Here is a 288,358-nt window from a genome sequence, read left to right as displayed (position 1 = left end):
ACTGCTCGAGTTTCATCTGCCTCCTGCACTCAGTCTGCCCGTGGCGTCTGTTTTAAGTAGTTGACGTTTTGTCTGTGCGTCGGAAAATGTTGAGTGTACAGAAAGAACAGCGTGTTAACATCAAATTTTGTTTCAAACTAGGAAAATCTGCAAGTGAAACGTTTGTAATGTTACAACAAGTGTACAGCGATGATTGTTTATCGCGAACACAAGTGTTTGAGTGGTTTAAACGATTTAAAGATGGCCGCGAAGACACCAGTGATGACACTCGCACTGGCAGACCATTGTCAGCAAAAACTGATGCAAACATTGAAAAAATCGGTAAACTTGTTCGACAAGATCGCCGTTTAACAATCAGAGCAGTGTCTGAGTTAACAGGAGTTGACAAGGAAAGTGTCGAACAAGTTTACCGATTTTTTCAATGTTTGCATCAGTTTTTGCTGACAATGGTCTTTAAATCGTTTAAACCACTCAAACACTTGTGTTCGCGATAAACAATCATCGCCGTACACTTGTTGTAACATTACAAACGTTTCACTTGCAGATTTTCCTAGTTTGAAACAAAATTTGATGTTAACACGCTGTTCTTTCTGTACACTCAACATTTTCCGACGCACAGACAAAACGTCAACTACTTAAAACAGACGCCACGGGCAGACTGAGTGCAGGAGGCAGATGAAACTCGAGCAGTAGGCGGAGCGAGAGTCACGTGACAGGCCACGCGACTTTCAGCCTTATTGCATTCGTTTTATTGTTTCACCAGTACTAGTCCGTTTTTTTTCTAGCCACACCTCGTACAGCAGGCGTTATTAATTGGCAGGTTGGAACAATTACAAAAAGAAAACAAAAGCTGTAGAGAAAATTAACAAAAGCAGCGAAAACGTATGCAAGTACGGTGCTGACAATGCCACTTGGTAGAGATGTAACCAAAACAGCTCTTGCAGCTAAAACCGCGGCAGCGCAAACAGAGCAACAAAATACATTGTTCATAAAGTCAAGGAAAAAATGAAGTGGCACAAGTAGTGGAACAAAAACTAACGATCATAATAAACTCCACCAAAGACAAAATTTGTATAAGGGAGATCAAGCAAACCAATAATGTAGTCATCGTGGAAACTGCTACACAATGCGACACGGGAAAGATAATGAACAACAAATAGGTGCAAGAGTCACTGATTTGTGAACAGCCTAAGAAAAAGAGACCTTTAGTGATACTGCACGACATTCCAGAGGACACAGATGCAAATACTCTAAAAGACACAACATACGTGCAGAACCTTGAAGATGAACTGTCTAAGGAAAGCTTCGAAACCGGCTTTACAATACGATTCAGCATAGGAGCATGGGGAAGAAAAGTGATCCATCTTGTTACTGAAGTGAGCCCTGTGGGCAGAACAGTTCCCATGAAACAACAGTATAACTTGGATACCATTCGGTTTCAGTGAAAGACTATCCAGTAGTAAGGCGGAGCGTTTGATGCCAAGACTTGGTTATTTGGCAAGATATTGCGATAAATAAGTAGTAATTTGTGGATATTGTGGGGAAGAGAGCAATATCAGAAAAGACTACAACAAAATCATGCAAGCGGCATTGTGTGTGCCACGTAAATGTAATGGTAAAAATGCACAGGGAACAGAGACCGAATATCACACGTATCAAAAACTTCTAACAAGGCAGATTTTAATAACAGATTATGGGTTGGCGTCTCATAACACTAGCAAGCAATGATGACTCTACATCAAGGAAGAGGGACGGCGAAAGAGCGAGGAATTTCTGCAGAAAGTGAGCAGTAAGTACCATAGAACAGCGCATGCAACACAGACCGAAATAGAGCATCATGCACCTGCGAAAAAGCAGGAAATCAGTTTTTGGTGAAAATTTATAACTATGGGGCATAACAGAGGAGCAACACCAGAGACGGAAGTAGGAGTGACATATGATTTAGGCAATCAGGATTTGGTGACACATACTGGGCAGTTGAACGTAGAATGCAACGGCACACATCCTGCTGCCTACAGATGCAGAAGAAGATTCGCCAATGCAGGTTGTGAATCTGCAACAAAAACAGTACGAAACTCAGAGCCAGCTTGTACAGGAAACAAACACCTACAATAAAACACAGACCGGAAGAGATTCGCGACAGATTTATGAAAGCACGGAAAACATTATGCAGCTTGCAACACTGGAAGAACCGATAACGCTTACTACATCTTTGAGCTCTAGTAAGGTATAAGCAGAAGCAGAGTGCATCACTTTTCCTGTATGTGATTTTGTAGATAGAATCCATCTCAGAGTGAACAATCTGCCAACGGAGGTGGAAAAACTGGAGAAGTTATTGACGGTTTCTGCCAGAGGCTGGCCGGTGTGGCCGAGCGGTTCTAGACACTTCAGTATGGAACCGCGCGACCGCTACGGTCGCAGGTTCGAATCCTGCCTCGGGCATGGATGTGTGTTAAGCTTCGGTTAGTTAGGTTTAAGTAGGTCTAAGTTCTCGGGGACTGATGACCTCAGATTATAAGTCCCATAGAGCTCAGAGCCATTTGAACCATTTTTTGTTTCTGCCAGAAGAAATGAATCATTCTCCTTAGATACATTGTACAAGCACTCTGTAATGACGCATGGTCGTATAGCATTCGATTACAGGCGAGTAGAGCAAGATTGTCGAATATATACCCGTCACCCCAAATGGAGATAGAGATAGGACAGCTTGATGCCAAAGGGGAAGTGTCAGAGTATTGCATGAGGCTACAAGAGTGGCAGAAGAGCTGCAGCTAGATGCATTATGCCTCCAAGAACCGTGTACGAAGGCAGGAAAGATCCCCAGTACTCAAATAACCGCTCAGGTAGACGCACAAGGGCAGCGTCCTAGGGCAGCAATAGTAATACTTAAGAAGTTCATAACAGTGAGAAAAAAATCATAATACTGTTCAAAACACATAATCTGTGTGGAAATGTTAACCAGAAGGGAGAGTTGCATCCTAGTTTCCATGTATTTTCAATTTAGTAATGAGAGCAACAGGTATCTGCTAACAAGGGAACCTCCCCATCGCACCCCCCTCAGATTTAGTTATAAATTGACACAGTGGATAGGCCTTGAAAAACTGAACACAGATCAATCGAGAAAACAGGAAGAAGTTGTGTGGAACTATGAAAAAATAAGCAAAATATATAAACTGAGTAGTCCATGTGCAAGATAGGCAACATCAAGGACAATGTTAGCATAAGAGCGCAGTGGTCCTGTGGTTAGAGTGACCAGCTGTGGAATGAGAGGTCCTTGGTTCGAGTCCTCCCTCGGGTGAAAATTTTAATTAATTTATTTTCGCAGAGTTACGATCTGTCCGTTCATTCATTGACGTCTCTGTTCACTGTAATAAGTTTAGTGTCTGTGTTTTGCGACCGCACCGCAAAACCGTGCGATTAGTCGACGAAAGGACGTGCCTCTCCAATAGGAACCGAAAACATTTGATCGCAAGGTCATAGGTCAACCGATTCCTCCACAGGAAAACACGTCTGATATATTCTTTACGACACTGGCGACGGCATGTGCGTCACATGACAGGAATATGTTGTCGACCCACCTAACTTGCACACTTGGCGAATGGGTAAAAAGATTCTTCTACCTTGCCCGATTTAGGTTTTCTTGTGGATGTGATAATCACTCCCAGAAAAGTGATGAAAACATAAGAGTTTGTCACATAAACTGCAACAAATGAATGCAACAGTTTCACAATCGCACAGTTTTCCCTGTGCTCTGTCAAAACATATGTTTTTTACGTTTTCAAATGTTTCCATGCGTAGACCGTCAAATACTGTAAATGTCCAAGCAAATCTGAACATGTCCTGGAATTTTGGAGAGCGAAGTTGATTATGTGTGAGTGCCTGAACTTTGATAATTATCTGAAAATAAAAAATTAAACTTTTCACTCGAGAGAAGATTTGAACCAACGATCTCTCGCTCCGCAGCTGCTCACGCTAACCACGGGATCACGGCGCTCGTAAGCTGTCACTCTCCTTGCTGTTGCCTACCTTGCCCATGGACTACTCAGTTTGTATATTTTGCTTATTTTTTTCATAGTTCCACACAACTTCTTCCTGTTTTCTCGATTGATCTGTGTTCAGATTTTCAAGGCCTATCCCTGTGCCAACTTATAACTACATCTGAGGGGGGTGCGATGGGGAGGTTCCCTTGTAAGACTGAAGCCTAATTTACACGACGACACTAGGTTGCAGGCAAATGCGCTACCGTCCACTGCGCATGCGCGCCGCGCGTTTGCGTAACTCATTGGTGAAACTAAACACTTTCGCCGTGTTCCAACTTTGGCGACACTAGTTGCATGAGTTTTGAGGTTATGTGTGTTCGTAGAGCATAGAAAAACTGAAATATGAAGTGGGGAACGGAGAATAATGTTCGCTTTTTGGATATCTGTGCTTTGTGGGATTTCAGCGATACTGATTACAAAAATAAGCAACATATTGCTGCCGCTGAGGCCGTCATGTGCCATCATAACATAGATGGTTTGAAAATATCTGAGCTGCAGGGCAAAATCTATTCAGTTGGGAGCACATATACAACTGAATTAAGAAAAATACAAGGAAGTGTAATTTTAGCTGTGGCAATGCTCTCGTCAACAAGACTAAAATCCCATCGTTCGAGTTGGCCAACTCTTTGTTAATGAATATTGCTGACTGGGGGGAAAGCTATAACCTACAAATTCAAGAAGCTACATTCTTTATTCAAGATTCATCTATTTAAAATGTCGCTGCTGTGCTCCCCATTCACACATGTTAGAATTTTGAAATATTGACACTGTACAGATCTATCTTCAAGAGAGTAGTTTGCAAACCGTTCTCTCCTTAATACGGCCTACTTCGAATAATTATTGTTGCTAATGTTAACAATTATTACTGTTCATGTTAATAATTATTGGTGTTAATGAAATAGCGTCATCACGAACTAAAACCGTATCTTACAGCATGTCGAGTGTTCTCGATTGTAATGCACACAATGTAATTTCGGTTCTGGCGACAGTCCTTCATACATTACAGTACTTTTATACCTTATTGCATAATTAACTCTATTTAGAAGAAACGTGAACTGTTCTGGTGACATTCTAAGATAATTAAAAGAACTTGTTGGATCTTGCCTTACAAATTATTTCAGCAAGGATGCTGAGCAACCGAGCTGACGTCTTTTCTTCAGCCAGTCACGAATCGAAACACCTTTCTTATTTTTTTCTTATGCAGTGATTCCACGCAACAAGCTTTAACTCCATCACAACCCGTGCAACTCGAAGCTGCCAAAACTTTCATTTCAGACACGACACAGGGACCCACAAAACGATGAAACTGAACTGTATACTGGTGTCGTCGTGTCTGCAGTCATATATCAAACCACTTGCGTGCAACTCATTCCACGCAACGAGTGGCTTAAGGGATATTTGTCACTTAGGACGAACTAAGCCTCTTGTGTGCTTGATGCGAAGTCGATATTGTGGCATAGCCGCCTGACTGATGGCTGTGGAAGACAACTAGAAAAAGCCATTACGGAACTCTACCTACAGGTAATTGAATCCACCTCACAATCCGCCAGCCTACGAGGGGAGGGTCGAAGCAACGTCAATATTGACGTCACTTAAGCAAATGCGGCAGCGGCGCGCCGCGTGACAGACTGGAAGGTTGCGAGTGGAATGACATCACGTGACCACAATATCATACACTATACCATCACTGGAAGGGATATCCAAGGCTCCACAGAAAACGTACGCATAAGGCTCAAATATACCATCTAAGACGCTAACTGGGAAGAACTAAGAAGAGTGTTTCAATGTCCAGGAAGTCCATCACTGGGTGACTATGTAGATGGTAAAGAGCAAGAACTGACAGTGGCTGTACATAGAGCAATGGAGGCGTCGATACCTGTCTGCAGAGGCCTTTCTAAAGGAGTACCTTGCATCTGGACCAAGACGCTGCAGAAATTAAGACGAGAAACAAGAAGAGCCAGGAAACTACACCAGCATTACCCAAGAAGAAAGGGTCCGCAGGCTGCATAGATACAGGTATGTTAAACAACGTTTTGAGGAGGAGTTGTGGAAAACAAAAATGGAACAATGGAAGAAATTCGTGGTGGCTAACGTAGAAACCGATCCCTGAGGTGTACTACATAAAATAGTCTGCGAGAAAATACGATCACCAGCAGTCTTATCCATGCTCAGAAGGAATGATGGGACGTTAACAGAACGTTGGTTACAGTCACCTGCCCTGCTAATAGAGACGATAGTTCCCGACGATGGAGAAGAAGGCGAGAAAGGTGATCAGCGAAGGTTACGGGAAATGTTTTGGGAATAATATAGAAACAATAAACTTGTGTACCCCTTCGCACAAGAAGAAATTAGGCAAATCATTTTAAGATTGGAAAATAAAAAATCTCCAGGACAGGACGGGATCTCTGCCGACGTAATACAAGTCTTATGTTACCAGTTAGATAGTTACTTGTGCGATCTGTACAATAAGGTCTCTTACAAAGAAGGGTCCCTGCACCGTGGAAGAACGCTGAAGTGGTAATAATTAGTAAAGGGCAAGATAAGGATCCAGTTTTACCCAAATCCTACAGACCAGTTTGTCTTTTGAACGTTCTCGGCAAGATATTTGAAAAACCATTGTGCAAAAGATTACCAGATCACAGACTGCAACACGGGATGACCCTCATCAGTACGCCGGCTGCGGTGACCAAGCGGTTCTAGGCGCTTCAGTCCGGAACCGCGCGACTGCTACGGTCGCAGGTTCGAATCCTGCCTCGGGCATGGATGTGTGTGATGTCCTTAGGTTAGTCAGGTTTAAGTAGTTCTAAGTTCTAGGGGACTGATGACCACAGATGTTAAGTCCCATAGTTCTCAGAGCCAGCCTCATCAGTACGGGTTTAGAAGAGGCAAATCAGCTGAAGACGCAGTTAATAAGGCGATCTCGCTAGCGACAAATACTCATTCTGCGTACGCTCTAGCAATGATGACTGATATTGTAGATGACGTTTATTTTGTGGGGCGCTCAACTGCGCGGTCCAGAAGCGCTGTATAATTGCCTTAGAGATTACTGGCACGGGCTGCATGCTTCTTTAACACGCCCGGGAAAGAAAATGACGAAGACAATAACAAAAGGCACTCCGAAGGAGTCAGTGTGTGGTCCGGAGTTTTGGGATGTAGCACTGGAGCCCATACTACAGAAGTTACATGATAGCGGTAACATAAGAGGACTGTTGACATTTGCAGTTGACGTGCTGTTCGTTGTAAATGGTGGCTCTAGAAGAATTATAGAAGATAAATGTTATGTGGCCTTCCACGAACTTGAGGGCTGGTGTCGAAGTGTTAAATTGTCACTAGCACCCCACAAAACAACGTACCTCCTGCTGAAAGGGAACCTAATAAGAAACTATAAGATAAAATTAAATGATGTGACGATTAGAAGAAGTGCATTAACTAGACATCTAGGGGTGTTTCTGGACGAATGTGGTGACTTTGCACATCATGTAGAGGAAGCAGGCAGAAAAGATATAAACGTGATGAATAAAATTATAACCATTGCAGACAGGCAATTTCGGCTTCCCTTGAAGGCCATCAGAGAATACCACCAATCTATGTTAGTATCAGTCGCAGGGTATAGTGCGAGCGTTTGGGCTCATAGATTGCAGTTACTGAAGCCAGCCTCAGTAGTGAGAAGAGTTCAACGAGGTGTGCTATTAAGATTAACGGGTGTCTACTGCTCTACCTCGAAAGATGCTTTGTTAATGTTCTAGGAATATGCTCACTGAACTTGGAAATTAGGAAAAGGGAAGCCTTTAACTGGTGAAAGAAAGGTGAAAATGAAATGTCTTGTGGCGAAAGCCTCCCGTCGGGTAGACCGGACGCCTGCCGCAAGTCTTTTCAGTTGACGCCACTTCGGCAACTCGCGTGTCGATGAGAATGATATGATGAATACAACACAACACCCAGTCCCCAACACAACACCCAGTCCCCAACACAACACCCAGTCCCCGAGCGGAGAAAATTTCCGACCCAGCCGGGAATCGAACCGGGGCCCTTTTGCACAGCATTTGGCCATGCTTACCACTCAGATATCGGGGTGGACTAAAGAAAGGTAATCAAATGGAAGTACGAAGTATGCTTGAAACTGAGGCCCATTCGAAAAAGGCAAAAAAGGATCGCATATTACAACTGTGGTAAAACAAACGGGACACTTCAGGCATGGGCAAGAGAACATACGAATTTCTCCCTAACATGAGGGAGAGATTAAAAATGAGATTTCTTAACCCATCGAGTGCATTGATACATTACCTGAATGGCTATGGCTCTTATGCTACGTATCTATACAAAATCGGAAGACAGATAAATGATAGCTGCGCCTGCGGCAGTGTGGGCACACCAGAACACACATGGTGGGACTGCACGTTCTATGAAGATGCAGCGGGTATTGGACGTCAGGTATTAAGGATATTGGATCCCATAGCAACACTAAGGAGTGAGTCGACCTGGCGCATCTTTGACGATACTGCAGCTGCAGTATCCAGGAAGGCCAACGTATACTTCACGAGGTATCCAGTGATAAGTCATCACGCTGCCATCTAGGCTAGACAACATGCCCTGCAGATGGAGAGAAGATAACAGAGATCGGCGACCACTGAGTGAAATACTGCCCCAAGAATCTACATTGCGTTGGTGCAAGTGTCATGATCATGGAAGTGTGGAATTTAAGAAGTAACAGTGGTGGGTGGAATTAACTGCAATAGTGGAAACGCTGCTGAATGTTGCCCGCCGCCCAAGGAATCCAGCAGATTATGGCTGTTGACCAGGGTAGTATGAGGGTGGATCCTGTAGCGGAGACAACCAAATGCACCAAAATAAGTTAACAAACAGAGAACAAATTCTGTAGTGTTTGTAGTAGATTAGTAGCAGAGTAATTGTCAAGGTTTTAATGTAGATTTATAGTAGGAGAAGTAGTTGCAGTTTTATGAAGTATCAGAAATAAATAATACCTTAGCTTTTCAGATAATAGTCTGTAATCACGAAGAATAAATTACCTCCTTTTTCCTCTTCCAGGTCCACACCAATCTCACTCGTTTTCGAATTTCATCATCATCTTCTGTAAACCATTTAATGACTTCGGGCCTCTCCTCCGAAATTCCAGTCGGTGATACTCTCTCAGTACAGCACTGTAATTGCTGCCATTCACATGAAATTATTTCACTAATGGTGCACGATGTCTCTTATGGATAGACATACTGTTGACTCACGTTATGCTCGGCAAGTGACTGCGTGGATGTCATACCGCCATACAAAGAGTTTACACTGCCACATTTGCACCTGGTGGCCAAAACTGTAACTAATTTTTTCAACTGTAGATCGTTTCCGCATTAACGCATTATCGTATCTACCAAATTTCGCTGCCATACGATAATTACAGCCCACACTGGATCTCTGTGAGTAGCTGCACTTTAATTATAACTACCTGGTACCTTCGTGAACCTGCAACACAAGCCACGGAGGATATGAAGCAGTAACATCACCAGTGGACGCTTTAGAGAAGGCAACATGGGAATGGATGATGAACTGTGACACATGATTTTACAATACTGTCAAAAGTGACATGAGATAATGGTCTCATCTCACCAATAACATACGTATCTGGCTGCTGATGGTATATTTGTATGGTGAATGTTAAAGTAGAATGAAATGGGAACCTGGAATGTGATTCATAGAAAAGAATTGGATAATCATGCGTTCCTGTTGTCCTAAAGTTTAAAGAATCCCGGAGGCTCAAGTTTTATCAACACAGGTCACCTGTACATGACTCCAGGATTGTTTCAGAGCCCTTTGACGAACACCAAGAAACTGGCATGGTGCTTGGAGTACCAGTCTTTAGTCCTACTGACAACAGCTTGAACACTGTAATGAGGGTCATGACTGACCTCGACCCTTCGGCCAATAATGACCGCTAGCTGTGAGCAGTTGTTTGAACTCTCGAAACACCACCGTTTTTGATATCTTGTGAAGTCCATCAGACCAAATGGGCGTTGTGCTCTTATTACGGAAGTGCTTCGAATGTAGCTCAGTAACTGGAACGTCTCTAGGTCCTAGGGCTTTCTTCAGTTTGAACAGTTAGATGCATTTCAGCTGGCGTCTATATTTATTTTTCGTATCTGAAAAACATTAATAAGTACTGGTGTATCACTCCATTTTAGACGGAACATGTACAGGCGCATTTTTCTTAGTTTCTTTTCTGTCTGAACCCTCGTGACCAACACGTCCATGAACTGTTTGGCTCAAATGGCTCTGAGCACTAAGGGACTTAATATCTGAGGTCATCAGTCCCCCAGAACTTAGAACTACTTAAACCTAACTAACCTAAGGACATCACACACAACCATGCCCGAGGCATGATGCGGACCTGCGACCGTGGCGGTCGCGCGTTTCCAGACTGTAGCGCCTAGAACCGCTCGGCCACCCCGGCAGGCGAGCTGTTTTGTTTCCCGCACTTAATGTATAGGCTGCCCCACTTCTGGGGTTTCAACAGTACCACTACCGTTTTAGTTGATGGAAGCTACACTTGCAGCTTGCTTCTTCTCTTCCACAATCCTTCGTTGTGTTTAAAGTCTGTGGTGTGGCGGTTGCTTCTCTTTGAATTTTCTCAAACACTGAAGTAACAAGGAGATTAGCCATTTATTGCTGTTGTGATAAGAGGAAATATTTTTTTGTAGTGCCATACGAAAACAACACTTTAGACTTTCGTGTTGGCACTGTAATGGGTCCTAGCAAGCCTAGACTTAGTTCTTGAGGAGATCGAGTAGATACTACAACACACACAAAATGTTGGATCACTTCATTAAAGTGTGAACTATATGAAATACAGTGCAAATAGTACACCTGGAAAGACGGCGTCGATTTTGAACCAATGACAGCTATGTCACCTGGGGAATAGTAGGTGTACTGATAATAGTTCCAACGTCGTCCTCCAACAGATAGTGTAGTGGCATAAGCTACCAGAGCGACATCTGTGTCTGCTACAGCCAGAAGGCTCAGTGTGGTACAAACGTGTAAGGCACGCAGGAAATCATGCCACTGAGACAAACTCGTGCTTCCTACAGCCAACTGAGAGAGTTTGAAAGGGGTCAAATTGCGGTCTTCCTAGTGGACGGATGGTTCTTTCGGAGAATATCTACACAAGTTGGACGTGCTGCGTCAGCTGTGCAACGATGTTGCTATCACGTGAATATTCTCACATTCGTAGACGAGGTTCTGGACGTTAATGCATCACAGACGCCGGCCAGGATCATCGTATTGTAAGGGCAGCAGTGTCGGGTCGTACAGTTACCAAAACACAAATAAGAGGGCTTATGTGTCAATACGAACTTCAGTGAGCCGGTTATTAACAGTGGAACTACGGGCACACACACCTCTGGCCCGTCTTCCACTCACGCCACAGCAGAAACGTGCATGGCTCGACTGGTGTTGCCAGAGGATAACTCGGAAGATGTAATGGCGCGCCATGGTCTTCATCGATGAAAGCAGACTCTGCCTGCATGCAACTGATGGTCGTTTGCGCGTACAACATAGACATGAACAGTGCTGTCTCGTAGAGCGCATTCGTCCAAAATACATTGGCCCCACCTGGACCTTATAGGCTGGGGTGAGAGAATCTACAACTCTTGTTCACCTCTGGTGTTTCTGGAGGGGACTCTAACCAGTACTCATTATTTGCAGAATTTTGTTAGTTATGTTCTTTTGCTGTTCTTGCAACAGGAAGGTTATGAGTTCACCTCGTCTTTTATCGAGCCGATAACCCTCTTGTGCTGAGGTGTTATGCCTTATGGATTATCGGTCTCAAATCGAAAAGTGTCGAATTCCTTGGGATTATACCTGGTTACTTCATATGAATCACAACCTTTCACCCAGCAGATGAAACAGTCCGTGTCTATGTAAAGTAACTCGATGTCAGCGAAATCAGGTTTTGAAGATTTGTAGTGGAATCGGTACACGCGGAGTTTTGAGAGGTCTAGAATACACATACCGATACATACAGGCCTTGTAAACTCAACTGAAACATTATCCATCTCCACAGCGACTAGTGCTTCATTGAAGATTGTTGCCTGCTCAAATTCTCTTGCATCATAACGTCCATCGCAATGGTTAACTGAACGAGTATCCCAACAGTTTCTAAAATTCTCCAAGCTTTTGATGAAAACTGAATTACTCATTAATTCATAAAAATCTTTTTCAAAATCACACATTGTGAGAGCCCTCTGTTCAGTGTTTAAATCAATATACTCCTTCAGCCAGGCATGCTGCTTCTCAGAGATGCCGTGGGGATTGTAAGAAGTTACATAACCAACGTGAGACACTGCTGGAGGTTCCTGTAGTGTAGAATGCTTATCTGGTTATTCCACAGAATAGTCATGAGCTTAGGCGCTCTGGACACAATGGCAAGTCACTGTATTCGTCATGCAGATCGTTGGGATATTCGAGATTAGCCTCCAGGACATATCCCATACCAGCATCAGCAGCCAAGAAGAGTTTGTTGCACAGCTTGTCGACACAGACTGTTTTCATCCAAATAAAGGATGCAACTCAAATCGTGAGAGGACATGTACGCCTCACTCTGTCGTGGGTTACTCACCTTGGCATACCTGTAGACACACTGGCAAAGCTCCCATGAATCCCACATTGAAAAAATGCAAAATACAAACATGAGTCAACAGTTCGAAGTTGCTATGTGTCTTTTTCAACACTGTGTCGCACGAAAGCCCTGGCATGGTCTAATAGGAGGTAGAATCCAGAGTGTATGTACCCAGGCATGCATTCCGAGATTCTTAAAAACATCTGTGATCAAGTGACCATCTGTCTCCATACACAATTTAAGATAATCTTCTAAACCAGAGACATTGGATTGCTATGAAACATTCACTGTGTGCCTATACTCTACTTCTATTATGGCAATGCCAGTGAGTTTGCTGCTCAGTATGATTATATCAGGCGATGTGGTTTCATGGATTCAACTCCATCAAATACAGATATTCGTGTGGAAAGAGCCCTTCTTCGTTACAAGCTAACACTCTGCATCATCGGGAAATGCAGCACCGTTTCAGCAAGATTCTCAAGAGGTCCCTGCATAAATTGTAGCAAATCCAGGAATCAAAGTGATATTCTTTGACTCTTCGCTTGGTGAATTAAATGTGTTTTTCTGCATTGTCAGATATGATACTGACTATATCACACTCCAACTCAAAAAGTCCCATGTGCTCAACAAGAAAGTGACCATCATACCCACTCAAACTATGAAAAAAGTTGGAATGTATCATGTCAGTTTGTACCTCAAATTGCGTCCACTCTGAGCTGCACTGCCGAACTTCTGTGTTAGATGGCAATGGTCTCTACATGGAGTTTCTCCTTTTCTGTCCAAGGGCCCCTGTCTGCTTGTATAATGCATCATTGTCCTGTGAACTGGTGATTGGAATGTGTTTGATATAAAGGCCATCGGTATCCTATGGAAGTTTTCGAACTTAGAGGCGCGCCATGGTCTTCATCGATGAAAGCAGACTCTGCCTGCATGCAACTGATGGTCGTTTGCGCGTACAACATAGACATGAACAGTGCTGTCTCGTAGAGCGCATTCGTCCAAAATACATTGGCCCCACCTGGACCTTACAGGCTGGGGTGAGAGAATCTACAACTCTTGTTCACCTCTGGTGTTTCTGGAGCGGACTTTAACCAGTACTCAGTATTTGCAGAATTTTGTTAGTCATGTTCTTTTGCTGTTCTTGCAACAGGAAGGTTATGAGTTGTTACAACAGGATAATACTCCCTCAAACAGTGCCTGCAAAACTCAACAAGCACTGCAAGGTGTGCAACAACTTCCATGACCAGCACGATCTCCAGACTTTTCTCTAACCAAGCAAATTCCGGATATGATGGGACGAGAAATGGCTTGTGTGACTCGTCAACAACTCCTCTTACAGAACTACACGAACTGGTCGAGCAGACGTGGCATAACGTATCACAGGACAGTATTAGCCATCTGTACGATCGGCTGGATGCCAGAGTCAGCGCCTGCATTGACGCCAATGAGAGTCTACACCATGCAATAATATTGGTGTTTCAGCATGGATCAGTACGCAGTGCCTCACAGTCACTTGTGGTATTGATCTGTAAATGTGATCATTTCATGTACTCCATATTCACTGTTGCAAAAATAAATCTTGAGTGAACTGCAAACCTCCAAAGGGGTGGACTAATATTTTTCCCAGCGGTGCACTTAACTTGGAAACAATCCATTATTTTGCTGACCAAGAGGAGCAGTGCAACAATGCCCGTATTCCTCCTGTACCAAAGTATGCAAATGTTGAACCGGTAACCGTAAAATCAGTGGAGGCAGAATGTAGTGCAGGAGTGCCCTTGCATGTAATTGCAGCCATAGGCTTGAATACAGTGCAGACTGAATTCAAAGCAATTAAAAAACAATTATTTTGATCCTTCTCTAAAGCTGAATAATTGTGCTTAAAAACAAAATAAATGTTCTGTAAAGTTGTTCTTATTTTCGTCCACTCTACAGTAACTTTAAAGGTGAAACGATCAAATAATAATAATAACACAGATATAGCAAGTTAACTCATGGTTTTATTATCAGAAACAATATATTTTTTAAAAAGATGGTTCAAAAATGGTTCAAATGGCTCTGAGCACTATGTGACTTAACTTCTGAGGTCATCAGTCGCCTAGAACTTAGAACTAATTAAACATAACTAACCTAAGGACAGGCCGTCCGGTGTGGCCGAGCGGTTCTAGGCGCTTCAGTCTGGAACCGCGGGACTGCTACGGTCGCAGGTTCGAATCCTGCCTCGGGCATGGATGTGTGTGATGTCCTTAGGTTACTTAGGTTTAAGTAGTTCTAAGTTCTAGGGGACTGATGACCTCAGATGTTGAGTCCCATAGTGCTCAGAGCCATTTGAACCATTTTAACCTAAGGACATCACACACATCCATGCCCGAGGCAGGATTCGAACCTGCGACCGTAGCGGTTGCTCGGTTCCAGACTGTAGCGCCTAGAACCGCGCGGTCACTCCGGCCGGTCTTCAAAAAGATATTGCATAAATTAAAATGATTTTGTTTATGTAACAGCGGCTGATCAACAATATAATATTTACAACTACAGAGGTACATTATGCCATTAAAATTCATTTTTCGTTTTTCAAAAAGAGATTTCATAAATGAATAATGATTTTTATTTACATAACAGCTGCTGGTCAACTATGCAATATCTACAGCAACAGAGGAGCATTAGACCATAATAATTCATTTTCCTTTTTTCAATAAACGATTGCATAAATGCAGGATGATTTTTATTTTCTAACAGCAACTGATCAATTATGCAATAGTTACAGCATCAGAGATACGCTATAACAAGACAGGAGAATAACGATTGTAATTATTTACAATAGTTTCAGTACACCGGGACTAGCATCAGCACGTGAAGAACATACACGCAAACACACAAAATACATGTAATTTGTATTCATTTTACAAGCACACACAGTGTGCAGTCGTGTACGTGGTACACATAATAATATATGAAATTCACAAGCATACACACAAACATAGGCATAACTGTGACAAACGCTTCGTCTATCCATCACGCAAGCACACACACACACACACACACATATATATACACAAACAAGAGAATAACGTGAGAACAGATGAAACATTTGTTGTCATGATGTGACAGACCGACTTTCAATTGCACTGTAGTATGTGCCTCATGTCCCCGTGACCGAAAGACTACTTGCTGCGCCATATGAGAAGATTCATCATCAACAAATAGATATTCCTTATAGTCTTAGATCCTGACCTCCTGTGAGACTACACAATGAACAACCTCAGCACGTCTTTGTGTGGCATCTGCATCTACACTCTATGCATACGTCTTCGATCTGAGCCCTACAAACTCCAATGACAGCTATGTCACCTGGGGAATAGTAGGTGTACTGATAATAGTTCCAACGTCGTCCTCCAACAGATAGTGTAGTGGCATAAGCTACCAGAGCGACATCTGTGTCTGCTACAGTCAGAAGGCTCAGTGTGGTACAAACGTGTAAGGCACGCAGGAAATCATGCCACTGAGACAAACTCGTGCTTCCTACAGCCAACTGAGAGAGTTTGAAAGGGGTCAAATTGTGGTCTTCCTAGCCGGCCGACGTGGCCGTGCGGTTAAAGGCGCTGCAGTCTGGAACCGCAAGACCGCTACGGTCGCAGGTTCGAATCCTGCCTCGGGCATGGATGTTTGTGATGTCCTTAGGTTAGTTAGGTTTAACTAGTTCTAAGTTCTAGGGGACTAATGACCTCAGCAGTTGAGTCCCATAGTGCTCAGAGCCATTTGAACCATTTTTTTTTTTGTGGTCTTCCTAGTGGACGGATGGTCCTTTCGGAGAACAGCTACACAAGTTGGACGTGCTGCGTCAGCTGTGCAACGATGTTGCTATCACGTGAATATTCTCACATCCGTAGACGAGGTTCTGGACGTTCATGCATCACAGACGCCGGCCAGGATCATCGTATTGTAAGGGCAGCAGTGTCGGGTCGTACAGTTACCAAAACACAAATAAGAGGGCTTATGTATCAATACGAACTTTAGTGAGCCGGGTATTAACAGTGGAACTACGGGCACATACACCTCTGGCCCGTCTTCCACTCACGCCACAGCAGAGACGTGCATGGCTCGACTGGTGTTGCCAGAGGATAACTCGGAAGATGTAATGGCGCGCCATGGTCTTCATCGATGAAAGCAGACTCTGCCTGCATGCAACTGATGGTCGTTTGCGCGTACAACATAGACATGAACAGTGCTGTCTCGTAGAGCGCATTCGTCCAAAATACATTGGCCCCACCTGGACCTTATAGGCTGGGGTGAGAGAATCTACAACTCTTGTTCACCTCTGGTGTTTCTGGAGGGGACTCTAACCAGTACTCAGTATTTGCAGAATTTTGTTAGTCATGTTCTTTTGCTGTTCTTGCAACAGGAAGGTTATGAGTTGTTACAACAGGATAATACTCCCTCAAACAGTGCCTGCAAAACTCAACAAGCACTGCAAGGTGTGCAACAACTTCCATGACCAGCACGATCTCCAGACTTTTCTCTAACCAAGCAAATTCCGGATATGATGGGACGAGAAATGGCTTGTGTGACTCGTCAACAACTCCTCTTACAGAACTACACGAACTGGTCGAGCAGACGTGGCATAACGTATCACAGGACAGTATTAGCCATCTGTACGATCGGCTGGATGCCAGAGTCAGCGCCTGCATTGACGCCAATGAGAGTCTACACCATGCAATAATATTGGTGTTTCAGCATGGATCAGTACGCAGTGCCTCACGGTCACTTGTGGTATTGATCTGTAAATGTGATCATTTCATGTACTCCATATTCACTGTTGCAAAAATAAATCTTGAGTGAACTGCAAACCTCCAAAGGGGTGGACTAATTTTTTTCCCAGCGGTGCACTTAACTTGGAAACAATCCATTATTTTGCTGACCAAGAGGAGCAGTGCAACAATGCCCGTATTCCTCCTGTACCAAAGTATGCAAATGTTGAACCGGTAACCGTAAAATCAGTGGAGGCAGAATGTAGTGCAGGCGTGCCCTTGCATGTAATTGCACCTCGTCTTTTATCGAGCCGATAACCCTCTTGTGCTGAGGTGTTATGCCTTATGGATTATCGGTCTCAAATCGAAAAGTGTCGAATTCCTTGGGATTATACCTGGTTACTTCATATGAATCACAACCTTTCACCCAGCAGATGAAACAGTCCGTGTCTATGTAAAGTAACTCGATGTCAGCGAAATCAGGTTTTGAAGATTTGTAGTGGAATCGGTACACGCGGAGTTTTGAGAGGTCTAGAATACACGTACCGATACATACAGGCCTTGTAAACTCAACTGAAACATTATCCATCTCCACAGCGACTAGTGCTTCATTGAAGATTGTTGCCTGCTCAAATTCTCTTGCATCATAACGTCCATCGCAATGGTTAACTGAACGAGTATCCCAACAGTTTCTAAAATTCTCCAAGCTTTTGATGAAAACTGAATTACTCATTAATTCATAAAAATCTTTTTCAAAATCACACATTGTGAGAGCCCTCTGTTCAGTGTTTAAATCAATATACTCCTTCAGCCAGGCATGCTGCTTCTCAGAGATGCCGTGGGGATTGTAAGAAGTTACATAACCAACGTCAGACACTGCTGGAGGTTCCTGTAGTGTAAAATGCTTATCTGGTTATTCCACAGAATTGTCATGAGCTTAGGCGCTCTGGACACAATGGCAAGTCACTGTATTCGTCATGCAGATCGTTGGGATATTCGAGATTAGCCTCCAGGACATATCCCATATCAGCATCAGCAGCCAAGCAGAGTTTGTTGCACAGCTCGTCCACAGAGACTGTTTTCATCCAAATAAAGGATGCAACTCAAATCGTGAGAGGACATGTACGCCTCACTCTGTCGTGGGTTATTCACCTTGGCATACCTGTAGACACACTGGCAAAGCTCCCATGAATCCCACATTGAAAAATGCAACATACAAACATGAGTCAACAGTTCGAAGTTGCTATGTGTCTTTTTCAACACTGTGTCGCACGAAAGCCCTGGAATGGTCTAATAGGAGGTAGAATCCAGAGTGTATGTACCCAGGCATGCATTCCGAGATTCTTAAAAACATCTGTGATCAAGTGACCATCTGTCTCCATACACAATTTAATATAACCTTCTAAACCAGAGACATTGGATTGCTATGAAACATTCACTGTGTGCCTATACTCTACTTCTATTATGGCAATGCCAGTGAGTTTGCTGCTCAGTATGATTATATCAGGCGATGTGGTTTCATGGATTCAACTCCATCAAATACAGATATTCGTGTGCAAAGAGCCCTTCTTCGTTACAAGCTAACACTCTGCATCATCGGGAAATACAGCACCGTTTCAGCAAGATTCTCAAGAGGTCCCTGCATAAATTGTAGCAAATCCAGGAATCAAAGTGATATTCTTTGACTCTTCGCTTGGTGAATTAAATGTGTTTTTCTGCATTGTGAGATACGATACTGACTATATCACACTCCAACTCAAAAAGTCCCATGTGCTCAACAAGAAAGTGACCACCATACCCACTCAAACTATGAAAAAAGTTGGAATGTATCATGGCAGTTTGTACTTCAAATTGCATCCACTCTGAGCTGCACTGCCGAACTTCTGTGTTAGATGGCAATGGTCTCTACATGGAGTTTCTCCTTTTCTGTCGAAGGGCCCCTGTCTGCTTGTATAATGCATCATTGTCCTGTGAACTGGTGATTGGAATGTGTTTGATACAAAGGCCATCGGTATCCTATGGAAGTATTCGAAGTTAGAGGGCATACATCTTGCAGGATACTCGCTGACACATGAGTCAAATTTGTTGCGACTGGATTCGCACAAGCATACAACGTGATACGCTGCATATACAGTACATGCAGTTCTGTGAATGTGGTGTGAGAAGCATTGGGATCACCTTCAGATTGGGCCACAGCAACTAGTAAGCGCTCACTCAGCGTATACAACAAAAGGATATGGTTCTTGGTGGAGGGAAGTCTTTAATTTTAAGAACTTTTAATCCTTAGTGGGCATTACCACAGGTAACAGTTCATGGCTCAAGCAGTCAATGATATTTCAAGACTTTAATCATGGCTGAAACAGCAACTGTTAAATTCTTCAGGGTAAATGATGACTGTTTTGGGTGTCATCGTTTACTGTGAAGTCAATCAGATTTCTTTGCAAATACTAATGCTTACTAAAAGAGTTGAGACATCTGTGCAAAAGTGACATTTATACTTATTTTTACTCATTTTGGGACACATTTTAGATCTGGACATAGTGTTGCTTCTCACCTTTGGAGAATAGCAACAAATCTATGTGTTTACGATGCTGACCAGCTACTTTCAAAAAGTAGTGGAGTTCAACTACCTTATGCTTTACATCTCCTGGCTTGCTTTATGTGTCATCTATGTACAGACCGTAACCATGAACTGAGGAATTAGGGTTCTGTTGGCAAGTCTGATAATGCGATAGAGAATGAGATACCTTTGATATTCTGTCACAAGCCAGAAGCGACCATGCAGAGCAATATTTATCCTTCTCATCTTCATTCTGGACATTAGTGCATGCATTTTTTTTTGGCAATATCTAGAGGAAGATGGATGAAACTGGAGCCTCCATTAAATCGATCAGTACATATCTACGAACATGCCTCTGTGCACCTTACTAGAGCCTTGATGAACAAAAGTGATGAATGCAGGTCACAGGAATATATTATCTGTCAAATACCATGTATTCTATATTAATGGGTTTTCATTGTGCACAATGTCTGCCATATTATGTATCTACGATATGTACTTGTATCTTGTAATACGATAACTGGTCTAGAAGACAAGAAATATGTTTTTTTGACAATGACATACCACAGACAGTTCAACCATATTTTAACATTTCATCATGTACCTGAGAATGGCCACAAAGTCGAAATCATGATTGTGTACAGTAAATGAGCAATTAACAGTCAAATGGCGCAAATTTCTTTTAAGAAAATGATCTCTTTGTGTGTTTAACACTAGGCAGTGCAACATAGAGGCTGGATGGCAAGAGAGTAGACGCCACTTGAGGCCCCAAATATCATCAACTACTAAAAAAATTCAACCGAATCGCATCAACCCAACTGATACAAACAATCAGTTAATTTATATATTTAACCGAATATGTAAATGACTGAGAAATCAAAAAAATTAAAAATTTTAACCAAACATGAAAATCAATGACAGTCAGTTAATTATAAATTTTTAATTCATTTAAAAAATCTTGCATACAAAAAATTAAAAATATAAACTCCGAAAATATAAACCTAATAATTTTAAAAGTGTGACCTATAAAAATATAACTCTAATAAAAATAAACTCACTTTTTCAGTTTTAAAAACCTAATAACTTTTTGTCTTATAAATTAGCTCCCCAGATTAGCTCCTCTCTTTTTCGAACCCCATTCTGCAATCGAATGGAGTCTTACAGGGTGACCCAATGAGCCCTTTGCTGTACATTCTTGCCACTGAAGAAGTACTCCGAATTGGACAAAATGAAGAAGATGTGTATGTATATGCATACGCTGACGACATAGCCGTAGGATCAACAGATATACAGAAGCTACAGAGAATCATTGAGAAAATAGACAGATGGTGCAGTGAACACAAACTACACATAAACATAAAAAAGACAGAAATGGTAATTTTCAGAAAAGGAGGCAAAACACCCAAGAATGCGGAAATCAGTATCAGAGGACAAAAAATAAAAATCTCATCAGACTTTAAATACCTAGGAGTGACATTGCAACCAACAGCCAAATGCTTCACAAAACATACAACAGAACGCGCAGCCCAAGCAATAATAGCAATACAGGACATCAAAAACATCCGCCTACTCAGTCTAGAAACAGCCATGAAATTATTCAACACAAAAATCTTGCCAATCCTGGCCTATGGGATGGAGGTTATATGGGACCACCTGACAGAAAAAAATCTAGAAACACTAGAAAAGGTAAAATCGACCTATCTAAAAAGAGCACTAGGTCTCTCAAAGACAACAAGATCTAGACTAGTGTACCTGCTAGCGAGAGAGACATCCTTAATTGAAGACATCAGACTTCGATATATGATGCCACACACCAGGGCTTCCAGAAAGCAACTGAAGATCATGGAGGACAAACGAGAAAAAATATGGCCAGAGTTTTATGGCACCGAAGCAATGACGAACCGCTCATGGACAGCACCAAACTTTGAACAGCGACATGTCGTAACTAGACTTTCTATTCACGGCTTTCATCATCTAATCTGCAATAACAAAACTTATCACGATCCAACCGCAACATGTGTATGTGAACTGTGTAACGAAGCCTGTGAACGATATCACATAGAACTGTGCAGTAAAAGAGTGAAATCGATAAATGAATATGCAAAAATGTAAAATGTAAATGTAAAATGTTAAGCAAAGTAACTGTATATGGCTATTTGGCTGCAATTTTATTAAATAAAAGCTCCCCAGATTTAGTATTCAATTATTCACAACCTATATAAATATAAACTTTTGTTATTTTTAAAAACTCTAATTTTTTATTTTTATATTTACAGAACTGTTATAATTTTTTATCATATAAACTAGAAGAAATAAAACATCACTAAGTTGTAGGGCGAATTTGAATTTGACAAAAATATTTTTGTTGAGAGAAATAATTAATCAAGAGAGTAACAAATAATTAAATGTAACTAAAATACCAAGTTAAATGTAATATTTGCAACTATTATTTTAAAACATACTTAATTATAGAACACTTGCAAAGCAAAAGAGATAATAGTATTGATATATTTAAAAGAATTGCTGTAGAAGAAGAATGAGAACATGAATGCGAATTTTTTACTTTTGAGGAAATAGTGATAGAAATATGGGAAGAAACTGAAAAATCAAATGCTCTTTTTAACTGATTCAAGGAATTGTGGTTCATTATGAAAATTATGATCATTGTTACATCATCTTTATGATTACTATAATTTATCAAAAATATTAAAAGAGTGTATTCATATTTATATATAATTCTCAAAAGTTTCCCTCTTAATCTAAATATTTTAAAAATTAAAATTCTGAGATAATAATCTCTGCTGAGCATTACAGTCAAATTCTTTTCTTCATAAAAAGTTATATAACCTAAAGTCTTACTAGGAGTTATATCACTAAAAGTAGCATATAATTTGAGAGTAGTTTTTTGTGTTGCTGCAATATTTTTTCTTGAGATCATATTTATAACAAAAATATGATAATTTTTAATAAATTTATATCAGTATCTCCCTTTAATTGTCTTACTTGTTTAAAATCTCGAAATGAATCATACAGTTTTAGAAATTTATTTGCTGACTCTAAATTCCAAATTTTTCGTGGGAAAATCTCATTCCTTCCAGTTTTTAAATAAATATTCTGTAATTCAACATTATCATATAATGAAGAATCAACTAACTGATTATTTCTTCGATTTGTTTGAAGATCAAGAAAAATAAAATCAGTTAAACCAAACTCTGCTGAATTATAATGATTGTTACATCTAATCAAAATTGTTTTTATTACTCAAGCCTGTGATTTCTATAGTTTGTAATTCGTAGAAAGATAGTATTTGAGGATTTTTATCTTTCTTGTTCTAATTCAAGTTCATATTCAGATTCATATTTAATAAGAGGAACTCGAATTTCCATATTTTCAACCATAATTTTACCTTCATTTGTTAAAGTATCTTTTGTGTGTACTCCAGGATTGTTTAAATTAGCCCATCTTGGTAGAGAATCCTTAGCACTTGAAGATAATGTAAAAATTATAGTTAAATCTCCTTGCCACATTACTCCCTTATAATCTTCAAAAATCCTCCTAATTTTTCTAAAGGACAAAGAACTTCTTTTTTATTTTACTATAATTAAGTATATACCTTATCATTCAAATTTTATCAGAAGGAAATGAAGTCAAATTTAATAAAATAGATGCAGAAATAAAAGGATGTACTGCTCTTTTAAAATGTTCTTCCTTACTAAACCCAATAATTTTCCAACATAGTTATCAATTATTATTTTGTCAAATTTTCCATCATATTTAGGGTAACCTTAACCATCAGCTTATATTATTTTAAAACTCATATATAACTGAACACAATTTGGATGAACACAGCCATCACCAATATTTATATTAATTTCAATATTCTTAGTAGGAATATCTTAACTATTTTTACTTTTCTCATTTACTGGAAAATAATCAAATTGAATGCTCTCGATATTGCTGATCTATAAAAATTAATATTTATTGCATTAATTGTTTAATTTAATTATTTTAAATTATTTTTTATTAAAACTTGCTAGTAGCAACGCAAGTTTCATTCCATATTAACTGTTAGAATAGCGACATTAAAATCTAAGAGATTGTTATTATCACCACTAATATTTACAAATCTTTAACATAGTGGAGCGCTTCAGAACTGGTGAATTGTTCAGAAATTAAGAAATTCAGCATTCAGTTGCAAGGTAAAATTTTATTAGTTTACCTAGGTTTCAAAGTCAATAATGGGTTCTTCTTCAGAACAAAATGGCCCTCAAAATAATTTAATTTTTGTTCTGAAGAACATACCGTTATTGGCATCGAAACAAGGATATACTAATAAAATTTTACCTTGCAACTGAAGGCTGAATTTCTTCATTTCTCCTAATATTTACTTCTAAATCCTGAATTCTTACATCATGAATTAGAAGAAACAAAGGATATTTTGCTTCATAAATTAAAGATCCATCAAATTCTAAATTAAGTTGAAAAGAAGCAATGATTGGTCCACCTACAAAAGAGGCCAGTGCTCAAATAACTATGGAGATATCTGCAGCACAGCATCCCGAGACATAGCTTGAGGAAGGTGAGCACGAAATGCATCGAAACATTGTGGCAAGACGACAACACCACTCAACTGACCATCTGAGAAGAGTTCATGAATGCAATGATATTAGTATCTTGATGAGAATATTTACCTATTTCTACAAACATCCAGTCAGATAAATTAAAGTATATGTTTATTAGTGTAAATGGAAGTCAATTTGCAAAATTATAAGTGGATATATTTTCCTTAGTATTACTAATCTGATTATTAAAACCTAAAACTTCTCCAATACTATCTTGTAAACCAATATATAATTTAATATCTCTATCAGTAATAAGTTTATTTAAAATTTTATTTTCTTTAATACATATACTGACTCCTTAGAATGAATATATTTTTCTAAACTTTTTAAACTCCCAGTAGGAATTATTATAGTTTCACCATCATTATATAATTTGTTCCTTTTTGAAATAATATTTGGTATTAAAAAAGTTGTATAAAAACTAACTACTGCAACATTTTTATAACTATCTCTTATAGAGACACAATTTTTTTAAGAACTTATGAAATAGGTGGCCACTCATTCAATATTAACAAGAGAAGTGTTAATTAAAATTTTTTAATTAAATCAAAACTGATTCTGAACCAAAAATAATAATTCCAGAAAAGAAATTAAAAAAATAACCATATCAGCCTCTTCTATATGATGTTAAATTTCAGGGGCAAGCAGTTGTGATAAAAATCCATTATCGATTGATAATTACATTTTAAAACCAAGATGGTTAACCTGGAATAAAATGAATCATTTATAAATTTATTCTAAAAGCTTAGGAAACCAAAGTATCAAGAATGAATGAAAATGTGTGAAATAAGGCTGCAAAGAAGTATAAATGGAGTCTTTCACTTTGTTACTATTATTGGTAAAAATCATGAAATTGTACCATTACATTACTGTGAAGATAATTCAGTTGTTCTATTTGGTTATTTTACTATTTAAAATCAAGATATAGTTCAAGACCATTTTACTAGAGGCAGACATGAGACGAGATTGTTTTTTATTCATCCCAAACTTTTTCGAAACTATCAAAACAATTTGCTGCAAATAATTTAAATTTTCTTATTATTTTAAACGAAGTTGCTGTTGTGTGGTCTTCAGTCCTGGGACTGGTTTGATGCAGGTCTCCATGATACAGTAAAGCTGCATGCCCTTGGAAAAAATTACGACTTTAGTTTCCCCTTGCTTTCAGCTGTTTGCTGTACCAGCATAGCAAGGCCGTTTTGGTTAGCGTTACAAGGCCAGATCAGTCAATCATCCAGACTGTTGCCCCTGCAACTACCGAAAAGGCTGCTGCCCCTCTTCAGGAACCACACGTTTGTCTGTCCTCTCAACAGATACCCCTCCATTGAAGTTGCACCTGCGGTACAGCTATCTGTATCGCTGAGGCACACAAGCCTCCCCACCAGCGGCAAGGTCCATGGTTCATGGGGGGTTACGCAAATTTAAATCATATATACCATGACTTTTCCATTCAAGGCATTTATAGCTCGATGATTGTAAGGAAATGTATAGCGAATATGCAATAATGATAAATTTGAATTTATTATAATGGAAATCAGAAGAAGAATAAATGAATGAAAATATAGAAATAAATAAAAGATTTTTTAACAATATAAAATGTAAAACATGAAAATATAAAAACTTAACAGTATAAAAACATAATAAATTAAATAAATAAATTATTGGTACCCTTTATCTTTATTAAATGTTTTTTTGAAAAGAAGATTAATTTCTTATTCACACAACAGAAATAGTTAATGAAGTGATTCCAGGTTTAGGTGAAGATGTATTCAAAGTTGTACATGTAAACAGAGAAACAGGAAAACAAGTAGTTACTTATACTCATTTTTAATATTTAGAAGAATTTGATGATATACCACTAATTAAACTAGAATATGATAACATACCACCAAATAAACTATACATTAAATCAATCAGAAACACAATTTGCATTAAACAAATACAAAGAAGAGAGTAAAATCAGAATAAATATGAAACATGAAGAAAAAACTGATGTTAAAAAAATAAATATAAGTGAAAGATTTCCGGAATGTATTAACCACAGTACAGATCTAGTTTCTTGACTTAAGAACGTCAGTACATTAAAAATTTGTTGGTTAATTATCACTAAAATTTCATGCAGATAAATCAACAGTAGCTGAAAAAACATATGGGAGTACAGATGGTTTAATGACTGTTTTCACTAAAAATGGGTTACTGTGATATTGGTAAAGAATTTAATATTAATGATTTATCAAATAATGGAGATATATTATTTCATTCAAGACATTATATTCTGGAAAGAATCCAAATAAAATATATAAAATATATTTGTGCAGAGGTGTAATAATTTAGCAAAAGGAATTTTTGATGTGTATTTTCGAAACTTACCACCGTATTTACACTCAAGTGTAGGTGAGAAAACAGATGAAGCCATAATAAAAAAATACAGAAAAACATATTGAACACACATGAATGAAGGAATGGAATAACCAATTTAATGTATTTGAATGAATGATGTTAGAGATTTAATAGATAAATTAATTATTTTAATAAGGAACTTGGAATGGCAAAATTTTAAGAAACAAATTTGTTTACTTTATAATGAAGTGTTCAAAAGGTATATTCTATTTATTTAGTTTTTGAAGAATTTACCTACTTTTAGGAAATCAGTTAAATATTTTAAATACCTAGAAAATATTTTAATTATCAAATGACCATTTAAAATACATTTTCACAATTATCATTATTTTGGGACAGTAACAAAATTAGAAGAAAGATTGGCTAGATGTGAACAAGGAATAAGTAAATAAGATGAAGTTTTTATAAAACAAATTTTAAATAGAGATAACAAAGAATTAGAAAAAATGGCAAAAGAAAGAGTATATTTTGAAGATTCAACAATACGAGAAAAACTAGGTGCAACAGCAGTAAGAGGAGTATTTTTTTTTTCAAAAGAAAATAAGGCATGTGCTTTGTTGAAATCGGTTCATGATAATAATTTTTTAAATAAGTTTTGCTATTATTTTTAAATATATTAAAGATAAAAATTAGATTCATTAAATCATAATAAAAGTTTTATGTAATATTTTTTAATCGAAATTCATTTTAATAAATATTTATAAAATTTTATGCTATAAATTTGTATTTTAAATTCATTTTATAATATACTCATACATTTTTTCCATATAAATGAATAATATTATTATCGAATATTCCTTGCTGCTAACTGGTAAAACTAAACCTAAACCAATTAAAAATATTCTAATTAATGAGCAGTTAAATAGTACTGATATTTTTTAGCAGTTGTTAAAAATGTCAGAGAGAAAGAAAATGGTGTTAATTTACTTATGGTACTAGTTATACCTTTTGTGAAAAATATATAACAAAACATATGATAATATCTATAGCAAAAAAGAAATATGAAGGAGTATTTCTTTCACTAGTATTGGCTGCATTACTATATTTAGCTGCAACTCGCTCATTAGCTGGTGAATGAGCTGCTGTACCTAAGACAGTAATAAACAAGAGGCAAGCTGATAAGGAATTGGAAGAGCAAAAAATACATAATTTGGCATCAGCTAAGACACTAGCTAAGAAACTAGAGTAAAAAGTCATGAACCCTAAAGTTACCCTAAAGAAAATTTTGCAAACTGCTTTAAAGCTAACAATTTTAGAAGTGTTTTTTTACTGACAAATTACTTAATACCTCAAGAATTTTTGATTGTGGTATAGTAATTTCAAACAGTTCTGATAATATAGGTACCCTTTGTTATTCTTATTAAAAAGCAAAATTTTAAAAACTGTTTTTGATTCATTTGCTACCAATACACCAAAAAATTAATAAGTTATTTGGGAAAAATATTTATGTTATAATGTTGAAAGTATACTACATTTTGATGTATGTGTTGGTGTTACTTTGGGTTAAAACTATTATCAGATAATTATAGATTTAATAATATTATAGGTTCAATAAATGGGTATTTTTTCAGTAACATGAAGTATGAAGAATTAGAAAGATCTTGGAAGCAAAAATTACAAAATATGAAGTTTAGGAGACACAGAATCGAAAATTAATATAAAAATTGATAAACAGGAAGTAAATCAACAAAGTGAAAATAGTATGAAACAAAGATATAAAAAATAAGTTTATATTCTTAAAAGAACCAATAGTTATAAATGATTTTTAAAGGTAGGAGACTCATTGATGTTGCTGATCCATTGAGTGTTTAGGGTGCTGTAACAAGAATTACTTAGAAATTAAATTAGCATCAGCTAAAGCAGACTATGTTGCCAAAGCTGAATATACAAATATTTTAAAACAGATTAAGACCTACGTAACTAAAAATTATATGGAAAAAAATTAAAATTTTTGTTACTAAAACCTGAATGTACAATTACTGAACAAAATTATTACAAGAAATGTAAGTTATGATAGTGCTACAGAAGATAAATAAGATTAATTCAACATGTAACCATGCTTTAGATGAATTTAATGAGTCAGAAGATAAGGTATATGATGAACAAATAAGTAAATGTTTGTTTACATCTGGAGATAAAAAAACACCACTAAAATGATGTTTTTGGTTGTAAAAATATACATAATTATTTATAATTTAATGATCTAGATAATGTTTCTGAAATAACTACTACAAACTTGAATAAATCTAATTTCTCCCTCTAAAAATATACTGTTCCAGTAGATGTAGAATAATTTGGTTTGATGCAATTTAATCTTACTTAAATGGATAACCCTAATCAAAGAAAGCTAGTCCTTTCAGACAATCATACTTGGTGTTTGAAATGTGAGAAAAGTACTACACATCTTCCATATAGAACAAGAAATTATGCAAGACAAAGAAGTGAATGTATTTCTGCAGTTTGTAAAAACAAAAAAAGTAAAATTGTTAAAATTTTTGTAGGTGTTGTGGCCCAGGTTAATTACATTAGTGAAGAAATAATGAATTGTATAAACCTATGAGGAAAAACAAGAAATATTATTTCTTTTATTGTTGATGTTGTACAGCAAACAGATTTAGTAGAAATGGATTCTGGTAACTTGAAATGTTTCTCAAAAATGATTAAACGATATAAACATTTATTTATTATAACTGAAATTTTTTAAAAATTAGTTTGAGCTATCTTATTTTAAGATAGAATCAGGAAAAGTATTTTAAGGGTTTGGAAAAAATTTAAATATACGTAATCCTAGAAATTTACAAATTGACAATGGTAACGAATATTATAATAAAGATTATCAAGACTTATTAAAACATGTAAAGAAAATCCTTACTCATGTCTGTCAGAATTAAAGGCTTAGATTTTTGAAGCATTTATTAAATGATTAAAGGAAAAAAAGTGGCGAAATTTGCTCTTCACAGTAATTATAAATGGATTGATTCAGTTAAAAAAGTAGTTGATAAATTTGATAATACAAAACATTCAACAATAGAAATGAAGCCAATAGATGTTACTAAGAAAACTTATAAGTATCCTTATAAGAAACCAAAGTATGAAGTATGTGATAAAGTTTGAATGAGTAAATTAAATTAAATTTTAAAAAAAGTATATGCTGCCAATTTTTAACTGATATTTTGAAACTGAAGGTATTATACGTTCATATCCAATTACATATATATTAAAAATGTTAAACAAAAAATCTAAGAACAAGTCCTATGAAAACAAAAAATTTCCTAAGATATCTTGTACAAAAAGTTATAAAACAGAAAGATGATGAAGTTTTTGTTAAATGGTGTGGATTTGATAGTTCTTAAATTAGCTAGGCATAAAGTAATAATGTTATAATATTAAAATATTTAAAGTTAATTTTTGGAAATGAATAATATCAAGAGTTATTTTTCTGAAATTGAATACTAAATTAAAAGCGAATATCATAAAGGTGTCATTTTACTATATCATAAATAAGCAGTTTTGGAGAATTTAATACATCTATATAATTGCAATGATATACAGTTCTTACATTTTCTTTAATTCTCTGCTATAAATTGAATGTATTGGCGTCATAACCAAGTAGAGCACTTGCCTGAGAAAGGCAAAGGTCCCGAGTTCGAGTCTCGGTCGGGCACACAGTTTTAATCTGCCAGGAAGTTTCATATCAGCGCACACTCCGCTGCAGAGTGAAAATCTCATTCTGGATGTGTCATATTGTTGTTTTTATGACATGTTCTACATCCTGGAGGACCTCCTAACTATGGATCAATTGGAATGAAAGTACATCTAATCTAATCTAATCTTCATACTGACAAAGACGCCTTCTTTCCACACTTTTGAAGATTATAAAACCCATCAAATAGGAGTTTCTTTTCACATAGTCTTTGAGGGCATAAAAGTGTTGGAACAGAACTTTTTTTTGTTTATATGGGACACAAGCACACAAATGCTTGCACTTGCATCTGAACTGAAATAAGACAACATGCAGATTCATTTATTTATCATACAAGCTAGTAATCTAACTGATAAGTCATTCCTTTGTAAAAATTCCACAAATAAAACAAATATTACGTAATAACATTACATATTAGTAATGAATATATAATACACACCTCTTATTTTCTTCTACTGTCCAGCTTTTACTGTTCGCATAAAACTTCCTTTCATGTCTTAAAATCTCTCCTTCATAGCGAACAGCTTCTTCCTTCTTCCTTTTTTTTGCATGTATCTCTGTGTAAATTCATCGTTTTCACGAAGTACTTTTGTGAATTTAACAAAAAAAAATATGCAGTGTGGCACAGTACTGTCCTCTGACAATACTCACAAACAATGGCAAAGCTTTGTTGCACTTAGCCCACTATAGCTTTGTGGGCTGGCACATACAGCTAATGCCATCTGTCAGGCCTCATACACACAATAATATTAGAAATGATCATAGCGATTAGCCTGCTTTCCAGGTTGTTGGCAATGGCACTTAGCACTGTTTCATGGATCTAACTAAAAATTTTTGGCTCTTAGCCCTTTGTTGATTTTCACTCTACACGTGTAAAGTCATTCAGTCTATAGCGCAGTATTTGTTCATTAGCTTTATTTTGAAGACAATTGTCTGTTCGTTTAGTAAGTCAGACAGTGTACCTCCAGTTCTTGGGTGATAAAAATTTACAGACTGTCTATTCCTGTTTTTCCTCATAGTATATTTATTAAATTTAGTGTGTGGTTCTGTTCAACAGGTGTCAGTTCACATTTTGTAAGTGTAAATTTGGCAGCCTGCTACACAGCTCACTGAGGCATCAGCGTCCATTGGTGATACATCGTAAGGGTAGCAAGTTGCATGTGAAAGATACTGTCTACTTTTATAGTTAGTCTTGCTAGGATGAGTAGGTAGTGTGAATGATGGGTGCGGAGTCAAGAGGAGCTGGCCACAGTTTGTTAACAGTTGAATGGACTTCTGGCTAGAGTCAGGCACCTTCAGGTTTCTGCCTCAGGCTATAGCACTGGCAGAGAATCTGGTGTGTTGTATGGGGCACCTCAGGTGTTGCTTGCTTCTCCCACAGGCTCTGCTACTGAGGCACCTCCTTGTGTACACAATGCAGTGGATCCGCCCTCACAACATAGTGAGAGGGTGTTGGTAATGCGTTTGCATCACTGACGTGGAGGGCCAATGTGGAAACTGGTCGACTCGCCTCGCCCATTCACCCTGTGAGTGGACAGGTCATCATTCCTTCAACTGGGTCCGAGCAGGCACATTGGGAGAGAGGTTTACTAGTTATTGGCAGCTCCAACGTTAGGCATGTTATAGAGCCCCTTAGGCAGACAGCATTCAGTGCTGGAAGGAAAGCAAACGTGCATTCAGTATGTCTGCTGGGAGGCCTCATAGAAGATGTGGAGGTGGCCTTGGCTACAACTATCGAGCATGCAGGGTGCGTCTACATTTACATCTACATAGATACTCTGCAAGCCACAGTACAGTGCATGATGGAAGGTACCCTGTATTTGTCATTTCCTTTCCTGTCCCACTAGCAAATAGAGTGAGGGAAAAACAACTGTCTATATGCCTCCATATAAGTCCTAGTTTCACATTTCATGTCTTCTGAATGCTTACGCCCAATGTATGCTGGCGGCGGTAGAATTGTTCAGCAGTGAGCTTCAAATGTCAGTTCTCTAAATTTTCTCAAGAGTGCTTCTCGAAAAGAACATTGCCGTCCCTCCAGGGATCCCCAGTTGAGCTCCCGAAGCATCTCCATAACACTTAAATGTTGTTCAAATCTACTGATAACAGATGAAGCAGCCTGCTTCTGAATCCAAGTTTTGGTTCACGACAGCACCAACGACGTCTGTAGCATGGGTTCTGAGGTCACCGTCAATTCATACAGGTGGCTGGCCTCAAACGTGGGATGCAAGCAGAGCTCGATATTTGCAGCATTGTTCCCGCAATATATCAGGGTCCTTTGCTTTTGAGCCACGAGGAGAGTCTCGAGCGAAAACTTCGTCGACTCTGTGACAGTCTTGGCTGCAGATTTCTAAGCCTGCCTTATTGCGTGGGGATTCTTAGGACTCTCCTTCTTAGGTCATAGGTGCACTACACAAAGGAAGCAGCTACTCAGGTAGCAAAGTTCTTGGTGAATGCACATGAGTGTTTATGGACTAGACTATAGTTTGAGGTACTCTGATGATATGCAGCAAGAGAAGTCACACTGCATTCAGAGTAAAGACACTTCGACTGTCAAAATTTTATCAGTAAATTGTCGATGTTTTCATAATAAAGTTCCTAAATTTACTGCCTTTCTCGTGCTCAAATTATTCTCAGGACTGAGTGCTGGCTGAAACCTGAAGTGGAAAGCTCTAGGATATTTAGTAAGTCATGGAATGTAAATCGGAAAGATCGATTAGAGCTGTAGGAGGGGGAGTGTTTATTGCAGTTGACAAAAATATTGTCTCTATTCAGGTCGAAGTTGAATATGACAGTGAAGTAGTTGCATGTAACAGGTCTAGGTGAAAAAAAGCAATTTGTTGGATGATTTCACGGGCCTCCAGATCCTGCTGTGTCAGTTCTAGAGTCATTCAAAGAATGTCTGTGGTGAGTAGCGAGTAAATGCCTGGAAAATGCCTGGTAAACAGCGTAGGTGTCTCCTGTGTATAAGAAGGGAAAAAAACAGACCCACAAAATTACAGACCAATAGCCCAAACAATGGTTTGCTGCAGAATACTTGAACATATTTGCAGTTCACATATAACAAACTTTCTTGAGACTTAAATGCTTACGTTCACAAATCAGCATGGTTTTAGAAAGCATCATGCAAACCTCAGCTTGTTCTTTTCTCACATGATATACTGCAAACTATGGATGCAGGCTACAGGTAGGATTTCTGAAGAGCATCTGACACAGAGCCCAATTGCGGGCTCTGAAAGAAGATATGAGCATGTGGAATAGGTTCACAGATATGTGAGTGGATAGGCGACTTCTTAAGTTATAGATCTTAGTATGTTGTCCCTGTCGGTGAGTGTTCATCCAAGGGTATAGTCAGGAGTACCCCAGGTAAGTGTGATATTACCTTTATTATTCTCTGTGTACATGAACTATTTGGCAGGCAGGGTGGGCAGAAATCTGCGGTTGTTTGCTGATGATCTGTGAAGTACAGTAAGGTGTCGAAGGTGAGTGACTATAGGAGGTTACAAGACGATTTATACAAAATTTCTAGTTGGTGTGATGAATGGCAGCCAGGTCTAAACGTAAAAAAAAAAAAGTGTGGATGAGTAGGAAAAACAAACCTGTGATGTTCGGATACAGCCTGAGTAGTGTTATACTTCACAAGTCACATTCCTTAAATATCTGGGTGTAGCATTGCAAAGAGATATGAAATGGTATGAGCATGTGAGCATTGTGGTAGGAAAGGCGAATAGTCGATTTCAGTTTATTGGGAGAATTCTGGGAAATGGTGTTTCATCTGTGAAGGAGACTGCATATAGGATGCTAGTGGACGTGTTCCTGATTACTGAGTGTTTGGGACCTGTACCAGGTCGGATTAAAGGAGGACATCAGAGTAATCCAGAGATGGGCTGTTAGATTCGTTACTGGCAGGTTTGAACAACATGCAAGTGTCATGGAAATGATTTGGGAAATCAAATGAGAATCCTCAGAGGGAAGGCGATGTCCTTTTCGAGTAACACCATTGAGAAAATTTAGATAATCGACACTTGTAGCTAACTGCACAACGATTATGTTGCCTCCAACAATTTCTCCAAGATACAAGAAATTCGGGCTGATATGGAGGCACATAGATAGTCATTTTTCTTTCATTCTATTTGTGAATGGAACAGGAAAGGAAATAATTAGTAGTGGTATGGGGTACATTCTGCCAAGCGCTGTAAGATGGGTTGCAGAGTATCAGTAAAGATGTATTCCAAATTTTCTTTCTATATCCAAGGCTTCTGCTTTTTTACCAAAACTAGTATATCTATTTTCATTGTTTGGTATTAAATCTGTTTCTTTTCCATTGTAAGCAACTTCTCTTACAAATAATTGAGATTCACAGCCAGCTAAATTATGTAAATAAACTGGTACCAAACTAGAATTTTTTAATTTTATGTTAAAATTATTGCTAATGGACTTATATATAATTTCCTGTTGAATTATTACTTTTTGCATTATTTTTTTTACACAGAGAACAAATTGTAGATTTATTATATCTTGAAAGTTCACCAGAAGTTAAAGGTTTCATTTCCTATTCAGAATAAATTTTTCCTATTTCTTCAACTTCTTTTTTCATACATTCAGTGAATTTCTTATGGTAGCTATTTTCTCTGACTTCAGCTGGCTCTTTGTCGCGTCTATTCATATATTTAACATAATTTCAAAAACCAGTTGGTTCAATGTTTTGATATGTTATGGTATACAGTTGATTATTTAATCTTAATTTGATTTGATTTATTTGTTCATTGTTAAATTTATGTATATCTCTTCATTTTTGTCTACAGAAACCATTAGTAATATCATATGCTGTTAATTCATGACATTTTTAATTGATTACAATTACAAACTTTCAAAATCTGCATAAATAACAAAAGGAAATTTCTTGTATATTTACAGTTTTTCAATTTTTTTGTATTTGTTTTTTCTTGTATTTCTGTTTTTAATGTTATATTAATTAAATAAGTTTTTGAGTGATCATCTAATTTTTAATTATTATTAAAATGTAAACATAAATGACAAATCAACTTTCATTCTTTGTACTTTGATATTGGAGTTGAAAGATGTCTACATAAATCTTTTATGCAACATTAGGGTGAGTTATTTCTTCTTTAAAATACAATAAATTAATATGTTTCTCTTATTTGAATCATCAGTTGAAACAGGAAACTTAATGTTAGCTATTTTTTTCTTCACACTCAATAGCAAATTTTTCATAATTAATTGTTCTACCTGGATTTTTACGTTTCTCTCTAACTACTGGAGATAATGATGAAACTATATACCACAGAAAAATTTTTGATTTTTTTATATTAATACATGTTTTCTTCTTTTATTTTTCTGGTAGCTGAATAGACAATGACACTTGTAATGGAACATATCCATAAATTGCTAACTGTATTCCAATAATGACAGTTAATATCTATCCTGACCCACATGTTTGAAAATTTGACATTTGTGTTAAAATATTTTGTTTCTGTTTCGTAAAATGTTTACATATTTTTTTTCTCTACAAATCCCATAATTTTGAATTTGACGCCAAAATTCTATAACTTTATTACTGGTCTGTTTTCTGAACTCACATTAAAATAAAAATAATAATTTCAAACCACTATATAATTTTAAATTTTCTTGCACTGCTTTCACAATTTTTGCTATCCATAGATTTAAGAAATGATTAGGCTCATCTCAGTTTATATTATTTCCAAAATTGATAGTCTGTACTCTTTTTTCAAATGTTTTATCAACTAATAATTATTAACTGTTCTAGTACATCTTAGAAGAAGAAATACGCTGGGAAAATTTCAGATGTTCTAGTACATTTAATTTTTCCAAAATGTATATTAATAGAAGGAGAAACTTTTTTTCGAGGTATGTACCATCTATGCCACCAACTTTCTTTACATACAATAACTGTATTATGTGATAGATATAACATGCTCCTATATTACATTTTGTCGTGTCTTTCTCATGTTTTTTAGGTTAAAATCAACTTTTTTAGCAAAAAGTTCGTAATGTGAACTTATCGTCTAGTGGTGTCAACTCAGACAGAGAAAATGACGATAACACAGCCATGTCAGACATTTATGGTCAAGTTATACAACAGTCTCAAGGATATCGATTTCAGACTTCACAAGACTATCCAACACATTAAATTCCATCAAAGCTGTAAATTAAATAATGTAATTCTGAATTCTATTAATCTAAAACTCAGAAACAACTCTTTGGTAGCACATAGAACGAAATAATTTGCAGAAAATTGTTAAAAAATGAAATCAGATCGCTTTACACTAAGAAATTCATGCTCAATATGATGTTATATGATGTACATCTTGAGTTACTAGCATTTATTAACAACTCAACAGCGACGATGAAGGTAATACAAAAAATTGAAGACATCATAGCAAGCACACTGCAATATACACAAAACAAATATGAACAAAAAATCATAACACTCACTAATAAAAGTAACCAGAAAGAAAGCATGACAAAGTGCACACCCACCACAACAAATTTTACACAAAATTAATAAATCTCACAGAGACAAAATTAACAGAGAAAGAAAAACAGCTATTAGAGAAAGGGCTCAAACACAACATCAGTACAAAAATAGATAACCGCTAGGTAGAAAACCTGATTGTAGAAACAGAAAACACCCTGACAGAGGGAGAGAAAAAGAAAATACCACTATAAATATTGGGCTAACATGGAAACTAGTGAAGCAAAAAATAAATAACATAATCACCATGTCAAAGAAAGAGCAAAACAGTAAACTACAAATAGAAAAAAGCCACAAAGAAATTAAAAGAAAAGCTACAAGCTAACAATTTCGTAGTCACAAGAGTTGATAAAGGGAACAACACAGTACTGATAATAAAGAGCAATATATAGAAAAACCTCATCTCCTCTAACAATATTAAAATACTGAAATCTAATAGAACAGTAAACTTCCAGACATACATAAAAACAACATCGAAGTCATCAGATACATACTCACAGATAAACAAAAACAACACATCACACAGAAGAGCCCAAAAGCACCAACACTCAGAAGCCAACCCAAGGTCCACAAACCCCATATTCCATTGAGATCTGTTAATTTCATGAATGCTCCATCACACCATGTGGCAAAACACATGAACAAAATCATAATTCAACATTGCAAATTGAAAAATAGCAGAACAGTGAAAAACACAAATGACCTCATAAAACAAATAAAAGACTTACGCATCCCACAAACAGCATCATTCATCTCTTTTAACTTAGAGAACATGTACACCTCAATACCCACTGCAGCCACAATAAAACTAATTTAAGAAAACTTACTAATATACAACAAACTACCTACAGACAATACTAATGAGATAACTAAAACACTAAAAGCACTCACATCTTAAAATTACTTTCAACTTGGAAACGAATTTTACTTATAAGAAGATGAGCCTCCAGTGGGATCCTCAATTTCAGGAGCACTGGCAAACATATTCATTAACCACACAGAAAACACAATCTTTCATACAATCATCACAAAGAAAGGATACAAATTGTTTACTGGTACAGATATGTGGACTACATAATCAGTATGGTAGGTGAACCAACAGAGAGAATTGATAAACTTCATACAGTTATGAGCAACATACATAAAAATTTTCAATTCACCATGGAAATAGAAACACAGAAGCAAATACATTTCTTGTATATAACAATAAAGAGAGACAACAATAAACATATATATGACACCTTTAGAAAGCGAACAGCCACAGACATAATTATACATGTCTCATCCAACCACCCACAAAATCAAAAATTAGTGGCCCTATGACACATGTTACACAGACTAAATAACATCCCACTCAGCAAAGAAAACTATGAGAACCAATTACAAACAATACAACTCATAGGCACAAACAATGGTTACAACACCCATATAGTACACAAAAACAGCCAAAAAAAAACTAAAACACAACTAAAGAAAAATCAAAACACCCAGAGAACACAAACACCAAAGAACCCCACAGACACTACAGCACATATGGAAACACAAAACAATAGCACTCATGACGTTAGAAACAGGAAAAGACGGTACAGTCTTACATACAAACACAAAGCAACACACAAGTTAGCAACTATACAAAAGATACAGGGATTACACATAGTTTACAGAACAAGAAACTCACTCCAATCGCATTTGCAAACAACAGACAAACCAGATAAATACCAAGGATCAGGTATATACCACATACAGTGCCAAGAATGTAAATCAGTACCGGCCGTGGTGGCCGTGCGGTTCTAGACGCTGCAGTCAGGAACCGCGGGACTGCTACGGTCGCAGGTTCGAATCCTGCCTCGGGCATGGATGTGTGTGATGTCCTTAGGTTAGTTAGGTTTAAGTAGTTCTAAGTTCTAGGGGACTGATGACCTAAGATGTTAAGTCCCATAGTGCTCACACCCATTTGAAACATTTTTGTAAATCAGTATACCTGAGAATGACAAGCTGGAACTAGAAAACTAGATATAAAGAACATGTTAGAAGATGGAAATATGAAAATAGCCATTCTACCTTCCCTGGACACCTGATAAAACATTGACATGAACCACCCAACATGGTATGTGACACGACAGTAAGCACACTGAATACTCACAACAAAAAGCTCCTGACACTGCAAGAACACTTTCACATACAAAGTGCCATCGCAGTGGAAAATAAGGTACTCAACGACATAACCCATATAAGCAATAACCCTCTCATCATGCTAGCCATCAAAGCAATAACAAACTGAAATGTAACCAGAATAAACAATTAATGAATCTCCTTACCCTTTCTCTCCTCACCACACACATACACACATATTTACGTATATTAAAAGAAATAAATAAGTAAATAAATAATATAAAATAAAATAAAACATTTGTACACAGCAAAATACACATACACACAAATATAAAAATAAAAACTCACCCTCTCAGGAAAAAATAGGCAGTTACACTCTCAAAATACACACACAAACATACAACAAATGTAAAAAAACAAAAATTAAACCACAACACAAACAAAAGAAGGAGATACACACCACAACAATTTTTTACAGTACCAGTACGCATTAAAAATACACTTCCGTTGATTAGAAAATGGAAAGTGCAAGTGATATACGTGATCGGCCAGCTGGAGTATGGAAACTAACGAATACATCTTCACGACCACACAAGATTTAACAGTGCTAGAAATCGTAGGCAACAATGAATGATAAGTTCACATTACGAACTTTGTGCTACAAAAGTTGATTTTAACCTAAAACACAAGATAAAGATACGGTAAAATATAACAGCATATTATATATACCAGATACTACATTCATTATATGTAAATAAAGGAAACACATATTACAGGCCACTGATGATGTTTCTCAAATAAATGAAGCGAAACGCGTATTGCAACAAATAAACTGCCTTCAATTGGTTGCATGGATGGTACATACCTCCAAGAATTCGAAGCAACTGAAGGAAAGACAGAAAACAGAGAAAAAATGAAGGAGAAACTTCATTCAGTTGTTCAGCTCTATCATCCTTAAAAACTTTATCACTATATTCAGTATTATAAAAAGGTAATTGTTTCCAATTTTTTCTACTGATTCTTCTGTCAGTAATGGTGATGTGTTTTATTATAAAATTAATGAAATTATCTTACCTTAATTTACTACATCCCCTTAAATAATTTTCCTTACAATAGTCACAAAATTGAATCACAGCGGAGTTTGCTTTACAACAGTTAAAAAGTTCATGATAATTAGAGCATTTAGTCATAATGAAGATGCTTCATTGCTCACTCTTTTACAATGAAAAAATTTAATAGATTTCTAAATATAAGAAATTTGTTAGATTAAAATAAAAGTTGAAATTAAAAAAAAATCAGATTTTTTTAAAAATGAAGATACAAGTTTATATAGGTTCTGAATATTAGATTTGGGGAGATAATTTATAAGACAAAAATTTTATTACATTTATGTTAAAATGAAAAATAAAAAAAAATATTAGATTTTTTAAAAGTGAGAAAATGTGTTTATTTTTCTTGTATAGTTTGTGATTATTTGAGTACTAGAATTGGAAGCTAATTTATAAAACAAAAAATTTATTAGATTCTAGAAATGAAAAACGAGATTAAATTTTTTATTAGATTTATACACACATCAAAAAAAGTTTTGCATCACCTCAGTTCCGATAGCTCTGATACACATCAACATGAACATCATTTCCACTCTTTTTATTGCTCATAAAAACCTTCAGAGGTTGTGGTCCAGATTGTTGTACACACTGGTACCTCTAATACCCAGTAGCACGTCCTCTTACATTGATGCATGTCTGTATTCGTCGTGGCATACTATCAACAAATTCATCAAGGCACTGTTGGTCGAGATTGTCCCACTCCTCAACGGCGATTCAGCGTAAATCACTCAGAGGATTGGTGGGTCATGTCATCCACAAACAGCCCTTTTCAGTCTATCCCAGGCATATTCGATAGGGTTCGTGCCTGGAAAACATGCTGGCCACTCTAGTCAAGCGATGTCGTTATCCTAAAGGAAGTCATTCACAAGATGTGCACGATGTGGGCGCGAATTGTCGTCCATGAAGACGAATGCCTCGCCAAGATGCTCCCGATCAGGATGCACTATCGATCAGAGGATGGCATTCACGTATCGTACAGCCATTACAGTGCCTTCCATGACCACTAGCGGCGTAAGTCGGCCCCACATAATGTCACCACAAAACAGCAGGGAACCTCCAGCTTGCTGCACTCGTTGGACAGTGTGTCTCCGACGATTTTCTTGTTGAAGGCATATGCGACACTCATCGGTGAAGGGAATGTTATGTCAATCCTGAGCGGTCGATTCAGCATGTTTTTGAGCCCATCTGTACCGCACTGCATGGTGTCATGGTTGCAAAGATGGACGTCGGGCCCGCCGGTGTGGCCGTGCGGTTCTAGGCGTTTCAGTCTGGAACGCGTGACCGCTACGGTCGCTGGTTTGAATCCGGCCGGTGTGGCCGTGCGGTTCTAGGCGCTTCAGTCTGGAACCTCGTGACCACTACGGTCGCAGGTTCGAATCCTGCCTCGGGCATGGATGTGTGTGACGTCCTTAGGTTAGTTAGGTTTAAGTAGTTCTAAGTTCTAGGGGACTGATGAGTCCTATAGTACTCAGAGCCATTTGAACCATTTTTTTTTTGGACGTCGGGAGTGAAGTTAAACGCATTAGTAGCCCTTGGGCGGCCTGAGCGAGGCATGTCAACGACAGTTCCTGTCTCTCTGTATCTCCTCCAAGTCCGAACAACGTCGCTTTTGTTCACTCTGACGTGCCTGGACACTTCCCTTGTTACCGAGCGAGGTGGCGCAGTGGTTAGACACTGGACTCGCATTCGGGAGGACGACGGATCAATCCCGCGTCCGGCCATCCTGATTTAGGTTTTCCGTGATTTCCCTAAATCGCTCCAGGCAAATGCCAGGATGGTTCCTTTCAAAGGGCACGGCCGACTTCCTTCCCTGTCCTTCCCTAATCCGATGAGACCGATGACCTCGCTGTCTGGTCTCCTTCCCCAACACAACCAACCAACTTCCCTTGTTGAGAGCTCTTCCTGGCACAAAGTAACAATGCGGATGCAATCGAACCGCGGGGCCGGCCGCGGTGGTCTTGCGGTTCTAGGCGCTCAGTCCGGAACCGCGCGACTGCTACGGTCGCAGGTTCGAATCCTTCCTCGGGTATGGATGTGTGTGATGGCCTTAGGTTAGTTAGGTTTAAGTAGTTCTAAGTTCTAGGGGACTGATGACCACAGATGTTTAGTCCCATAGTGCTCAGAGCCATTTGCACCCATTTGAACCGCGGTATTGACCGTCTAGGCATGGTTGAACTACAGACAACACGAGCCTTGTACCTCCTTCCTGGTGGTTGTTTGCATCTTTGGGCAGGTTTAGTGACATCTCTGAATAGTCAAACTGACTGTGTCAGTGTCACAATATCCACAGTCAACATCTGTCTTCAGAAGTTCTGCAAATCGGGGTCTTGCGAAACGTTTTTTGATGTGTGTATATTTAGAGTTTAATTTTTTAATTTTTCTTTTGTACATGAGAGAAATTCAGTTAAAAATTCATAACTGACTGATTTTCAATCACTTACATATATTGTTAAAACTTTTAATTTTTCTGAGTTTCAATTACTTACATATTTGGTTCAATTTATAATTTAGCTGATTTTTTTCAATCAGGTGGGTTGATGAGATTCGGTAGACTTCTTTTTAGTAGCAGCTGCCCCACTTATCATTACAAAAGCTATGATTTTAACTGATTATGATAATATGTGGGGCAGTAGCTCCAAATATCAACTGCTCAGGAAAGAATATGTTAAGGGATATATTTTGTGTGTGTGTGTGTGTGTGTGTGTGTGCGCGTGCGCGCGCGCGCGAGCGATCGCTACCTGCGCAGTTGGAAACAACTAGAAAGTGGTGATGGTGTGGCTACCTGTTGAGATGTCCTGCTGGTACGACCTTGTGTCACTAGCTGCTCGATAAAGAAGCTGACAGTAAATTTTCTGGTAAGCTGATCGTTCATCTTCGTCATAACAAAGGTGCACAGCAAGATTTGCACAGTTGTGCAGAGCAATTTGTAACTTTAAAGTAATCTCCTAAGCAGATTTCAGAAATGCTTGAACAATGAAGGGAGGCAATTCCAGCACCTCCTTCCTTAATATACGTGAGTAATTTACGTTTCTGTTTAAGTGTTTATGTCATGTATGTTAGAAATAACTTACGCGACAAACCATACTACATCTACTGCAGACCTCCGACCACCCGCACTGGGGACACATAAACAGGATATGCCAGCTGGCCAGACGCTGCAAACGCGATTGTGTTCACGGGTTGAACGCCCTGTATAACTACAACAAATCATAGCTCATTGTCATCAGACACTATAGCTGTTGAAAAAGAAAGTAAATAGTCAATTGAGAACAGTGTGGTAAATGTCACTGATCGTGAAGGATGTTGAGTAGGTTTCTCAGGGAGGTACTAGCAGAATCTCAGAAAAAAGCAGCAGGTCTTGAAGATTCAATTGAGAAATTAAAAACTGAAATACAAATGAAAATACTAATAATCGGCAAGGAGAAATCAATTTCGAAACCTGTTTTCCTTAAGGAATGTAAGGGAATGAAGAAATTATATAATTGTGTTTTGTCAGAAAATTTTTCTAATAATAAACAAGCAATAGAAGTTGGTGAGCTTAAAATTTGTTGCTGGGAATCTGATGTTATTAAGACAGCTAAGGATCAGAAGCAAACTGTTGCAAACTGTAACGTAAATCATGAGCAGCTGGATTCAAAATTTGGCAAGGTCTCCATTGCTGAAATTGATTTAAGTAACATAGTAAAGGTGCTCAAAAATACATATCTTGGAAACGCACTCAAATTTCATCTAAAACTGAAAGAGATTCACAATAAAGTTGAACGAAGGTCTGGTGCAGATTTAGAAGGAATGGCAAATTATGCCAGTCAGGTTGAAGCAGAAATTAAGCACTGACCTGAGGTATGGTATGGGCAGGAAAAACAGAAAAAAATAACATGAACATTGAGATCTCTAACGATCAGCATTTAAGAGTATGAAAATTTCATATTTTTTCGACCAGAGGCAAGCACGTTGTCTTTATAGAACAATCTGAGGGAATACTACCTGTTCAACGCGACGATAAGAAGCGGGTTGGTTGCGTGATTAGCGTATTAGAAGATGAAGCGTTGTCTTGCGAATGAGAATGGCGTCATATTGCTTGAGGGGACTTCAAAAACTGGTCCCCTCAAAAAACATTATTATTGCAGGTCAGGTAATTTTTTAGTGCTGCACTGCACAACAAAGTGACAGGTACATGATATTATTTGTCAACACAGTCACCAAGCGTGTGTAAACTATTTTCGGAACATTCTGCCAGTTTTTCGATTCCTTGCTACAAAAATCCAAACCTTAGGCACGGGGCCATTTGAGAACTGCTGTGTGAATGTCATCATCGTAGAAAAATCACTTTCTCCTCAGATCTTCTTTGAGCTTTCCGTAAAGATGGAAACTGAATGGTACAAGATCTGCGCTTTCCGATCAGCATCACCCACATATGGGCGACCTTAGTCAAATTGTTTACGCTGTTTCACTATGGCAGGATGCAACTTTTCATTTGGTCCATAGAACGCAAAAATTTCACAGACTCACTGTGTAATCTGGACGGTTTGCCCACAAGAACTGTATTGTCCTGTGTACTTAAAATCTGGAATGCGTTTTCAGCTGCAATGTCATTCCATTAGCACATCGTGATGCACCTGTTTTTAGTGTCTGCAGGAAAACCAAGAACATGTGCCCAGAATGAGATTTTCACTCTGCAGCGGAGTGTGCGCTGATATGAAACTTCCTGGCAGATTAAAACCGTGTGCCGGACCGAGACTCGAACTCGGGACCTTTGCCTTTCGCGGGCAAGCACTTGCCCGCGAAAGGCAAAGGTCCAGAGTTCGAGTCTCGGTCCGACACACAGTTTTAATCTGCCAGGAAGTTTCAAGAACATGTGCTCTCTTTTGACAATGACAATGCGCCACTCTTGTTGCGTAGCAGCGTCAGATGACATGTGTACCTTACTTCCTGAAGTCCTAATGTGACACCAACAACAAATTTATAGGCTCTTTCATGAACCAGTAATGGTTGAAAATGGCGATATCCATACCAAGTGTATTGCTCTACAGATGAACTTGTAAGTCCAGGATCTCTTCCCATACCCCTCAATTGATTTTAATCAAATTTGCCACACATGCAGTAAACTTCCTGAGTATCAGCACCGTAAGGTCTATATACTCCTACCTCCATTACAAGTGAAGATAAGGGCAAAAAAAGTGTTTTTTCCATCATTGCTGTATAGAATGCCCTGTATGACAAACTATGTGGGAATAGTATCAGCCTGCCTTATCAACCTGGGCAGCTTACACATCGGGGAGAAACAGTTCTACTGCCCCCAATCTATAGGCTGCCCTACAGGACAGGCATCTCTTGTTACAGTGGTATCAGCCACCTTTATCGAGTTGCTTTGCATGGCAGACTATATGTCAGGTGCAAGAAATGGTTCTCGTACACCTAATGCGTAGGCTGCTCTGCATGAAAGCTGTATTGTTTGAGAAATAACAGCCCACTTAATCAGCCTACTTTGCAGGGGCTACACATGGAGATGGTCATGGCTGGGGGAGAATTGAGATGAAAAGAGGAGGAGATCGACAGAGAGAGGGGGCAAGATTGAATGGATACAAAAAGAGGGGGTAGGAGGGTATGGGCAAACAGAGGGGGCCGGAGGGGATGGACAGTCATAGTGCAGAAGGAGGGGAGCGACAGAGAGAGGGGAAGAGGAACTGGGTGTAGGTGGAGGAGGAGATGGATAGAGAGAGTTGGAGGAGGAGATGGACACAGAGAGGGTGGAAGAGGAGGAAGAGGATGTGAACATAGTGAGAGGTGTAGGAGATAGACAGGCAGATGAGGAAGGGATGGACAGATACAGGGAGAGGAGGAAATAATCTGGGAGAGGTGGAGGAGGAGATGATCAGAGAGAGGGAGGAGGAGAGGGAAATACGGGAGGCAGGTGAAAGGTCTAGTTGAGTAGTGGGCAGGTGGATAAGGAGGATGGGGGAGGAAGATATGATCAGAGAAAGGGGGGAACAGGAGATGAATAAATAGAGGGATTAGGAGAAGATGAAGAGAGAGAAAGGGTGAGGGGTAGGAAATACACAGTTGGAATAGGAAGGATGAGATAGACAGAGAAGTGGAGAGAGGAAGAAGTGGACACAGGAAGGTGGGAGGAGGTGAAGTGTACAATATAATGTGTTAAGTGCATATGTGGGTGAAGCTGTGGTGAAAAGGTTAGCATGGAATCCTGAACCACTGGATCAATTGTAACCAAATTTGATAGATAAACTACTTACTACATGTGAATCAGCACTGTTCCAATGAGAGCAGAGATAAGGACAAAAAAGGGTTTTCACACTTCACATGGAGGCTGCCCTCCACAATAGGCATGTTGTGCTGGTTTTATTGGCGTGCCTTGCAGGGGCTACATGAGCGGATGTACAAGGCTTTTCTTGAAGCTGTGCCTTCTAATACTTGCCATAGTGCCTGGAAACCCACATGAGCTGACACTAAATGGCACTGCATTACCAGTAGTCACAACACAGGGAACTGCTGGGACTTATGCTGTGCCATTTATTTAATTTCATTTCACATAAGTACGAGATGTCAACATGAGCATCACTGTAACGTGCTTTCACGACACCATGTTACGTCCTTGTGTCATTTCCATCACAGTAACTGGTCAGATTGTAGCACAAGCTGCAAATGTCAGTGCTATAGGGGATTTCGACCAACAGTGTTTCTTTCACCACGACAGACCATAGAGCTTACCATTTCATTTCTCATGCTGTCCACTGAAATGACACAAGAAATGTGAAACTAGTTATACTGCTTTTGGCTTATGGAACAAAAATAAAGTCCACCATATTCTATTTATGTGATTTTGCAGTGTTCAACAGTTTTCAGTTTTATTATGTTATCAATTCATCGTGTTATCAATTTTTGCTGTTTTCCAGATGAACATAAACAAAAATACTCTCAAAAATGCACGCTTTGAGACATAATTTGTAGGTGTCACATATCATGGAAAGGATCGGTAACCTTTTGGAAGTATTACTTGAAAGAAGATTATTGTTAATGAAGTAAAAGATCCACGCAGTGGACACCAAGTGAAAAAGCTACTCCTTATGTTTAAGATCTGGACTGCCATAAAAATGAGAAGGAACTGTTAATCAGAACTCAGGGAGACGTTGTAGTCTAATTCACAATCGATTTATTGATCTTAAGCATGACAAGACAACAAAATTATTAAAGAAACATCATACAAAAAAATTTTTATTTAACAAACGCCTTATTAACCTGGGATCTATGGTGGACAAAGTGATCTGCTGGGGATCGACACACGTCGCTAACCAGAACACTACTCGCTCTATCTCACTTCATACACGTGAATCCAGGTTATGGCATCAAACTACGCCACCACCAAGCATCTATATTCTACCATACAAAAAAAAAAAGGAAAAATATGGTTCGAAAGAACAGGGTGCCATCTGAAAATGTCTCCTCACCGTTCTCCAGAAAAAACGCGCTTTGTCGGCCCACCAACGCCGTGCTTTTACTGCAGTCGTTTAGGTCAGCACCCTGTTCCTTTGAAAGCAGGTAAAGCTTACCGTATTTCCTTCCCTAGAGCATGCAAACAAGACCATAAAATGCTGCCCACCATTTCATCATAATGTATGAAGTCAAATCGCAGTAGATCGTATTCCCTACACCGAATCAGAAGTGAGAGTGCCCTGCAATCTCTCACAACATCCCCGTATCTCTGAAATTTATTCATGGGGAGTGTCGCACTTTAAAAGGTTAGTGTGACACGGAACAGAATAAATTGTGACACTTAGAAGAGGCATTATCAAATAAATGAACATGAATCAATATTTCTACACCATAAATCCCAGCACAGGTCTATACCCTGTCTTAACCACATTCAACCAGGGGTCATCCATACTCTCTCTGCTGCATGCCCACAAAATTAAATGAAAAATAAAGTTTGATGAGTATACCATCGGGTCATTTTCTTGAAGACCCAGATTGAAATAACAATTATTAAACAGTTACAGGGCCATGCAGACATTTATCTACTCATTCATCCTCAAGTTGGGGTCAGAGAAGGTTATTCCCTAACTTGAATATAATATTGTGGTCTTGAGGATTCTCTGCCCTTGGAAAAATTACTGTCCCGGCCCAATTATACACATTGCCCCATTCATTCCTTGACAGAACGTTGATTACACACGCTCTCACATTCATCCAAAAAGAAACTATTACTAGGTTAAATTTTGAGAGTTATCTGTGCTTCTTATTTATCTAAAATGTGTAAATCTGTCCCTTAAATGTAAACATATAAGTATCAACACAACCTAACAACATATGAGTGTCATAAAACAAGTGAAACTTTACACCAAATGCCAAAATAATACAAGAGTCCATTAACAAAAATAAAACTTGATAGTAAAACATAGAGAAAACAGGGCCATGCAGACATTTATCTACTCATTCATCCTGAAGTTGGGGTCAGAGAAGGTTATTCCCTAACTTGAATATAATATTGTGGTCTTGAGGATTCTCTGCCCTTGGAAAAATTACTGTCCCGGCCCAATTATACACATTGCCACATTCATTCCTTGACAGAACGTTGATTACACACGCTTTCACATTCATCCAAAAAGAAACTATTACTAGGTTAAATTTTGAGAGTTATCTGTGCTTCTTATTTATCTAAAATGTGTAAATCTGTCCCTTAAATGTAAACATATAAGTATCAACACAACCTAACAACATATGAGTGTCATAAAACAAGTGAAACTTTACACCAAATGCCAAAATAATACAAGAGTCCATTAACAAAAATAAAACTTGATAGTAAAACATAGAGAAAACATGTAAATGTGTAAGATGGAAACAGTAAGGCACATATCAGACATGTAAAAAAAAAAAAAAGAAACATACATAAGGCAACAATCAGAACAAAGCTTCCTACCGCTCCCTTCTCAACGGTCTTTAGGGAGCCCAAAATAATTTTTATAAATTTGCAATTTTCACACGAAAACATCGCACTACACATGTCAGACAACAGGTTGGATGTGGCAGCTATGTGGGATGAGTTTGCCAAGGTGAGCTACAGCTTTTTTTCCTTGGCATGTACAGTACAGGCAGCCCCGCCGTGTAGCAGGAACTTGTCTCTGGCAGCAATCATTGGCGTCTCGTTTACTGACCGTCTTGGATGACGTGGTGGTCGGCAATGCGTGGCCGCTGTCGAAGACGTTCATGGGAAGACCCGTGCAGCATTTGGACACCAGGTTTGAAGTGAATCACCTCCCGCCGTCGCCGTCGAGCGTGTCTCCAGAAACGTAATACCTTCATTCAGCGGACCACAAGTGCATCCTGCCGGCTCCGGTCTCGGGCTTCCACTCACTGGGAGGGTCCCTCGGGACCTTGTAGTAGCACTGACAGTGAAAGTGCTCCATTGTCGCCCGCGCCAGGCCCCTGTTGACAGCTGGAGGCCCGAGGGGGCTCGCCCGCTTCGGACCCTTATTCACGCACCTGATGATGTCATGTCTACCAGCTGCCCGCCGGTCGAGCATGTCTCCAGACATGTAATACATTCATTCAGTAGACCTCAAGTGCGTCCTGCTGGCTCCGGTCTTGGGCTTCCACTCATTGGGAGGGTCCCTCGGGACCTTGTAGTAGCACCGGCAGTGAAAGTGCTCCGTTGTCGCCCGCGCCAGGCCTCTGTTGACTGCTGGAGGCCTTTTTCACGCCGCCGAAGATATATCTACCAGCTGCCTGCTGGTCGCTAAGTCGGCCACCGCCTCCAGCGTCTGCCATCCTCGCAGGACTGCCGTGTGGCCTTGACCGTCCAGCATGTGTGCCGGCCCTTCTGCCCAGTCCGCTTCAGCGGATGCCGCCGCTCAGCAGGTCAGCAACCTCTCCAAAATGCCTCACACATGCCCATCAACTCAGCCGCAAATAGTCTGCACAATCCTTCCAAGGAGATTCAGTGCCGTGGTTTTACAAATGTGTTTACAACATAAATACAATGAATTATAATGAAAGATTCCTCACAGAATAAAAGAATAAAAGGGTTGACAATGCCTAATATATAATCCTATTCTATTACATAAATAATTTGATATTATTACAGTGATAATTTTAAATGATTAAATTTCTTTGTAATCTTAAGTGGTGGTGAGGTGTTGTACTGTATGATAGTGTAGTGTTCATTTCTCATAACCTTTGATGCACAAAAAATACTAAGACGGCATACACTATGCATTCACTTCAGTCATACTCATTCCATCTAAGTCTACTACTTATTCATGCTATCCAATTACTGCTAAAGATATACGAATTAGTATACTCCCATTCTTGTGGACATTAAGGTGGCACTAACGCTGGTGTATGGCATGAATCTGGATGAGAACCGATGTACTGTATGATAGGGTAGTGTTAATTTCCCATAACCTTTCATGCACAAAAAATACTAAGTCGGCATACACTACGCATTCACTTCAGTCCTACTCATTCCATCTAAGTCTACTACTTATTCATGCTATCCAATTACAGCTAAAGATATACAAATTAGTATACTCCCGTTCTTGTGGACATTAAGGTGGCACTAACGCTGGTGTATGGCATGAATCTGGATGAGAACCGATGTCACCAATCTGCTCTTGTTCTTTCCCAAAAAAGTTGGTGCGAAATTCTCCTTTTTTTTCTTTTGCTGAAACTGACACAAATTTTTCTCAGGTTGGTGTTCAACATTTTCCGCTCCAGCTCCTGAAACAAAATAAAGCACAAGATATTAACGACAATTCACTACCAAGATACACATCTTCCGTTCTTCTCTTTCTCACAAATTGATCTGAGCCTCGCTCACTCTGCCTAAACATACCAATGTGACTTGCACATTCTGTGCTCACGCCACATAGTAAAAACTAACGCCCAAGATCAACCACTCAGGTGCTTGCGAACTTACTCGCAAAAGTCCACACGAATATCATTGCACAATAGTGCGGAAACCACATGCGAAAACCACAAGCGAAAAAAAAATCACAGTGAACCACAACTGCATTTGACGCGATAGCTCATCTGTGTAACCACACTCGAATAAAATATCCAATTCGCGAGAAACATCGCACCAAAGGCGCATCCACAGACAAAAAAACACCACAAATACATCGCGCCACTGGCGATAACAATAAACAGCCCACAGCAAAGACACATTGCACTGGGCACTAGTCACAAACCACAGCGAAACACACAAGAAAGTCTACACGCATTTAGCGTGGACATTACACGACCATCATCCAAAATACCTCCAAGAATCTCGCAAACTAATCTCAACGACGCCCCTCTCACACACAATACTACGAATTATATGCCGGATGGTTCAAGGGCATGTACTGTGATGCATACACAATGAACTGAAGAAATATGCTAGTAGCTGATCTTTAAGATGTTCCGAGAAGAATTCCATCCCCAATACTCGTGCTCTTTTTTGTACTCGAACATTGTTGTTGTGACACCTGATTCTGTCGTTCCGTGCAAATTGCAAAACTGCTAAGATAACATATTACTCACGCGAAATAGGACACAAATAAACAACGAAGTTTCCATCGTGAAATCGGCACACCTCTACTCTCAACAACTCTAACTGATTCAGCTCTTGGATGACCAACTGTACATCTATAAACCTGCTACATGTTACGAAGAAATACTTGTACAGTGAAATTTTGACAATGCGAACTCTTACATCTAGCAGTAATGGGAGACGTTTCTATGCTAATCACCATGGTGTATCACAAAAATATCTAAAGAAATTATTTTTATCTTTAAAATTATCATAACTAAACAAACTTATGCTACAATGCTTATGTTCGGCTATCCCCGAGCATTAAACTATCTGTGGCTTGTTCAGAATATGAAAATTGCCATCGTATGTCCCCCTTTCTATTTTCTTCTGTACTCATTCCTCCTGCTGTAACTGCTGCTGTCGTGACCGCCAGCTTTATTCAATAAAGGGTTTAATGCGCGATATGTGATGCACTCCTGCCGATCTTCCATATCTCAGGAACTCCAGCTCATACGCCTTCCCGTGCGCGACACGGCGTATCCGAAGCGGTCCGTTGTACACACTGAAGAACTTTTGGCACTGTCCCTTCTGTTTGTTTGAGAGCCTAAACGATTTGACGAGAACCTTCTGTCTAACGCGAAATTCACGGACCCGAGCCTTCTTATCTTCTCGTTCCTTCCTTCTCCTTCCAGCTTCCCAAATCCTTTCCAGCGTCATCCCGATTATCTCTCGGTGCGGAATCTGTTTCCGCCAGGGAAATTCCACTAGCTCCCGTACTTTCTCTGCTGGATTTCTGTTCTTCAATACAGTTATCGGTGCCACGAGAGTGGAACCATGTGGAAGTTCATTCACAACATTTTGGAAATCCCGCAACATCACGTCCCATGTGCTGTGCATCGATGACAGTAGATACGACACAGATTTCCCAGGTCTTTCATCCATCGTTCGGCGGGGTTCGAACTCGGGTGATGTCCCGATATCTAGATGGATGCCATCCTATATCTCTCCAGAGTGTCCTTCCATCGTTTTGACCTGTACTGAGCACCGTTATCTGTAATAATTTTGTCCACCCTGCCTACTTGCTCTAGGAAGTCTTTCGTTAACGCTTTGCAAACATTGACTGCCGTGGCTCGTCGTAACGGAGTAAATGTAGCAAACTTCGATGTTAATTCAACGACGACTACAATGTATCGGAAACCACGCCGAATGACCGGGAGCGGTCCCATTAAGTCCACGGCCGCCATGTGTCACAATTTGTTTGAAACGATTGGATGGAGGGGTGCCTTCATTGTCTGGCTGTCAGGTTTTGCCTTCTGACAGGTCTTGCATACTGACAGAACCTTCCTTATGTGTCTTTCCATATGTTTAAAATGACACAGGTCCTTCAATTTAAGGAAGCATTTCCGTGGTCCGAAGTGACAATAACTTAAGTGTGTGTACGAGATTAACTTATTGACTAGCTCGTCTGGTATACAAAGGCTCCATATCGTACTGGTTGCGTTGCGTCGATGGAACAAAATCCCCTTCCTTACCATGTAGAACATTCGTAATTCAACTTCCTGGCGGTCCTTCCAACGTTCTTTCAGCTGCTTCAGTTCCGGATCTTTATCCTGCTCTCTTCTTATATCACGTAATGATGCAGTCATGAAGTTCTCGAAAGCGACTCCTCGCAAATGGAATAGACTAAAGTGACTACCCTCCGCATCTTCTCCCTTTTCATCTGGTCTACCAATTGGTGAACGTGAAACTGCGTCCGCAATTACATTTGTTTTTCCCGGGACATATGTGATGCTGAAGTCAAATTGCTGTAGGAATAAAACCCACCATGTCAGCCTGTCGTGTCCCAATTTTGCCGACAGCAACGATTCCAACACTCTGTGGTCTGTAAAGCCATGGGTCTTGCGTCCAAGTAGGAAATATCTGAAATTTTTGAAAGTCCACACGACAACCAGTGCCTCCAACTCAGTTACTGAATAATTCCTTTCGCACTTTGTAAGGACTCGGCTCCAAAATGCTATGGTCTTGTTTAATAATGCCCCCTCTTCCATAATTTGCTGGAATATTACTACACCAACACCTGTTTTCGCTGCATCAGTCCACATGCAAAAATCCTCTGTTAGGTCAGGGTGAGCTAGGATGGGTGCCTCCACAAGAGCCTTTTTGTGCAATTCCTTCTGCTGAAATTACGTGCCCAAGAAAATCCACCTTCCTCGTTCCGAAACATGATATTTCTAAATTAATTGTGACACCATGTTGCCTTGGTGTTCCTAGTAGTTCGCCAAGGACCTTGTTGAGTTCGTCCCAAGAGGGCTTTGCGACGAGTATATCATCAATGTAGGACGTGATGTCGTTCTTCAGACTCTCCAACAAAATTCCGTTCAGCCCCCGGATAAATGCTGCAGACGACATATTGAGGCCAAAGGGCAATCGCCGGAACTGATAGCAGTGTCCAACAACTAGGAAAGCCGGTTATTGACGACACGAAGGGTGTAACTCAATTTGTCAGAAACCTGAATGGAGGTCAATGGACGAAAACACTTTTGCCCCATGAAATCTTTGCAAGAGATCTTCCAGCTTCTCCGGACGGTCTGTTTCCGGCAACATTATCGTGTTGATCTGCCTCGAAACACCAGATGTATCGATCCATCTTTCTTTTCAACTACTTGCAATGGGTTATTGTATGTGGACACACTGGTTTCAATGATCCCTTCTTGCAGCATCCTCCGTACATCTGTTCGGACCCTCTCTCGGTATGCGATGGGAATGGGATTAGGTGGGACGAAGAACTTGTGATATTCTTTGACACGGAACTCCTACTGGAAATTATTGATCGCTCCTGTCTTAGGTCGGAACGCTTCCATGTTGTTCAGTAGCGCGGTTTGTAGGTCTGCCCTCTCCTCTTCGGTAATATTGTCAATACCACAAACCCTCTCTTGTATCGCATGACGGACGGTCATAGCGGTAATCCCTATCATCTCTCGGCACTGTTTTCTCCTTCACTAAATGCCAGTCATCTGAACCTGTGCAGATCTTAAGGCACCTCGCCGGGACTTGCGCTCGTGTTGCCCGATCAATTAAACGAAGCATGCTGCTTTTATCCTTGTTTAATGTCGCTGTACCACGTCCTAGATCCAGTATTGCATTATACTCGCGTAGAAAATCGTTTCCGATAATCAACTCAGTTGTCAGTTTTGGGACGATCAGGAAGTTTCCCACCAGCAGGTGACCTTGACAAAGAAGCTCTAGCCTTGTCTGCATGTTTACTTCAGTTTCCTTCCCCACTATTGCTCCTTTTATTCTTAGTTTCTTTACCGATAGTTCCGCCCAGTCTTGCAGTCCCTTACATTGTCTATACGTCTCTTCCGCAATGGCTGAAATCTCGCTACCACTATCCAGGATTGCTCTAACTTCCTTCCCTCCTATGGCTACCATAACAATTGGATGCACGTCATTTTGAGTGAACTCCACTCTTCCTTCGAGCAACGTTTCTTCAATATCGTCGTATCTAATAACACTGATGAGGCTGGGTCCAAATTTAGTTGCAGATACGTTTTGTGCCTCTTCTGCATTCTTAACTAGTCATTGACGTTGGTTATCATTTCCTTGCGCACTTCGACCTGGGGTTCGGCCCTCGAATTTGAATTTCCTCGATCTGAGCTCCGTTTCCGTTTCCTCCGTTGTTCAATTGCGGCCATCTTCTGTTGTCATTGAAACTGGAGCCATGGCTTCGCCATCCATTGTTTTGTGGTCCGTAGCCTTCATTCCTCCTTCCATTGAAGCCTCTGTTGCGCAGTACATAATTATTGCAGTTCCCATTCCAGTTTCTTCGTTGTTCAACTTCGAAATTTTCCGGCCGTGAATGGTTTCCGTAGGGCGCTCCATTCCGTGCATTTCCACTCCTATTATTATAATGGTTATATTGTGGACGCGACATATGGCCTGCGACGGATATGTCAGACTTACCTCTGTGTTCTCTGATGCTCTCTGCTCGGAATGCGTACTCTAATTCGTAAAGTGTGCTACGGAAAGTACTGAGCTCCACATTACACCTGCCAGCTAGTACTTGTTGATATGCTGGACGGAAGTTTGGTGTAGCAATGACGAATGATTTCACTGGCAGAGCATGGTACGTCGAGGTACTGGTTCTTGTAAATCATTGCATCAAGGAACTTGACAGGGCTTTTGTAGCCTGAACTCTCGAAATCTTTCCCAACAATCATCTCGTATTTTATGCGCTCTTGCGTCTCCTTGGACCAGTAGATATTTAGGAAGCTGTCCTTGAACTCCTGGTAACTTCTACACGTTGCTGATATTCAGCGCATTTTCTCCGCAACTGATCCTTGCAAGTGTCCACAAACAAAGTCCAGCTTGTATTTTATTGGCCAATTTGGTGGGAAAGAAATATCAAATTATGATATCCAAGTCCGTGGATGAGTAAAATTACCCTCATCTCGGAAAATTTAGAATTTTCGGACTTGTAGGAAGTGTTAAAAATCAAATGGCGTTTTATCGACAACTTCCGTCCTTCGGAAAATATCTGACCTTTGGCTGTCCTCGTTCGACGTTCCCTCATTTGTGTACCCTCCTCGGCTTCCAGAAAATGCAGCGTTCATCTCATAATATCCTCTGTTTGCCGCTAACGGTATACAGTTATCCGTCCCGACTGAATTTATTTCAGGTGCTGTTGCATTCACGCTTGGCCGCATTTGAGTTTTTTTCCTTAGCGCCTCCTCCAATTTCTTCTCTATGTGCGTGTTGATCGCTTCCTGTCGCTCTTTGAACGAAAGGAGAATCCGGACCACTTCAGTCTCAGTCTGGAGTTGCAGTTGTTACCTCCGAACCTGTCACTAATTTGCGCAGCTCAGATTCTGATTCGTCCATGACCGCTGTCACATGAAAATCCGTGGCAGTATTTTTGTGTCGATGCACTGCTCCGCGTCATTTTGTCGCTTTTCTACGCTTTCGACCTTCTTGTTCAAATTGATCACCGCCTCTCGTCCTTGCAATCCCATCCGTTTACTCGCCTTCGATGCTTCTGCTGCTACTCGTCTTGCGAAACTTGCAACTGTCTTGGCACTCTATGCCGTTTTCTTAGTATCATGTGCAATCTTTAAGCCTTTCACTGCCTTGATGTTTACTTTCTGAAGGTCTTCCTGGAGTTTATTTGCCCATGACTTGTGTTCCTCTCGCATCTCATTTACCTGAGCACCGATATTTTTTATGTCCGTCGTCGTCTCGTTAATTTTCTCCTCCATTAGTTTTAGTCCTTCAAGTTTCTTCTCCATTCCCATTAAAAATGCCACTAGATTGAAGTCCTCTTCGTTTACCACCGTATCGTGATCATTCGAACTCATACATGAATTCTCCGGTGTTGTGTCCGCATCATTGTGTTCTGATACCGCCCTGTCTTCCCTGTCCGGATTTCTAACAATCACATCTGCCTTGATATGTTGTGGTACGCTCACATCTTCTACCACACGCGATCTGACATTGTCTGTCCCCCCAAGAAAAGACAAATCACTTTCGTCTCCCTGATTTCCTTGTTGTGCGACTTCGTTGTTGCCAATTCCGTTCAACAGCACCGCCTCTCTACGTTCAACCTGTGCCTCAACCATTTCATTGCGCTCTTCCTTCATGACGTATGCTTTATTTTCCCACTCCCAGTCTACTTGTCTAGCTCTGCTTCTCGTTATCATTCGAATTCTTAATTAACAACAACTTTACTTATTCGTGCAACACGTGGACAACCTATTATCTAACTCACAAGATATACGCAGTATAATACAAAGACAGTAGTACATGAGATTCAGAATAAAAAGCAACAAAATACAAAGCAAATACAATACTAAACACCACAAAAATAATTCGACAACGCTCTTAGCAACGACGGGAAATCGGTCAACTAATGACACAGAAGTCGCTGACACAAATGCACTACAAATAAAAGAAGTAAACACATAAACAACACAATCAGAGCATTAAATATCTACAGCATACTAATGAACCATATTTTTATTAAAATGCACACCTGATCGGCAAGTACATAAACTGACAGCATCACAGAAGTGCTCAGGGAGAAGTTGTAGTCCAATTCACAATCTATTCATTGATCTTAAACATGACAAGACAAAATTATTAAAGAAATATCACGATGCGTTCTGCGACTGAAGTCATGGACGGTGGCAATCTGTTATTAAATGCAAGTTCCCGAAAAATGCAAGTACTCGGTCTTGCGCACGGTTAATTCAGAACGCAGGTACTTCCCTATGAGCCTGTGAAACCACGGTGGATTCCAGTGCACAGGTGGATCCGTTTGCTGGTCTGCCAAAACAATTTGACTCCGTGTCACAACTGTGCATGTCAGAATACGTCAGATGTTTAGACGGACGACTCAAGACAAGTAAGTACACGCACGCGTCACTCGTTGTGACTGTGATGATACAAGCACTACCTCTGACGGTTCAGAAGGTGACTGGCACAGGCTCTAAGTCGCACACTAGCAAAGGACACAAGTCTCACCGTTTAGGTAGAGACCAGCAGTTCTTTACTAGTGAAGCGCCAATACAAGAGACTTGTATAGGAGTGACCCTTCTTCCTTTCTCTTTCTCTCTGTTTCCTTCTCAGCTCGGTTCCAAAAGCACATTTCTCTTTTTTGACTTCCCCCACTTTTGCACAAGCCAATCAAGAGCTGGAGCCCAGCATTCTCAGCTCGGAGAATGGTCTTTGCACTGCAAACCGATTTGGCCAATCAGAGACTTTAAAGTTAACTGGCAGAAAACGGAAAAAAAATCAGCTTTGCGGCCTCTTTCCCAAACGTTTGCCATGTCTTTTGCTAACACAATACAGGGTCGAAGCACAGCCCCCCATAAACAGCTTGTTATCTCCCCTGTTGCGTTCATTTCAAAGTTTGCAAAGAACGGCCATAAACTCGCAAACAGCTTCGTTCATTGACAAAACATGTTTTGAAACAGAATCTGGACGACTGGGTGGCAGTTTGCCTGTCCCACGGACATTTGCAGAACGTTTACATTTCTTTTGGCGGCTTGCTCGCTAACAAGGGTCCATTCTCTGCTTTATTCCCAGCCTACAATGCGCTGTCGGCGACTTTTCGGCGCTAGGCCATATACCTGGACGTCTGCCGGCGCCATCTTAATGTGTTTCTGCACAATGCAACCATGTCATGCGGCCGTCTGGAAATTTCTCCTCACTGTTCTCCAGAAAAAACGCGCTTTGTCTGCCGACCAATGCCGTGCTTTTACTGCAGTCGTTTAACTTGGCACCCTGTTCCTTTGAACGCAGGTAAAGCTTACTGTATTTCCTTCCCTAGAGCATGCAAACAAGACCATAAAATGCTGCCCACCATTTCATCATAATGTATGAAGTCAAATCGCAGTAGATCGTATTCCCTACACCGAATCAGAAGTGAGAGTGCCCTGCTATCTCTCGTTACTAAAATGAAATATTTAATTGTAAGAAAAATTACATATCTAGGTAAACAGGACATCTTTGTGGTCTCCCCACTTTCCCCATACAGCAGGTCCTGTGGGCATAGTAATTACATCCATGTTTAATGGGCAATCAAAAAGTTACTGCATTAATGCAGTGTACATGCAATGTAGTGAGACTCTAATACGTAGGCAAGGAATTAATGCAGCATTTGTGTCATTCCATCGTGCATGTGATAAATGACAAAACATGAACTATGGCCATGTCATTACCAAATACATATAAACAGGACGAACATGCTATTATTCTTTTCAGGGCTACCGAAGAATAAAGACCTGTAGACATCCACTGGAGAATGGAGACTGTGGGTGGGGTAGCATATCTGTCGAAAACCACCATTTTGGAATGGTACACCAATTTCCAAGCTGGTCGCAATTCGATACAAGATGCCGGCTGATCTGAGAGGCGAGCCTCATCCATTACAGGCAACAACAATCCAGCACCAGCCATCTTGTTCTGATCTCTCCCCATGTGATTATCACGCTGTTGGTCCTTTAAAAAAGGCACTGAAGGGTCAAAAGTTACTATCAGACAAGGGGGTGCTGCAGACAGTTATGCACATCTTTGCTCAGCAGGACATGTTATTTTACCAAATGGGTATCTTGCACCTGGTACATCAGTGAGATGATTGCCTCAGTGCTCCCAGCGGTTTTACCTGATTGCCATACCAATTCGGAACTGTACAGCCTTCAAATGGAAACTTTCTCATTGCCCCATATATTTAAGTGAGTTCTTAAATGAGTATGTGAACATTATTCTGTACTTTACGACACATATAAGTCACATTTCTAGTCTTAAAATATGTTTTTATCCTAACAGATCTGTCTCCAGGGGCATTATCCTTATTCTATGAAAAACGCTACTAGAAACAGGCTATTTACAAGCCGGGTTTATTTGAATAGTAACCCCTTAGTCTTAATATTGAATGGATGACACAAAAATTACGTTTATTGTCATGTTATGTTAGCATGATATCAAATTAACATATGATCAATATGTTCCAAAAAGCTGTGCTCGAAAATGATTTTTTTTAGTGGGGTCATATCTCGGGTTCTATTGATCGCAAAGATAAAGAGTTCAAGTGTTGTGGATAGCCCTTTGCCTAGCGATCATTTTTATACCTATTGGAAGATATGGTATGCTGTAGCTATCCTACAGTACATGGTCAAAATTTTAACATTACACACTTCCACCAGCACAAGCAAATTGAGCGTTAGGTATGGTTTACGATGGACATTAGGTGTCTTATGAAAGCGCCTTTTGTTCATGGGAGGTTCCTGAGAAAACCCGGAAAAACCATGATTTCTGGATACTAAAACTACCAATTGTGGGTATGTCCACTTATATAAATTCTATTCATGATAAACCGTCGAAAGTCTTACTATATGTTCTTAAGGTGATGTTCTAGGGGAACCTTAAAACCTTTTTACAATGTCATAATCTCTTACCGAGATCCAGAGGTTCAGAATTACCATAATTATGAACGTAAAATACGCAAATAATATCTGGTTTGAGCCGTTAATGTAGTTTTAACTGATGTGGCGAACACATGGCAAGGTTACTAGAGATATCGCAAGATTCTGATGTCAATACTTCGACTTGTCCTATATCCTTGTAAAAATAGATCTATGGATGAATAAAGCAACTACTACTACAACAACTACTACTACTACTATATTTTAGTTAGCATTTTTTCACCAATAAATTATTATGACGTGCTACCTCTATATAATGGGCACTTCATGCCTATACAGATGTACCCAAAGTGGTACTGCAGTGACAAAAAGTGGGATAAAAGGGTCTTCACATGACTGAAAAGAACTTGAAATTACTGCCAAAAATTATGTAGAGCTGAAAAGACTACACATTCAGTAAAATATTTCCGCTAACATTTTTAGTCTTTTAATACTACGTTTACATGCAACACATCTTCCAGAAGACAAAACCAAATTTCGGAAACCGTTTTTCGCTGTCGTGTTTACGTGATAAGGCTTGAAGCGCATTTTTCTAGTTCTGTCAAATATGGCATCTGAAAATCAGCTGTTCCAGTTTCTGATTTAGTCAACACAATCGCTATTTCTCTTTAATTAAATATTAGAAGTAGACACCTTCATACTTGGTGTAATATTTCCACTTCTCCTTCCCTGTGCAAAAAGCCACTCCATCTATGTTAATTACCTCGAGCAATTAAACAGAGAACCGACTCGTGGAGATAACATCTTGGACCTACTGATAACAAACAGACCCGAACTTTTCGACTCTGTAAGTGCAGAACAGGGAATCAGTGATCATAAGGCCGTTGCAGCATCCCTGTATATGGAAGTTAATAGGAATATAAAAAAAAGGGAGGAAGGTTTATCTGTTTAGCAAGAGTAATAGAAGGCAGATTTCAGACTACCTAACAGATCAAAACGAAAATTTCTGTTCCGACACTGACAATGTTGAGTGTTTATGGAAAAAGTTCAAGGCAATCGTAAAATGCGTTTTAGACAGGCACGTGCCGAGTAAAACTGTGAGGGACGGGAAAAACCCACCGTGGTACAACAACGAAGTTAGGAAACTACTGCGAAAGCAAAGAGAGCTTCACTCCAAGTTTAAACGCAGCCAAACCCTCTCAGACAAACAGAAGCTAAGCGATGTCAAAGTTAGCGTAAGGAGGGCTATGCGAGAAGCGTTCAGTGAATTCGAAAGTAAAATTCTATGTACCGACTTGACAGAAAATCCTAGGAAGTTGTGGTCTTACGTTAAATCAGTAAGTGGCTCGAAACAGCATATCCAGACACTCCGGGATGATGATGGCATTGAAACAGAGGATGACACCCGTAAAGCTGAAATACTAAACACCTTTTTCCAAAGCTGTTTCACAGAGGAAGACGGCACTGCAGTTCCTTCTCTAAATCCTCGCACAAACGAAAGAATGGCTGACATCGAAATAAGTGTCCAAGGAATAGAAAAGCAACTGGAATCACTCAACAGAGGAAAGTCCACTGGACCTGACGGGATACCAATTCGATTCTACACAGAGTACGCGAAAGAACTTGCCCCCCTTCTAACAGCCGTGTTCCGCAAGTCTCTAGAGGAACGGAGGGTTCCAAATGATTGGAAAAGAGCACAGGTAGTCCCAGTCTTCAAGAAGGGTCGTCGAGCAGATGCGCAAAACTATAGACCTATATCTCTGACGTCGATCTGTTGTAGAATTTTAGAACATGTTTTTTGCTCGAGTATCATGTCTTTTTTGGAAACCCAGAATCTACTATGTAGGAATCAACATGGATTCCGGAAACAGCGATCGTGTGAGACCCAACTCGCGTTATTTGTTCATGAGACCCAGAAAATATTAGATACAGGCTCCCAGGTAGATGCTATTTTTCTTGACTTCCGGAAGGCGTTCGATACAGTTCCGCACTGTCGCCTGATAAACAAAGTAAGAGCCTACGGAATATTAGACCAGCTGTGTGGCTGGATTGAAGAGTTTTTAGCAAACAGAACACAGCATGTTGTTATCAATGGAGAGACGTCTACAGACGTTAAAGTAACCTCTGGCGTGCCACAGGGGAGTGTTATGGGACCATTACTTTTCACAATTTATATAAATGACCTAGTAGATAGTGTCGGAAGTTCCATGCGGCATTTCGCGGATGATGCTGTAGTATACAGAGAAGTTGCAGCATTAGAAAATTGTAGCGAAATGCAGGAAGATCTGCAGCGGATAGGCACTTCGTGCCGGGAGTGGCAACTGTCCCTTAACATAGACAAATGTAATGTATTGCGAATACATAGAAAGAAGGATCCTTTATTGTATGATTATATGATAGCGGAACAAACACTGGTAGCAGTTACTTCTGTAAAATATCTGGGAGTATGCGTGCGGAACGATTTGAAGTGGAATGATCATATAAAATTAATTGTTGGTAAGGCGGGTACCAGGTTGAGATTCATTGGGAGAGTGCTTAGAAAATGTAGTCCATCAATAAAGGAGGTGGCTTACAAAACACTCGTTCGACCTATACTTGAGTATTGCTCATCAGTGTGGGATCCGTACCAGATCGGGTTGACGGAGGAGATAGAGAAGATCCAAAGAAGAGCGGCGCGTTTCATCACAGGGTTATTTGGTAACCGTGAGAGTGTTACGGACATGTTTAATAAACTCAAGTGGCAGACTCTGCAAGAGAGGCGCTCTGCATCGCGGTGTAGCTTGCTCGCCAGGTTTCGAGAGGGTGCGTTTCTGGATGAGGTATCGAATATATTGCTTCCCCCTACTTATACCTCCCGAGGAGATCACGAATGTAAAATTAGAGAGATTAGAGCGCGCACGGAGGCTTTCAGACAGTCGTTCTTCCCGCGAACCATACGCGACTGGAACAGGAAAGGGAGGTAATGACAGTGGCACGTAAAGTGCCCTCCGCCACACACCGTTGGATGGCTTGCGGAGTATAAATGTAGATGTAGATGTAGAAATCTTTTAAAACAAATCGTTTCAAAAACTGTTGTGCGTTTACATGATAGCGAAAATTAGTTGTGAAAGTGGAAAACCGGCAGTAGGAAGCGGATTTCTGGAATCGATTTTGAAGTGTTTACATGACAAACCAAAAGTGGTGTTGGATAATCGGTTTACGTAATTTGGGAGCACATGTAAACATGCTGTCAGATACAAATGATCAGCATGACCATCTCTATGAAGTACTGTCGATAATGCCAGAAATTTTAAAAACGAGGCTGTGGGAAATATTCTACAATTCAATAGAAGAATTCATAGAGGATGTAACTATAATTTGATCAATGGGTAATTAAGTTTTAGATTTCATTTTATGTACATATAACAAAACTGTATTATCAGTATTATTATTGGGCTGTTTGTTAAAATCAGCTGTTCTATTTTTGTAGTGAAATTTTACCACAGTTTGACGAGTCTAGTGCGCCTGAATCAAATGGTTTAGATTAATTTTAAATTAATTAGATTATGTGCATTATGAGACAATTAAACCACATTTCATAAAAAAAATTCACAAAGCACAGTACCAGTATCTAAAAAAAAATGTAAAGGAAATGATTTTGTGTTAACCATATATTATGAGTACCATAAAATGGGGTGAATAGTAACTACAGGGTGAATAGAAATAAAACTACATGTACACAATTACTTAGAATACGGTACTATAAGGTTGTACTGGACATTAATTTTTAACTATTATTGTTTTTCGGTTGGCAATAATTCAGACTAAGAAGGAAATTATGTTTTGTAGGGTTGGCAGCATTGTAGGTTGATGTTTATCCTTGTGTTTGTGTTGGTAGTTTTTAAGTTGTATTCCAACATACTTTGAACTTCGTTCCACATACAACAGTTAATGGCATTCTAAGTACTACACATAACAGCTATATAAAACAGTAAGGGCTGCTTTTTGTTTCACTTTCAATGAAATTAGGTCTGTGAATTACCAAATTTTTTAGGTTCTGTTTACAAATTTTTGCTGGGTGAATGGAAACATATGAATTCTGGTGTTTCCATTCACCCAACTACAACAAAATCTATTAGTATGTCATATTAATACTATATAATTCTATAGTTATGTTACATGCACAACTAACATATCTTCCTTCTTTCAGAGTTGCTGTTCAAATATGCCATGGAAATACAAACCCATCATAGGAAGTGGTTACAAAAAAAAAAAAAAAAAAAAAAAAAAAAAAAAAAAAAAACAGACCTAATTGTATGAACAATTTGTATTCAGAAATAGAGTTATTACAAGAAAAGCTTAAATGATTTCAAAACTACAGTGTCTTCTATAGATTGGCACCAAATAATTGATGAATTGCCACCAAATTCTGCATTCAATCACATGTTCCAGACCTTAAAATGAAATTTGATGAACATTTCCCATTAAAACCCAAGAGATATTCAAATGCTAAATCAAAATGTAGACAAAAAACTAACAAAGTAAAGAGGTGGTATACTCATAGACTAGCCAAAATAAAATGTATTGTCCAAATACTAAATGACAAGGTCAAAGCTACTAAAGATATAGATATTAAGGATAAACTGTACATTTACAGACCAAAAGGATCCACAGAAAGGAAGTAGAAAAGAAAAAGTAGGAAAGCAATGCCAGATTTATTGAAGAAGCTTACAATCCTTGTAAAGCAGCATGGGACCTGGTTAATGAGCACAGGAAAAATCCCACCTCTTGCTCTAATTGTTGCAGTCCATATGAGTTTAATGACTATTTTATAAAAAAAGTCGAAAACACAGTAGATGAAATTCCTGACTTTGGAATAGATCCTGCAGCTGCGGTGAAATTTGAGAATAACTGCAGTGTGGTAATGTGGAAGAGAGTGTATCCAAAAGAAATAATAAAAAATGTAAAAAGCTTCAAATCTTCAGGGAGCCCTGATATTTATGGCATGTCCAGTATTATGTTAAAAACTATAATCAGTGAAATTGCACAGCCCTTAGCAGTAGTAATAAATAAAAGCATCTGTGCAGGGGAATTTCCAGACTGCCTGAAAGTATCACGCACAGTGCCTGTTTACAAAAAAGGCAGTCCACATGAGGTGTCAAGCTACAGGCCCATATCTATAATACCAGTACTAGCAAAGGTGATGGAATCGATAACGAAAGAACAAATATTAAGTTACTTTGAAGGTAATAGTGTCTTTTATGATGCACAACGTGGCTTTTGGAAGGGCAGGTCAACAACAAGAGCTGTACTTGACTTAGTTACAAACATAAGTCAGGGTTTTGAAGACAAAGAGTCTGTAGCACTAGTACTCTGTGACCTTAGTAAGGCATTTGACTGCATCCCACATAAGGCCCTGCTCAGAAAGCTAAAAATATATGGTATAGGGCGATCTGTCCAGCAAACTCTTGAATCCTACCTGAGAAACAGACGACAGATTGTCTCCATGCAAGAAGCTGATTCAGGTGAGAAGAAGCTACAGCATGGTGTGCCACAGGGATCAGTAATAGGATCCCTGCTGTCCCATATCTTCGTAAATGACATAGGCTCCAATGGGCACACCTTGCAGTTTGCGGATGATACAACTTTGTTTTCAAAAGGAGAGAATGTTGAACAGGCAGTCCAACAAGCTGAAATATTGTTCAATGAAGCTAAGGCCTGGTTTATCATGAGCAAAATGAAAATTAATGAAGAAAAAAGTCAGAAGATGATGCTAAACTTCTGGCTTTCTCATTGATACCAAATTAACCTGGTAACAGCACACCATACATGTATGTACCAAACTTTCACAGGTCCTGTACCTCTTGAGGAAATTGAAAAGTATAGTACCAGAACAGTACCTTCTAACTGTGTACTATGCAATGTTCCACAGCCACATCAGTTATGGGCTGTTGTTTTGGGGACATTCTCCAGGCTGCAAGAATGTGATTTTACTGCAAAAGAAAGCAATGAGGACCAATACTTCAAGCAAAAAAACAGACCACTGTAAACCAATTTTCACCAGGTTAGGAGTTCTGACTGTTTACAGCCAGTATATATTGAACTGACTCTTCCACATAAAGAGAAACCATGATATTTACAGAAAGAGAAATGAAATTCACAAATACAGCACTCGCAAAAAGACAGTATCGACAGGTCAAGGTGTCGATTAGCAAAGACACAAAACAGCTTCCCAGTGGTGGCCCTAAAATTGTTTAATGCTCTACCTGATAAAATTCAATCTTTACCATGGGAACAGTTTAAAACTACTATTTTGTCTAAGCTAAAAGAGCAACCCTTCTACAATATTGAAGAATTCTTCTCTAGTAATAACATAATGTTTACTTGAGCTGCAGCTCAGTTCCATGACTCCAACAGCAACCGTTATATTTAATTTCATTATGTACTTGTATCTATTTTATAGTTGTGATATTGTAATCTAATTTATAACTTAAATATGTCTTGTGGTATAAAATTACTATCATAGTAGAGTTGTATTCATGTATTTTGATAATGTTGTATCTTGACGCTGTCTGTCCAGCTGTGGCTGGTGAATGACATAGAATTGGTAATAAAGCTAATAATAATAATAAAGAACAATGCCCTCTCTGACATCAGTAGTAGTAGTAGCAGTAGTAGCTTTATTCATTCGTAGATCTCTTTCTACAAAGATATAGGCCATGTCAAAGTATTTACAAGTTTAGACCAATCTAAGATAAGCTAATTGGTATACAAATATATTTACAGACTTCTAGTTAGAGACAATCATTAGATTTACCCCTGGTATACAATATTTTTTTTACAAATAACTTATTAAATAATGTAATGCCACACAGTTCACTCATGTCTCACTATCAGTCACTGCACACACTATACACACATTGTTTCATAACACTTCACTCACCAAACACACACACACACACACACACACACACACACACACACACACACACACACACACCACAGACACACACACTGGTGATCTCTGGGCCATTTTCTATACCGCAATATCCCATTTACTATCCTGCAAAACTGAGTCAGCATCCCTTCATAATAAGTGAAATGTTGAGCTCAGAAAGAGGAAGCGGTGTTATTAATGTGCTATGCATAGCTTGGGGGTAAGTATTTCTAGAAACAAAAAAAGAAGGTAAATACATAAAGTGAAGGTGTAATGTGGAATGTTGGATGTTTTATAATCATTATTATTATTATTACTTAATTGTATAATTTTTTTTTATCAAACCCCTACTCTGTTTTATCTAAGCAATCCTTCAGTGTATAAACTTTATTGTATAACAGGTAGTTTTTAGCTGCCTTTTTAAATGAGTGTTTTTTTGTAATTTCTTTAATCTCTTTTGGTAATTTACTGTCCAGTTTTATTCCTTGGTAGTTTTATGTTTATTATTTCTTGGTAAATGTAAGTTGAGTCTACTTCTTGTTGCATGGTCATGGACGGAGCTGTTTGTTCACTTTTATTTTTTATTTTTGATGTGTGCAACTGACTGGAAAATGTATTCACATGGAGCAGTAAAAATCCCCAGTGTTTTGAACAGATCTTTACAATGAGCTCGACTAGTATTATCAATAGAGGAACTCTTCTGAAATCCAATACTGTGACTTGTTGAGTATATTATTCTTGTTCAGCCAAGATGCTACTCTAGATTATGCCACTTTCTCAAACATTCTGGAACAGTGAAATGGGTCTATAATATTGATATTTCTCCTACCATGTTTCTTAAAGAGGGGTTTGCAATGGCATATTTCAGTCTCTCCGGAAAAATGCCTTGAGTTAGTGATGCATTACATATTTTAGATAAGACAGGGAACAAATCTTTAGTACTCTATTGTAAAAATTATCAAAACCAGGTAAGTTTTTATTTTTGAAAGAAGAGGGCTACGTAATTTCATTAATTTCAGAAGGAGAATTTGGTGACACAACCATATGACTGATTTTATGAGAGTTGCTTTTTCAACACACTACTGCGATTTTTCTCGTGAACTGTTTGTTCCTGTACTTTCTACTGTGTTTAACTAATGATTATTAAATATATTTGCTATATGTGACTCATCATTTATAGCCCTTCCATTCTGTTCAGTAGTGATGTTATCCTTGTCTGTGACTGGTTGTCCTGCTTCTTATTTCACTAAATTCAATACGGCCTTAAGGCTGTTGTCAGAACTACTTATTTATGACATTATGTGCTTGTTCCTTGGTTTTTAATAACGTTTCTTAGTAGTTTTGAGTAGTTTGTGTAGTGTGCAACTATTGGAGGATCTCTACTTGTTCTTGCCAACAGATAATTTCCCTTTTCCTTTCATAAGATAGTTTAATTCCTGTATTGGTCAATGGCTATATTTTACGTGGCCATTCAATGTCCTTTCATATTAACTGGTGCAGAAAAATATTCTCAAATAAAGATACAAATTTATCATGGAATAGATAAATTTTATGTTAGCCTTTGGCTCATTATACATTTCATCCCAGCTTATCTCTTGTGAACTATTCTTAAAAACATTTGTCCTTGCATCATTAATTATTCTGATTTCCACTGAGGAGTATCTGTACTGTAAGGCACTATCTTATTTATCCTAACTAACTGTGTATAATAATCAGAGAGAGCATTTGTTACATGGTAATCTGTTATTTTATTGCTTTGATCTTCACAAAAGAAAACATTATCAGTTAAGGTTCTACTGCCTTTATCCACCTGCATTGGAAAGTTAATTACTGAGATCAAATTTCAGGATGAAGTAAGGTTTCCAGCTAAGCCAGCTGCTGTCTGACAGATAGCGTAGTAAGGAATCTAGATTCCTCAATGGTCCAAAATTTCCCAGTGGGGATTTACATACTCTTACAATAAAAAGTGAACTATTTTTCAGTATTAATTCACAAGCACACATTTATATGTGCTGATCACTACAAAATCTATTTGTTTTCTGTCTTAATATTTGTAACAACTCCTCCTTTTCCTGTGCTAGTTATGCATGAGTAAGATGTTAGAGTGTTATCTTTTATATGTAATCTACCTAACCCTATGGTTATGTGGTGCTTAGATATGTACAGGATGCCCTTATAATTAAAGTTACTTTTACAGCCTCTGATAGGATATTTTTGGGAAAAGAGGCTCCAAAACAGAGAAACCAGATGGTTGACATCAGTCTGTTTGTGGTATGCAGTGAAAGATGTGCATAGCACAAAGCCTTTACTTGCTGTTATATAATTTAATCAGCAATCAGCTTTATGGTGATGATGATGAGGGAAGATATGTATAGTACAGGAGAGTGTTTCAGTCATTTTCAGTTGTTCATTAATTCACAGTGTCTATTATGAAGTATGGTATGCACTGCACAATGAAAATTAATAAAACTTGTTATCACAGTCCTAAAAATTATGCAATCGTAACTTGCCAAAAACTTGGCAGTCCTCTTTGATGTTAAGGTGTCATCAGCAAATGAACAAGCATGGAGTATCTTCTGTGTAGGAGACACACCTATAAAGGATACTAGGTGAATGGCCAGAACATTTGCAACCTGTGCCTGAAGTGTTCGTGACCAACTGCAATGCCCACATGGAATGTCTGACTGTTAAAAACAGTCCATATCATCACATTTTCAGCAGATGTAGATGTAGAAAGAAGTATATAGTTGTCACAATAAAGTTACATCAAAATTCCTCATCCTAATGTGATTTCTTACACACAACACATAATAAACTGCACTCAGTTCATATTGCTACTAAGAGGTAAAGATATAAAATAAAACTGAAGGGTACTGTACATTTTATTGAAACAACAATATACAAAAATCTTGAACATATCTCATTTTTGTAATTAGCGTGGAAGTAGAAAGGATTATTAATCACCAGGATAACCCAAATGACAAACAGTATCAAGTACAGATGCATGTTTGTTGGTCAGATTCATATGTCTCTCTAAATGTTAGGGACATTTGCAGATAGATAGAGCATTAATGCAAGAGTTGATATAATCTTCTCCATTATGGATGAATTAATTCTGAGACAGAGAGATTGTGATTCATGTAAGGTGTGAGGGCATTGATAATTATGCATATAAAATTTTTTGTCATGATTTTCTTTCATTTTCTATTTTTTTCTTTTGTTCCTACTGGAATATGTAATTATGACGATGTAACGCACTACTGTGGTTTTTTTATGTGAAGACTCTGTAGTTATGGATGAAAGCATCACAGACAGTGCACAAGATGTATAAATGAATACTGTCTATGTCATGTGCTGTACAAGAGGGGACATGTCAACAAAGATCACACACCAGCATTTTGTGGTTTCCAGAATGAAATTTTCACTTTGCAGCAGAGTGTGCACTGATATGAAACTTCGTGACAGACTCTTGGTCTGGCACACAGTTTTAATCTGTCAGGAAGTTTCACATCAGCACACACTCTGCTGCAGAGTGAAAATATCATTCTGGAAACATCCTCCAGGCTGTGGCTAAGCCATGTCTCCACAATAACTTTTCTTCCAGGAGTGCTAGTTCTCCAAGGTTAGCAGAAGAGCTTCTGTGAAGTCTTGAAAGTAGGAGATGAGGTACAGGAGACAAGGTACTGGCAGAATTGAAGCTGTGAAAGCGGCTTGTGAGTCATGCTTGGGTAGTTCAGATGGTAGAGCAGTTGCCTGCGAAAGGCAAAGGACCCGAGTTCGAGTCTTGGTCCAGCACACAGGTTTAATCTGTCAGGAGGTGTCTTGTGGTTTGTTAATCACCACTGGGTTACTGCTACAGCTGTGAATAAACATTGCTCTTGTTTTGTCAGAGAAGGTTAACAAACAGAACTGCCTGTATCGTGCTCACAACATCATAACCTGCCGATGTCATGCTGTCCAGCGCAACACTTCTTATGCAACAAAAAGTTAAGATATTTCACCGAATGCTATCCCCTGATCTAAAAACTTTCTTTCTTTCTTAAAAGTAGTAGAATTATGGACTCTATTAAAATCAATTCTTTACTTGTTTATCTTTGTTTTCAGCTATCGAAAATAAAAGTACCACTAATAGTTGCACAGTAGTCATTGTTGAAGCAACAGTAAATATAAACATCTTCCTCTCATGAGAAATATTTTCCCTTGCATGTCAAAATTACTGCAGCTGCATTTTTAGTTGATTTTATGTATTATTATGAGTACAGTAATGTGCTAGTGTAAGAATATTTCATCATGAAATACAGCTGCATGCGTAAATTACGGCAACCACCACAATTGCCTCAGATATGACCAGTGACATACAAGCTGCTATTTCACCATTGGTGCATTTCCTGCTGTGGGTGCAAATCATATATGTCCATTGTCAAAACACGTGGGGAATGTTTACACAGTATTAAAAGCTTTGATATTGTATTGCTATGTGTCATAGTATTGAGAGATGCTGGTTATACTCAAAAGTGGGTAAATGTAGGGTGAATTCCCCCAGTGTTCATGTAATTATTAACAGTGTTGTGTGTGATTGGTGTAATTTTGTCACCTATTCTAAATACTGTCAGATATTGTCTTTGATGTTTTTGAAGTTTTGGAGGATATATACATAATTTAATTGACTCAGGTTATTTTCAGAGCAGTTTCTCATAAACATTCAGTTTTTCAGTTTATAAATAAAGTGGGATTGTGTGCAATTGAGAAGTATAACACGTAGTTTGGTTTTCCAACCAGAATTTTGAGTGACTTCACAGTTAAGATTTTGATAATTATATTTCCTATGGGATGAGGTCATCACAAAGGGTAGTATTCTTCAGCCTTGATCTGACTTTTTAAGTGGCTTTCGCAGCCAGTTACACAGGAATCTACAATTTAAAGTGGATTCTGAACCATAGATTTTTCACATTAGTGACACTGCCACAGGTAAAACTGGGAAGTGACAAATAAAAATCCTGTGACTCATCAGGAATCAAATCTGAAACTACTGAATCCATAGTCTAACACTTTACCAGTGAGTTACTGAGCCACAAAAATTTATAAGCTTTTTATCAAACGTGGCCTGACTACCATCTTTTACACATGGTACAGGAGATTATGACAACACTGGATATACAGCTCGTTTTATGGGCCTCCACAAATGAAATTAATAATTGTGGTGATGAGGTCAACTTGGAAACATCTATTTAAGAACACAGAAGAAGACTGGTACCAGGTAGCTGAAAGATGAGACATAGTTTATTTTACAGTTTGCTGTGACATTTCACCCATTAATAAATGTAATAAAGGTGATAAGGGTCATGATAACATATATTTGCGTAACAACTTAGTTATGAAAATGATATGACGTTCTGAGAGGTCACAAACATAAAGGTCATCAGAACATAGTACACTCATATTTTTAAAAGGCTGATGCATGGAATTAAATTTGGCAGATTTCAAGACACTGCTCCCAGCATTCACCTAAAGTGATTTAGGAAATTACTGGCAATCTAAATCTCATTGTACAGGTGGGGGTTTTTGTGTGTTCTGCCCAAAATCAGATTCAGCAACTTCTTCATTACTGTGCAATACCATGCATCAGAAACAGAAGTATTGACTTTTGTGAGGTGCACATGATTACTGGCAGTGAGTTCAGGCTTTCATGTTTCAAAATAATCATACTTTCCTCCTGTAAATCTCTTATTGAACAATCTGGGACATTTCCTTCATGCCTGATCAATGAAGACACAGCATGTCATTATTGATAATGAGTTCATAGTGGCTTAAGTCCCTCTCCAGCTATAGTCAGGAATGAAAATGGTAGTCCACTGAATACACAGAATATTTGGTCATAATAAAAGTGGATGCAGTAATATTTTGTACGGCAAAGAAATCAACAAAACAACTGTCTGCTGTAGTTTTATCTAAGTAGGTTCTTTTTTTAAAAAAAATTGCTACAAACTTAAAATGAAACTGTGGTAGAATCCATATATCAGCAGTGAACAGCATACACAAAAGTTACATGTGATTGAACATGATGACTTTACAGCACCCATATAACAGTGATCATGGTTATTTTTCAAAAGATCTTCAGTCTTGTTGTGCATACAGTGTGTTTATATAACAGCATGTATTAAGGAAATATTAGTCATTGTATATCTTTTAAATATATGTCATGTTGTGGAAACATCATAAATTGTAGCAAAACCCATCATTTTCATGTAATTCATTTGTTTTTAGTTGTTTTACATATGTGGCAACATCAACTACCAGTACTGACGCTGGCCAGCATAACAACTGCAGCAACTAGTGACATGGTTTATCTGTAGCCTAAGTTCATAATCTTTCATTGTCAGTTCCCACTTGTCTCTTGAACAATGTGTATCATGATAATGCTTTTGTATGTGTTTAATTTTGCTTCATGGCAATAAAGTGTGGAATACTTCACCAAGAGGTCTGTACATTCTAATTGACCCCAGATACCTGTTATTCCCACACTGGTGATCAGAGACCACAGTACATTCATTTTGTACTTAATGCACACACACACTGCCACCAGGAGAATGTCCAACAGGGTTGCCAGGGTTGAAAGGCATTGTCTACACCCCGGTATGGAGATCCTTGACATATGCCATACAATTGCTGCATTTGTGTCCTGGGGTGGTAGTTGTTCTGCGGTGGTGGTAGGTACAGTCTGAAGGGTTCTAAGTTGTAATTCTTAATCTGCTAACTGATTTTGATGCTCTAGCAGCGGCCTCTGAAGGGATGAGCTTTTCTCATGTAGTGAGAGGTGTTCTTTCCTTGTATCAATGTAATGCTATAGATGAGTTCCTCAACTGAGGCATCATCCACCCTTGGGCTTCACCTGTAAATATGGCCTGTAAAAAAGAGGGTACCTTTTGAATGTGTGGGGACCATGGAGTCTTAAATACATGGGCAATTCCTAATCAGTACTTGGTACATAACATCCAGGACTTTGCACATGCATTATTGGGTGCAATGATCTTCAGCATCATTGAGTGTGAAAAGCATATCAGCAGGTACCAATGATGACTGAAGACATTGCTAAAACTAACATTTTCACATCCTTTGGGTTATTTGAAAATCTATTTACACCATTCAGACTAAAAAAAAAGCATGTGAAACATAGAAGTGATTAATCCACTCTCCCCTACACATATTCCTGTTCTCTTTCCCTTATGTGGGCAACATTATGATATATTCTTCCATGCCCCAATAGCATGAAGGTCACATACAGTGAGTTTTTTATATCCTAGAGCAGCTAGATGAAGTCATCAACACCAAAAAATGCCACTTGACTAACATTCCTAGGATATTTTGTTTTGTCATCAGGGATCAGGCCAACAGAACGAAGGAAGGAAGCCAGTTCACTCCCATGCCCACTAACTACAAAGAGCTACATGTATTTCTAGGAATGGTAAATTTCTACTGGCACCACATTTGACAGGCACCCAAAATTCAGGTATCCCTCACTAACATCCTATTCAGAACCAACACCAAGGGCAACCAAATTGTTCCATGATTCAAAGAAATGTCACATGCTTTCAAGACTATCAGACAGCCACTACAGAGGGCCATTACCCTGGCCCACCCCTCAGCCAAACTGTCAATCACTGCTGACTGTATTGACACTGCCATTGGCACTGTCCTACAGCATACAATTAACAGTGTATGTCAACCCTTATGATTCTTCTCTCATATATTGAAGGGATTGCAAAAGCTGTGATCCATATATGACCACAAACTACTCACCCTCTATGAGGTAGTTAAGTATTTCAGAGAGGACATTTAGGACCACCCTCTCACACTTTACACTGATCGCTGCCCTTGGTGTACACCATTCTCAATCCTGGTTTGGATGTATCACTCCACCACTTCCGGCACCTTGACCTTATAGCTCAGTTTGCAAGAGACATTCAGCACATGAACAGGGTGGAAAATATGGTGGCGGAATACATATCCCATATCTACACCGTCAGTATCCTAATAAACTAAGAGGACCTAGTGAATGCATAAGAACATGACACATGACAAACACTTACATAAGCTCTTAGATAACACCAACACAGGTAACTCAAACAAATACAGCTACCTGACTCTCATTTCAAAGTTTGATATAACACACTGCAGGGAAGACCATGCCCACTGATCCCCATCCCATTCAGAAAATCAATGTTTGATAGCCTTCATAATCTGTCACACCTTTCAATTTGCCCCATTACAAGGCTCACCACAGAACATTTTGTTGGGCCGGGGCTTAAAGCAGACTGCAGGAAATGGGTGAGGGCATGTCAGTGCAGCAAGACTGGATGGAATGCATCCCCTCCACAAGGCATCTTCACGGTACCTAAAGGACACTCCCATACACTTGGACTTAGTCAGCCCCCTAATTGAGTCCAAAGGCTACAAATCTTATCGGCGACTGGGTAGAAGCGACACCTTCACATGATGTAACAGCTGAATCAACAAAATGGACCTTCATTAACAGATGGATTTCCCATTTCATTTGCCCCCTATCCATGACAACTGGTCAGGACCAGCAATTCAAATCCGTCCTCTTCACTGAACTGTGCAAAGTATGCGATGTCCAGTGGTTCCATACAATGGCCTACCACCCACAGAGCAACATGTTAGTGAAAAAATGGCACTGGATTTTGAAGGCCTCTTTAATGAGCTGACACACAGTGGACAGACAGTCTACCCTGGGTGCTACCACATCAAGAACTTCCTCATACCCCAGCTGCATGTCCATGGGCTACAGAGCACTCAGTAGCCAAGGGTTTCAAATGCATGCTTCTCTTCCTTGTATGTGCTTCTTGGGTGTTGTTCATTAATTCACAGTGTCTATTATGAAGTATGGTATGCACTGCACAATGAAAATTAATAAAACTTGTTATCGCAGTCCTAAAAATTATGCAATCGTAACTTGCCAAAAACTTGGCAGTCCTCTTTGATGTTAAGGTGTCATCAGCAAATGAACAAGCATGGAGTATCTTCTGTGTAGGAGACACACCTATAAAGGATACTAGGTGAATGGCCAGAACATTTGCAACCTGTGCCTGAAGTGTTCGTGACCAACTGCAATGCCCACATGGAATGTCTGACTGTTAAAAACAGTCCATATCATCACATTTTCAGCAGATGTAGATGTAGAAAGAAGTATATAGTTGTCACAATAAAGTTACATCAAAATTCCTCATCCTAATGTGATTTCTTACACACAACACATAATAAACTGCACTCAGTTCATATTGCTAAGAGGACCTAGTGAATGCATAAGAACATGACACATGACAAACACTTACATAAGCTCTGTGAATAAAACTGAAGGGTACTGTACATTTTATTGAAACAACAATATACAAAAATCTTGAACATATCTCATTTTTGTAATTAGCGTGGAAGTAGAAAGGATTATTAATCACCAGGATAACCCAAATGACAAACAGTATCAAGTACAGATGCATGTTTGTTGGTCAGATTCATATGTCTCTCTAAATGTTAGGGACATTTGCAGATAGATAGAGCATTAATGCAAGAGTTGATATAATCTTCTCCATTATGGATGAATTAATTCTGAGACAGAGAGATTGTGATTCATGTAAGGTGTGAGGGCATTGATAATTATGCATATAAAATTTTTTGTCATGATTTTCTTTCATTTTCTATTTTTTTTCTTTTGTTCCTACTGGAATATGTAGTTATGATGATGTAACACACTACTGTGGTTTTTTTATGTGAAGACTCTGTAGTTATGGATGAAAGCATCACAGACAGTGCACAAAATGTATAAATGAATACTGTCTATGTCATGTGCTGTACAAGAGGGGACATGTCAACAAAGATCACACACCAGCATTTTGTGGTTTCCAGAATGAAATTTTCACTTTGCAGCAGAGTGTGCACTGATATGAAACTTCGTGACAGACTCTTGGTCTGGCACACAGTTTTAATCTGTCAGGAAGTTTCACATCAGCACACACTCTGCTGCAGAGTGAAAATATCATTCTGGAAACATCCTCCAGGCTGTGGCTAAGCCATGTCTCCACAATAACTTTTCTTCCAGGAGTGCTAGTTCTCCAAGGTTAGCAGAAGAGCTTCTGTGAAGTCTTGAAAGTAGGAGATGAGGTACAGGAGACAAGGTACTGGCAGAATTGAAGCTGTGAAGGCGGCTTGTGAGTCGTGCTTGGGTAGTTCAGATGGTAGAGCAGTTGCCTGCAAAAGGCAAAGGACCCGAGTTCGAGTCTTGGTCCAGCACACAGGTTTAATCTGTCGGGAGGTGTCTTGTGGTTTGTTAATCACCACTGGGTTACTGCTACAGCTGTGAATAAACATTGCTCTTGTTTTGTCAGAGAAGGTTAACAAACAGAACTGCCTGTATCGTGCTCACAACATCATAACCTGCCGATGTCATGCTGTCCAGCGCAACACTTCTTATGCAACAAAAAGTTAAGATATTTCACCGAATGCTATCCCCTGATCTAAAAACTTTCTTTCTTTCTTAAAAGTAGTAGAATTATGGACTCTATTAAAATCAATTCTTTACTTGTTTATCTTTGTTTTCAGCTATCGAAAATAAAAGTACCACTAATAGTTGCACAGTAGTCATTGTTGAAGCAACAGTAAATATAAACATCTTCCTCTCATGAGAAATATTTTCCCATGCATGTCAAAATTACTGCAGCTGCATTTTTAGTTGATTTTATGTATTGTTATGAGTACAGTAATGTGCTAGTGTAAGAATATTTCATCATGAAATACAGCTGCATGCGTAAATTACGGCAACCACCACAATTGCCTCAGATATGACCAGTGACATACAAGCTGCTATTTCACCATTGGTGCATTTCCTGCTGTGGGTGCAAATCATATATGTCCATTGTCAAAACACGTGGGGAATGTTTACACAGTATTAAAAGCTTTGATATTGTATTGCTATGTGTCATAGTATTGAGAGATGCTGGTTATACTCAAAAGTGGGTAAATGTAGGGTGAATTCCCCCAGTGTTCATGTAATTATTAACAGTGTTGTATGTGATTGGTGTAATTTTGTCACCTATTCTAAATACTGTCAGACATTGTCTTTGATGTTTTTGAAGTTTTGGAGGATATATACATAATTTAATTGACTCAGGTTATTTTCAGAGCAGTTTCTCATAAACATTCAGTTTTTCAGTTTATAAATAAAGTGGGATTGTGTGCAATTGAGAAGTATAACACGTAGTTTGGTTTTCCAACCAGAATTTTGAGTGACTTCACAGCTAAGATTTTGATAATTATATTTCCTATGGGATGAGGTCATCACAAAGGGTAGTATTCTTCAGCCTTGATCTGACTTTTTAAGTGGCTTTCGCAGCCAGTTACACAGGAATCTACAATTTAAAGTGGATTCTGAACCATAGATTTTTCACATTAGTGACACTGCCACAGGTAAAACTGGGAAGTGACAAATAAAAATCCTGTGACTCATTAGGAATCAAATCTGAAACTACTGAATCCATAGTCTAACACTTTACCAGTGAGTTACTGAGCCACAAAAATTTATAAGCTTTTTATCAAACGTGGCCTGACTACCATCTTTTACACATGGTACAGGAGATTATGACAACACTGGATATACAGCTCGTTTTATGGGCCTCCACAAATGAAATTAATAATTGTGGTGATGAGGTCAACTTGGAAACATCTATTTAAGAACACAGAAGAAGACTGGTACCAGGTAGCTGAAAGATGAGACATAGTTTATTTTACAGTTTGCTGTGACATTTCACCCATTAATAAATGTAATAAAGGTGATATGGGTCATGATAACATATATTTGCGTAACAACTTAGTTATGAAAATGATATGACGTTCTGAGAGGTCACAAACATAAAGGTCATCAGAACAAAGTACACTCATATTTTTAAAAGGCTGATGCATGGAATTAAATTTGGCAGATTTCAAGACACTGCTACCAGCATTCACCTAAAGTGATTTAGGAAATTACTGGCAATCTAAATCTCATTGTACAGGTGGGGGTTTTTGTGTGTTCTGCCCAAAATCAGATTCAGCAACTTCTTCATTACTGTGCAATACCATGCATCAGAAACAGAAGTATTGACTTTTGTGAGGTGCACATGATTACTGGCAGTGAGTTCAGGCTTTCATGTTTCAAAATAATCATACTTTCCTCCTGTAAATCTCTTATTGAACAATCTGGGACATTTCCTTCATGCCTGATCAATGAAGACACAGCATGTCATTATTGATAATGAGTTCATAGTGGCTTAAGTCCCTCTCCAGCTATAGTCAGGAATGAAAATGGTAGTCCACTGAATACACAGAATATTTGGTCATAATAAAAGTGGATGCAGTAATATTTTGTACGGCAAAGAAATCAACAAAACAACTGTCTGCTGTAGTTTCATCTAAGTAGGTTCTTTTTTTAAAAAAAATTGCTACAAACTTAAAATGAAACTGTGGTAGAATCCATATATCAGCAGTGAACAGCATACACAAAAGTTGCATGTGATTGAACATGATGACTTTACAGCACCCATATAACAGTGATCATGGTTATTTTTCAAAAGATCTTCAGTCTTGTTGTGCATACAGTGTGTTTATATAACAGCATGTATTAAGGAAATATTATTCATTGTATATCTTTTAAATATATGTCATGTTGTGGAAACATCATAAATTGTAGCAAAACCCATCTTTTTCATGTAATTCATTTGTTTTTAGTTGTTTTACATATGTGGCAACATCAACTACCAGTACTGACGCTGGCCAGCATAACAACTGCAGCAACTAGTGACATGGTTTATCTGTAGCCTAAGTTCATAATCTTTCATTGTCAGTTCCCACTTGTCTCTTGAACAATGTGTATCATGATAATGCTTTTGTATGTGTTTAATTTTGCTTCATGGCAATAAAGTGTGGAATACTTCACCAAGAGGTCTGTACATTCTAATTGACCCCAGATACCTGTTATTCCCACACTGGTGATCACAGACCACAGTACATTCATTTTGTACTTAATGCACACACACACTGCCACCAGGAGAATGTCCAACAGGGTTGCCAGGGTTGAAAGGCATTTTCTACACCCCGGTATGGAGATCCTTGACATATGCCATACAATTGCTGCATTTGTGTCCTGGGGTGGTAGTTGTTCTGCGGTGGTGGTAGGTACAGTCTGAAGGGCTCTAAGTTGTAATTCTTAATCTGCTAACTGATTTTGATGCTCTAGCAGCAGCCTCTGAAGGGATGAGCTTTTCTCATGTAGTGAGAGGTGTTCTTTCCTTGTATCAATGTAATGCTATAGATGAGTTCCTCAACTGAGGCATCATCCACCCTTGGGCTTCACCTGTAAATATGGCCTGTAAAAAAGAGGGTACCTTTTGAATGTGTGGGGACCATGGAGTCTTAAATACATGGGCAATTCCTAATCAGTACTTGGTACATAACATCCAGGACTTTGCACATGCATTATTGGGTGCAATGATCTTCAGCATCATTGAGTGTGAAAAGCATATCAGCAGGTACCAATGATGACTGAAGACATTGCTAAAACTAACATTTTCACATCCTTTGGGTTATTTGAAAATCTATTTACACCATTCAGACTAAAAAAAAAGCATGTGAAACATAGAAGTGATTAATCCACTCTCCCCTACACATATTCCTGTTCTCTTTCCCTTATGTGGGCAACATTATGATATATTCTTCCATGCCCCAATAGCATGAAGGTCACATACAGTGAGTTTTTTATATCCTAGAGCAGCTAGATGAAGTCATCAACACCAAAAAATGCCACTTGACTAACATTCCTAGGATATTTTGTTTTGTCATCAGGGATCAGGCCAACAGAACGAAGGAAGGAAGCCAGTTCACTCCCATGCCCACTAACTACAAAGAGCTACATGTATTTCTAGGAATGGTAAATTTCTACTGGCACCACATTTGACAGGCACCCAAAATTCAGGTATCCCCCACTAACATCCTATTCAGAACCAACACCAAGGGCAACCAAATTGTTCCATGATTCAAAGAAATGTCACATGCTTTCAAGACTATCAGACAGCCACTGCAGAGGGCCATTACCCTGGCCCATCCCTCAGCCAAACTGTCAATCACTGCTGACTGTATTGACACTGCCATTGGCACTGTCCTACAGCATACAATTAACAGTGTATGTCAACCCTTATGATTCTTCTCTCATATATTGAAGGGATTGCAAAAGCTGTGATCCATATATGACCACAAACTACTCACCCTCTATGAGGTAGTTAAGTATTTCAGAGAGGACATTTAGGACCACCCTCTCACACTTTACACTGATCGCTGCCCTTGGTGTACACCATTCTCAATCCTGGTTTGGATGTATCACTCCACCACTTCCGGCACCTTGACCTTATAGCTCAGTTTGCAAGAGACATTCAGCACATGAACAGGGTGGAAAATATGGTGGCGGAATACATATCCCATATCTACACCGTCAGTATCCTAATAAACTAAGAGGACCTAGTGAATGCATAAGAACATGACACATGACAAACACTTACATAAGCTCTTAGATAACACCAACACAGGTAACTCAAACAAATACAGCTACCTGACTCTCATTTCAAAGTTTGATATAACACACTGCAGGGAAGACCATGCCCACTGATCCCCATCCCATTCAGAAAATCAATGTTTGATAGCCTTCATAATCTGTCACACCTTTCAATTTGCCCCATTACAAGGCTCACCACAGAACATTTTGTTGGGCCGGGGCTTAAAGCAGACTGCAGGAAATGGGTGAGGGCATGTCAGTGCAGCAAGACTGGATGGAATGCATCCCCTCCACAAGGCATCTTCACGGTACCTAAAGGACACTCCCATACACTTGGACTTAGTCAGCCCCCTAATTGAGTCCAAAGGCTACAAATCTTATCGGCGACTGGGTAGAAGCGACACCTTCACATGATGTAACAGCTGAATCAACAAAATGGACCTTCATTAACAGATGGATTTCCCATTTCATTTGCCCCCTATCCATGACAACTGGTCAGGACCAGCAATTCAAATCCGTCCTCTTCACTGAACTGTGCAAAGTATGTGATGTCCAGTGGTTCCATACAATGGCCTACCACCCACAGAGCAACATGTTAGTGAAAAAATGGCACTGGATTTTGAAGGCCTCTTTAATGAGCTGACACACAGTGGACAGACAGTCTACCCTGGGTGCTACCACATCAAGAACTTCCTCATACCCCAGCTGCATGTCCATGGGCTACAGAGCACTCAGTAGCCAAGGGTTTCAAATGCATGCTTCTCTTCCTTGTATGTGCTTCTTGGGTGTTGTTCATTAATTCACAGTGTCTATTATGAAGTATGGTATGCACTGCACAATGAAAATTAATAAAACTTGTTATCGCAGTCCTAAAAATTATGCAATCGTAACTTGCCAAAAACTTGGCAGTCCTCTTTGATGTTAAGGTGTCATCAGCAAATGAACAAGCATGGAGTATCTTCTGTGTAGGAGACACACCTATAAAGGATACTAGGTGAATGGCCAGAACATTTGCAACCTGTGCCTGAAGTGTTCGTGACCAACTGCAATGCCCACATGGAATGTCTGACTGTTAAAAACAGTCCATATCATCACATTTTCAGCAGATGTAGATGTAGAAAGAAGTATATAGTTGTCACAATAAAGTTACATCAAAATTCCTCATCCTAATGTGATTTCTTACACACAACACATAATAAACTGCACTCAGTTCATATTGCTACTAAGAGGTAAAGATATAAAATAAAACTGAAGGGTACTGTACATTTTATTGAAACAACAATATACAAAAATCTTGAACATATCTCATTTTTGTAATTAGCGTGGAAGTAGAAAGGATTATTAATCACCAGGATAACCCAAATGACAAACAGTATCAAGTACAGATGCATGTTTGTTGGTCAGATTCATATGTCTCTCTAAATGTTAGGGACATTTGCAGATAGATAGAGCATTAATGCAAGAGTTGATATAATCTTCTCCATTATGGATGAATTAATTCTGAGACAGAGAGATTGTGATTCATGTAAGGTGTGAGGGCATTGATAATTATGCATATAAAATTTTTTGTCATGATTTTCTTTCATTTTCTATTTTTTTTCTTTTGTTCCTACTGGAATATGTAATTATGATGATGTAACACACTACTGTGGTTTTTTTATGTGAAGAATCTGTAGTTATGGATGAAAGCATCACAGACAGTGCACAAAATGTATAAATGAATACTGTCTATGTCATGTGCTGTACAAGAGGGGACATGTCAACAAAGATCACACACCAGCATTTTGTGGTTTCCAGAATGAAATTTTCACTTTGCAGCAGAGTGTGCACTGATATGAAACTTCGTGACAGACTCTTGGTCTGGCACACAGTTTTAATCTGTCAGGAAGTTTCACATCAGCACACACTCTGCTGCAGAGTGAAAATATCATTCTGGAAACATCCTCCAGGCTGTGGCTAAGCCATGTCTCCACAATAACTTTTCTTCCAGGAGTGCTAGTTCTCCAAGGTTAGCAGAAGAGCTTCTGTGAAGTCTTGAAAGTAGGAGATGAGGTACAGGAGACAAGGTACTGGCAGAATTGAAGCTGTGAAGGCGGCTTGTGAGTCGTGCTTGGGTAGTTCAGATGGTAGAGCAGTTGCCTGCAAAAGGCAAAGGACCCGAGTTCGAGTCTTGGTCCAGCACACAGGTTTAATCTGTCGGGAGGTGTCTTGTGGTTTGTTAATCACCACTGGGTTACTGCTACAGCTGTGAATAAACATTGCTCTTGTTTTGTCAGAGAAGGTTAACAAACAGAACTGCCTGTATCGTGCTCACAACATCATAACCTGCCGATGTCATGCTGTCCAGCGCAACACTTCTTATGCAACAAAAAGTTAAGATATTTCACCGAATGCTATCCCCTGATCTAAAAACTTTCTTTCTTTCTTAAAAGTAGTAGAATTATGGACTCTATTAAAATCAATTCTTTACTTGTTTATCTTTGTTTTCAGCTATCGAAAATAAAAGTACCACTAATAGTTGCACAGTAGTCATTGTTGAAGCAACAGTAAATATAAACATCTTCCTCTCATGAGAAATATTTTCCCATGCATGTCAAAATTACTGCAGCTGCATTTTTAGTTGATTTTATGTATTGTTATGAGTACAGTAATGTGCTAGTGTAAGAATATTTCATCATGAAATACAGCTGCATGCGTAAATTACGGCAACCACCACAATTGCCTCAGATATGACCAGTGACATACAAGCTGCTATTTCACCATTGGTGCATTTCCTGCTGTGGGTGCAAATCATATATGTCCATTGTCAAAACACGTGGGGAATGTTTACACAGTATTAAAAGCTTTGATATTGTATTGCTATGTGTCATAGTATTGAGAGATGCTGGTTATACTCAAAAGTGGGTAAATGTAGGGTGAATTCCCCCAGTGTTCATGTAATTATTAACAGTGTTGTATGTGATTGGTGTAATTTTGTCACCTATTCTAAATACTGTCAGATATTGTCTTTGATGTTTTTGAAGTTTTGGAGGATATATACATAATTTAATTGACTCAGGTTATTTTCAGAGCAGTTTCTCATAAACATTCAGTTTTTCAGTTTATAAATAAAGTGGGATTGTGTGCAATTGAGAAGTATAACACGTAGTTTGGTTTTCCAACCAGAATTTTGAGTGACTTCACAGCTAAGATTTTGATAATTATATTTCCTATGGGATGAGGTCATCACAAAGGGTAGTATTCTTCAGCCTTGATCTGACTTTTTAAGTGGCTTTCGCAGCCAGTTACACAGGAATCTACAATTTAAAGTGGATTCTGAACCATAGATTTTTCACATTAGTGACACTGCCACAGGTAAAACTGGGAAGTGACAAATAAAAATCCTGTGACTCATTAGGAATCAAATCTGAAACTACTGAATCCATAGTCTAACACTTTACCAGTGAGTTACTGAGCCACAAAAATTTATAAGCTTTTTATCAAACGTGGCCTGACTACCATCTTTTACACATGGTACAGGAGATTATGACAACACTGGATATACAGCTCGTTTTATGGGCCTCCACAAATGAAATTAATAATTGTGGTGATGAGGTCAACTTGGAAACATCTATTTAAGAACACAGAAGAAGACTGGTACCAGGTAGCTGAAAGATGAGACATAGTTTATTTTACAGTTTGCTGTGACATTTCACCCATTAATAAATGTAATAAAGGTGATATGGGTCATGATAACATATATTTGCGTAACAACTTAGTTATGAAAATGATATGATGTTCTGAGAGGTCACAAACATAAAGGTCATCAGAACAAAGTACACTCATATTTTTAAAAGGCTGATGCATGGAATTAAATTTGGCAGATTTCAAGACACTGCTACCAGCATTCACCTAAAGTGATTTAGGAAATTACTGGCAATCTAAATCTCATTGTACAGGTGGGGGTTTTTGTGTGTTCTGCCCAAAATCAGATTCAGCAACTTCTTCATTACTGTGCAATACCATGCATCAGAAACAGAAGTATTGACTTTTGTGAGGTGCACATGATTACTGGCAGTGAGTTCAGGCTTTCATGTTTCAAAATAATCATACTTTCCTCCTGTAAATCTCTTATTGAACAATCTGGGACATTTCCTTCATGCCTGATCAATGAAGACACAGCATGTCATTATTGATAATGAGTTCATAGTGGCTTAAGTCCCTCTCCAGCTATAGTCAGGAATGAAAATGGTAGTCCACTGAATACACAGAATATTTGGTCATAATAAAAGTGGATGCAGTAATATTTTGTACGGCAAAGAAATCAACAAAACAACTGTCTGCTGTAGTTTCATCTAAGTAGGTTCTTTTTTTAAAAAAAATTGCTACAAACTTAAAATGAAACTGTGGTAGAATCCATATATCAGCAGTGAACAGCATACACAAAAGTTGCATGTGATTGAACATGATGACTTTACAGCACCCATATAACAGTGATCATGGTTATTTTTCAAAAGATCTTCAGTCTTGTTGTGCATACAGTGTGTTTATATAACAGCATGTATTAAGGAAATATTATTCATTGTATATCTTTTAAATATATGTCATGTTGTGGAAACATCATAAATTGTAGCAAAACCCATCTTTTTCATGTAATTCATTTGTTTTTAGTTGTTTTACATATGTGGCAACATCAACTACCAGTACTGACGCTGGCCAGCATAACAACTGCAGCAACTAGTGACATGGTTTATCTGTAGCCTAAGTTCATAATCTTTCATTGTCAGTTCCCACTTGTCTCTTGAACAATGTGTATCATGATAATGCTTTTGTATGTGTTTAATTTTGCTTCATGGCAATAAAGTGTGGAATACTTCACCAAGAGGTCTGTACATTCTAATTGACCCCAGATACCTGTTATTCCCACACTGGTGATCACAGACCACAGTACATTCATTTTGTACTTAATGCACACACACACTGCCACCAGGAGAATGTCCAACAGGGTTGCCAGGGTTGAAAGGCATTTTCTACACCCCGGTATGGAGATCCTTGACATATGCCATACAATTGCTGCATTTGTGTCCTGGGGTGGTAGTTGTTCTGCGGTGGTGGTAGGTACAGTCTGAAGGGCTCTAAGTTGTAATTCTTAATCTGCTAACTGATTTTGATGCTCTAGCAGCAGCCTCTGAAGGGATGAGCTTTTCTCATGTAGTGAGAGGTGTTCTTTCCTTGTATCAATGTAATGCTATAGATGAGTTCCTCAACTGAGGCATCATCCACCCTTGGGCTTCACCTGTAAATATGGCCTGTAAAAAAGAGGGTACCTTTTGAATGTGTGGGGACCATGGAGTCTTAAATACATGGGCAATTCCTAATCAGTACTTGGTACATAACATCCAGGACTTTGCACATGCATTATTGGGTGCAATGATCTTCAGCATCATTGAGTGTGAAAAGCATATCAGCAGGTACCAATGATGACTGAAGACATTGCTAAAACTAACATTTTCACATCCTTTGGGTTATTTGAAAATCTATTTACACCATTCAGACTAAAAAAAAAGCATGTGAAACATAGAAGTGATTAATCCACTCTCCCCTACACATATTCCTGTTCTCTTTCCCTTATGTGGGCAACATTATGATATATTCTTCCATGCCCCAATAGCATGAAGGTCACATACAGTGAGTTTTTTATATCCTAGAGCAGCTAGATGAAGTCATCAACACCAAAAAATGCCACTTGACTAACATTCCTAGGATATTTTGTTTTGTCATCAGGGATCAGGCCAACAGAACGAAGGAAGGAAGCCAGTTCACTCCCATGCCCACTAACTACAAAGAGCTACATGTATTTCTAGGAATGGTAAATTTCTACTGGCACCACATTTGACAGGCACCCAAAATTCAGGTATCCCTCACTAACATCCTATTCAGAACCAACACCAAGGGCAACCAAATTGTTCCATGATTCAAAGAAATGTCACATGCTTTCAAGACTATCAGACAGCCACTACAGAGGGCCATTACCCTGGCCCATCCCTCAGCCAAACTGTCAATCACTGCTGACTGTATTGACACTGCCATTGGCACTGTCCTACAGCATACAATTAACAGTGTATGTCAACCCTTATGATTCTTCTCTCATATATTGAAGGGATTGCAAAAGCTGTGATCCATATATGACCACAAACTACTCACCCTCTATGAGGTAGTTAAGTATTTCAGAGAGGACATTTAGGACCACCCTCTCACACTTTACACTGATCGCTGCCCTTGGTGTACACCATTCTCAATCCTGGTTTGGATGTATCACTCCACCACTTCCGGCACCTTGACCTTATAGCTCAGTTTGCAAGAGACATTCAGCACATGAACAGGGTGGAAAATATGGTGGCGGAATACATATCCCATATCTACACCGTCAGTATCCTAATAAACTAAGAGGACCTAGTGAATGCATAAGAACATGACACATGACAAACACTTACATAAGCTCTTAGATAACACCAACACAGGTAACTCAAACAAATACAGCTACCTGACTCTCATTTCAAAGTTTGATATAACACACTGCAGGGAAGACCATGCCCACTGATCCCCATCCCATTCAGAAAATCAATGTTTGATAGCCTTCATAATCTGTCACACCTTTCAATTTGCCCCATTACAAGGCTCACCACAGAACATTTTGTTGGGCCGGGGCTTAAAGCAGACTGCAGGAAATGGGTGAGGGCATGTCAGTGCAGCAAGACTGGATGGAATGCATCCCCTCCACAAGGCATCTTCACGGTACCTAAAGGACACTCCCATACACTTGGACTTAGTCAGCCCCCTAATTGAGTCCAAAGGCTACAAATCTTATCGGCGACTGGGTAGAAGCGACACCTTCACATGATGTAACAGCTGAATCAACAAAATGGACCTTCATTAACAGATGGATTTCCCATTTCATTTGCCCCCTATCCATGACAACTGGTCAGGACCAGCAATTCAAATCCGTCCTCTTCACTGAACTGTGCAAAGTATGCGATGTCCAGTGGTTCCATACAATGGCCTACCACCCACAGAGCAACATGTTAGTGAAAAAATGGCACTGGATTTTGAAGGCCTCTTTAATGAGCTGACACACAGTGGACAGACAGTCTACCCTGGGTGCTACCACATCAAGAACTTCCTCATACCCCAGCTGCATGTCCATGGGCTACAGAGCACTCAGTAGCCAAGGGTTTCAAATGCATGCTTCTCTTCCTTGTATGTGCTTCTTGGGTGTTGTTCATTAATTCACAGTGTCTATTATGAAGTATGGTATGCACTGCACAATGAAAATTAATAAAACTTGTTATCGCAGTCCTAAAAATTATGCAATCGTAACTTGCCAAAAACTTGGCAGTCCTCTTTGATGTTAAGGTGTCATCAGCAAATGAACAAGCATGGAGTATCTTCTGTGTAGGAGACACACCTATAAAGGATACTAGGTGAATGGCCAGAACATTTGCAACCTGTGCCTGAAGTGTTCGTGACCAACTGCAATGCCCACATGGAATGTCTGACTGTTAAAAACAGTCCATATCATCACATTTTCAGCAGATGTAGATGTAGAAAGAAGTATATAGTTGTCACAATAAAGTTACATCAAAATTCCTCATCCTAATGTGATTTCTTACACACAACACATAATAAACTGCACTCAGTTCATATTGCTACTAAGAGGTAAAGATATAAAATAAAACTGAAGGGTACTGTACATTTTATTGAAACAACAATATACAAAAATCTTGAGCATATCTCATTTTTGTAATTAGCGTGGAAGTAGAAAGGATTATTAATCACCAGGATAACCCAAATGACAAACAGTATCAAGTACAGATGCATGTTTGTTGGTCAGATTCATATGTCTCTCTAAATGTTAGGGACATTTGCAGATAGATAGAGCATTAATGCAAGAGTTGATATAATCTTCTCCATTATGGATGAATTAATTCTGAGACAGAGAGATTGTGATTCATGTAAGGTGTGAGGGCATTGATAATTATGCATATAAAATTTTTTGTCATGATTTTCTTTCATTTTCTATTTTTTTTCTTTTGTTCCTACTGGAATATGTAGTTATGATGATGTAACACACTACTGTGGTTTTTTTATGTGAAGACTCTGTAGTTATGGATGAAAGCATCACAGACAGTGCACAAAATGTATAAATGAATACTGTCTATGTCATGTGCTGTACAAGAGGGGACATGTCAACAAAGATCACACACCAGCATTTTGTGGTTTCCAGAATGAAATTTTCACTTTGCAGCAGAGTGTGCACTGATATGAAACTTCGTGACAGACTCTTGGTCTGGCACACAGTTTTAATCTGTCAGGAAGTTTCACATCAGCACACACTCTGCTGCAGAGTGAAAATATCATTCTGGAAACATCCTCCAGGCTGTGGCTAAGCCATGTCTCCACAATAACTTTTCTTCCAGGAGTGCTAGTTCTCCAAGGTTAGCAGAAGAGCTTCTGTGAAGTCTTGAAAGTAGGAGATGAGGTACAGGAGACAAGGTACTGGCAGAATTGAAGCTGTGAAGGCGGCTTGTGAGTCGTGCTTGGGTAGTTCAGATGGTAGAGCAGTTGCCTGCAAAAGGCAAAGGACCCGAGTTCGAGTCTTGGTCCAGCACACAGGTTTAATCTGTCGGGAGGTGTCTTGTGGTTTGTTAATCACCACTGGGTTACTGCTACAGCTGTGAATAAACATTGCTCTTGTTTTGTCAGAGAAGGTTAACAAACAGAACTGCCTGTATCGTGCTCACAACATCATAACCTGCCGATGTCATGCTGTCCAGCGCAACACTTCTTATGCAACAAAAAGTTAAGATATTTCACCGAATGCTATCCCCTGATCTAAAAACTTTCTTTCTTTCTTAAAAGTAGTAGAATTATGGACTCTATTAAAATCAATTCTTTACTTGTTTATCTTTGTTTTCAGCTATCGAAAATAAAAGTACCACTAATAGTTGCACAGTAGTCATTGTTGAAGCAACAGTAAATATAAACATCTTCCTCTCATGAGAAATATTTTCCCATGCATGTCAAAATTACTGCAGCTGCATTTTTAGTTGATTTTATGTATTGTTATGAGTACAGTAATGTGCTAGTGTAAGAATATTTCATCATGAAATACAGCTGCATGCGTAAATTACGGCAACCACCACAATTGCCTCAGATATGACCAGTGACATACAAGCTGCTATTTCACCATTGGTGCATTTCCTGCTGTGGGTGCAAATCATATATGTCCATTGTCAAAACACGTGGGGAATGTTTACACAGTATTAAAAGCTTTGATATTGTATTGCTATGTGTCATAGTATTGAGAGATGCTGGTTATACTCAAAAGTGGGTAAATGTAGGGTGAATTCCCCCAGTGTTCATGTAATTATTAACAGTGTTGTATGTGATTGGTGTAATTTTGTCACCTATTCTAAATACTGTCAGATATTGTCTTTGATGTTTTTGAAGTTTTGGAGGATATATACATAATTTAATTGACTCAGGTTATTTTCAGAGCAGTTTCTCATAAACATTCAGTTTTTCAGTTTATAAATAAAGTGGGATTGTGTGCAATTGAGAAGTATAACACGTAGTTTGGTTTTCCAACCAGAATTTTGAGTGACTTCACAGCTAAGATTTTGATAATTATATTTCCTATGGGATGAGGTCATCACAAAGGGTAGTATTCTTCAGCCTTGATCTGACTTTTTAAGTGGCTTTCGCAGCCAGTTACACAGGAATCTACAATTTAAAGTGGATTCTGAACCATAGATTTTTCACATTAGTGACACTGCCACAGGTAAAACTGGGAAGTGACAAATAAAAATCCTGTGACTCATTAGGAATCAAATCTGAAACTACTGAATCCATAGTCTAACACTTTACCAGTGAGTTACTGAGCCACAAAAATTTATAAGCTTTTTATCAAACGTGGCCTGACTACCATCTTTTACACATGGTACAGGAGATTATGACAACACTGGATATACAGCTCGTTTTATGGGCCTCCACAAATGAAATTAATAATTGTGGTGATGAGGTCAACTTGGAAACATCTATTTAAGAACACAGAAGAAGACTGGTACCAGGTAGCTGAAAGATGAGACATAGTTTATTTTACAGTTTGCTGTGACATTTCACCCATTAATAAATGTAATAAAGGTGATATGGGTCATGATAACATATATTTGCGTAACAACTTAGTTATGAAAATGATATGACGTTCTGAGAGGTCACAAACATAAAGGTCATCAGAACAAAGTACACTCATATTTTTAAAAGGCTGATGCATGGAATTAAATTTGGCAGATTTCAAGACACTGCTACCAGCATTCACCTAAAGTGATTTAGGAAATTACTGGCAATCTAAATCTCATTGTACAGGTGGGGGTTTTTGTGTGTTCTGCCCAAAATCAGATTCAGCAACTTCTTCATTACTGTGCAATACCATGCATCAGAAACAGAAGTATTGACTTTTGTGAGGTGCACATGATTACTGGCAGTGAGTTCAGGCTTTCATGTTTCAAAATAATCATACTTTCCTCCTGTAAATCTCTTATTGAACAATCTGGGACATTTCCTTCATGCCTGATCAATGAAGACACAGCATGTCATTATTGATAATGAGTTCATAGTGGCTTAAGTCCCTCTCCAGCTATAGTCAGGAATGAAAATGGTAGTCCACTGAATACACAGAATATTTGGTCATAATAAAAGTGGATGCAGTAATATTTTGTACGGCAAAGAAATCAACAAAACAACTGTCTGCTGTAGTTTCATCTAAGTAGGTTCTTTTTTTAAAAAAAATTGCTACAAACTTAAAATGAAACTGTGGTAGAATCCATATATCAGCAGTGAACAGCATACACAAAAGTTGCATGTGATTGAACATGATGACTTTACAGCACCCATATAACAGTGATCATGGTTATTTTTCAAAAGATCTTCAGTCTTGTTGTGCATACAGTGTGTTTATATAACAGCATGTATTAAGGAAATATTATTCATTGTATATCTTTTAAATATATGTCATGTTGTGGAAACATCATAAATTGTAGCAAAACCCATCTTTTTCATGTAATTCATTTGTTTTTAGTTGTTTTACATATGTGGCAACATCAACTACCAGTACTGACGCTGGCCAGCATAACAACTGCAGCAACTAGTGACATGGTTTATCTGTAGCCTAAGTTCATAATCTTTCATAGTCAGTTCCCACTTGTCTCTTGAACAATGTGTATCATGATAATGCTTTTGTATGTGTTTAATTTTGCTTCATGGCAATAAAGTGTGGAATACTTCACCAAGAGGTCTGTACATTCTAATTGACCCCAGATACCTGTTATTCCCACACTGGTGATCACAGACCACAGTACATTCATTTTGTACTTAATGCACACACACACTGCCACCAGGAGAATGTCCAACAGGGTTGCCAGGGTTGAAAGGCATTTTCTACACCCCGGTATGGAGATCCTTGACATATGCCATACAATTGCTGCATTTGTGTCCTGGGGTGGTAGTTGTTCTGCGGTGGTGGTAGGTACAGTCTGAAGGGCTCTAAGTTGTAATTCTTAATCTGCTAACTGATTTTGATGCTCTAGCAGCAGCCTCTGAAGGGATGAGCTTTTCTCATGTAGTGAGAGGTGTTCTTTCCTTGTATCAATGTAATGCTATAGATGAGTTCCTCAACTGAGGCATCATCCACCCTTGGGCTTCACCTGTAAATATGGCCTGTAAAAAAGAGGGTACCTTTTGAATGTGTGGGGACCATGGAGTCTTAAATACATGGGCAATTCCTAATCAGTACTTGGTACATAACATCCAGGACTTTGCACATGCATTATTGGGTGCAATGATCTTCAGCATCATTGAGTGTGAAAAGCATATCAGCAGGTACCAATGATGACTGAAGACATTGCTAAAACTAACATTTTCACATCCTTTGGGTTATTTGAAAATCTATTTACACCATTCAGACTAAAAAAAAAGCATGTGAAACATAGAAGTGATTAATCCACTCTCCCCTACACATATTCCTGTTCTCTTTCCCTTATGTGGGCAACATTATGATATATTCTTCCATGCCCCAATAGCATGAAGGTCACATACAGTGAGTTTTTTATATCCTAGAGCAGCTAGATGAAGTCATCAACACCAAAAAATGCCACTTGACTAACATTCCTAGGATATTTTGTTTTGTCATCAGGGATCAGGCCAACAGAACGAAGGAAGGAAGCCAGTTCACTCCCATGCCCACTAACTACAAAGAGCTACATGTATTTCTAGGAATGGTAAATTTCTACTGGCACCACATTTGACAGGCACCCAAAATTCAGGTATCCCCCACTAACATCCTATTCAGAACCAACACCAAGGGCAACCAAATTGTTCCATGATTCAAAGAAATGTCACATGCTTTCAAGACTATCAGACAGCCACTGCAGAGGGCCATTACCCTGGCCCATCCCTCAGCCAAACTGTCAATCACTGCTGACTGTATTGACACTGCCATTGGCACTGTCCTACAGCATACAATTAACAGTGTATGTCAACCCTTATGATTCTTCTCTCATATATTGAAGGGATTGCAAAAGCTGTGATCCATATATGACCACAAACTACTCACCCTCTATGAGGTAGTTAAGTATTTCAGAGAGGACATTTAGGACCACCCTCTCACACTTTACACTGATCGCTGCCCTTGGTGTACACCATTCTCAATCCTGGTTTGGATGTATCACTCCACCACTTCCGGCACCTTGACCTTATAGCTCAGTTTGCAAGAGACATTCAGCACATGAACAGGGTGGAAAATATGGTGGCGGAATACATATCCCATATCTACACCGTCAGTATCCTAATAAACTAAGAGGACCTAGTGAATGCATAAGAACATGACACATGACAAACACTTACATAAGCTCTTAGATAACACCAACACAGGTAACTCAAACAAATACAGCTACCTGACTCTCATTTCAAAGTTTGATATAACACACTGCAGGGAAGACCATGCCCACTGATCCCCATCCCATTCAGAAAATCAATGTTTGATAGCCTTCATAATCTGTCACACCTTTCAATTTGCCCCATTACAAGGCTCACCACAGAACATTTTGTTGGGCCGGGGCTTAAAGCAGACTGCAGGAAATGGGTGAGGGCATGTCAGTGCAGCAAGACTGGATGGAATGCATCCCCTCCACAAGGCATCTTCACGGTACCTAAAGGACACTCCCATACACTTGGACTTAGTCAGCCCCCTAATTGAGTCCAAAGGCTACAAATCTTATCGGCGACTGGGTAGAAGCGACACCTTCACATGATGTAACAGCTGAATCAACAAAATGGACCTTCATTAACAGATGGATTTCCCATTTCATTTGCCCCCTATCCATGACAACTGGTCAGGACCAGCAATTCAAATCCGTCCTCTTCACTGAACTGTGCAAAGTATGTGATGTCCAGTGGTTCCATACAATGGCCTACCACCCACAGAGCAACATGTTAGTGAAAAAATGGCACTGGATTTTGAAGGCCTCTTTAATGAGCTGACACACAGTGGACAGACAGTCTACCCTGGGTGCTACCACATCAAGAACTTCCTCATACCCCAGCTGCATGTCCATGGGCTACAGAGCACTCAGTAGCCAAGGGTTTCAAATGCATGCTTCTCTTCCTTGTATGTGCTTCTTGGGTGTTGTTCATTAATTCACAGTGTCTATTATGAAGTATGGTATGCACTGCACAATGAAAATTAATAAAACTTGTTATCGCAGTCCTAAAAATTATGCAATCGTAACTTGCCAAAAACTTGGCAGTCCTCTTTGATGTTAAGGTGTCATCAGCAAATGAACAAGCATGGAGTATCTTCTGTGTAGGAGACACACCTATAAAGGATACTAGGTGAATGGCCAGAACATTTGCAACCTGTGCCTGAAGTGTTCGTGACCAACTGCAATGCCCACATGGAATGTCTGACTGTTAAAAACAGTCCATATCATCACATTTTCAGCAGATGTAGATGTAGAAAGAAGTATATAGTTGTCACAATAAAGTTACATCAAAATTCCTCATCCTAATGTGATTTCTTACACACAACACATAATAAACTGCACTCAGTTCATATTGCTACTAAGAGGTAAAGATATAAAATAAAACTGAAGGGTACTGTACATTTTATTGAAACAACAATATACAAAAATCTTGAACATATCTCATTTTTGTAATTAGCGTGGAAGTAGAAAGGATTCTTAATCACCAGGATAACCCAAATGACAAACAGTATCAAGTACAGATGCATGTTTGTTGGTCAGATTCATATGTCTCTCTAAATGTTAGGGACATTTGCAGATAGATAGAGCATTAATGCAAGAGTTGATATAATCTTCTCCATTATGGATGAATTAATTCTGAGACAGAGAGATTGTGATTCATGTAAGGTGTGAGGGCATTGATAATTATGCATATAAAATTTTTTGTCATGATTTTCTTTCATTTTCTATTTTTTTTCTTTTGTTCCTACTGGAATATGTAATTATGATGATGTAACACACTACTGTGGTTTTTTTATGTGAAGAATCTGTAGTTATGGATGAAAGCATCACAGACAGTGCACAAAATGTATAAATGAATACTGTCTATGTCATGTGCTGTACAAGAGGGGACATGTCAACAAAGATCACACACCAGCATTTTGTGGTTTCCAGAATGAAATTTTCACTTTGCAGCAGAGTGTGCACTGATATGAAACTTCGTGACAGACTCTTGGTCTGGCACACAGTTTTAATCTGTCAGGAAGTTTCACATCAGCACACACTCTGCTGCAGAGTGAAAATATCATTCTGGAAACATCCTCCAGGCTGTGGCTAAGCCATGTCTCCACAATAACTTTTCTTCCAGGAGTGCTAGTTCTCCAAGGTTAGCAGAAGAGCTTCTGTGAAGTCTTGAAAGTAGGAGATGAGGTACAGGAGACAAGGTACTGGCAGAATTGAAGCTGTGAAGGCGGCTTGTGAGTCGTGCTTGGGTAGTTCAGATGGTAGAGCAGTTGCCTGCAAAAGGCAAAGGACCCGAGTTCGAGTCTTGGTCCAGCACACAGGTTTAATCTGTCGGGAGGTGTCTTGTGGTTTGTTAATCACCACTGGGTTACTGCTACAGCTGTGAATAAACATTGCTCTTGTTTTGTCAGAGAAGGTTAACAAACAGAACTGCCTGTATCGTGCTCACAACATCATAACCTGCCGATGTCATGCTGTCCAGCGCAACACTTCTTATGCAACAAAAAGTTAAGATATTTCACCGAATGCTATCCCCTGATCTAAAAACTTTCTTTCTTTCTTAAAAGTAGTAGAATTATGGACTCTATTAAAATCAATTCTTTACTTGTTTATCTTTGTTTTCAGCTATCGAAAATAAAAGTACCACTAATAGTTGCACAGTAGTCATTGTTGAAGCAACAGTAAATATAAACATCTTCCTCTCATGAGAAATATTTTCCCATGCATGTCAAAATTACTGCAGCTGCATTTTTAGTTGATTTTATGTATTGTTATGAGTACAGTAATGTGCTAGTGTAAGAATATTTCATCATGAAATACAGCTGCATGCGTAAATTACGGCAACCACCACAATTGCCTCAGATATGACCAGTGACATACAAGCTGCTATTTCACCATTGGTGCATTTCCTGCTGTGGGTGCAAATCATATATGTCCATTGTCAAAACACGTGGGGAATGTTTACACAGTATTAAAAGCTTTGATATTGTATTGCTATGTGTCATAGTATTGAGAGATGCTGGTTATACTCAAAAGTGGGTAAATGTTGGGTGAATTCCCCCAGTGTTCATGTAATTATTAACAGTGTTGTATGTGATTGGTGTAATTTTGTCACCTATTCTAAATACTGTCAGATATTGTCTTTGATGTTTTTGAAGTTTTGGAGGATATATACATAATTTAATTGACTCAGGTTATTTTCAGAGCAGTTTCTCATAAACATTCAGTTTTTCAGTTTATAAATAAAGTGGGATTGTGTGCAATTGAGAAGTATAACACGTAGTTTGGTTTTCCAACCAGAATTTTGAGTGACTTCACAGCTAAGATTTTGATAATTATATTTCCTATGGGATGAGGTCATCACAAAGGGTAGTATTCTTCAGCCTTGATCTGACTTTTTAAGTGGCTTTCGCAGCCAGTTACACAGGAATCTACAATTTAAAGTGGATTCTGAACCATAGATTTTTCACATTAGTGACACTGCCACAGGTAAAACTGGGAAGTGACAAATAAAAATCCTGTGACTCATTAGGAATCAAATCTGAAACTACTGAATCCATAGTCTAACACTTTACCAGTGAGTTACTGAGCCACAAAAATTTATAAGCTTTTTATCAAACGTGGCCTGACTACCATCTTTTACACATGGTACAGGAGATTATGACAACACTGGATATACAGCTCGTTTTATGGGCCTCCACAAATGAAATTAATAATTGTGGTGATGAGGTCAACTTGGAAACATCTATTTAAGAACACAGAAGAAGACTGGTACCAGGTAGCTGAAAGATGAGACATAGTTTATTTTACAGTTTGCTGTGACATTTCACCCATTAATAAATGTAATAAAGGTGATATGGGTCATGATAACATATATTTGCGTAACAACTTAGTTATGAAAATGATATGATGTTCTGAGAGGTCACAAACATAAAGGTCATCAGAACAAAGTACACTCATATTTTTAAAAGGCTGATGCATGGAATTAAATTTGGCAGATTTCAAGACACTGCTACCAGCATTCACCTAAAGTGATTTAGGAAATTACTGGCAATCTAAATCTCATTGTACAGGTGGGGGTTTTTGTGTGTTCTGCCCAAAATCAGATTCAGCAACTTCTTCATTACTGTGCAATACCATGCATCAGAAACAGAAGTATTGACTTTTGTGAGGTGCACATGATTACTGGCAGTGAGTTCAGGCTTTCATGTTTCAAAATAATCATACTTTCCTCCTGTAAATCTCTTATTGAACAATCTGGGACATTTCCTTCATGCCTGATCAATGAAGACACAGCATGTCATTATTGATAATGAGTTCATAGTGGCTTAAGTCCCTCTCCAGCTATAGTCAGGAATGAAAATGGTAGTCCACTGAATACACAGAATATTTGGTCATAATAAAAGTGGATGCAGTAATATTTTGTACGGCAAAGAAATCAACAAAACAACTGTCTGCTGTAGTTTCATCTAAGTAGGTTCTTTTTTTAAAAAAAATTGCTACAAACTTAAAATGAAACTGTGGTAGAATCCATATATCAGCAGTGAACAGCATACACAAAAGTTGCATGTGATTGAACATGATGACTTTACAGCACCCATATAACAGTGATCATGGTTATTTTTCAAAAGATCTTCAGTCTTGTTGTGCATACAGTGTGTTTATATAACAGCATGTATTAAGGAAATATTATTCATTGTATATCTTTTAAATATATGTCATGTTGTGGAAACATCATAAATTGTAGCAAAACCCATCTTTTTCATGTAATTCATTTGTTTTTAGTTGTTTTACATATGTGGCAACATCAACTACCAGTACTGACGCTGGCCAGCATAACAACTGCAGCAACTAGTGACATGGTTTATCTGTAGCCTAAGTTCATAATCTTTCATTGTCAGTTCCCACTTGTCTCTTGAACAATGTGTATCATGATAATGCTTTTGTATGTGTTTAATTTTGCTTCATGGCAATAAAGTGTGGAATACTTCACCAAGAGGTCTGTACATTCTAATTGACCCCAGATACCTGTTATTCCCACACTGGTGATCACAGACCACAGTACATTCATTTTGTACTTAATGCACACACACACTGCCACCAGGAGAATGTCCAACAGGGTTGCCAGGGTTGAAAGGCATTTTCTACACCCCGGTATGGAGATCCTTGACATATGCCATACAATTGCTGCATTTGTGTCCTGGGGTGGTAGTTGTTCTGCGGTGGTGGTAGGTACAGTCTGAAGGGCTCTAAGTTGTAATTCTTAATCTGCTAACTGATTTTGATGCTCTAGCAGCAGCCTCTGAAGGGATGAGCTTTTCTCATGTAGTGAGAGGTGTTCTTTCCTTGTATCAATGTAATGCTATAGATGAGTTCCTCAACTGAGGCATCATCCACCCTTGGGCTTCACCTGTAAATATGGCCTGTAAAAAAGAGGGTACCTTTTGAATGTGTGGGGACCATGGAGTCTTAAATACATGGGCAATTCCTAATCAGTACTTGGTACATAACATCCAGGACTTTGCACATGCATTATTGGGTGCAATGATCTTCAGCATCATTGAGTGTGAAAAGCATATCAGCAGGTACCAATGATGACTGAAGACATTGCTAAAACTAACATTTTCACATCCTTTGGGTTATTTGAAAATCTATTTACACCATTCAGACTAAAAAAAAAGCATGTGAAACATAGAAGTGATTAATCCACTCTCCCCTACACATATTCCTGTTCTCTTTCCCTTATGTGGGCAACATTATGATATATTCTTCCATGCCCCAATAGCATGAAGGTCACATACAGTGAGTTTTTTATATCCTAGAGCAGCTAGATGAAGTCATCAACACCAAAAAATGCCACTTGACTAACATTCCTAGGATATTTTGTTTTGTCATCAGGGATCAGGCCAACAGAACGAAGGAAGGAAGCCAGTTCACTCCCATGCCCACTAACTACAAAGAGCTACATGTATTTCTAGGAATGGTAAATTTCTACTGGCACCACATTTGACAGGCACCCAAAATTCAGGTATCCCTCACTAACATCCTATTCAGAACCAACACCAAGGGCAACCAAATTGTTCCATGATTCAAAGAAATGTCACATGCTTTCAAGACTATCAGACAGCCACTACAGAGGGCCATTACCCTGGCCCATCCCTCAGCCAAACTGTCAATCACTGCTGACTGTATTGACACTGCCATTGGCACTGTCCTACAGCATACAATTAACAGTGTATGTCAACCCTTATGATTCTTCTCTCATATATTGAAGGGATTGCAAAAGCTGTGATCCATATATGACCACAAACTACTCACCCTCTATGAGGTAGTTAAGTATTTCAGAGAGGACATTTAGGACCACCCTCTCACACTTTACACTGATCGCTGCCCTTGGTGTACACCATTCTCAATCCTGGTTTGGATGTATCACTCCACCACTTCCGGCACCTTGACCTTATAGCTCAGTTTGCAAGAGACATTCAGCACATGAACAGGGTGGAAAATATGGTGGCGGAATACATATCCCATATCTACACCGTCAGTATCCTAATAAACTAAGAGGACCTAGTGAATGCATAAGAACATGACACATGACAAACACTTACATAAGCTCTTAGATAACACCAACACAGGTAACTCAAACAAATACAGCTACCTGACTCTCATTTCAAAGTTTGATATAACACACTGCAGGGAAGACCATGCCCACTGATCCCCATCCCATTCAGAAAATCAATGTTTGATAGCCTTCATAATCTGTCACACCTTTCAATTTGCCCCATTACAAGGCTCACCACAGAACATTTTGTTGGGCCGGGGCTTAAAGCAGACTGCAGGAAATGGGTGAGGGCATGTCAGTGCAGCAAGACTGGATGGAATGCATCCCCTCCACAAGGCATCTTCACGGTACCTAAAGGACACTCCCATACACTTGGACTTAGTCAGCCCCCTAATTGAGTCCAAAGGCTACAAATCTTATCGGCGACTGGGTAGAAGCGACACCTTCACATGATGTAACAGCTGAATCAACAAAATGGACCTTCATTAACAGATGGATTTCCCATTTCATTTGCCCCCTATCCATGACAACTGGTCAGGACCAGCAATTCAAATCCGTCCTCTTCACTGAACTGTGCAAAGTATGCGATGTCCAGTGGTTCCATACAATGGCCTACCACCCACAGAGCAACATGTTAGTGAAAAAATGGCACTGGATTTTGAAGGCCTCTTTAATGAGCTGACACACAGTGGACAGACAGTCTACCCTGGGTGCTACCACATCAAGAACTTCCTCATACCCCAGCTGCATGTCCATGGGCTACAGAGCACTCAGTAGCCAAGGGTTTCAAATGCATGCTTCTCTTCCTTGTATGTGCTTCTTGGGTGTTGTTCATTAATTCACAGTGTCTATTATGAAGTATGGTATGCACTGCACAATGAAAATTAATAAAACTTGTTATCGCAGTCCTAAAAATTATGCAATCGTAACTTGCCAAAAACTTGGCAGTCCTCTTTGATGTTAAGGTGTCATCAGCAAATGAACAAGCATGGAGTATCTTCTGTGTAGGAGACACACCTATAAAGGATACTAGGTGAATGGCCAGAACATTTGCAACCTGTGCCTGAAGTGTTCGTGACCAACTGCAATGCCCACATGGAATGTCTGACTGTTAAAAACAGTCCATATCATCACATTTTCAGCAGATGTAGATGTAGAAAGAAGTATATAGTTGTCACAATAAAGTTACATCAAAATTCCTCATCCTAATGTGATTTCTTACACACAACACATAATAAACTGCACTCAGTTCATATTGCTACTAAGAGGTAAAGATATAAAATAAAACTGAAGGGTACTGTACATTTTATTGAAACAACAATATACAAAAATCTTGAGCATATCTCATTTTTGTAATTAGCGTGGAAGTAGAAAGGATTATTAATCACCAGGATAACCCAAATGACAAACAGTATCAAGTACAGATGCATGTTTGTTGGTCAGATTCATATGTCTCTCTAAATGTTAGGGACATTTGCAGATAGATAGAGCATTAATGCAAGAGTTGATATAATCTTCTCCATTATGGATGAATTAATTCTGAGACAGAGAGATTGTGATTCATGTAAGGTGTGAGGGCATTGATAATTATGCATATAAAATTTTTTGTCATGATTTTCTTTCATTTTCTATTTTTTTTCTTTTGTTCCTACTGGAATATGTAATTATGATGATGTAACACACTACTGTGGTTTTTTTATGTGAAGAATCTGTAGTTATGGATGAAAGCATCACAGACAGTGCACAAAATGTATAAATGAATACTGTCTATGTCATGTGCTGTACAAGAGGGGACATGTCAACAAAGATCACACACCAGCATTTTGTGGTTTCCAGAATGAAATTTTCACTTTGCAGCAGAGTGTGCACTGATATGAAACTTCGTGACAGACTCTTGGTCTGGCACACAGTTTTAATCTGTCAGGAAGTTTCACATCAGCACACACTCTGCTGCAGAGTGAAAATATCATTCTGGAAACATCCTCCAGGCTGTGGCTAAGCCATGTCTCCACAATAACTTTTCTTCCAGGAGTGCTAGTTCTCCAAGGTTAGCAGAAGAGCTTCTGTGAAGTCTTGAAAGTAGGAGATGAGGTACAGGAGACAAGGTACTGGCAGAATTGAAGCTGTGAAGGCGGCTTGTGAGTCGTGCTTGGGTAGTTCAGATGGTAGAGCAGTTGCCTGCAAAAGGCAAAGGACCCGAGTTCGAGTCTTGGTCCAGCACACAGGTTTAATCTGTCGGGAGGTGTCTTGTGGTTTGTTAATCACCACTGGGTTACTGCTACAGCTGTGAATAAACATTGCTCTTGTTTTGTCAGAGAAGGTTAACAAACAGAACTGCCTGTATCGTGCTCACAACATCATAACCTGCCGATGTCATGCTGTCCAGCGCAACACTTCTTATGCAACAAAAAGTTAAGATATTTCACCGAATGCTATCCCCTGATCTAAAAACTTTCTTTCTTTCTTAAAAGTAGTAGAATTATGGACTCTATTAAAATCAATTCTTTACTTGTTTATCTTTGTTTTCAGCTATCGAAAATAAAAGTACCACTAATAGTTGCACAGTAGTCATTGTTGAAGCAACAGTAAATATAAACATCTTCCTCTCATGAGAAATATTTTCCCATGCATGTCAAAATTACTGCAGCTGCATTTTTAGTTGATTTTATGTATTGTTATGAGTACAGTAATGTGCTAGTGTAAGAATATTTCATCATGAAATACAGCTGCATGCGTAAATTACGGCAACCACCACAATTGCCTCAGATATGACCAGTGACATACAAGCTGCTATTTCACCATTGGTGCATTTCCTGCTGTGGGTGCAAATCATATATGTCCATTGTCAAAACACGTGGGGAATGTTTACACAGTATTAAAAGCTTTGATATTGTATTGCTATGTGTCATAGTATTGAGAGATGCTGGTTATACTCAAAAGTGGGTAAATGTTGGGTGAATTCCCCCAGTGTTCATGTAATTATTAACAGTGTTGTATGTGATTGGTGTAATTTTGTCACCTATTCTAAATACTGTCAGATATTGTCTTTGATGTTTTTGAAGTTTTGGAGGATATATACATAATTTAATTGACTCAGGTTATTTTCAGAGCAGTTTCTCATAAACATTCAGTTTTTCAGTTTATAAATAAAGTGGGATTGTGTGCAATTGAGAAGTATAACACGTAGTTTGGTTTTCCAACCAGAATTTTGAGTGACTTCACAGCTAAGATTTTGATAATTATATTTCCTATGGGATGAGGTCATCACAAAGGGTAGTATTCTTCAGCCTTGATCTGACTTTTTAAGTGGCTTTCGCAGCCAGTTACACAGGAATCTACAATTTAAAGTGGATTCTGAACCATAGATTTTTCACATTAGTGACACTGCCACAGGTAAAACTGGGAAGTGACAAATAAAAATCCTGTGACTCATTAGGAATCAAATCTGAAACTACTGAATCCATAGTCTAACACTTTACCAGTGAGTTACTGAGCCACAAAAATTTATAAGCTTTTTATCAAACGTGGCCTGACTACCATCTTTTACACATGGTACAGGAGATTATGACAACACTGGATATACAGCTCGTTTTATGGACCTCCACAAATGAAATTAATAATTGTGGTGATGAGGTCAACTTGGAAACATCTATTTAAGAACACAGAAGAAGACTGGTACCAGGTAGCTGAAAGATGAGACATAGTTTATTTTACAGTTTGCTGTGACATTTCACCCATTAATAAATGTAATAAAGGTGATATGGGTCATGATAACATATATTTGCGTAACAACTTAGTTATGAAAATGATATGACGTTCTGAGAGGTCACAAACATAAAGGTCATCAGAACAAAGTACACTCATATTTTTAAAAGGCTGATGCATGGAATTAAATTTGGCAGATTTCAAGACACTGCTACCAGCATTCACCTAAAGTGATTTAGGAAATTACTGGCAATCTAAATCTCATTGTACAGGTGGGGGTTTTTGTGTGTTCTGCCCAAAATCAGATTCAGCAACTTCTTCATTACTGTGCAATACCATGCATCAGAAACAGAAGTATTGACTTTTGTGAGGTGCACATGATTACTGGCAGTGAGTTCAGGCTTTCATGTTTCAAAATAATCATACTTTCCTCCTGTAAATCTCTTATTGAACAATCTGGGACATTTCCTTCATGCCTGATCAATGAAGACACAGCATGTCATTATTGATAATGAGTTCATAGTGGCTTAAGTCCCTCTCCAGCTATAGTCAGGAATGAAAATGGTAGTCCACTGAATACACAGAATATTTGGTCATAATAAAAGTGGATGCAGTAATATTTTGTACGGCAAAGAAATCAACAAAACAACTGTCTGCTGTAGTTTCATCTAAGTAGGTTCTTTTTTTAAAAAAAATTGCTACAAACTTAAAATGAAACTGTGGTAGAATCCATATATCAGCAGTGAACAGCATACACAAAAGTTGCATGTGATTGAACATGATGACTTTACAGCACCCATATAACAGTGATCATGGTTATTTTTCAAAAGATCTTCAGTCTTGTTGTGCATACAGTGTGTTTATATAACAGCATGTATTAAGGAAATATTATTCATTGTATATCTTTTAAATATATGTCATGTTGTGGAAACATCATAAATTGTAGCAAAACCCATCTTTTTCATGTAATTCATTTGTTTTTAGTTGTTTTACATATGTGGCAACATCAACTACCAGTACTGACGCTGGCCAGCATAACAACTGCAGCAACTAGTGACATGGTTTATCTGTAGCCTAAGTTCATAATCTTTCATTGTCAGTTCCCACTTGTCTCTTGAACAATGTGTATCATGATAATGCTTTTGTATGTGTTTAATTTTGCTTCATGGCAATAAAGTGTGGAATACTTCACCAAGAGGTCTGTACATTCTAATTGACCCCAGATACCTGTTATTCCCACACTGGTGATCACAGACCACAGTACATTCATTTTGTACTTAATGCACACACACACTGCCACCAGGAGAATGTCCAACAGGGTTGCCAGGGTTGAAAGGCATTTTCTACACCCCGGTATGGAGATCCTTGACATATGCCATACAATTGCTGCATTTGTGTCCTGGGGTGGTAGTTGTTCTGCGGTGGTGGTAGGTACAGTCTGAAGGGCTCTAAGTTGTAATTCTTAATCTGCTAACTGATTTTGATGCTCTAGCAGCAGCCTCTGAAGGGATGAGCTTTTCTCATGTAGTGAGAGGTGTTCTTTCCTTGTATCAATGTAATGCTATAGATGAGTTCCTCAACTGAGGCATCATCCACCCTTGGGCTTCACCTGTAAATATGGCCTGTAAAAAAGAGGGTACCTTTTGAATGTGTGGGGACCATGGAGTCTTAAATACATGGGCAATTCCTAATCAGTACTTGGTACATAACATCCAGGACTTTGCACATGCATTATTGGGTGCAATGATCTTCAGCATCATTGAGTGTGAAAAGCATATCAGCAGGTACCAATGATGACTGAAGACATTGCTAAAACTAACATTTTCACATCCTTTGGGTTATTTGAAAATCTATTTACACCATTCAGACTAAAAAAAAAGCATGTGAAACATAGAAGTGATTAATCCACTCTCCCCTACACATATTCCTGTTCTCTTTCCCTTATGTGGGCAACATTATGATATATTCTTCCATGCCCCAATAGCATGAAGGTCACATACAGTGAGTTTTTTATATCCTAGAGCAGCTAGATGAAGTCATCAACACCAAAAAATGCCACTTGACTAACATTCCTAGGATATTTTGTTTTGTCATCAGGGATCAGGCCAACAGAACGAAGGAAGGAAGCCAGTTCACTCCCATGCCCACTAACTACAAAGAGCTACATGTATTTCTAGGAATGGTAAATTTCTACTGGCACCACATTTGACAGGCACCCAAAATTCAGGTATCCCTCACTAACATCCTATTCAGAACCAACACCAAGGGCAACCAAATTGTTCCATGATTCAAAGAAATGTCACATGCTTTCAAGACTATCAGACAGCCACTACAGAGGGCCATTACCCTGGCCCATCCCTCAGCCAAACTGTCAATCACTGCTGACTGTATTGACACTGCCATTGGCACTGTCCTACAGCATACAATTAACAGTGTATGTCAACCCTTATGATTCTTCTCTCATATATTGAAGGGATTGCAAAAGCTGTGATCCATATATGACCACAAACTACTCACCCTCTATGAGGTAGTTAAGTATTTCAGAGAGGACATTTAGGACCACCCTCTCACACTTTACACTGATCGCTGCCCTTGGTGTACACCATTCTCAATCCTGGTTTGGATGTATCACTCCACCACTTCTGGCACCTTGACCTTATAGCTCAGTTTGCAAGAGACATTCAGCACATGAACAGGGTGGAAAATATGGTGGCGGAATACATATCCCATATCTACACCGTCAGTATCCTAATAAACTAAGAGGACCTAGTGAATGCATAAGAACATGACACATGACAAACACTTACATAAGCTCTTAGATAACACCAACACAGGTAACTCAAACAAATACAGCTACCTGACTCTCATTTCAAAGTTTGATATAACACACTGCAGGGAAGACCATGCCCACTGATCCCCATCCCATTCAGAAAATCAATGTTTGATAGCCTTCATAATCTGTCACACCTTTCAATTTGCCCCATTACAAGGCTCACCACAGAACATTTTGTTGGGCCGGGGCTTAAAGCAGACTGCAGGAAATGGGTGAGGGCATGTCAGTGCAGCAAGACTGGATGGAATGCATCCCCTCCACAAGGCATCTTCACGGTACCTAAAGGACACTCCCATACACTTGGACTTAGTCAGCCCCCTAATTGAGTCCAAAGGCTACAAATCTTATCGGCGACTGGGTAGAAGCGACACCTTCACATGATGTAACAGCTGAATCAACAAAATGGACCTTCATTAACAGATGGATTTCCCATTTCATTTGCCCCCTATCCATGACAACTGGTCAGGACCAGCAATTCAAATCCGTCCTCTTCACTGAACTGTGCAAAGTATGCGATGTCCAGTGGTTCCATACAATGGCCTACCACCCACAGAGCAACATGTTAGTGAAAAAATGGCACTGGATTTTGAAGGCCTCTTTAATGAGCTGACACACAGTGGACAGACAGTCTACCCTGGGTGCTACCACATCAAGAACTTCCTCATACCCCAGCTGCATGTCCATGGGCTACAGAGCACTCAGTAGCCAAGGGTTTCAAATGCATGCTTCTCTTCCTTGTATGTGCTTCTTGGGTGTTGTTCATTAATTCACAGTGTCTATTATGAAGTATGGTATGCACTGCACAATGAAAATTAATAAAACTTGTTATCGCAGTCCTAAAAATTATGCAATCGTAACTTGCCAAAAACTTGGCAGTCCTCTTTGATGTTAAGGTGTCATCAGCAAATGAACAAGCATGGAGTATCTTCTGTGTAGGAGACACACCTATAAAGGATACTAGGTGAATGGCCAGAACATTTGCAACCTGTGCCTGAAGTGTTCGTGACCAACTGCAATGCCCACATGGAATGTCTGACTGTTAAAAACAGTCCATATCATCACATTTTCAGCAGATGTAGATGTAGAAAGAAGTATATAGTTGTCACAATAAAGTTACATCAAAATTCCTCATCCTAATGTGATTTCTTACACACAACACATAATAAACTGCACTCAGTTCATATTGCTACTAAGAGGTAAAGATATAAAATAAAACTGAAGGGTACTGTACATTTTATTGAAACAACAATATACAAAAATCTTGAACATATCTCATTTTTGTAATTAGCGTGGAAGTAGAAAGGATTATTAATCACCAGGATAACCCAAATGACAAACAGTATCAAGTACAGATGCATGTTTGTTGGTCAGATTCATATGTCTCTCTAAATGTTAGGGACATTTGCAGATAGATAGAGCATTAATGCAAGAGTTGATATAATCTTCTCCATTATGGATGAATTAATTCTGAGACAGAGAGATTGTGATTCATGTAAGGTGTGAGGGCATTGATAATTATGCATATAAAATTTTTTGTCATGATTTTCTTTCATTTTCTATTTTTTTTCTTTTGTTCCTACTGGAATATGTAATTATGATGATGTAACACACTACTGTGGTTTTTTTATGTGAAGAATCTGTAGTTATGGATGAAAGCATCACAGACAGTGCACAAAATGTATAAATGAATACTGTCTATGTCATGTGCTGTACAAGAGGGGACATGTCAACAAAGATCACACACCAGCATTTTGTGGTTTCCAGAATGAAATTTTCACTTTGCAGCAGAGTGTGCACTGATATGAAACTTCGTGACAGACTCTTGGTCTGGCACACAGTTTTAATCTGTCAGGAAGTTTCACATCAGCACACACTCTGCTGCAGAGTGAAAATATCATTCTGGAAACATCCTCCAGGCTGTGGCTAAGCCATGTCTCCACAATAACTTTTCTTCCAGGAGTGCTAGTTCTCCAAGGTTAGCAGAAGAGCTTCTGTGAAGTCTTGAAAGTAGGAGATGAGGTACAGGAGACAAGGTACTGGCAGAATTGAAGCTGTGAAGGCGGCTTGTGAGTCGTGCTTGGGTAGTTCAGATGGTAGAGCAGTTGCCTGCAAAAGGCAAAGGACCCGAGTTCGAGTCTTGGTCCAGCACACAGGTTTAATCTGTCGGGAGGTGTCTTGTGGTTTGTTAATCACCACTGGGTTACTGCTACAGCTGTGAATAAACATTGCTCTTGTTTTGTCAGAGAAGGTTAACAAACAGAACTGCCTGTATCGTGCTCACAACATCATAACCTGCCGATGTCATGCTGTCCAGCGCAACACTTCTTATGCAACAAAAAGTTAAGATATTTCACCGAATGCTATCCCCTGATCTAAAAACTTTCTTTCTTTCTTAAAAGTAGTAGAATTATGGACTCTATTAAAATCAATTCTTTACTTGTTTATCTTTGTTTTCAGCTATCGAAAATAAAAGTACCACTAATAGTTGCACAGTAGTCATTGTTGAAGCAACAGTAAATATAAACATCTTCCTCTCATGAGAAATATTTTCCCATGCATGTCAAAATTACTGCAGCTGCATTTTTAGTTGATTTTATGTATTGTTATGAGTACAGTAATGTGCTAGTGTAAGAATATTTCATCATGAAATACAGCTGCATGCGTAAATTATGGCAACCACCACAATTGCCTCAGATATGACCAGTGACATACAAGCTGCTATTTCACCATTGGTGCATTTCCTGCTGTGGGTGCAAATCATATATGTCCATTGTCAAAACACGTGGGGAATGTTTACACAGTATTAAAAGCTTTGATATTGTATTGCTATGTGTCATAGTATTGAGAGATGCTGGTTATACTCAAAAGTGGGTAAATGTAGGGTGAATTCCCCCAGTGTTCATGCAATTATTAACAGTGTTGTATGTGATTGGTGTAATTTTGTCACCTATTCTAAATACTGTCAGATATTGTCTTTGATGTTTTTGAAGTTTTGGAGGATATATACATAATTTCATTGACTCAGGTTATTTTCAGAGCAGTTTCTCATAAACATTCAGTTTTTCAGTTTATAAATAAAGTGGGATTGTGTGCAATTGAGAAGTATAACACGTAGTTTGGTTTTCCAACCAGAATTTTGAGTGACTTCACAGCTAAGATTTTGATAATTATATTTCCTATGGGATGAGGTCATCACAAAGGGTAGTATTCTTCAGCCTTGATCTGACTTTTTAAGTGGCTTTCGCAGCCAGTTACACAGGAATCTACAATTTAAAGTGGATTCTGAACCATAGATTTTTCACATTAGTGACACTGCCACAGGTAAAACTGGGAAGTGACAAATAAAAATCCTGTGACTCATTAGGAATCAAATCTGAAACTACTGAATCCATAGTCTAACACTTTACCAGTGAGTTACTGAGCCACAAAAATTTATAAGCTTTTTATCAAACGTGGCCTGACTACCATCTTTTACACATGGTACAGGAGATTATGACAACACTGGATATACAGCTCGTTTTATGGGCCTCCACAAATGAAATTAATAATTGTGGTGATGAGGTCAACTTGGAAACATCTATTTAAGAACACAGAAGAAGACTGGTACCAGGTAGCTGAAAGATGAGACATAGTTTATTTTACAGTTTGCTGTGACATTTCACCCATTAATAAATGTAATAAAGGTGATATGGGTCATGATAACATATATTTGCGTAACAACTTAGTTATGAAAATGATATGACGTTCTGAGAGGTCACAAACATAAAGGTCATCAGAACAAAGTACACTCATATTTTTAAAAGGCTGATGCATGGAATTAAATTTGGCAGATTTCAAGACACTGCTACCAGCATTCACCTAAAGTGATTTAGGAAATTACTGGCAATCTAAATCTCATTGTACAGGTGGGGGTTTTTGTGTGTTCTGCCCAAAATCAGATTCAGCAACTTCTTCATTACTGTGCAATACCATGCATCAGAAACAGAAGTATTGACTTTTGTGAGGTGCACATGATTACTGGCAGTGAGTTCAGGCTTTCATGTTTCAAAATAATCATACTTTCCTCCTGTAAATCTCTTATTGAACAATCTGGGACATTTCCTTCATGCCTGATCAATGAAGACACAGCATGTCATTATTGATAATGAGTTCATAGTGGCTTAAGTCCCTCTCCAGCTATAGTCAGGAATGAAAATGGTAGTCCACTGAATACACAGAATATTTGGTCATAATAAAAGTGGATGCAGTAATATTTTGTACGGCAAAGAAATCAACAAAACAACTGTCTGCTGTAGTTTCATCTAAGTAGGTTCTTTTTTTAAAAAAAATTGCTACAAACTTAAAATGAAACTGTGGTAGAATCCATATATCAGCAGTGAACAGCATACACAAAAGTTACATGTGATTGAACATGATGACTTTACAGCACCCATATAACAGTGATCATGGTTATTTTTCAAAAGATCTTCAGTCTTGTTGTGCATACAGTGTGTTTATATAACAGCATGTATTAAGGAAATATTATTCATTGTATATCTTTTAAATATATGTCATGTTGTGGAAACATCATAAATTGTAGCAAAACCCATCTTTTTCATGTAATTCATTTGTTTTTAGTTGTTTTACATATGTGGCAACATCAACTACCAGTACTGACGCTGGCCAGCATAACAACTGCAGCAACTAGTGACATGGTTTATCTGTAGCCTAAGTTCATAATCTTTCATTGTCAGTTCCCACTTGTCTCTTGAACAATGTGTATCATGATAATGCTTTTGTATGTGTTTAATTTTGCTTCATGGCAATAAAGTGTGGAATACTTCACCAAGAGGTCTGTACATTCTAATTGACCCCAGATACCTGTTATTCCTACACTGGTGATCACAGACCACAGTACATTCATTTTGTACTTAATGCACACACACACTGCCACCAGGAGAATGTCCAACAGGGTTGCCAGGGTTGAAAGGCATTTTCTACACCCCGGTATGGAGATCCTTGACATATGCCATACAATTGCTGCATTTGTGTCCTGGGGTGGTAGTTGTTCTGCGGTGGTGGTAGGTACAGTCTGAAGGGCTCTAAGTTGTAATTCTTAATCTGCTAACTGATTTTGATGCTCTAGCAGCAGCCTCTGAAGGGATGAGCTTTTCTCATGTAGTGAGAGGTGTTCTTTCCTTGTATCAATGTAATGCTATAGATGAGTTCCTCAACTGAGGCATCATCCACCCTTGGGCTTCACCTGTAAATATGGCCTGTAAAAAAGAGGGTACCTTTTGAATGTGTGGGGACCATGGAGTCTTAAATACATGGGCAATTCCTAATCAGTACTTGGTACATAACATCCAGGACTTTGCACATGCATTATTGGGTGCAATGATCTTCAGCATCATTGAGTGTGAAAAGCATATCAGCAGGTACCAATGATGACTGAAGACATTGCTAAAACTAACATTTTCACATCCTTTGGGTTATTTGAAAATCTATTTACACCATTCAGACTAAAAAAAAAGCATGTGAAACATAGAAGTGATTAATCCACTCTCCCCTACACATATTCCTGTTCTCTTTCCCTTATGTGAGCAACATTATGATATATTCTTCCATGCCCCAATAGCATGAAGGTCACATACAGTGAGTTTTTTATATCCTAGAGCAGCTAGATGAAGTCATCAACACCAAAAAATGCCACTTGACTAACATTCCTAGGATATTTTGTTTTGTCATCAGGGATCAGGCCAACAGAACGAAGGAAGGAAGCCAGTTCACTCCCATGCCCACTAACTACAAAGAGCTACATGTATTTCTAGGAATGGTAAATTTCTACTGGCACCACATTTGACAGGCACCCAAAATTCAGGTATCCCTCACTAACATCCTATTCAGAACCAACACCAAGGGCAACCAAATTGTTCCATGATTCAAAGAAATGTCACATGCTTTCAAGACTATCAGACAGCCACTACAGAGGGCCATTACCCTGGCCCATCCCTCAGCCAAACTGTCAATCACTGCTGACTGTATTGACACTGCCATTGGCACTGTCCTACAGCATACAATTAACAGTGTATGTCAACCCTTATGATTCTTCTCTCATATATTGAAGGGATTGCAAAAGCTGTGATCCATATATGACCACAAACTACTCACCCTCTATGAGGTAGTTAAGTATTTCAGAGAGGACATTTAGGACCACCCTCTCACACTTTACACTGATCGCTGCCCTTGGTGTACACCATTCTCAATCCTGGTTTGGATGTATCACTCCACCACTTCCGGCACCTTGACCTTATAGCTCAGTTTGCAAGAGACATTCAGCACATGAACAGGGTGGAAAATATGGTGGCGGAATACATATCCCATATCTACACCGTCAGTATCCTAATAAACTAAGAGGACCTAGTGAATGCATAAGAACATGACACATGACAAACACTTACATAAGCTCTTAGATAACACCAACACAGGTAACTCAAACAAATACAGCTACCTGACTCTCATTTCAAAGTTTGATATAACACACTGCAGGGAAGACCATGCCCACTGATCCCCATCCCATTCAGAAAATCAATGTTTGATAGCCTTCATAATCTGTCACACCTTTCAATTTGCCCCATTACAAGGCTCACCACAGAACATTTTGTTGGGCCGGGGCTTAAAGCAGACTGCAGGAAATGGGTGAGGGCATGTCAGTGCAGCAAGACTGGATGGAATGCATCCCCTCCACAAGGCATCTTCACGGTACCTAAAGGACACTCCCATACACTTGGACTTAGTCAGCCCCCTAATTGAGTCCAAAGGCTACAAATCTTATCGGCGACTGGGTAGAAGCAACACCTTCACATGATGTAACAGCTGAATCAACAAAATGGACCTTCATTAACAGATGGATTTCCCATTTCATTTGCCCCCTATCCATGACAACTGGTCAGGACCAGCAATTCAAATCCGTCCTCTTCACTGAACTGTGCAAAGTATGCGATGTCCAGTGGTTCCATACAATGGCCTACCACCCACAGAGCAACATGTTAGTGAAAAAATGGCACTGGATTTTGAAGGCCTCTTTAATGAGCTGACACACAGTGGACAGACAGTCTACCCTGGGTGCTACCACATCAAGAACTTCCTCATACCCCAGCTGCATGTCCATGGGCTACAGAGCACTCAGTAGCCAAGGGTTTCAAATGCATGCTTCTCTTCCTTGTATGTGCTTCTTGGGTGTTGTTCATTAATTCACAGTGTCTATTATGAAGTATGGTATGCACTGCACAATGAAAATTAATAAAACTTGTTATCGCAGTCCTAAAAATTATGCAATCGTAACTTGCCAAAAACTTGGCAGTCCTCTTTGATGTTAAGGTGTCATCAGCAAATGAACAAGCATGGAGTATCTTCTGTGTAGGAGACACACCTATAAAGGATACTAGGTGAATGGCCAGAACATTTGCAACCTGTGCCTGAAGTGTTCGTGACCAACTGCAATGCCCACATGGAATGTCTGACTGTTAAAAACAGTCCATATCATCACATTTTCAGCAGATGTAGATGTAGAAAGAAGTATATAGTTGTCACAATAAAGTTACATCAAAATTCCTCATCCTAATGTGATTTCTTACACACAACACATAATAAACTGCACTCAGTTCATATTGCTACTAAGAGGTAAAGATATAAAATAAAACTGAAGGGTACTGTACATTTTATTGAAACAACAATATACAAAAATCTTGAACATATCTCATTTTTGTAATTAGCGTGGAAGTAGAAAGGATTATTAATCACCAGGATAACCCAAATGACAAACAGTATCAAGTACAGATGCATGTTTGTTGGTCAGATTCATATGTCTCTCTAAATGTTAGGGACATTTGCAGATAGATAGAGCATTAATGCAAGAGTTGATATAATCTTCTCCATTATGGATGAATTAATTCTGAGACAGAGAGATTGTGATTCATGTAAGGTGTGAGGGCATTGATAATTATGCATATAAAATTTTTTGTCATGATTTTCTTTCATTTTCTATTTTTTTTCTTTTGTTCCTACTGGAATATGTAATTATGATGATGTAACACACTACTGTGGTTTTTTTATGTGAAGAATCTGTAGTTATGGATGAAAGCATCACAGACAGTGCACAAAATGTATAAATGAATACTGTCTATGTCATGTGCTGTACAAGAGGGGACATGTCAACAAAGATCACACACCAGCATTTTGTGGTTTCCAGAATGAAATTTTCACTTTGCAGCAGAGTGTGCACTGATATGAAACTTCGTGACAGACTCTTGGTCTGGCACACAGTTTTAATCTGTCAGGAAGTTTCACATCAGCACACACTCTGCTGCAGAGTGAAAATATCATTCTGGAAACATCCTCCAGGCTGTGGCTAAGCCATGTCTCCACAATAACTTTTCTTCCAGGAGTGCTAGTTCTCCAAGGTTAGCAGAAGAGCTTCTGTGAAGTCTTGAAAGTAGGAGATGAGGTACAGGAGACAAGGTACTGGCAGAATTGAAGCTGTGAAGGCGGCTTGTGAGTCGTGCTTGGGTAGTTCAGATGGTAGAGCAGTTGCCTGCAAAAGGCAAAGGACCCGAGTTCGAGTCTTGGTCCAGCACACAGGTTTAATCTGTCGGGAGGTGTCTTGTGGTTTGTTAATCACCACTGGGTTACTGCTACAGCTGTGAATAAACATTGCTCTTGTTTTGTCAGAGAAGGTTAACAAACAGAACTGCCTGTATCCTGCTCACAACATCATAACCTGCCGATGTCATGCTGTCCAGCGCAACACTTCTTATGCAACAAAAAGTTAAGATATTTCACCGAATGCTATCCCCTGATCTAAAAACTTTCTTTCTTTCTTAAAAGTAGTAGAATTATGGACTCTATTAAAATCAATTCTTTACTTGTTTATCTTTGTTTTCAGCTATCGAAAATAAAAGTACCACTAATAGTTGCACAGTAGTCATTGTTGAAGCAACAGTAAATATAAACATCTTCCTCTCATGAGAAATATTTTCCCATGCATGTCAAAATTACTGCAGCTGCATTTTTAGTTGATTTTATGTATTGTTATGAGTACAGTAATGTGCTAGTGTAAGAATATTTCATCATGAAATACAGCTGCATGCGTAAATTATGGCAACCACCACAATTGCCTCAGATATGACCAGTGACATACAAGCTGCTATTTCACCATTGGTGCATTTCCTGCTGTGGGTGCAAATCATATATGTCCATTGTCAAAACACGTGGGGAATGTTTACACAGTATTAAAAGCTTTGATATTGTATTGCTATGTGTCATAGTATTGAGAGATGCTGGTTATACTCAAAAGTGGGTAAATGTAGGGTGAATTCCCCCAGTGTTCATGTAATTATTAACAGTGTTGTATGTGATTGGTGTAATTTTGTCACCTATTCTAAATACTGTCAGATATTGTCTTTGATGTTTTTGAAGTTTTGGAGGATATATACATAATTTCATTGACTCAGGTTATTTTCAGAGCAGTTTCTCATAAACATTCAGTTTTTCAGTTTATAAATAAAGTGGGATTGTGTGCAATTGAGAAGTATAACACGTAGTTTGGTTTTCCAACCAGAATTTTGAGTGACTTCACAGCTAAGATTTTGATAATTATATTTCCTATGGGATGAGGTCATCACAAAGGGTAGTATTCTTCAGCCTTGATCTGACTTTTTAAGTGGCTTTCGCAGCCAGTTACACAGGAATCTACAATTTAAAGTGGATTCTGAACCATAGATTTTTCACATTAGTGACACTGCCACAGGTAAAACTGGGAAGTGACAAATAAAAATCCTGTGACTCATTAGGAATCAAATCTGAAACTACTGAATCCATAGTCTAACACTTTACCAGTGAGTTACTGAGCCACAAAAATTTATAAGCTTTTTATCAAACGTGGCCTGACTACCATCTTTTACACATGGTACAGGAGATTATGACAACACTGGATATACAGCTCGTTTTATGGGCCTCCACAAATGAAATTAATAATTGTGGTGATGAGGTCAACTTGGAAACATCTATTTAAGAACACAGAAGAAGACTGGTACCAGGTAGCTGAAAGATGAGACATAGTTTATTTTACAGTTTGCTGTGACATTTCACCCATTAATAAATGTAATAAAGGTGATATGGGTCATGATAACATATATTTGCGTAACAACTTAGTTATGAAAATGATATGACGTTCTGAGAGGTCACAAACATAAAGGTCATCAGAACAAAGTACACTCATATTTTTAAAAGGCTGATGCATGGAATTAAATTTGGCAGATTTCAAGACACTGCTACCAGCATTCACCTAAAGTGATTTAGGAAATTACTGGCAATCTAAATCTCATTGTACAGGTGGGGGTTTTTGTGTGTTCTGCCCAAAATCAGATTCAGCAACTTCTTCATTACTGTGCAATACCATGCATCAGAAACAGAAGTATTGACTTTTGTGAGGTGCACATGATTACTGGCAGTGAGTTCAGGCTTTCATGTTTCAAAATAATCATACTTTCCTCCTGTAAATCTCTTATTGAACAATCTGGGACATTTCCTTCATGCCTGATCAATGAAGACACAGCATGTCATTATTGATAATGAGTTCATAGTGGCTTAAGTCCCTCTCCAGCTATAGTCAGGAATGAAAATGGTAGTCCACTGAATACACAGAATATTTGGTCATAATAAAAGTGGATGCAGTAATATTTTGTACGGCAAAGAAATCAACAAAACAACTGTCTGCTGTAGTTTCATCTAAGTAGGTTCTTTTTTTAAAAAAAATTGCTACAAACTTAAAATGAAACTGTGGTAGAATCCATATATCAGCAGTGAACAGCATACACAAAAGTTACATGTGATTGAACATGATGACTTTACAGCACCCATATAACAGTGATCATGGTTATTTTTCAAAAGATCTTCAGTCTTGTTGTGCATACAGTGTGTTTATATAACAGCATGTATTAAGGAAATATTATTCATTGTATATCTTTTAAATATATGTCATGTTGTGGAAACATCATAAATTGTAGCAAAACCCATCTTTTTCATGTAATTCATTTGTTTTTAGTTGTTTTACATATGTGGCAACATCAACTACCAGTACTGACGCTGGCCAGCATAACAACTGCAGCAACTAGTGACATGGTTTATCTGTAGCCTAAGTTCATAATCTTTCATTGTCAGTTCCCACTTGTCTCTTGAACAATGTGTATCATGATAATGCTTTTGTATGTGTTTAATTTTGCTTCATGGCAATAAAGTGTGGAATACTTCACCAAGAGGTCTGTACATTCTAATTGACCCCAGATACCTGTTATTCCCACACTGGTGATCACAGACCACAGTACATTCATTTTGTACTTAATGCACACACACACTGCCACCAGGAGAATGTCCAACAGGGTTGCCAGGGTTGAAAGGCATTTTCTACACCCCGGTATGGAGATCCTTGACATATGCCATACAATTGCTGCATTTGTGTCCTGGGGTGGTAGTTGTTCTGCGGTGGTGGTAGGTACAGTCTGAAGGGCTCTAAGTTGTAATTCTTAATCTGCTAACTGATTTTGATGCTCTAGCAGCAGCCTCTGAAGGGATGAGCTTTTCTCATGTAGTGAGAGGTGTTCTTTCCTTGTATCAATGTAATGCTATAGATGAGTTCCTCAACTGAGGCATCATCCACCCTTGGGCTTCACCTGTAAATATGGCCTGTAAAAAAGAGGGTACCTTTTGAATGTGTGGGGACCATGGAGTCTTAAATACATGGGCAATTCCTAATCAGTACTTGGTACATAACATCCAGGACTTTGCACATGCATTATTGGGTGCAATGATCTTCAGCATCATTGAGTGTGAAAAGCATATCAGCAGGTACCAATGATGACTGAAGACATTGCTAAAACTAACATTTTCACATCCTTTGGGTTATTTGAAAATCTATTTACACCATTCAGACTAAAAAAAAAGCATGTGAAACATAGAAGTGATTAATCCACTCTCCCCTACACATATTCCTGTTCTCTTTCCCTTATGTGGGCAACATTATGATATATTCTTCCATGCCCCAATAGCATGAAGGTCACATACAGTGAGTTTTTTATATCCTAGAGCAGCTAGATGAAGTCATCAACACCAAAAAATGCCACTTGACTAACATTCCTAGGATATTTTGTTTTGTCATCAGGGATCAGGCCAACAGAACGAAGGAAGGAAGCCAGTTCACTCCCATGCCCACTAACTACAAAGAGCTACATGTATTTCTAGGAATGGTAAATTTCTACTGGCACCACATTTGACAGGCACCCAAAATTCAGGTATCCCTCACTAACATCCTATTCAGAACCAACACCAAGGGCAACCAAATTGTTCCATGATTCAAAGAAATGTCACATGCTTTCAAGACTATCAGACAGCCACTACAGAGGGCCATTACCCTGGCCCATCCCTCAGCCAAACTGTCAATCACTGCTGACTGTATTGACACTGCCATTGGCACTGTCCTACAGCATACAATTAACAGTGTATGTCAACCCTTATGATTCTTCTCTCATATATTGAAGGGATTGCAAAAGCTGTGATCCATATATGACCACAAACTACTCACCCTCTATGAGGTAGTTAAGTATTTCAGAGAGGACATTTAGGACCACCCTCTCACACTTTACACTGATCGCTGCCCTTGGTGTACACCATTCTCAATCCTGGTTTGGATGTATCACTCCACCACTTCCGGCACCTTGACCTTATAGCTCAGTTTGCAAGAGACATTCAGCACATGAACAGGGTGGAAAATATGGTGGCGGAATACATATCCCATATCTACACCGTCAGTATCCTAATAAACTAAGAGGACCTAGTGAATGCATAAGAACATGACACATGACAAACACTTACATAAGCTCTTAGATAACACCAACACAGGTAACTCAAACAAATACAGCTACCTGACTCTCATTTCAAAGTTTGATATAACACACTGCAGGGAAGACCATGCCCACTGATCCCCATCCCATTCAGAAAATCAATGTTTGATAGCCTTCATAATCTGTCACACCTTTCAATTTGCCCCATTACAAGGCTCACCACAGAACATTTTGTTGGGCCGGGGCTTAAAGCAGACTGCAGGAAATGGGTGAGGGCATGTCAGTGCAGCAAGACTGGATGGAATGCATCCCCTCCACAAGGCATCTTCACGGTACCTAAAGGACACTCCCATACACTTGGACTTAGTCAGCCCCCTAATTGAGTCCAAAGGCTACAAATCTTATCGGCGACTGGGTAGAAGCAACACCTTCACATGATGTAACAGCTGAATCAACAAAATGGACCTTCATTAACAGATGGATTTCCCATTTCATTTGCCCCCTATCCATGACAACTGGTCAGGACCAGCAATTCAAATCCGTCCTCTTCACTGAACTGTGCAAAGTATGCGATGTCCAGTGGTTCCATACAATGGCCTACCACCCACAGAGCAACATGTTAGTGAAAAAATGGCACTGGATTTTGAAGGCCTCTTTAATGAGCTGACACACAGTGGACAGACAGTCTACCCTGGGTGCTACCACATCAAGAACTTCCTCATACCCCAGCTGCATGTCCATGGGCTACAGAGCACTCAGTAGCCAAGGGTTTCAAATGCATGCTTCTCTTCCTTGTATGTGCTTCTTGGGTGTTGTTCATTAATTCACAGTGTCTATTATGAAGTATGGTATGCACTGCACAATGAAAATTAATAAAACTTGTTATCGCAGTCCTAAAAATTATGCAATCGTAACTTGCCAAAAACTTGGCAGTCCTCTTTGATGTTAAGGTGTCATCAGCAAATGAACAAGCATGGAGTATCTTCTGTGTAGGAGACACACCTATAAAGGATACTAGGTGAATGGCCAGAACATTTGCAACCTGTGCCTGAAGTGTTCGTGACCAACTGCAATGCCCACATGGAATGTCTGACTGTTAAAAACAGTCCATATCATCACATTTTCAGCAGATGTAGATGTAGAAAGAAGTATATAGTTGTCACAATAAAGTTACATCAAAATTCCTCATCCTAATGTGATTTCTTACACACAACACATAATAAACTGCACTCAGTTCATATTGCTACTAAGAGGTAAAGATATAAAATAAAACTGAAGGGTACTGTACATTTTATTGAAACAACAATATACAAAAATCTTGAACATATCTCATTTTTGTAATTAGCGTGGAAGTAGAAAGGATTATTAATCACCAGGATAACCCAAATGACAAACAGTATCAAGTACAGATGCATGTTTGTTGGTCAGATTCATATGTCTCTCTAAATGTTAGGGACATTTGCAGATAGATAGAGCATTAATGCAAGAGTTGATATAATCTTCTCCATTATGGATGAATTAATTCTGAGACAGAGAGATTGTGATTCATGTAAGGTGTGAGGGCATTGATAATTATGCATATAAAATTTTTTGTCATGATTTTCTTTCATTTTCTATTTTTTTTCTTTTGTTCCTACTGGAATATGTAATTATGATGATGTAACACACTACTGTGGTTTTTTTATGTGAAGAATCTGTAGTTATGGATGAAAGCATCACAGACAGTGCACAAAATGTATAAATGAATACTGTCTATGTCATGTGCTGTACAAGAGGGGACATGTCAACAAAGATCACACACCAGCATTTTGTGGTTTCCAGAATGAAATTTTCACTTTGCAGCAGAGTGTGCACTGATATGAAACTTCGTGACAGACTCTTGGTCTGGCACACAGTTTTAATCTGTCAGGAAGTTTCACATCAGCACACACTCTGCTGCAGAGTGAAAATATCATTCTGGAAACATCCTCCAGGCTGTGGCTAAGCCATGTCTCCACAATAACTTTTCTTCCAGGAGTGCTAGTTCTCCAAGGTTAGCAGAAGAGCTTCTGTGAAGTCTTGAAAGTAGGAGATGAGGTACAGGAGACAAGGTACTGGCAGAATTGAAGCTGTGAAGGCGGCTTGTGAGTCGTGCTTGGGTAGTTCAGATGGTAGAGCAGTTGCCTGCAAAAGGCAAAGGACCCGAGTTCGAGTCTTGGTCCAGCACACAGGTTTAATCTGTCGGGAGGTGTCTTGTGGTTTGTTAATCACCACTGGGTTACTGCTACAGCTGTGAATAAACATTGCTCTTGTTTTGTCAGAGAAGGTTAACAAACAGAACTGCCTGTATCCTGCTCACAACATCATAACCTGCCGATGTCATGCTGTCCAGCGCAACACTTCTTATGCAACAAAAAGTTAAGATATTTCACCGAATGCTATCCCCTGATCTAAAAACTTTCTTTCTTTCTTAAAAGTAGTAGAATTATGGACTCTATTAAAATCAATTCTTTACTTGTTTATCTTTGTTTTCAGCTATCGAAAATAAAAGTACCACTAATAGTTGCACAGTAGTCATTGTTGAAGCAACAGTAAATATAAACATCTTCCTCTCATGAGAAATATTTTCCCATGCATGTCAAAATTACTGCAGCTGCATTTTTAGTTGATTTTATGTATTGTTATGAGTACAGTAATGTGCTAGTGTAAGAATATTTCATCATGAAATACAGCTGCATGCGTAAATTATGGCAACCACCACAATTGCCTCAGATATGACCAGTGACATACAAGCTGCTATTTCACCATTGGTGCATTTCCTGCTGTGGGTGCAAATCATATATGTCCATTGTCAAAACACGTGGGGAATGTTTACACAGTATTAAAAGCTTTGATATTGTATTGCTATGTGTCATAGTATTGAGAGATGCTGGTTATACTCAAAAGTGGGTAAATGTAGGGTGAATTCCCCCAGTGTTCATGTAATTATTAACAGTGTTGTATGTGATTGGTGTAATTTTGTCACCTATTCTAAATACTGTCAGATATTGTCTTTGATGTTTTTGAAGTTTTGGAGGATATATACATAATTTAATTGACTCAGGTTATTTTCAGAGCAGTTTCTCATAAACATTCAGTTTTTCAGTTTATAAATAAAGTGGGATTGTGTGCAATTGAGAAGTATAACACGTAGTTTGGTTTTCCAACCAGAATTTTGAGTGACTTCACAGCTAAGATTTTGATAATTATATTTCCTATGGGATGAGGTCATCACAAAGGGTAGTATTCTTCAGCCTTGATCTGACTTTTTAAGTGGCTTTCGCAGCCAGTTACACAGGAATCTACAATTTAAAGTGGATTCTGAACCATAGATTTTTCACATTAGTGACACTGCCACAGGTAAAACTGGGAAGTGACAAATAAAAATCCTGTGACTCATTAGGAATCAAATCTGAAACTACTGAATCCATAGTCTAACACTTTACCAGTGAGTTACTGAGCCACAAAAATTTATAAGCTTTTTATCAAACGTGGCCTGACTACCATCTTTTACACATGGTACAGGAGATTATGACAACACTGGATATACAGCTCGTTTTATGGGCCTCCACAAATGAAATTAATAATTGTGGTGATGAGGTCAACTTGGAAACATCTATTTAAGAACACAGAAGAAGACTGGTACCAGGTAGCTGAAAGATGAGACATAGTTTATTTTACAGTTTGCTGTGACATTTCACCCATTAATAAATGTAATAAAGGTGATATGGGTCATGATAACATATATTTGCGTAACAACTTAGTTATGAAAATGATATGACGTTCTGAGAGGTCACAAACATAAAGGTCATCAGAACAAAGTACACTCATATTTTTAAAAGGCTGATGCATGGAATTAAATTTGGCAGATTTCAAGACACTGCTACCAGCATTCACCTAAAGTGATTTAGGAAATTACTGGCAATCTAAATCTCATTGTACAGGTGGGGGTTTTTGTGTGTTCTGCCCAAAATCAGATTCAGCAACTTCTTCATTACTGTGCAATACCATGCATCAGAAACAGAAGTATTGACTTTTGTGAGGTGCACATGATTACTGGCAGTGAGTTCAGGCTTTCATGTTTCAAAATAATCATACTTTCCTCCTGTAAATCTCTTATTGAACAATCTGGGACATTTCCTTCATGCCTGATCAATGAAGACACAGCATGTCATTATTGATAATGAGTTCATAGTGGCTTAAGTCCCTCTCCAGCTATAGTCAGGAATGAAAATGGTAGTCCACTGAATACACAGAATATTTGGTCATAATAAAAGTGGATGCAGTAATATTTTGTACGGCAAAGAAATCAACAAAACAACTGTCTGCTGTAGTTTCATCTAAGTAGGTTCTTTTTTTAAAAAAAATTGCTACAAACTTAAAATGAAACTGTGGTAGAATCCATATATCAGCAGTGAACAGCATACACAAAAGTTACATGTGATTGAACATGATGACTTTACAGCACCCATATAACAGTGATCATGGTTATTTTTCAAAAGATCTTCAGTCTTGTTGTGCATACAGTGTGTTTATATAACAGCATGTATTAAGGAAATATTATTCATTGTATATCTTTTAAATATATGTCATGTTGTGGAAACATCATAAATTGTAGCAAAACCCATCTTTTTCATGTAATTCATTTGTTTTTAGTTGTTTTACATATGTGGCAACATCAACTACCAGTACTGACGCTGGCCAGCATAACAACTGCAGCAACTAGTGACATGGTTTATCTGTAGCCTAAGTTCATAATCTTTCATTGTCAGTTCCCACTTGTCTCTTGAACAATGTGTATCATGATAATGCTTTTGTATGTGTTTAATTTTGCTTCATGGCAATAAAGTGTGGAATACTTCACCAAGAGGTCTGTACATTCTAATTGACCCCAGATACCTGTTATTCCCACACTGGTGATCACAGACCACAGTACATTCATTTTGTACTTAATGCACACACACACTGCCACCAGGAGAATGTCCAACAGGGTTGCCAGGGTTGAAAGGCATTTTCTACACCCCGGTATGGAGATCCTTGACATATGCCATACAATTGCTGCATTTGTGTCCTGGGGTGGTAGTTGTTCTGCGGTGGTGGTAGGTACAGTCTGAAGGGCTCTAAGTTGTAATTCTTAATCTGCTAACTGATTTTGATGCTCTAGCAGCAGCCTCTGAAGGGATGAGCTTTTCTCATGTAGTGAGAGGTGTTCTTTCCTTGTATCAATGTAATGCTATAGATGAGTTCCTCAACTGAGGCATCATCCACCCTTGGGCTTCACCTGTAAATATGGCCTGTAAAAAAGAGGGTACCTTTTGAATGTGTGGGGACCATGGAGTCTTAAATACATGGGCAATTCCTAATCAGTACTTGGTACATAACATCCAGGACTTTGCACATGCATTATTGGGTGCAATGATCTTCAGCATCATTGAGTGTGAAAAGCATATCAGCAGGTACCAATGATGACTGAAGACATTGCTAAAACTAACATTTTCACATCCTTTGGGTTATTTGAAAATCTATTTACACCATTCAGACTAAAAAAAAAGCATGTGAAACATAGAAGTGATTAATCCACTCTCCCCTACACATATTCCTGTTCTCTTTCCCTTATGTGAGCAACATTATGATATATTCTTCCATGCCCCAATAGCATGAAGGTCACATACAGTGAGTTTTTTATATCCTAGAGCAGCTAGATGAAGTCATCAACACCAAAAAATGCCACTTGACTAACATTCCTAGGATATTTTGTTTTGTCATCAGGGATCAGGCCAACAGAACGAAGGAAGGAAGCCAGTTCACTCCCATGCCCACTAACTACAAAGAGCTACATGTATTTCTAGGAATGGTAAATTTCTACTGGCACCACATTTGACAGGCACCCAAAATTCAGGTATCCCTCACTAACATCCTATTCAGAACCAACACCAAGGGCAACCAAATTGTTCCATGATTCAAAGAAATGTCACATGCTTTCAAGACTATCAGACAGCCACTACAGAGGGCCATTACCCTGGCCCATCCCTCAGCCAAACTGTCAATCACTGCTGACTGTATTGACACTGCCATTGGCACTGTCCTACAGCATACAATTAACAGTGTATGTCAACCCTTATGATTCTTCTCTCATATATTGAAGGGATTGCAAAAGCTGTGATCCATATATGACCACAAACTACTCACCCTCTATGAGGTAGTTAAGTATTTCAGAGAGGACATTTAGGACCACCCTCTCACACTTTACACTGATCGCTGCCCTTGGTGTACACCATTCTCAATCCTGGTTTGGATGTATCACTCCACCACTTCCGGCACCTTGACCTTATAGCTCAGTTTGCAAGAGACATTCAGCACATGAACAGGGTGGAAAATATGGTGGCGGAATACATATCCCATATCTACACCGTCAGTATCCTAATAAACTAAGAGGACCTAGTGAATGCATAAGAACATGACACATGACAAACACTTACATAAGCTCTTAGATAACACCAACACAGGTAACTCAAACAAATACAGCTACCTGACTCTCATTTCAAAGTTTGATATAACACACTGCAGGGAAGACCATGCCCACTGATCCCCATCCCATTCAGAAAATCAATGTTTGATAGCCTTCATAATCTGTCACACCTTTCAATTTGCCCCATTACAAGGCTCACCACAGAACATTTTGTTGGGCCGGGGCTTAAAGCAGACTGCAGGAAATGGGTGAGGGCATGTCAGTGCAGCAAGACTGGATGGAATGCATCCCCTCCACAAGGCATCTTCACGGTACCTAAAGGACACTCCCATACACTTGGACTTAGTCAGCCCCCTAATTGAGTCCAAAGGCTACAAATCTTATCGGCGACTGGGTAGAAGCGACACCTTCACATGATGTAACAGCTGAATCAACAAAATGGACCTTCATTAACAGATGGATTTCCCATTTCATTTGCCCCCTATCCATGACAACTGGTCAGGACCAGCAATTCAAATCCATCCTCTTCACTGAACTGTGCAAAGTATGCGATGTCCAGTGGTTCCATACAATGGCCTACCACCCACAGAGCAACATGTTAGTGAAAAAATGGCACTGGATTTTGAAGGCCTCTTTAATGAGCTGACACACAGTGGACAGACAGTCTACCCTGGGTGCTACCACATCAAGAACTTCCTCATACCCCAGCTGCATGTCCATGGGCTACAGAGCACTCAGTAGCCAAGGGTTTCAAATGCATGCTTCTCTTCCTTGTATGTGCTTCTTGGGTGTTGTTCATTAATTCACAGTGTCTATTATGAAGTATGGTATGCACTGCACAATGAAAATTAATAAAACTTGTTATCGCAGTCCTAAAAATTATGCAATCGTAACTTGCCAAAAACTTGGCAGTCCTCTTTGATGTTAAGGTGTCATCAGCAAATGAACAAGCATGGAGTATCTTCTGTGTAGGAGACACACCTATAAAGGATACTAGGTGAATGGCCAGAACATTTGCAACCTGTGCCTGAAGTGTTCGTGACCAACTGCAATGCCCACATGGAATGTCTGACTGTTAAAAACAGTCCATATCATCACATTTTCAGCAGATGTAGATGTAGAAAGAAGTATATAGTTGTCACAATAAAGTTACATCAAAATTCCTCATCCTAATGTGATTTCTTACACACAACACATAATAAACTGCACTCAGTTCATATTGCTACTAAGAGGTAAAGATATAAAATAAAACTGAAGGGTACTGTACATTTTATTGAAACAACAATATACAAAAATCTTGAACATATCTCATTTTTGTAATTAGCGTGGAAGTAGAAAGGATTATTAATCACCAGGATAACCCAAATGACAAACAGTATCAAGTACAGATGCATGTTTGTTGGTCAGATTCATATGTCTCTCTAAATGTTAGGGACATTTGCAGATAGATAGAGCATTAATGCAAGAGTTGATATAATCTTCTCCATTATGGATGAATTAATTCTGAGACAGAGAGATTGTGATTCATGTAAGGTGTGAGGGCATTGATAATTATGCATATAAAATTTTTTGTCATGATTTTCTTTCATTTTCTATTTTTTTCTTTTGTTCCTACTGGAATATGTAATTATGATGATGTAACGCACTACTGTGGTTTTTTTATGTGAAGACTCTGTAGTTATGGATGAAAGCATCACAGACAGTGCACAAAATGTATAAATGAATACTGTCTATGTCATGTGCTGTACAAGAGGGGACATGTCAACAAAGATCACACACCAGCATTTTGTGGTTTCCAGAATGAAATTTTCACTTTGCAGCAGAGTGTGCACTGATATGAAACTTCGTGACAGACTCTTGGTCTGGCACACAGTTTTAATCTGTCAGGAAGTTTCACATCAGCACACACGCTGCTGCAGAGTGAAAATATCATTCTGGAAACATCCTCCAGGCTGTGGCTAAGCCATGTCTCCACAATAACTTTTCTTCCAGGAGTGCTAGTTCTCCAAGGTTAGCAGAAGAGCTTCTGTGAAGTCTTGAAAGTAGGAGATGAGGTACAGGAGACAAGGTACTGGCAGAATTGAAGCTGTGAAGGCGGCTTGTGAGTCGTGCTTGGGTAGTTCAGATGGTAGAGCAGTTGCCTGCAAAAGGCAAAGGACCCGAGTTCGAGTCTTGGTCCAGCACACAGGTTTAATCTGTCAGGAGGTGTCTTGTGGTTTGTTAATCACCACTGGGTTACTGCTACAGCTGTGAATAAACATTGCTCTTGTTTTGTCAGAGAAGGTTAACAAACAGAACTGCCTGTATCCTGCTCACAACATCATAACCTGCCGATGTCATGCTGTCCAGCGCAACACTTCTTATGCAACAAAAAGTTAAGATATTTCACTGAATGCTATCCCCTGATCTAAAAACTTTCTTTCTTTCTTAAAAGTAGTAGAATTATGGACTCTATTAAAATCAATTCTTTACTTGTTTATCTTTGTTTTCAGCTATCGAAAATAAAAGTACCACTAATAGTTGCACAGTAGTCATTGTTGAAGCAACAGTAAATATAAACATCTTCCTCTCATGAGAAATATTTTCCCTTGCATGTCAAAATTACTGCAGCTGCAGTTTTAGTTGATTTTATGTATTGTTATGAGTACAGTAATGTGCTAGTGTAAGAATATTTCATCATGAAATACAGCTGCATGCGTAAATTACGGCAACCACCACAATTGCCTCAGATATGACCAGTGACATACAAGCTGCTATTTCACCATTGGTGCATTTCCTGCTGTGGGTGCAAATCATATATGTCCATTGTCAAAACACGTGGGGAATGTTTACACAGTATTAAAAGCTTTGATATTGTATTGCTATGTGTCATAGTATTGAGAGATGCTGGTTATACTCAAAAGTGGGTAAATGTAGGGTGAATTCCCCCAGTGTTCATGTAATTATTAACAGTGTTGTATGTGATTCATGTAATTTTGTCACCTATTCTAAATACTGTCAGATATTGTCTTTGATGTTTTTGAAGTTTTGGAGGATATATACATAATTTAATTGACTCAGGTTATTTTCAGAGCAGTTTCTCATAAACATTCAGTTTTTCAGTTTATAAATAAAGTGGGATTGTGTGCAATTGAGAAGTATAACACGTAGTTTGGTTTTCCAACCAGAATTTTGAGTGACTTCACAGTTAAGATTTTGATAATTATATTTCCTATGGGATGAGGTCATCACAAAGGGTAGTATTCTTCAGCCTTGATCTGACTTTTTAAGTGGCTTTCCCAGCCAGTTACACAGGAATCTACAATTTAAAGTGGATTCTGAACCATAGATTTTTCACATTAGTGACACTGCCACAGGTAAAACTGGGAAGTGACAAATAAAAATCCTGTGACTCATTAGGAATCAAATCTGAAACTACTGAATCCATAGTCTAACACTTTACCAGTGAGTTACTGAGCCACAAAAATTTATAATCTTTTTATCAAACGTGGCCTGACTACCATCTATTACACATGGTACAGGAGATTATGACAACACTGGATATACAGCTCGTTTTATGGGCCTCCACAAATGAAATTAATAATTGTGGTGATGAGGTCAACTTGGAAACATCTATTTAAGAACACAGAAGAAGACTGGTACCAGGTAGCTGAAAGATGAGACATAGTTTATTTTACAGTTTGCTGTGACATTTCACCCATTAATAAATGTAATAAAGGTGATATGGGTCATGATAACATATATTTGCGTAACAACTTAGTTATGAAAATGATATGACGTTCTGAGAGGTCACAAACATAAAGGTCATCAGAACAAAGTACACTCATATTTTTAAAAGGCTGATGCATGGAATTAAATTTGGCAGATTTCAAGACACTGCTACCAGCATTCACCTAAAGTGATTTAGGAAATTACTGGCAATCTAAATCTCATTGTACAGGTGGGGGTTTTTGTGTGTTCTGCCCAAAATCAGATTCAGCAACTTCTTCATTACTGTGCAATACCATGCATCAGAAACAGAAGTATTGACTTTTGTGAGGTGCACATGATTACTGGCAGTGAGTTCAGGCTTTCATGTTTCAAAATAATCATACTTTCCTCCTGTAAATCTCTTATTGAACAATCTGGGACATTTCCTTCATGCCTGATCAATGAAGACACAGCATGTCATTATTGATAATGAGTTCATAGTGGCTTAAGTCCCTCTCCAGCTATAGTCAGGAATGAAAATGGTAGTCCACTGAATACACAGAATATTTGGTCATAATAAAAGTGGATGCAGTAATATTTTGTACGGCAAAGAAATCAACAAAACAACTGTCTGCTGTAGTTTCATCTAAGTAGGTTCTTTTTTTAAAAAAAATTGCTACAAACTTAAAATGAAACTGTGGTAGAATCCATATATCAGCAGTGAACAGCATACACAAAAGTTGCATGTGATTGAACATGATGACTTTACAGCACCCATATAACAGTGATCATGGTTATTTTTCAAAAGATCTTCAGTCCTGTTGTGCATACAGTGTGTTTATATAACAGCATGTATTAAGGAAATATTATTCATTGTATATCTTTTAAATATATGTCATGTTGTGGAAACATCATAAATTGTAGCAAAACCCATCTTTTTCATGTAATTCATTTGTTTTTAGTTGTTTTACATATGTGGCAACATCAACTACCAGTACTGACGCTGGCCAGCATAACAACTGCAGCAACTAGTGACATGGTTTATCTGTAGCCTAAGTTCATAATCTTTCATTGTCAGTTCCCACTTGTCTCTTGAACAATGTGTATCATGATAATGCTTTTGTATGTGTTTAATTTTGCTTCATGGCAATAAAGTGTGGAATACTTCACCAAGAGGTCTGTACATTCTAATTGACCCCAGATACCTGTTATTCCCACACTGGTGATCACAGACCACAGTACATTCATTTTGTACTTAATGCACACACACACTGCCACCAGGAGAATGTCCAACAGGGTTGCCAGGGTTGAAAGGCATTTTCTACACCCCGGTATGGAGATCCTTGACATATGCCATACAATTGCTGCATTTGTGTCCTGGGGTGGTAGTTGTTCTGCGGTGGTGGTAGGTACAGTCTGAAGGGCTCTAAGTTGTAATTCTTAATCTGCTAACTGATTTTGATGCTCTAGCAGCAGCCTCTGAAGGGATGAGCTTTTCTCATGTAGTGAGAGGTGTTCTTTCCTTGTATCAATGTAATGCTATAGATGAGTTCCTCAACTGAGGCATCATCCACCCTTGGGCTTCACCTGTAAATATGGCCTGTAAAAAAGAGGGTACCTTTTGAATGTGTGGGGACCATGGAGTCTTAAATACATGGGCAATTCCTAATCAGTACTTGGTACATAACATCCAGGACTTTGCACATGCATTATTGGGTGCAATGATCTTCAGCATCATTGAGTGTGAAAAGCATATCAGCAGGTACCAATGATGACTGAAGACATTGCTAAAACTAACATTTTCACATCCTTTGGGTTATTTGAAAATCTATTTACACCATTCAGACTAAAAAAAAAGCATGTGAAACATAGAAGTGATTAATCCACTCTCCCCTACACATATTCCTGTTCTCTTTCCCTTATGTGGGCAACATTATGATATATTCTTCCATGCCCCAATAGCATGAAGGTCACATACAGTGAGTTTTTTATATCCTAGAGCAGCTAGATGAAGTCATCAACACCACAAAATGCCACTTGACTAACATTCCTAGGATATTTTGTTTTGTCATCAGGGATCAGGCCAACAGAACGAAGGAAGGAAGCCAGTTCACTCCCATGCCCACTAACTACAAAGAGCTACATGTATTTCTAGGAATGGTAAATTTCTACTGGCACCACATTTGACAGGCACCCAAAATTCAGGTATCCCTCACTAACATCCTATTCAGAACCAACACCAAGGGCAACCAAATTGTTCCATGATTCAAAGAAATGTCACATGCTTTCAAGACTATCAGACAGCCACTACAGAGGGCCATTACCCTGGCCCATCCCTCAGCCAAACTGTCAATCACTGCTGACTGTATTGACACTGCCATTGGCACTGTCCTACAGCATACAATTAACAGTGTATGTCAACCCTTATGATTCTTCTCTCATATATTGAAGGGATTGCAAAAGCTGTGATCCATATATGACCACAAACTACTCACCCTCTATGAGGTAGTTAAGTATTTCAGAGAGGACATTTAGGACCACCCTCTCACACTTTACACTGATCGCTGCCCTTGGTGTACACCATTCTCAATCCTGGTTTGGATGTATCACTCCACCACTTCCGGCACCTTGACCTTATAGCTCAGTTTGCAAGAGACATTCAGCACATGAACAGGGTGGAAAATATGGTGGCGGAATACATATCCCATATCTACACCGTCAGTATCCTAATAAACTAAGAGGACCTAGTGAATGCATAAGAACATGACACATGACAAACACTTACATAAGCTCTTAGATAACACCAACACAGGTAACTCAAACAAATACAGCTACCTGACTCTCATTTCAAAGTTTGATATAACACACTGCAGGGAAGACCATGCCCACTGATCCCCATCCCATTCAGAAAATCAATGTTTGATAGCCTTCATAATCTGTCACACCTTTCAATTTGCCCCATTACAAGGCTCACCACAGAACATTTTGTTGGGCCGGGGCTTAAAGCAGACTGCAGGAAATGGGTGAGGGCATGTCAGTGCAGCAAGACTGGATGGAATGCATCCCCTCCACAAGGCATCTTCACGGTACCTAAAGGACACTCCCATACACTTGGACTTAGTCAGCCCCCTAATTGAGTCCAAAGGCTACAAATCTTATCGGCGACTGGGTAGAAGCAACACCTTCACATGATGTAACAGCTGAATCAACAAAATGGACCTTCATTAACAGATGGATTTCCCATTTCATTTGCCCCCTATCCATGACAACTGGTCAGGACCAGCAATTCAAATCCGTCCTCTTCACTGAACTGTGCAAAGTATGCGATGTCCAGTGGTTCCATACAATGGCCTACCACCCACAGAGCAACATGTTAGTGAAAAAATGGCACTGGATTTTGAAGGCCTCTTTAATGAGCTGACACACAGTGGACAGACAGTCTACCCTGGGTGCTACCACATCAAGAACTTCCTCATACCCCAGCTGCATGTCCATGGGCTACAGAGCACTCAGTAGCCAAGGGTTTCAAATGCATGCTTCTCTTCCTTGTATGTGCTTCTTGGGTGTTGTTCATTAATTCACAGTGTCTATTATGAAGTATGGTATGCACTGCACAATGAAAATTAATAAAACTTGTTATCGCAGTCCTAAAAATTATGCAATCGTAACTTGCCAAAAACTTGGCAGTCCTCTTTGATGTTAAGGTGTCATCAGCAAATGAACAAGCATGGAGTATCTTCTGTGTAGGAGACACACCTATAAAGGATACTAGGTGAATGGCCAGAACATTTGCAACCTGTGCCTGAAGTGTTCGTGACCAACTGCAATGCCCACATGGAATGTCTGACTGTTAAAAACAGTCCATATCATCACATTTTCAGCAGATGTAGATGTAGAAAGAAGTATATAGTTGTCACAATAAAGTTACATCAAAATTCCTCATCCTAATGTGATTTCTTACACACAACACATAATAAACTGCACTCAGTTCATATTGCTACTAAGAGGTAAAGATATAAAATAAAACTGAAGGGTACTGTACATTTTATTGAAACAACAATATACAAAAATCTTGAACATATCTCATTTTTGTAATTAGCGTGGAAGTAGAAAGGATTATTAATCACCAGGATAACCCAAATGACAAACAGTATCAAGTACAGATGCATGTTTGTTGGTCAGATTCATATGTCTCTCTAAATGTTAGGGACATTTGCAGATAGATAGAGCATTAATGCAAGAGTTGATATAATCTTCTCCATTATGGATGAATTAATTCTGAGACAGAGAGATTGTGATTCATGTAAGGTGTGAGGGCATTGATAATTATGCATATAAAATTTTTTGTCATGATTTTCTTTCATTTTCTATTTTTTTTCTTTTGTTCCTACTGGAATATGTAATTATGATGATGTAACACACTACTGTGGTTTTTTTATGTGAAGAATCTGTAGTTATGGATGAAAGCATCACAGACAGTGCACAAAATGTATAAATGAATACTGTCTATGTCATGTGCTGTACAAGAGGGGACATGTCAACAAAGATCACACACCAGCATTTTGTGGTTTCCAGAATGAAATTTTCACTTTGCAGCAGAGTGTGCACTGATATGAAACTTCGTGACAGACTCTTGGTCTGGCACACAGTTTTAATCTGTCAGGAAGTTTCACATCAGCACACACTCTGCTGCAGAGTGAAAATATCATTCTGGAAACATCCTCCAGGCTGTGGCTAAGCCATGTCTCCACAATAACTTTTCTTCCAGGAGTGCTAGTTCTCCAAGGTTAGCAGAAGAGCTTCTGTGAAGTCTTGAAAGTAGGAGATGAGGTACAGGAGACAAGGTACTGGCAGAATTGAAGCTGTGAAGGCGGCTTGTGAGTCGTGCTTGGGTAGTTCAGATGGTAGAGCAGTTGCCTGCAAAAGGCAAAGGACCTGAGTTCGAGTCTTGGTCCAGCACACAGGTTTAATCTGTCGGGAGGTGTCTTGTGGTTTGTTAATCACCACTGGGTTACTGCTACAGCTGTGAATAAACATTGCTCTTGTTTTGTCAGAGAAGGTTAACAAACAGAACTGCCTGTATCCTGCTCACAACATCATAACCTGCCGATGTCATGCTGTCCAGCGCAACACTTCTTATGCAACAAAAAGTTAAGATATTTCACCGAATGCTATCCCCTGATCTAAAAACTTTCTTTCTTTCTTAAAAGTAGTAGAATTATGGACTCTATTAAAATCAATTCTTTACTTGTTTATCTTTGTTTTCAGCTATCGAAAATAAAAGTACCACTAATAGTTGCACAGTAGTCATTGTTGAAGCAACAGTAAATATAAACATCTTCCTCTCATGAGAAATATTTTCCCATGCATGTCAAAATTACTGCAGCTGCATTTTTAGTTGATTTTATGTATTGTTATGAGTACAGTAATGTGCTAGTGTAAGAATATTTCATCATGAAATACAGCTGCATGCGTAAATTATGGCAACCACCACAATTGCCTCAGATATGACCAGTGACATACAAGCTGCTATTTCACCATTGGTGCATTTCCTGCTGTGGGTGCAAATCATATATGTCCATTGTCAAAACACGTGGGGAATGTTTACACAGTATTAAAAGCTTTGATATTGTATTGCTATGTGTCATAGTATTGAGAGATGCTGGTTATACTCAAAAGTGGGTAAATGTAGGGTGAATTCCCCCAGTGTTCATGCAATTATTAACAGTGTTGTATGTGATTGGTGTAATTTTGTCACCTATTCTAAATACTGTCAGATATTGTCTTTGATGTTTTTGAAGTTTTGGAGGATATATACATAATTTCATTGACTCAGGTTATTTTCAGAGCAGTTTCTCATAAACATTCAGTTTTTCAGTTTATAAATAAAGTGGGATTGTGTGCAATTGAGAAGTATAACACGTAGTTTGGTTTTCCAACCAGAATTTTGAGTGACTTCACAGCTAAGATTTTGATAATTATATTTCCTATGGGATGAGGTCATCACAAAGGGTAGTATTCTTCAGCCTTGATCTGACTTTTTAAGTGGCTTTCGCAGCCAGTTACACAGGAATCTACAATTTAAAGTGGATTCTGAACCATAGATTTTTCACATTAGTGACACTGCCACAGGTAAAACTGGGAAGTGACAAATAAAAATCCTGTGACTCATTAGGAATCAAATCTGAAACTACTGAATCCATAGTCTAACACTTTACCAGTGAGTTACTGAGCCACAAAAATTTATAAGCTTTTTATCAAACGTGGCCTGACTACCATCTTTTACACATGGTACAGGAGATTATGACAACACTGGATATACAGCTCGTTTTATGGGCCTCCACAAATGAAATTAATAATTGTGGTGATGAGGTCAACTTGGAAACATCTATTTAAGAACACAGAAGAAGACTGGTACCAGGTAGCTGAAAGATGAGACATAGTTTATTTTACAGTTTGCTGTGACATTTCACCCATTAATAAATGTAATAAAGGTGATATGGGTCATGATAACATATATTTGCGTAACAACTTAGTTATGAAAATGATATGACGTTCTGAGAGGTCACAAACATAAAGGTCATCAGAACAAAGTACACTCATATTTTTAAAAGGCTGATGCATGGAATTAAATTTGGCAGATTTCAAGACACTGCTACCAGCATTCACCTAAAGTGATTTAGGAAATTACTGGCAATCTAAATCTCATTGTACAGGTGGGGGTTTTTGTGTGTTCTGCCCAAAATCAGATTCAGCAACTTCTTCATTACTGTGCAATACCATGCATCAGAAACAGAAGTATTGACTTTTGTGAGGTGCACATGATTACTGGCAGTGAGTTCAGGCTTTCATGTTTCAAAATAATCATACTTTCCTCCTGTAAATCTCTTATTGAACAATCTGGGACATTTCCTTCATGCCTGATCAATGAAGACACAGCATGTCATTATTGATAATGAGTTCATAGTGGCTTAAGTCCCTCTCCAGCTATAGTCAGGAATGAAAATGGTAGTCCACTGAATACACAGAATATTTGGTCATAATAAAAGTGGATGCAGTAATATTTTGTACGGCAAAGAAATCAACAAAACAACTGTCTGCTGTAGTTTCATCTAAGTAGGTTCTTTTTTTAAAAAAAATTGCTACAAACTTAAAATGAAACTGTGGTAGAATCCATATATCAGCAGTGAACAGCATACACAAAAGTTACATGTGATTGAACATGATGACTTTACAGCACCCATATAACAGTGATCATGGTTATTTTTCAAAAGATCTTCAGTCTTGTTGTGCATACAGTGTGTTTATATAACAGCATGTATTAAGGAAATATTATTCATTGTATATCTTTTAAATATATGTCATGTTGTGGAAACATCATAAATTGTAGCAAAACCCATCTTTTTCATGTAATTCATTTGTTTTTAGTTGTTTTACATATGTGGCAACATCAACTACCAGTACTGACGCTGGCCAGCATAACAACTGCAGCAACTAGTGACATGGTTTATCTGTAGCCTAAGTTCATAATCTTTCATTGTCAGTTCCCACTTGTCTCTTGAACAATGTGTATCATGATAATGCTTTTGTATGTGTTTAATTTTGCTTCATGGCAATAAAGTGTGGAATACTTCACCAAGAGGTCTGTACATTCTAATTGACCCCAGATACCTGTTATTCCCACACTGGTGATCACAGACCACAGTACATTCATTTTGTACTTAATGCACACACACACTGCCACCAGGAGAATGTCCAACAGGGTTGCCAGGGTTGAAAGGCATTTTCTACACCCCGGTATGGAGATCCTTGACATATGCCATACAATTGCTGCATTTGTGTCCTGGGGTGGTAGTTGTTCTGCGGTGGTGGTAGGTACAGTCTGAAGGGCTCTAAGTTGTAATTCTTAATCTGCTAACTGATTTTGATGCTCTAGCAGCAGCCTCTGAAGGGATGAGCTTTTCTCATGTAGTGAGAGGTGTTCTTTCCTTGTATCAATGTAATGCTATAGATGAGTTCCTCAACTGAGGCATCATCCACCCTTGGGCTTCACCTGTAAATATGGCCTGTAAAAAAGAGGGTACCTTTTGAATGTGTGGGGACCATGGAGTCTTAAATACATGGGCAATTCCTAATCAGTACTTGGTACATAACATCCAGGACTTTGCACATGCATTATTGGGTGCAATGATCTTCAGCATCATTGAGTGTGAAAAGCATATCAGCAGGTACCAATGATGACTGAAGACATTGTTAAAACTAACATTTTCACATCCTTTGGGTTATTTGAAAATCTATTTACACCATTCAGACTAAAAAAAAAGCATGTGAAACATAGAAGTGATTAATCCACTCTCCCCTACACATATTCCTGTTCTCTTTCCCTTATGTGGGCAACATTATGATATATTCTTCCATGCCCCAATAGCATGAAGGTCACATACAGTGAGTTTTTTATATCCTAGAGCAGCTAGATGAAGTCATCAACACCAAAAAATGCCATTTGACTAACATTCCTAGGATATTTTGTTTTGTCATCAGGGATCAGGCCAACAGAACGAAGGAAGGAAGCCAGTTCACTCCCATGCCCACTAACTACAAAGAGCTACATGTATTTCTAGGAATGGTAAATTTCTACTGGCACCACATTTGACAGGCACCCAAAATTCAGGTATCCCTCACTAACATCCTATTCAGAACCAACACCAAGGGCAACCAAATTGTTCCATGATTCAAAGAAATGTCACATGCTTTCAAGACTATCAGACAGCCACTACAGAGGGCCATTACCCTGGCCCATCCCTCAGCCAAACTGTCAATCACTGCTGACTGTATTGACACTGCCATTGGCACTGTCCTACAGCATACAATTAACAGTGTATGTCAACCCTTATGATTCTTCTCTCATATATTGAAGGGATTGCAAAAGCTGTGATCCATATATGACCACAAACTACTCACCCTCTATGAGGTAGTTAAGTATTTCAGAGAGGACATTTAGGACCACCCTCTCACACTTTACACTGATCGCTGCCCTTGGTGTACACCATTCTCAATCCTGGTTTGGATGTATCACTCCACCACTTCCGGCACCTTGACCTTATAGCTCAGTTTGCAAGAGACATTCAGCACATGAACAGGGTGGAAAATATGGTGGCGGAATACATATCCCATATCTACACCGTCAGTATCCTAATAAACTAAGAGGACCTAGTGAATGCATAAGAACATGACACATGACAAACACTTACATAAGCTCTTAGATAACACCAACACAGGTAACTCAAACAAATACAGCTACCTGACTCTCATTTCAAAGTTTGATATAACACACTGCAGGGAAGACCATGCCCACTGATCCCCATCCCATTCAGAAAATCAATGTTTGATAGCCTTCATAATCTGTCACACCTTTCAATTTGCCCCATTACAAGGCTCACCACAGAACATTTTGTTGGGCCGGGGCTTAAAGCAGACTGCAGGAAATGGGTGAGGGCATGTCAGTGCAGCAAGACTGGATGGAATGCATCCCCTCCACAAGGCATCTTCACGGTACCTAAAGGACACTCCCATACACTTGGACTTAGTCAGCCCCCTAATTGAGTCCAAAGGCTACAAATCTTATCGGCGACTGGGTAGAAGCAACACCTTCACATGATGTAACAGCTGAATCAACAAAATGGACCTTCATTAACAGATGGATTTCCCATTTCATTTGCCCCCTATCCATGACAACTGGTCAGGACCAGCAATTCAAATCCGTCCTCTTCACTGAACTGTGCAAAGTATGCGATGTCCAGTGGTTCCATACAATGGCCTACCACCCACAGAGCAACATGTTAGTGAAAAAATGGCACTGGATTTTGAAGGCCTCTTTAATGAGCTGACACACAGTGGACAGACAGTCTACCCTGGGTGCTACCACATCAAGAACTTCCTCATACCCCAGCTGCATGTCCATGGGCTACAGAGCACTCAGTAGCCAAGGGTTTCAAATGCATGCTTCTCTTCCTTGTATGTGCTTCTTGGGTGTTGTTCATTAATTCACAGTGTCTATTATGAAGTATGGTATGCACTGCACAATGAAAATTAATAAAACTTGTTATCGCAGTCCTAAAAATTATGCAATCGTAACTTGCCAAAAACTTGGCAGTCCTCTTTGATGTTAAGGTGTCATCAGCAAATGAACAAGCATGGAGTATCTTCTGTGTAGGAGACACACCTATAAAGGATACTAGGTGAATGGCCAGAACATTTGCAACCTGTGCCTGAAGTGTTCGTGACCAACTGCAATGCCCACATGGAATGTCTGACTGTTAAAAACAGTCCATATCATCACATTTTCAGCAGATGTAGATGTAGAAAGAAGTATATAGTTGTCACAATAAAGTTACATCAAAATTCCTCATCCTAATGTGATTTCTTACACACAACACATAATAAACTGCACTCAGTTCATATTGCTACTAAGAGGTAAAGATATAAAATAAAGCTGAAGGGTACTGTACATTTTATTGAAACAACAATATACAAAAATCTTGAACATATCTCATTTTTGTAATTAGCGTGGAAGTAGAAAGGATTATTAATCACCAGGATAACCCAAATGACAAACAGTATCAAGTACAGATGCATGTTTGTTGGTCAGATTCATATGTCTCTCTAAATGTTAGGGACATTTGCAGATAGATAGAGCATTAATGCAAGAGTTGATATAATCTTCTCCATTATGGATGAATTAATTCTGAGACAGAGAGATTGTGATTCATGTAAGGTGTGAGGGCATTGATAATTATGCATATAAAATTTTTTGTCATGATTTTCTTTCATTTTCTATTTTTTTTCTTTTGTTCCTACTGGAATATGTAATTATGATGATGTAACACACTACTGTGGTTTTTTTATGTGAAGAATCTGTAGTTATGGATGAAAGCATCACAGACAGTGCACAAAATGTATAAATGAATACTGTCTATGTCATGTGCTGTACAAGAGGGGACATGTCAACAAAGATCACACACCAGCATTTTGTGGTTTCCAGAATGAAATTTTCACTTTGCAGCAGAGTGTGCACTGATATGAAACTTCGTGACAGACTCTTGGTCTGGCACACAGTTTTAATCTGTCAGGAAGTTTCACATCAGCACACACTCTGCTGCAGAGTGAAAATATCATTCTGGAAACATCCTCCAGGCTGTGGCTAAGCCATGTCTCCACAATAACTTTTCTTCCAGGAGTGCTAGTTCTCCAAGGTTAGCAGAAGAGCTTCTGTGAAGTCTTGAAAGTAGGAGATGAGGTACAGGAGACAAGGTACTGGCAGAATTGAAGCTGTGAAGGCGGCTTGTGAGTCGTGCTTGGGTAGTTCAGATGGTAGAGCAGTTGCCTGCAAAAGGCAAAGGACCCGAGTTCGAGTCTTGGTCCAGCACACAGGTTTAATCTGTCGGGAGGTGTCTTGTGGTTTGTTAATCACCACTGGGTTACTGCTACAGCTGTGAATAAACATTGCTCTTGTTTTGTCAGAGAAGGTTAACAAACAGAACTGCCTGTATCCTGCTCACAACATCATAACCTGCCGATGTCATGCTGTCCAGCGCAACACTTCTTATGCAACAAAAAGTTAAGATATTTCACCGAATGCTATCCCCTGATCTAAAAACTTTCTTTCTTTCTTAAAAGTAGTAGAATTATGGACTCTATTAAAATCAATTCTTTACTTGTTTATCTTTGTTTTCAGCTATCGAAAATAAAAGTACCACTAATAGTTGCACAGTAGTCATTGTTGAAGCAACAGTAAATATAAACATCTTCCTCTCATGAGAAATATTTTCCCATGCATGTCAAAATTACTGCAGCTGCATTTTTAGTTGATTTTATGTATTGTTATGAGTACAGTAATGTGCTAGTGTAAGAATATTTCATCATGAAATACAGCTGCATGCGTAAATTATGGCAACCACCACAATTGCCTCAGATATGACCAGTGACATACAAGCTGCTATTTCACCATTGGTGCATTTCCTGCTGTGGGTGCAAATCATATATGTCCATTGTCAAAACACGTGGGGAATGTTTACACAGTATTAAAAGCTTTGATATTGTATTGCTATGTGTCATAGTATTGAGAGATGCTGGTTATACTCAAAAGTGGGTAAATGTAGGGTGAATTCCCCCAGTGTTCATGCAATTATTAACAGTGTTGTATGTGATTGGTGTAATTTTGTCACCTATTCTAAATACTGTCAGATATTGTCTTTGATGTTTTTGAAGTTTTGGAGGATATATACATAATTTCATTGACTCAGGTTATTTTCAGAGCAGTTTCTCATAAACATTCAGTTTTTCAGTTTATAAATAAAGTGGGATTGTGTGCAATTGAGAAGTATAACACGTAGTTTGGTTTTCCAACCAGAATTTTGAGTGACTTCACAGCTAAGATTTTGATAATTATATTTCCTATGGGATGAGGTCATCACAAAGGGTAGTATTCTTCAGCCTTGATCTGACTTTTTAAGTGGCTTTCGCAGCCAGTTACACAGGAATCTACAATTTAAAGTGGATTCTGAACCATAGATTTTTCACATTAGTGACACTGCCACAGGTAAAACTGGGAAGTGACAAATAAAAATCCTGTGACTCATTAGGAATCAAATCTGAAACTACTGAATCCATAGTCTAACACTTTACCAGTGAGTTACTGAGCCACAAAAATTTATAAGCTTTTTATCAAACGTGGCCTGACTACCATCTTTTACACATGGTACAGGAGATTATGACAACACTGGATATACAGCTCGTTTTATGGGCCTCCACAAATGAAATTAATAATTGTGGTGATGAGGTCAACTTGGAAACATCTATTTAAGAACACAGAAGAAGACTGGTACCAGGTAGCTGAAAGATGAGACATAGTTTATTTTACAGTTTGCTGTGACATTTCACCCATTAATAAATGTAATAAAGGTGATATGGGTCATGATAACATATATTTGCGTAACAACTTAGTTATGAAAATGATATGACGTTCTGAGAGGTCACAAACATAAAGGTCATCAGAACAAAGTACACTCATATTTTTAAAAGGCTGATGCATGGAATTAAATTTGGCAGATTTCAAGACACTGCTACCAGCATTCACCTAAAGTGATTTAGGAAATTACTGGCAATCTAAATCTCATTGTACAGGTGGGGGTTTTTGTGTGTTCTGCCCAAAATCAGATTCAGCAACTTCTTCATTACTGTGCAATACCATGCATCAGAAACAGAAGTATTGACTTTTGTGAGGTGCACATGATTACTGGCAGTGAGTTCAGGCTTTCATGTTTCAAAATAATCATACTTTCCTCCTGTAAATCTCTTATTGAACAATCTGGGACATTTCCTTCATGCCTGATCAATGAAGACACAGCATGTCATTATTGATAATGAGTTCATAGTGGCTTAAGTCCCTCTCCAGCTATAGTCAGGAATGAAAATGGTAGTCCACTGAATACACAGAATATTTGGTCATAATAAAAGTGGATGCAGTAATATTTTGTACGGCAAAGAAATCAACAAAACAACTGTCTGCTGTAGTTTCATCTAAGTAGGTTCTTTTTTTAAAAAAAATTGCTACAAACTTAAAATGAAACTGTGGTAGAATCCATATATCAGCAGTGAACAGCATACACAAAAGTTACATGTGATTGAACATGATGACTTTACAGCACCCATATAACAGTGATCATGGTTATTTTTCAAAAGATCTTCAGTCTTGTTGTGCATACAGTGTGTTTATATAACAGCATGTATTAAGGAAATATTATTCATTGTATATCTTTTAAATATATGTCATGTTGTGGAAACATCATAAATTGTAGCAAAACCCATCTTTTTCATGTAATTCATTTGTTTTTAGTTGTTTTACATATGTGGCAACATCAACTACCAGTACTGACGCTGGCCAGCATAACAACTGCAGCAACTAGTGACATGGTTTATCTGTAGCCTAAGTTCATAATCTTTCATTGTCAGTTCCCACTTGTCTCTTGAACAATGTGTATCATGATAATGCTTTTGTATGTGTTTAATTTTGCTTCATGGCAATAAAGTGTGGAATACTTCACCAAGAGGTCTGTACATTCTAATTGACCCCAGATACCTGTTATTCCCACACTGGTGATCACAGACCACAGTACATTCATTTTGTACTTAATGCACACACACACTGCCACCAGGAGAATGTCCAACAGGGTTGCCAGGGTTGAAAGGCATTTTCTACACCCCGGTATGGAGATCCTTGACATATGCCATACAATTGCTGCATTTGTGTCCTGGGGTGGTAGTTGTTCTGCGGTGGTGGTAGGTACAGTCTGAAGGGCTCTAAGTTGTAATTCTTAATCTGCTAACTGATTTTGATGCTCTAGCAGCAGCCTCTGAAGGGATGAGCTTTTCTCATGTAGTGAGAGGTGTTCTTTCCTTGTATCAATGTAATGCTATAGATGAGTTCCTCAACTGAGGCATCATCCACCCTTGGGCTTCACCTGTAAATATGGCCTGTAAAAAAGAGGGTACCTTTTGAATGTGTGGGGACCATGGAGTCTTAAATACATGGGCAATTCCTAATCAGTACTTGGTACATAACATCCAGGACTTTGCACATGCATTATTGGGTGCAATGATCTTCAGCATCATTGAGTGTGAAAAGCATATCAGCAGGTACCAATGATGACTGAAGACATTGCTAAAACTAACATTTTCACATCCTTTGGGTTATTTGAAAATCTATTTACACCATTCAGACTAAAAAAAAAGCATGTGAAACATAGAAGTGATTAATCCACTCTCCCCTACACATATTCCTGTTCTCTTTCCCTTATGTGGGCAACATTATGATATATTCTTCCATGCCCCAATAGCATGAAGGTCACATACAGTGAGTTTTTTATATCCTAGAGCAGCTAGATGAAGTCATCAACACCACAAAATGCCACTTGACTAACATTCCTAGGATATTTTGTTTTGTCATCAGGGATCAGGCCAACAGAACGAAGGAAGGAAGCCAGTTCACTCCCATGCCCACTAACTACAAAGAGCTACATGTATTTCTAGGAATGGTAAATTTCTACTGGCACCACATTTGACAGGCACCCAAAATTCAGGTATCCCTCACTAACATCCTATTCAGAACCAACACCAAGGGCAACCAAATTGTTCCATGATTCAAAGAAATGTCACATGCTTTCAAGACTATCAGACAGCCACTACAGAGGGCCATTACCCTGGCCCATCCCTCAGCCAAACTGTCAATCACTGCTGACTGTATTGACACTGCCATTGGCACTGTCCTACAGCATACAATTAACAGTGTATGTCAACCCTTATGATTCTTCTCTCATATATTGAAGGGATTGCAAAAGCTGTGATCCATATATGACCACAAACTACTCACCCTCTATGAGGTAGTTAAGTATTTCAGAGAGGACATTTAGGACCACCCTCTCACACTTTACACTGATCGCTGCCCTTGGTGTACACCATTCTCAATCCTGGTTTGGATGTATCACTCCACCACTTCCGGCACCTTGACCTTATAGCTCAGTTTGCAAGAGACATTCAGCACATGAACAGGGTGGAAAATATGGTGGCGGAATACATATCCCATATCTACACCGTCAGTATCCTAATAAACTAAGAGGACCTAGTGAATGCATAAGAACATGACACATGACAAACACTTACATAAGCTCTTAGATAACACCAACACAGGTAACTCAAACAAATACAGCTACCTGACTCTCATTTCAAAGTTTGATATAACACACTGCAGGGAAGACCATGCCCACTGATCCCCATCCCATTCAGAAAATCAATGTTTGATAGCCTTCATAATCTGTCACACCTTTCAATTTGCCCCATTACAAGGCTCACCACAGAACATTTTGTTGGGCCGGGGCTTAAAGCAGACTGCAGGAAATGGGTGAGGGCATGTCAGTGCAGCAAGACTGGATGGAATGCATCCCCTCCACAAGGCATCTTCACGGTACCTAAAGGACACTCCCATACACTTGGACTTAGTCAGCCCCCTAATTGAGTCCAAAGGCTACAAATCTTATCGGCGACTGGGTAGAAGCGACACCTTCACATGATGTAACAGCTGAATCAACAAAATGGACCTTCATTAACAGATGGATTTCCCATTTCATTTGCCCCCTATCCATGACAACTGGTCAGGACCAGCAATTCAAATCCATCCTCTTCACTGAACTGTGCAAAGTATGCGATGTCCAGTGGTTCCATACAATGGCCTACCACCCACAGAGCAACATGTTAGTGAAAAAATGGCACTGGATTTTGAAGGCCTCTTTAATGAGCTGACACACAGTGGACAGACAGTCTACCCTGGGTGCTACCACATCAAGAACTTCCTCATACCCCAGCTGCATGTCCATGGGCTACAGAGCACTCAGTAGCCAAGGGTTTCAAATGCATGCTTCTCTTCCTTGTATGTGCTTCTTGGGTGTTGTTCATTAATTCACAGTGTCTATTATGAAGTATGGTATGCACTGCACAATGAAAATTAATAAAACTTGTTATCGCAGTCCTAAAAATTATGCAATCGTAACTTGCCAAAAACTTGGCAGTCCTCTTTGATGTTAAGGTGTCATCAGCAAATGAACAAGCATGGAGTATCTTCTGTGTAGGAGACACACCTATAAAGGATACTAGGTGAATGGCCAGAACATTTGCAACCTGTGCCTGAAGTGTTCGTGACCAACTGCAATGCCCACATGGAATGTCTGACTGTTAAAAACAGTCCATATCATCACATTTTCAGCAGATGTAGATGTAGAAAGAAGTATATAGTTGTCACAATAAAGTTACATCAAAATTCCTCATCCTAATGTGATTTCTTACACACAACACATAATAAACTGCACTCAGTTCATATTGCTACTAAGAGGTAAAGATATAAAATAAAACTGAAGGGTACTGTACATTTTATTGAAACAACAATATACAAAAATCTTGAACATATCTCATTTTTGTAATTAGCGTGGAAGTAGAAAGGATTATTAATCACCAGGATAACCCAAATGACAAACAGTATCAAGTACAGATGCATGTTTGTTGGTCAGATTCATATGTCTCTCTAAATGTTAGGGACATTTGCAGATAGATAGAGCATTAATGCAAGAGTTGATATAATCTTCTCCATTATGGATGAATTAATTCTGAGACAGAGAGATTGTGATTCATGTAAGGTGTGAGGGCATTGATAATTATGCATACAAAATTTTTTGTCATGATTTTCTTTCATTTTCTATTTTTTTCTTTTGTTCCTACTGGAATATGTAATTATGATGATGTAACGCACTACTGTGGTTTTTTTATGTGAAGACTCTGTAGTTATGGATGAAAGCATCACAGACAGTGCACAAAATGTATAAATGAATACTGTCTATGTCATGTGCTGTACAAGAGGGGACATGTCAACAAAGATCACACACCAGCATTTTGTGGTTTCCAGAATGAAATTTTCACTTTGCAGCAGAGTGTGCACTGATATGAAACTTCCTGACAGACTCTTGGTCTGGCACACAGTTTTAATCTGTCAGGAAGTTTCACATCAGCACACACGCTGCTGCAGAGTGAAAATATCATTCTGGAAACATCCTCCAGGCTGTGGCTAAGCCATGTCTCCACAATAACTTTTCTTCCAGGAGTGCTAGTTCTCCAAGGTTAGCAGAAGAGCTTCTGTGAAGTCTTGAAAGTAGGAGATGAGGTACAGGAGACAAGGTACTGGCAGAATTGAAGCTGTGAAGGCGGCTTGTGAGTCGTGCTTGGGTAGTTCAGATGGTAGAGCAGTTGCCTGCGAAAGGCAAAGGACCCGAGTTCGAGTCTTGGTCCAGCACACAGGTTTAATCTGTCAGGAGGTGTCTTGTGGTTTGTTAATCACCACTGGGTTACTGCTACAGCTGTGAATAAACATTGCTCTTGTTTTGTCAGAGAAGGTTAACAAACAGAACTGCCTGTATCCTGCTCACAACATCATAACCTGCCGATGTCATGCTGTCCAGCGCAACACTTCTTATGCAACAAAAAGTTAAGATATTTCACTGAATGCTATCCCCTGATCTAAAAACTTTCTTTCTTTCTTAAAAGTAGTAGAATTATGGACTCTATTAAAATCAATTCTTTACTTGTTTATCTTTGTTTTCAGCTATCGAAAATAAAAGTACCACTAATAGTTGCACAGTAGTCATTGTTGAAGCAACAGTAAATATAAACATCTTCCTCTCATGAGAAATATTTTCCCTTGCATGTCAAAATTACTGCAGCTGCAGTTTTAGTTGATTTTATGTATTGTTATGAGTACAGTAATGTGCTAGTGTAAGAATATTTCATCATGAAATACAGCTGCATGCGTAAATTACGGCAACCACCACAATTGCCTCAGATATGACCAGTGACATACAAGCTGCTATTTCACCATTGGTGCATTTCCTGCTGTGGGTGCAAATCATATATGTCCATTGTCAAAACACGTGGGGAATGTTTACACAGTATTAAAAGCTTTGATATTGTATTGCTATGTGTCATAGTATTGAGAGATGCTGGTTATACTCAAAAGTGGGTAAATGTAGGGTGAATTCCCCCAGTGTTCATGTAATTATTAACAGTGTTGTATGTGATTCATGTAATTTTGTCACCTATTCTAAATACTGTCAGATATTGTCTTTGATGTTTTTGAAGTTTTGGAGGATATATACATAATTTAATTGACTCAGGTTATTTTCAGAGCAGTTTCTCATAAACATTCAGTTTTTCAGTTTATAAATAAAGTGGGATTGTGTGCAATTGAGAAGTATAACACGTAGTTTGGTTTTCCAACCAGAATTTTGAGTGACTTCACAGTTAAGATTTTGATAATTATATTTCCTATGGGATGAGGTCATCACAAAGGGTAGTATTCTTCAGCCTTGATCTGACTTTTTAAGTGGCTTTCGCAGCCAGTTACACAGGAATCTACAATTTAAAGTGGATTCTGAACCATAGATTTTTCACATTAGTGACACTGCCACAGGTAAAACTGGGAAGTGACAAATAAAAATCCTGTGACTCATTAGGAATCAAATCTGAAACTACTGAATCCATAGTCTAACACTTTACCAGTGAGTTACTGAGCCACAAAAATTTATAATCTTTTTATCAAACGTGGCCTGACTACCATCTATTACACATGGTACAGGAGATTATGACAACACTGGATATACAGCTCGTTTTATGGGCCTCCACAAATGAAATTAATAATTGTGGTGATGAGGTCAACTTGGAAACATCTATTTAAGAACACAGAAGAAGACTGGTACCAGGTAGCTGAAAGATGAGACATAGTTTATTTTACAGTTTGCTGTGACATTTCACCCATTAATAAATGTAATAAAGGTGATATGGGTCATGATAACATATATTTGCGTAACAACTTAGTTATGAAAATGATATGACGTTCTGAGAGGTCACAAACATAAAGGTCATCAGAACAAAGTACACTCATATTTTTAAAAGGCTGATGCATGGAATTAAATTTGGCAGATTTCAAGACACTGCTCCCAGCATTCACCTAAAGTGATTTAGGAAATTACTGGCAATCTAAATCTCATTGTACAGGTGGGGGTTTTTGTGTGTTCTGCCCAAAATCAGATTCAGCAACTTCTTCATTACTGTGCAATACCATGCATCAGAAACAGAAGTATTGACTTTTGTGAGGTGCACATGATTACTGGCAGTGAGTTCAGGCTTTCATGTTTCAAAATAATCATACTTTCCTCCTGTAAATCTCTTATTGAACAATCTGGGACATTTCCTTCATGCCTGATCAATGAAGACACAGCATGTCATTATTGATAATGAGTTCATAGTGGCTTAAGTCCCTCTCCAGCTATAGTCAGGAATGAAAATGGTAGTCCACTGAATACACAGAATATTTGGTCATAATAAAAGTGGATGCAGTAATATTTTGTACGGCAAAGAAATCAACAAAACAACTGTCTGCTGTAGTTTCATCTAAGTAGGTTCTTTTTTTAAAAAAAATTGCTACAAACTTAAAATGAAACTGTGGTAGAATCCATATATCAGCAGTGAACAGCATACACAAAAGTTGCATGTGATTGAACATGATGACTTTACAGCACCCATATAACAGTGATCATGGTTATTTTTCAAAAGATCTTCAGTCCTGTTGTGCATACAGTGTGTTTATATAACAGCATGTATTAAGGAAATATTATTCATTGTATATCTTTTAAATATATGTCATGTTGTGGAAACATCATAAATTGTAGCAAAACCCATCTTTTTCATGTAATTCATTTGTTTTTAGTTGTTTTACATATGTGGCAACATCAACTACCAGTACTGACGCTGGCCAGCATAACAACTGCAGCAACTAGTGACATGGTTTATCTGTAGCCTAAGTTCATAATCTTTCATTGTCAGTTCCCACTTGTCTCTTGAACAATGTGTATCATGATAATGCTTTTGTATGTGTTTAATTTTGCTTCATGGCAATAAAGTGTGGAATACTTCACCAAGAGGTCTGTACATTCTAATTGACCCCAGATACCTGTTATTCCCACACTGGTGATCACAGACCACAGTACATTCATTTTGTACTTAATGCACACACACACTGCCACCAGGAGAATGTCCAACAGGGTTGCCAGGGTTGAAAGGCATTTTCTACACCCCGGTATGGAGATCCTTGACATATGCCATACAATTGCTGCATTTGTGTCCTGGGGTGGTAGTTGTTCTGCGGTGGTGGTAGGTACAGTCTGAAGGGCTCTAAGTTGTAATTCTTAATCTGCTAACTGATTTTGATGCTCTAGCAGCAGCCTCTGAAGGGATGAGCTTTTCTCATGTAGTGAGAGGTGTTCTTTCCTTGTATCAATGTAATGCTATAGATGAGTTCCTCAACTGAGGCATCATCCACCCTTGGGCTTCACCTGTAAATATGGCCTGTAAAAAAGAGGGTACCTTTTGAATGTGTGGGGACCATGGAGTCTTAAATACATGGGCAATTCCTAATCAGTACTTGGTACATAACATCCAGGACTTTGCACATGCATTATTGGGTGCAATGATCTTCAGCATCATTGAGTGTGAAAAGCATATCAGCAGGTACCAATGATGACTGAAGACATTGCTAAAACTAACATTTTCACATCCTTTGGGTTATTTGAAAATCTATTTACACCATTCAGACTAAAAAAAAAGCATGTGAAACATAGAAGTGATTAATCCACTCTCCCCTACACATATTCCTGTTCTCTTTCCCTTATGTGGGCAACATTATGATATATTCTTCCATGCCCCAATAGCATGAAGGTCACATACAGTGAGTTTTTTATATCCTAGAGCAGCTAGATGAAGTCATCAACACCAAAAAATGCCACTTGACTAACATTCCTAGGATATTTTGTTTTGTCATCAGGGATCAGGCCAACAGAACGAAGGAAGGAAGCCAGTTCACTCCCATGCCCACTAACTACAAAGAGCTACATGTATTTCTAGGAATGGTAAATTTCTACTGGCACCACATTTGACAGGCACCCAAAATTCAGGTATCCCTCACTAACATCCTATTCAGAACCAACACCAAGGGCAACCAAATTGTTCCATGATTCAAAGAAATGTCACATGCTTTCAAGACTATCAGACAGCCACTACAGAGGGCCATTACCCTGGCCCATCCCTCAGCCAAACTGTCAATCACTGCTGACTGTATTGACACTGCCATTGGCACTGTCCTACAGCATACAATTAACAGTGTATGTCAACCCTTATGATTCTTCTCTCATATATTGAAGGGATTGCAAAAGCTGTGATCCATATATGACCACAAACTACTCACCCTCTATGAGGTAGTTAAGTATTTCAGAGAGGACATTTAGGACCACCCTCTCACACTTTACACTGATCGCTGCCCTTGGTGTACACCATTCTCAATCCTGGTTTGGATGTATCACTCCACCACTTCCGGCACCTTGACCTTATAGCTCAGTTTGCAAGAGACATTCAGCACATGAACAGGGTGGAAAATATGGTGGCGGAATACATATCCCATATCTACACCGTCAGTATCCTAATAAACTAAGAGGACCTAGTGAATGCATAAGAACATGACACATGACAAACACTTACATAAGCTCTTAGATAACACCAACACAGGTAACTCAAACAAATACAGCTACCTGACTCTCATTTCAAAGTTTGATATAACACACTGCAGGGAAGACCATGCCCACTGATCCCCATCCCATTCAGAAAATCAATGTTTGATAGCCTTCATAATCTGTCACACCTTTCAATTTGCCCCATTACAAGGCTCACCACAGAACATTTTGTTGGGCCGGGGCTTAAAGCAGACTGCAGGAAATGGGTGAGGGCATGTCAGTGCAGCAAGACTGGATGGAATGCATCCCCTCCACAAGGCATCTTCACGGTACCTAAAGGACACTCCCATACACTTGGACTTAGTCAGCCCCCTAATTGAGTCCAAAGGCTACAAATCTTATCGGCGACTGGGTAGAAGCGACACCTTCACATGATGTAACAGCTGAATCAACAAAATGGACCTTCATTAACAGATGGATTTCCCATTTCATTTGCCCCCTATCCATGACAACTGGTCAGGACCAGCAATTCAAATCCGTCCTCTTCACTGAACTGTGCAAAGTATGCGATGTCCAGTGGTTCCATACAATGGCCTACCACCCACAGAGCAACATGTTAGTGAAAAAATGGCACTGGATTTTGAAGGCCTCTTTAATGAGCTGACACACAGTGGACAGACAGTCTACCCTGGGTGCTACCACATCAAGAACTTCCTCATACCCCAGCTGCATGTCCATGGGCTACAGAGCACTCAGTAGCCAAGGGTTTCAAATGCATGCTTCTCTTCCTTGTATGTGCTTCTTGGGTGTTGTTCATTAATTCACAGTGTCTATTATGAAGTATGGTATGCACTGCACAATGAAAATTAATAAAACTTGTTATCGCAGTCCTAAAAATTATGCAATCGTAACTTGCCAAAAACTTGGCAGTCCTCTTTGATGTTAAGGTGTCATCAGCAAATGAACAAGCATGGAGTATCTTCTGTGTAGGAGACACACCTATAAAGGATACTAGGTGAATGGCCAGAACATTTGCAACCTGTGCCTGAAGTGTTCGTGACCAACTGCAATGCCCACATGGAATGTCTGACTGTTAAAAACAGTCCATATCATCACATTTTCAGCAGATGTAGATGTAGAAAGAAGTATATAGTTGTCACAATAAAGTTACATCAAAATTCCTCATCCTAATGTGATTTCTTACACACAACACATAATAAACTGCACTCAGTTCATATTGCTACTAAGAGGTAAAGATATAAAATAAAACTGAAGGGTACTGTACATTTTATTGAAACAACAATATACAAAAATCTTGAACATATCTCATTTTTGTAATTAGCGTGGAAGTAGAAAGGATTATTAATCACCAGGATAACCCAAATGACAAACAGTATCAAGTACAGATGCATGTTTGTTGGTCAGATTCATATGTCTCTCTAAATGTTAGGGACATTTGCAGATAGATAGAGCATTAATGCAAGAGTTGATATAATCTTCTCCATTATGGATGAATTAATTCTGAGACAGAGAGATTGTGATTCATGTAAGGTGTGAGGGCATTGATAATTATGCATATAAAATTTTTTGTCATGATTTTCTTTCATTTTCTATTTTTTTCTTTTGTTCCTACTGGAATATGTAATTATGATGATGTAACGCACTACTGTGGTTTTTTTATGTGAAGACTCTGTAGTTATGGATGAAAGCATCACAGACAGTGCACAAAATGTATAAATGAATACTGTCTATGTCATGTGCTGTACAAGAGGGGACATGTCAACAAAGATCACACACCAGCATTTTGTGGTTTCCAGAATGAAATTTTCACTTTGCAGCAGAGTGTGCACTGATATGAAACTTCCTGACAGACTCTTGGTCTGGCACACAGTTTTAATCTGTCAGGAAGTTTCACATCAGCACACACGCTGCTGCAGAGTGAAAATATCATTCTGGAAACATCCTCCAGGCTGTGGCTAAGCCATGTCTCCACAATAACTTTTCTTCCAGGAGTGCTAGTTCTCCAAGGTTAGCAGAAGAGCTTCTGTGAAGTCTTGAAAGTAGGAGATGAGGTACAGGAGACAAGGTACTGGCAGAATTGAAGCTGTGAAGGCGGCTTGTGAGTCGTGCTTGGGTAGTTCAGATGGTAGAGCAGTTGCCTGCGAAAGGCAAAGGACCCGAGTTCGAGTCTTGGTCCAGCACACAGGTTTAATCTGTCAGGAGGTGTCTTGTGGTTTGTTAATCACCACTGGGTTACTGCTACAGCTGTGAATAAACATTGCTCTTGTTTTGTCAGAGAAGGTTAACAAACAGAACTGCCTGTATCCTGCTCACAACATCATAACCTGCCGATGTCATGCTGTCCAGCGCAACACTTCTTATGCAACAAAAAGTTAAGATATTTCACTGAATGCTATCCCCTGATCTAAAAACTTTCTTTCTTTCTTAAAAGTAGTAGAATTATGGACTCTATTAAAATCAATTCTTTACTTGTTTATCTTTGTTTTCAGCTATCGAAAATAAAAGTACCACTAATAGTTGCACAGTAGTCATTGTTGAAGCAACAGTAAATATAAACATCTTCCTCTCATGAGAAATATTTTCCCTTGCATGTCAAAATTACTGCAGCTGCAGTTTTAGTTGATTTTATGTATTGTTATGAGTACAGTAATGTGCTAGTGTAAGAATATTTCATCATGAAATACAGCTGCATGCGTAAATTACGGCAACCACCACAATTGCCTCAGATATGACCAGTGACATACAAGCTGCTATTTCACCATTGGTGCATTTCCTGCTGTGGGTGCAAATCATATATGTCCATTGTCAAAACACGTGGGGAATGTTTACACAGTATTAAAAGCTTTGATATTGTATTGCTATGTGTCATAGTATTGAGAGATGCTGGTTATACTCAAAAGTGGGTAAATGTAGGGTGAATTCCCCCAGTGTTCATGTAATTATTAACAGTGTTGTATGTGATTCATGTAATTTTGTCACCTATTCTAAATACTGTCAGATATTGTCTTTGATGTTTTTGAAGTTTTGGAGGATATATACATAATTTAATTGACTCAGGTTATTTTCAGAGCAGTTTCTCATAAACATTCAGTTTTTCAGTTTATAAATAAAGTGGGATTGTGTGCAATTGAGAAGTATAACACGTAGTTTGGTTTTCCAACCAGAATTTTGAGTGACTTCACAGTTAAGATTTTGATAATTATATTTCCTATGGGATGAGGTCATCACAAAGGGTAGTATTCTTCAGCCTTGATCTGACTTTTTAAGTGGCTTTCCCAGCCAGTTACACAGGAATCTACAATTTAAAGTGGATTCTGAACCATAGATTTTTCACATTAGTGACACTGCCACAGGTAAAACTGGGAAGTGACAAATAAAAATCCTGTGACTCATTAGGAATCAAATCTGAAACTACTGAATCCATAGTCTAACACTTTACCAGTGAGTTACTGAGCCACAAAAATTTATAATCTTTTTATCAAACGTGGCCTGACTACCATCTATTACACATGGTACAGGAGATTATGACAACACTGGATATACAGCTCGTTTTATGGGCCTCCACAAATGAAATTAATAATTGTGGTGATGAGGTCAACTTGGAAACATCTATTTAAGAACACAGAAGAAGACTGGTACCAGGTAGCTGAAAGATGAGACATAGTTTATTTTACAGTTTGCTGTGACATTTCACCCATTAATAAATGTAATAAAGGTGATATGGGTCATGATAACATATATTTGCGTAACAACTTAGTTATGAAAATGATATGACGTTCTGAGAGGTCACAAACATAAAGGTCATCAGAACAAAGTACACTCATATTTTTAAAAGGCTGATGCATGGAATTAAATTTGGCAGATTTCAAGACACTGCTACCAGCATTCACCTAAAGTGATTTAGGAAATTACTGGCAATCTAAATCTCATTGTACAGGTGGGGGTTTTTGTGTGTTCTGCCCAAAATCAGATTCAGCAACTTCTTCATTACTGTGCAATACCATGCATCAGAAACAGAAGTATTGACTTTTGTGAGGTGCACATGATTACTGGCAGTGAGTTCAGGCTTTCATGTTTCAAAATAATCATACTTTCCTCCTGTAAATCTCTTATTGAACAATCTGGGACATTTCCTTCATGCCTGATCAATGAAGTCACAGCATGTCATTATTGATAATGAGTTCATAGTGGCTTAAGTCCCTCTCCAGCTATAGTCAGGAATGAAAATGGTAGTCCACTGAATACACAGAATATTTGGTCATAATAAAAGTGGATGCAGTAATATTTTGTACGGCAAAGAAATCAACAAAACAACTGTCTGCTGTAGTTTCATCTAAGTAGGTTCTTTTTTTTAAAAAAAATTGCTACAAACTTAAAATGAAACTGTGGTAGAATCCATATATCAGCAGTGAACAGCATACACAAAAGTTACATGTGATTGAACATGATGACTTTACAGCACCCATATAACAGTGATCATGGTTATTTTTCAAAAGATCTTCAGTCCTGTTGTGCATACAGTGTGTTTATATAACAGCATGTATTAAGGAAATATTATTCATTGTATATCTTTTAAATATATGTCATGTTGTGGAAACATCATAAATTGTAGCAAAACCCATCTTTTTCATGTAATTCATTTGTTTTTAGTTGTTTTACATATGTGGCAACATCAACTACCAGTACTGACGCTGGCCAGCATAACAACTGCAGCAACTAGTGACATGGTTTATCTGTAGCCTAAGTTCATAATCTTTCATTGTCAGTTCCCACTTGTCTCTTGAACAATGTGTATCATGATAATGCTTTTGTATGTGTTTAATTTTGCTTCATGGCAATAAAGTGTGGAATACTTCACCAAGAGGTCTGTACATTCTAATTGACCCCAGATACCTGTTATTCCCACACTGGTGATCACAGACCACAGTACATTCATTTTGTACTTAATGCACACACACACTGCCACCAGGAGAATGTCCAACAGGGTTGCCAGGGTTGAAAGGCATTTTCTACACCCCGGTATGGAGATCCTTGACATATGCCATACAATTGCTGCATTTGTGTCCTGGGGTGGTAGTTGTTCTGCGGTGGTGGTAGGTACAGTCTGAAGGGCTCTAAGTTGTAATTCTTAATCTGCTAACTGATTTTGATGCTCTAGCAGCAGCCTCTGAAGGGATGAGCTTTTCTCATGTAGTGAGAGGTGTTCTTTCCTTGTATCAATGTAATGCTATAGATGAGTTCCTCAACTGAGGCATCATCCACCCTTGGGCTTCACCTGTAAATATGGCCTGTAAAAAAGAGGGTACCTTTTGAATGTGTGGGGACCATGGAGTCTTAAATACATGGGCAATTCCTAATCAGTACTTGGTACATAACATCCAGGACTTTGCACATGCATTATTGGGTGCAATGATCTTCAGCATCATTGAGTGTGAAAAGCATATCAGCAGGTACCAATGATGACTGAAGACATTGCTAAAACTAACATTTTCACATCCTTTGGGTTATTTGAAAATCTATTTACACCATTCAGACTAAAAAAAAAGCATGTGAAACATAGAAGTGATTAATCCACTCTCCCCTACACATATTCCTGTTCTCTTTCCCTTATGTGGGCAACATTATGATATATTCTTCCATGCCCCAATAGCATGAAGGTCACATACAGTGAGTTTTTTATATCCTAGAGCAGCTAGATGAAGTCATCAACACCACAAAATGCCACTTGACTAACATTCCTAGGATATTTTGTTTTGTCATCAGGGATCAGGCCAACAGAACGAAGGAAGGAAGCCAGTTCACTCCCATGCCCACTAACTACAAAGAGCTACATGTATTTCTAGGAATGGTAAATTTCTACTGGCACCACATTTGACAGGCACCCAAAATTCAGGTATCCCTCACTAACATCCTATTCAGAACCAACACCAAGGGCAACCAAATTGTTCCATGATTCAAAGAAATGTCACATGCTTTCAAGACTATCAGACAGCCACTACAGAGGGCCATTACCCTGGCCCATCCCTCAGCCAAACTGTCAATCACTGCTGACTGTATTGACACTGCCATTGGCACTGTCCTACAGCATACAATTAACAGTGTATGTCAACCCTTATGATTCTTCTCTCATATATTGAAGGGATTGCAAAAGCTGTGATCCATATATGACCACAAACTACTCACCCTCTATGAGGTAGTTAAGTATTTCAGAGAGGACATTTAGGACCACCCTCTCACACTTTACACTGATCGCTGCCCTTGGTGTACACCATTCTCAATCCTGGTTTGGATGTATCACTCCACCACTTCCGGCACCTTGACCTTATAGCTCAGTTTGCAAGAGACATTCAGCACATGAACAGGGTGGAAAATATGGTGGCGGAATACGTATCCCATATCTACACCGTCAGTATCCTAATAAACTAAGAGGACCTAGTGAATGCATAAGAACATGACACATGACAAACACTTACATAAGCTCTTAGATAACACCAACACAGGTAACTCAAACAAATACAGCTACCTGACTCTCAATTCAAAGTTTGATATAACACACTGCAGGGAAGACCATGCCCACTGATCCCCATCCCATTCAGAAAATCAATGTTTGATAGCCTTCATAATCTGTCACACCTTTCAATTTGCCCCATTACAAGGCTCATCACAGAACATTTTGTTGGGCCGGGGCTTAAAGCAGACTGCAGGAAATGGGTGAGGGCATGTCAGTGCAGCAAGACTGGATGGAATGCATCCCCTCCACAAGGCATCTTCACGGTACCTAAAGGACACTCCCATACACTTGGACTTAGTCAGCCCCCTAATTGAGTCCAAAGGCTACAAATCTTATCGGCGACTGGGTAGAAGCGACACCTTCACATGATGTAACAGCTGAATCAACAAAATGGACCTTCATTAACAGATGGATTTCCCATTTCATTTGCCCCCTATCCATGACAACTGGTCAGGACCAGCAATTCAAATCCGTCCTCTTCACTGAACTGTGCAAAGTATGCGATGTCCAGTGGTTCCATACAATGGCCTACCACCCACAGAGCAACATGTTAGTGAAAAAATGGCACTGGATTTTGAAGGCCTCTTTAATGAGCTGACACACAGTGGACAGACAGTCTACCCTGGGTGCTACCACATCAAGAACTTCCTCATACCCCAGCTGCATGTCCATGGGCTACAGAGCACTCAGTAGCCAAGGGTTTCAAATGCATGCTTCTCTTCCTTGTATGTGCTTCTTGGGTGTTGTTCATTAATTCACAGTGTCTATTATGAAGTATGGTATGCACTGCACAATGAAAATTAATAAAACTTGTTATCGCAGTCCTAAAAATTATGCAATCGTAACTTGCCAAAAACTTGGCAGTCCTCTTTGATGTTAAGGTGTCATCAGCAAATGAACAAGCATGGAGTATCTTCTGTGTAGGAGACACACCTATAAAGGATACTAGGTGAATGGCCAGAACATTTGCAACCTGTGCCTGAAGTGTTCGTGACCAACTGCAATGCCCACATGGAATGTCTGACTGTTAAAAACAGTCCATATCATCACATTTTCAGCAGATGTAGATGTAGAAAGAAGTATATAGTTGTCACAATAAAGTTACATCAAAATTCCTCATCCTAATGTGATTTCTTACACACAACACATAATAAACTGCACTCAGTTCATATTGCTACTAAGAGGTAAAGATATAAAATAAAACTGAAGGGTACTGTACATTTTATTGAAACAACAATATACAAAAATCTTGAACATATCTCATTTTTGTAATTAGCGTGGAAGTAGAAAGGATTATTAATCACCAGGATAACCCAAATGACAAACAGTATCAAGTACAGATGCATGTTTGTTGGTCAGATTCATATGTCTCTCTAAATGTTAGGGACATTTGCAGATAGATAGAGCATTAATGCAAGAGTTGATATAATCTTCTCCATTATGGATGAATTAATTCTGAGACAGAGAGATTGTGATTCATGTAAGGTGTGAGGGCATTGATAATTATGCATATAAAATTTTTTGTCATGATTTTCTTTCATTTTCTATTTTTTTTCTTTTGTTCCTACTGGAATATGTAATTATGATGATGTAACGCACTACTGTGGTTTTTTTATGTGAAGGCTCTGTAGTTATGGATGAAAGCATCACAGACAGTGCACAAAATGTATAAATGAATACTGTCTATGTCATGTGCTGTACAAGAGGGGACATGTCAACAAAGATCACACACCAGCATTTTGTGGTTTCCAGAATGAAATTTTCACTTTGCAGCAGAGTGTGCACTGATATGAAACTTCCTGACAGACTCTTGGTCTGGCACACAGTTTTAATCTGTCAGGAAGTTTCACATCAGCACACACGCTGCTGCAGAGTGAAAATATCATTCTGGAAACATCCTCCAGGCTGTGGCTAAGCCATGTCTCCACAATAACTTTTCTTCCAGGAGTGCTAGTTCTCCAAGGTTAGCAGAAGAGCTTCTGTGAAGTCTTGAAAGTAGGAGATGAGGTACAGGAGACAAGGTACTGGCAGAATTGAAGCTGTGAAGGCGGCTTGTGAGTCGTGCTTGGGTAGTTCAGATGGTAGAGCAGTTGCCTGCGAAAGGCAAAGGACCCGAGTTCGAGTCTTGGTCCAGCACACAGGTTTAATCTGTCGGGAGGTGTCTTGTGGTTTGTTAATCACCACTGGGTTACTGCTACAGCTGTGAATAAACATTGCTCTTGTTTTGTCAGAGAAGGTTAACAAACAGAACTGCCTGTATCCTGCTCACAACATCATAACCTGCCGATGTCATGCTGTCCAGCGCAACACTTCTTATGCAACAAAAAGTTAAGATATTTCACTGAATGCTATCCCCTGATCTAAAAACTTTCTTTCTTTCTTAAAAGTAGTAGAATTATGGACTCTATTAAAATCAATTCTTTACTTGTTTATCTTTGTTTTCAGCTATCGAAAATAAAAGTACCACTAATAGTTGCACAGTAGTCATTGTTGAAGCAACAGTAAATATAAACATCTTCCTCTCATGAGAAATATTTTCCCTTGCATGTCAAAATTACTGCAGCTGCATTTTTAGTTGATTTTATGTATTGTTATGAGTACAGTAATGTGCTAGTGTAAGAATATTTCATCATGAAATACAGCTGCATGCGTAAATTACGGCAACCACCACAATTGCCTCAGATATGACCAGTGACATACAAGCTGCTATTTCACCATTGGTGCATTTCCTGCTGTGGGTGCAAATCATATATGTCCATTGTCAAAACACGTGGGGAATGTTTACACAGTATTAAAAGCTTTGATATTGTATTGCTATGTGTCATAGTATTGAGAGATGCTGGTTATACTCAAAAGTGGGTAAATGTAGGGTGAATTCCCCCAGTGTTCATGTAATTATTAACAGTGTTGTATGTGATTCATGTAATTTTGTCACCTATTCTAAATACTGTCAGATATTGTCTTTGATGTTTTTGAAGTTTTGGAGGATATATACATAATTTAATTGACTCAGGTTATTTTCAGAGCAGTTTCTCATAAACATTCAGTTTTTCAGTTTATAAATAAAGTGGGATTGTGTGCAATTGAGAAGTATAACACGTAGTTTGGTTTTCCAACCAGAATTTTGAGTGACTTCACAGTTAGGATTTTGATAATTATATTTCCTATGGGATGAGGTCATCACAAAGGGTAGTATTCTTCAGCCTTGATCTGACTTTTTAAGTGGCTTTCGCAGCCAGTTACACAGGAATCTACAATTTAAAGTGGATTCTGAACCATAGATTTTTCACATTAGTGACACTGCCACAGGTAAAACTGGGAAGTGACAAATAAAAATACTGTGACTCATTAGGAATCAAATCTGAAACTACTGAATCCATAGTCTAACACTTTACCAGTGAGTTACTGAGCCACAAAAATTTATAATCTTTTTATCAAACGTGGCCTGACTACCATCTTTTACACATGGTACAGGAGATTATGACAACACTGGATATACAGCTCGTTTTATGGGCCTCCACAAATGAAATTAATAATTGTGGTGATGAGGTCAACTTGGAAACATCTATTTAAGAACACAGAAGAAGACTGGTACCAGGTAGCTGAAAGATGAGACATAGTTTATTTTACAGTTTGCTGTGACATTTCACCCATTAATAAATGTAATAAAGGTGATATGGGTCATGATAACATATATTTGCGTAACAACTTAGTTATGAAAATGATATGACGTTCTGAGAGGTCACAAACATAAAGGTCATCAGAACAAAGTACACTCATATTTTTAAAAGGCTGATGCATGGAATTAAATTTGGCAGATTTCAAGACACTGCTCCCAGCATTCACCTAAAGTGATTTAGGAAATTACTGGCAATCTAAATCTCATTGTACAGGTGGGGGTTTTTGTGTGTTCTGCCCAAAATCAGATTCAGCAACTTCTTCATTACTGTGCAATACCATGCATCAGAAACAGAAGTATTGACTTTTGTGAGGTGCACATGATTACTGGCAGTGAGTTCAGGCTTTCATGTTTCAAAATAATCATACTTTCCTCCTGTAAATCTCTTATTGAACAATCTGGGACATTTCCTTCATGCCTGATCAATGAAGTCACAGCATGTCATTATTGATAATGAGTTCATAGTGGCTTAAGTCCCTCTCCAGCTATAGTCAGGAATGAAAATGGTAGTCCACTGAATACACAGAATATTTGGTCATAATAAAAGTGGATGCAGTAATATTTTGTACGGCAAAGAAATCAACAAAACAACTGTCTGCTGTAGTTTCATCTAAGTAGGTTCTTTTTTTAAAAAAAAAATTGCTACAAACTTAAAATGAAACTGTGGTAGAATCCATATATCAGCAGTGAACAGCATACACAAAAGTTACATGTGATTGAACATGATGACTTTACAGCACCCATATAACAGTGATCATGGTTATTTTTCAAAAGATCTTCAGTCTTGTTGTGCATACAGTGTGTTTATATAACAGCATGTATTAAGGAAATATTATTCATTGTATATCTTTTAAATATATGTCATGTTGTGGAAACATCATAAATTGTAGCAAAACCCATCTTTTTCATGTAATTCATTTGTTTTTAGTTGTTTTACATATGTGGCAACATCAACTACCAGTACTGACGCTGGCCAGCATAACAACTGCAGCAACTAGTGACATGGTTTATCTGTAGCCTAAGTTCATAATCTTTCATTGTCAGTTCCCACTTGTCTCTTGAACAATGTGTATCATGATAATGCTTTTGTATGTGTTTAATTTTGGTTCATGGCAATAAAGTGTGGAATACTTCACCAAGAGGTCTGTACATTCTAATTGACCCCAGATACCTGTTATTCCCACACTGGTGATCACAGACCACAGTACATTCATTTTGTACTTAATGCACACACACACTGCCACCAGGAGAATGTCCAACAGGGTTGCCAGGGTCGAAAGGCATTTTCTACACCCCGGTATGGAGATCCTTGACATATGCCATACAATTGCTGCATTTGTGTCCTGGGGTGGTAGTTGTTCTGCGGTGGTGGTAGGTACAGTCTGAAGGGCTCTAAGTTGTAATTCTTAATCTGCTAACTGATTTTGATGCTCTAGCAGCAGCCTCTGAAGGGATGAGCTTTTCTCATGTAGTGAGAGGTGTTCTTTCCTTGTATCAATGTAATGCTATAGATGAGTTCCTCAACTGAGGCATAATCCACCCTTGGGCTTCACCTGTAAATATGGCCTGTAAAAAAGAGGGTACCTTTTGAATGTGTGGGGACCATGGAGTCTTAAATACATGGGCAATTCCTAATCAGTACTTGGTACATAACATCCAGGACTTTGCACATGCATTATTGGGTGCAATGATCTTCAGCATCATTGAGTGTGAAAAGCATATCAGCAGGTACCAATGATGACTGAAGACATTGCTAAAACTAACATTTTCACATCCTTTGGGTTATTTGAAAATCTATTTACACCATTCAGACTAAAAAAAAAGCATGTGAAACATAGAAGTGATTAATCCACTCTCCCCTACACATATTCCTGTTCTCTTTCCCTTATGTGGGCAACATTATGATATATTCTTCCATGCCCCAATAGCATGAAGGTCACATACAGTGAGTTTTTTATATCCTAGAGCAGCTAGATGAAGTCATCAACACCAAAAAATGCCACTTGACTAACATTCCTAGGATATTTGTTTTGTCATCAGGGATCAGGCCAACAGAACGAAGGAAGGAAGCCAGTTCACTCCCATGCCCACTAACTACAAAGAGCTACATGTATTTCTAGGAATGGTAAATTTCTACTGGCACCACATTTGACAGGCACCCAAAATTCAGGTATCCCTCACTAACATCCTATTCAGAACCAACACCAAGGGCAACCAAATTGTTCCATGATTCAAAGAAATGTCACATGCTTTCAAGACTATCAGACAGCCACTACAGAGGGCCATTACCCTGGCCCATCCCTCAGCCAAACTGTCAATCACTGCTGACTGTATTGACACTGCCATTGGCACTGTCCTACAGCATACAATTAACAGTGTATGTCAACCCTTATGATTCTTCTCTCATATATTGAAGGGATTGCAAAAGCTGTGATCCATATATGACCACAAACTACTCACCCTCTATGAGGTAGTTAAGTATTTCAGAGAGGACATTTAGGACCACCCTCTCACACTTTACACTGATCGCTGCCCTTGGTGTACACCATTCTCAATCCTGGTTTGGATGTATCACTCCACCACTTCCGGCACCTTGACCTTATAGCTCAGTTTGCAAGAGACATTCAGCACATGAACAGGGTGGAAAATATGGTGGCGGAATACATATCCCATATCTACACCGTCAGTATCCTAATAAACTAAGAGGACCTAGTGAATGCATAAGAACATGACACATGACAAACACTTACATAAGCTCTTAGATAACACCAACACAGGTAACTCAAACAAATACAGCTACCTGACTCTCATTTCAAAGTTTGATATAACACACTGCAGGGAAGACCATGCCCACTGATCCCCATCCCATTCAGAAAATCAATGTTTGATAGCCTTCATAATCTGTCACACCTTTCAATTTGCCCCATTACAAGGCTCACCACAGAACATTTTGTTGGGCCGGGGCTTAAAGCAGACTGCAGGAAATGGGTGAGGGCATGTCAGTGCAGCAAGACTGGATGGAATGCATCCCCTCCACAAGGCATCTTCACGGTACCTAAAGGACACTCCCATACACTTGGACTTAGTCAGCCCCCTAATTGAGTCCAAAGGCTACAAATCTTATCGGCGACTGGGTAGAAGCAACACCTTCACATGATGTAACAGCTGAATCAACAAAATGGACCTTCATTAACAGATGGATTTCCCATTTCATTTGCCCCCTATCCATGACAACTGGTCAGGACCAGCAATTCAAATCCGTCCTCTTCACTGAACTGTGCAAAGTATGCGATGTCCAGTGGTTCCATACAATGGCCTACCACCCACAGAGCAACATGTTAGTGAAAAAATGGCACTGGATTTTGAAGGCCTCTTTAATGAGCTGACACACAGTGGACAGACAGTCTACCCTGGGTGCTACCACATCAAGAACTTCCTCATACCCCAGCTGCATGTCCATGGGCTACAGAGCACTCAGTAGCCAAGGGTTTCAAATGCATGCTTCTCTTCCTTGTATGTGCTTCTTGGGTGTTGTTCATTAATTCACAGTGTCTATTATGAAGTATGGTATGCACTGCACAATGAAAATTAATAAAACTTGTTATCGCAGTCCTAAAAATTATGCAATCGTAACTTGCCAAAAACTTGGCAGTCCTCTTTGATGTTAAGGTGTCATCAGCAAATGAACAAGCATGGAGTATCTTCTGTGTAGGAGACACACCTATAAAGGATACTAGGTGAATGGCCAGAACATTTGCAACCTGTGCCTGAAGTGTTCGTGACCAACTGCAATGCCCACATGGAATGTCTGACTGTTAAAAACAGTCCATATCATCACATTTTCAGCAGATGTAGATGTAGAAAGAAGTATATAGTTGTCACAATAAAGTTACATCAAAATTCCTCATCCTAATGTGATTTCTTACACACAACACATAATAAACTGCACTCAGTTCATATTGCTACTAAGAGGTAAAGATATAAAATAAAACTGAAGGGTACTGTACATTTTATTGAAACAACAATATACAAAAATCTTGAACATATCTCATTTTTGTAATTAGCGTGGAAGTAGAAAGGATTATTAATCACCAGGATAACCCAAATGACAAACAGTATCAAGTACAGATGCATGTTTGTTGGTCAGATTCATATGTCTCTCTAAATGTTAGGGACATTTGCAGATAGATAGAGCATTAATGCAAGAGTTGATATAATCTTCTCCATTATGGATGAATTAATTCTGAGACAGAGAGATTGTGATTCATGTAAGGTGTGAGGGCATTGATAATTATGCATATAAAATTTTTTGTCATGATTTTCTTTCATTTTCTATTTTTTTTCTTTTGTTCCTACTGGAATATGTAATTATGATGATGTAACGCACTACTGTGGTTTTTTTATGTGAAGACTCTGTAGTTATGGATGAAAGCATCACAGACAGTGCACAAAATGTATAAATGAATACTGTCTATGTCATGTGCTGTACAAGAGGGGACATGTCAACAAAGATCACACACCAGCATTTTGTGGTTTCCAGAATGAAATTTTCACTTTGCAGCAGAGTGTGCACTGATATGAAACTTCCTGACAGACTCTTGGTCTGGCACACAGTTTTAATCTGTCAGGAAGTTTCACATCAGCACACACGCTGCTGCAGAGTGAAAATATCATTCTGGAAACATCCTCCAGGCTGTGGCTAAGCCATGTCTCCACAATAACTTTTCTTCCAGGAGTGCTAGTTCTCCAAGGTTAGCAGAAGAGCTTCTGTGAAGTCTTGAAAGTAGGAGATGAGGTACAGGAGACAAGGTACTGGCAGAATTGAAGCTGTGAAGGCGGCTTGTGAGTCGTGCTTGGGTAGTTCAGATGGTAGAGCAGTTGCCTGCGAAAGGCAAAGGACCCGAGTTCGAGTCTTGGTCCAGCACACAGGTTTAATCTGTCGGGAGGTGTCTTGTGGTTTGTTAATCACCACTGGGTTACTGCTACAGCTGTGAATAAACATTGCTCTTGTTTTGTCAGAGAAGGTTAACAAACAGAACTGCCTGTATCCTGCTCACAACATCATAACCTGCCGATGTCATGCTGTCCAGCGCAACACTTCTTATGCAACAAAAAGTTAAGATATTTCACTGAATGCTATCCCCTGATCTAAAAACTTTCTTTCTTTCTTAAAAGTAGTAGAATTATGGACTCTATTAAAATCAATTCTTTACTTGTTTATCTTTGTTTTCAGCTATCGAAAATAAAAGTACCACTAATAGTTGCACAGTAGTCATTGTTGAAGCAACAGTAAATATAAACATCTTCCTCTCATGAGAAATATTTTCCCTTGCATGTCAAAATTACTGCAGCTGCATTTTTAGTTGATTTTATGTATTGTTATGAGTACAGTAATGTGCTAGTGTAAGAATATTTCATCATGAAATACAGCTGCATGCGTAAATTACGGCAACCACCACAATTGCCTCAGATATGACCAGTGACATACAAGCTGCTATTTCACCATTGGTGCATTTCCTGCTGTGGGTGCAAATCATATATGTCCATTGTCAAAACACGTGGGGAATGTTTACACAGTATTAAAAGCTTTGATATTGTATTGCTATGTGTCATAGTATTGAGAGATGCTGGTTATACTCAAAAGTGGGTAAATGTAGGGTGAATTCCCCCAGTGTTCATGTAATTATTAACAGTGTTGTATGTGATTCATGTAATTTTGTCACCTATTCTAAATACTGTCAGATATTGTCTTTGATGTTTTTGAAGTTTTGGAGGATATATACATAATTTAATTGACTCAGGTTATTTTCAGAGCAGTTTCTCATAAACATTCAGTTTTTCAGTTTATAAATAAAGTGGGATTGTGTGCAATTGAGAAGTATAACACGTAGTTTGGTTTTCCAACCAGAATTTTGAGTGACTTCACAGTTAGGATTTTGATAATTATATTTCCTATGGGATGAGGTCATCACAAAGGGTAGTATTCTTCAGCCTTGATCTGACTTTTTAAGTGGCTTTCGCAGCCAGTTACACAGGAATCTACAATTTAAAGTGGATTCTGAACCATAGATTTTTCACATTAGTGACACTGCCACAGGTAAAACTGGGAAGTGACAAATAAAAATACTGTGACTCATTAGGAATCAAATCTGAAACTACTGAATCCATAGTCTAACACTTTACCAGTGAGTTACTGAGCCACAAAAATTTATAATCTTTTTATCAAACGTGGCCTGACTACCATCTTTTACACATGGTACAGGAGATTATGACAACACTGGATATACAGCTCGTTTTATGGGCCTCCACAAATGAAATTAATAATTGTGGTGATGAGGTCAACTTGGAAACATCTATTTAAGAACACAGAAGAAGACTGGTACCAGGTAGCTGAAAGATGAGACATAGTTTATTTTACAGTTTGCTGTGACATTTCACCCATTAATAAATGTAATAAAGGTGATATGGGTCATGATAACATATATTTGCGTAACAACTTAGTTATGAAAATGATATGACGTTCTGAGAGGTCACAAACATAAAGGTCATCAGAACAAAGTACACTCATATTTTTAAAAGGCTGATGCATGGAATTAAATTTGGCAGATTTCAAGACACTGCTCCCAGCATTCACCTAAAGTGATTTAGGAAATTACTGGCAATCTAAATCTCATTGTACAGGTGGGGGTTTTTGTGTGTTCTGCCCAAAATCAGATTCAGCAACTTCTTCATTACTGTGCAATACCATGCATCAGAAACAGAAGTATTGACTTTTGTGAGGTGCACATGATTACTGGCAGTGAGTTCAGGCTTTCATGTTTCAAAATAATCATACTTTCCTCCTGTAAATCTCTTATTGAACAATCTGGGACATTTCCTTCATGCCTGATCAATGAAGTCACAGCATGTCATTATTGATAATGAGTTCATAGTGGCTTAAGTCCCTCTCCAGCTATAGTCAGGAATGAAAATGGTAGTCCACTGAATACACAGAATATTTGGTCATAATAAAAGTGGATGCAGTAATATTTTGTACGGCAAAGAAATCAACAAAACAACTGTCTGCTGTAGTTTCATCTAAGTAGGTTCTTTTTTTAAAAAAAAAATTGCTACAAACTTAAAATGAAACTGTGGTAGAATCCATATATCAGCAGTGAACAGCATACACAAAAGTTACATGTGATTGAACATGATGACTTTACAGCACCCATATAACAGTGATCATGGTTATTTTTCAAAAGATCTTCAGTCTTGTTGTGCATACAGTGTGTTTATATAACAGCATGTATTAAGGAAATATTATTCATTGTATATCTTTTAAATATATGTCATGTTGTGGAAACATCATAAATTGTAGCAAAACCCATCTTTTTCATGTAATTCATTTGTTTTTAGTTGTTTTACATATGTGGCAACATCAACTACCAGTACTGACGCTGGCCAGCATAACAACTGCAGCAACTAGTGACATGGTTTATCTGTAGCCTAAGTTCATAATCTTTCATTGTCAGTTCCCACTTGTCTCTTGAACAATGTGTATCATGATAATGCTTTTGTATGTGTTTAATTTTGGTTCATGGCAATAAAGTGTGGAATACTTCACCAAGAGGTCTGTACATTCTAATTGACCCCAGATACCTGTTATTCCCACACTGGTGATCACAGACCACAGTACATTCATTTTGTACTTAATGCACACACACACTGCCACCAGGAGAATGTCCAACAGGGTTGCCAGGGTCGAAAGGCATTTTCTACACCCCGGTATGGAGATCCTTGACATATGCCATACAATTGCTGCATTTGTGTCCTGGGGTGGTAGTTGTTCTGCGGTGGTGGTAGGTACAGTCTGAAGGGCTCTAAGTTGTAATTCTTAATCTGCTAACTGATTTTGATGCTCTAGCAGCAGCCTCTGAAGGGATGAGCTTTTCTCATGTAGTGAGAGGTGTTCTTTCCTTGTATCAATGTAATGCTATAGATGAGTTCCTCAACTGAGGCATAATCCACCCTTGGGCTTCACCTGTAAATATGGCCTGTAAAAAAGAGGGTACCTTTTGAATGTGTGGGGACCATGGAGTCTTAAATACATGGGCAATTCCTAATCAGTACTTGGTACATAACATCCAGGACTTTGCACATGCATTATTGGGTGCAATGATCTTCAGCATCATTGAGTGTGAAAAGCATATCAGCAGGTACCAATGATGACTGAAGACATTGCTAAAACTAACATTTTCACATCCTTTGGGTTATTTGAAAATCTATTTACACCATTCAGACTAAAAAAAAAGCATGTGAAACATAGAAGTGATTAATCCACTCTCCCCTACACATATTCCTGTTCTCTTTCCCTTATGTGGGCAACATTATGATATATTCTTCCATGCCCCAATAGCATGAAGGTCACATACAGTGAGTTTTTTATATCCTAGAGCAGCTAGATGAAGTCATCAACACCAAAAAATGCCACTTGACTAACATTCCTAGGATATTTTGTTTTGTCATCAGGGATCAGGCCAACAGAACGAAGGAAGGAAGCCAGTTCACTCCCATGCCCACTAACTACAAAGAGCTACATGTATTTCTAGGAATGGTAAATTTCTACTGGCACCACATTTGACAGGCACCCAAAATTCAGGTATCCCTCACTAACATCCTATTCAGAACCAACACCAAGGGCAACCAAATTGTTCCATGATTCAAAGAAATGTCACATGCTTTCAAGACTATCAGACAGCCACTACAGAGGGCCATTACCCTGGCCCATCCCTCAGCCAAACTGTCAATCACTGCTGACTGTATTGACACTGCCATTGGCACTGTCCTACAGCATACAATTAACAGTGTATGTCAACCCTTATGATTCTTCTCTCATATATTGAAGGGATTGCAAAAGCTGTGATCCATATATGACCACAAACTACTCACCCTCTATGAGGTAGTTAAGTATTTCAGAGAGGACATTTAGGACCACCCTCTCACACTTTACACTGATCGCTGCCCTTGGTGTACACCATTCTCAATCCTGGTTTGGATGTATCACTCCACCACTTCCTGCACCTTGACCTTATAGCTCAGTTTGCAAGAGACATTCAGCACATGAACAGGGTGGAAAATATGGTGGCGGAATACATATCCCATATCTACACCGTCAGTATCCTAATAAACTAAAAGGACCTAGTGAATGCATAAGAACATGACACATGACAAACACTTACATAAGCTCTTAGATAACACCAACACAGGTAACTCAAACAAATACAGCTACCTGACTCTCATTTCAAAGTTTGATATAACACACTGCAGGGAAGACCATGCCCACTGATCCCCATCCCATTCAGAAAATCAATGTTTGATAGCCTTCATAATCTGTCACACCTTTCAATTTGCCCCATTACAAGGCTCACCACAGAACATTTTGTTGGGCCGGGGCTTAAAGCAGACTGCAGGAAATGGGTGAGGGCATGTCAGTGCAGCAAGACTGGATGGAATGCATCCCCTCCACAAGGCATCTTCACGGTACCTAAAGGACACTCCCATACACTTGGACTTAGTCAGCCCCCTAATTGAGTCCAAAGGCTACAAATCTTATCGGCGACTGGGTAGAAGCAACACCTTCACATGATGTAACAGCTGAATCAACAAAATGGACCTTCATTAACAGATGGATTTCCCATTTCATTTGCCCCCTATCCATGACAACTGGTCAGGACCAGCAATTCAAATCCGTCCTCTTCACTGAACTGTGCAAAGTATGCGATGTCCAGTGGTTCCATACAATGGCCTACCACCCACAGAGCAACATGTTAGTGAAAAAATGGCACTGGATTTTGAAGGCCTCTTTAATGAGCTGACACACAGTGGACAGACAGTCTACCCTGGGTGCTACCACATCAAGAACTTCCTCATACCCCAGCTGCATGTCCATGGGCTACAGAGCACTCAGTAGCCAAGGGTTTCAAATGCATGCTTCTCTTCCTTGTATGTGCTTCTTGGGTGTTGTTCATTAATTCACAGTGTCTATTATGAAGTATGGTATGCACTGCACAATGAAAATTAATAAAACTTGTTATCGCAGTCCTAAAAATTATGCAATCGTAACTTGCCAAAAACTTGGCAGTCCTCTTTGATGTTAAGGTGTCATCAGCAAATGAACAAGCATGGAGTATCTTCTGTGTAGGAGACACACCTATAAAGGATACTAGGTGAATGGCCAGAACATTTGCAACCTGTGCCTGAAGTGTTCGTGACCAACTGCAATGCCCACATGGAATGTCTGACTGTTAAAAACAGTCCATATCATCACATTTTCAGCAGATGTAGATGTAGAAAGAAGTATATAGTTGTCACAATAAAGTTACATCAAAATTCCTCATCCTAATGTGATTTCTTACACACAACACATAATAAACTGCACTCAGTTCATATTGCTACTAAGAGGTAAAGATATAAAATAAAACTGAAGGGTACTGTACATTTTATTGAAACAACAATATACAAAAATCTTGAACATATCTCATTTTTGTAATTAGCGTGGAAGTAGAAAGGATTATTAATCACCAGGATAACCCAAATGACAAACAGTATCAAGTACAGATGCATGTTTGTTGGTCAGATTCATATGTCTCTCTAAATGTTAGGGACATTTGCAGATAGATAGAGCATTAATGCAAGAGTTGATATAACCTTCTCCATTATGGATGAATTAATTCTGAGACAGAGAGATTGTGATTCATGTAAGGTGTGAGGGCATTGATAATTATGCATATAAAATTTTTTGTCATGATTTTCTTTCATTTTCTATTTTTTTTCTTTTGTTCCTACTGGAATATGTAATTATGATGATGTAACGCACTACTGTGGTTTTTTTATGTGAAGACTCTGTAGTTATGGATGAAAGCATCACAGACAGTGCACAAAATGTATAAATGAATACTGTCTATGTCATGTGCTGTACAAGAGGGGACATGTCAACAAAGATCACACACCAGCATTTTGTGGTTTCCAGAATGAAATTTTCACTTTGCAGCAGAGTGTGCACTGATATGAAACTTCCTGACAGACTCTTGGTCTGGCACACAGTTTTAATCTGTCAGGAAGTTTCACATCAGCACACACGCTGCTGCAGAGTGAAAATATCATTCTGGAAACATCCTCCAGGCTGTGGCTAAGCCATGTCTCCACAATAACTTTTCTTCCAGGAGTGCTAGTTCTCCAAGGTTAGCAGAAGAGCTTCTGTGAAGTCTTGAAAGTAGGAGATGAGGTACAGGAGACAAGGTACTGGCAGAATTGAAGCTGTGAAGGCGGCTTGTGAGTCGTGCTTGGGTAGTTCAGATGGTAGAGCAGTTGCCTGCGAAAGGCAAAGGACCCGAGTTCGAGTCTTGGTCCAGCACACAGGTTTAATCTGTCGGGAGGTGTCTTGTGGTTTGTTAATCACCACTGGGTTACTGCTACAGCTGTGAATAAACATTGCTCTTGTTTTGTCAGAGAAGGTTAACAAACAGAACTGCCTGTATCCTGCTCACAACATCATAACCTGCCGATGTCATGCTGTCCAGCGCAACACTTCTTATGCAACAAAAAGTTAAGATATTTCACTGAATGCTATCCCCTGATCTAAAAACTTTCTTTCTTTCTTAAAAGTAGTAGAATTATGGACTCTATTAAAATCAATTCTTTACTTGTTTATCTTTGTTTTCAGCTATCGAAAATAAAAGTACCACTAATAGTTGCACAGTAGTCATTGTTGAAGCAACAGTAAATATAAACATCTTCCTCTCATGAGAAATATTTTCCCTTGCATGTCAAAATTACTGCAGCTGCATTTTTAGTTGATTTTATGTATTGTTATGAGTACAGTAATGTGCTAGTGTAAGAATATTTCATCATGAAATACAGCTGCATGCATAAATTACGGCAACCACCACAATTGCCTCAGATATGACCAGTGACATACAAGCTGCTATTTCACCATTGGTGCATTTCCTGCTGTGGGTGCAAATCATATATGTCCATTGTCAAAACACGTGGGGAATGTTTACACAGTATTAAAAGCTTTGATATTGTATTGCTATGTGTCATAGTATTGAGAGATGCTGGTTATACTCAAAAGTGGGTAAATGTAGGGTGAATTCCCCCAGTGTTCATGTAATTATTAACAGTGTTGTATGTGATTCATGTAATTTTGTCACCTATTCTAAATACTGTCAGATATTGTCTTTGATGTTTTTGAAGTTTTGGAGGATATATACATAATTTAATTGACTCAGGTTATTTTCAGAGCAGTTTCTCATAAACATTCAGTTTTTCAGTTTATAAATAAAGTGGGATTGTGTGCAATTGAGAAGTATAACACGTAGTTTGGTTTTCCAATCAGAATTTTGAGTGACTTCACAGTTAAGATTTTGATAATTATATTTCCTATGGGATGAGGTCATCACAAAGGGTAGTATTCTTCAGCCTTGATCTGACTTTTTAAGTGGCTTTCCCAGCCAGTTACACAGGAATCTACAATTTAAAGTGGATTCTGAACCATAGATTTTTCACATTAGTGACACTGCCACAGGTAAAACTGGGAAGTGACAAATAAAAATCCTGTGACTCATTAGGAATCAAATCTGAAACTACTGAATCCATAGTCTAACACTTTACCAGTGAGTTACTGAGCCACAAAAATTTATAATCTTTTTATCAAACGTGGCCTGACTACCATCTATTACACATGGTACAGGAGATTATGACAACACTGGATATACAGCTCGTTTTATGGGCCTCCACAAATGAAATTAATAATTGTGGTGATGAGGTCAACTTGGAAACATCTATTTAAGAACACAGAAGAAGACTGGTACCAGGTAGCTGAAAGATGAGACATAGTTTATTTTACAGTTTGCTGTGACATTTCACCCATTAATAAATGTAATAAAGGTGATATGGGTCATGATAACATATATTTGCGTAACTACTTAGTTATGAAAATGATATGACGTTCTGAGAGGTCACAAACATAAAGGTCATCAGAACAAAGTACACTCATATTTTTAAAAGGCTGATGCATGGAATTAAATTTGGCAGATTTCAAGACACTGCTACCAGCATTCACCTAAAGTGATTTAGGAAATTACTGGCAATCTAAATCTCATTGTACAGGTGGGGGTTTTTGTGTGTTCTGCCCAAAATCAGATTCAGCAACTTCTTCATTACTGTGCAATACCATGCATCAGAAACAGAAGTATTGACTTTTGTGAGGTGCACATGATTACTGGCAGTGAGTTCAGGCTTTCATGTTTCAAAATAATCATACTTTCCTCCTGTAAATCTCTTATTGAACAATCTGGGACATTTCCTTCATGCCTGATCAATGAAGACACAGCAGGTCATTATTGATAATGAGTTCATAGTGGCTTAAGTCCCTCTCCAGCTATAGTCAGGAATGAAAATGGTAGTCCACTGAATACACAGAATATTTGGTCATAATAAAAGTGGATGCAGTAATATTTTGTACGGCAAAGAAATCAACAAAACAACTGTCTGCTGTAGTTTCATCTAAGTAGGTTCTTTTTTTAAAAAAAAATTGCTACAAACTTAAAATGAAACTGTGGTAGAATCCATATATCAGCAGTGAACAGCATACACAAAAGTTACATGTGATTGAACATGATGACTTTACAGCACCCATATAACAGTGATCATGGTTATTTTTCAAAAGATCTTCAGTCTTGTTGTGCATACAGTGTGTTTATATAACAGCATGTATTAAGGAAATATTAGTCATTGTATATCTTTTAAATATATGTCATGTTGTGGAAACATCATAAATTGTAGCAAAACCCATCTTTTTCATGTAATTCATTTGTTTTTAGTTGTTTTACATATGTGGCAACATCAACTACCAGTACTGACGCTGGCCAGCATAACAACTGCAGCAACTAGTGACATGGTTTATCTGTAGCCTAAGTTCATAATCTTTCATTGTCAGTTCCCACTTGTCTCTTGAACAATGTGTATCATGATAATGCTTTTGTATGTGTTTAATTTTGGTTCATGGCAATAAAGTGTGGAATACTTCACCAAGAGGTCTGTACATTCTAATTGACCCCAGATACCTGTTATTCCCACACTGGTGATCACAGACCACAGTACATTCATTTTGTACTTAATGCACACACACACTGCCACCAGGAGAATGTCCAACAGGGTTGCCAGGGTTGAAAGGCATTTTCTACACCCCGGTATGGAGATCCTTGACATATGCCATACAATTGCTGCATTTGTGTCCTGGGGTGGTAGTTGTTCTGCGGTGGTGGTAGGTACAGTCTGAAGGGCTCTAAGTTGTAATTCTTAATCTGCTAACTGATTTTGATGCTCTAGCAGCAGCCTCTGAAGGGATGAGCTTTTCTCATGTAGTGAGAGGTGTTCTTTCCTTGTATCAATGTAATGCTATAGATGAGTTCCTCAACTGAGGCATCATCCACCCTTGGGCTTCACCTGTAAATATGGCCTGTAAAAAAGAGGGTACCTTTTGAATGTGTGGGGACCATGGAGTCTTAAATACATGGGCAATTCCTAATCAGTACTTGGTACATAACATCCAGGACTTTGCACATGCATTATTGGGTGCAATGATCTTCAGCATCATTGAGTGTGAAAAGCATATCAGCAGGTACCAATGATGACTGAAGACATTGCTAAAACTAACATTTTCACATCCTTTGGGTTATTTGAAAATCTATTTACACCATTCAGACTAAAAAAAAAGCATGTGAAACATAGAAGTGATTAATCCACTCTCCCCTACACATATTCCTGTTCTCTTTCCCTTATGTGGGCAACATTATGATATATTCTTCCATGCCCCAATAGCATGAAGGTCACATACAGTGAGTTTTTTATATCCTAGGGCAGCTAGATGAAGTCATCAACACCAAAAAATGCCACTTGACTAACATTCCTAGGATATTTTGTTTTGTCATCAGGGATCAGGCCAACAGAACGAAGGAAGGAAGCCAGTTCACTCCCATGCCCACTAACTACAAAGAGCTACATGTATTTCTAGGAATGGTAAATTTCTACTGGCACCACATTTGACAGGCACCCAAAATTCAGGTATCCCTCACTAACATCCTATTCAGAACCAACACCAAGGGCAACCAAATTGTTCCATGATTCAAAGAAATGTCACATGCTTTCAAGACTATCAGACAGCCACTACAGAGGGCCATTACCCTGGCCCATCCCTCAGCCAAACTGTCAATCACTGCTGACTGTATTGACACTGCCATTGGCACTGTCCTACAGCATACAATTAACAGTGTATGTCAACCCTTATGATTCTTCTCTCATATATTGAAGGGATTGCAAAAGCTGTGATCCATATATGACCACAAACTACTCACCCTCTATGAGGTAGTTAAGTATTTCAGAGAGGACATTTAGGACCACCCTCTCACACTTTACACTGATCGCTGCCCTTGGTGTACACCATTCTCAATCCTGGTTTGGATGTATCACTCCACCACTTCCGGCACCTTGACCTTATAGCTCAGTTTGCAAGAGACATTCAGCACATGAACAGGGTGGAAAATATGGTGGCGGAATACATATCCCATATCTACACCGTCAGTATCCTAATAAACTAAGAGGACCTAGTGAATGCATAAGAACATGACACATGACAAACACTTACATAAGCTCTTAGATAACACCAACACAGGTAACTCAAACAAATACAGCTACCTGACTCTCATTTCAAAGTTTGATATAACACACTGCAGGGAAGACCATGCCCACTGATCCCCATCCCATTCAGAAAATCAATGTTTGATAGCCTTCATAATCTGTCACACCTTTCAATTTGCCCCATTACAAGGCTCACCACAGAACATTTTGTTGGGCCGGGGCTTAAAGCAGACTGCAGGAAATGGGTGAGGGCATGTCAGTGCAGCAAGACTGGATGGAATGCATCCCCTCCACAAGGCATCTTCACGGTACCTAAAGGACACTCCCATACACTTGGACTTAGTCAGCCCCCTAATTGAGTCCAAAGGCTACAAATCTTATCGGCGACTGGGTAGAAGCGACACCTTCACATGATGTAACAGCTGAATCAACAAAATGGACCTTCATTAACAGATGGATTTCCCATTTCATTTGCCCCCTATCCATGACAACTGGTCAGGACCAGCAATTCAAATCCGTCCTCTTCACTGAACTGTGCAAAGTATGCGATGTCCAGTGGTTCCATACAATGGCCTACCACCCACAGAGCAACATGTTAGTGAAAAAATGGCACTGGATTTTGAAGGCCTCTTTAATGAGCTGACACACAGTGGACAGACAGTCTACCCTGGGTGCTACCACATCAAGAACTTCCTCATACCCCAGCTGCATGTCCATGGGCTACAGAGCACTCAGTAGCCAAGGGTTTCAAATGCATGCTTCTCTTCCTTGTATGTGCTTCTTGGGTGTTGTTCATTAATTCACAGTGTCTATTATGAAGTATGGTATGCACTGCACAATGAAAATTAATAAAACTTGTTATCGCAGTCCTAAAAATTATGCAATCGTAACTTGCCAAAAACTTGGCAGTCCTCTTTGATGTTAAGGTGTCATCAGCAAATGAACAAGCATGGAGTATCTTCTGTGTAGGAGACACACCTATAAAGGATACTAGGTGAATGGCCAGAACATTTGCAACCTGTGCCTGAAGTGTTCGTGACCAACTGCAATGCCCACATGGAATGTCTGACTGTTAAAAACAGTCCATATCATCACATTTTCAGCAGATGTAGATGTAGAAAGAAGTATATAGTTGTCACAATAAAGTTACATCAAAATTCCTCATCCTAATGTGATTTCTTACACACAACACATAATAAACTGCACTCAGTTCATATTGCTACTAAGAGGTAAAGATATAAAATAAAACTGAAGGGTACTGTACATTTTATTGAAACAACAATATACAAAAATCTTGAACATATCTCATTTTTGTAATTAGCGTGGAAGTAGAAAGGATTATTAATCACCAGGATAACCCAAATGACAAACAGTATCAAGTACAGATGCATGTTTGTTGGTCAGATTCATATGTCTCTCTAAATGTTAGGGACATTTGCAGATAGATAGAGCATTAATGCAAGAGTTGATATAATCTTCTCCATTATGGATGAATTAATTCTGAGACAGAGAGATTGTGATTCATGTAAGGTGTGAGGGCATTGATAATTATGCATATAAAATTTTTTGTCATGATTTTCTTTCATTTTCTATTTTTTTTCTTTTGTTCCTACTGGAATATGTAATTATGATGATGTAACGCACTACTGTGGTTTTTTTATGTGAAGACTCTGTAGTTATGGATGAAAGCATCACAGACAGTGCACAAAATGTATAAATGAATACTGTCTATGTCATGTGCTGTACAAGAGGGGACATGTCAACAAAGATCACACACCAGCATTTTGTGGTTTCCAGAATGAAATTTTCACTTTGCAGCAGAGTGTGCACTGATATGAAACTTCCTGACAGACTCTTGGTCTGGCACACAGTTTTAATCTGTCAGGAAGTTTCACATCAGCACACACGCTGCTGCAGAGTGAAAATATCATTCTGGAAACATCCTCCAGGCTGTGGCTAAGCCATGTCTCCACAATAACTTTTCTTCCAGGAGTGCTAGTTCTCCAAGGTTAGCAGAAGAGCTTCTGTGAAGTCTTGAAAGTAGGAGATGAGGTACAGGAGACAAGGTACTGGCAGAATTGAAGCTGTGAAGGCGGCTTGTGAGTCGTGCTTGGGTAGTTCAGATGGTAGAGCAGTTGCCTGCGAAAGGCAAAGGACCCGAGTTCGAGTCTTGGTCCAGCACACAGGTTTAATCTGTCGGGAGGTGTCTTGTGGTTTGTTAATCACCACTGGGTTACTGCTACAGCTGTGAATAAACATTGCTCTTGTTTTGTCAGAGAAGGTTAACAAACAGAACTGCCTGTATCCTGCTCACAACATCATAACCTGCCGATGTCATGCTGTCCAGCGCAACACTTCTTATGCAACAAAAAGTTAAGATATTTCACTGAATGCTATCCCCTGATCTAAAAACTTTCTTTCTTTCTTAAAAGTAGTAGAATTATGGACTCTATTAAAATCAATTCTTTACTTGTTTATCTTTGTTTTCAGCTATCGAAAATAAAAGTACCACTAATAGTTGCACAGTAGTCATTGTTGAAGCAACAGTAAATATAAACATCTTCCTCTCATGAGAAATATTTTCCCTTGCATGTCAAAATTACTGCAGCTGCATTTTTAGTTGATTTTATGTATTGTTATGAGTACAGTAATGTGCTAGTGTAAGAATATTTCATCATGAGATACAGCTGCATGCATAAATTACGGCAACCACCACAATTGCCTCAGATATGACCAGTGACATACAAGCTGCTATTTCACCATTGGTGCATTTCCTGCTGTGGGTGCAAATCATATATGTCCATTGTCAAAACACGTGGGGAATGTTTACACAGTATTAAAAGCTTTGATATTGTATTGCTATGTGTCATAGTATTGAGAGATGCTGGTTATACTCAAAAGTGGGTAAATGTAGGGTGAATTCCCCCAGTGTTCATGTAATTATTAACAGTGTTGTATGTGATTCATGTAATTTTGTCACCTATTCTAAATACTGTCAGATATTGTCTTTGATGTTTTTGAAGTTTTGGAGGATATATACATAATTTAATTGACTCAGGTTATTTTCAGAGCAGTTTCTCATAAACATTCAGTTTTTCAGTTTATAAATAAAGTGGGATTGTGTGCAATTGAGAAGTATAACACGTAGTTTGGTTTTCCAACCAGAATTTTGAGTGACTTCACAGTTAAGATTTTGATAATTATATTTCCTATGGGATGAGGTCATCACAAAGGGTAGTATTCTTCAGCCTTGATCTGACTTTTTAAGTGGCTTTCCCAGCCAGTTACACAGGAATCTACAATTTAAAGTGGATTCTGAACCATAGATTTTTCACATTAGTGACACTGCCACAGGTAAAACTGGGAAGTGACAAATAAAAATCCTGTGACTCATTAGGAATCAAATCTGAAACTACTGAATCCATAGTCTAACACTTTACCAGTGAGTTACTGAGCCACAAAAATTTATAATCTTTTTATCAAACGTGGCCTGACTACCATCTATTACACATGGTACAGGAGATTATGACAACACTGGATATACAGCTCGTTTTATGGGCCTCCACAAATGAAATTAATAATTGTGGTGATGAGGTCAACTTGGAAACATCTATTTAAGAACACAGAAGAAGACTGGTACCAGGTAGCTGAAAGATGAGACATAGTTTATTTTACAGTTTGCTGTGACATTTCACCCATTAATAAATGTAATAAAGGTGATATGGGTCATGATAACATATATTTGCGTAACAACTTAGTTATGAAAATGATATGACGTTCTGAGAGGTCACAAACATAAAGGTCATCAGAACAAAGTACACTCATATTTTTAAAAGGCTGATGCATGGAATTAAATTTGGCAGATTTCAAGACACTGCTCCCAGCATTCACCTAAAGTGATTTAGGAAATTACTGGCAATCTAAATCTCATTGTACAGGTGGGGGTTTTTGTGTGTTCTGCCCAAAATCAGATTCAGCAACTTCTTCATTACTGTGCAATACCATGCATCAGAAACAGAAGTATTGACTTTTGTGAGGTGCACATGATTACTGGCAGTGAGTTCAGGCTTTCATGTTTCAAAATAATCATACTTTCCTCCTGTAAATCTCTTATTGAACAATCTGGGACATTTCCTTCATGCCTGATCAATGAAGACACAGCATGTCATTATTGATAATGAGTTCATAGTGGCTTAAGTCCCTCTCCAGCTATAGTCAGGAATGAAAATGGTAGTCCACTGAATACACAGAATATTTGGTCATAATAAAAGTGGATGCAGTAATATTTTGTACGGCAAAGAAATCAACAAAACAACTGTCTGCTGTAGTTTCATCTAAGTAGGTTCTTTTTTTAAAAAAAAATTGCTACAAACTTAAAATGAAACTGTGGTAGAATCCATATATCAGCAGTGAACAGCATACACAAAAGTTACATGTGATTGAACATGATGACTTTACAGCACCCATATAACAGTGATCATGGTTATTTTTCAAAAGATCTTCAGTCTTGTTGTGCATACAGTGTGTTTATATAACAGCATGTATTAAGGAAATATTAGTCATTGTATATCTTTTAAATATATGTCATGTTGTGGAAACATCATAAATTGTAGCAAAACCCATCTTTTTCATGTAATTCATTTGTTTTTAGTTGTTTTACATATGTGGCAACATCAACTACCAGTACTGACGCTGGCCAGCATAACAACTGCAGCAACTAGTGACATGGTTTATCTGTAGCCTAAGTTCATAATCTTTCATTGTCAGTTCCCACTTGTCTCTTGAACAATGTGTATCATGATAATGCTTTTGTATGTGTTTAATTTTGGTTCATGGCAATAAAGTGTGGAATACTTCACCAAGAGGTCTGTACATTCTAATTGACCCCAGATACCTGTTATTCCCACACTGGTGATCACAGACCACAGTACATTCATTTTGTACTTAATGCACACACACACTGCCACCAGGAGAATGTCCAACAGGGTTGCCAGGGTTGAAAGGCATTTTCTACACCCCGGTATGGAGATCCTTGACATATGCCATACAATTGCTGCATTTGTGTCCTGGGGTGGTAGTTGTTCTGCGGTGGTGGTAGGCACAGTCTGAAGGGCTCTAAGTTGTAATTCTTAATCTGCTAACTGATTTTGATGCTCTAGCAGCAGCCTCTGAAGGGATGAGCTTTTCTCATGTAGTGAGAGGTGTTCTTTCCTTGTATCAATGTAATGCTATAGATGAGTTCCTCAACTGAGGCATAATCCACCCTTGGGCTTCACATGTAAATATGGCCTGTAAAAAAGAGGGTACCTTTTGAATGTGTGGGGACCATGGAGTCTTAAATACATGGGCAATTCCTAATCAGTACTTGGTACATAACATCCAGGACTTTGCACATGCATTATTGGGTGCAATGATCTTCAGCATCATTGAGTGTGAAAAGCATATCAGCAGGTACCAATGATGACTGAAGACATTGCTAAAACTAACATTTTCACATCCTTTGGGTTATTTAAAAATCTATTTACACCATTCAGACTAAAAAAAAAGCATGTGAAACATAGAAGTGATTAATCCACTCTCCCCTACACATATTCCTGTTCTCTTTCCCTTATGTGGGCAACATTATGATATATTCTTCCATGCCCCAATAGCATGAAGGTCACATACAGTGAGTTTTTTATATCCTAGAGCAGCTAGATGAAGTCATCAACACCACAAAATGCCACTTGACTAACATTCCTAGGATATTTTGTTTTGTCATCAGGGATCAGGCCAACAGAACGAAGGAAGGAAGCCAGTTCACTCCCATGCCCACTAACTACAAAGAGCTACATGTATTTCTAGGAATGGTAAATTTCTACTGGCACCACATTTGACAGGCACCCAAAATTCAGGTATCCCTCACTAACATCCTATTCAGAACCAACACCAAGGGCAACCAAATTGTTCCATGATTCAAAGAAATGTCACATGCTTTCAAGACTATCAGACAGCCACTACAGAGGGCCATTACCCTGGCCCATCCCTCAGCCAAACTGTCAATCACTGCTGACTGTATTGACACTGCCATTGGCACTGTCCTACAGCATACAATTAACAGTGTATGTCAACCCTTATGATTCTTCTCTCATATATTGAAGGGATTGCAAAAGCTGTGATCCATATATGACCACAAACTACTCACCCTCTATGAGGTAGGTAAGTATTTCAGAGAGGACATTTAGGACCACCCTCTCACACTTTACACTGATCGCTGCCCTTGGTGTACACCATTCTCAATCCTGGTTTGGATGTATCACTCCACCACTTCCTGCACCTTGACCTTATAGCTCAGTTTGCAAGAGACATTCAGCACATGAACAGGGTGGAAAATATGGTGGCGGAATACATATCCCATATCTACACCGTCAGTATCCTAATAAACTAAGAGGACCTAGTGAATGCATAAGAACATGACACATGACAAACACTTACATAAGCTCTTAGATAACACCAACACAGGTAACTCAAACAAATACAGCTACCTGACTCTCATTTCAAAGTTTGATATAACACACTGCAGGGAAGACCATGCCCACTGATCCCCATCCCATTCAGAAAATCAATGTTTGATAGCCTTCATAATCTGTCACACCTTTCAATTTGCCCCATTACAAGGCTCACCACAGAACATTTTGTTGGGCCGGGGCTTAAAGCAGACTGCAGGAAATGGGTGAGGGCATGTCAGTGCAGCAAGACTGGATGGAATGCATCCCCTCCACAAGGCATCTTCACGGTACCTAAAGGACACTCCCATACACTTGGACTTAGTCAGCCCCCTAATTGAGTCCAAAGGCTACAAATCTTATCGGCGACTGGGTAGAAGCAACACCTTCACATGATGTAACAGCTGAATCAACAAAATGGACCTTCATTAACAGATGGATTTCCCATTTCATTTGCCCCCTATCCATGACAACTGGTCAGGACCAGCAATTCAAATCCGTCCTCTTCACTGAACTGTGCAAAGTATGCGATGTCCAGTGGTTCCATACAATGGCCTACCACCCACAGAGCAACATGTTAGTGAAAAAATGGCACTGGATTTTGAAGGCCTCTTTAATGAGCTGACACACAGTGGGCAGACAGTCTACCCTGGGTGCTACCACATCAAGAACTTCCTCATACCCCAGCTGCATGTCCATGGGCTACAGAGCACTCAGTAGCCAAGGGTTTCAAATGCATGCTTCTCTTCCTTGTATGTGCTTCTTGGGTGTTGTTCATTAATTCACAGTGTCTATTATGAAGTATGGTATGCACTGCACAATGAAAATTAATAAAACTTGTTATCGCAGTCCTAAAAATTATGCAATCGTAACTTGCCAAAAACTTGGCAGTCCTCTTTGATGTTAAGGTGTCATCAGCAAATGAACAAGCATGGAGTATCTTCTGTGTAGGAGACACACCTATAAAGGATACTAGGTGAATGGCCAGAACATTTGCAACCTGTGCCTGAAGTGTTCGTGACCAACTGCAATGCCCACATGGAATGTCTGACTGTTAAAAACAGTCCATATCATCACATTTTCAGCAGATGTAGATGTAGAAAGAAGTATATAGTTGTCACAATAAAGTTACATCAAAATTCCTCATCCTAATGTGATTTCTTACACACAACACATAATAAACTGCACTCAGTTCATATTGCTACTAAGAGGTAAAGATATAAAATAAAACTGAAGGGTACTGTACATTTTATTGAAACAACAATATACAAAAATCTTGAACATATCTCATTTTTGTAATTAGCGTGGAAGTAGAAAGGATTATTAATCACCAGGATAACCCAAATGACAAACAGTATCAAGTACAGATGCATGTTTGTTGGTCAGATTCATATGTCTCTCTAAATGTTAGGGACATTTGCAGATAGATAGAGCATTAATGCAAGAGTTGATATAATCTTCTCCATTATGGATGAATTAATTCTGAGACAGAGAGATTGTGATTCATGTAAGGTGTGAGGGCATTGATAATTATGCATATAAAATTTTTTGTCATGATTTTCTTTCATTTTCTATTTTTTTTCTTTTGTTCCTACTGGAATATGTAATTATGATGATGTAACGCACTACTGTGGTTTTTTTATGTGAAGACTCTGTAGTTATGGATGAAAGCATCACAGACAGTGCACAAAATGTATAAATGAATACTGTCTATGTCATGTGCTGTACAAGAGGGGACATGTCAACAAAGATCACACACCAGCATTTTGTGGTTTCCAGAATGAAATTTTCACTTTGCAGCAGAGTGTGCACTGATATGAAACTTCCTGACAGACTCTTGGTCTGGCACACAGTTTTAATCTGTCAGGAAGTTTCACATCAGCACACACGCTGCTGCAGAGTGAAAATATCATTCTGGAAACATCCTCCAGGCTGTGGCTAAGCCATGTCTCCACAATAACTTTTCTTCCAGGAGTGCTAGTTCTCCAAGGTTAGCAGAAGAGCTTCTGTGAAGTCTTGAAAGTAGGAGATGAGGTACAGGAGACAAGGTACTGGCAGAATTGAAGCTGTGAAGGCGGCTTGTGAGTCGTGCTTGGGTAGTTCAGATGGTAGAGCAGTTGCCTGCGAAAGGCAAAGGACCCGAGTTCGAGTCTTGGTCCAGCACACAGGTTTAATCTGTCAGGAGGTGTCTTGTGGTTTGTTAATCACCACTGGGTTACTGCTACAGCTGTGAATAAACATTGCTCTTGTTTTGTCAGAGAAGGTTAACAAACAGAACTGCCTGTATCCTGCTCACAACATCATAACCTGCCGATGTCATGCTGTCCAGCGCAACACTTCTTATGCAACAAAAAGTTAAGATATTTCACTGAATGCTATCCCCTGATCTAAAAACTTTCTTTCTTTCTTAAAAGTAGTAGAATTATGGACTCTATTAAAATCAATTCTTTACTTGTTTATCTTTGTTTTCAGCTATCGAAAATAAAAGTACCACTAATAGTTGCACAGTAGTCATTGTTGAAGCAACAGTAAATATAAACATCTTCCTCTCATGAGAAATATTTTCCCTTGCATGTAAAAATTACTGCAGCTGCAGTTTTAGTTGATTTTATGTATTGTTATGAGTACAGTAATGTGCTAGTGTAAGAATATTTCATCATGAAATACAGCTGCATGCATAAATTACGGCAACCACCACAATTGCCTCAGATATGACCAGTGACATACAAGCTGCTATTTCACCATTGGTGCATTTCCTGCTGTGGGTGCAAATCATATATGTCCATTGTCAAAACACGTGGGGAATGTTTACACAGTATTAAAAGCTTTGATATTGTATTGCTATGTGTCATAGTATTGAGAGATGCTGGTTATACTCAAAAGTGGGTAAATGTAGGGTGAATTCCCCCAGTGTTCATGTAATTATTAACAGTGTTGTATGTGATTCATGTAATTTTGTCACCTATTCTAAATACTGTCAGATATTGTCTTTGATGTTTTTGAAGTTTTGGAGGATATATACATAATTTAATTGACTCAGGTTATTTTCAGAGCAGTTTCTCATAAACATTCAGTTTTTCAGTTTATAAATAAAGTGGGATTGTGTGCAATTGAGAAGTATAACACGTAGTTTGGTTTTCCAACCAGAATTTTGAGTGACTTCACAGTTAAGATTTTGATAATTATATTTCCTATGGGATGAGGTCATCACAAAGGGTAGTATTCTTCAGCCTTGATCTGACTTTTTAAGTGGCTTTCCCAGCCAGTTACACAGGAATCTACAATTTAAAGTGGATTCTGAACCATAGATTTTTCACATTAGTGACACTGCCACAGGTAAAACTGGGAAGTGACAAATAAAAATCCTGTGACTCATTAGGAATCAAATCTGAAACTACTGAATCCATAGTCTAACACTTTACCAGTGAGTTACTGAGCCACAAAAATTTATAATCTTTTTATCAAACGTGGCCTGGCTACCATCTATTACACATGGTACAGGAGATTATGACAACACTGGATATACAGCTCGTTTTATGGGCCTCCACAAATGAAATTAATAATTGTGGTGATGAGGTCAACTTGGAAACATCTATTTAAGAACACAGAAGAAGACTGGTACCAGGTAGCTGAAAGATGAGACATAGTTTATTTTACAGTTTGCTGTGACATTTCACCCATTAATAAATGTAATAAAGGTGATATGGGTCATGATAACATATATTTGCGTAACAACTTAGTTATGAAAATGATATGACGTTCTGAGAGGTCACAAACATAAAGGTCATCAGAACAAAGTACACTCATATTTTTAAAAGGCTGATGCATGGAATTAAATTTGGCAGATTTCAAGACACTGCTCCCAGCATTCACCTAAAGTGATTTAGGAAATTACTGGCAATCTAAATCTCATTGTACAGGTGGGGGTTTTTGTGTGTTCTGCCCAAAATCAGATTCAGCAACTTCTTCATTACTGTGCAATACCATGCATCAGAAACAGAAGTATTGACTTTTGTGAGGTGCACATGATTACTGGCAGTGAGTTCAGGCTTTCATGTTTCAAAATAATCATACTTTCCTCCTGTAAATCTCTTATTGAACAATCTGGGACATTTCCTTCATGCCTGATCAATGAAGACACAGCATGTCATTAATGATAATCAGTTCATAGTGGCTTAAGTCCCTCTCCAGCTATAGTCAGGAATGAAAATGGTAGTCCACTGAATACACAGAATATTTGGTCATAATAAAAGTGGATGCAGTAATATTTTGTACGGCAAAGAAATCAACAAAACAACTGTCTGCTGTAGTTTCATCTAAGTAGGTTCTTTTTTTAAAAAAAATTGCTACAAACTTAAAATGAAACTGTGGTAGAATCCATATATCAGTAGTGAACAGCATACACAAAAGTTACATGTGATTGAACATGATGACTTTACAGCACCCATATAACAGTGATCATGGTTATTTTTCAAAAGATCTTCAGTCTTGTTGTGCATACAGTGTGTTTATATAACAGCATGTATTAAGGAAATATTAGTCATTGTATATCTTTTAAATATATGTCATGTTGTGGAAACATCATAAATTGTAGCAAAACCCATCTTTTTCATGTAATTCATTTGTTTTTAGTTGTTTTACATATGTGGCAACATCAACTACCAGTACTGACGCTGGCCAGCATAACAACTGCAGCAACTAGTGACATGGTTTATCTGTAGCCTAAGTTCATAATCTTTCATTGTCAGTTCCCACTTGTCTCTTGAACAATGTGTATCATGATAATGCTTTTGTATGTGTTTAATTTTGGTTCATGGCAATAAAGTGTGGAATACTTCACCAAGAGGTCTGTACATTCTAATTGACCCCAGATACCTGTTATTCCCACACTGGTGATCACAGACCACAGTACATTCATTTTGTACTTAATGCACACACACACTGCCACCAGGAGAATGTCCAACAGGGTTGCCAGGGTTGAAAGGCATTTTCTACACCCCGGTATGGAGATCCTTGACATATGCCATACAATTGCTGCATTTGTGTCCTGGGGTGGTAGTTGTTCTGTGGTGGTGGTAGGTACAGTCTGAAGGGCTCTAAGTTGTAATTCTTAATCTGCTAACTAATTTTGATGCTCTAGCAGCAGCCTCTGAAGGGATGAGCTTTTCTCACGTAGTGAGAGGTGTTCTTTCCTTGTATCAATGTAATGCTATAGATGAGTTCCTCAACTGAGGCATCATCCACCCTTGGGCTTCACCTGTAAATATGGCCTGTAAAAAAGAGGGTACCTTTTGAATGTGTGGGGACCATGGAGTCTTAAATACATGGGCAATTCCTAATCAGTACTTGGTACATAACATCCAGGACTTTGCACATGCATTATTGGGTGCAATGATCTTCAGCATCATTGAGTGTGAAAAGCATATCAGCAGGTACCAATGATGACTGAAGACATTGCTAAAACTAACATTTTCACATCCTTTGGGTTATTTGAAAATCTATTTACACCATTCAGACTAAAAAAAAAGCATGTGAAACATAGAAGTGATTAATCCACTCTCCCCTACACATATTCCTGTTCTCTTTCCCTTATGTGGGCAACATTATGATATATTCTTCCATGCCCCAATAGCATGAAGGTCACATACAGTGAGTTTTTTATATCCTAGAGCAGCTAGATGAAGTCATCAACACCAAAAAATGCCACTTGACTAACATTCCTAGGATATTTTGTTTTGTCATCAGGGATCAGGCCAACAGAACGAAGGAAGGAAGCCAGTTCACTCCCATGCCCACTAACTACAAAGAGCTACATGTATTTCTAGGAATGGTAAATTTCTACTGGCACCACATTTGACAGGCACCCAAAATTCAGGTATCCCTCACTAACATCCTATTCAGAACCAACACCAAGGGCAACCAAATTGTTCCATGATTCAAAGAAATGTCACATGCTTTCAAGACTATCAGACAGCCACTACAGAGGGCCATTACCCTGGCCCATCCCTCAGCCAAACTGTCAATCACTGCTGACTGTATTGACACTGCCATTGGCACTGTCCTACAGCATACAATTAACAGTGTATGTCAACCCTTATGATTCTTCTCTCATATATTGAAGGGATTGCAAAAGCTGTGATCCATATATGACCACAAACTACTCACCCTCTATGAGGTAGTTAAGTATTTCAGAGAGGACATTTAGGACCACCCTCTCACACTTTACACTGATCGCTGCCCTTGGTGTACACCATTCTCAATCCTGGTTTGGATGTATCACTCCACCACTTCCGGCACCTTGACCTTATAGCTCAGTTTGCAAGAGACATTCAGCACATGAACTGGGTGGAAAATATGGTGGCGGAATACATATCCCATATCTACACCGTCAGTATCCTAATAAACTAAGAGGACCTAGTGAATGCATAAGAACATGACACATGACAAACACTTACATAAGCTCTTAGATAACACCAACACAGGTAACTCAAACAAATACAGCTACCTGACTCTCATTTCAAAGTTTGATATAACACACTGCAGGGAAGACCATGCCCACTGATCCCCATCCCATTCAGAAAATCAATGTTTGATAGCCTTCATAATCTGTCACACCTTTCAATTTGCCCCATTACAAGGCTCACCACAGAACATTTTGTTGGGCCGGGGCTTAAAGCAGACTGCAGGAAATGGGTGAGGGCATGTCAGTGCAGCAAGACTGGATGGAATGCATCCCCTCCACAAGGCATCTTCACGGTACCTAAAGGACACTCCCATACACTTGGACTTAGTCAGCCCCCTAATTGAGTCCAAAGGCTACAAATCTTATCGGCGACTGGGTAGAAGCAACACCTTCACATGATGTAACAGCTGAATCAACAAAATGGACCTTCATTAACAGATGGATTTCCCATTTCATTTGCCCCCTATCCATGACAACTGGTCAGGACCAGCAATTCAAATCCGTCCTCTTCACTGAACTGTGCAGAGTATGCGATGTCCAGTGGTTCCATACAATGGCCTACCACCCACAGAGCAACATGTTAGTGAAAAAATGGCACTGGATTTTGAAGGCCTCTTTAATGAGCTGACACACAGTGGGCAGACAGTCTACCCTGGGTGCTACCACATCAAGAACTTCCTCATACCCCAGCTGCATGTCCATGGGCTACAGAGCACTCAGTAGCCAAGGGTTTCAAATGCATGCTTCTCTTCCTTGTATGTGCTTCTTGGGTGTTGTTCATTAATTCACAGTGTCTATTATGAAGTATGGTATGCACTGCACAATGAAAATTAATAAAACTTGTTATCGCAGTCCTAAAAATTATGCAATCGTAACTTGCCAAAAACTTGGCAGTCCTCTTTGATGTTAAGGTGTCATCAGCAAATGAACAAGCATGGAGTATCTTCTGTGTAGGAGACACACCTATAAAGGATACTAGGTGAATGGCCAGAACATTTGCAACCTGTGCCTGAAGTGTTCGTGACCAACTGCAATGCCCACATGGAATGTCTGACTGTTAAAAACAGTCCATATCATCACATTTTCAGCAGATGTAGATGTAGAAAGAAGTATATAGTTGTCACAATAAAGTTACATCAAAATTCCTCATCCTAATGTGATTTCTTACACACAACACATAATAAACTGCACTCAGTTCATATTGCTACTAAGAGGTAAAGATATAAAATAAAACTGAAGGGTACTGTACATTTTATTGAAACAACAATATACAAAAATCTTGAACATATCTCATTTTTGTAATTAGCGTGGAAGTAGAAAGGATTATTAATCACCAGGATAACCCAAATGACAAACAGTATCAAGTACAGATGCATGTTTGTTGGTCAGATTCATATGTCTCTCTAAATGTTAGGGACATTTGCAGATAGATAGAGCATTAATGCAAGAGTTGATATAATCTTCTCCATTATGGATGAATTAATTCTGAGACAGAGAGATTGTGATTCATGTAAGGTGTGAGGGCATTGATAATTATGCATATAAAATTTTTTGTCATGATTTTCTTTCATTTTCTATTTTTTTTCTTTTGTTCCTACTGGAATATGTAATTATGATGATGTAACGCACTACTGTGGTTTTTTTATGTGAAGACTCTGTAGTTATGGATGAAAGCATCACAGACAGTGCACAAAATGTATAAATGAATACTGTCTATGTCATGTGCTGTACAAGAGGGGACATGTCAACAAAGATCACACACCAGCATTTTGTGGTTTCCAGAATGAAATTTTCACTTTGCAGCAGAGTGTGCACTGATATGAAACTTCCTGACAGACTCTTGGTCTGGCACACAGTTTTAATCTGTCAGGAAGTTTCACATCAGCACACACGCTGCTGCAGAGTGAAAATATCATTCTGGAAACATCCTCCAGGCTGTGGCTAAGCCATGTCTCCACAATAACTTTTCTTCCAGGAGTGCTAGTTCTCCAAGGTTAGCAGAAGAGCTTCTGTGAAGTCTTGAAAGTAGGAGATGAGGTACAGGAGACAAGGTACTGGCAGAATTGAAGCTGTGAAGGCGGCTTGTGAGTCGTGCTTGGGTAGTTCAGATGGTAGAGCAGTTGCCTGCGAAAGGCAAAGGACCCGAGTTCGAGTCTTGGTCCAGCACACAGGTTTAATCTGTCAGGAGGTGTCTTGTGGCTTGTTAATCACCACTGGGTTACTGCTACAGCTGTGAATAAACATTGCTCTTGTTTTGTCAGAGAAGGTTAACAAACAGAACTGCCTGTATCCTGCTCACAACATCATAACCTGCCGATGTCATGCTGTCCAGCGCAACACTTCTTATGCAACAAAAAGTTAAGATATTTCACCGAATGCTATCCCCTGATCTAAAAACTTTCTTTCTTTCTTAAAAGTAGTAGAATTATGGACTCTATTAAAATCAATTCTTTACTTGTTTATCTTTGTTTTCAGCTATCGAAAATAAAAGTACCACTAATAGTTGCACAGTAGTCATTGTTGAAGCAACAGTAAATATAAACATCTTCCTCTCATGAGAAATATTTTCCCTTGCATGTCAAAATTACTGCAGCTGCATTTTTAGTTGATTTTATGTATTGTTATGAGTACAGTAATGTGCTAGTGTAAGAATATTTCATCATGAAATACAGCTGCATGCATAAATTACGGCAACCACCACAATTGCCTCAGATATGACCAGTGACATACAAGCTGCTATTTCACCATTGGTGCATTTCCTGCTGTGGGTGCAAATCATATATGTCCATTGTCAAAACACGTGGGGAATGTTTACACAGTATTAAAAGCTTTGATATTGTATTGCTATGTGTCATAGTATTGAGAGATGCTGGTTATACTCAAAAGTGGGTAAATGTAGGGTGAATTCCCCCAGTGTTCATGTAATTATTAACAGTGTTGTATGTGATTCATGTAATTTTGTCACCTATTCTAAATACTGTCAGATATTGTCTTTGATGTTTTTGAAGTTTTGGAGGATATATACATAATTTAATTGACTCAGGTTATTTTCAGAGCAGTTTCTCATAAACATTCAGTTTTTCAGTTTATAAATAAAGTGGGATTGTGTGCAATTGAGAAGTATAACACGTAGTTTGGTTTTCCAACCAGAATTTTGAGTGACTTCACAGTTAAGATTTTGATAATTATATTTCCTATGGGATGAGGTCATCACAAAGGGTAGTATTCTTCAGCCTTGATCTGACTTTTTAAGTGGCTTTCCCAGCCAGTTACACAGGAATCTACAATTTAAAGTGGATTCTGAACCATAGATTTTTCACATTAGTGACACTGCCACAGGTAAAACTGGGAAGTGACAAATAAAAATCCTGTGACTCATTAGGAATCAAATCTGAAACTACTGAATCCATAGTCTAACACTTTACCAGTGAGTTACTGAGCCACAAAAATTTATAATCTTTTTATCAAACGTGGCCTGACTACCATCTATTACACATGGTACAGGAGATTATGACAACACTGGATATACAGCTTGTTTTATGGGCCTCCACAAATGAAATTAATAATTGTGGTGATGAGGTCAACTTGGAAACATCTATTTAAGAACACAGAAGAAGACTGGTACCAGGTAGCTGAAAGATGATACATAGTTTATTTTACAGTTTGCTGTGACATTTCACCCATTAATAAATGTAATAAAGGTGATATGGGTCATGATAACATATATTTGCGTAACAACTTAGTTATGAAAATGATATGACGTTCTGAGAGGTCACAAACATAAAGGTCATCAGAACAAAGTACACTCATATTTTTAAAAGGCTGATGCATGGAATTAAATTTGGCAGATTTCAAGACACTGCTCCCAGCATTCACCTAAAGTGATTTAGGAAATTACTGGCAATCTAAATCTCATTGTACAGGTGGGGGTTTTTGTGTGTTCTGCCCAAAATCAGATTCAGCAACTTCTTCATTACTGTGCAATACCATGCATCAGAAACAGAAGTATTGACTTTTGTGAGGTGCACATGATTACTGGCAGTGAGTTCAGGCTTTCATGTTTCAAAATAATCATACTTTCCTCCTGTAAATCTCTTATTGAACAATCTGGGACATTTCCTTCATGCCTGATCAATGAAGACACAGCATGTCATTATTGATAATCAGTTCATAGTGGCTTAAGTCCCTCTCCAGCTATAGTCAGGAATGAAAATGGTAGTCCACTGAATACACAGAATATTTGGTCATAATAAAAGTGGATGCAGTAATATTTTGTACGGCAAAGAAATCAACAAAACAACTGTCTGCTGTAGTTTCATCTAAGTAGGTTCTTTTTTTTAAAAAAAATTGCTACAAACTTAAAATGAAACTGTGGTAGAATCCATATATCAGCAGTGAACAGCATACACAAAAGTTACATGTGATTGAACATGATGACTTTACAGCACCCATATAACAGTGATCATGGTTATTTTTCAAAAGATCTTCAGTCTTGTTGTGCATACAGTGTGTTTATATAACAGCATGTATTAAGGAAATATTAGTCATTGTATATCTTTTAAATATATGTCATGTTGTGGAAACATCATAAATTGTAGCAAAACCCATCTTTTTCATGTAATTCATTTGTTTTTAGTTGTTTTACATATGTGGCAACATCAACTACCAGTACTGACGCTGGCCAGCATAACAACTGCAGCAACTAGTGACATGGTTCATCTGTAGCCTAAGTTCATAATCTTTCATTGTCAGTTCCCACTTGTCTCTTGAACAATGTGTATCATGATAATGCTTTTGTATGTGTTTAATTTTGGTTCATGGCAATAAAGTGTGGAATACTTCACCAAGAGGTCTGTACATTCTAATTGACCCCAGATACCTGTTATTCCCACACTGGTGATCACAGACCACAGTACATTCATTTTGTACTTAATGCACACACACACTGCCACCAGGAGAATGTCCAACAGGGTTGCCAGGGTTGAAAGGCATTTTCTACACCCCGGTATGGAGATCCTTGACATATGCCATACAATTGCTGCATTTGTGTCCTGGGGTGGTAGTTGTTCTGCGGTGGTGGTAGGTACAGTCTGAAGGGCTCTAAGTTGTAATTCTTAATCTGCTAACTGATTTTGATGCTCTAGCAGCAGCCTCTGAAGGGATGAGCTTTTCTCATGTAGTGAGAGGTGTTCTTTCCTTGTATCAATGTAATGCTATAGATGAGTTCCTCAACTGAGGCATCATCCACCCTTGGGCTTCACCTGTAAATATGGCCTGTAAAAAAGAGGGTACCTTTTGAATGTGTGGGGACCATGGAGTCTTAAATACATGGGCAATTCCTAATCAGTACTTGGTACATAACATCCAGGACTTTGCACATGCATTATTGGGTGCAATGATCTTCAGCATCATTGAGTGTGAAAAGCATATCAGCAGGTACCAATGATGACTGAAGACATTGCTAAAACTAACATTTTCACATCCTTTGGGTTATTTGAAAATCTATTTACACCATTCAGACTAAAAAAAAAGCATGTGAAACATAGAAGTGATTAATCCACTCTCCCCTACACATATTCCTGTTCTCTTTCCCTTATGTGGGCAACATTATGATATATTCTTCCATGCCCCAATAGCATGAAGGTCACATACAGTGAGTTTTTTATATCCTAGAGCAGCTAGATGAAGTCATCAACACCAAAAAATGCCACTTGACTAACATTCCTAGGATATTTTGTTTTGTCATCAGGGATCAGGCCAACAGAACGAAGGAAGGAAGCCAGTTCACTCCCATGCCCACTAACTACAAAGAGCTACATGTATTTCTAGGAATGGTAAATTTCTACTGGCACCACATTTGACAGGCACCCAAAATTCAGGTATCCCTCACTAACATCCTATTCAGAACCAACACCAAGGGCAACCACATTGTTCCATGATTCAAAGAAATGTCACATGCTTTCAAGACTATCAGACAGCCACTACAGAGGGCCATTACCCTGGCCCATCCCTCAGCCAAACTGTCAATCACTGCTGACTGTATTGACACTGCCATTGGCACTGTCCTACAGCATACAATTAACAGTGTATGTCAACCCTTATGATTCTTCTCTCATATATTGAAGGGATTGCAAAAGCTGTGATCCATATATGACCACAAACTACTCACCCTCTATGAGGTAGTTAAGTATTTCAGAGAGGACATTTAGGACCACCCTCTCACACTTTACACTGATCGCTGCCCTTGGTGTACACCATTCTCAATCCTGGTTTGGATGTATCACTCCACCACTTCCGGCACCTTGACCTTATAGCTCAGTTTGCAAGAGACATTCAGCACATGAACAGGGTGGAAAATATGGTGGCGGAATACATATCCCATATCTACACCGTCAGTATCCTAATAAACTAAGAGGACCTAGTGAATGCATAAGAACATGACACATGACAAACACTTACATAAGCTCTTAGATAACACCAACACAGGTAACTCAAACAAATACAGCTACCTGACTCTCATTTCAAAGTTTGATATAACACACTGCAGGGAAGACCATGCCCACTGATCCCCATCCCATTCAGAAAATCAATGTTTGATAGCCTTCATAATCTGTCACACCTTTCAATTTGCCCCATTACAAGGCTCACCACAGAACATTTTGTTGGGCCGGGGCTTAAAGCAGACTGCAGGAAATGGGTGAGGGCATGTCAGTGCAGCAAGACTGGATGGAATGCATCCCCTCCACAAGGCATCTTCACGGTACCTAAAGGACACTCCCATACACTTGGACTTAGTCAGCCCCCTAATTGAGTCCAAAGGCTACAAATCTTATCGGCGACTGGGTAGAAGCGACACCTTCACATGATGTAACAGCTGAATCAACAAAATGGACCTTCACTAACAGATGGATTTCCCATTTCATTTGCCCCCTATCCATGACAACTGGTCAGGACCAGCAATTCAAATCCGTCCTCTTCACTGAACTGTGCAAAGTATGCAATGTCCAGTGGTTCCATACAATGGCCTACCACCCACAGAGCAACATGTTAGTGAAAAAATGGCACTGGATTTTGAAGGCCTCTTTAATGAGCTGACACACAGTGGACAGACAGTCTACCCTGGGTGCTACCACATCAAGAACTTCCTCATACCCCAGCTGCATGTCCATGGGCTACAGAGCACTCAGTAGCCAAGGGTTTCAAATGCATGCTTCTCTTCCTTGTATGTGCTTCTTGGGTGTTGTTCATTAATTCACAGTGTCTATTATGAAGTATGGTATGCACTGCACAATGAAAATTAATAAAACTTGTTATCGCAGTCCTAAAAATTATGCAATCGTAACTTGCCAAAAACTTGGCAGTCCTCTTTGATGTTAAGGTGTCATCAGCAAATGAACAAGCATGGAGTATCTTCTGTGTAGGAGACACACCTATAAAGGATACTAGGTGAATGGCCAGAACATTTGCAACCTGTGCCTGAAGTGTTCGTGACCAACTGCAATGCCCACATGGAATGTCTGACTGTTAAAAACAGTCCATATCATCACATTTTCAGCAGATGTAGATGTAGAAAGAAGTATATAGTTGTCACAATAAAGTTACATCAAAATTCCTCATCCTAATGTGATTTCTTACACACAACACATAATAAACTGCACTCAGTTCATATTGCTACTAAGAGGTAAAGATATAAAATAAAACTGAAGGGTACTGTACATTTTATTGAAACAACAATATACAAAAATCTTGAACATATCTCATTTTTGTAATTAGCGTGGAAGTAGAAAGGATTATTAATCACCAGGATAACCCAAATGACAAACAGTATCAAGTACAGATGCATGTTTGTTGGTCAGATTCATATGTCTCTCTAAATGTTAGGGACATTTGCAGATAGATAGAGCATTAATGCAAGAGTTGATATAATCTTCTCCATTATGGATGAATTAATTCTGAGACAGAGAGATTGTGATTCATGTAAGGTGTGAGGGCATTGATAATTATGCATATAAAATTTTTGTCATGATTTTCTTTCATTTTCTATTTTTTTTCTTTTGTTCCTACTGGAATATGTAATTATGATGATGTAACGCACTACTGTGGTTTTTTTATGTGAAGACTCTGTAGTTATGGATGAAAGCATCACAGACAGTGCACAAAATGTATAAATGAATACTGTCTATGTCATGTGCTGTACAAGAGGGGACATGTCAACAAAGATCACACACCAGCATTTTGTGGTTTCCAGAATGAAATTTTCACTTTGCAGCAGAGTGTGCACTGATATGAAACTTCCTGACAGACTCTTGGTCTGGCACACAGTTTTAATCTGTCAGGAAGTTTCACATCAGCACACACGCTGCTGCAGAGTGAAAATATCATTCTGGAAACATCCTCCAGGCTGTGGCTAAGCCATGTCTCCACAATAACTTTTCTTCCAGGAGTGCTAGTTCTCCAAGGTTAGCAGAAGAGCTTCTGTGAAGTCTTGAAAGTAGGAGATGAGGTACAGGAGACAAGGTACTGGCAGAATTGAAGCTGTGAAGGCGGCTTGTGAGTCGTGCTTGGGTAGTTCAGATGGTAGAGCAGTTGCCTGCGAAAGGCAAAGGACCCGAGTTCGAGTCTTGGTCCAGCACACAGGTTTAATCTGTCAGGAGGTGTCTTGTGGTTTGTTAATCACCACTGGGTTACTGCTACAGCTGTGAATAAACATTGCTCTTGTTTTGTCAGAGAAGGTTAACAAACAGAACTGCCTGTATCCTGCTCACAACATCATAACCTGCCGATGTCATGCTGTCCAGCGCAACACTTCTTATGCAACAAAAAGTTAAGATATTTCACCGAATGCTATCCCCTGATCTAAAAACTTTCTTTCTTTCTTAAAAGTAGTAGAATTATGGACTCTATTAAAATCAATTCTTTACTTGTTTATCTTTGTTTTCAGCTATCGAAAATAAAAGTACCACTAATAGTTGCACAGTAGTCATTGTTGAAGCAACAGTAAATATAAACATCTTCCTCTCATGAGAAATATTTTCCCTTGCATGTCAAAATTACTGCAGCTGCATTTTTAGTTGATTTTATGTATTGTTATGAGTACAGTAATGTGCTAGTGTAAGAATATTTCATCATGAAATACAGCTGCATGCATAAATTACGGCAACCACCACAATTGCCTCAGATATGACCAGTGACATACAAGCTGCTATTTCACCATTGGTGCATTTCCTGCTGTGGGTGCAAATCATATATGTCCATTGTCAAAACACGTGGGGAATGTTTACACAGTATTAAAAGCTTTGATATTGTATTGCTATGTGTCATAGTATTGAGAGATGCTGGTTATACTCAAAAGTGGGTAAATGTAGGGTGAATTCCCCCAGTGTTCATGTAATTATTAACAGTGTTGTATGTGATTCATGTAATTTTGTCACCTATTCTAAATACTGCCAGATATTGTCTTTGATGTTTTTGAAGTTTTGGAGGATATATACATAATTTAATTGACTCAGGTTATTTTCAGAGCAGTTTCTCATAAACATTCAGTTTTTCAGTTTATAAATAAAGTGGGATTGTGTGCAATTGAGAAGTATAACACGTAGTTTGGTTTTCCAACCAGAATTTTGAGTGACTTCACAGTTAAGATTTTGATAATTATATTTCCTATGGGATGAGGTCATCACAAAGGGTAGTATTCTTCAGCCTTGATCTGACTTTTTAAGTGGCTTTCCCAGCCAGTTACACAGGAATCTACAATTTAAAGTGGATTCTGAACCATAGATTTTTCACATTAGTGACACTGCCACAGGTAAAACTGGGAAGTGACAAATAAAAATCCTGTGACTCATTAGGAATCAAATCTGAAACTACTGAATCCATAGTCTAACACTTTACCAGTGAGTTACTGAGCCACAAAAATTTATAAGCTTTTTATCAAACGTGGCCTGACTACCATCTTTTACACATGGTACAGGAGATTATGACAACACTGGATATACAGCTCGTTTTATGGGCCTCCACAAATGAAATTAATAATTGTGGTGATGAGGTCAACTTGGAAACATCTATTTAAGAACACAGAAGAAGACTGGTACCAGGTAGCTGAAAGATGAGACATAGTTTATTTTACAGTTTGCTGTGACATTTCACCCATTAATAAATGTAATAAAGGTGATATGGGTCATGATAACATATATTTGCGTAACAACTTAGTTATGAAAATGATATGACGTTCTGAGAGGTCACAAACATAAAGGTCATCAGAACAAAGTACACTCATATTTTTAAAAGGCTGATGCATGGAATTAAATTTGGCAGATTTCAAGACACTGCTCCCAGCATTCACCTAAAGTGATTTAGGAAATTACTGGCAATCTAAATCTCATTGTACAGGTGGGGGTTTTTGTGTGTTCTGCCCAAAATCAGATTCAGCAACTTCTTCATTACTGTGCAATACCATGCATCAGAAACAGAAGTATTGACTTTTGTGAGGTGCACATGATTACTGGCAGTGAGTTCAGGCTTTCATGTTTCAAAATAATCATACTTTCCTCCTGTAAATCTCTTATTGAACAATCTGGGACATTTCCTTCATGCCTGATCAATGAAGACACAGCATGTCATTATTGATAATGAGTTCATAGTGGCTTAAGTCCCTCTCCAGCTATAGTCAGGAATGAAAATGGTAGTCCACTGAATACACAGAATATTTGGTCATAATAAAAGTGGATGCAGTAATATTTTGTACGGCAAAGAAATCAACAAAACAACTGTCTGCTGTAGTTTCATCTAAGTAGGTTCTTTTTTTTAAAAAAAATTGCTACAAACTTAAAATGAAACTGTGGTAGAATCCATATATCAGCAGTGAACAGCATACACAAAAGTTACATGTGATTGAACATGATGACTTTACAGCACCCATATAACAGTGATCATGGTTATTTTTCAAAAGATCTTCAGTCTTGTTGTGCATACAGTGTGTTTATATAACAGCATGTATTAAGGAAATATTATTCATTGTATATCTTTTAAATATATGTCATGTTGTGGAAACATCATAAATTGTAGCAAAACCCATCTTTTTCATGTAATTCATTTGTTTTTAGTTGTTTTACATATGTGGCAACATCAACTACCAGTACTGACGCTGGCCAGCATAATAACTGCAGCAACTAGTGACATGGTTTATCTGTAGCCTAAGTTCATAATCTTTCATTGTCAGTTCCCACTTGTCTCTTGAACAATGTGTATCATGATAATGCTTTTGTATGTGTTTAATTTTGGTTCATGGCAATAAAGTGTGGAATACTTCACCAAGAGGTCTGTACATTCTAATTGACCCCAGATACCTGTTATTCCCACACTGGTGATCACAGACCACAGTACATTCATTTTGTACTTAATGCACACACACACTGCCACCAGGAGAATGTCCAACAGGGTTGCCAGGGTTGAAAGGCATTTTCTACACCCCGGTATGGAGATCCTTGACATATGCCATACAATTGCTGCATTTGTGTCCTGGGGTGGTAGTTGTTCTGCGGTGGTGGTAGGTACAGTCTGAAGGGCTCTAAGTTGTAATTCTTAATCTGCTAACTGATTTTGATGCTCTAGCAGCGGCCTCTGAAGGGATGAGCTTTTCTCATGTAGTGAGAGGTGTTCTTTCCTTGTATCAATGTAATACTATAGATGAGTTCCTCAACTGAGGCATAATCCACCCTTTGGCTTCACCTGTAAATATGGCCTGTAAAAAAGAGGGTACCTTTTGAATGTGTGGGGACCATGGAGTCTTAAATACATGGGCAATTCCTAATCAGTACTTGGTACATAACATCCAGGACTTTGCACATGCATTATTGGGTGCAATGATCTTCAGCATCATTGAGTGTGAAAAGCATATCAGCAGGTACCAATGATGACTGAAGACATTGCTAAAACTAACATTTTCACATCCTTTGAGTTATTTGAAAATCTATTTACACCATTCAGACTAAAAAAAAAGCATGTGAAACATAGAAGTGATTAATCCACTCCCCCCTACACATATTCCTGTTCTCTTCCCCTTATGTGGGCAACATTATGATATATTCTTCCATGCCCCAATAGCATGAAGGTCACATACAGTGAGTTTTTTATATCCTAGAGCAGCTAGATGAAGTCATCAACACCAAAAAATGCCACTTGACTAACATTCCTAGGATATTTTGTTTTGTCATCAGGGATCAGGCCAACAGAACGAAGGAAGGAAGCCAGTTCACTCCCATGCCCACTAACTACAAAGAGCTACATGTATTTCTAGGAATGGTAAATTTCTACTGGCACCACATTTGACAGGCACCCAAAATTCAGGTATCCCTCACTAACATCCTATTCAGAACCAACACCAAGGGCAACCAAATTGTTCCATGATTCAAAGAAATGTCACATGCTTTCAAGACTATCAGACAGCCACTACAGAGGGCCATTACCCTGGCCCATCCCTCAGCCAAACTGTCAATCACTGCTGACTGTATTGACACTGCCATTGGCACTGTCCTACAGCATACAATTAACAGTGTATGTCAACCCTTATGATTCTTCTCTCATATATTGAAGGGATTGCAAAAGCTGTGATCCATATATGACCACAAACTACTCACCCTCTATGAGGTAGTTAAGTATTTCAGAGAGGACATTTAGGACCACCCTCTCACACTTTACACTGATCGCTGCCCTTGGTGTACACCATTCTCAATCCTGGTTTGGATGTATCACTCCACCACTTCCGGCACCTTGACCTTATAGCTCAGTTTGCAAGAGACATTCAGCACATGAACAGGGTGGAAAATATGGTGGCGGAATACATATCCCATATCTACACCGTCAGTATCCTAATAAACTAAGAGGACCTAGTGAATGCATAAGAACATGACACATGACAAACACTTACATAAGCTCTTAGATAACACCAACACAGGTAACTCAAACAAATACAGCTACCTGACTCTCATTTCAAAGTTTGATATAACACACTGCAGGGAAGACCATGCCCACTGATCCCCATCCCATTCAGAAAATCAATGTTTGATAGCCTTCATAATCTGTCACACCTTTCAATTTGCCCCATTACAAGGCTCACCACAGAACATTTTGTTGGGCCGGGGCTTAAAGCAGACTGCAGGAAATGGGTGAGGGCATGTCAGTGCAGCAAGACTGGATGGAATGCATCCCCTCCACAAGGCATCTTCACGGTACCTAAAGGACACTCCCATACACTTGGACTTAGTCAGCCCCCTAATTGAGTCCAAAGGCTACAAATCTTATCGGCGACTGGGTAGAAGCAACACCTTCACATGATGTAACAGCTGAATCAACAAAATGGACCTTCATTAACAGATGGATTTCCCATTTCATTTGCCCCCTATCCATGACAACTGGTCAGGACCAGCAATTCAAATCCGTCCTCTTCACTGAACTGTGCAAAGTATGCGATGTCCAGTGGTTCCATACAATGGCCTACCACCCACAGAGCAACATGTTAGTGAAAAAATGGCACTGGATTTTGAAGGCCTCTTTAATGAGCTGACACACAGTGGACAGACAGTCTACCCTGGGTGCTACCACATCAAGAACTTCCTCATACCCCAGCTGCATGTCCATGGGCTACAGAGCACTCAGTAGCCAAGGGTTTCAAATGCATGCTTCTCTTCCTTGTATGTGCTTCTTGGGTGTTGTTCATTAATTCACAGTGTCTATTATGAAGTATGGTATGCACTGCACAATGAAAATTAATAAAACTTGTTATCGCAGTCCTAAAAATTATGCAATCGTAACTTGCCAAAAACTTGGCAGTCCTCTTTGATGTTAAGGTGTCATCAGCAAATGAACAAGCATGGAGTATCTTCTGTGTAGGAGACACACCTATAAAGGATACTAGGTGAATGGCCAGAACATTTGCAACCTGTGCCTGAAGTGTTCGTGACCAACTGCAATGCCCACATGGAATGTCTGACTGTTAAAAACAGTCCATATCATCACATTTTCAGCAGATGTAGATGTAGAAAGAAGTATATAGTTGTCACAATAAAGTTACATCAAAATTCCTCATCCTAATGTGATTTCTTACACACAACACATAATAAACTGCACTCAGTTCATATTGCTACTAAGAGGTAAAGATATAAAATAAAACTGAAGGGTACTGTACATTTTATTGAAACAACAATATACAAAAATCTTGAACATATCTCATTTTTGTAATTAGCGTGGAAGTAGAAAGGATTATTAATCACCAGGATAACCCAAATGACAAACAGTATCAAGTACAGATGCATGTTTGTTGGTCAGATTCATATGTCTCTCTAAATGTTAGGGACATTTGCAGATAGATAGAGCATTAATGCAAGAGTTGATATAATCTTCTCCATTATGGATGAATTAATTCTGAGACAGAGAGATTGTGATTCATGTAAGGTGTGAGGGCATTGATAATTATGCATATAAAATTTTTTGTCATGATTTTCTTTCATTTTCTATTTTTTTTCTTTTGTTCCTACTGGAATATGTAATTATGATGATGTAACGCACTACTGTGGTTTTTTTATGTGAAGACTCTGTAGTTATGGATGAAAGCATCACAGACAGTGCACAAAATGTATAAATGAATACTGTCTATGTCATGTGCTGTACAAGAGGGGACATGTCAACAAAGATCACACACCAGCATTTTGTGGTTTCCAGAATGAAATTTTCACTTTGCAGCAGAGTGTGCACTGATATGAAACTTCCTGACAGACTCTTGGTCTGGCACACAGTTTTAATCTGTCAGGAAGTTTCACATCAGCACACACGCTGCTGCAGAGTGAAAATATCATTCTGGAAACATCCTCCAGGCTGTGGCTAAGCCATGTCTCCACAATAACTTTTCTTCCAGGAGTGCTAGTTCTCCAAGGTTAGCAGAAGAGCTTCTGTGAAGTCTTGAAAGTAGGAGATGAGGTACAGGAGACAAGGTACTGGCAGAATTGAAGCTGTGAAGGCGGCTTGTGAGTCGTGCTTGGGTAGTTCAGATGGTAGAGCAGTTGCCTGCGAAAGGCAAAGGACCCGAGTTCGAGTCTTGGTCCAGCACACAGGTTTAATCTGTCAGGAGGTGTCTTGTGGTTTGTTAATCACCACTGGGTTACTGCTACAGCTGTGAATAAACATTGCTCTTGTTTTGTCAGAGAAGGTTAACAAACAGAACTGCCTGTATCCTGCTCACAACATCATAACCTGCCGATGTCATGCTGTCCAGCGCAACACTTCTTATGCAACAAAAAGTTAAGATATTTCACCGAATGCTATCCCCTGATCTAAAAACTTTCTTTCTTTCTTAAAAGTAGTAGAATTATGGACTCTATTAAAATCAATTCTTTACTTGTTTATCTTTGTTTTCAGCTATCGAAAATAAAAGTACCACTAATAGTTGCACAGTAGTCATTGTTGAAGCAACAGTAAATATAAACATCTTCCTCTCATGAGAAATATTTTCCCTTGCATGTCAAAATTACTGCAGCTGCATTTTTAGTTGATTTTATGTATTGTTATGAGTACAGTAATGTGCTAGTGTAAGAATATTTCATCATGAAATACAGCTGCATGCGTAAATTACGGCAACCACCACAATTGCCTCAGATATGACCAGTGACATACAAGCTGCTATTTCACCATTGGTGCATTTCCTGCTGTGGGTGCAAATCATATATGTCCATTGTCAAAACACATGGGGAATGTTTACACAGTATTAAAAGCTTTGATATTGTACTGCTATATGTCATAGTATTGAGAGATGAGGGTGAATTCCCCCAGTGTTCATGTAATTATTAACAGTGTTGTATGTGATTCATGTAATTTTGTCACCTATTCTAAATACTGTCAGATATTGTCTTTGATGTTTTTGAAGTTTTGGAGGATATATACATAATTTAATTGACTCAGGTTATTTTCAGAGCAGTTTCTCATAAACATTCAGTTTTTCAGTTTATAAATAAAGTGGGATTGTGTGCAATTGAGAAGTATAACACGTAGTTTGGTTTTCCAACCAGAATTTTGAGTGACTTCACAGTTAAGATTTTGATAATTATATTTCCTATGGGATGAGGTCATCACAAAGGGTAGTATTCTTCAGCCTTGATCTGACTTTTTAAGTGGCTTTCCCAGCCAGTTACACAGGAATCTACAATTTAAAGTGGATTCTGAACCATAGATTTTTCACATTAGTGACACTGCCACAGGTAAAACTGGGAAGTCACAAATAAAAATCCCGTGACTCATTACGAATCAAATCTGAAACTACTGAATCCATAGTCTAACACTTTACCAGTGAGTTACTGAGCCACAAAAATTTATAAGCTTTTTATCAAACGTGGCCTGACTACCATCTTTTACACATGGTACAGGAGATTATGACAACACTGGATATACAGCTCGTTTTATGGGCCTCCACAAATGAAATTAATAATTGTGGTGATGAGGTCAACTTGGAAACATCTATTTAAGAACACAGAAGAAGACTGGTACCAGGTAGTTGAAAGATGAGACATAGTTTATTTTACAGTTTGCTGTGACATTTCACCCATTAATAAATGTAATAAAGGTGATATGGGTCATGATAACATATATTTGCGTAACAACTTAGTTATGAAAATGATATGACGTTCTGAGAGGTCACAAACATAAAGGCCATCAGAACAAAGTACACTCATATTTTTAAAAGGCTGATGCATGGAATTAAATTTGGCAGATTTCAAGACACTGCTCCCAGCATTCACCTAAAGTGATTTAGGAAATTACTGGCAATCTAAATCTCATTGTACAGGTGGGGGTTTTTGTGTGTTCTGCCCAAAATCAGATTCAGCAACTTCTTCATTACTGTGCAATACCATGCATCAGAAACAGAAGTATTGACTTTTGTGAGGTGCACATGATTACTGGCAGTGAGTTCAGGCTTTCATGTTTCAAAATAATCATACTTTCCTCCTGTAAATCTCTTATTGAACAATCTGGGACATTTCCTTCATGCCTGATCAATGAAGACACAGCATGTCATTATTGATAATGAGTTCATAGTGGCTTAAGTCCCTCTCCAGCTATAGTCAGGAATGAAAATGGTAGTCCACTGAATACACAGAATATTTGGTCATAATAAAAGTGGATGCAGTAATATTTTGTACGGCAAAGAAATCAACAAAACAACTGTCTGCTGTAGTTTCATCTAAGTAGGTTCTTTTTTTAAACAAATTGCTACAAACTTAAAATGAAACTGTGGTAGAATCCATATATCAGCAGTGAACAGCATACACAAAAGTTACATGTGATTGAACATGATGACTTTACAGCACCCATATAACAGTGATCATGGTTATTTTTCAAAAGATCTTCAGTCTTGTTGTGCATACAGTGTGTTTATATAACAGCATGTATTAAGGAAATATTATTCATTGTATATCTTTTAAATATATGTCATGTTGTGGAAACATCATAAATTGTAGCAAAACCCATCTTTTTCATGTAATTCATTTGTTTTTAGTTGTTTTACATATGTGGCAACATCAACTACCAGTACTGATGCTGGCCAGCATAATAACTGCAGCAACTAGTGACATGGTTTATCTGTAGCCTAAGTTCATAATCTTTCATTGTCAGTTCCCACTTGTCTCTTGAACAATGTGTATCATGATAATGCTTTTGTATGTGTTTAATTTTGGTTCATGGCAATAAAGTGTGGAATACTTCACCAAGAGGTCTGTACATTCTAATTGACCCCAGATACCTGTTATTCCCACACTGGTGATCACAGACCACAGTACATTCATTTTGTACTTAATGCACACACACACTGCCACCAGGAGAATGTCCAACAGGGTTGCCAGGGTTGAAAGGCATTTTCTACACCCCGGTATGGAGATCCTTGACATATGCCATACAATTGCCACTTGACTAACATTCCTAGGATATTTTGTTTTGTCATCAGGGATCAGGCCAACAGAACGAAGGAAGGAAGCCAGTTCACTCCCATGCCCACTAACTACAAAGAGCTACATGTATTTCTAGGAATGGTAAATTTCTACTGGCACCACATTTGACAGGCACCCAAAATTCAGGTATCCCTCACTAACATCCTATTCAGAACCAACACCAAGGGCAACCAAATTGTTCCATGATTCAAAGAAATGTCACATGCTTTCAAGACTATCAGACAGCCACTACAGAGGGCCATTACCCTGGCCCACCCCTCAGCCAAACTGTCAATCACTGCTGACTGTATTGACACTGCCATTGGCACTGTCCTACAGCATACAATTAACAGTGTATGTCAACCCTTATGATTCTTCTCTCATATATTGAAGGGATTGCAAAAGCTGTGATCCATATATGACCACAAACTACTCACCCTCTATGAGGTAGTTAAGTATTTCAGAGAGGACATTTAGGACCACCCTCTCACACTTTACACTGATCGCTGCCCTTGGTGTACACCATTCTCAATCCTGGTTTGGATGTATCACTCCACCACTTCCGGCACCTTGACCTTATAGCTCAGTTTGCAAGAGACATTCAGCACATGAACAGGGTGGAAAATATGGTGGCGGAATACATATCCCATATCTACACCGTCAGTATCCTAATAAACTAAGAGGACCTAGTGAATGCATAAGAACATGACACATGACAAACACTTACATAAGCTCTTAGATAACACCAACACAGGTAACTCAAACAAATACAGCTACCTGACTCTCATTTCAAAGTTTGATATAACACACTGCAGGGAAGACCATGCCCACTGATCCCCATCCCATTCAGAAAATCAATGTTTGATAGCCTTCATAATCTGTCACACCTTTCAATTTGCCCCATTACAAGGCTCACCACAGAACATTTTGTTGGGCCGGGGCTTAAAGCAGACTGCAGGAAATGGGTGAGGGCATGTCAGTGCAGCAAGACTGGATGGAATGCATCCCCTCCACAAGGCATCTTCACGGTACCTAAAGGACACTCCCATACACTTGGACTTAGTCAGCCCCCTAATTGAGTCCAAAGGCTACAAATCTTATCGGCGACTGGGTAGAAGCGACACCTTCACATGATGTAACAGCTGAATCAACAAAATGGACCTTCATTAACAGATGGATTTCCCATTTCATTTGCCCCCTATCCATGACAACTGGTCAGGACCAGCAATTCAAATCCGTCCTCTTCACTGAACTGTGCAAAGTATGCGATGTCCAGTGGTTCCATACAATGGCCTACCACCCACAGAGCAACATGTTAGTGAAAAAATGGCACTGGATTTTGAAGGCCTCTTTAATGAGCTGACACACAGTGGACAGACAGTCTACCCTGGGTGCTACCACATCAAGAACTTCCTCATACCCCAGCTGCATGTCCATGGGCTACAGAGCACGCAGTAGCCAAGAGTTTCAAATGCATGCTTCTCTTCCTTGTATGTGCATCTTGGGTGCAGTTCGAGTAGGCTCTGAACAAGACATGACTGTGAGAAGAAGATGATGTGATGGTAGTGCCATTCTGTGTATTGTATGTGTGTGTTTTCTGTGATACATTTATCCTGGGTGCTGTTAGGCAACCAGGTAGCATATAAACATGACTTCATGTCATTACATGAGGAGGTGTTGTACAGAAAATGCCTTACCATCCCAGCAGACGTTCTCTTGCTGTCTCCACCAGATACAACTTCAGAGCTACCTGAGCTAGTACAGAACATCCAACACCATCAAGAACTCCCACATACCCTAGCTGCATGTCCATGGTCTACAGCCAACTGTTGTGATTAGGTTTGCTTAATGCAGTGACCATCACTCAAATTCAGTGCTGTTTCCAGAGCACTCAGGGGCCAAGGGTTTCAAATGCATGCTTCTCTTCCATTTATGTGCTTCTTGGGTGCAGTTCGAGTAGGCTGTGAAACAACATGTCTGTGAGAAGAAGGTGGTGTGATGGTAGTGCCAGTCTGTGTATTGTATGTGTGTGTTTTCTGTGATAAATTTATCAGCAGTGATGATATGTGTATTTTAATTCAATCACCCACCAACATCCATGCATTAACACTCACTGCACAAGCAAAAATTATGATAGGTTATGGGCCCATTGCACAAGTGTGGTGAGTGTTTTTGAGTTCAGTGAAAAAAGAACTGGAGGTACACGAATTGATGATGATGTATCTGATGTTCTACCTTAGCTGACAACAAAGAAAACAATTCAGAATGATGGAACCATCTGTGAAGATTGATTACTTATGCAGCAATAACTATTTTGTGTGAGCAATTCATGCTCATTCACTGATAAAACATATGAGGCATGGGATGCCATACAACATGGATTTGGAACATGTTATGATCAGTTGAATGTGGAGAAAAAGAAAAAAAAAGTGAGAAGGCGTTGTCCATCATTCTAATGTTGATTGAAAACCACTACCTAGAGACAACTGACACTTTAAAACTAGTGAAGGAATTGTGGTAAGAACAGAAAAAATACACTGCAAAAATGCTGTACTTAACACTATATCCAAGAAGGGGGAGGTAGTAAATATGAAGAAAGAAGACGATATGACTGTGGATGACTATGTAACAAAGATACTGGATGTCAATAGATTAGTGAAGCAAGGGGGGAACTTCCAGGATTGCCTCTGGAGAAGTATGAAGGTCTCATTAGAAGTTTAGAAAGAGGCAAAGTCAGACTGACCACAGACCTTGTCATCAATAGACTAGAATTAGAAGAGAAGTGCCTGGAACCAGATCTGAAGCCCATTAAGAGACAAGAAGAAGCCAAAATACATGCAACATAAGATGGAGGTCATAAACGGCATGCACAAGTTTGTCCAGAGCCACTATAAAAACTATAAACAAAATCAAGAAGATGAGAAGAACACAGCCAACAGAAACAGACTATGTTTATCCTGTGGTGAAGAAGATCATATTGCCAAGCAGTGCTCACATTTCCATGGAAAACAAGGAGTGGGTACACCAACAAGCAGAATGCTCCCAAGAAATCAACATACAGGGCAAGTGAATGGATGCTCAACAGTGCTAAGAATTATCCAAACAGTGAAGACTCAAGTGTAAATACAAAGGAAGATAATGACACAGTGGCTATGACAGTGACCAAAACTGGTGGATGTGTTGGTGGAAAAGTGTGGGTTATGGATTCAGAAGCATCACATCATATGACTAGTTACCAGGAGATACTGCAGCACTTAGACATGGGCAACTTCAATGAAGTGAAACTGGCTGATGCTACAGTTACTAAACTGATTGGTAAGGGAAGTGTTGTCAAGAAAGCAGAAAAGTCATGTGGGGGTAAAAGGAAATGTATAGAGGAATATCATCAGACAGTAATTTCTATTTAGTGCACTGTTAATATTACAAAGTAAATAACAATACAGTGACGCCCCATGACAACAAACCACATCAGTGAGTGGAAAATGAAGCAACAGCCAGGTGGGCGGAAATTTTGATGTGCCAAAGACTTGGACACAGAGAAGCTTTACCCCAAAGTATGTGGAGTCACTAAGTATAAAGGATAATGTGAATTGTGTGGTTGAGCTTTCCTGGTGATGATAACACACCACCAAGGAAAGCAGAAACTGTAGCACATGATGCGGTTGAGTCAACAGCTGTTCAAGGAGATGGGAACCAATCCAGGGTTGGATATGATACTGAAGGTGCTGTAGTTATCAGCAGTAGAGATAGTGATGTGTGTGAGGAGTGTTATACATTGTTGGAAAGTGAAACTCCTAGTGCAAATAGTGAAGCAAGGTTACAGCAGGCTTCACATCTGAAGAAGCATAAGAAATTTGGTTTGTGCCTCTTTGCATGTTTTTTGCTACCATGTGTCAAGTGAATCCATCTCCAACATCAGCGGAAGAAGCTTTAGTCTCGGTTCACACGGACATGTGGTGTACAGCTGTGGAGTTGGAGATGAGTAGCCTAAAACAATACAAAATATGGCAACTTGTTGACAGTTCAAAAGCTGAGCGTGTTGTATGAAGTAAGTGGGTGTTTACTACAAAGAGAAACAGAGAAGGTGAGATAACTGAAGTTAAAGCAAGGTTAGTAGCTTTGGGTTATAGCCAAATATTTGGAGTAGATTACTGGGAAAGCTACAGCCCAGTAATGAGACAAAGAAGCTTGAGGATTCTGATAGTGATTGTAGTAATTATTGGATGGAAAATCAAACACAATGATGCAGGAACTGCTTATCTTAATAGCCTCATTTTCATGGAACAACCAAAATTGTTTAGTGTGGGGAATAAAGTGTGTTTATTGAATAATAGTTTGTATGGGCTTCACCAAACAGGTAAGGATTGGAATGACTTTTTCTGCTCTGTGATGAAAAAGTTAGGTTTGGAACAATGTGAAAAGAACATCCTTGTGTATTCTTCTCTGATCATTAGATCATTGGGGTTCATGTTGATAGTGTTGTAATAGTTGAGGAAGAGAGGACTGCAAAATTCAATAATGTTTTGAAATCTGACATTAGCATTAAAGAAATGGATGAGATGTTGTTTATTTTAGGACTTAAGATTGAGCAGCCTCAAGGGCAAGTGAAATTAAACCAAACTATTTACATTCAGCACACATTGTGATAGTTTAAAATGCACAACTGCAGGGGTATAGCTACTCCATGTAATGACAACCATGCTGGTGAAGATGAGAATGAGAAGCTATTTGACCATAAATTATACCAAAAGGCAATGGGTTGTTTGTGATCTGATATTGCTTTTGCAGGAAGGTTGAGTCAGTTCAACTCTAAGCCAAGTGTTTCACTGGGCTAGAGTAAAAAGGGTGTTTCACTATCTGCAAAACTTAAGATTTGATTTTATGTTTCAATGCCAGTTTTTCTGGTCCTAGTGCGTTCAGTGGTGCTGACTGGGAAAATGACCCAGCTGATAGTAAATCTGTAACAGGGTACACAGTTTTGTTAGCTGGAGCAGCAATCAGTTGTAAGAGTAAAAGGCAATCCATAGTAGCCACCTCCACAGTAGAAGCTGAATATATTGCAAATGAGGCATGCAAGAAGGAGGAATGGTTTGCATATTTTTTACATGAGATCAAGTTTTCTGACTTTGTTAGACTAACCCTGCAGGTCAATGCTGACAACACAGGTCCATTGAGATAACCAAGAAAAAGGGTTTGTCAGAAGAACCAAACATTTCACAGTGCACTATCATAAAGTCAGGCAGACTGTCTTGGATGGTTTTCTCAAGTTTAAGTATGTGTTGACTGATGACAATTCTGCAGTCATTTTAACTAAACGTCTTAGCAGTATTAAAACTGAGAGATTCAGAGACATCTTAGGATTAAAATATGTATTATTCCGTATTAGGCTACCTGCCTGTTAAATTTTGTCTCAGTTGTGTTCTTATGTTTAATAATGTATTTTTGCAATGTGAAACTGATAAGTTATTCACTTACGATGTCCACTGAGAGGAAGTGTTGTAATTAGGTTTATTTCATGCGGTGACTATCATTTGAATTCAGTGCTGTTTCGAGAGCACTTTGAAGCAAAGGTTTCTTGTGTATGCTTCTCTTCTTTGTATATGCGTCTTTGGTGCAGTTCAAGTAGGGCGTGAAAAAAAAAAAATCACTGTGAGAAGAATGTAGTGTGACAGTAGTGCCATTCTGTGTATTCTATGTGTGTGTTTTCGATAATAAATTTAACAACAATGACATTGTGTGTATTTTAATTCAACTGACCCCCCCCCTCCTCCCCCATGTTCATGTGTCAATACTCACTGCACAAGTAAAAATAACAACACTAACACTTGTTCACAAGCGGCTAAGCGAGTGCTCTCACATAATGCTACATGATGACAGTGTCCACACTGCACTCCAGCATCCATGCACCAGCCCATACAAGGTACTCTGATGGAGGCAGCAAACATTCTCAATGCTGCAGAAGAATAAACCTACAACTTTATCCCACCACCAGCTTGAACTGGCCTGGGTGTTAACAGCAGAAGAGAACACTGACCTCTCCAATCCTCTTAGTTCAACCCCCCCACCCTAAACCATTCTGACATGGATATTTGAATTGATACAGCAACTGTGATCCCAGGTAGGAGATGTTTCCACATGTCAGAAACATTGCTGGCACCGACACTCTCCATTCCCGCTATGATAGACATGTCCATAAGAACAGACACCACACGCTCATACAATTGATTCATCTCAATGAGCAGTGAAGGGAATCAAAAATTAGTAAGCATGGAGAACATGGATGGGGACTGTGGGTAGGTGGTGCTAGATGGAAACGTGAGTCAGCAGGGGAGCATGCTGAAATAGTCCATGCATTTTTAATAAACACTGTCCTTGGATGGTGCAGTGGTTAATGCAGCTGTGTAGTAAGCAGGACATCCTAGGTTTAAGTCCAGGACCAGCACACATTTCCGCTCCTCACTACTCATTCCCCATAAAGTCCTGATGGAGCCTTCTCTTTACTTTCTTTTCTCTCCCCTCCACCCTCAGCTGCAGATTTCGCATGGTGTCAGTTCTTTCAGACATATCCAGAGGAACAGAGACCATGCAATCACATAATTGATTCACCTTGATGGTCCATGAATCCCCTGTCTTCAGTGAGGATGCGCATTTTGTTCGACCTCCAGTAGGAATCAAAAATTAGTGAGAATGGAGGATGTCGATGGAGACTGCAGATAAGTGGTGCTACATGGGAATGTGAATCAGCTGTGGCGCATGCTGAGATAACCTGTGGATTTGTGTGCACTGTGTCTGGATGGCACAGTGGTTAACACAACTGCCTATAAAGCAGGAGATCCCAGGTTTGAGTCCTAGTCTGGCACACATTTTCTCTCATTGCTGCTGATTCTGCATAAAGTCCAGATGCAGCCTGATATCAATAGTGGCTTCCCTTTCCTTTCCTTTCTCCGCCTCTACATTCAAATTACATAATTTGATCACTGCTGAAATTAGGGAGAACAAGTAGTTGATAAGATAATTTCAATGTTGGCACCATGTGGCACTGTGAACAAACAACATGCTATGAGTATAGCATAAGGAAAAAAAAAGACTAAGTGTACCATAATCTGCAAAACATATCAAACTAAAACAATGTACATATGAAAATAGTGCCACATAAGAGCCACGTAATGGTATAATAATGGCGTTGACAATATATACTTGTTGAAAGTAATTACAAAAGTTAAGCTTATCATTCAATGAGGATGTGTGAAGGTTACAAATTTTCATTATAGAAGTACCATATTTACCACCAGTAAAATTGCAGGTCAACAACCGTAATATGTGATCAGTGAATTTTTGTCAAATCACATATTATACAGGAAAATCCCCCCTCCCCATGAACCATGGACCTTGCCGTTGGTGGGAAGGCTTGCGTGCCTCAGTGATACAGATAGCCGTGCTGTAGGTGCAACCACAACGGAGGGGTATCTGTTGAGAGGCCAGACAAACATGCAGTTCCTGAAGAGGAGCAGCAGCCTTTTCAGTAGTTGCAGAGGCAACAGTCTGGCTGACTGACTGATCTGGCCTTGTAACTAACTAAAATGGCCTTTCTGTGCTGGTACTGCGAACAGCTGAAAGCAAGGGGAAACTACAGTCGTAATTTTTCCCGAGGGCATGCAGCTTTACTGTATGGTTAAATGATGATGGTGTCCTCTTGGGTAAAATATTCCGAAGGTAAAATAGTCCCCCATTTGGATTTCTGGGCAGGGACTACTCTCGAGGATGTTGTTATCAGGAGAAAAAAAAAAAATGGCATTCTACAGATCTGAGCGTGGAATGTCAGATCCCTTAATTGGGCAGGTAGGTTAGAAAATTTAAAAAGGGAAATGGATAGGTTAAAGTTAGATATAGTGGGAATTAGTGAAGTTTGGTGGCAGGAGGAACAAAACTTCTGGTCAGGCGAATAGAGGGTTATAAATACAAAATTAAATAGGGGTAATGCAGGAGTAAGTTTAATAATGAATAGGAAAATAGGAATGCGGGTAAGCTACTACAAACAGCATAGTGAATGCATTATTGTGGCCAAGATAGATATGAAGCCCATGCCTACCACAGTAGTACAAGTTAATATGCCAACTAGCTCCGCAGATGATGAAGAGATTGACGAAATGTATGATGAGATAAAAGAAATTATTCAGATAGTGAAGGGAGACAAAAATTTAATAGTCTCGGGTGACTGGAACTCGATAGTTGGAAAAGGAAGAGAAGGAAACATAGTAGGTGAATATGGAATTGGAGTAAGGAATGAAAGAGGTAGCCGCCTGGTAGAATTTTGCACAGAGCATAACTTAATCATAGATAACACTTGGTTCAAGAATCACGAAAGAAGGTTGTATACATGGAAGAATCCTGGAGACACTGGAAGGTCTCAGATAGATTATATAATGGTAAGACAGAGATTCAGGAACCAGGTTTTAAATTGTAAGACATTTCCAGGGGCAGATGTTGATTCTGACCACAGTCTATTGGTTATGACCTGTAGATTCTATATCTACATCTACATCTACATCTACATCTACATGGTTACTCTGCAATTCACACTTAAGTGCCTCTACCAATTCACTCTCGAACAGCACATGGGAAAAATGAACATCTAAATCTTTCCTTTCGAGCGGGTCATGGCTGCAAAATACTAATTCTTTACAGACGAGTGGAAAGGCTGTAGATCAAAACTGAAGAAACTGCAAAAAGGTAGGAATTTGAGGAGATGGTACCTGGATAAACTGAAAGAATCAGAGGTTGCAAAGAGTTTCAGGAACAGTATTAGGGAATGATTGACAAGAATGGGGGAAAGAAATACTGTAGAAGAAGAATGGGTAGCTTTGAGAGATGAAATAGTGAAGGCAGCAGAGGATGAAGTAGGTAAAAAGACGAGAGCTAGTAGAAATCCTTTGGTAACAGAAGAGATATTGATTTTAATTGATGAAAGGAGAAAATACAAAAATGTAGTAAATGAAGCAGGCAAAAAGGAATACAAATGTCTCAAAAATGAGATCGACAGGAAGTGCAAAATGGCTAAGCAGGGATGGCTAGAGGACAAATGTAAGGATGTAGAGGCTTATCTCACTAGGGGTAAGATAGATACTGCCTACAGGAAAATTAAAGAGACCTTTGGAGAAAAGAGAACAACTTGCATGAATATCAAGAGCTCAGATGGAAACCCAGTTCTAAGCAAAGAAGGGAAAGCAGAAAGGTGGAAGGAGTATATAGAGGGTCTATACAAGGGCAATGTTCTTGAGGACAATATTATGGAAATGGAAGAGTATTTAGATGAAGATGAAATAGGAGATATGATACTGCATGAAGAGTTTGACAGAGCACTGAAAGACCTAAGTCAAAACAAGGCCTGGGGAATAGACAACATTCCATTAGCACTACTGACAGCCTTGGGAGAGCCAGTCCTGACAAACTCTACTATCTAGTGAGAAAGATGTATGAGACAGGCGAAATACCCTCAGACTTCAAGAAGAACATAATAATTCCAATCCCAAATTAATAATGTGTTGACAGATGTGAAAATTACTGAACTATCAGTTTAATAAGCCATGGATGCAAAATACTAACATGAATTCTTTACAAACGAATGGAAAAACTGGTAGAAGCCGACCTCGGGAAAGATCAGTTTGGATTCCGTAGAAATGTTGGAACACGTGAGGCAGAACTGACCCTACGACTTATCTTAGAAAATAGATTAAGGAAAGGGAAGCCTACATTTCTAGCATTTGTAGACTTAGAAAAAGCTTTTGACAGTGTTGACTGGAATACTCTCTTTCAAATTCTGAAGGTGGCAGAGGTAAAATACAGGGAGCTAAACGCTATTTACAATTTGTACAGAAACCAGATGGCAGTTATAAGAGTCAAGGGGCATGAAAGGGAAGCAGTGGTTGGGAAGGGAGTGAGACAGGTCTGTAGCCTATCCCCGATGTTATTCAATCTGTATACTGGGCAAGCAGTAAAGGAAACAAAAGAAAAATTTCAGATTAGGTATTAAAATCCATGGAGAAGAAATAAAAACTGTAATTCTGTCAGAGACAGCAAAGGACCTGGAAAAGCAGCTGAATGGAATGGACAGTGTCTTGAAAGGAGGATATAAGATGAACATCAACAAAATCAAAATGAGTGTAATGGAATGTAGTCGAATTAAATCAGGTGATGCTGCAGGAATTAGATTCGGAAATGAGGCACTTGAAGTAGTAAATGAATTTTGATATTTGGGGACTAAAATAACTGATGATGGTCGAAGTAGAGAGGATATAAAATGTAGACTGGCAATGGCAAGGAAAGCGTTTCTAAGGAAGAGAAATTTGTTAACATCGAGTATAGATGTAAGTGTCAGGAAGTCGTTTCTGAAAGTATATGTATGGAGTGTAGTCATGTATGGAAGTGAAATGTGGACAATAAATTGTTTAGACAAGAAGAGAATAGAAGCTTTCGAAATGTGGTGCTACAGAAGAATGCTGAAGATTAGATGGGTAGATCACATAACTAATGAGGGGATATTGAATAGAATGGGAGAGAAGAGAAATTTGTGGCACAGCTTGACTAGAAGAAGGGATCGGTTGGTAGGGCATACTCTGAGGCATCAAGGGATCACCAATTTGATATTGGAGCGCAGCGTGGAGGGTAAAAATTGTAGAGGGAGACCAAGAGATGAATACACTAAATGGATTCAGAAGAATGTAGGTTGCAGTAGGCTGGGAGATGAAGCAGGTTGCACAGGATAGAGTAGCATGGAGAGCTGCATCAAACCAGTCTCTGGACTGAAGACCACAACAACAACACAGAAAAATAAATTTTTACACAAAATCATGGAATTTAAACTTTTTTGTTTTTGCACCTTTAACCTCAAGTACTCAATAATGGACAAGTGAAACTGTTGCATGTATAATATAAAGAGTTAACCTGTAGTGGTAGAAGCAGAAGATGTCAGAAAATACCCTACATTACAGATCAGTAAGAAACCTATATCAACTGCAATTGTGGCATGACGTCTTGCAGGAAGAATGCAGCCATACTGCAAATTGAAGCTTCAAGACTGCTTGTGTCACAGTCATATGTTTCTTGACACTTTCTTTTAGTTGTCAAGGCTGTACGCCTGGTTGGTTACGAAGGAGTTGAAGTTTGTGATGTCTGAAGATGAGTGTAATCCCGAAACATGTAACATGTTCTAATAAAAGAGTCAATTGAACAGCTCATGACTTTATTGCGATTGTACGGCATTGGTTGCCAATTATTAACATAAAAATGATCGCAGGCCTCAGACGGGATATTATGTCCTGTACATCATTACTGATTGTTACAGAGACTAGTTATGTAAGAAAGGTGAACTGAGGCAGAAAAACTGTGTCAAGTAGTTGAAAATTTGAAAATTAAGGACTGAATAAAGAATTAAAGAAAAACTACAATTGACTTCAGTAGTCACACATTTATTACAACCCAAATAAAAAGAAAAACATATTTCAACAAAAACAGATAGATGTAGTGTTAATTACAATGTAGACAACTACACTAGCTAAATTTTACTGTCTCATTATAACTTTTGTCATTAGAACTGGATTACTTGCTTAGCTGGATAAAGTTTTGGGGTTATAATTCATTGTATGACTATTTAAGGAACAATTTTGTCTACTCTCTGAAGTATTTTAGGGAAACATAAGTTGGAACAGCTTTGATTATTTGTACTGTTCCACAACTTCAGTAAATTATATGAAATGCATATTTGATACTATGTGCATTTTGCCAGAGTTTTTTGTGTTATTTTAATTTTCCAGTACCCATTTTGAGCCTGCCTCATTTTTAAGTGGTAGTTTATAAATAGCCAATATAAATACACAGAAACATTATGAACATCTGCTTAGTAACATCTTGGTTTGCTTTTTGAATGCAAGAATTCTGCATGAGATGGATTCTACAAGTTTTTTGTTGGTTTCCAGAGGGTTATGACACCATGGACTATGCAGAAGCCACATAATTCCAGTAAATTAAAGTATCTGATAGTGTTCCAAATATGCTCCACCTGGCTCGAATCAGGCAAAGTTGGTGGCCAGCACTAAATGTGAGTTCCCTATTGTGCTCTTCAAATGATTATACCATGATTCTGGCTTAGTGGCACATACATTTATCCTGCCAAAAGATACCATTGCTCTCAGGAAAGATGTTTATCATGAAGTGATACAAAAGATCTATAGTAATGTTTATGTAGTCCACAGCTGTCATGGCGCCTTTGATTACTACCACAGGCCCCATGGACGTCCAAGTGAATGTCCTCCATAATGAAATACTGCCCTAATTGACCTGGGCCCACAGCGCACTGCACATTTGGAGCAGCACTTTCTCTGGACAACAGTGCAGCCATTTATGTCCATCAACCTGGGGAAATGTGAATCATCTAACCAGGCAACACATTTCCATCAATCAGGAGTCCAATCTCAATTATATTGACGATGTCATTGGGTCAATACAGAAACAGTTAGAGATCGTCTCCTACAGAGCCCCATGTTCAAAAATGTGCACTGAATGAAGTGCTCTGAAATGCTTGTGCCTGCACTAGCACTGTACTCTGTGATCAGATCTGCCACAGACTGTCCCATACACAGCTTTACAGAGTGAGAGAGCCTCCGACCTCCAAGTTCTATGATGAGGTACTGACATCTGACTCCTTTTCAGCTACACCCTGTTTAATTGTCCTTCAGCCAGTTTGCATAGATCATAATAACATTAGTTTACCAGCATCTAAGCAGCTTCACTGTTTTTGAGATTCTCATTCCCAGGCAACTGGGCCACAAAGATGAAGCAAAGCAAGCGCTGTATCGTGTGTGAGATATAGAGGTGAGCGAGTGGGCCGGGACTTACCCCAGTTCACTGCTGGTAGGGCCACGTCACCTTTAACATGTCTGTGTGTAGCGTGCAAGTATTGCACCACAATTAAGTATGAAATTAAAAATCAAAATTTACATTTAAAACTTTGTTAAAATATATTTTAGTGTTATAGTGTTTCAAATAGTAAGTCTTTATGTTCTAGACTTAATAGTTTATGAAAACATACCGTTTTAAGAGAAAAAAAGTGGCGCTAAATAATAAAGCAAGAAGGCCAGAATTTGGTCACAATATGCCATTAGAACTCATAAATAAGGGGTACAAGTTTCAAAACTATAGAACAAAAATTAACACCGGAATACACATTTTTAGGAAAAATCAAAAGTGCTAAATATTGGACTTATAAGGGTAAAAATTTGTTTTATGCTTCAGTTCACCCTTATAATCATAACTGAGAGACCACATTAAGCTACCTCTTATAGTTCTTGAGTAATTAAGTAAAAACTAATTTTGTAACTAAAATATATCTAAATATAGTAGATTAAGCACCTGTAATTTAAGAGTAGTAAATTTTGGTTAAGACAGATGAGAAAACCTACCAATTAATAGAGCTATACTAAATTTTTGAGTTGTAGTGTTAATGACAGCCAATACAAGTTCTAGTAAAAGTATGGTTCAGAGGTAATGATCTACCGTTAGTTCCAGTATAAAAATTCTAGAAGGGAAAGTTTTCATTCAAGCAAGCTGAAACTTTTTCTGTGCTTTTAAACAACATATCTGAATGTAAGTAAAGATTAAGAAATTTCTGAATTAATTTATAACTATTATATTAAAGATTATGTACCCAAGAAAGTGGTCATTCTGAGGCTGCTTCAGTATGCAGAAAGCAGTAGACAACAGATGTTCCCTCAGCCGTCTGCTCCGTCACCTATATAAACACAGCCCGAGAGGCAGTAGGAAGGTTCGCTTTGCACTCAGCCACTGTAAGATCCAAGTCTGTTAAACGGCAGATTGCGCTCTGTCTCAGATAACGTCAGAGCCAGACTGTGACGGATCGTGTATTTGCGGTAAAAACGGATAGTGAACTTGCAAGGATTGAACACCATCCTGGATCACTTATAAGTCACCTAAGTAACTGTTAGTATGCCGTCTGTGATAATTATAAATCTGTGTGGCAAGTAGTGACTATTATTTCCACTTTTATGGTGAGCATTAATTTTGAACATTTATTTTCAACATTCAATTGAGTATTATTAATCAGGGCAGAAAACAATGCGGTAGGAATGTACTGTAGAGGTCGCCTCTGAACTGCTGGTTGTGCTGTTAGAATAGAAATGTTGTGAATTTCCAAGTGCTCTACTTGAGAAACTTTACCCAATATAATTATTAAATATAACTTTATACTTTCATTTAAAATCATAGTCCTGATCCCGCTAAGCAGAAGAATAGAAACTTTTCTTTCAGTGGGCTGAACCAGATTGTGGTCATGCAGACTGGAAACTTAGGTCAGTATGTTTCTCTTCGCTTTTTGGCTGATCACAAAATTAGTTGCCAGGCTCGCTTGAGAAAGATGGCGAACTGTACAATTAACAACTTTATAATTTTACCCGCCACTCCACATAGTCTGTCAGTAGACTTGCTGCCCATATCATCACTGGAACAATTTTCCATTTGTCCCTGCACTTTCCTTACCATATCTCATTCCAGAAATCTCACAGCAAGCAGTGGTCATAATGTTTTAGATCACCAGTGTAAGTATAAATAGTATCAAAGGAAAGTAACTGAGAAAACTAATAAATTAAGAGACAGAATTGCAGATTCATGCTTACCTTCATGAGACGAAATGTGTAATACTACCAATAGACCTTCACAAAAGTGCAAGGTATGATATTTTACTAGATTTCAGAACTATTAATTCTTTCCTTGGGCAGGAGAGAGAGATTGAAAGCAGGTCACTCAGACTCCAACTACAATGAGGATGGGGTGGGTGCCTCTCAAGCAAGGTGTCTGAGTGACCGGCTTCCTATCTCTCTCTCATGTCTAACGAATGAACTGAGACTGTTACATGCATGTCATCACTTTCATGTGTGCCTAATTATAGTTTTTTGAGTTCTGCATATTCAGTGTCTTAGGTTTATTGTTTGTAGTTTATTCTCAATACAAACACTAATTTTAAGACTAGTATTAATGAATGAGTAACTCATTTTTGAGAAATATTCCGCAGGTCTGGGGCTATCATTATTTCTATGAGACTGAGAAGTTTGTATATTTTTGTTTGGCTGAAAGTGACAAACTGTAATAAGGTTTTTTTCCTTATGATGTTTTTGGTTTATGTAATGTAGGCCTAGTCACAAACTACATTTCTGTCATAAAAATAGATTGACAATATGACAACTGCACACTTTAGTTATAAATATGACAAAGCTAAATAATTTTACCATTGAAAAATAACATTAAAGGCCCATAAATGCAAGTAAACAGTGTCAATACATCATAATTCTCTTAATTTTACACAGGTACTACTTGAAAATGAGCCATGATTGGGAATTAGTAGCAAAAACAGAAATAACAAAAAAAGAATATGCTGCAGTTCTCCTGAAATACACTCGTAAAACATGCATTTCATAAAATAGAATAACTAGGCAGGGATTTAATTTTCACTGCTTCAGTCACTTTGTAATAATATTTAATAGCAAGAATCATATCAGCAGTATGCTGCCATAATTAGATGAATTACAGTTATATGCGCAGCCGGCAAAACAAAGCTGTCTGCATGTGTTGATAACCTCAGATACTTTTGATCACGTACAGATCACATATGTGGTAATGCAACACACACTGGGAACTGCACCACACCACATCTAACACACTTTTAGAAGCACATTTTTTCCATCTTATTGTAAAAATTTCATTTACAGATCGATTTGATTTTCTGTGCTTACATACAATTACTGCATATTGTTTTATATGTACATTATAAAACTTTATTTTATCTATTCAAAATGCTGAGGTGGTTCTGTCTCAAATAAACAAATAACAGCAAATCTGTGTAATTATGTGGTGGCTGCAAGACAATGTTTGAGACTCTGGAATTCCACTGAAGTAGTTAGCATTCACGTATCCTAGTAGAGCATCAGACCACAATAACAAGCACAATGGCAATGTGCGTAATAATCCGTGACATCTACAATTCTATGTGTTGTGTTACTATTTGATTTTCCACTAGTTTAGTATACTGTGTTTCATGTACTAAGGAATCTGGTGTATCTATACATGCAAGTATTAATGTAATACTGGTATAATATGTGGAAATAAATCATTAACTCTCTAAAGTTAACCACACATTTTGGTAATGCTGACATGGAGTTAAATCAGTACAACCATACTGTCTCCATCATGCTGTACTGCATCACAACACACAGACTTGTTTCTTCCCTGCCAACCGTATTGAACTTATTTTCACACTTGGAATGACAGGCTGAACAAGAAATGTGGAACCACCTGCAGGCAGTAGGATCAGTAGGACTGCAATCAAATCCCCACCATTCTTGCAACATAACCCTGTATTATGATTTGTACAACTGGAGAACCAGTTCGTGTTAGCACAGATATCATCAGATGAAACCAAAAACAGCTATGTTGTCACAGCACTAAATGAAGATCTAGCTGCAGAAGTAAAAGACATCCTCTCTATACTGCCGCATACCAAATCATATGCATCCATCAAAAACGCTTAAGTGACATGCCTATCCCAGTCAGTGGCAAAGGAATTGGAAAAACTTCTATGAATGGAAGAATTCGTCGATCACACCCCATTGCAGATTCTTGTAAGTCTACGTATACTGGCAAGTAATACAGTCAGTGATGATGTACTATGAAAACCTGGTTGTCATGCCTACCTTCTGATACACAGAAAATTTTAACGATTTGCACTGATGATTTAAGTGCACTAGCGCAGATAGCAGACAGATTAGTGGAAATGTATCTCTCTGTGAGTGTGTCATCATTAGTGTCACAATAAGACAGCACGCCTGCAGTGACTCTTTCATCCCTGCAGTCACAGTTAGCTAAATTGGCCACACAAATCACTACACTCCAAACGTCAAACACTCATCATGGGTTACATTGTCGATCACCTACCATGTGTTATGTCTGCTGGTACCATAAGAAGTTTGGCAGCAATGCCCAAAAATGTATGCCGCCATGCAAATGGTAACATGACACAGAGTGCATATCTGCAGCAGCTAGTCTTGGCAAAAGCAGATGTCACCTTTATGTCACAGACTGTAACACAAAAATACATTATTTGGTAGACACAGGGATGGAAGAGTCAGTGTACCTGGCAACCCAACTACCGCATTGCAACTGTAATAATTATTGCCTATTTGCCACCAATGACTCTAAGATCGCGACATATGGGTGCGTGACGCTAGTACCTAATCTCAGATTATGTCGCAGATTCAAATGGCAGTTTACACCCCTATTTATCACAGTCTATTCTGGGAGCTGATTTCACTGACCTACAGCATCCACAGCTGATAGATTCTACTACTAATCTGGATAGCTAAGGAAAGGTATGGTGTGTCACTCAGACAACAGTACACACAATTTCAGCTGCTACTCCATAAATAAACCTGTTATGGAAGTTCCCTAAGATCATAAAACAGTCGCAGACCACGGCAACAGTGAAGCACATGACAGAACCGATATCCTTACCACACCAGGACCACCAATCTATACATGTCCTCAGCATCTAATGCTGGAAAAATTAAAAGTCATGAAGCAGGAATTCTGTAGCATGCTGACAGAAGGCATCTGTCGAGCTTCCAGTGGCAGTTGGGCAGCCCTGTTACATGTGATGCCAAAGAAGAATAATGAATGGTGCCCTTGTGTTCTTACTGTGAATTCAGTGCAAGGACCACTCCTGAACTGTATCTGCTGCCACACATAGAAGATTTCACCTTCAACATATACAGTAAGACAATATTCTCTTCTATTGACTTAGTGCACTTTGCTTTTTAGAGGTGTCTGTGTGGTGAAGCTGTTTAGTACATTTTGTGTTGTAGTTTTCAGCTGACATTAGTTATTGTTTCTAGAGAAATATTTCATTAAAAGTTTAATTCACTGTTTTAATGTCATTGAGTGTTCCAGGGGCCACTCAAATTTTTGGTTTTAGCTAAGAAATTGTGTGAAGTTTTGGTGGTATCGGCATTAGTTGTGGTTTAGCTGTATTAATAAAAGTTTTTGCTTTCTTAGTAGAAAGAAACTTTTGAGACCACTATTGTTAGTTCTTCAAATGGTTCTACTGTTGTGACTGAACTTAGGTAACATAGATGTTTAGTTTTTACAGTAACTGTTAAAATTTTACCATGAGTGAAAAGTGTAGGCTTTGTAGTAGGTTTGTGAGTAGTGGGTTATGGTGTGAGATTTGTTTAAAGTATTTTCACCCATGGGGAATGCAGTGGGAAAGCCAGTGAGATCCTCTCCTGGGAATGCAGAATATGTGGCAGAAATAAGATGATAGAGGAGCAGGAGCATAAAATCAGTGTCCTTCAGGTGCAGTTACAAGACACAAAGGAGAAACTAGATAGGTTGAGGAGGGTGAAGAGTGCTTGAGAATGGGAACTGGTAAGAAGGCAGCTAGGAGGAGGAGATATTCAGACAGTTGTACTTTGCGTATATGCAATAGATTTGACCAGCTGTCAGAGCTGAGTGGAGAGGAGCCTCTTGTGGCTGTAGGTATAGGAAACATGCAGCAATCCTCAGCACTTAGGAACCCTAAGTCAGTTGCAAATTCTAACAAAAAGAAGAAGGTTCTGTAGCTAGGCAGTTCACACAGTATAGATGTGGGCCAGCAGTTGCAGTAACAGTTCGGAAGTGAGTACCGGGTCACCAACATTGTGAAGCCTAGTGCAGGTTTGACTCAGGTGACTGACAGCATAGGGGAGCTATGTAGGAATTTCATGAAAGAGGCTCAGGTAGTGATTGTGGCTGGAGCAGGGAATAGTTTTGATATGAATGGGGACTATGATGTAAGTGGTGACCTGGTAAAGACAGCTACTCATACTGGTGGTACTAATGTGCACTTCATGCAACTGTTTCAGCATCATGATTGGCCTCATCTTAATGCTGCTGTCAGGTGTGTTAACATGGGGCTGGAGAAGGCACTGATGGTGGAGGGCATGGGTCACATAGCAGTGGTGCCATTTGAGACTATCAATTGATCGGGTTTCACTAGGCATGGCCTGCACCTCAATAGGTATGGGAAGTGGAGGCTGCCAAAGCTTCTAGGTGACAGTGTAGTGGTGGTGGTGGAATCACTCAAGGAAAAATTCCTGTAGTAGTTGGTATTAGAGCTGCACCTTTTTTAGACTGAAGTCAGCTGATGGGTATACCTGCTTAAAGGATGTCTCTCTAATGAAGGAATCACCTTCAGAAGAGGTCATGTATCCAAGTAGTGAAGGAATTAGCATATTTCATCAAAATATAAGAGGTATTAGAGAGAAAGTTAGTGAACTGCTTATAGATGTTGACTCTGACATTATTGGTATATCGGAGCATCACTTAAATAATCTGATAATTCAGAGGCTTTCTTTACCAGGATACAGATTAGCTGGCTGTTTCTCAATGAGTTCTTTGTGGGGTGGGGGAGTGGCCATGTATGTAAAAATCAATATTCCATTTGAGTATCATGGCACTGCACTGAAAAGGTATTTGAATGCTGTGCAGAGGTAGTTGAATTTAGTGAAACTAAACTTCTAATTGTTGTTGTTTATAGGTCCTCTAATTCTGACTTCAGAGCATTTCTGCTCAAGCTAGAGAGGGTTCTTGGTTCACTTTACAGGAAGTACCAAAAATTAGTTATATGTGGTGACTTCAATAGTAATTTTGTAGATGACTGTGCAAGAAAAAGGATGTTGGTAGATCTCATAAACTCATATGATCTGATGCAGACTGTGTTTTTCCAACCATGGTGCAAGGGAACAGTAGCACAGCCATAGACAATATTTTTATTCACTCTTCATTACTAGAAGGGCATTCTGTTAGTAAAAGAGTGATTGACCTTTTGGACCATGATGCACAAATTTTGACACTAAAAGGCTTTTGTACTCAAACAAATGTATAATTACAAATTATGTAGGAAAGTTAATCCAATGGCAATAGAGAGTTTTTTAAACCTTATTAAGGAACAAGAGTGACAGGATGTTTATAGTGCTGATAACATAGGTGACAACTATAATGCTTTCCTTAACACATTTCTCATTCTCTTTGAGAGTTGCTTTCCATTAGAATATTGTAAACTGAGTACTGGCAGTAAAAGGCAGCCTGGGTGGCTGACTAATGGGATGAGGATATTATGTAGAACAAAGTGGGAATTACATCAAAATGTTAGAAGTAGTCACAATCCATCTACAGCAGCCCATTACAAATAGCATTGTAAGGCACTTAAAATGTTATTAGGAAGGCAAAGAGCACGTGGTACACAAATAGAATATATAATTCACAGGATAACATTAAAACCATGTAGTCAGTTGTGAAGGAAGTGTCTGGTCATCAGCACAAGGTCGATGATATAAAGTCAGTTTTTAGTAAAAATATTTGTGTTACTGATAAGTCAGCTATATGTACAGTATTTAAAAATCATTTTGTGAGCATTGCTGGTGAATTAAATAAAAACTTAGTTTCTACAGCAAATCGTATAACTCTCTTGGAAAATGCCTTTCTGAGATTGATGTCTGAAATACTCCTATGTGATACTGGCAAGGGGAAGATTGAATCAATAATTAAATCACTGAAGACTTAGAACTCTCATGGATATGTTGGAGTGCCTAGCAGAATATTAAAGTACTGTGCTGCACATGTTAGCCCTGTACTTAGCCATATTTGTAATATTTCCTTTAAGACTGGTCAGTATCCAAAATGATTAAAGAACTCAGCAGTAAAGCCCTTTATAAGAAGGAACAAAGGGATAATGTAGACAATTTTAGACCTATTTCTATGCCAACAGTGCTTGCTAAAGCTGTTGAAAAGGCTCTGCATGTAAGGATAATTGATTATTTTATATTACATAATTTGCTAGCAAATGTACAGTTTGGCTTCAAAAGTGGTTTGACAACTGAAAATGTGATAATCTCTTTTCTCTGTAAGGTTCAGGATGGATTAAACAAAAGGTTTCAAATGCTCAGCAAATTTTTGATTTAACTAAGGCATTTGATTGAGTTGATCACAAAATGCTGCTCCATAAGTTGGACCATTATAGAATAGGGAGAGTAGCTCACAATTGTGACTCCTGAAATTTTCCCAGCATATTTCTTCTTCCAGTAATTTTCGGGTTTGCAGCTGGATCCCATCAACATTCTGCCATGATATTTTGGTGTGTGGTGTAACTTGGCCCAAGGCAGCCTGGGTACACTGGGATAATACAAATAAGCAAAGTACGAATTTTAATTGTCTCGCAATACATAAACCACAAGAAGCCCCTTCTGGATGATCTGTTGTGAATCTCATGGAGAAATCGTTTGACTGTGCAATGATGTCAGTGCTTGAGAAAGGTTTAAACTTTGCTCCTACACCTTCTTCACCCCTTTAATGGATTTCATCAGTTCTATTGAGGGGGCTATTAGATATCTTTCTGTGGATATTGCAGATGAAGTTTGTCAGGAATCGTGTCATACCTTGCTGAAATGTGTGCCACAATGGAGTAACATCTCTCCAGCAGAAAGGGCTGCTCTTCACAACCTCTGTGAAGATATTGGTACAGTCATACTTCCTGTTGATAAGGATAATGCTATGGTCCTTTTGACAAGGGAAGCCTACAACGAGAAGATATATAGTCAACTAAGTGATTCTATGTACTGCAAAATTGATAAGGACCCAATGAGACCTATATCCAGAAAACTGTTATTCTCTTGAATTATAGATCTTTAACTGAACAAGTAATCAAGAGGCTGAGACCACACAATACTGTTCCACCAAGATTCTATGGGCTGCCTAAGTTTCATAAAGATGGCGTTCCACTACTATTGATAGTGAGTAATATTGGTGCCTTTACTTATTCGACTGCAAAACATCTGGCCTCCTTACGCAAGCCATATGTGGGGAAGTACTGCCACCATATACTTAATTCCAAGGCTTTTATCAATCGTTTGAAGACTGTTAAGCTGAGCAGCTTGGATATACTAGTGAGCTTTGATGTGGTCTCTCTTTTTACCAAAGTGCCTTTATTTGACACACAACATCTTATTGGTAACTTGTTCATTGATGATTTAAACATACTTTCTCCTCAACTTAATTTTTATTTGATAATGAATTTTTTGAACAAACTGATGGTGTTGCCATGGGGAGTCCCTCATCCCCTGTGGGGGCCAAACTTTTTATGGAAGGTTTTGAGGAGAAAGCTCTTGAGTCTGCCATCTTAAAACCTACAGTTTTCTGACATTACATAGATGATACTTTCACTGTATGGCCTCATGGCAGACAAGAACTGTAAAAATTCATTTGTCATTTAAATTCTTTACATGAGAACATCGAGTTTACTATGGAGATTGAGAAAGGTGGGACTTTACTCTTTCTAGACATGTTAGTACACCATAAGAATAATGGGTCTTTAGGACATTCATTGTGTAGAAAACCCACACATACAGATCTATATCTTCAGGCATCCAGCTGCCATCATCCTGCACAAACCGCCAGTGTTGACAGTACTTTAATTCATTGGGCACATGTAATATCAGATGCTGATAGCCTTCACAAAGAATTAGTGCATCTGGAGAAGGTTTTTAAAGAAAATGGCTATACTTCGCATTACATACGGAAGGCCATGCATAGTTATAATAACAAGAAGCAACGCTCTGAGGAGACTGATGATGACTATAAATCAATTTCGTTCCTTCCATATGCCGAGAAAATGCCTTCTAAAATAGGCAGATTGCTTAGGAAAAATAATATTAATGTCATCTTCTGTCCACCAGCAAAGAGCAAGGCCTTAGTTGGATCCATTAAAGCCAATTTACAATTGAGGAAGGCAGGTGTTTATAAAATTCCCTGTGAGTGTGACTGTGCATACATAGGTCAGATGACACAAACAGTCCAGAAGCGCTGTGTAGAACATGAAAGACACACCCGTCTGCGGCAACCTCTAAAATCATCAGTGGCAGAACATTGTATTTCCATGGGATATTCAATGGAATACAATAATATAAACTTTTAGCACCGGTTTCGAGATTCTGGGACTCTGCAATTAAAGAATCCATGGAAACACATCTTCATGATAATTTAATGAATCATGATAATGGCTTTCAGCTGGAAAAAATTGGAATCCAATTATTAAAATTATGTGGTCACAACAGAATCAACATGCTCAGTTGATACTCAGTTGTTAGTTTGCTCTTACTCCACCACTAAGGGCAGCACACACAACTTAGGTGCCTCACGCATATCACCTCTTAACGTAAGCACCGTAAATCACCAGTATGATTCGCATGTGCAGAATTCACTATAAATACAATGACTGCATCAGGTCTCTTTAGTACTTCGTCTATTCATCTGAGGATGACAGGACGTATCTGGGTTGAAATATTGTGGCAGAATGCTGATGGGATCCGACTGCAAACCTGAAAATTACTGGAAGTGGCTCACAACTGGTTCACCTCTTACTTTAACAATAGATAACAAATGGTCATCATTCACAGTGTTGAGAATGGCTGTGATGTGGGATCCAAGTGGGGCATGGTCAAATGGTTGGTGCCCCAGGGATCTGTGTTGGGGCCACTCTTGTTCCTTATTTATGTAAATGATATGCCCTCTAGTATTACAGGTAATTCTAAAATATTTCTCTTTGCTAATGACACTAGCTTGGAAGAAAAGGATGCTGTGTGCAACATTGACTCTGTTTCAAATAGTGCAGTTCACGACATAAGTTCATGGCTTGTAGAAAATAAACTAACCCTAAAGGTCAGAAAGACTCAGTTTTTACAGTTTTTAGTTCACAATTCAACAAAAGACAACGTTTTAATTTCACAGAATGTGCATATAATTTGTGAAACTGAACAGTTCAAATTTCTAAGTTTTCAGATAGATAATAAACTGTTGTGGAAAGCTCATGTTCAGGATCTTCTTCAGAGACTAAATGCTGCCATTTTTACTATTCGAATGGTATCTGAAGTAAGTGATCATTCGACATGAAAATTAGTCTACTTTGTTTATTTTCATTCGTTTCTATCATATGGAATTATATTTTGGAGTAACTCTCCCATTCTCAAAGCATATTTTTGGCTCAGAAACGGATAGTTCACACAATAAGTGATGTAAGTTCGGAAACATCTTGTCGACCCCTGTTCACTAGTCTGTATATTCTGACACTGGCCTCTGAATATATATATTCTTTATTGTCATTTCTTGATAACAATATCAGCTTATTCCAAAGGATTAGCAGCTGCACTCAGATAATAATAGGCAGAAATACAGTATGCATTTGGATCACATTTCCTTAACTTTAGTGCAGAAATGTGTGCAGTATACTGCTGCTTCCATTTTCAGTAAGCTACTACAAGAATTCAAACATCATAGCAGTAATCCACTCACTTTCAAATGAAAACTGAAGAGTTTCCTCATGGGTCACTCCTTCTATTCTGTCGAGGAGTTCCATGAAAAATTAAGATGATTCCTGTTTTATATTGTTGATTCTGTTTATTTAAACTTATAGCTTGTCTTTTTTGGGTTCATAAACATTTTATTTTGTCTGTTATTATTTTTATGTTTTAATTTCATGTACTGACACGTTCCATGACCTTGGAGTTTTTCTCCTCAGTTTGGTCGTACATAACTAGACATGTAAATAAAGACATAAATACGCTAGCAAACCTCTGTTCCAACTGAAGACATACACAAGGCTTCCACCTTATCTTTAGGAGACTGGATGCTAGAAACTGAACCTTTTGTCATTTTGAGTTTGTGAGAATGTCTTTCGGACTGTGTAATGTAGTGTATACATTTCAATGCTTTATGAGTGAAATTGCATATACAACATTTTAGTGATGTCTGCTTCAGAAGTGGTACATCTAGAACATTTAAAGACGATATTTGATTGTTTACATATGAAACGGCTGATTTTAACCCCGAAAAGTGTACCTTGGGGCAACAGAGGTTCAGTTTCTAGCATCCAGTCTCTTAAATATAAGGTGGAAGCCATAGCCAAGTATTCCCATCCTGATACAGTTAGAGAGCTATGTCATTTTCTTGGCATCAGCAGTTTATGTCATCTATTTATATGCAATCATGCAGTAATAACAGCTCCATTGAATAAACTTCAGAAGGGTGCAGCCACTGTCATTTTTCACAACAATGCTGTCCAACTTACAATCAATAACTGTATGCTTCATATGCCATAGTTAGGAAGTTCGGCACTCGTTATAAGGCCGACACCTTAACATTTACATGGATTATAAACCATTGACATACGCTTTCAGTATGAAAGCAGAGAAGCGTCACCAAGACAACTTTGATGTTTGGACTCTATTAGCCAGTTTATAACTAACATACTCTATTTGCAAGGAAAGTCAAATGTGCCAGCATATGCTCTCTCACTATTACCACCGCAACTGATTATGAGATCCTAGCTCAATCTCAGCAGCATGATGATGAGCTATGCACATTATTGGATAACCCAACAGGATCAAAGTTACCACACATGACTGTACCAGAAACAAATGTTGTATTGTACTGCAAAGCATCTGGCACAAAAGTATGACCATTCACACCTCACCAATTTCAATCACAAGCAGTTGCATCAGTGCACACCCTGGCTCATCCCAGGGTCATGGGTACAGCAAAATTAGTCAAACTGAGTTTTTCTGGTCAGGAATGCATGCAGAGTGTAAGATATTTGTCAGGAATTGCATGGAGTGCCAGAAAATAAGATCACTCAGCCTGTCAAGGCAGCATTAGGCACATTTATGCCACCAAGTCAATGCTTTGAACATGTTAGTATAAGCATTGTGAGCCCCCTTCCAGTGTCAAAAGGCTACAGCTACTGCCTCAGAGTCGTGGATCAATTTTTAAGATGGCCTGAAGCTTTCCGTATGAAAGACATTACAGCCGAGATGGTAGCAAATATGTTTTTCCACGCATGGATCACTGAGTTTGGAGTACCAGTATGCATTACAACAGATCAAGGACACCAATTTGAGACCTACCTATTCAAAGCATTGGCAAGTGTAAAGGGAATATAGTTGAGGTATATCAAACAGGATTACACACTGCGTCATAGATGGTTAGAAGACAATCATTTACTGCCAGGATATCTCCGTATATGCAGGTCATGAGAGATAGCACACAAAAGTTCTTTTTTGGGTTAACATTCTGCAGGAGTGCAAAGATAGCATTCCATGCACTGTGCCCATTTCTCTATGTCAGTCTTCAGAGAAATAACCACTGCAGGAGAGGTATTCAGTGTCTTCTTCTTCAGACTGTTCATCTGAACACTGTCCTCAGTTGAACCTGTATCAGACTCCAAGCAATTTGAAGATTATATTTCCTGCATTTTTCTCTTTTTCACGAAGAAAACTTTTGCTTCTGTCTGTTTTGATTCTGCTACAGCTTTCTTCTCTTTGAATTGTTTCAATTCTTCCCTGTATGGAGGAGATGTCAGCTACTGAACAGATTCAGAAGAGCTGGTGGCTCTTGATGTAGCTTGTTGATTTAACTTAAACATGCCAAAGTCATTATTCAGAAACTTTTAGACAGTTAAACTATTCACCCTTCATCTAGTATTTGGTTGTCACACATTCATTTGGTGCCTAAGAAAGATACACTTTCCGTCTCTGTGGAGACTATCGAGCACTTAACACCATAACAATTTTAGGTAATTATTGCATCACTAATATTCAAGACTTTGCTTCCCAACTGCATGGGACACAAAAATTTCAGTGTAATTGACTGTCACAAGGTGTACCACCAACTGCCAATGGCATCCAACGACGTTGAAAAAACTGCCATCATCACCCTGTTCAGATTGTTCGAGTATTTGTTTATGCCATTTGGCCTTAAAAACGCCACACAGACTTGGCCTATGGTTCATTGACTTGTTCGTTGAAAAAGTGGACTTCATGATTGCATACCTGGATGACTTGTTTATGTTTTCTTCCTCACTCAAGGAACATGAACTCCACTTAAGTATGGTTTTACAACTCTTACAAGCAAATGGTGTCATCGTGAACAATGCTAAGTTACAACTCTGCCACACTAGTGTCACATTTCTGGACCACGTGGTTTATGCCAACAACATTCACTCCTACCCAAACAGGTCGAGACTATTAGTATGGTGCCTCTGCCTAAAGACTTTCAGGGCCTCTGCCACTTCCTCGGAACTGTAAATTACTACATAAACACATTCCCCATGCTGCAAATATAGAAGCCCCACTGACAGACACTCTCACAGGCAAAAACACTTCATGGTCTCAGGTAGTCACATGGACTCCTGACATGCAACCTGCAAGTCAGCTTTACAGATGGGTGTTATGCTTGCTCACCCCACCCCTGATGCTGTGATCTCACTTACTACAGACATGAGTGATACTGCAGTGGGGGTGGTACTTCAGCAATCTGTGGGTTCCGTTGTACAGCCGCTCAGATTTTTCTCCCACAAACTGTCCACTTCTCAACGCAAATGGTTCACCTTTGACTGGGAAATATTTGCTATTTACACCACTATCAAACATTTCAAAGATGATATTGAAGGTTGCCATCTTGTGGTATTTATCATCCACAAACCACTCATATACGGGTTCTGCAACCCAGTCAAGGATTCATCCCTGACACGTTTCCATCATAGGGACCTCATATGCCAGTTTACGACCAACATATGTCACATTGGGGGAGACAATGGCATTGCCGATTTGTTATCTTGTGTGTCAGTGTTATCTTCACAACTGGACCTCAGAAAACTCCCTAGATTCCAAATAAATGATACTGAACTTGCCACATTGCGCTCTCATACTAAAACAGGACTCAAACTTGAGTTACGGACACTTCTCGGACTCTTGTCACCCATCTGGTGTGACATTGCAACATGACGCATATGTCCGGTGATTTTTAACAGTACTCACGACTTAGCACAATCTGGCATACGCACAGCCACACATCTGGTATCTGAATGTTTCGTTTGTACCGGGGTGATAAAACAATGTCGCAGTTGAGCGTGAGCATGTGTGGATTGTCAGTGTGTGAAATTAGGCCATCATGCACAACCCCCATGGATATGTTTGACGTGGCAAAATAAAGATTTCAACACATACACATCGATATCGTCAGGTCGCTACCCCCCTCGGGTCCTTTTCATTACATACTGTCTGCCATCGACAGGTTTACCCACTAGATGGTCGTAATTCCCCTCACTACTATCACAGCTGATGCGGTGGCCTGAGCCCTTTTATTAATGTGGATCTCACACTTTGGCTGCCCAGCTTCTATCACCACTGGCCAGGGCTGCCAGTTCAAGTCCACTCTCTTCTGGGAGTTTTGTGAACTGTGCGGGGTGAAATGATTCAGGACAACAGGATACTGCCCCCAGAGCAAGGGGCTTGTCAAATGCTAGTACTGAACACTCAAAGCTTCACAGATTTGCCATGGAGGCGAGTGGGCTGACGCCCTACCATAGGTAATGTTAGACGTTTGGGCCATGTACAAAGAAGATCTTGTCGTATCTCTAGTGGAAGTACTATACTGAGGACCCCTCACACTTCTGGTAGAGTTAGTCAAGCCTTCACTCACTTTGAATCAAATCTGCAACTTGACCAAGGACTTAGCATCATGCACTCACGTCATGGTGCATGATGACACCATCCGACGGATGCTCAGCCCTCCATACTCGGGCCCACACAAAGTCATCTTGCGGCGTAACAACACGTTTGAAATACACATTAATGGCACACCTCAAGCTGTATCTGTCTGCCACCTCAAACTGGAATGGTTTCTAGGAGAATTGCTCAATACTCCACCTAGCCAGCCTCCACCTCCTGCTACACCTGCCTCACATGAGGTATCTACTGATGGTTTGCGGGTAAGTGAGAACCATTCCCACACATGTGCCGTTACCAACTCCCAGTCATGTGCCAGTGCTACAGGTGCATGTGACATTGCCCTACAGAGTGACATGTTTGATGACTCCCTCTCCTACAGGCAACCACCCGCCTCTCCCCCGTTAGGATTTAGTGACGTATCAGGGGCCAACCTCAGAACGTGTGACGTCACCGACAATGATTCATATGGAGATTCTGTCACCCCCTCTACAGGAGTGGTAATTGATGTCAACACTGATTTCATTTGTAGTTCTAAAGTGTTTTTTGTTGTGTATCCAGATAATGTGTTCTACGAACGAGGCAGCTTCCCCAATGACAACTTGACCCACATTCACCATCTCCAGTCTATTGCCTTGCCTGTTGGTAATGAACCATCAACAGTCGAAGTCCTTCATACCGCAAGGCATTCAGGTTTGCTACGCTGGCTCCTCACAATCCACCGTCCCCTCCCCAGATTTCTCCACTGTTGTACAAGGATTCGCCTGGTCGGGCAGGACCATCTGACCCCCTCTCTGGCTCGAGGACTTCATTTACAAATGTCATGTATTGTTTCTGTATAAACACACTCCCCCCCCCCCCCCCCCGGAGTGCTTCCTTTACATGTATGCACTCATATTTGTCTTTGTGCTCCACACTGTAGGGGGGGGGGGGGGGGGGCTAATTTTTGGAAATTCGTGATAAGTTCTATGGGACCAAACTGCTGAAGTCATCAGTCCCAAGGCCTACACACTACTTAATCTAACTTAAACTAACTTACACTGAGGACAACACACACACCCATGCCCAAGGGGGACTAGAATCTCTGACAGGGGGAGGCACACGAACTGTGGAAATTTGCCTTAGACTGCCTGGCTACCCCACACAGCAGGGGGCTAATGTGGCGACTATCGACCAAGTCACATATCAATATCTTTGTTTTGTAAGCTTTTTGGAGTAATCTTTGTGTGTGTGTGTGTGTGTGTGTGTGTGTGTGTGCTTCAGACCAATAAAATCATACATATGATATGATGTATAGTGAACATAATTGGATCCTGCAATCCTACAACAAAATACCCATAAAGTCTAATTTTATTGCAAGGTTTCCTTTTGCTTCTGGAGGCTAATATATACAGGGTGGTCCATCTGATTTTTCACATGAGATTATCTCGAAAACTATACATTGGGTAAAAATAATGGGTAAGACAAGTTCATAAGCTCAAAGCGGGACATCAGATGATACTACACGTGACCCCCAGCCCCCGTCCCCTTTGGTGGGGTGGGGGCAACTTTTAAATCTTAAATGGGAACCCCAATTTTTTATTGCAGATTCGTATTCTCCATAAAAAGGTAATCAAGTTTTGTCTGAAACATTTTTTTAAACCATTGACAGATTGTGCTGAAATTGAGAAAAATTAATATAGGGGAAGAACTCCAATTTATTTAGAATGATTCGAGAAGATCGCAAAAAAATCGATACAAAATCTGCACCAATTCTTTTATTACGCCAAATTAAGATATTTGTTTCCAATATGTATCCTACCTGCCACAGTTTTTGATGGAGGGAGGTGGAATGGTATTAAAATCTCGTTAGGGAACTCTTCACAATTGCATTACTCACTCGATTGTGGCGCTACCATGGCCAATCTGCGAATTATGGCTCAGTATAAAGGTTGGTGCAAAGCCATCAGATGTCACTTCACTTCCAGATTGTGAACCTTAAACATGAAACGACGAAAGTAAATTATTCTTTAGCAAAACATGGCTTACTATCCTCCTACAGAGATTGTTGATATGATGTTAATTTTATTATTCGAAATTGCACTCAACGAGCTCTAAATGGATACATGCACTGTCCACCTTGTCATCGCGAATACAGTGAAAATGTTGCTCATACCCTTACTGTTCTCACCTGTGTTCAACTGGATCTTGAAATCAGTAGTTGTGCAATTCAGAGACAAACTGGAATACCTAAATCAACTGTTTTTAGGATTTTGAAGGCACATAATTATCATGCGTATCATATCACACTGACACAGACACTAATGCCAAAAGATACGCAAATATGTGTGCATTTCTGCCAATGGGCCTTGGAAATGATAAGAGGTGACAATGATTTTTTTAGATGCGTTATGTTCACCGATGAAGCAACATTCAAAACCAATGGTGAATTAAATAGTCATTATTGGTCCCCTGCCAATCCACACTGGCACAGACCCACTGACAATCAACACAAATGGTCGTTAATGGTCTGGTGCGGAATTTTAAACAGTTACTTGATAGGACCATATTTTTTTGACCAAAATGTTACTGGGGAATCTTATTTACTTCTCTGGAATGATTTGTTGGAGCCAATGGAAGATGCTGATTTAGAAACTAGGCAATGAATGTGGTTCCAACAGGATGGAGCAGCTCCCCATTATGCTAAAAATGTGTTTAACATTTTAAATCTACAGTACCTTGGTCGGTGGATAGGGCGCGGAGAACCAATTCAACGGCCTCCATGTTCACCAGACCTAACATCTCCTGATTTTTTCTTGTGGAGTTATTTAAAAAATATTGTTTATGAAAGACAGCCCACAACATGAAGTGATATGGTGCAACTCATTCGAAGAGCATGTGCAGCCATACCATGGGATGTGCTGCTCAAAACTGTGGAAAACTTCCGCAGAAGATTGACTTTATGCATTGAAGCAAATGGGAATAATTTTGAACAATTTCTTCATGGCCAATTTCATTAATTAAGCACCCCAAATTATGAGAGGCAAGGGGACTCACACGAATGAAGCTCCCCAACATGCGAGAGGCAAGGGGACTCACACTAATGAAGAACCCCAACATGTGAGAGGCAAGGGGACTCACACTAATGAAGAACCACAACATGTGAGAGGCAAGGGGACTCACACTAATGAAGCACCCCATGGGAACATCATTCTACTACGTCCATGTCGTTGTTCCTGGATAATATTAAAAGTAGGATACAGTACATTTTGTACAAAAATAGCTTAATTTGGTGTAACGAAAGAAGTGGAGCACATTTTTTATCAATTTGATGCATCTTTCTCTGATAATTCTAAATAAATTGGAGTTCTTCCCCTATTTTAATTTTCTTGATTTCAGTGCCATCTGTCAATAGTTTAAAAAAAATGTTTCAGACAAAACTTGATTACTTTTTTATGGAGAACCTGAATCTGCAATAAAAAATGGGTGTTTCCGTTCAAGATTTAAAAGTTGCCCCCTGCCCCACCCAAGGGGGCGGGGGCTGGAGGTCACATGTAGTATCATTTGACGTCCCCCTTTGAGCTTATGAACTTGTCTTACCCACTGTTTTTACCTGAGGTATAGTTTTTGAGATAATCTCATCCAAAATTTCAGATGGACCACCCTGTATGTTGGCAACCGTACCTGCTATACTTCATCACATTACAGTGGACATTCCCCACATTCCTCCTAAATAAGAAATAGTTCCTTAACCACTGCAACTGTCTTGTCATACACAGAAAAAGTACTAAATCATAGGAAACAAAATATGAAGAGAGAGGTATGAGGGAGAGAGAGTGTGATGGCACAGAACAGCAAAGAGAAAATGCAGAGAAAAAAGAATTACTTCATTAAATTTTGTTGGCATAAGATGACTAACATGGAGGAGTATAGAGATATTCTATTGTTAGTACAGTGTTGTTCATCATAGACAAGGATATTGTCAGGAGTGCCCCAGGGAAGTGTGGTAAAACTGCTTTTGTACTCTCTGCACATAAATGAGATGACAGACAGGTGAGTAGCAATCTGTAACTTTGTCCTGCAGTGTTACAATCGGATTTGGCATGGTTAATTTAAAGGGCTGGCCAGATGCCCTTCCTGCAGCCACCCCCTGGGATGGAATCAGTGTACCCCAGTTGTCTGTGTCTAGTGTAAAACATGAAATAGTGTGAACGTGTTTCAAATGTCTGCAAGTCATGTAACTGCTGATGGTGCTGCCATGTACAGGAAAGTGTCATCATTGAGTGATTGTATGAGGATACAGGATGACTTAGAATTTCTATTTGGCATGATGAATGACAGTTTTTTTCTAAATGTGAAAAAATGAAAGTTAATACAGATGAGAAGGAATAACAACACGGTACTATCTGACCACAATGTTAATGGTGTGCTGCTTGATATAATTCTTCTTCTTCTTATGCTTCTGCTTTTGTCCTGCAGTGTTACAAAAGCATTTGGCATGGTTAATTTAAAGGGGTGGTTGGATGCCGTTCCTGCCGCCACCCTTGGGACGAAATCAGTGTACCCCAGTTGTCTGCAACTAGTGTAAAACAAGAAATAGTGTGAACGTGTTTCAGATGTCTGTGAGTCATGTAACTGGGAAGGGATGTGGAGACCAGCCTGGTATTCACCTAGTGGGGTATGGAAAACCGCCTAAAAGCCACATCCAGGCTGACCAGCACACCGGTCTACATCGTTAATCCACCCGGTGGATTCTATCTGGGGCGAACACACCTACCCAAGTCCAGGAAGCAGCGCATTAGCGCTCTCAGCTAACCTATCAGGTCGTGCTGCTTGGTATAATCATGTTTATTATATGTCTAAGGTTAATGCTGCAATAATATGAAACTGAATGAGCACATAAGGTCAGTAGTAGGGAAGAAGAATCACAGATGTCAGTTCATTTTGAGAGTTCTATGCCAGTGCGGCTCATCTGTAAAAGGGATTGTGTATAGAACACTAGTGTGACCCACTCTTATGTGTTGTTGAACTGTTTGGTGCCCCTCCCAGGACAAATTAAAGGAAGATATTGAGGCAATTCAGAGGCATGCTGATAGATTTGTTATCTTAGGTGCAATCAGTACATGAGTATTATGGAGATGCTTTGTGAATTGAAATGAAATTCCCAGGAGAGAAGATGAGATACTTTTTGTGAAACACTATTGAGAAAATTTAGAGAACTGACCTCTGTTGAGAGAACCCGTGATGTGTTGTGGTGTTAATATGTGATGGGCACTAATTACTTTTCAAATGAATTCACATCTACATGGTATCACCAAATGTCTTCATATCTCATTGAATACTCCCTGTGCAATGCCAGACAATACTTATGAGTAGTTTAAAAAATGCAGAATTCACCAGCATCATGCCAATTTTCCATTAGAATGAGTAAAGGAGAAAAAGCCTGAGTGACTCTTAACAGTTCATGGTTCTAGGGATCAATAAGTTCATTCATTTGGTAAGAAAGATTCTCTGTGGTTTACATTTGCCCTGATCCCTTGTTAACAAAGGTACTGAGAAGTGCAAACTTCAGACACTCACTAAATAACAATCATTCTTCCGGTATTCTTCAGATTTTTCTGAGAGAAATAACTGAACTCTAAACACTTTTAATGTAAACACCAATTTTAAGACATTCTTGTGGAACTATTTTGGAATACTTCCATTGCAGTTCACATACAGAACCTAGTGACAGTACCTTATATTGAAATGTTTTCAAGGCTGTACTGCTATCCTGAACCCAAGGTGAGAAGGATGAATGTGTGATGCAGCTTAGAGTGATGGAAACAATATCATTGTTGGGGGAAGTAAAAGATGATTTTGTGAAATTATAAATCCTAACACATGCTGTGTTGCACTCGGTGTGTGTGTGTGTGTGTGTGTGTGTGTGTGTGTGTGTGTGTGTGTGTTTGTGTACATGGTAGATACTTTGACAGTAGTACTTACCAGAGTGTTTTGAGGTGGAGGTGACTTTTTGTTGATATGAAGTGATGCTTTTGGTTCACTCAGACCATAAATTTTGCTAAATAGCAAAATGAATGCTGTGGAAAAATCTGGAAAATGTTTTTGATACAACCATGATATATGTCCTGTACACAACACAAAAACCATTGCATGAAGTGTATTTTTTGGACTTTTGACACAAATTTTTCATTTATGGTATTACATTGTAATGAAAGTACAGCCTGAAAATTAAATGCTGTAGTGGCTGCGAAAGTAAATTACTTATATGGCTTTCCCCACAGGGATGAAGAACAGTAGTGATCCATAGGATTCTGCCTGATTACTGTGTGTGGGTAATTTGGTAAAAGTATGTGTAGACAAAGATTTGAGTATAACATCCTCTTAGTGTATATGAGTCATGTTTAAATGGCAAAAGAAAGCCATAAGGTGCATAGCAGAAATTAGCCCATATGAGTCATGTTGAGATTACTTTAAGAAATTAAATATAATGACAGTGCCTGGCCTGTATATTTACAACTGCCTTGTTTTCGTTAAAGAGAATCTGAGTAAATTTGACTTAAGGAGAACAGTTCCTGACCATAACATAAGAAGTGGACATACAATTAATATGCCATATGATAGGCTTGCAAAGACACATAACAGCTGCAAATATCTTGGCCCTGTCTACATCAACAAATTGTCTGAAAATGCCTACACAGTGCCAGTAAATAAATTTAAAGTTAATCTTTCGAAGTGGATCAAAAGTAAAGTAATTTACTCTGCTCAAGAGTTCCTTGAGTATATGACAAATGACCCACTTTCCTTATGAGCACGAACTATATAAATTAACTGTAAACCATACATATGCCACACTGTGCAACTATTTTATTACTGTTTCATGCACTTATTGTTAATTATCTGTTTGATTATTTATTTGTCATCCACTGAACTACGTAGTTCATTTATCCTGTAATTGATATATTAGTAAACTTCTTGTTGTTATTGACATTTGCACAAATATGTATTGTATCCATCTTGGATCATTATATTGTAGTTAATAACATTAGTCATGTTGAAGTTTATTTTATTATTATTGTTATTGTTATTGAGTTAACATTGGCAACACCAACTGCATGTAAATATGCTCAACAGAGGAATAAAACATTTTTATTTGTATTTATAAGAAAAAGAACTTTTGTGATCTGTATTGGTAATATATTTTGTGTAAATGTGTCACTCTACACTGTTAGTCTAGAATCAAGTTGTGGAATAAATTCCACTCAGAAGTATTAATAATGTTTGCTTACCCTTTATTGTCTCAGGATTGTTATATGCCACAATTATATTCTGTCCAGCTTTCAAGAATTAAGCTAGAATAGAACTGTGGCTTATATTTCTGAACAACAACACAAATTCAGCAAGTACTGAATATACCAATGAAACAAACTGGTGATAATTGCTGACATGCCCTTCAAAGCCAGAGGGGGACTCATGTATATGGAGGATGGCTGTCGCAGAACTTGCCTTACTCAGATAATCTTCAATTTCTTCTAGTATATCTCTCACAGAATCAACATTAACTAGTTTCCTATACCAAAAAACAAACAGAGTTGCTTTAATGAAAACAAGATATGTAAAATATATATCTTTACAGCAACATTTGCTAGCTAGAGCAATCAGTTTCTGCATACATTATTAAAAATGTTTCCATGGTTTTCATGAGCTCCTCACCAAGTAATATTAACCCATTTTCAACCAAAGTGAGAATATAGGAAATTGAAATATCTGATGTCTCATTTTGGTTAAATTTATTTTTTAAAAAAGTTCCAATATCTCTGTGGGGAAGAAACACTGCAGTGAGCTTATACTCCCAACTGAACTCAATGTAGTAACAATCTAACATCGATGGTGAGTGAAAGGATTTATTGGTGTTTAACTGGGGACAAATAATGTTGCCCTAGTGTTACTATAATCTGCATTTTCACATTGTAACATTGTTTAGAGTGCTGTCTCATGAACAAAAAGTAGCTATAACAGATACGTTTCTGCATCAGGCACTTTTATTTACTTAAAATTGGTTTAAAATTTGAGAAACAAAATATTCTCTGTGATATCAATATAAGTTGTAATTAAATAAAAAATTCAGCTTCTCAGATAGTAAGCATACTTGTATTTCTTTTAAATCAAACGCAAATGCTGTTCAGATGTACATTAAAGAAATACATGCTTGACCATCCATTGTACTCCTTAGATGAATTCTTTTCCAGAAATAATTAAAAGTTCCATACATACTTTTAATGCACTTCTTAAATAAAAAGATATATCTTGTTATTCAACTATAAGGTGAAAGATACAATACTATGTTAATGTTAGACAGTGAATTACAGTACTAGATAAATGTCAGCTAGTAAATAAGAAAAATTGATACTTACTATTATTTATATTACTGTACTATGTTACTATTATTCTGTAGTTTAATTTTATTAAATAATTATAATTGTACTGACATGTTTCTCATCCAAGCGAATTACTTGCATGTACAGCTACATGGAATAGAATACCAAACAAAACAAAGAAAAAATATGTATTAAAAAAATGATTTCTCTTACATAACTCATGTCTAGTTGTAATGGGGTCATCAAATGCTTAACATTCAATGATTGGCCTTCAAAACAGTTTTTAATCACTTATTTTAAGCAAGTTGCAGCAAATGCCTTATCTACACCTAAAGTTATAAAATATCACTTAGCTTTTTACGTATTTTATCAGTGGCCTCATTGTCTTCTGTGGGCTATGATGCTAGTCTTGAATCCTATTTCTGATAAAAAGAAACATCAACTGATGAAAGAATGTGCTATGCAGGTGGATGCCAATCATTATTCAATAAAACAAAGCTTATGACCTTTGAAAACAACTGTATTCACTAAAACCTGGACACACTAAACTATTAATGAAAGATACTTCTACCCATAGCACTATTACCAAAACACATATTCTCCCTTTTACAATTGCTCTTCTGTCAAGACACTGCATTTCAACTCACACCCTTGTCAAGACTCTGCACAATTAAGAAGAATGTAGACATAATATAAAATCAAGAAGTTTACAACATTGTCAATAATAATCAGTGACAGATCTTTGAAATATTGATAAAAATGAATTTACAGGAATTTAAATAAAATGCTTCACCTTTAATTCAAATATACACAATGTGAATATTTAAATATGAGACAAGTAAATTTTTTATAAATATATGATCTTCCAGAATTCCACACATAAGCATGTATGGGAGTAATTCTGCTAGTTCTGTGATGCCACAAGTTAGATATTAATGAAAAAATAATTTCTTTCTTTTGTACAAAATAAATTATAAAATTTTGCAAAACTGAATACTACAAAAATCTTATAATGTGTAGTGTCTTAGAGTGGTATGTATGAAAGCTCATGGATACTGATTTTTCAGTGCTTATGATAAGTTTATTTCTTTGAAACCTGTGTGAGGTCCAGCAATGTTCTGATGTCCATTCTTTACTCTATCAGTATGTGCTACTCTGCTGTGTGCAGTGATTGTAGTGCATTACTTCACTGAGTCGTCAAACTTTGCCTCACAACATGTATTTTGGTCATGTGACATATGGAACATATGTATCACTTGTCACTAAATAATGCAGAGGATAATAATATACAGTAATAGAATTTATCACGTGTGACAGCTTTGGACAATTCTGATGTAAATGCAAATTATTATAACTATGAATAGAGTTGATCATATCACAAGTTTGACGTAAATGCAAATGGCTATGTTAATACAATGTCATACATACAGTTAGTGTGATTTATCACACATGTGACCCCTGCACTGCATTTGATAATTTTAGATTATAGGCTTCCACTTCAGCTGGTGAGGAATTTCTTTACAGAGTAGATGCTGTGATCCAACAGAAGTGACTTAAGTTTTCGTTTGAACAAGCTTTCCTCCTTTAATAATTTGATTTTGTTAGGAAGGTCATTATATAATAGCATACCTCTATGAAGAACTCATTTCTGATAACTTGATGTCCTGGCATATGACACATGGACGTTATTGCTGTTTCTTGTTCCATACGTGTGCACAGAGCTGTTATGCTGATATGTATTGGAGGTTCCTAAATATTCTCTATAAAGACAATCATTTCAAATATGTACAAGCATGGAATGTTCAGTATCTTTAATTTTGGGAAAAGTGGATGACATGCATCTTGTTTCTTTATATTCCAAATGATGCTGATAGCTCATTTTGGGTTCTGAATGTGGATTGACTACAAGGTGCATTCCCCAAAAATATAATTCCACATTTTATTGCTGACTGGAAATGTACAGGACATACCTGTTACTTGTTACAGCTTGTGTTAAGTATCTGTAGCAAATAACAGACTGATGACAGTTTAGCTTTAATATGTGTGTTCCATTTTAAGTCACTCAACAGATATATTCCTAGAAATTTCACATTGTCAACCAATTTTAAATTTATGTTGTTTATTTTCAGTGGTCATTTTGCTGCTTAGCATGGGATACATGAAAGCTCATTTTTCTTCTTCAGTAGCACTACATCCATTGGTGAGCCTTGGCTTCTTCAACAATCTTCCTCCACACTTCTCAGTTATTTGCTGCTGTTTTCCACCCCCAGACTCCCATACTGGTGATATCCATTATTACTTTGTCGATCCATCTTCTTCTAGGTCTCCCTTTTTGCCTAACTGAATGGATCACACCTTTCATCATTTTCTTTGGAATTCTATCCTCTACCATTCTCTCCAAGTGTCCTAGCCATCATATTCACTGTGACTTCACAAATTTTACTATGTCCTTGCCTTGTATTAACTCTTGTAATTCAGCATTATAGCGTATTCTCCAGCCTTCTTCCTCCGTTATTGGCCCATAGATTATGTGTAGCATTTTTCACTCAATAGTTCTTAGTGCATTTTTATCATGTTCTGGCTCTGAGCACTATGGGACTTAACATCTATGGTCATCAGTCCCTTATCATGTTCTGTCAACGTCCATACCTCTGTACTGTATGTGATATCTGGGAAAACAAGAGAATTATATATTTGAAGTTTAGTTTTTCTCTTAACAAGGCTATTCTCGAAAAGTTGCATATTTGAAAAGTAAGCTCTATTTCCTGCTTGTATTCTTTCCCTTGTAGCCTTTCCAATACTGTTATAATTTGTTATTAGGACTCCCAAGTAGTTAAAAGAGGACACTCCTTTAAAGCATTTCCCATTGATGTTTAGGTTTTTAGGGGTTCTTCTGGCCTCAGATTGTGACATTACCATATATTTTGTTTTATTTTCATTTACTATGAGGCCAATTTTTAAGGCTTCTGTTTCCTTTGCCCAGTATGTTTCTAGGAGTGTATTGGTATTTCTTCGCACTATAGCAATGTCGTCAGCATATGCACATATCTGGCTAGTTTTCATAAATATGGTGCCTCTTTTGTTGATTTTATTTACTACACTGTGCAGGGTTGTATTGAATAGGACAGTGGAGAGACTATCACCTTGCTTCACACCTTTATTAAAGTCAAAGCTTTCACTTGTTCTGCTAAGGACCTTTACTTTTGCTCTTGTCTCTGTCATTGTCATTCTGATTAGTCTTATTAGTTTAGCCCATTCACAGCTTCTTTCAGTACTCTGTATAGTTCCTGCTGATTTATGCTGTCAAAGGCTTGTTTGAAGTTGATGAATAGGAAATGCAGATCTATATCATATTCACAGAACGTTTACATCATTTGTCTTATCACAAATATTTGATCAGTTGTTCCTCTGTCAGGTCGAAAGCCACACTGATATTCCCCTAGTATGCCTTCTGCACACTTCTGTATCCTTTTGTTTAATATACTTGTGAAGATCTTATAAGCTGTGCTTAGGAGTGTTATACCTCCATTATTTTCACATGCTGTTCTGTCCCCTTTCTTATAAATGGGTATTATTATTCCAATTTTCCAAATATCTGGCATAGTTTCTGTTTCCCATGTATCCGATATTAACGTGTGCTGTGCAGTTCCTTTATTACAGCCTCACCACCAGTTTTTATTAATTGAGCAATTATGCTGTCTTCCCCAGGGGCTCAATTGTTTTTGACTTGTGCACAGCCTGGGAGACCTCTTGTAATGTTGGCTTTCTTGCCTCATTGGTTTCACTGTCTACTTCCAGCTCCACTCTTCCCTCCTGTGTGGCTGTCTCTTCATCTTCTAGGCTGGTGCTTAGTGTATCTTTGAAATGCTCTGCCCATCTTCCCACTATCTGTTCTTCCTCCCTTAGCATTTTCCCATCTTTACTGGAACAGGCCATTGTTTTTGGTTGGAATCTATTCTTCATTTTGCCTATGGCATGATAGAACTTCTTATTTCACTTTCTTCATTTAATTCTTCTAGTTCTTGAAATTTCTTCTTATTCCACTCTCTTTTCTTTCTCTTGCACAGTCTGTTAGCTCTTCTCTTTAATTCTCTATATTTTTCCACATTATTTCTGGTTTCTCTCTGTAGCACTTTTGTTCTTGCCCTGTTCTTGTCCTCTATTGCTGACCTGCAAACTTCATCAAACCATTCCTGGGTTCTTCTATTCCTTCTTATGCCTATTATTTCCTCTGCAGCATCCTTAATTGCTTTTTCAATCCTGTTCCACCTTTCATCTACTCCTACTGTGGTCTCTTCATTGCTCAACTTTCTGCTTAGTGTTACTTGGTATTTGTTTACTTCATCATGGATGTTCAGTTTGTCTGTATTCCATTTCAACATTTTTCCTATTCTGTTGCCATTTGTTAGTGACAGTTTCTCTCTCAAGACTGATTTTATCACAAAGTGCTCTGAATCACAGTTTGGTCCTCTGCAGCTCCGTACATCCGTAACTGAAGTGAAGTGGTTTGAAATCAGTAAAATATGGTCAATCTGATTGACTACTTCCAAGTACCCAGATGGAGCCTTTTGTGTGGAAAGCAGGTACTTTTAATAATCATATTATTCCTTGCTGTGAATTGGCATAGTAAGTCTCTGTTCTCGTTGTTTTCTTCATTTAGTGAATATTTTCCAGAAACTCCATATGGATGTTCATTCCTCCCTATTTTTGCATTAAAATCTCCTATTACTAGCATCAGGTCATATTTAGGTACTGTGCAGCATACTTTTTCCAAGTCTTCGTAGAACTGTTCTTCAATTATATCCTCTTTCTCCTCTGTTGCTGCATGTGTATTAACTATTGATATATTCCTAAATTTCCCTCTTAGTCTGAGTCTACACATTTCATTTATGGGTTCAAATTCTAGAAGGCTTTTCCTAACTTCTCTAGTTACTATAAACCCTGTTCCAAGTTGGCCTGTTCTTTCTTCTGATCCACTACATACCAATGAGTCCTCAGGTTTATCTATCTGCCCATTCCCTTGCCATCTTATTTCCTGTAGTCCTATGATATCATATTTGAATTTTAAAATTTCATTGGCTATTTCTTTCATTTATCCAGGCTGAAGCATTGTCCTCACATTCCATGATGCTACTGTTAGATCCTTTATCCGTTTCCTTTGTCGGGGTCATGATACATGCTTTCCATCCAGTTTCCGAGGCTTCTGTTGAATTTCCATTATATTATTTTTTTACAGTATGGGGTTATTAGCCCCAGGACCAACCCTCAAACTGGAGGACCAGGATTTGTATGATATTTACATCTCTAGGGAAGTTGGCTTCACTACGCCTCTAGAGCCCTCCCTGGCCTATGTTTTGTGGGACACATTTTGTCCCGTGCAAACATTATGTCAACTGCCCTGGAAATGAATGAGATGGCATACTTATAGGAAGATGATTCCGAGCTAGCCAAAATATTGACTGACACAAAGTGCTCTTTAATGCTTGAATGCCACCTCCTCCCGGGTTGCCCCAGACCGATCATGTGTAACACCTCAATGGACATGCTCTGTCTGGTTGTATCTGCCCCTCTGCAGCAGACAATTTTCGCATCCCCTCATGGAGGCCCACCCAGGAGTGAAAGCTACCATGAAACTAAACACTGTACATTTGGTTTGGCTAAGAATAAAAGAACGATTGTTGTGCTTGGACACACACATGTATACCATATCAGAGGAGTAAGGTAGAGTGGTACAATTGCAGAATTCAGCATCCCCATGGGTCACCTATGCCACATCCATACTGACATTGTGGGACCACTAGCATCCCATGATGGTTTTCGATACATTCTATCACTGACTGAGTTACAAGGTGTATTGAAGCCATTCTCCTCTCTGACATTACAGCTGAAACAGTTGCCCACACTTTCATTAACTCCAAGACTACCCACTTCGGCCACCTCTCCTAAATTATAGCTGACCAGGGCACCAATTTGAGCACTCGCTCTTCTCAAAACTTTTTGATTTGTGCGATGTCGCCAAATTTTACACTACGACTTGCCACCCACAGAGCAATGGTGCAGTGGAATGCTCTCACGGCACACTTAAGGCAGCACTCATTTGCCATGGCAGTTCCTGTTCAGAAGTGCTACCATGGACCCTTTTAGGGATATGCAGTGCTTACGATGAGGATCTCTCGGTGTCACTCATAGACATCTTATATGGAGAGTCCTTTATTACATCTGCTGAACTAATTGATCCTCTTGCACCCCCACAGGATGATGACCTTTCAGCACTGATTGATCATGTATGATCACCCATCAAGCACATCTGCAAGCCGCCTACACAGCTAAATATCTAACCTGTGTTTTTGTCCACAAAAAACTAACTACTTGCCATTATGTGATGCTTCACAATGACTCTGTTCATGCATCATGCCAGCCTTCTTCCTCAGGCTTTCACAAAGTTCTTGCTCACTGACAGAACACCTTCAATGTCATAATTAACATTAAATATCAGACAGTCTTAGTGAATCAATTGAAACCCACCTGGTCATTCTCCGACAACCTTAATCGTGCCACATCTATCATGCCTCCAGGCTTGCTGGATGACCCCTCCTCGATTTCTGCAGCCTCAGCTTCATGTTTCAATGATCTGATGTACAATGTGTATGGAGACACTGAGTCTCTCCCCCTTGAGGTTCCAACCTTGCCTCCCAGTGTTTCAAGTGACACATGCAACAATAGTGATGTACTGTGAGTTGCCCCAACCTCCACCTCTGCACACCTGACTCCCACTGTGTTCACTGTCTTTGTCATGGATGTCAACATTGAGGATCTCTGTATCAAGGTCATGATGGGCACAGCTTTAATTTTCATCATCTAACTGCTGCCTCGATATGACACTTCCACCATGGACATCCAGCACCTGAACTCTTTTGGAATTTTGTCCCAACACCGATCAGGATCTTACTTTGGTGAAAATTACCTCTGACAGCCAACTCTCCACAATCATCCTTCTTCAACCTCTGATTATGAACATTCCTCTGACAAATGACATGGTTCGGTCCCATGCAGGATGTACAGTTCTTCCTCCCAAGTGGATGCAAGATTTTGTCATCCATGACATCGTCTCATCGTCTACGTTCCACCCCTCCCCCAACCCCCCCCCCTCTCCCCTGTGCTCCATTGTTCCAATGGGGAAAGTATAAGTAATATGTTTCCATATAATCTGACATTGCAGTTAGCTGCACAGTTTACATTTAATATTATCTTTGACAAGTTATGGAGAAAAATTGTGTCACTAAATTTTAACCCTGGATAGCTGATGCCATTAGGAACCAAAATAACTAATGTTGTGTAGGTCGAAACTTGGTGCCACATGCTCCGATTGGCTGTGGGATTGCCCTGTTGCCATTCATCAGTTGATGGGCAGCACTATGGTTGTCGGTTCATACAGGCAAATGTCCCTTGCCCTGTGACAACATTATACAGACATTTGTTGAATAGGTCTTGCTGTTTGTCTCCACCTTATGACAGAGGCATTCACATGCAAACCTCGATTCGGAGCACACACACGCCACCTGTGATTTAGTCTTACAGTAAGCATGGGGGCACAGTATTCATTTGAAAAACAAAGAGATATGGTTTTTGTTTATAGACTAGCTGATGCTAACTTGCATGAAGCTCAATGGTTGTACGATGAACGATACCCTGCAAGACGCCACCCACACCCACGAATGGCAATTCACTGGTGACTTGGCAAAACAGGCTCATTAGCGGGATATCGTGGTAACGCTCAAAGACCTTGAACATGACAGGATGCTGCATTTCTAGAGACTGTTCTTGAGTGCTTCGAGGAAACACCTACGACAAGTACTCAAGCGGTGGGACATGACATGGGGGTCATTCATTGGTTAGTCTGGGAGCTTTTCAGGGATGATCGTCAGCACACATTTAGTTTCCAACCTGTCCAAGACCTAAGCCCTGTGGTGGACTATGAACGTTTTGCCAGTGTTTTCTGCTACGTGCTGCATGAGATCCTGATTTCTCCGCCATTCTGTTGTTTACCGAAGAGTACACCTTCCACTGGGATGGCCTTTATAACATTCAAAACGTTCATTACTGGGCAAGGGAAATCCTCATGTCACATACATCCATGGACACCTGGAAAGATTTTTGCTCAATATGTGGGCAGGTGTTGTGGGTGACAATCTGATTGGGATGGTCCATCTACCTCCTCGACTTACTGGGGCAAATTATCTTCACTTTTTGCAAGGAACTCTACCTGGCCTGCAGGAAGATGATCCCCAGGACATACAGCTACGCATGTGGTTGCAGCATTATGGGCCACCCGCAGATAACAGTCGTGCTGTGTGTAGATATTTAAATGAACTCTCTGATGACCCAGTAATTGGCAGAGGTGCTTGTAGGACAGGGCCCCTGCCATCGCCAGACCTCATGCCACTGGACTTTTTCCTGTGGGGATTCTTCAAGGTTCTAGTTCTCCCACCCAGACACAAACCACCTATACATGAAGAGGAATTAATGGATCACATTCAACAAGCCACCAGTCACATCAGGTCAACACCAGAAATCTTTGAAAGAGTTCGGCAAAACACAGTTCGACATTATCAAAATTGTGCCACATTAGAGGGTAATCAGTTCGAACACCTACTTTAAGTAAATGATGTCCTAGCTACAAAAAAGGCCCTTTTCAGGGCCAACATAATTTGTAAAAGACTTTCTGTATGCAAAATATCAGTGTATCATGAAACTATGATGGATGTGTCGAGACTCCAGTGGATTTGACCCCTGGCAACCAGAGTAGAAGGCTGATGTGCTACCACCGAGTATGCAGGTCACGTTGGATATATCATGAGCTCTGGCAGGCAAAGAATTCGCAGTCATGAGTTGTCCAGAGCATTTGGCAACAGGGCAATCCCACAGCCACTTGGAGCTTGTGGTGCCAAGTATTCGTAGTTTAAAAATTATGCATTGTTGACCTACACAAAATTAGTAATTTTGGTTCCTACTGGCATCAGCTATCCTGGGTTAAAATTTTGTGACACAATTTTTCTCCACCATATATATATATATATATATATATATATATATATATATATATATATATATATATATATATATATATATATATATATATATATATATATATGCAGTTCAGTGGTTTAAAATTTTCAGATGATATTCAAGCAACGGCAATGTGAACATCAATAAAACAAACAAACTGCAGGGATGGATTCCTGATGGGAAATGGAGAAAAAAAGGTTCTATGAAAATATGTCTGGAAATGCAGCATTGCCACTGTAGATGGGACTGATGAATGTCAGGTCCTCTGACTATGTGTCATGTTTTCCTTATGTGTTGCATGCTCTGTGATGGACACAGTGTACTGTAAGCAGCAGAATGATTTGTTATTCATGCCAGGAACAAGTTTAAATGGTGTTTGTGTATGGCTGATCAGACGGAAATGGTCAAGAGGCAGCACAACTATACCAAAACAAGTACCCTCACAAACACCAACCACATCATACAACATTTCAAACCCTTTTTGGGCATTTGTATGATCATGGGTCCTTTCAGCGAGACAGATGTGAACCCTAGTACATGTTCCAGGCAAGTGACCTGTACACGCGGGGTATGTCAAAATGTGATTATGTGTATCCTGCATGGCAGCTGCAACTATCCCTATAACCTGCAAGCTCATGGAGGCCACTTTGACGTCTGTTGTGATGTGGATGTGATACACCTCTGTACTGTGTTCCAGAATGATTTGTTTTTGTTGCACGCACACCATCCATTTCTGGACACATATTCATAGGACCTTTTTTCCTATGTTTCAAGTCAGGAACTCCTCCCTGCAGTTTGTTGTTTTTCTTTGTATTCACTCTGTATATTTTTACACTTATGTTCATGTTCATCTTGCCATTATCTGATTATCATTTGAATGTATTTAAACCACTGAACTGCATGCATGAGATACATTCTCTATAATTGCTGAATGACAAAGTCTCTTTTGTTATAAAGTTTGTCTACCACTGTTGAGAAATTTCATCTCATACGAATTTTGAGATATTTGTCAATTAATTTTTTTAATTCAGTTAGTAGGTTAGACTGTAAATTGTTGTGCGTTGTAGTAGGGAACCTAGTTCTGTGCATTCAGTGCTGGGATCACAGTGATGGTAATATAATAAACTTTTGCCCCTGTTTAGCTGGGAAGCATGGGATGAAGTGCTCAATGAAACAGATGTAAATAGAATGTATAATAACTTTCATGGAATATATCAATATTATTTTGACATAGCCTTCCTGTTTAAGAAATGCAAATTAAAACCTACTAGAAACAAAATTTTGATCACAACAGGTATAAAAATCTCCAGTGCAAAGAAAATATTTCTGCAGTCATACAAAAGACAAAATATTGTTGCAGGAGAAGCTGAGCAGCAACGTGCTGTGGTGGTTATGATACTCAACTGTTGCAAGGAGGGTCGTGAGTTCAAGACTCATCTGGACTGTACAATTTTAATTTCTATATTCGGTTGAAGTACAGTCTAGAAGTATCCACAAATGTCAAGTATCATTGTACTGGAACGTTCTGTAGCTGCATATACTCGTATACTGTATGTGTTCTGGCCAGAGGCAGTTCGCTCCACGCTCTTCTATGTGCAAGTGCTGAATAAACCTTCGTTAAGTGAAGTTAGTGTTTGTCATTCATCTAATGACACTGCCTTCTACATGACAATATTGTACAAATAGAGGTTCGATATTCTATCAAAGAGTAAAGTAGGATCTACAAAAAGTTAGTAAAGATGCAAAAAAAGGTCATATTGAATACATCTGCAAATCAAAAAACAAGGCATGGGCTACGTGAAACATTCTGTAGCATGCACAAAGCCAGTGACAAAGAGTGTTAGCTTAAGTCTGGAAAATGGAGAACAACCTGATGACACTGTAGTAGCTAATACTTTCAATGAGTACTTTAGAAAAATAGCAAAGGATCTCATTCAAACTAACTTTCAAACTCTTATAATGCACCGCACTGAAAACCACAAACCCCATACGAGGTCTATGTTTGTCAAACAGTCACACACAATGAATTCATACAGTCAGTTAGATTATGAAAGAAATCTCCATGTCATTTTGATGATATCCCAGACTAAATTGTAAGTCTACAAGATCTTTGCAAAGCTCTCTTACAATAGATTGCTAGAGTTTATTAACAAAAACTTTTTGCTGTGAAATTATCAGCATGGTTTCAGGCAATTATGATCACAACCACAGTAGTCAATGAATTCCAGCATGCCAACCTAGAAGCTGAAGGTGAAGAGGAAATGGTTACTGGAAATGTCTTGGACTTGTCCATAGCATTGGATATTACATATCACACTTTTTACCTATACAAATTGGAAATAAAGAGAATTAGAGGTATTCCAAATGAGTGGGTTGGGTCATATCTTACTAACCAAGAACAAAAAGTACTTCTCAAAAAGACAGACTCACTGAAAGTATTATAAGAACAACATATATATCAGGAAGAGCTGCAATGAAATATGGTTTGCCACGAGGGTCAACATTAGGTCCAATCCTCTTTCTTTTCTATATAGCTAACATGAAAGAAAGTAATCATGCTAAACAGATAAATTTATTTGCTGATGACACCAGTAATTCCAGAGTTAAACCAAAATGACCTTCAAACATCTATAGATACACCCTAAGCAACAAAATGACCACTCACTGAAAATAAATAACAGAAATTTAAAATTGGTTTATGCTGTGACATTACTAGGAATATATTTACAGAGTGACTTAAAACAGAGCACACATATTAAAGTCAAACTGTCATCAGTCTGTTATTTGCTACAGATACTTAACACAAGCTGTAACAAGAAACAGACATATCATGCACATTTCCAGTCAGCAAACAAATACGGAATTATATTTTGGGGGAATGCACCTTGTAGTCAATCCACATTCAAAACCCAAAATCAGCATCATCTGCAACATAAAGAAATAAGATTCATGTCATCCTCTTTTTCCCAACATTAAAGATACTGAACGTTCCATGCTTGTACATATTTGAAATGATTGTCTTTATAGAGAATATTTAGGAACCTCCAATACATATCAGCATAACAGCTCTGTGCACACGTATGGAACAAGAAACAGCAATAACGTCCATGTGTCATATGCCAGAACATCAAGTTATCAGAAATGAGTTCTTCATAGAGGTATGCTATTATATAATGACCTTCCTAACAAAATCAAATTATTAAAGGAGGAAAGCTTGTTCAAATGAAAACTTAAGTCACTTCTGTTGGATCACAGCATCTACTCTGTAAAGAAATTCCTCACCAGCTGAAGTGCAATGTTATAATGTAAAATTATCATATGCAATGTAGGCATCAAGTGTGTAAAACTATTGCATATATATATATATATATATATATATATATATATATATATATATATATATATATAAATCTTTATCTTCTTAGTATTCATTAGTGACTTGTCCTGTATCTGTACCGTATGTCACATGACCAAAATAAAATTAAATAAATAAATGCCAAAATACATGTTGTATGTTGTGAGGCAAAGAAGTGTTGACTCAGTGTAGTAAAACACTACAATCACATACTGATGCACTGAAGGATGGACTTCAGGACATACAGTAGAATGTAAGACACTATACATTATAAAATTTTTGTACTATTCAGTTTTGAATAATTTTATAATTTATTTTGTACAAAAGAAAGAAATTTCATTCTCATTAATGTCTAACTTGTTGCATCACAGAACTAGCAGAATCCCTGCCATACATGCATATGGATGGAATGCTGGGAATACATATATTTATAAAAAAATTTGCTTGTCTCATATTTAAATATTCACATTGTGCATCTGTCACTGATTATTATTGTCAATGTTGCAAACACTTTGATTTTATATTATATCTGCATTATTCTTAATTGTACAGAGTCTTGACAAAGATGTGAGTTGAAATGCACTGCCTTGACAGAAGAGCGATTATAAAAGGAGAAAATGTGTTTTTGTAATACGGCTAAGGGCAGAAGTATCTTTCATTGATAGTTTAGTGTGTCCAGATTTTAGTGAATGTAGTTGTATTCAAAAGTCACAAACTTTGTTTCATTGACTAATGATTGGAATCCACCTGCATAACACTTTCGTTCATTAGTTATGTTTCATCATATCAGAAATAGGATTCAAGACTAGCATCATAGCCCACAGAAGACAATGAGGCCACCGATAAAATACATAAACAGATAAATGATATTTTATAACTTCAGGTGCAGACAGGGCATTTGCTGAAACTCGCTTAAAATAAGTGATTAAAAACTGTTTTGAAGGCCGATCATTGAATGATAAGCATTTGATGACCCTATTACAACTAGACTTTAGTTTGGTAAGAAAAATCATTTTCTTCATACATATTTTATTGTTTTATTTTGTTTGGTATGCATATTCCAAGGTGCCATACATGTGAGTATTTCTCTTGGTTGAGAAACCTGTCAATAAAATTACACAACTAGAATTAAACTGCAGAATAAGAGTGACATTGTACATTAATATAAATAACAGTAAGTATCAATTTTTCTTATTTACTAGCTAACATTTGTCTAGTATTGTAATTCACTGTCCAACATTAATATGGTATTGTATCTTTCACCTAATAACCGAATAACAAGATTTATCTTTTTATTCAAGAAATGCATTAAAAGTATAGATGGGAACTTCTAATTATTTCTGGAGAAGAATTCATCTAAGAAGTACAATGGATGGTCAAGCAGATATTACTTTAATGTACATCCCCCCCCATGAAACATGGATCTTGCTGTTGGTGGGGAGGCTTGCGTGCCTCATCGATACAGATAGCCATACCGTAGGTGCAACCACAATCGAGGGGTATCTGTTGCGAGGCCATACAAATGTGTAATTCATGAAGAGGGGCAGCAGACTTTTCATTAGTTGCAGGGCCAACAGTCTGGATGACTGACGAATCTGTCCTTGTAACACTAACCAAAACGGCCTTGCTGTGCTGGTAGTGTGAATGGCTGAAAGCAAGGGGAAACTACAGCCGTAATTTTTCTCCAGGACATGCAGCTTTACTGCATGGTTAAATGATGATGATGTCCGCTTGGGTAAAATATTCCAGAGGTAAAACAGTCCCCCATTCGGATCTTCAGGCGGGGGCTACTCAGCAGGACATTGTTATCAGGAGAAAGAAAACTGGCGTACTGCAGATCAGAGTGTGGAATGTCAGATCCCTTAATTGGGCAGCTAGGTTAGAAAATTTACAAAGGGAAATGGATAGGTTAAAGTTAGGTATAGTGGGAATTAGTGAAGTTTGGTGGTAGGAGGAACAAGACTACTGGTCGGGTGAATACAGGGTTTTAAATATAAAATCAAAAAGGGGTAATGCAGGAGTAGGTTTAATAATGGATAAAAAAATAGGAGTGTGGGTAAGCTAGTATAAACAGTATAGTGAATGCATTATTGTGACCAAGATAGACATGAAGCCCATGTGTTCCACAGTAGTACAAGTTTTCGTGCCAACTATCTCCGCAGATGACGAAGAGATTGATGAAATGTATGATGAGATAAAAGAAATTATTCATATAGTGAAGACAGACGAAAATTTAATAGTCATGAGTGACTGGAATTCGATGATGATGATGATGACGATGTTTGATTTGTGGGGCGCTCAACTGCACAGTCATCAGTGCCCATACAAAGTCCCAATTTTTACACAGTCCAATTTTTTTACCCAGTCCAATCTAGCCATTGTCGTGAATGATGATGATGATGATGATGATGATGATGATGATGATGACGATGATGATGAAATGATGAGGGCAACACAAACACCAAGTCGCTGCGCAGAGAAAATCCCCAATCCGGCCGGGAATCGAACCCGGGTCCCCGTGATCTGCAGCTAGACCACGAGCTGCAGACTGGAATTCGAAACTAGGAAAAGGAACAGAAGGAAACGTAGTAGGTGAATATAGAATGGGTCTTGTGAATGGAAGAGGCAGCAGCCTGGTAGAATTTTGCACAGAGCATGACTTAATCATAGCTAACACTTCGTTCATGAATCATGAAAGAAGGTTGTATACTCGGATGAGGCTTGGGGATACTGGAAGGTTTCAGCTTGGTTATGTAATGGTAAGTCAGAGATTTAGGAACCAGGTTTTAAATTGTAAGACATTTCCAGGGGCAGATGTTGACTCTGACCACAGTCTATTGGTTATGACCTGTAGATTCTATATCTGCATCTACATCTACATGGTTACTCTGCAATTCACAATTCTAGTAGCCTGGTGGAGGTTTCGTCAAACCATTTCACTCTCGAACAGCACATGGGAAAAATGAACATCTAAAGATTTCCTTTTGAGCTCTGATTTCTCTTATTTTATTTAAAAAAAAAAAGTCGTGGCTGCAAAATACTAACACTAATTCTTTACAGACGAATGGAAAGGCTGGTAGAAGCCAACCCTGGGGAAGCTCAGTTTGGGTTCTGCAGAAATGTTGGAACACATGAGGCAATGCTGACCCTATGACGTATCTTAGAAGTTAGATTAAGGAAAGGAAAACTTACGTTTCTAGCATTTGTAGACTCAGAGAACACTTTTGAGAATGTTGACTGGAATACTCTCTTTCAAATTCTAAAGGTGGCAGGGGTCAAATACAGGGAGTGAAAGACTATTTACAATTTGTGAAGGGGTATGAAAGGGAAGCTGTGGTTCACACTTAAGTGCCTGGCGGAGGGTTCATCAAACCATTTCACTCTCGAACAGCACATGGGAAAAATGAACATCTAAATCTTTCATTCGAGCTCTGATTTCTCTTATTTTATAAAAAAAATGTCATGGCTGCAAAATACTAACACTAATTCTTTACAGACGAATGGAAAGGCTGGTAGAAGCCAACCCTGGGGAAGCTCAGTTTAGGTTCCGCAGAAATGTTGGAACACGTGAGGCAATGCTGACCCTATGACATATCTTAGAAGATAGATTAAGGAAAGGAAAACCTACGTTTATAGCATTTGTAGACTCAGAGAACGCTTTTGAGAATGTTGACTGGAATACTCTCTTTCAAATTCTAAAGGTGGCAGGGGTCAAATACAGGGAGCAAAAGGCTATTTACAATTTGTATAGAAACCAGATGTTAGTTATAAGAGTCGAGGGGCATGAAAGGGAAGCTGTGGTTGGGAAGGGAGTGAGACAGGGTTGTAACCTATCACCGGTGTCATTCAATCTGTATATTGAGCAAGCAGTGAAGGATACAAAAGAAAAATTTGGAGCAGGAATTAATATCAATGGAGAAGAAATAAAAACTTTGAGGTTTGCCAATGACATTGTAATTCTGTCAGAAACAGCCAAGGACCTGGAAGAGCAGTTGAATGGAATGGACAGAGTCTTGAAAGGAGGATGTAAGAGGAACATTAAAAAAAGCAAAACGAGGACAATGGAATACAGTCGAATTAAATTGGGTGATGCTGAAGGAATTAGATTAGGAAATGAGACATTTAAAGTAGTAAATGTGTTTTGCTATTTAGTGAGCAAAGTAACTGATAATGGTCGAAGCACCAGGAAGTCGTTTCTGAAAGTATTTGCATGGAGTATAGCCATGTATGGAAGTGAAACATGGATGATAAATAGTTTAGACAAGATGAGAATAGAAGCTTTCGAAATTTGGTGCTACAAAAGAATGTCCCAACGGGTTCCTCAGTTTTGCTGTTGGTCAAAAAACATAGTTAATGTCGTATCTTCTGAGAACTCTTCTGATTTTTGACATGGCAGCAAAATAGATTAGATGGGTAGATCACATAACTAATGAGGAGGTATTGAATAGAACTGGGGAGAAGAGGAATTTGTGGCACAACTTGACTAGAAGAAGGAATCGGTTGATAGGACATGTTTTGAGGCAGCAAGGGATCACCAATTTAGTATTAGAGGGCAGTGTGGTGGGTAAAAATTGTAGAGGGAGACCAAGAGATGAATACATTGAGCAGATTCAGAAGGATGTAGGTTGCAGTAGGTACTGGGAGATGAATTTTACACAGGATAGAGTAGCATGGAGAGCTGCATCAAACCAGTCTCTGGACTGAAGACAACAAGAACAACAACAACAACAACAACAACAACAACAACTGAATAACATTTCATTTTCTTTTGTACATTTAATATAATTAGGCAGTGCATTAAAAGTCTTCATAGTAGCATACTCTACTCTCTTCTGTACAAGTGACAAATTTTTTAGTTAAAAATGATCATCTGTACCTCTTTATTATAGTTGTGGTATGAACAATTTATTTCATACTGAGCACAGTTTTTAATGACAAAATTTCTTGTTGTTGTCAGTATTTGTAACTGTGTGAAGAGGTTTGTGGAGAATACCACATATAATTCTGACTGCTCTCTTCTGAGCTCATGGGATATTTTTTGGAAACTTTTTGATTAGTCCATCAGATTGTGCCACAACTCATTAATGAGTGAAAGTAATCAAAATAAGCTGATTTTAAAATGGTAATGTCTAAAAGATGAGTGATGATTTTTAAAACAAAAGTATCTGATGACAGCCTTTTTAGAGTCAGGGACATATGATGTACCCAGTTGAGCCTACTGTCAAAATGAACCTATAGGAATTTAGTGGAGTGCAACTGTTCTAGTAGCTGGTTGTCATGTGCGATGATTATGTGTTCTGAATTTTTATTTTTAGTGTGGAACTGAATATAATTAGTTCTTTTAATATTAAGTGAAAGAGAATTAACTGTAAACCAAGCTGTAACTTCTCTGCGTATGTCATTAACATCAGGCTCTAGATCATTAGCTGATGTATGATCTACCACAACACTCGAATCACCAGAAAACATTGTGAATTCACATTTTTCACTACTGGATGGTGGTAGATCATTAACATATATTAAAAACACCAAGGGTCCAAGGACAGATCCTCAGGAAACCCCATACTTATTTCGCTTCATTCAGATGCCAATGTATTAAGCGATCCTATGTTGCAACTGTGTAGGACCACGTTTTGTTTCCTGCCTTTGAGAAATGATTTTAACCACTTACCTATAGGCTCTTTGATTCAATAATGGTAGGACTTCTCTAACAGTATCTTGTGGTTTACACAATCAAAAGCCTTGGAAAGGTCACAGAAAACACCAACTGGTGACTTCTTACTGTTGATAGACTCCAAGATATAATTTGTGAGTGAGTATATGGCTTGCTCTCTTGAAACCCCATTTTGAAAACCAGACGTTCTATTTTTTAATAATATTATGGTTATCTTGGTGGGCCATAATACTATTATACAGTTTTTCAAGAACCTTTGAAAATGTTGTTAACAGAGTGACAGGACTATAATTCATGACATCTGTAGCATTGCCGGACTTGTAAAGAGGTCTCACAATGGCATATTTCTTCCTCTCTGAAACAACTCCTTCACAAAGAGATGTATTGCAAATGAGACCAATACTACACTTACTCCATTACTGCAGGCTTTTAACAGCTTGCTAGATATGTTATCTATACCTGAAGATCTTTTACTTTTTAATGAGTGACTTATTTTTTTCAATTTCGTTGACAGTTATGGGTGATACATTTATATCATTAGAAATTTCAGGGACATTAAGTTTCAGGTTATCTGCAGCTTCACTTAGTTCACCACTGCAACCTATTTGAGAAGTGACAGTTAAAAAGTGCTCGTTAAATGTTTCTGATATCTGTTTACTATCAACTATTTACGAATTGTTAATTTTTAGGACAGCAGTTCCTACATTGTCAAATGGTGGAGTTCCTGTTTCCCTCTTTATTATATTCCTAATCGATCTGATTTTTGTTTTTAACATGATGGAAACAGGAACTTCACCATCTGACAATGTAAGAACTGCTGTCCTAAAAATTAATGATACAGGAAACAACGAAAGATTAATGCAGCCCATAGACTACCTCAAACTGTATATCCTTGCTCCACTCTGTATGAGTAGGATGATTTATAATAAATTTGAAAGAGAGCATTTTAATGCAAATGAAATTAGGTCCACTGCAAATAAAGCTACCCAAGCCACTGATGCAGGAATTTTATTCCTCAGTGAATGAATTCATAAATTTAAACTGGGTCAAATTTATTAATTATCCAACTATGTACAAATAGGCCTAGGTGTTTATTCACAGAAATATCATTTTGGTGTTATATTACATATATTACAGCAAATATAATACAAATTTTTAATATGTTTCCTTCACATGAACCAAGTGGTTTTCAGGTGTACATCATGAGATGAACAAAACCTAAGTGACAAGAAATGTAAAATTCATTACATAAACAGGATTTATTTCACGGCATATACTTCCTGAATGTCCTTCACTACAAACATTTAATAATGCAGATAATTAATGAAGCTACTTAATTAGTTTTTTATACTACTGTACGTACCAGTCTTGTCTGGCAGGAGCATAGGTAGTTAGCTGCCTTGGTGCCAGGGTAGTCACAAATTGTAAGGTCTAAATCTCGAATTCCGTGCACTGACTGTCTCCAGACATCAGTATCTTGTGTGAGAACATAGCATCCATTTGTTTCACTTGTATTTTCCATAACTGCTCTAATGTAAGTGGCTGAATTGTGTGTCCCAGGAAAAATATGAAATGAGCGTATGGCATCGTTGGCCGGGAGGCCCTATCCAGGAAGTTTGGCCACCAAGCGCAAGTCTTAATTCACTCAACGCCACACTGGGCGACTCGCACGCCGATTGTGTCCCGGGAATGCAATATTGACAAGTGTCAAGACTTCCAGCTTTGCTCTGTTTAAAATAAAATATGCAAAATCTAGAATTTCAATGGTTGTACAGGCAACAGGAAATAAATTACAAAGATGGTTGTATGTTTTTAATGTAGTGAAACTGTTAATATTGTACATTTATATAACAACAATTAAACATTAAATGTGGATATTACTAATGGCAGCACTCATTAAATTACATTGTACTGATAAGGTACTCCCCTGACACATCACTCATCACCTGGAGAACAAAGCGCATTATATAGGGCAATATACAGATATAGTGTTTTCTCTTTTGGATATTACAATTTTAAGGTTTGGGCATCCACAGCTTAGATGCATAACAAAATATTTTTAAAAAAATTAAATGCCACTTAAATCTTCTAAAAACTTTTTGGTGGTTGTATTAGCTGCTAGCAGCTCCTTTATTACAGGGTGATACAGAACTGGTTTTGTGATGATTTAATTGCATCCGCAAGTGTATACAACTATGAAAAATATAATATGGATTACAAAGTATAATAACGGTAAAAATAGGGCAGTTAACTAGAAAGACAGGGTAAAAATTACTCACATAACTAATTTAAGATTGGTTCGTTAAAATGTATGGTCTCCCAACATTCGGATTGGGTTCAAATTGCCAGAAAAATCTAAATTTGATGGTTACAGGAGACAACTTCAAAAATTCCAATGGGTAGCAGGTGCATGAGCACTATGAGCTGTGGGTATGGGCCTAAAAAAGGAGCTGAAATAAGCCCACAGAGGAATAAACCCATGTTTGGATAGAAAAATATAAAGACTCACCAGTGATGAAAAATGAACAGATGCCTGCCTGTAAAAGTCACATTGTGGAGACTTGACTATGCCTGAAGCAGGAAGGCCAGGCCACCTAACAGCCCAGTTGATTTAATGTTACTGAAACTGCCGGCGTGCAGTATTCCTGAAAGAAATGCCCAACAATAAATATGGAAATATGCTGCTAACGTACAAGAGTGTAGATGGAAGAAACATGATAACGTACCAACTGAAGGCTCGAAAAGGAGGCAAAAGACAGTGATTAATATAGCATATACGTAGAGGGAAATTACAGGACATGCAATGGGTGCAGTTAAGATATTGCAGGTACTAAAAATAGTGCCCAAAGAAGGGATGATTTGTTTGGACTCATTTTGTTGCATCATGGAATAGTCAGTTTGTTAATGAAGAGAAGTTTTAGGAAGCGGACATGATTACAGCAAGATGGTTCAAATGGATGCAGGTTTCAGTAATTATGCAGAGACGAAGAGTCATGCACGGAACAGTCTAATGTGAACGGCTGCATCAAACCAGTCTTTAGACTGAAGACCACAACAACAACAAAAATAATTGGGTATTAATGGCGATGTAAAGATGTTTCCTCACTGATTGCGGGTATTTAGGTCAATGCCTTCAGCTCGTAATATCCTCAAGGAGGAAGAAGGGCCTTGGAGCAATAGTGATACGTATGTTTTTCCACTGAAAGGTCTCAATCCGAACCAAATTCTAGTTGGCCATGTAACTAGCAGGGTTACTTTATTAATAAATATTCGGATGGCGAGAAGATACAGTTAGGTGAAGCATGCCATCGTGGATGTTCAAACCAGCCTTCGAGAAAATGATGCTGTATTAAAGTTTGAAAAGATGGGTAAATATCAGACATCGCTCGTGTTTCGTAAGGGCATGATGGCGATCTCTTCTTGGAATCAGAATAGTAATGGTTTTTGGGGTTGCAAAAACGATAAGAATGTTTTGTGTTAGCATATCACAGTGCTGAGACTAGTGATTAACGCGTCTGATGCAGGATGGCAGGAGTCTGTTTAGCAGCTAATCAGATGAGAGTGCAGATAAACATTTGTAGTTTGTTTCAAAGTTTTTGCATCAAACGTCTACGAGGGAAAAAAATGGTTCAAATGGCTCTGAGCAGTATGGAACTTAACATCTGAGGTCATCAGTCCCCTAGAACTTAGAACTACTTAAACCTAACCAAAAATCAAATGGTTCAAATGGCTCTGAGCACTATGGGACTCAACTGCTGTGGTTATCAGTCCCCTAGAACTTAGACCTACTTAAACCTAACTAACCCAAGGACATCACACACATCCATGCCCGAGGCAGGATTCGAACCTGCGACCGTAGCAGTCGCGCGATTCCGGACTGCGCGCCTAGAACCGCGAGACCACCGCGGCCGGCGGTAAACCTAACCAACCCAAGGACATCACACACATCCATGCCCGAGGCAGGAATCGAACCTGCGACCGCAGCAGTCGCGCGGTTCCGGACTGAAGCGCCTAGAACCGCTCTGCCACCGCGGCCGGCTCTACGAGGGAAAGATCACGCCCTCAGAAACTCTTTTGTTGGAAACAAAATGTTTGCTGACGCTACCGGTAACACTAGGTGTCTTTTCAGTGACCTCATCAGTCCTAGGTCTACACAGAACTAGTAGTGTGCACATATCAGGTGTGCTGCACCTGCATACTCCCTACTCCAGTAAAGTGAAAGAGCGATTTTCAACACGAAAACGTTATGAATGGGATATTTTAGAAGTGAACCAGTAGCTTCAATTTTGCTCGAACCTCCACCCATTCAAGTGTAGCTGATGACTGGATTATATCGCCGGCCGCTGTGGACGAGCGGTTCTAGGCGCTTAAGTCCGGAACCGCGCTGCTGCTACGATCGCAGGTTCGAATCCTATCTCGGGCATGGATACGTGTGGTGTCCTTAGGCTAGTTAGGTTTAATTAGTTCTAAGTCTAAAGGACAGATGACATCAGATGTTAGGTGCCATAGAGCTTAGAGCCATTTGAACCATTTTTGACTGGATTATAGGCAACACGCAATTCCTACTCACGCCACAGAGTGCCTACGTCCTGTCGCCTCTCAAGGAAGCGCCAGCAAACATTTTTTCTCTAACAAAAGTTGTTCTCTGTGACGTAATTTGTCACCGCTAGACGTTTGATACAAAGAGGAATACCATGTATATTCCTCAAACCACTATACGGTCCATGGCGGACGGTACTCCGCAAAAACGCGATTTTATGTCCACTTGCATTCCCGTATTGTGCTGCGGAAAAATGACTGTCTAAATGCCTCTGTACGTGTCCTAATTTCCCTCATGTTATTTTCATGATCTTTGTCTGAGAATTACGACGGCGACAGCAGAATTGTCGACCAGCCCCCATCTAATAGAGATTCTCTAAATTTACCCAGTTAAGTTTCACGAGGGCAATATCTCGTTTCTTCCTGAGATTCCCATTCAGGTTCTTTCATGTGTACTTTATCGGTCTGCTGTGAACGTAGCAGCATGGATCCGAATTTGTTCGATGTCTTGTACCACACTTAATAGATACGGGCTCCACATGCTGGAAGAATTCTCTGAAAATAGTCGTTCTTACGACTCGTAAGTGAGTTCCGTTACAGAAATAGACCACATTCCCAGAACCCTTCCAATATATCAGTCTTCTATTCACCTCCTCTACTAAATATTTTACGTGTTTGTCCCACTTCATATAGCTTCACAGTTTTATCACTAGCCCTTACATATTTAAACACTGTGATGTGACCAAGATGTTTGCCTTTAGTCTAGTAATCGAATACTACCAGGTTATTTATCTTTCTTGTGGATGTACTCTCACATTTACCCACCCGCCCCAATAGACGCGCGTGTAAAAGCGCCGCTACTGCGATGGGGAGGTGCGTTGGTCAGGGATCGAATCCGTCCGGTGGGTTAACGACAAGAGGCGATGTGCCAGCCCCAATGCAGTTTTTAGGCGATATCCCACATCCCACTAGGTGAATATCGGACTGTTAGCCAAGCCCTGTCACAGTTACACCTTTCACTAACATTTGGGAAACTTTCACTCACAGTCACACGAATAGCACTACTTGCAGACAGTTGGGATACGTATATTCCATCCGCGGAAAGGGGGGGGGGGGGGGGTAACGGGTTTGCGACAGAAAGGTTATCCAGCCACGCCTTAACTAGTTATGTCACATCCGGTAACAACCATGCCAGCACTGCGCCTATGTGGGACAAAAGCAAAAGGAGATACTCTGCATTTATCCTTGTTTATTGAGAGCAGCCATTCATTGCACATTGGGGAAAATTTTTACAAATCTTTCTCCGTCTCCTTACGATCATCATCGAGCGAGGTGGCACAATAGTTAGCACGCTGGACTCGCATTCGGGAGGACGACGGTTCAAATCAGTGTCTGGCCATCCAGATTTAGGTTTTCTGTGCTTTCCCTAATCACTCCGGTTAAATGTCAGGATGGTATCTTGGGAAGGGCACGGCCTAATTTCTTCGCCATCCTCCAAGCATTCCGAGCTGGCGCTCCGTCTCTAATGACCTCGACGTCGACTGGGAGTTAAAATCGAGCCTTCAATCCTTCCGTACCATGATCCAACGACGTTGCTTTACTGTTGACATCAGTGTCGTCAGTGAACACACTGATATTTCTGTTGATCGTATTTGATAGAATTTGTATATACACTGAGACCATTAGCGGTCTTATCACGCTTCTTTGGGACACATGCGATCTTTCTTACGTTTCTGTTGAGCATTAGCAGGCCAGTACAACGTCCTAGGCTCTAGCAGTCAAAACTTCATCGAGTGAAACACATATCTGTGAACAGATTCCGTATGATCGAATCTTATTTCTTAGTTGACAGTGTGGTACAGTGCCGAACGTCTTTAGAAAACCTAGGAAAAAAATTAATCTACTGTTGCAATTTCCTGTACTGTTTGCAAGACATCGTGCGTGAATAAATCAACAACGGTGATTTCTCGAGGCCATTCACAGGCCGTACCATACTAAATAAGGAGAAGAAAATGAATATTTGTAAAGGCGTCATTGGAGACACAGTACATACTCTTGTTGGCCGAGAATAGTGCAGGGAATTGCTACTTTCATGAGACTTCAGTAAAATTTGCTGCTAATAGACTCCTGATTTCCTAAATCGTAATAAATATTTGAAGCCAAGTAGTACTAAGAAACTTTGAAGAGTATTAACAACTAGTAATGGAGAAACGCGTTCGTGTGTTTGTGACGTACCACATCTTCGCTGGCTGACTGTGTTATGTAAATACATGTTAGGAATGTTAAGACAGGCGTATGCTTCACTCTCGTCTAAACGTGTAGTGTGTGATTAATTACTGAACTGGCAAGAGGGCCGCAAATGAAAGGTAATTTACGTGTTGACGGCGTCACAGATATTAACAGAGGGACGATAAACGATTAGCAACAATTTGTATTGTTTTTCAAAAAATTCCCAGTTACAGTCCACCAGTTTTGATACGCACTTTACGTCCAGGACTTTTTTATTGCTTTTGGTTCACAAAAAGGGACTGTAGCCCACTAATTTGAGGAAGATATGATTATGAAACGGAGAAGCACGCATTCCGGTGTTGTATGACCACTTGTGGCTGTCGACAACACGGTCTTAACATGATCAAATCAACGAATCATTGCCGGCCGGAGTGGCCGAGCGGTTCTAGGCGCAGCAGTCTGGAACCGCGAGACCGCTACCGTCGCAGGTTCGAATCCTGCCTCGGGCATGGATGTGTGTGTTGTTCTTAGGTTAGTTAGGTTTAAGTAGTTCTAAGTTCTAGGGGACTGATGACCTAACAAGTTAAGTCCCATAGTGCTCAGAGCCATTTGAACCAACCATCAACGAATCATTACAAGTCATTACCCATTACGAAAATTTGTCGCAAGCAGTAACGAACCGGAGACTGTATGTGGAAGGGTGAAAACTATATCGTTTCGCCCGTTACGGCAGGACGACACAAAGATGATACGGGAGAAAATCTGGACTGCGTGGGCAACGTAGGAGGACCTAGTACGGCAGCGACTGTTGTGGCGAGTGATATCTCGCATCCGCAACCAGATTAATCTGTACAGGTGCAGTTTGGTAGCACTTGCAGTAAGGGGTTGGCTGTCAGTCCCGACTGCAGAGTTAGAGTCCGCGAACGCATCTGGGGAGAATGCGAGCGCAACATTTGTCTATCTGCTTGCCGACAGCAGTTCCGTGCCGCCGATTGCAGTGAAGCTGACGGGGAAAAGACGCGCAGGCGGTGAGCCACCGTCGCATTATGTGGCTGTAAGTGCAAGAAATAAAGTGACTTTCAGAGCGGCAACAGTGGTGTGATACGTGAGTGTGCAGATTTGTCGGAGAAACATGAACGAGTTGGCGTGTTTTCTTTTGAACATAGTATTGCTATGTGTGTTTAGTAGATATTTAACTGCCTTAAGAAGAAGTAGGATAGTTATTTAAAACTGAAGAAGATAGAAGTCAGATGTTTAAAGAAATCAGGGCACAGTTAGAAAAAGATTTTAAGGAACAATTAGATAAGACATGTAGAGAGTTAAGGAAAGCTAATAGAGATGTAAAGTGTGAGATAACAGAGCTAAAAAGGGATATGACTACTATCAAAAATGAAAATCAGGATATAATGGGGCAGATGACTTTATTGGGGGAGCAAATCAAGACTCATATCCGAGAGTCAAGAGCGGAAAAAGAGGGAATTCATCAGAATATTAAAACTCCGACGGATGATATGACTAACCTCAAGATTAAATTGTTTAAACATCTAGACAGTAAGACTAACGATATTCAAAACACGGTACATGGAAACATTGATATTGGAAGATAAGAATTAATAAGGTTAATTAAGGAGGTGAAATTAGATGCGGAAAATAAACAGGAGGAAAGTTTAGCTCACCTGTAAAGGGAAGAACGGGATGAACTTGAGGAAATCAAAAAATTATGGCAGCAAGCCGAACAAGATGCCCAAAAGATCGCGGAACTGCTGCATAACGTAGTGGCACTACCAGTTCTAGTGCATTACGTGACGCTGCCCCAAAAAGAATGGACAATAATGACGACCAACTGATGAAGGTAGGAGGCACTAGAGAAAATTCTAATGGTCCGGTAGTACCTCAGATTTGTAGCGGGGTATACTCTCCATACCCTAGTTTGCATCTAAATGATAGGGTTAATAGTAGTAACAAGACGTTATGCACGAATCGAATGCAAGGGAAAAGGTGAAACGTAGTTGATGTGTAGTTAACCTGGAGTGGCAATCTGCCATAGACTGATGGAAGAATTCCGTATCGAAAGTGGAGGACATCTTGCAAATAGATTTCCGGTATTTAAGCCTAAGGGAGACATACATATTATAATTTTCTTAAGAGCCTTTGAAAACGCATTGCCTTCCTCATGGAATTACAACGAGATAATAAATTTTGCTGTGTGTTACCTACAGAAAGAGGCATCAGAGTAGGTTGTAGTCCATAAATTTAGTAGTTGAGAGGATTTTTGTAGACAGTTCAAAGACAGGAACTGGGCTGAAGGAGAACAACAAAAGTTAACTTTAGAATTATAAGGACCTAGCCCTTACAACTGCAGGTTCGGGCGGATTTCGCAAATATTTTGAGTGGCATGTCAACAGACGGGAATTCTTGGAAGAACCTATAAGTGGGAGTCATCTAGTCAAGGTGTTAATTAACCTTATGCCGTCATATGTAAGAGAGAAGATGATCAGTTGAGAATGGTGTATGGTAAATGCGATTCTAAGTTTCCTAGAGCAACTAGATATTTTGAAGAAGACACGCCAGAAGAGCGTTCTAAACCTAACAGGGATGATTTCAGCTTTATGATGTTAGTTTCTTCAAATAATTTTAAGGTTTTCTGGATGTATTCATTATCAAATAAAATATATGGTATGTTTCCTTTGTCTTCCTTTGTGACAATGGTTTTATGGTCTTTCAGTTTAGTATTTAATGTGTGGGATGTTCTGTTTTCATTAACGGTGGTAATGTTTCTAGCTGTGTCTCAGCTCAGTCAAACATGCCGTAACTTCCGCACCATATTCAAAGAACAGATCAACATCTTCCGATACAACATAGCACTCAAATCTGCAATAGCCTCCCGTATAAAACATACAGGACATGCATTTGGCAGTGTAGAAAGCAACCTTGCATTACCACATACACTGAACAAAGGACACAGAATGTCTCAGTACGAAGAACTGGAAATCTATGTACACAGAAAGAAACTTGAGGAACATCTACTCAATGACAATAAAGACCGTTACAGTTGAAATCCTCAGCAATTAATGTAGCAACTCCCATTCATCCCTCAATAAGTTCAACCTGCAATACATATGCACGATCTGTTGTAATCTTCTTATATATGAGAAATTAATATAGATTGAAGTTTGCACATATCAATGTTTTGGTGCAGCCCATTCACATTTTTTTAAGACAAAAGAAAAACATATTTATGTACATAATCATTTAAACATTATTTTTGTATCCAGTGCTGCAGGTCATTCATATTTTACAAAAAGATGTACAGTGGTCAGTAAGAACATTTTGACCACTTACATACTATGGATATAAACCATTCAGATGTTAGCAGCGTCACCCGGCAGGAAATGACTGCTTGTCAGATACAAGCTTGGTGTATGTTGTACCACTGAACACTGCTGACCGTGTACAGAATAGGGAAGGCGTGTGTGTGATCTGTCTGAGTGTGACCGAGAGCACATTGTGATGGCCCAGAAGCTTGGAATGAACATTTTAGAAACTACACGACTTGTCGGGTGTTCGAGGAGTGCTGCGGGGAATGTCTTGAATACATGGCGAAACCTAGGTGAAATCACATCCAGACGTCTGGGGTTGCACGGCTACCCCTCATTACAGATATCAGACATTGTAGGCTGGGCAGACTGGTAAAACAGGGCAGGCGGCGAACTGTGGCAGAACTAACATCAGACTTTAGTGCCAGGCTGAGAACAAGTTTGTCTGAACACATATGATGGGCCTCCACAGCCGAAGACCCATGCATGTGGCAATGTTAACACTACGACATTGACAACGACAACCAAAATGGACACGTGACTATTAGCACTAGATGTTGGTTCAATGGCAGTGCACTGAATGGGATAATTATCTCATTTTTGGGTCCATCGAAGGAAAACTGATTCGAATCAAATCTAACCTAATCTGTGAAAAGGCGTCTGTACTCATCACAACACTAGCCATATAAACAAACAGTTCTCCACACGAATATAATGGTGTGAACCATCGAAACGCGTAATCACAAAAATAAGCAAGTGACTAACGCAAACACTGTTTTATTTGTATTTGCCAACAGTCGCAGCCCAAATAATGCCGTCCCTTGCTGACAAAATATTCAAAGGTCATAGCGCTGAAAGGTAGATAGCTTTCATATATGTGCACAAAAGGTATTCTATGAGTAGCAATAAGTCTAGTAATAAACTGAAATCAATTCTGGAATCGCTCAGCGCGCCATAGGGGAATCTAATGTTTACAAATGAAACATTCATGAGACATTAAATATAACATTTCTGCTGAGCGACGCCAGTTAAGTATTGATAAATGTTTGTGTAATTACACTGTTAATGTTAGTGCAGTTTTTGTGTAGATATTGTGTATGTGTTTCCTCTGTTTTATATCCATCATGAAAGACGACAAGGTGTTCGATCTGGCTATGGACGTTGCTGCGTGAGACATAACTGAGCGATATTGCACTCCGATGGGCAGCCAGCCTGATCCTTCGAAGTTGGAAGAATTTGTCATGCTATCCCTTTGATTAAACCTGAAATAAAATGAAATGTAAAATGTTGTTAGTACTACTGTATCTGATCTCATGAGCAGATCATTAAAAACTTGGAAATTTGTGGTAAGGACTATGGGACCAAACTGCTGAGGTCATCGGTCCCTAGGCTTACTCACTACTTAATCCAACTGAAACTAACTTACGGAAAGGAGGACAACACACACACCCATGCCCGAGTGAGGACTCGAACCTCCGACGGGGGGAGAGGCGCGAACCGCGACAAGGCGCCCAAGACCGCACGGCTACCCCGGGCGGCGATCATTAAAAAGTTCTTCTCTCTAAAAAACAACTTCATCCTATGATTAGTAGTGATAGAAGGAGGTTTCTGGAGAGGAGTCGTGTGGAGATTCGAGTCACTGAGCAGACGTAATGAAAAAAATTATTCGGAATGAGATTTTCACTCTGCAGCGGAGTGTGCGCTGATATGAAACTTCCTGGCAGACTGAAACTGTGTGCCCGACCGAGACTCGAACTCGGGACCTTTGCCTTTCGCGGGCAAGTGCTCTAGTCTCGAAAAACTTCGAGAATTTATTTCCACAAGGCGGACAGACAATCTGAAATTTTAAGATAAGATTCTCATACTGACGTCTTACAGGAAATACAGACATTCTCAGGCTTCACTTTACGTCCAAAACGCGGCGCTAGTGCGTGACTAATGATTGAACTGGCACGATGCCCGTATATGTATGCTAATTTACGTGTTGGCGGAACCACAGGTATTAGCAGAGGGATGATAATCGATTAACAACTTGTATTGTTTTTAAAAAGATTCACATTTACAATTCACTGATTTTAACAAGCACTTTACGTCCAAGACTTATTGTTATTGCTTTCGGTTCGCAAAAAGGAACAGCAGCCCTCTAATTTCAGGAAGATATGATCATGAAGTGGAGGAGGTACTTGCTTGCACTGAAATCACGGATTCCGGTGTTGTAAGACCAATTGTGGGTGAAGAAAACACAGTCTTAACATTATCAGATTAACGAATCATTACAAGTCCTTAGCCATTAAGCAAATCTGTCGCAAGTAGGCACGAACCGGAGACTGTATCTGGAAGGATGAACACGGAACACTTCCAAGACAAAAAGACAATACGCAGGGCCTTCCAAAAATAGACGGTATTTTACGTGAGCCGGTACAAATAGTCTTAACACGGTTCTAATCGTTCCATAGTTCACATTATAGCCCGAATTTAATAGACTTAGATTAAATTTTTTAGTGATTTAGCTAATCTAATCTTGCCCAGTATATCATTAAAGTCACGGCGAATGTCTCATTTCCTTTCGTTGACCAAAATATCCAGTAGACAAGTAACTGACTCCCAGCCTAATACAGTTTGCTAGTCAACACTTTATGGACCGTAGTTAATCTTCATTTATTATTCTTCAAATATCCAAGTATTTTCTGTAGAACGCAGCCAACGCTAGCAGTCCGGCTGACGGAAGTAATATGGGAACATTATTTGCATTATACAATGCGGTCATCATGAGAAACCATAGAACATTACAAAATCGAAGCACTTGCAGAAGATAAAAAAATGGCAGGTACGAACCTGTGATCCTTTCGTTATCGGCAGCTCTTCTAAGCGGGCAGAGGTACCTGTGCAGTCCGATATCATATTAATACTTCCGTCAGCGCATGGCCTGCTATAAATCTTTCTAGTTGACGACTGGCAAGCCAGAAATGGTATTGTGTTACCTGACCATGCTCTAAAGTGTCGAGTTTAATTTACTGCTGCCGTTGCTGTTGATGATGTTGGTGATTATGACGAGAAAGGATGCCTGCATATAGCCCCCTAACTTAAATTATCACCTTTGCGGTCACCGACCTCAAACGTCTCATCAGTTAGCATCAAAGGTGTAATGTCTCGCTGAAACAGTGTGCAGAAGTTCGGAAATCAGCAACTCTACCCTATTTCTTCGTCCACAGAGTCAAGAACTAGCACACATGCGGGAGATTAATAATACATGAAAATCTGTTAATATGAATACCGTATGGTACTAATACTATTCAGAATCTTGCGACCATGGAAGCATATTTATTGTTCTGCAGTGTAGCAGTAGATAACACGTTTTGGCAGCCAATATTTGAATATCAAAAAGAAAATTATGTTCTGCCACTGTCAAAGCAGACTTACAACAATAATATTAGCAGAATATAGAACGATGCTGTAAGAATTACAGTTGGTATTACTTCAAGATCATACTGCAGAGACTTCTTCAGTTGACTTGTTATTTTGGCAACCGTTTCGCAATATGTATAATCATTAATATTCTTCTTTATTATCAATATTATCTTTTCTTAAAAATAGATCAAGGTGTGAATATAATACTAGGATCAAATAAAGTTTTGAAAAGTTTTCAGAGGTTTTATATTTGCGTAGAACTGAGTCAGATATTTGGGTACAGCCTGTCAGAGTGCATGAAATATGTAGTCGAGTTTAACACCGAAGTCTTGAACTTCCTTTTGGCAACGCCTTTCTCTCCACTGAATAGTGTCTTTACAGGATCTCTTAAAAGCTGGTGTTGCAGTTTATACGTAATAAATTAACATTAGCATTGTAATTCTATAATCGTTCATGACCCTGCATTACAATTAAATTAAATTCTTGACTTCTTTCCGCATGTCAGCGACCTCTCTCAGTGTGACACATAGAATGTCACACATGTAATATAATGGTCTACCTTCATACGTTGAAAGATGGTTCGGTCACTTCCTTCAGTTCTCCCTTAACAGTTATAAAAACAAAGGTAACTTTATTTTAACCGAAAATATTTGACGTTATAAATGAAAACACAAGCCACGAAGCCCTGAAGATTTTCTTGTTATTTTTACCCAGATTTCGATCAATAACCTTATTATGAATCTTGAAATTTTCATGGTGATAACATTTTCAGGAGTGAAGTCGGTATTTGTTTCCTGCTACGCACGATATTTTAGCTGGAATCTGCCAGAAAACTTCAGGTGAGCCGTCCAAGACCGATACGACATTTGCCTGAAGATATTAGACAGGTTCACAAATGAAATATCGTTCTTCGTAAAAAAAAGTCCCTAAACACTGTCGAGTGAAGAATGGCACTATCTGTAACTGACTTTCACAGATAAAGACGACATAGCTGAAAGTTAACCAAAGCAGAAAATGTTAATACCAGGCAATGAATTATTGTAAGGGAAGGGCTGTTGCACTTGTGGAGAAAATCGTATCTTAGACTGCAACTGTGCCACAATTAAATTAAAAGTGAGTAAAAAGGAGGTATCTATTTACCTCCTTATATTGCACAGTTTCGCTTAGAATTAATTACTGATGCTGGTATTTCTGACACTGTCTTCGGGTAATGTCAACAGTTTAAAACTTAGCGTAAGTTTATTGGTACGGACAACTTTTACAAATTATGTACAGGTGAGCTAGGTAGAGTAATAATTGTACATTGAAATTACAAAACCGAACAAATTGCACAGAACTTAGTTTTTATTGAACTGGCGACCAGTTTCGGACGTCAGTCCATTATCAAAACATTTACATAAGTCATACCATAACATTATAATGTTTGTACACTGGCTATATTGCTTGTATGGGTGCCCAAGTGCAAGGTACTATTTGCATACGATGGTCCAGTGCTGCATGGTCGCCATTTAAGTAAAAACAAACTTCTGTGCAACTCTGACGACTTTGTTATTTCGTTGGATCGTAGTAAGTTGCTGCCTAATGCCATCCAGCATGCTGGAAGAGACTAAGAATTGTATATTTAGTATTTTTCTGTTGATGGTTCCTCTCATGTAAACACGTATCAGGCGAATTTCCAATATCATACAGCTTAACATCGGAACATGCGTCAGTCAGAAATTTTGTCTTAAAAAGTAAATTGTGAGTAGAATGCGGGACTTAACTGTGAACAAGGACAGCTCAGAGCCGCAGGACGAGAAGCATGATGACTGCAGCTCGTTCCATGGCCCACAGTGAAGTACCGGCGCGCCGTCCTGCGCTCCCGCGGCCCTTCTATTGAATAACGACACTAACTGCACTTCCCGCCGGCACCCTCCAGCTGGTGATAGGATAATGCTCCAATCTGCCGCTCTCACGCCAGTTGACAGAATTGCCACGCCGCTGCTCCAGCCTCCCTCGCCATTTTCGTTTTGTCAGCGGCCGACATCCACTCGACACTGAGGTCACTTTAATCGTGCCTAACAAGGGTTGGCAGAGAATTAGGATGCAGTGTTTCACAAGGCACCGTGCCGGCAATGGCGTCGCCTGTTCCACGAAAATTGCGCTATTGTAGCGACTGATGTGACCTCTGCCGTCCGGGACTGCAGGTGCTCTGTCCCATTAAGTATCAGAGTCTTCAATAATACGAGATCCGATTCGATGTAAAGAAATAAGTTTAACACGCTGTAAGCTACAACAATGGTAGTTTTCATACATGCAAGTACATAACATTCTTTATATTTTACAGTTACCTCCGTAGCTTGTTGTTGTGGTCTTCAGTCCTGAGACTGGTTTGATGCAGCTCTCCATGCTATCCTATCCTAGGCAAGCTTCTCCATCTCCCAGTACTTAATGCAACCTACATCCTTCTGAATCTGCTTAGTGTATTGATCTCTTGGTCTCCCTCTACGATTTTTACTCTCCACGCTGGCCTCCAATGCTAAATTTGTGATCCCTTGATGCCTCAGAACATGTCCTACCAACCGGTCTCTTCTTCTTGTCAAGTTGTGCCACAAACTCCTCTTCTGCCCAGTTCTATTCAATATTCGAAAGCTTCTATTCTCTTCTTGTCCAAACTGTTTACCATCCATGTTTCACTTCCATACATGGCTATACTCCATACAAATACTTTCAGAAACGACTTTCTGACACTTAAATGTATACACGATGTTAACAAATTTCTTTTCTTCAGAAACGCTGTCCTTGCCATTGCCAGTCTACATTTTATATCTTCTCTACTTCGACCATCAGCAGTTATTTTGCTCCCCAAATAGCAAAACTCCTTTACTACTTTAAGTGTCTCATTTTCTAATCTAATTCCCTCCGCATCAACCGATTTAATTCGACTACATTCAATTATCCTTGTATTGCTTTTGTTGATGTTCATCTTATATCCTCCTTTCAAGACACTGTCCATTTCGTTCAACTGCCCTTCCAAGTCCTTTCCTGTCTCTGACGGAATTACAATGTCATCGGCGAACCTCAAAGTTTTTATTTCTTCTCCATAGATTTTAATAGCTACCCCGAATTTTTCTTTTGTTTCCTTTACTGCTTGCTCAATATACAGATTGAATAACATCGGGGAGAGGCTACAACCCTGTCTTACTCCCTTCCCAACCACTGCTTCCCTTTCATGCCCCTCGACTCTTATAACTGCCATCTGGTTTCTGTACAAATTGTAAATAGCCTTTCGCTCCCTGTATTTGACCCCTGCCACCTTTAGAATTTGAAAGAGAGTATTCCAGTCTACATTGTCAAAAGCTTTCTCTAAGTCTACAAATGCTAGAAAAGTAGGTTTGCCTTTCCTTAATCTTTCTTCTAAGATAAGTCGTAAGGTCAGTATTGCCTCACGTGTTCCAGTATTTCTACGGAATCCAAACTGATCTTACCCGAGGTCGGCTTCTACCAGTTTTTCCATTCGTCTGTAAAGAATTCGCATTAGTATTTTGCAGGCGTGACTTATTAAACTGATAGTTCGGTAATTTTCACATCTGTCAACACCTGCTTTCTTTGGGATTGGAATTATTATATTCTTCTTGAAGTCTGAGGGTATTTCACCTGTCTCATACATCTTGCTCACCAGATGGTAGAGTTTTGTCAGGACTGGCTCTCCAAAGGCAGTTAGTAGTTCTAATGGAATGTTGTCTACTCCCGGGGCCTTGTTTCGACTCAGGTCTTTCAGTGCTCTGTCAAACTCTTCACGCAGTATTGTATCTCCCGTTTCATCTTCATCTACATTCTCTTCCATTTCCATAATATTGTCAAGTACATCGCCCTTGTATAGACCCTCTATATACTCTTTTCACCTTTCTGCTTTTTCTGCTTAGGAATTTATAAAAGAAACGGAGGAACATTAATATGTTACGTCCTGTCGACGGTGAGCTCATGAGGGACAGAGTAAACTTCGGATTGGGGAATAAAGGAGAAGGAAATCGACAGTGGCGTGATTTAGAAAACCACGGAAAACTTGAATCGCTGGTTCGAAGTATCGTCCTTCGAATATGAATCCAGTACCTTACCAGTGGGCTACCTCGCTGAGTTGGGACATTTGAAGCAGCGCCACCCTAGTTTTTCTACACAGCCCCATGTTAGAAGTCTGCCGCCTGTTGTAATAGCCAACTGGTGACTGTTTCGGTCACGATTTTCATCGTGATTCAAACACAAATGCCGTCATTGTAAAACGTCTGTTCTTTCTAATCTTCGCGTCAAGCCTTCCACCGAAATCAGTAACTTTTATAGGTTGCCCGCTAGGCTCTTAACAGTAAACAATCTGAAGAGCGGAAATGAATGCGGGTAACCTTCTACAAGCAATTGATTCCGATGCTTCCACCGAGCGAGGTGGCGTGGTGGTTAGCACTCTGGACTCGCATTCGGGAGGACGACAATTCAAACTCGTCTCTGGCCATCCTGATTTAGGTTCTCCGTGATATCCCTAAATCGTTTTTAGCCGGCCGAAGTGGCCGTGCGGTTAAAGGCGCTGCAGTCTGGAACCGCAAGACCGCTACGGTCGCAGGTTCGAATCCTGCCTCGGGCATGGATGTTTGTGATGTCCTTAGGTTAGTTAGGTTTAACTAGTTCTAAGTTCTAGGGGACTAATGACCTCAGCAGTTGAGTCCCATAGTGCTCAGAGCCATTTTTGAACCTAAATCGTTTCAGGTAAACACCGGGATGGTTCCTTTTAAAGGGCACGGCCGATTTCATTCCCAGTCCTTCCCTAATCCGAGCTTGTACACCGTCTCTAATGACCTCGTTGTCGACGGGACGTTAAACACTAATCTCCTCCTCCTCCGATGTTTCCACGCCCTCTAAACCTCACAAGCCTTACGAGCAATATTTACTGGTGTGTTTCACGCTTCCTAAGCGAATCACTGGCAGAATATGACATCCAGCGGCTTTTTTTCCTTTTATTAATATTTTTTATTCGCTGAATAAGTCTAAGCAGAAGTCGCAATTCCAACTAGATCAATTTTTATTTTCCATGTTAGACTATTTCCATAATTGAATAATCTCGTTTCAGGCCCAAAATTCCCTTAACTGTAATTTACGGTGACGTTTTTCAAGCGAGTTACATACATAGAGTCTTATTGACTGCATCATCTGATGCGTATGTTGGCTGATAAGTGCAAGAAATGGCGTAGTATTATGCTCCTGAAGACAGAATTTTAAATCCAGAAACTACACAATGAGATACACATGACGTTTCTGAATTCTCGTATTAGAGTTGCATTCTGAAGTGACAGGATTCAGATCTTCTTTCGTGCATCGTATTTTCGTCTTCCGTGCTTTCCTTCTTTTTAAGCACTTGCGGTGAATGTCGGTCTTGTTCCTTCGAAAAGGACGTGACATTACGCTGCAGATACATGTCCACTCAGAGCTTCTTTATCTCCAATTTCGCAGTCATGGACGGGATATTAAGCTGTATGCTTCATTTCCTTCGCCGGCCGGTGTGGCCGTGCGGTTCTAGGCGCCTCAGTCTGGAACCGCGTGACCGCTACGGTCGCAGGTTCGAATCCTGCCTCGGGCATGGATGTATGTGATGTCCTTAGGTTAGTTAGGTTTAAGTAGTTCTAAGTTCTAGGGGACTGATGACCACAGATGTTAAGTCCCATAGTGCTCAGAGCCATTTGAACCATGTTTTTCATTTCCTTCCACAAATTCTTCTTACGTACATACATACATATTTAGCGTGCATAGACCATGTACGTGGTTGGGAGTCACCGAATATTCTCGCATTCATAGGATAAAGTTGGATATCGAAAGATCCTCCGCATTGCCTTTGACCAACCCTCCCTGAAACACTGTCGTCTATTTAATTTGCACCTGACCAGAAATAGAGGGGTACTATAGCCGCTACATTCCACGCCTCGTGAAGAAATAGCGTACGCCAAGTTCATAACTGCTGCTCAGCGAAGACTGTTCCGCACTAATCTTACTGACGGCACCCATCCAAGTGCGAGGTTAGCGTAGTAGATATGGGAGTGTTGTGGTGATATAACAGATGGTTAAGAAGAAACGTGTGGTTTACCCGTAATGGAGCTCCAGAGGAAAGGAGAGAGACATACAGAGGAGGGGGACATAAAGAATACAGAGCAAATGCAATGTAATTGTAAAATTTGAGGTGGGAAGCGACTGTATGCATTCAGGTACAGTGCTATACTGTACCGTCCGACTAAAGTGCTGTTCTGTCTCGTACATAAGAGAGATACTCACGAAGAAATGTCTCCCTCTACCCAAGGGACTTATAGCACACAAAATAGGGTGATTGGGGTGATCGTGTGGATCTTTAGAATATAAAAGAAGGTGTGATAAGCGCAGCGAGACGCCTTGCATGATTGTTACTACTGGAGAATCTACAGGGTGAAAAGTATTTAAACCGACAAACTCTGGGAGGTTGAAGGGGACATAAAACAAATATTTTCCCTAATGTCATTTTTTCCTATGAGGAGTATTTAAAACGGTAGAGGATGATTTATATGGCGGCAAATGAATTAAACCAACAAACACTTTTTCATTCTTTTATGACCAGGAGACAACATATTAACACAACCCAATTTCAATTACAGTAGATTTTCAAAACTGCCTCCATTGACACGTAAACAAAGGTTACACCGTCGGATCATGTTCTGTCTGACGCGGGCAAAAACCCCAGGAGTATCCTGAACTGTTCCTGCTGCTGCTACTATCCGGGCAACCAGATCCTCTTCTGATGCAACAGGAGTTGCGTAAACAAGGTTGCGCATCTTTCTCCACACAAAAAAGTCCAGAGGGGACATATCTGGGGATCGAGCAGGCCATGGTACAGGACCACCTCTGCCAATCCACGTTTCTGGGAACCGTCGGTCCAGGAATCGACGCACACGACGACGAAATGTGCCGGCGCCCCGTCGTGTTGGAACCATACGTGTTGTCTTGTAGGGAGCGGGACGTCTTCCAGCAATTCTGGCAATGCTCTGGCGAGAAAATTGTAATAGTGCCTGCCATTTAATGGCCTAGGTAGCAGATACGGCTCAATTAAAAAGTCCCCAACAACACTGACCCACACATTAACGAAGAACGGCACTTGATGAGCGCTAGTAACAGTGGCATGTGGGTTATCCTCACTCCAAACGTGCGAATTGTGCATGTTGAAGTCTCCATCACGCCCGAACGTTGCTTCATCGGTAAACAACACAGAGGATGGAAATGTAGGATGCATTTCACACTGTTCCAGGTAACACTGCGAAAACTGTGCTCTGGGTGGATAATCAACTGGTTCCAGGTTGTGGACACGCTGTAAGTGAAATGGGCGTAACAATTGCTCTCGAAGGACTGTTCTTACATTCGTCTCATTCGTCCCCATGTTACGTGCAATTTCACAAGTGCTGACTAAAGGATCCCGCTCCACATGCTGCAAGACAGCTTCCTCAAATTGCAGCGTTCTTACCGTACGACGGCGTCCCTGTCCAGGTAATCTGCTAAATGACCCAGTTTCACGCAGACGTTCGTACACAGCAGCAAAGGTCGTATGATGCGGGATACGGCGATTAGGATATTGTTGTTGATAAACCCGCTGTGCAGCTCGTCTGTTGTGGTGTGCTACGTAGTACACACCAACCATATCAGTGTACTCACATCAGGTGTATCGATCTGTAGTAAACAGAGACAATGCACTACTACACTGGTGGACAGCAGTTGCCTACAACTGAAGAGCGTAATACGCCCTCTAACAACTGAAGATCGTAATACGGCCTCTAACAACTGAGCGTAATATGGCCTCCACTGGTTTAAATAATCCTCATAGGAAAAAATGGCATTAGGGAAAAATATTTGTTTTGATGTCCCCTACAACCTCCCAGAGTTTGTCGGTTTAAATACTTTTCACCCTGTAGACAATCTTGTTACAAATATTGGTAACATAAATTATATGAAAGATGTTATGCTCTTTAGGAGGATGAATTGAAATGTGCTTACACCTGCTGCAGAACCGTTTTGCGAGGAGTACTTCACTATTTGCAGGGCTGTAGCACTGTCGAAAATAACGTACAATTGGTTGAAATCTACACTTCGCGATTGGTAATATGCTGCAGAGTGCCTGTGTTTATGTGTGTAGAGCTGTCAGTGGTGGATAGTTGCGGTTCGGACGCACAACTTGCTAGCTGGCCGTCTATTAATGACGCTGCTGGGGAGAAGCATTCTGTAGGTAGAGAAGAGAAACTCTTATGGCCCAAGATGTTACCTGCAGGCGACACACTGTCAAATAACGAATAACGTATTGCTGGGGTGATAAAAATAAATATCCAAAAGCTATAGTTTGTAGATGGCCTGATAGGGTTGTGGGTATTTATCACAGGTGGGAAGTATAAACAGAAATAACGAAGCACATCTGGTAAGCAATAGGAGCATATACTTAAGGGAAAAAATCTGAGCAGCAACTGAAATCAGCTCTGTAAATATGTAAAATCCTTGCTGCAGACCCCTACACAACGGAGTTGAAGTCAAATGAACATGTAGAACTGTTTCCAGTCTGTAAATCTCCATCAAGTGCAGCGCTACGTGAGTCTGTAGACAGGCTCTCTGGTGGGTCAGAGGAGTACAAGCAATTGTTTCCAGACTTCGAGTTTCCAGTACATCCATCATCTGAATCACTCGTTAAGTCTCATATACATACGAAGCGATTGTTACTATAGTTTTTATGATAGTCCTATCCAAAATGCCTGCATGTGGATCATAGGGGAGAGGGAGGGTCTTAGGATGTTTTAGTGAGTTGGTGTACAAGACGCGCAAATGTTTTAGAAAAAAATCGAATAACACAGGGGTATGTAAGAAGTATGGCCACATACATAAGGAAAACTGTCGAAAAAAATGTGAAAAATGATTAAAAATCGGTAAAATTCGAGGAAAACCTGGCATAATCACAAAAAATTGATGCGAAATACGCAAAAATTTAGGGACATACGATGAAATACGTAAAATCGCGAGAATCTAGTAAAACTACGGTCATTGACTGAGAATACACAAAATTAGAGAAAAATACCATGAAATGAGTACTGAGCGAAATCAATAAAATTGCATGTTCTCGAGGAGGAGAGTGGATTGGTGTTACATATACAAACGTTAATAGCGGAAAGAGGAGGCATTCTAGAGACATGCTGTCAAGGCGAAACGGCAATATTATCCCGCACATGAGCATTAACACCTAACAGTAGACTATGACTTCTGTGTGCACCAGAAAGGTTACCAGGGGCGGTGGTACACTACAATAAGACTGTTACATCTCCTCTGGCTATGGAAAATGAAGTTTATTTCCTCGTAAGACGTCACTGTTCCCTTGTATGCATTTTCGGCTATTGTGAACATATCACAATTTTTAGAATGTAATAGATCTTGAACGACGTAAATAGCAGGCGTCATGCAATTTTGGAAACATATGT

The 288,358-nt window shown here is 39.0% G+C and overlaps 1 long non-coding RNA gene across 2 annotated transcripts; it reads right to left on the bottom strand.

Annotated features, from left to right (window-relative positions):
- Positions 1 to 47,564: 47,564 nt before the first annotated feature.
- LOC126248955 (uncharacterized) lies at positions 47,565 to 280,745 on the bottom strand. Of its 2 annotated transcripts, XR_007545567.1 has the most exons (5): positions 280,634 to 280,745; positions 267,887 to 268,022; positions 266,741 to 267,104; positions 240,805 to 240,901; positions 47,565 to 51,150 (listed from the first exon to the last, which is right to left on the bottom strand). It is a non-coding gene; the product is annotated as an uncharacterized LOC126248955 (long non-coding RNA). The 2 variants fall into 2 exon arrangements; XR_007545566.1 differs by lacking the exon at positions 240,805 to 240,901.
- Between the last annotated feature and the right edge of the window lie 7,613 nt (positions 280,746 to 288,358).

The sequence above is a fragment of the Schistocerca nitens genome, chromosome 3, assembly GCF_023898315.1.
Source record: "Schistocerca nitens isolate TAMUIC-IGC-003100 chromosome 3, iqSchNite1.1, whole genome shotgun sequence".
Classification (NCBI taxonomy): Eukaryota; Metazoa; Arthropoda; class Insecta; order Orthoptera; family Acrididae; genus Schistocerca; species Schistocerca nitens.
The sequence above is the reverse complement of the archived record's forward strand: the minus strand, read 5'-3'. Positions and strand labels throughout refer to the sequence as shown.